Raw genomic sequence first — 288,358 nt, forward strand, 5'->3', positions numbered from 1 at the left:
TGTATTAAACAAAGGATAAATATACATCTAAATAATAATAAATAGTATAAAAGAAACAAAATAAATCTGCAAAGATGAAACAATGAGGCCAATGACTAGGAAAGCTCTTTTATACTGCCCTTGAAACCGAGCCGGAAGGGTTGAAAAAGTCCACAAAGTTATAGATCTCATTGCCGCGGCGCTGGATTCGGTCCAACGTTGAGTATAGCTGATAGTTGGTCCTCAAGTATTTTCACAAAAATTTCACCAGACTAAGTGAACTTCGAAAGAAAATAACACCAAAGAGTACTTAAAGGTCAATTTCTCAACAGAAGCATCCCTGTAGGTGAGTCTGGCGCATGCCAACTCTGTGACTGTTCCTTCATTATATACAATATAATTTTCTCTAAGATAAATTGTTTTATTGTAGTTTTATATACAATTATCAGACTGTTCCATTGAAACTGGCTACATACAGGCAGTTGATATTTTATGATTTGTGACCGCATGTCTTGTCTCTGATTTGGGATCATTTCAGACAGAATTGGAGATAGCGTTGTCTGAGCTCTTAGGGTTCCTTCCGCCAACTTGGTTTAGAGTCAAGCTCGAGTTAATTTCGTACGTGAAGTCGCTTGGTTAAGCCGAGCATATGGTGTCACTTGCCTTCCTTCTCTCGAAATTATTAACTGATTTGTAGTTTGTCAACGATATGCGTGGCTTCGCCTCAACCCGAACCGCGTTTAAATGTTGTCATTTGTGGGAAATTTCCAGTTTAGCTCTCCCTCCTCTGTACTACCAAGTGACAAAATTTTGTGAACTCTACTACCAAGTGCCCAGACAGTGTGACCTTGCTAATCGACCTTGCTTCCGATCTTGCTACAGTCAATTCGTGAGTAGGTGATCATTCCCTTGTGCCGTGGTGCTCCCCTTAAACATTCCCCCGTTTCTATACCTTTCCTTCTCCTACCCACAAAGTTTTTTGATTTTAATATGTTTAGGTACCATTTTTATGTGCTTTCTAATCTTTCCGTATTTCTCATACTGATTCTACCATGAAACGTTCTTAACTTTCTTATGAAATTAGCCTCTGTACTATTCACCAAACTATTTTGAACCCTCTCGGTTTCTTTAACTGATTTCTTATCAGCGACACCAGTATCACTTTCTTGTACCCATCAAAAAAAAAAAAAAAAAAAAAAAAAAAAAAAAAAAAAAAAAAAAAAAAACAAGAATATTCGACTCTGGAACCTGCAACTATGATGGATGCTTGATTTTACCAGCCTGAGCAAGGAACAAATTATTATATTTACCTGGATTTCATCCGTTATATGATATGGTATCTGCTCAATCTCATTCAAGTATCTCAAATACGCCATTTGTAACCTAAAGATGAACAACCCCTTTAGCATCGTGTAGACTATTAACTACAATTCACATATATGATTGTCACTGTATTCAATATTGGGTTGGCGTATTGACTGAATTGTCTGTATTGAGAGATATCTAACGTCAGTTTCGAGTGACAAACTGCTTGAATTTCCAATCAAGCATTGTGATCTGATCCATTCAACTCTCATGAACATATTGGTCCCCGAAAACTTAATCAACATCGTATAGATGGATATTCAGTCGACTGCCGATATTTAACTGAGCCACTTGAAATTAACTCTTGGCTTTATTGTCTCATCTATTATATTCAGTAGATCTCTACATTGTATTTTCTCTATATGTTGTCCTTGTAAACATATTTTGTATTGTGCAGTAGAATATGTTTTTGATTTGAAGTTAAACTATGTTTCAATGTAAGATATTCACTAGTGGTGGAGAGTGCCAGATTAATATAAAAAGATTGCCAACTCCTAATTACCGCTTATTAAATTGTTAAATAAAACTTTTATAAACCAAAAACCAGAAATTTGCTTTCTTTATCTCTGTATGATATAGATAATGTAAATACAAATATAATTAAAAAATTGTTGAACTATTTAGAAATTTAAGATAAAACAACCCTTTTTCAATGCCTATTATACTTTATTCAGTTGGTAATAAACGTGTAGAATTGAACGTGTTATAATTGAACCTGTTTTAAACTTCTTATTTTTTTTTATTCTGCAAGTAAGTTATGTGTCCGGGCGTGTTAAATCAGCTGCGAATTAATCGTTTTTGGAGATCTGGAATATTTTATCCAAAACACGTCTACAGTTTCATATGCAAATTTTCTGTTTTGTTTCTGAAAACTGAATATGGAATAGAATTAAAAAAAAAAACAACAGTAATTGCAAAAAGTTCTATAGTATTATCCAAGGATTAAAAGAGACCCTTTAATATTCTCAAGAAGGGAAATAACTTCAACAAAAAAGGCAAAATCAGATTATCATAAATCCGGCAGCTTCTCATAAAGAAGCAACATTGAGCTCAGATTTTCAGACTTATCAGTGATTCGTGGTGTTTCAGCCGATCTCCAATAAGCTTTCAAATCTCTATGCACCTGACAGATTACTCACTCTGTCAGTTTTAATGGAATATTTGTTGAATAAAAATGGGTCTCTACAACAAGACCGATATTAATGAATTATTTAAACCTACCACTGTTATGGCAACGTATACTTGGCATGAAATTACATATTTCTAATCATTGTAAAATCTAGTTTTCATTTTAATTATATCAATATTTGTAATTTTAATCTTCTGAAATATAATGAGTTCTCAAGATGGCAAACTATAGGTCTTGGGAATTAACGAAAAAGTTTATCAATAAAATTATTTTCTACTCATGTAGAAATTTTAAAATAGTCATGAATTATTGATTAGTTTTTACTTAAACATTATTACAATGCAACACATGTCTTATCACACTATACTATTCAAATAAACTCTGTAAGTCAAATCTACAGTGTGAACTCTACTATAGACTAACTACCCATTGTCATTAAAGGAGATCACTGTCACAGATCTACCAAAGCTGATTAAAGTTTCTTTTTTTATAAAAAAGGAGAAGCCGATCCCCTTTTAAGCCTTATTCTGTCCGTCCTCATGGGAACAGAATAAGGGGGAGAGTCGATACAGTACAAGGTCAATGGTACTGATAAAAAGTGCAATGGTCACAGACAGGATCTGAACCTGCGTTATCTCTAACTCAGACCCGAAGTCCAACGACTTAGACCGCTCAGCCATCGGCACTCCCAACCACTTACTTTTTCACTTGAATCATGAATTATTGATTAGTTTTTGCTTAAACATTAACATTAAACATTAGTTTTGTTGCAGGTATTACTTACTTGTTCACGAACATGCAAGTGTTACTTCCTGCTGCATAGTTACAACAAATACGCTTAAACAGTATACAGTCGGGTAACATAACGTAACACTTGATTACAACACATAATAAGACTTACAATAAAGATATAAACTACTCTTTATCAATATTATTTTATATAAATCTAATGGTACCTGTCTGTATGTGTATTACTCAATTACGTAAACTCTACTGAACCGATTGTACTGAAATTTTACATGAACATTCTTTGTGTCCCTGCTAAACATATAGGCCTATTCCTACTTCTAAAACCCTCACTGACTTAAAAACACCCTTAATAATCTACTATCCATTATATTTAATCGGCAGATAATAAATGTGTTATAATCACCTAAAAAAGTTAAGAACAATAAGTATAATAATTTATATACATTAAACAAATGTCGATGTAAATGCTTGTGGTTATTCATCTGTCACAGACGCACTTAAAAAATACGTTTTTTAATGCGTGCAAAACATTTTCTTTGTCTGAGTTTGTTTTAGTAGGATTTAATTCAACAACAGTAAAATTTAATCATGTAATACATCCTAAGTGTGTAAACTGAAAAGCTTAGGACTTCGACTTTAGTCTCGATTTAGACTTAGAATGTCTCCACACTGGCTTTAAATAGTTTAATTGTTACTGAAGTCGTTGAAGCTATTCAATAAAATTGGAGAGAAATTAAATAAATTTTAGAGATAATTATAAAACAAATTTCACTCACCTACTTCAGGGTCCCATTATTAAACATTTAGATTGTGTCAAGAGATCGGAATATCTTTCAGAGATTATCACTGATCTCAGGATTGTTTGGATGCAATTTTAAAAGAATATGGTCGTGGGTCTCAAAAAATTAAAATTTAATACGCATCCAGTGATCCGCTACTTCCTCAGGGGTACGTCGCACAAGAATTCCGAAGAAAATTTAAATGTAAGCATAGATTGTTATGCACATAAAATGAAAGGTCCTTATTAGCAGAGTACAATGCCGCAAACCTGGCCTCAAACGGACAACTTGAAATGGCAGCCATCAAAAAATGGATTAAATTTGCAATTATTAGGTAAACTCAGACCGGTTTTTCGGACAATTTTGCCGGGGCCCGGGTTTTCAGGGGGCTCGTGCCATACCCCTGTTTAAAGACACCGTATCTATGGACGAGATAGCTCAATCTAATAACTGTAACTTACTACTGAAGCTACTATAATTAACAACATAATAAGATGTTGTCAATGGAATAACATGGGGGGGGGGGGGTGAGAATTTGTGAGAGGGCGGTGGCGGGACACGCCGTGGCCCAGCCGAATATCTTTTCCGGGGCCCACCTAAGCTGAGTACGGCCCTGGGTAAACCTAACCAAGGTCATGGTAGTTTGATTTTTTTATTCACATGCAAAACGCAGATTAATGCAATTAATGCATTAATTAGAGCAATTAATGATTGCTGAATCCCATTACAATCTAGGGATGAAATGACAGTGATTCAAGCATCAGTTTATTATTTACATTGCATAAGTTGAAACTAAAGCCAACAACTTGAAAAACCGCTGCCATTTCCGGCTCGGGTTTTCCTTTGAGATTAGATTGGCGGCATTGTACTTTACTAATAAAAACCTTAATTAGTATGTGCATAACAACGTATACTTACATTTAAAATTCTCTTCCGACCCCTCAGGGGGGACCGTACCCCTGCCCTTGTAGTGGTTAACTGGATTCTGTCTAGTAATACTATTCAAAGTTTTGTAGCTCTATCTTAAGTCGTGTGAAACATATTTAACCGTCCCGGGACCGAAAACCTTGAATATAATATTATAAATTTTAATCCCATGGACACATGAATAACACATACCGTAACATAACACTTATACCATACATAACACCCATAAACACATCACCTTGACAAACACATTATCTGGTACTTTTATTATTCTACCTTATCACACATTTTAATAATTATAATTTCGAGTACGAGATAGGTACGAGATTTCGTTGGAGTTTTGAATACTGTTATTGAATATTTATAGAACCGGTATTTGAATATGAATTGAATGCTGCCTACCATGTTTCATACTTACCTATAAAAATTACTCTCCTAATAGGGCCTAACAGTTTCGGCGAGTTTTATTTCACGACACATTGTATTATCCTTAGTTGTGGTCCTAGTCTTTTTCGCTGAGCACAAATTTCCAAAACTGATTAGCTATAATGGAAAATATTTGAAATTTCACTCACAAAATAGATCTTCTCTAGTAAATACAAATATTCATTTTACATAATACCTTTTGAGAAGAACTTCATCTAAATTCGTAGCTCAATAAAACGAGGGAAAATCTATATTTTTGGATAGCTAACCACAAAAGAAGGAGTCTACGTCATCGTATCCATAATTCCTCTGCTATCGATCTACTAAATCCTGTACTAAATCGATCCTGATTGTACATAAGCATTGCTGCAGTATATAAAATTGTCATTTCAAAACATATAACTTTTTCATGCTATTACTCTGGGTTTCACTTACATTACCTTGGGTTTTTTGCTTACTTCTGGGTTTATTGCTTAAATCTGTCATAGAATACTGTTACATATAGAATATTATATAAATTTGGTACAAAATTACCTACTAGCTTTGTATCATTAAATTTGAGAAGTTCTAATTAAAAGCAGGCAAATGAATAATCCACGAGTTAAGCTAGTTAACAAAGGATTAAGACCAATATGTTAACAGAGGCTGTAATCCCAGACCAGTCCAATAAAGCTCTCTGTTATTGTCACTTAGTTACTATCACTTTATTGTACAGCTTGTTTGTTTAAAGAAGATCTTTATTAATTACTATGTTCTATGTAGCTGCAATCATCCAAAATATGTTTTCATATTTTCTTCAAAAATTACCACAAGCAAGTCACTTGGTTGTCATTATGATAATTATCAGAATTCTTACACGATTCCATTAAAACTTAGTATGGTAGTTGTAGTTTTCAGTTAAATTCGTGAGCCAGTCTTAATTTTCTAAGTTTTTAATTAGTGGTGTATGAGTTAAACGTAGATCTCATACAAGACACCATTTAAAACACCATCTTAAGAAAATAAATGTAAGCAAAATCTGATTTTTATTAAAATTAAATATACGGAAAGTTTAGTAAAATATATTTCTTAATTAAAACTAAAACATTCTTCGTTACGTAACATTTTAAATTATCCCATGTCTGTGTAGGTCATGTTGTATGACTAATATTATAACGGTGTTTTGTATTAATCCATACTGAATAAAGAACAGATTATTCCTATCTAAATGACTCTTAATTACTTAGAATAAGAGTGCCGAATATACACAAAAAGTATTACTCCATAAATTTATTTTTTTAATGTACAATTACATGATTTATACAGGCATCTATTGTAAAATATCAAATTATTAGTGATACTGTAGAAAAAAACACGTATGTGTTGTAAACTTTCTTCCATGAAAATTTCCCTGTATTATCTTCTTATATACCAGTAATTAGGTTATTGAATATTAATTAATCATGTTAATAACATAATAAATTGATCTAGTTTTAAATATCGGAGGACTACATAAACATTTAATATAAAGTTTTCTTTATTTCTAGTGTTTTATTACAGAGGAGTTTTAGGAAGAGGGTTCATAAATAAAAAACCAAGGTTGTATATACAAAACAAAGAATGAACCTAAGGTATCACTAACAATTAAAATGTGTACCTTTCTTCATCCGAGTCCATAGGAGTGATTTCAATTTAAGTATAGAAAAGAAACTGTCAGAAATCTGATAGATTATTGGAAGAAAAAAAACAACATGATTAAGCTATTATTTAATTTGTGTTTAATTCCTTTTCATCTTTTTTAATATTGTCTGTTTATTATAACATTTTTTCTGTTTTGAACCATGAAAATCTATAGATAGACACAGTCTACCTGATTGGCTGAGCGTTAGCGAAGTCATTCACTCGACGGGCAAGACAATCTTTTTCTACCTGTCACTACGTTATTTCGAAACCAAATGACGTATAGAATTAAAATTTTGCATACACTTTATTTTTATTCAGACAACATGGAATTGGATGATGGTGCATATCACCCTATGAGATTTTATACAAATTTAAAAATTTTATATTTAGTTCATATATTTTAAATTTCTAATTAACTCCAGTTCACCTTCCTTGTATTACAGCATCTGGTATCTCACGCTGTATCAGACTTGACTCCTAGAGTCTGGAGTCATGTGTGTCTGAAGAGATAAAAAAATCGGCGACGAAGAAGCTCAAAACGAACGTCAGAGACACATATAAGTAGGTGAAATGGCAGTTTATTTAAATTGAATCAACCCTTCCTACCGTAACTAGTTGCGTAGCTCATATAGACAAAATTTTGCAGCGAAATGTAGTAAGGGAATGTGTGGTTTTACGGATGGTCTTTTGCTAATATAGAATGTATTGAAAGACAATATTTTACTTGACATAACTACAACCACCAAAATACAGATAAAAATTGTATGATTGTGCAAAATTTGAGACAATTTAATATTTAAAATATGATATAAAGGAATAATGTTTTTACTTTCTCAGGATCAACGATGATTTTCAATTAGGAAATAATTAAAATTGTAAATCACGGCGGAATTAAAACTAGGAGAAACATTTTATTAAGGCTTTTCGGCAACAGTACTGATTTCTGAAAGTGGTATAATATATCCTTTAGTTTTTCATGACAGGAAGTTCTTAGAAGAAAGGACTTACATATTGAATCAACAGTAAGGGGGATTTGAGAGTGTATATTTTTGGAGATAAAATTATAAGGACACAATCTTTTATTTCGGATAGTTATATAGTCATGGATAACTAAAGAACAATGAGGATTTTTTTGACGATTACGTTTCATAAAATATAATGGCACATCTTCTCTATGATAGTATTCAATCCAGAGGCACATATAACGAATTAGAAACCAAGCTAGTCTCCCATCACCCTTAGGCCCAATATCCTCAACGTGATGCTAAAACTACGAACTCCAGTTGAATTGGAAAAGGTATGTAAGAAAATACTGCACATCAAGGATGTATTTTCCTAGGCGATTTTATTTTGTACTAGATAAAACTTAATATAGAATTGAAATTACCAATCCCCTGCAATATTAAGAAGTTTTAGTGCAGAATAATTGAATTAACTTCAATGATTACAGGATTGTTATTATTAACCTAAATGTAAAGAGTTAAACATAATGTGGTAGCTGTTTGCAATATGTATATATTTATATATGCAGATATTATTCAATTAGTGAACTGATTACACGGTGTCTATGTCTACCATTGCAATATGTAATAAAATACATTAATTAAACACATGTCGATATATTGACACTAAGCAATAATTTCACTAATGTATCGAATATCATCGGAACGAATAGCAATATCGCTAATAGCAGCAATGTTTATCGTAAATATTACGTATAAAATAGCATTAAAACTCCTTCAGTATAAAAATACGGCAATTTGTTTTAATGGCTATTTTTACCTTTTAAACCCTTTGAAGATATCTATTACGTTTAAAGCTCCTGTAATTAGAAATCTTACTGCATAAAAGAAGGTTTACCGCCAAAGAATTATTAAAGATTTCAAAACATACTTATAATCATAGATACATTTGGTAAGCTATTAAATGTTTTTTGTGTCGTGATATTAAATATTGACTGTAATTGAATAGTCTTTGGATTTTCCAACCTTACTGTAACTTATTTTTCGCCTTAAACTTATCTACAGTAGTAATGGTAATTTGATTACTAATAAATAAAAAACTCATACATCCTGACTAGCTCAGTGAATTTTTATTGGGTTTACCATGTACCATTGATGTCGAAATATACTTTAATTTAGGGGTTTTAATCCAAGAATATGCTTATTTATAAGCTTAATATTAGAAGAAAGAAAGTTTTACATTAACTGTGATTAACTGACATATTTTTACAGTAAATTGGTAAAAGGCTAGAATGCAAATATAAAAACGATAAATATTTACTGATGTAGGATATTGCCAATTTGGCCACTACAAAGGCCAACTTTCGACTAAACACAGATTTGATATCTGGGGAGTAAATTCAATGAGCTTAGATCCCACACGGCTTTTGACCGGCTGGTTCATAAATCAATTTGTAATTTGACTTGGAGCAATGTAGTTTGCTCAGCCACTCTCTCCTCCCCCTCCAAACTTCTCCCGCCATCAATAACTTACACAATAAATTGTTACTATATAATATATTAGATACTCATTTTCTGATTTTACATGGCGTCTAATTAAATTCTTCTAATTTGTTACGCTATATACAATATTTAAAACGTCTTTTCTGTCTTCACACATTATGATGGTGAAGGAAAAAGGATTTTTCCGGACATTGGCCATCGTTCAGTGAAACAATAAATCAGTAACACTACGTTTCGAGATCTGCAATCTGATCTCTTCTTCAGGTGAATAACTAACCCAATACATAATTACACACAATTTGATGAGATTAATTTCAACAAACTTCTCTCTCCCAACACAATTGATACAAAAAGACCATTTAAATTATCCAGATGTGCTAAATAAAACATTCTAGGATTGTTTGAGATCAATAAACAACCCAGGTCCACTGTGTGTGTACGCTTGGGATATAATAAATATCTAGAAGTTGTGTCTACGTTGAGAAAAAAACAAGGTTAATACTTGTGGACATTATGGACCCTAAATCTCAGTACTGTAAAAGTTGTCCTCGGTGAATTAGTTATAAAACAAAGCACGCAATAGGAAAGGCAGAAATAAAATATTTTCAATAGTTCTATACCATTATCCATGGATAATAAGAAAATTCTTGTAAGATACCGAGACAGAAAATAACATCAACAAATAAGACAGCATCAAATTGTTAAAAAGCTGGCAGCCTTTGATAATGAATCAATAATGATTGAGTTTGGTTATACTGTTTGCTTGGATTAATCTTTAAACACGTTGTAGCTTCTGTATTTGTTCTTGTAACCTTTGAATAATCTGTATAAGCAAACCCGTATTATTGGCAGTTTTGTTTTGACGTCTGTTGACTGAATATGGTGCCCTACAGTCTGACAGAAGTATATTTTAACAGTGTCAAAAATGGTCCGATATGGTTTAAACGGGAAACCTTGGACGATTGTGATGTAAAACAAATTCTCCGAAGAACGCGTGGTAGGATTCTCTGAGCTTGTTATGATAGCTCATAAACCATATACAAAATCAGATTAGACATTTTTTGCTCTTGATTTAACTAGCATAACAAACTAACTTTCCTTATGTTTAATAATTGACAAAGTATGAAGGTTTTTTTAAATAGAGAATACCTATATTAGTATTTTTTTTTAATATTCATGTTTATAAAGTTATTATGAAATGGAATTACTAGAGTGTTATAAATAATCTGTATAAATAATGTTATAGGATAATGCTAAAGTCATTTATATACGTCTATAATTGTTAATTACTAACAATGAATATTGTAATATAAGGCTTATGTAGACGGTAGGAAGACAATTATTTATGTTTTCCTCTTCAAACCGCCCCGAAAAATTTAAAAACAATGTGACGATATTCAGATATTTCGGCTTCGTTCTTGTTAGTCAATCAAGGTTAAGGACAATGTCCAACAACAAGTTACCCATTTTATATCTCTTTCCTGGAGAGCTTTAACATCCCTGCAGTGATGCTGAAATATTTCAAAAATTTAAAAGTCAGCAATGTTTCGAAACTACTTCAATATGTCAATTAAGTTCAGATCGTAACAACATGTTCAAAAAAGAAGTAACTCAACTGTTTTAAACCTCGATGTAATGTTTTATCAATTTGAAGAACATTACCATAACCTAACTGTTAACACTTTGATATATACGTATAATATACGTTTGGAGAAATGGTTTCGCTTTTGTTTTCCACAGGGGTGTCCTGAGTTTAATTTTTTGTACATTGAAGGTTTAGCAGGAGCCATCCTTAATTAACTTTTAACTTAATTAATTTCAATGAGCTGCCATTTGTAGTGGGTTGAGATAGAAAGATCTAGTTTCCACTGTTATTCTTCTTTTATGAAGACATTGACATTTAAAGCCGCCTCAAATGGGTTTTAACAGATCTTTCAATAGAGTTACAATAAGGTTCTCACAAATTCGTATAAAGTTTCTATAAAACATGAACTTGAAGAAAAAAAAGCTGTGTAGTACAAGTACCCAAGTTGCTTGCAAGTGTACTTCTCGATCGTCTATATTCCACAATATCCCAGGACAGTTTCATGCCAACATCATATTTATTATACAAACTTGTATATCTTACAGAAAAACTTTAAAAAGAACCATACTAACTTTGCAGTATTAAAACTCAATGTATATCTTCATCGTGATAAAAATATAAGAGAGTGAAAATAGTGATAGTTTATATGAGGTACTACCTTATGAAAATAGTTTATATTACATAGTTATATATTATACAGTACATATTACATAGTATGTATTACATAATAGTAATGAAAGGTTACATGATAAATGGCATAATTAAACACGATGCAAGTTCATTTCACAATACATATTAGTTTGAATTTTTCTATAAAATCCGCCGCTTTAAAATTTCAATGGAGCAACTAGCTACGAAAATCATACAGGATTAATAGGATAACAGGATTTCGGAAATTTTCCTTCATTATACGTTATAAAAAGTAATAACACAACGTTTCGAGAATTGAAATCTATCCTCTTCGTCAGGTGGGGGAGGTAAATATAGCCTATGCTGGTGTGATGTGTGATTGTGATTCTCGAACTAGTGATTTGTGCTTGGGACTTGCATCCTGTGTTGTGACAAAGCCTAGACCGGACTCCAAGCAGCTTTTGGGTGTGTTTGAACCCTTTTATTTCCCTTATTTTTGTATGTATTAATACCTCCCCCACCTGATGAAGAGAATAGAATACAATCCTCGAAACCTTGTGATATACCTTTTGTAACATATAAAGATGGCAAATTTCCAAAATCCAGTTACGCTTTCAAACCTTCCATCTTCAATGAGAAACTTTAAACAAAGAATACGAGATTAATACCTACAGGTTACTAATATCACCCACCCGGCTATTGCTTAACCTAGGCACTAGATGTTGAGAATCCAAAAAGAACCGAATTTAAATCCAAAACTAACGAATCATTTGGATTTAATAGGTCTACGAGAAATATTAATTTGGTAGTCTTTCATAACGGGTTTTTACTACACGAATAGGAGAATTCATCCCCATAATTCAACTGCATACAATAACTGTAAATTCTAGGCTTTTAGAGAACTCCCGCTCTCTTCGAGTATACGTTCTCTACGAGTTCTCGGCTTTCCGGAGAAAGGTTTTAGTCTCTGAACTGAATGTTCAGGCTAATTTCTGTGAGGATTTTCTGGGAGTTTTCAGCCTTTGAGAAGGAATTATTTTATACAAAGTCTGTGTTGTTCAAAGATACTTATAACTCTTCTCGATTAAAATTTTTGCATGGAATTTCCATTTGAACTTTTATACAAACCAAGTAATTTATTATTACTGTTATATTCGTACTGAAACTAACGATGCTCATCGTAGCTCACCTCAAATAGTCCTCGGGATATTTTGGTGAATATATGCTGGCCTGAACATTGACATACATTTTGAATCCAAACTCTTTAGTACATTTAGACAAAGGACATTGCTAGATTTCGGCCCCCACAGCCGTTGGTTCAATAAACATAAGAGACAAAATTCATCTCTTTATTTATCTCAGTGTAAGCTGCAAATTCTTTCAATGAGAGCTATGAGCACAATTGTAAAAATACTCGAGAAGATTATCAATCTACCTGAGTAGGTGGGTGTGTCTCTGTTACCGATATCGGGAGGTCAACATTTACCAACTCTGATAGCTCTGCTCTGACCTGTGTACATGACGTTCGAACTCTCCGTCTCCTTCCTCTACAAATTGTTTCTGAAATCGCCCTCCCTCCACCTCTCTCTTTGTCTCTCTCTTTCTACCTATCAAGAGATTCGTCACTCTCCCTTGTCAAGAGATTCAAATCCAAATTTTCTGATTGGAGTAGACAATTTTTTACAATTGTATTGTATGCGTCAGTCATGTAACTTATATTATTACAATTAGACATATTTTAAAATTTGCAATTAATATATTTTTTACTATGTTTGCCATTAAAATGTCATTCATTTCGACAGCTGAGTTTAAAAGCATTTTAATGTTTCTACCAATTTGTCACGAACTCATCAACGGAATTAAACTCATTGGACACTAAAATATCTCTTCATCGAGCTTTGAAACGTTTCTTTCTTGCCAACCCTTTGATGCACTCCGGGAGTCTGTTCATCATTTACGCACCAACCTGAGATTGAAGTTCTTCATAAGCCATCGTTCTGCGAGACTGAACCCTCAAGTTTTCCTTTCCTCTCGTATTATATCCGTGAATGTCACTGCTCTATGCCAAAACACATTTGTACCATCAATACAGGGCCACTTCCAGGATATAGAGGCAAGTTAAAGTCAGTAACCTCAAACTCCTGGAGGCATCTATGCACGACCAGAGATGTGAGAGGAGAGAACAAGACCTATATATCCTCTCCACCCCCAAATTGAGCAATTGTCTGCTGCTCTTAGTTGTCAGCAGTCAATTAAGAGAGACAGAAAGAGAGAGAGAGCCTTCCTTTGCGCTTCCTATATCAATATCTCTATCTCCCTCGCTTGATCTCTCCTTTTCTTCACACTCCCCCTTCTTCTCTCTCTTCAACCTCGTACTTTAGAGTTGTGTTGATATTTCAAATGAAAAGGCCATCTACTTAATTAACCTACAGTTTAAAAATATATGGAACTGAAGAGTTTAACTCACCACTAAACATCCCAACCCAGTTCCAGAATAAGTATTCTTTGTATTCCTATTGCAACTCTAAATATAATAGTTTCAAAACAAAGCAGCGCTAACTTAATAAAAAAAACTCTAATATTTCCAAAAAAGTTTTATTTATAAGTGTTCTTTATTATAAGTATTAAATGTATATTATAGTAATAACTTTCACTCATTATATCTATTATAGTTTCTGACTTCTGCATGGCAGAACGCTTTGGTGTTATTTTAAAACTGTTGTAGTTTATGAGTCTCTAACCTATGCTATCTTTATTAGCAAAATATATTATGTATAATGTTGGAACATAATTGATGCAGTAAATAAACATCATATTTACAAAGTCGCTGAGTTGATCCCAAATTCGCCACTCCATTGTCGCACATATTCATTGAGCAACCGGGCCCCAAGGTTCCAACCTGGTAATTTTATCTTCAACTGCTTTATTAACATGATTAATGGCAGACGAACACAAAACTTACTGCTTTTTCGTTAGTGCAAATAACAGTATGACAGAAGTTTCACTCCTGAAAAAACCTATTTATGAACTTCAAGAGGGATTTTTGTAAACTGAATAAAATTAATGCAATAATATACTATTCTAATATAAAACACTAGTAATTTAACAAATAATAATTTTTGTACTAATGTAAAAGTGCACAAAAATATAAAAATTCAGAAATTGGCAAAATAAACGTGAAATTTTTATACATATCGTCATAAAGTCGTTAATGTGTATTTACGCAGAAGGACGCTATCTAAGAACTCTGGACGCTATCTTTCCGGTGTTATTAGAAAAATAACTACGTGCTTTAGGATTCCTAATGCAATACTCTCAAATTGGGGAGTATGGTGATTCTTTTCGTTTGAATAAAATTATTGTGTGATTAAAATGATTGTGCTTATATAATTTCAAAATACATGCATTCTTTTTGCGCCACCCATTACATGTTATTCAGTTTTATGCAACATTGAAACTGAATATTAGACCTTTATATATTTCCTTGACTCTTGTAAAATTTTGATAAAAACAGACAATGAGAATATCTCTTTGGTTTATTAGAAATTTTATAAAGGAACAATTAAATGGCCGCCATTTTGAAAATATTAAAACTTATTTAAACATTTTTTGCATACAATACCTTTTGACATGAACGCATTTACTAAGTTTTGTAACAATCGTAATGATAACAACAAAGATATATACCTTAGAGTAAAAAAAACAAGCAAAATAGTGTATACATTTTAAATGAGATGGAATCGACTATTTGTCATCACACGACGACAGCTGGTGGCAAGACATGCAAACAACCTACGTAAAATAAAATATTACCTAACTTTACAGTAAATACATTTTCTTTAAGTAATTTAATTTGCGGGGGGGGGTATTTCATGATAATTTTATTCTCGTGTGTAAGTATTGTACGTGCCAAATTTTGTCCTAATGTGTATATTAAGTTTTGCACGATTGAGTATTAAACATAAAACATCCAAAAAAATTTCACAAACTTTCATATTTATGATATAAATATATTATATTTCACTTATTCAAATAAAAAAACAGCAGATAAAAAGCTTCTATATTTCGTGGGATTTTATACCCACATCTTAGGAAGCAAAATATAGAATATAAAAAGAACAATAAGCACAACAAAAAAGAAAATAACCAAAAATTGTAAATAAATAAATAAAACATTCAAAGATCCAACTGTTGTATTATTAATGGTACAGAAGGAAAATTGGAAAAGTAACTATGATCTTAAATTTATAAAACAATTGGGTATTTAAAATTTAGAATAATCTAATGGGATGGACTACATCGAGATTTTTGAATTTGTTACTTATTTAAATTTTCTTCAGGGCACGGATAGACCTTATTAATCCCTTTAAGAACATAGGACTGATAAATTTAGTCTTTTTGTGCCCAGCAGCATGTTTGGCCAATGGATTCTCCATGTCTTTATGAAAAATATCAAATCTGTGTCCTGTTATTTTGACCCTAAGGTGATTATATATTTGCCCAATGTATTTTTTGTAACAAATGTTGCTATTAATTAGATAAATTACATTCTTTCACAGTTTAATTTGCCAGTGATGAGATATGTTAAACCAGTTTAGTTTTTCATAATTTTACACACACACACACACACACAGCACACACACACACAACACACACACACCACACACACACACACACACACACACACACACACATTAGTTATAGTATTAAAGCAGACTTGTTTCTTGCTAAAATGTATATTATCCAAAAAGTAACACTGCTAGTAACAAAATCATTAAATCAAAGTACAACACAAAGTTTTCAATAAAAGTCGTTATAAGGAAGTTGCAAGGCTGTAGGATCCAACATTCAAACTCAATGAATATTCATTCACATTTTCTACCAAAGTGATGAGTTATTGAATGAAAACTTTGTCTTATTTTAAGTTTTAATTTAAATATCCACCATCCTATTTATATTAATAGCATCAATACCAATATAAATTATGTTACTACTACATTACTGTTCAGTTATTATAGTAATTATTAAATCATTCAAGAATTTTGACATCCAATACTGGTTGAAGGATGGTATAGTTCCCTGTCCTTATTTCTTCAGATCGCGTTAGATATCTAATTTCGATATATTTCGATAGTGGAAAAAACTATCTGTGTGTTATTAAAGCGGCAGTTTTAGCGATTCTTTACGTCCTGAAAATATGCAGGATTCCGACAAAATTAAAAAGCTAACTAAATAAGGTAAGATTTAATTTTCTGCTTATTTACAAACAAGGTATTAGTCACCACCACGTGACCTCTAACAGCCTTTCCTGAGGTTTATTGCTCAATTATTTTACTCGTTATGTCCTAGAAGAGAAAGACAGATATGCAGAAAAGACATTTTACATCCTTATCAGCCTTCAATAACGCTCAGCCAAATTCCATGGTTGGATATGCACCTCCATAGAACTCACAATTGTCTACATAGAAATAAAACCTCATGCAAAATTTAAAGTCTACAGTAAAATATTTCGACATATTTTGCAAATGATGCATTCATATTTTTGTACATTAAGATCAGTTTCGTAGCAGAGTTGAAATAATTAAAGTTCCATTTGACTAGGGAGGGTACTACAACGTAAGACTGACTATTAACAATGTCTTTCACTCTATCATTTGCGTTTATGTTAATCCCTTATGTGCCGGGATTATCGGAGAAAATTAAAATAAAGAAAGTATAACATTAGAACCCGTGATTAAAAAACACAACACTCTTAGACAAAGTCTCTTAAAAAACCATAAAATGGCACACAGGATTCCCAAACTGTATTTTCATTATAAAATGTACGGAAAACTCGTAAATAGACGAGAAAAAATACCATTAAAAAAACGTAAGAATAAAAGAACTCAAAGAAAACGCGAATAAAGGGTCTAACAAAAAGTCAGAAATTGCACATCATTGTTGTTCCAAAGACCATCATATGAATTGGGATGAAGCCAACAAAATACATCCCCCCACCCTCACCCCTTTCATTTCCTTTAAAGGAAATTAATCGAGGCTTCATACATTAAATTTATAGACCAACCAATCAGTCAACCGTCAGTCGAGATTAGGCCGCTTTGGTTGTCAATACTGAAAAATGAACTAAAAAGAAAAACATCAAATATCAGATTAAATATTTGTAATAAGCTAATGCGGAATCACATTATAGTTTTAAGAAGTTCGTCTAACACGAACCAATAATTAAAAAGGCCCACTCCTGTTCCATCCTTTTTGCCGCGATCTTGTTTCTGCCGTGACGATTGCCATTTATTATTGCCTCTGGTCAGTCATAGGTGGTTTGTCGCCGAATGCAGACCTATTGTGACCTGTATTCTGTAGTTCAGTTTTAATAGTTAGTGTTTTTTTTTATTAAGTGCATGTTTTAGAGTTAGTGAGGTTGACACACAATCTGGTGGTTGTTTTGAATTATTTAAATAATTCAGTATTACTGCTAAATATTATTATTAAAATTGAAACGAGTCAAGAACTTTTTAAGGAACAAAACGGGAATGAGTGGTTGAATAAAAATCCCTTAATTTCTGTTCCACACGGGAAAATATCAGTTTCTTCAAAGCACTACTACATATGATGGGTCAGAAAGGCAAGTTGAATTTTACTTATTGTAAAATTCTTTTACATATTAACATTTTTCAATATGGATTTGTGTACTATGTACTGTGTTTTACAGACAATAAAAGCACATTTTTTGTAATTAGATTACCACATAAGTCTAATCAATTTTAATTATTAACCCTACACAGCCTACTGCTGTTTTACTCCTTCTCTAATCATTAATCTTACACTCCATTTATCTAGATAGAGTTCCTGAAGAAGAAGAAAAAAATCCAGGACGACTAATTTCTTAATTGCTGAGGCTCGGAAAGCAAAAACTATCTATAGTGTAGTTTAAGATTCTTATCCTCAGAATGTAACCCTTATCTTCAGCTTAAGAGTATGTTTTAGCTGATAAATTAAACCACTAAATCAAAGGTAAAAATTATGTACTTTAGAATTCATATGTATTAAAATTTAAATGCTCTACGTTTGTGAATGTTTTGTCTAGCTCCAGTTCACCTTCCTCCTTAGGAATCTGACGCTGTCTCAGACTTGACTCCTAGAATCTGGAGTCATGTTAGTCTGAAGAGATCCAAAAATGTCGGCGACGATGAAGCTCAAATGGACTCTTTATATAATTTCGACATCAGAGAAACCTATCCGAGCAAATATGGTATAATCTAGTTGAAGAGGTATTCTCGTTGTCTCATCAGGTACACAATTGAGTGCACTACGATGTTTTAGACACGATCTATAAACACGGTGGAGCAACAGAGTTTTCTACACATAACGCTTAGCTATGGTGGGAAGGGTTGATTCATGTGAATATGTAGTTCAATGTGCACCTGATAAAACAATGAGAATGTGTCTCATTTAATCATTCACTTACATCAATTTAAAACACAATTTCCAACACCAATTTCCTATATTTCTTTAGTGCGATGGTTATTGGCGTATACTTTATTTTTATTAAACTTTATTAAAAAAACTATCTCGGTGCAATAAACAAGTGGCGGTGAGTCTAATGATAACATTGAGTTTGTTTTAAAATGTACCATATTTTTAATGAGTATGCTGATTTACTGGATTAGCACTATAAATATACATAGAGTATACTTATGTAATTATTCAAATATGTACTCATTTTATTTATTAATGGAAAAACAGCTCTTATTCATCGAATACTAATTAATATGGTCAGAGAAATATGTTAGGAATATATTTTACGTTCCAAATTTAAATTTAACAAAATGTGATTTAAAATCCAAGTTAAGATATACTCCGATTTAAGAATTTTACTCATCCTATTCTTTCTTTGCTGCTGCACTAATGCAACACTATTTATTGACATTGGCTTTATAGGTAATATATAAAATAAAATAAGTTATATTACAAATATAACATCGTGTTTCTTTTAAAAAATTTGTGGTTTCAGACATTAATTTAAATTGCTTAGTCATTTGACAATTGGATCAAATTATGATATCTATCCAGAAAATGTAAAAGTATTTTTTTGTTTGAAACTGACTTAGAAATAAAATAAAGAATATTTTCCTTACGATTAATTATAAATTATTTCTGCTTTCTAACACAAATTCTTCCGGGTGAAAAACATTCCTCTAGATAGTAACAAATCCTGTTTATATAGGATCAGATGCATGAGATGGCTTTCATGTATAAACTCGCCTATCCGTAACTACATATAAAAATGTTATATGATGTATTTTATTACTTGTGGTCTTTCGTTCTGAAATGAACATTAGTATTCAATAGTATTCATGAGTTTCAAAATTTTGTTTACATGTTTTTGACAGTGAAACTTCGGAAACGTTCCATCAATGCCTCAAACGTTCCATTAAATGCTTCAAAAATAGAAAGCTACTTTTTGAAAGTTGGAACGAATCCTCTTCTCTTAAGATATAGTAAAGATAAAAATTAAAGACTATCTAAGCATGCTTCAAGATTACTGTAACCTAACCCTCCTCAAGTTACAGATTGATAGTATGAAAACACTATTTGTATTGGCTATAAATAAGATAATATGGAAGAATATCAGTTTGTACCGTTTTACTGGCACATGAGGGGTTAGCTTTGAAATTTAAAACTTTTGTGAAGGTTTAAAAATAAAAGAAAATCTTCTGAAATAAATAAAGTTCAAACTAAAATAAAACTTCTTCTTAAAAATAATTACTGGAATTAAAATTAAAATAAAAACTTCTTGATGACTTTTAAATTCAAACTTGTAATATATTCGTCACTCCAAAAATGTACAAAGTTCTTACAGCTTTTTATTCAATTTTCAAAATTCAAAACTTTCACACTCTAAACTGATCTGGCAATTCTTCACTTTAATTAATCTTCAAAATTCAATTTTTATTTTGTTACCAATTTTCTTTACTTTACTTTAAAATTATTCTTCAGTGTTAGAGAATTAAATAAATCAAAAAATTCTTCAGTGTTAGAGATTTAATAAATCAAAAAATTGCTGAAAGCATCTGTAACAACCACAAAACTCTTTTAGTATTTTTACATAAAATTTTTATATACATGTGCTCACTGCACCAACAAGTTTTATATTGCACAGATCAAAAGGGCAAGTTCCTAAATTCCCATTAAATTTAATTTTTACAATATTTCTTTCCCAAAAAATTATTCCAAAATAACTAAGAATGTATATTGACAAGTTAAAAGGTTCACCTACCCGCAGGTTCGATGACGATTAGCAAAAAGTTTTACTCTAAGCACTTTCAACTCTACTCGTTACAGTCACTTCCGATTAACTGAGTCTACCTCACCCCACCTCTCAATTTCGTTATCAAACACTGCCATCTGCGATGCGCGCCTCGCTGATAGCAGCCTCTTTTGTACAGTCCAGTCCTTATCATTCTTGTGGGCCTACTCCTTCCACTGGTAATCCAGTTACCCCAGAATTATTATTTAATACAATCGGTACAAGTTAAACACTGTTTATGAAATATTAGTTATTTTAATTAAATCGTTTCTACAACTAAAAACCGTACGCAAGTATAATTTTCAACAAAATTATACAGGTCTGTAACGGTGGCTTTATGTACTACTGTAACAAAGGCTTTTCCTTATGTGAGTTTTAAAAGACAGAAATAATAAGAAAGTTTATGTGAGAACGCTTCGTGAAGGAATGATGTTGAATAAACGGCAAGCAATTTCAATTTAGACTCAGGCATACCAACAGTACAGCGTGGCACAAAAACACTCACGTAAGAAATTCAGAATTCATGTCGAATGTCCAATTACTTTTGTCGTTCTTTTCACTGAACAATATTTGAAGAGCTCTACTTTATTCATGAACAAGAGGTAAACAAACGGGAAGGATATCAGAATAAAATACACGTTTCAGCAAACAGTCATGTTAACGTGAACTCTTATCCCAACACTGAATATTATTTTTTACAATTTGCAAATAAAAAAATGTTGTTGTTAAGTTAAATTAATTTATACTGCGATAAAGTGATTTCCCCTGTACAAAAATGTTTCGTGTATTCGACATATCTTAAATGTGTTTATGTGTAATTAGTGAATTATAGTGACTCCACCTGCAGAGTTTAACAATGTATTTCGTACTTTGAATGGTTCATGACAAAAGAAACTCGTGCGGTGATATACAGAAATTATATTTTCTTTAGTACCATCACTCAAACTTACAAGTATGTCACCATATAAACAAATTCTGCATAAGTCATTCCAACTAATTATAATTAAAATAATTAATATGCTGCAATTCCAAATTGCTACATTGTCGATATGGTAAATCCGTCAAAATCTGATGTCTTTATGGGGGTAGGTACGGCTTACAATGTTCAATTTATAGTGCTGTAGTATTAAATTTGTCTATGAATTGTATGTTTTATAATTCTGGGAAATTACTTGTGCATATATATTGTTGTGTACTTGGAGTTTAAAGATTTTTCTGTCAAAATATAATTATTAATATTTATAATACTTCATTAATGCTTTGTTTAAAGTTTGTTTTTTACAATGGAAGGATTGTGAAGGAAACAGGTTTTCAAAACATATATCATTAATCAGTGATCCAAGCAGTCAGTAACACTACGTTTCGAGATCTGCAATCTGATCTCTTCATCAGGATGAACCTAACACGTAACATGACATATGCGTGTCACTAAGCTCTGGTACGATTTGCTTATTTTGACCTAGATTGCAGTCATGCGTTAGATCAGTTATTCATTTGAGGAAGAGATGAGATTACAGGTCTCGAAAAGTAACGTTACTGATTAATTTGTATGACTAAACGAGTTCATTAATTGTTGTTTTTATTATTTTAAACAAAACTTTGGCTTATGATTTGCTTATTTTTATACAATATAGATAATTCGTGATATACCAAAATAAGTCTCCCGGTTAATATTTTTTTAATAGTGGGTAATTACAAAACTTCAATTTTTAATTTTGGCTTTATAGAAATATGGATTATCATTGCCTTCTGATGACGATTGTACTACACATAATAGTAGATATCATATTTTATAAAAATTTTAATATATTCTTAAAGTTTGGTCCCCATACTCATAGTCATAACTCTATTATTTCTTGAGATATCATATCCAAATTGAATAAAAACACACATATCGAAACATTCAATGTTTCATTATCTAATAGACTCTAACGCCCATTACTTAATTTAATTATTAATATTTAGTAATAATAGGTGTATTACAATAACTCTTTCAAGAAATTTCGTTTAGATATAGTTCGAATACTCTAAAGATTTTGATGAGAGCTTGAAGTTCAATATCTGATAAAATTGAGTTTGGACCAAGCCATAGAGAGCAACTACGAATGATTAGATTTATATAAAACTCTATGTTAAGGTAATTTATAAGTTGTCTAGGTGAAAATGCATATTTCAAATTACCTTAACATAGAGTTTTCTATAAAAATGTTTAGAGTACCCGAATTCGTGGCGATTCATTGAAATAAAAAGATGTTATAGTTATTTATGTATATATATATATATATATATATATATATATATATATATATATATATATATATACTATTTATTTATAAGTAAATACGAAAACATCTTTTTTTCATCATCTACTTATTATTTTGGATTTTTAACTAACATAAAATTTAATGAAAAATAAAAATGTACAATTTAAATTGAATTATAAAGACATGTTTCAAACTGCTAATAGTGTTATTTAATTTTAAAGCAAAATTAAAATTGTTAATCTTATTGACTATTGTTAATTCTAATTTTTATACATCACTATTTAAATTACAGAATTAGGGTAGCTCCTTCTTTACTTAACCTTATAAAATATCAGTTTTCTATAAGATAACATGAACAATGCTGGATATTGCTAGCCAATGTCAATAAACACTGACAAAACACACAAACCATTTCAGCAGCGGAGTAATGAATTCTTATGTTTATGAGGTTTCACCGCTCGAAACTTCCTCAATAAAACTTAATTGTAAAAGTTGTCTTGCCTTTGCAGCTCTGAAAATTCCCGCTTCATTGCTCATCAAAGTTTTAATTACCTAAAGAAAACAAAGAAATTCTTTGGAAAATCATTAAAGTTAAGTGGAGACCATTTGTTTAATAAAGATCACTTCCGTACAATATTAATTCTTCGTTGATTAGAGATATAAATTACAAGATTTTATACTATCAAGAATTTTTTCTGATCCATACCCGTAAAAGGAATATGTTAATTTTCGGCGTGTGATTGGTAACACTGCTTTTTAGAATGCTATATCTCTTATAGACACATCCTCGATCTCCTGAACCTAGTTAAGTAATTATAACGTTTATAAAATGAGGTATTAGACCACCCATAATGTATGTTTAGCAGGCAAACGGTCATACCAAACTCTTTGTTTAAAAATATTTTCCCACTAAATAAACTATAAAGAATCGTTTTAAATTATGTTCATACATTTATATGTTCAGGATTAAAAAAAAACCAAGAACCATAGATTCGATTCTTTAGAATTTAAAATGTAAACGTAGGCCAAGCAAACATATTTAGATGGCAAGGTAGGTCATCTTATGGAACTTATAAAAGGTCTTGTAAAAACAAGCAAGTTCGCATTTAGATGATTGTACTATTACAAACAGTTTAAAATTAGTCACAGAAGAAGTTTATTATTGACTTTTGTTTCGTGAATTGATTTTAAAAGTTATTTTATGCAACATTGACACAATCTACAATAAAGTTATTAATTCGTGTTTCTATTTAAAATTGAACACTGGGGTTAGCTTTGGTCACGATTGTGTGTAATGTAAAAAAGTTTGCTTTTATAAAAAAACCTATTGTTAAATACCAAAGCTCTGCTATAAAACATATTATAATATTGCAGTATCTTTTTAGTTATTTCAGATTTTTGAGACTGAATTCTCAGAACTATAAAACTTCAATCGACTAGTTTATACTCAAAATGTAGGAGTTTGATTTATATTAAGAATAAATATTGAAGAATTAAAAAAAATAAAAATATCTGTATATGGTTTTCTTATTCCCATTATATTTTTAAACCAAACTTAACTTTTTAAAAGTTGCACATGTCTAAGACACGTTTATACTTAATCGACCTGTATATTGTCAACTATTATGGAACTGATGCCCAAGAATGTACCAAACGCCATTACGTAAATTCGTTACCCAAACTTAATGAACCGTACAAATGTGACGCAGTCCATTGGAAAACACACAACGCTGAGAGATGAGCTCCATTCAGCGTGGATCCCGGTAGCTTTTGTCTCTGCCCTGAACTGATTCTATGGTAACGATTCAACGTTAGAAACGGAATCCGATTGATGGATTCGGTTATGGAATAATCGGATATTACTCTCCCTTGTCCATTCATTCACGTTCGAGTTATCTGAGCGGCTCATATACATAATATAAGGACGGCGAATACTGTCAGACGCCGATCCTGGATTACTACATCCAATTACAATACAGTTTTGGAACAATTAACCAAACACAATATACGACTTACTAATACAATATATAAATAAATATAAAACAAGATTCCTCTTGCACTATTAGATCAGCATCCACCCTGCACCCCTTTTGTACTACTTGAGGTTTTTTTCTATAAGCCAATCTCTTACTTCATGTTTTTATATGGCCAGCGTTTCTTTATTTTGGTTACTGGCGGTTGACGGTGCGATTAAATTTATTTTTTTTGACTTGTGATATAAACATTACACGATAAACTGATACTTCGTTCTTCACGGATAAGCCTTCTGCAACGTATTTCCCGTGTAATTAATCACTAGTCAAGAGTAACCTATGTATTTTTAGAATATGATTTTATGACAGAAACGTTAAATATTATGTACCGTTTTTCATTACGTACACAATACCATAAATTTCCACTACTATCAGAAATGTATAAGTCATGGAACTTGCTAAATACTCGTGGGAAATTTCGGTGAATGTCAACAAAGGCTCATCATAACCGGACAGGATGGCGTCTTGTGCCCAATTAACGGACGTAGACGTGTGTCTAACTTTACAAAGTCAAATACATTCTTTATTTTCTTTTAACCTTTAAAATTTTAAAGAAGCGCGATACAACTTAATATTTTCAAATGCATAAAAAGCATACATAAAAATGGTAAGGTTTTTTTTTACATATGCACACAAACATACTTTGCAGATGATATGATCAAAACATATACGCTCCCCAGTAGTGTCGTACGGCCTAGTCGTGCTCCAGGAACTTGTCCACAGGATGGAAAACTTTTAATATTAAACATATTTTTAGCTATGGACTTTCGATCTGTGTTGCGTAACTTTGTAGGTTACTGTGGCGCGCGTTACGTAGTCATGGTCATCCCATGCATGGTAGTTTCGAGCACTAAAAACCAGGCAATGTGGTATTTTGAGATCCTTGAAAGATTCTTTACACAACCCTCGATATGGGAGTTTGGTAATTATACATGGCGTGAGGGTGTATTTTGCTTCCAATAGCAGCTTTTTGAATAGCCAATTAAATTTAATTAGCTTTAAATTTAAATCAGTATTGCTGTTTTCTAGACAATGTGTCGAGTATTTTGTAATATTAAGCCAATTAAATTTAAATTAGTTTAAATTTTTTTTTTTAAGGAGCAAAGACTTAAAAATGTGTAAGGAGCAAAGACACAAATCATTGCTCAATTATTACGGATCCAACCGGTACTTATAAAAGCGTGAAGTTGTATTTCCATTCGTCCGTCTGTGAGAAAGTCTTGATATAAATATCCCATAGACTTGAAACTTGGAACTCTGGTTCCTCTTCATTCAAGAAAGAATGTTATTGATTTTGAAGTCAAAAGGTCAAAGGTTAGCCTGTGTGTCTCTTTGTCTTTCTGTCCGTTTGCTCTTCCTGTACGAATACAATAGTTAGAAAATCCAACAGATTTGAAACTTGGTGCAAGGGATTCTCTTGGTTCATGGAAGAACCTAAAATACTCTTTTGGTTTTGAGATCTAAAAGTTAAGGGGCATTATACAGCTAAGGTGAAGGTATTAGCTACTTGTATTATAATTTTATACATATATTTCAGTAGTTTAACACTTTGACTGAGACAGACGCCATAGTGCGCTTGCTGTGGTGTTGGAATCCTTAATATCTATCGATATAAAGCTAGGAGAAGTTTTTAAGTAAATTTATTACACCTAAACAGTTATTGTATAATATTTAAGAAGTAAAAGAGTTAGTGATGATAATACAGCGTTATAAAAATAAGTCTCAAAGAATATACATTTTCTTGAATTTGGTTTGCTTATTTTATTTCTGTGAAACTCTACACAAGTCTTGCGGAAAATGTTAGTTCTTAGACGTACACGGCCATTGTTCCTAGCTTAAGGGTGTCTTCCGAACCACCAACAATGGCCGGGCAGGCGGACTGCTTGCAAGGAGAGGATCGCTCAGCGGTCACCCATCCAAGCAGCAGTCACGCTCGACGTTGCTTGACTTACGATAACCGTTGTACCCGCTACACTGTACCATTGGCTAGTTTCATGATGATAGTATTTCATATCTACAAATAACTATCTATATAATACGATGGTATTTGATATCTATGCAATTTTTGAGTTTTAGGTTCAGGGTGTGACATATTTTTGATGGTTTATGACTCAAGAAAATATTAAAGAAAACTAAGAGAAATAAATGCTGCCAGGCGCGCGCCGATCGGTGTGCTCTTGCTCGTCACCTCAGTCAGAGTCCAGTTGTGAAAAATGGAACATCTCCTCGCTGCCCGTTTTTTTTAATATTCTAATTTGAAATTTGTGCTGCAATCTAAAATCCCGCCAGTTGTGCTGTTTTATGTTGCAAAAAACTGTAAACTATTAGAAATGTATCGGGAACTGTGTGAAGTGTCCGGGAACAACGTAATGAGTGACGTTTCTGTCAGTAAGTGGTAAATTTAGTTTAAAAATGGTAGAAAAAACGTTCATGGTCAAGAGAAGAGTGGACGTCTGAGAATTTTAACTGACGATCTGGTCGCCAAAGTTGACGAAATGGTTCGTCAATACCGCCGTTTCACAATAACCGAGCTTTTTATTAATTTTCTCAAGCGTGGTTCAACAATAAACTCTGAGCGGTTCAGCTAAACATTGCAAAAATCTGCAGAGCTGTCCAAAACAAGCGCCGAGGAAAATTCTAAATTTGGTTTTTGCGTGCCTATGCCCGACCTCACACAGCAAACCGTACGCAAGAACTCTTAAACTCATTCAACTAGGAAGTTGAACGTCCTGATCTTGCTCCAAGTGATTTTCACTGATCCTAAAACTTAAATCTTGGTTAACAACACAGTGTTTTGATAACGATGACGGGCTCCAGGTAAGCGTCACTGAGTGGCTGAGATCACAGGCGGCTGAATTCTATAACAGAAATTTCAAATATTATATATCCACCGCAATTAAAAATAGGGAATACATAGGCGAGACAAAAAGACCACTAAACGAAAGGATAAAAGAGCACAAAGAAAACACAAGAAAGTTCTCACAGAAAAGTAAAAATTGTGCACATCATTGTTGGTCCGAAGACCATCATATGAATTGGCATGAAGCCAAAATAATACATCGGGAATCACATATCTTCAAAAAGAAATTAATCGAGGCAACATACATTAAATTGGTCGTAGGTGGTTGGTAGACGAATGCAGACGTATTGTGACCTGTAATCTGTAGTTAAGCTTTAATGACTAGTGTTGTGAATAGTTTTTTATTAAGTGCATGTTTTTAGAGTTAGTGAAGTTGACAAACAACATGGTGGTTGTGATTCCTGACTTAGGCGTGCCACAACGCTTTGGTATGATTTAAAAAAAAATTAACCTAGTTTGTAATTATGTATTAGGTTAGTTATTTACCTGAAGAAGAGATCAGATTGCGGATCTCGAAACGTAGTGTTACTGATTTCTTGTTTCACTGAACGAGGGCAAATGTCAGGAGAAATCCTGTTTTCTTCCTCTTTCACATGAACATAATAAAATGTTTTTCTTGAACTTGGATTTTTTATAGTTCCAAAACGTTCCTTACTTTCTGAATACAAGAAAAATAAAAGAATACATACTATAAGAATATTAAATTTTTATAAATTAAAAATAAATCCCCTTTCAGTCATATTTAAAATACATACTATAAACATTCCACATCCTTGTTTTCAGCCATTTTTCTTGGACCTGATTAAGATTAAAGCTGTAATTAAATCACTTGAACATTTATTGTAATTAAGAGATGAGTTGTGTTCAAATTTGGAGTTTAAGTGATCCCTTGCGACCTGCACTTATGAAACAAAGGAATTCTTTTTTTTCAACCACTGATAATAATTACTTCATTCTAAAAGCTTTATTAGTTTAAATGGTCATTTACATTCTAAATAAAACTATTCTATCCACAAAGTTTTTTACATTTGATTATCTGAAATTGTAGATAATACGAGTAAGTATGCTTTGTTCTTGAATAAATATGAACCAATCCAATGTACAAGACAATACCGTAATAATAACAATTCCTCGAATTAGAGGACCTTTTGAAAGGGTTGCTTGTGTAATTTATTTGATTATGTAAAACGAGTGATAATGGAGAGATTATTTAACAAAGAGAAGCTTTATTGTATATACATAAAGGAAAGCCTGGTTAACCTACAATTGTAGCTTGCGGCTTGTTAGGGTTTCCTTGTTTCAGGACTAACGCATACACACTTGCAAATGTTGTAAACGTTTGTATTCATGTACCTAATGTTTTATTTACATAATTAATTGAATTCGGAAATCTTACCACAACCATTTCATGTGTTTATTCGAATACAGACGTTGTATTAGTTGGTTATTTTTGTTGCATCGCCCATTATCTACATTAGCTAAATTTTCTAAATCGGGAAGGTCATTGTCTAAGTTTTAAGCCAGAAAGTTTAATCATGAAAAGTAAATCATGAAATTTCAGGGAAATAAATGTAATATTATTAAAATTACAAAATCTGGTGATTAGTTAATACGGTGTAACGTAGTATCTTAGGCTTATACATAATTAATTTAATTTTCAAACTTTCATATAAAATTTGAAATACTATAAATTACTAATGTTTTTATACCAGAATTAAATTAGTCAAGTGAACTACTCAATGATTGCAGTAGTAAAGGTGGCGTTTATAACGGGGGATATATTATATGTATAAAATATAAATATACAGTAATTCATTTTCCTGTACTCTGAGTAAATTTGGTTGATTTTATAAACACGTATATTAATGCATGAAATTCAAGCCTGGCATACAAGATGTAATATTGTGTATAAAAATTTACATTTAATCAAATATAAAATGTAAAGAATATAGTTTGCGTGGTGGGAGACTAGGGGCAATGCGGAGGACGGTCGATATTATGAATGACGCAGCTTCGACTGTGTCAGGCATGCGAAACTGATAGAGTTTCATGGGAAACACCTATGTTTCATCGCCGACATACTGAGGTACTTTGACACTTACCTTTCAATAGGAAGTATTTTATTAAATTTAATAACCAGTACTCGAAACTGTCTGACATCAATTAATGAGCCGGTTTTTGATTGGGCTCATTTAGTTTAATCTTCATATAAACCATTTTATTGTCTTTTAATCGTACGGGTTATTCAATATTAGGTGTGCGTGATTTTAACACATAAGTCAGCCAAGATAATAAAAAGGCAATATCATCTAGAAATAATTATTGCTTTTTATTATTTAAAATAATATCCGGTAAATACAAAATACTTCTATAGTAAAAAACACATAGAAACTAGCTTATTTGATTAACAAGCCAGTTTGGACCATTGGCGTTGTTACCTACCACGTCTTGACAATTTCCAATAAGCCTAATATACCGTGTTCTCTCTGTCTGTAATTTGGGAACGTGTGTTGTGTCTTTTTTTGATCATTGGCGTTGTTACTGCGTCTTGACAATTTCCAATACACCTAAAATAGCGCGTTCTTTCTGTCTGTAATTTGGGAACGTGACTTGTGTCTTTCTTTGATCATTGGCGTTGTTACCACGTCTCGACAATTTCCAATAAGCCTAATATACCGTGTTCTCTCCGTTTGTAATTTGGGAACGTGTGTTCTCTCTTTGATCCTTGGAGTTCTTACCACTTCTTGACAATTTAAAATAAGCCTAATATACCGTGTTCTCTCTGTCTGTAATTTGGGAACGTGTGTTCTCTCTTTGATCCTTGGAGTTCTTACCACTTCTTGACAATTTAAATAAGCCTAATATACCGTGTTCTCTCCGTCTGTAATTTGGGAACGTGTGTTCTCTCTTTGATCCTTGGAGTTCTTACCACTTCTTGACAATTTAAAATAAGCCTAATATACCGTGTTCTCTCTGTCTGTAATTTGGGAACGTGTGTTGTGTCTTTTCTTTGATCATTGGCGTTGTTACCACGTCTTGACAATTTCAAATACACCTAATATAGCGCGTTCCCTCTGTCTGTAATTTGGGAACGTGTGTTGTGTCTTTCTTTGATCATTGGCGTTGTTACCACGTCTCGACAATTTCCAATAAGCCTAATATACCGTGTTCTCTCCGTCTGTAATTTGGGAACGTGTGTTCTTTCTTTGGTCATTGGCGTTCTTACCACTTCTTGACAATTTAAAATAAGCCTAATATACCGTGTTCTCTCTGTCTGTAATTTGGGAACGTGTGTTCTCTTTGGTCATTGGCGTTCTTACCACTTCTTGACAATTTATAATAAGCCTAATATACCGTGTTCTCTCTGTCTGTAATTTGGGAACGTGTGTTCTCTCTTTGGTCATTGGCGTTCTTACCACTTCTTGACAATTTATAATAAGCCTAATATACCGTGTTCTCTCTGTCTGTAATTTGGGAACGTGTGTTCTTTCTTTGATCATTGGCGTTCTTACCACTTCTTGACAATTTAAAATAAGCCTAATATACCGTGTTCTCTCTGTCTGTAATTTGGGAACGTGTGTTCTTTCTTTGATCATTGGCGTTCTTACCACTTCTTGACAATTTAAAATAAGCCTAATATACCGTGTTCTCTCTGTCTGTAATTTGGGAACGTGTGTTCTTTCTTTGGTCATTGGCGTTCTTACCACTTCTTGACAATTTAAAATAAGCCTAATATACCGTGTTCTCTCTGTCTGTAATTTGGGAACGTGTGTTCTTTCTTTGGTCATTGGCGTTCTTACCACTTCTTGACAATTTATAATAAGCCTAATATACCGTGTTCTCTCCGTCTGTAATTTGGGAACGTGTGTTCTTTCTTTGGTCATTGGCGTTCTTACCACTTCTTGACAATTTATAATAAGCCTAATATACCGTGTTCTCTGTGTCTGTAATTTGGGAATGTGTGTTGTGTGTGTTCTTTCTTTGGCGTTGTTACCACGTCTTGAAAATTTCAAATACACCTAATATAGCGTATTCCCTCTGTATTTAATTTGAGACCGTGTATTGTGTGTGTTCTTTCTTTTATCATTGGCGTTGTTATTACGTCTTGACAATTTCCAATAAGCCTAATATACCGTGTTCTCTCTGTCTGTAATTTGGAGACGTGTGTTCTTCAATCAATCAATAAGTCCCGTGTTTACTTTATTGCACTGCAAAACGAAAAGTTTGGAGCTATGGAAGTATATAAAACACTTGTAAAAGTGCTGGTTTTTTATTGATTGAATCTAGGTATGTATTCATAAATAACCACATTTTCTATTTGTAAAACCAATATTATTAACTACCGAAGTTAAAAGAAAATGTCCTGGAGCAAATTACTAATGTAACAGTTATGTCCAGTATCAGTAGTTATTAGATGATGTTATGCCTTGGTAATTTTATCAATGCGTCATCACAGTGTTTCGAATCCTTTAAAAATATAACCTTCTCAAGGCCCAATTTTGCCCTTGATATATCTCACTGGAATTTGTTGTTATTAGTTTTATATATTTGATGTGTCCCAACACTCCTACTCGAGAAATAAGATGACTAAGGAAATTAAACTATCTTTAAGCACCAGACTTACTTAAGACGTTGAAACAGATTTGGTTCATAATAGTGCTCAATATGAGCACTAATAAATTTGCCCTTTTCTAAATGAATATTTTTTGAGCTTTCAGAGAATTTAATTAAGAAAATTATTGATTATTGCTGTGGAATAGACTCTACAATTTTATTCGGTGAAAGAGTGTAGCAGGAAATTTACGTTTCGTATAAAATTATACTTCCGTTTAAATACACGTAGTAAAAACGTCATCAAAAATGTTTTTAAAAGACTAAACTTTTGTCATGTGATCATCTGATTTTCCTTTGCTTTTCTCATAATCTATTGACTAGGACACATTCAATAATATTGGATTATAGCTGTTTATTAAAACCCGATTTTATTACCATTTTTCAATAAAATTGAGTTGCTAAATATTGAAAGATATTATATTATAAAGAAATATTATATTAATTATATAATAATGTGTTACCTAATTCGAAAACTAATTATAAATCATGTTATATGTTTCACTTAATTTTAAACTCAATATAAATTGTATCCAATACCTCCATGGTAAGCTTATAAATCAAAAATCGACATAGACTGTGTAAAAACGGTGTCTGTTTAAATGAAGCGATGCGATGGTACTAATTGTAATTAATTGTTGTGTGCCAATAGCTTGGAAAATATCGACACCAAACTGCGTGCTCTGTTGAAAATCTCTCTCATTAGTTTATGGGTTTTGCATAAAACATTTTCATTCGTTAATACATACCCTTTATAGATATCTCATGACAAAGATTCTTCTTTATAAAAATAATAAGTTATAGAAATACAGAAGCTGTTACAAATACTGAAATTTGTATAACAATGGGAACATTGTAAGTACTAAGAGGATCCACAATTCAGACAATTACAGAGCTTAACAGGTACTTAGCCCTATGCACTGAATATTCCATCCTTACATTTCATATTTTTACTGAAACTAATTCGTTAAATCGGAATTTAGCTTTTGGACTAAGTTTGTGTATGAAAGGTATAAAGTAAAATGTCTATAATCTTCATATGTTCAGTCTCCGGAATATATATTGCTGAGTTCACACACTTTCTTAAAACAAACATTCAATCAAGTAGTTAACATTTTACCATTCTTCCATTGGAAAGTTTACTGTTAATGGGAATCCAAATTGTGGAATAATCATGTGATGGTCACGCCCGCGCTACCTGTAGACTCAATGAATTAATTTTATAACTTCAACTACAGATCTCCTCTTCTCTGAACTTAGTTCTTATCTTTGTAGAATTAATAAGAACTCTTAATAGAAGGCACTCTATCAGTAGCTACGGAATGTTGCAGTGATACTCATCACAGATCCACGCCAAGAGAAGATTGATTAATCGACTGAAGTCTCCGCAAAAACGATCTTAATTGGTTCCGAAGCAACTACAAAGACTCAAATATTGTGGCAAGAGGTTCATTGTAAACGTTTTTCAGTGTCAGTCAGTCTAGAAATATTCCTCATATGCTCATGTTACCTCATGATTGACCATTAAAAATAAATGTGTATCTATAGGAACACTAAAGTTTCAGGATATAACTGACCAAGCCCTTTAAAATGTGCAATGATATTCATGCCACCTTATAATTCTAACTGAACACAGTTATAATCTCCAAATTGTAACAACACACATTCATAATCTCCACAATGTAACTAAACACAGTTATAATCTTCAATTTTTTTGCTAAACCCAGTTATAATCTCAAAATTGTAACTAAACAATTACAATATCCAAATTGTAACTAAACCTAGCTACAATTTCTAGATTGTAACTAAACACAGTTATAATCTTGAATTTTTTGCTATACCCAGTTATAATCTCAAAATTGTAACTAAACAGTTACAATATCCAAATTTAAACTAAACCTAGCTACAATTTCCAGATTGTAACTAAACACAGTTATAATCTTCAATTTGTTGCTATACCCAGTTATAATCTCCAAATTGTACCTAAACGGTTATAATCTCTAAATTGTAACTAAACCCAGTTATAGTCTCCAGTTTATTGTTTTTCTTTTCACTGGCCTTACATGTGTCAGTATCAACTACGAAATCTCAAACACGAGACATGAAATTCTACATAGATATTTATGTAACTTCTTATATGTACAATAAAAAACGCAATGTTTTCCCTCATTCCTTGCTTAAATTTATTGCTCTATAGACTAAGACGTTCTGATTGGGCAACGGCTTCGATGACGCTCATAACTATTAATGACGAACGATATGCAGGAACGTTTGGAACACCATTTACGAGACGTTGCCAGTACTTTTCTGTTAAAAAGGAGAAATGTGTACTTTGGATAACAGTTAATTGTATATGACCTTTTTCTATCCATTAAGGACAAGTTGCTGAGAAATCTCTCATTGCACTACCCTCAAACTTTGAGATAGCGGACAGTATACCTCAGTCGTGTCACGTTGGAGATGGGGAGCCAGCCTCTCTATTCCAGCCTCTCAGTTACAGCCTCTCTAGTTAAAGCAGGCAGGGGACAACACTCCCCGTTATCTTCGCAGTAGGCTAGACCCATCGATCCACCCATCCAACCATATTTCTTAACATTTGCGAAAAGTGATGTGCCGCTCCTGGATATCCATAGGGTTGTTTAGATAAATAAATATAAACCAGCTTCCTTCATGAACACATAACCCTTGGTAAGTTTTAAATAGCTGTACCTTTTGTACATTTTTTATAACATGTTAACATTTTTTAATTTCATAACTAGCTAGTTATTAGATAAAATATTATGTTCTGAAACTATTTACATATAAACTCATTACATGCTAAAGTCGCTGCGGCAATATTGTTGTTCTTTGTTCTCAATAAATAGATTCTTAAGAAAAATGTTAAATACTTAGTCGTTCACTTGTATCGTTTTTGAGGAAGGTTATTGTATCAATGTTAACTTGAAAACTAAATCATGTAAATACAAATGTTTTATTGCAATTTTTCTACTGTACCATAAGTGTTTGCGGATTTTCCGACTATAACCTCCAGAATTGTCTGATTGTTTACATTCGAATGTTTAATTTATTTTTGTATCACATACTTTTCTCAACCAAATTTTGAAAGAAATCTTCGCCTTTGCCAAGATTAGTTTTCTCTGACTCCATACGTCTTGAGTCTGTATCATTTCTATTGTATTTTTATTGGTTACATAAGTAAATTTTAGCCACTTATCCAATATATCGGTTAATAGTAATCTATATTTAGTTGTATCATGTTTATCTTTTAGAATTTCACATTCTTTTACAAATATAACATTCTTTTTAAATGTCTAAAATTGGGGGTTAAAGGCGTTGAAAATTAAAGAAGAACCTATTTTCATTACAAACAAAAAATAACTTTATGTCTAATTTATGTGCTTTATGTACTTGAACGTATTTAGAATGAAAATTATGTCATTAGAAGCTTTAAAAGACTATATTTCTGAACGGGCACTAAAACTTCATAACACTAATTAATATATTATGAGTTTATGTTACAGAATTTGTTTGTTCGTATCTAATTATTCGTCACTACAAGATATATTGTATTCTCTGAGTATTAGTATATTAGTGTTTTAAGTAAACAAATTATTGATCACTAGCAACACTTCGTCCCGAAATGTTAAAAAACCTTAAAAAAAGTTGCTTCCCCCTTCCCAAAAGAACAAAATATTTAGTGCTTATTATACAATAATTTTTGGTTATTGCATTTTTGACTACAAGATTAAGTGGCATGTCTGTATGTATTCGCATATTCGACACGTCTTGAGGATCTATACTTACAGTATAGTTTATGTTAATGATGGATTCATGTACATATTCAACATGCAAAGTCATATGACATTAAATCGATTCCAATAATAATAAACTAGATGAACCAGACAGCTTTCTCATAAATACTATAACCTAGTTACGGGCCCGTAATGTTGGTCTGTCCTTGAATATAAACCAATACATTGACACCTGCAATAGATACATCTTATACGACCAGAAAATTTTGCAAAATATTTTTAACATATCATAAATTTAAAATAAATGATCTGCAAATTTCAATAAACAAATTTTTAATTATATTAAATTCAATTGTATATTTATGATTAAAATGTGTTATATGACATTGCAATAGTTATTTACGTCGGAAATAATAAAACAGCGAAACTTAATAGTTGTGTGTTAAATAACTTTAACTGCAACTATTTATAAAGTATAGTTTATACGGGATATTATAAAAAGAATAAAACCGAATCCAACAATTTCATATCACAATTATTTCATAGATTACACAATAATACAAAACACAGCTTTTCATGCAGGATTAAACTATCCATATGTTGATATTAATTCTGCCAGATCTGCAGAGAATTTGTAAAAAATTAATTGAAGGAGCTAATTATATTATACTCCATATTTATTAACACAATTCATAGAAACAAATGTGAAAATGGGAGTTACTAAACAATAATTAATTAGCGTAGTGTTGATTAATGGATTAACTACATAATAACTTTATACATAGGGAATATCCTATCCCACAGGCCCCGGATGCCTTGTTTAACTTAATGGATTTATCATTATTGTTATTTACTTTAAAAGTTCAAATGTGCATTTTCATACGAGCCCTCTCTCTCTCTCATATATATATATATATATATATATATATATATATAAAACAATAAAAGAATAAGACTTCATATAATCCTTTAATATTTTGAATAATTGTCGTTTTCAAAAAGGTTACAAAAAGAGGTGTATACTATTATCTATTTAAATTAACGTAATCATGAATTTTTTATATGTAGAATGTTCCTTAAAGCAATAATCAAATTTTACGCAATAATAAAATGATTATATTAATAATTAATATTTGACTAAATGATTCCATCGGTTTTTGTAAAGTGTCCTGTTGTTTCATGATTCCCATTACAGTGAAAACTCTTAAAGAATAACGTAGTCCCAAAGAACCAAACGAATGGTTACAAAATGGTTACAATGTTACAAAACCTAATTTTGAACCGTTCTTAAATTTTAAGAACACTTAAGGTTATTCCTAAAGTATGAGATTGTATCTTAAAAAAATTGACCTAACTTTTAATAATACAATATGTTTGAGTTGAGTTTTTTCCCAGTTTAAATATTAATGTTGTAATTTAAATATACAAGAGCTATTGCCTACCTAACAAAGTAGATTTATACCGGAAGGTTTCCATCAAATTAGAAAAAAAACCTAATCTAGCAATTTCACAGGATAACCCGAAATAGTAATTCATTTGTTCAGACGACACGAAACGTTGTATTATGAGGTTTGCAGTCATATCAAACTTATTTATTATTAACTGAATAATTAAAACCTGTGAAAAAATACCAGGTATGTATAAGAACACTGTTATTCAAGATATAAAAAGTTCAGTTTGAATTCCTGGAAACGTATGTCTGAACTATTTCCAGGATGCGGTAAACTTGTTATTATTGCACTTGACATATATTCTTCCACAATACCTGGCTGACCTACTTAAATAACATTGTAGAGTCAGAGTAAGTTATGTTATTATCTGACATGTCATTAATTATGTAATCTGAGTAAGTCTCTCAAGCTCAAATTCCTCCTTATAAAATACTCGCTGCACACATGACTAGAAAATATCGAATATGCTAGCCTTAAGAAAATAATATACGAAATTATTTTAATATTTAGAGAGAGTTCAGTCTTATTTTTAGTCTTATTCTGCAACATATACACATAGACTACAGAATGTAGTGCAATCTAGTTGAAGAGGCTTTCTAATTGTCTCAATTGTGAACCTGATAAGACAATGAGAATGGTGTCTCTGACGACAAAACTGTGTAAATAGCACGTTTTGAGCTTCTTCGTTCTTCATCGCCGACTATTTTCGGATCCCTTCAGACGAACATGTAACTAGATTTCAGGAGTCAAGTTACAAGATTTGGGAGTGCCGATGGCCGAGCGGTCTAAGTCGTTGGACTTTGGGTCTGAGTTAGAGATAGTGCAGGTTCAAATCCTGTCTGTGACCGTTGCACTTTTTATCAGTACCATCAACCTCGTACTGTATCGACTCTCCCCCTTATTCTGTTTGATAAGATCCTCGCACAGGCCAGTGGCCCATGAGGACGGACAGAATAAGGCTTAAAAGGGGATCGGTCTCTCCTTTAAAAAAAAAAAAAAAAAAAGTCTGGGAAAGCATCAGATTGGAGCTAAATTCAAAATTTGCGTTTAATCAATCCATCCCAATATAGCTGCGTTATGTGTATAAGAAGATTAAGTTGCTTAGTTAATTTTTTATGATGTTTTATTTTTATTTTTTATAAAATAATAAATTATGAAACAATTTGAAACCAATGCACTATTTTGCTAATCAATTACAACAATTTGGTTAGGGTTTGAGACATTGGTGTTATACTGTTAGTCGGGTAGGGTAGGGTACGATAAGCGGACCCGGTTTTTTATATCGAAGAATGAAATCATCGATACCTAATATACGCATCTCAAATCCTACACTATCAATCGATATAAAAGTATCTATAGTCCTCAATAACAATCATATGTTTTAAATTAAAATATGATATTTACAGTGATCAAACAAATTATTATAACCAAAATTAGGAAAACTGAAGACGACCATATTTGCTCCTCTCACAATTACAGTTTTTTCTTTCCCACAAATTTCACATGGGTTTTTCGGTACGAGTCCAACATGTTGAAGTCACAAAAACATGTCTTATCATCTTTCAAAGCAATGTCTAAAATTTCAATTTCTAAAATTGACTGTCATTTTTAATAATAAAATGTTAGCCTACTTATAAATAATTGAAATATTGCATTACGAGTATTATTTGAAAGTGTTTACAGCTGTTGATGTAGATTATTTAAGTTAATAGTTCAAAATAATTAAGCAGTATCGTTTGATTATGTCGATGGTTATGATTAAGTAATATCGTTTGCCAATTTCGAAATAAAAAACCGTGTCCGCTTATCGTACCCTACCCGTCGGGTAGCATCAAATGTCCAAATATTGAACCAAAATAGGGATAAGTTTAAAATGAATAATACTTATTTAAATTTACTTTTCCATACACTCACACCTTTCTAGACTACACTAGCCAATGTTGATAGTTAATTTTGAACATTTCAGTCCGTTATGTATTTACAGTCCACAAAATAAATTGAATTTTTATATTATATAGGAACAAAGTTATTCTATATCACTTTTATATACACTAATATAACAACATTAATTTTTACGTACGATACCTAAGTATAAATGTGCATCAAACTGAAAGAAACCAAGACACAAAGAAGGGTTTATGAAGAGGAAACTTCTTTAAGAAATGTTGGTTCTTCCGTTTATTATACCTTGTACTAGGGGTATGAATACTTTGGATTGTAAACTTCATCCTTGTTCTTTTTAATGGGACTATAAAATTCACCATAATTATTTTCGCTAAAGATGTCGTAAATTAATTACTGAAATTGAGAAAGCTTTGAATATATTTCGGGAAAATAGAGGAGGGAATTTATTCCCATGACTTCAAATTTCAAAAAAAGGACCCGGTAGAAGTATTTACCACTATCTTCTCGAGTCTCATGTGTTTTATTCGATAATATTATAGGGAGGCGCTACCAAAAGAATCAACAAAATGCCTCTCTGCAAAAAAGCAATCAGAGTTCGTATAATGGTTTACCGCCCCTTTGGGGCAATTGCTACTTGGCCCCTTTGGAACAATGATTCTTTTAATTTAGCCGGTCATATTTATGTGTATAAAATAAAAAGTATGATAATTTGTAAAAAGAAATAAAGGAATATATTTGTAACATAACACAATCCTATATAAACGAGTAGTGTGAACCTCACGTTCAGACCTCAAAAGATGGAATTTGATTTTTTTACTAATTGTTTTGATAGTATATAGGTCTTTTACTTGTGAGGCCTAATCCTGCGGAATAAAAGGTGTCAAGTATAAGATGAACACTAAGGCATATCCCGTAACAGGCTTCACTGAAGTTTCGTCCAAAGTCTAGCTCGATTTTTTGACAGCAACCAGGTATATAGAATAGAACTGTTGACAGCAACCAGACAGACAGAAGAGAATTGTTGCCAGCAATCAGGCAGACAGAAAAGAACTATTGACAGCATCCAGGCAGACAGAAGAGAACTGTTGCCAGCAACCAGACAGACAGAAGAGAATTGTTGCCAGCAATCAGGCAGACAGAAAAGAACTATTGACAGCATCCAGGCAGACAGAAGAGAACTGTTGCCAGCAACCAGACAGACAGAAGAGAATTGTTGCCAGCAATCAGGCAGACAGAAAAGAACTATTGACAGCATCCAGGCAGACAGAAGAGAACTGTTGACAGCAGCCAGGAAGATAGAAGAGAACTTTTGACAGCCTAATGAGTGATTGGCTTCATGCTCAATGCTCAACGCACAACCATATTCCATATGTAGACATGCCGCGTCATCTAACTCACTCTTGTGTGTGTATAATTGAAGGTACGTGAAATATTTCAAGTCCATAGCTCAATTTTGTATTGAAATACCCAGCGTAAATCAAGCACACAGGTATATTGAAAGACAGACCCACAGAAGAGGAGATTCGCTTTAACCCTTCGTGATCGTTAAGCAAAATATACAAAACGTTAAGTTTATAAATCCATTCATCCTCTAGATGTTACCCTACACGAATGATAACTTTGATAACGCTCAGCTAAATCAAATATATAGGCAGAGAGCCATGTGTTACCATCAAACTATGTATTTTCTATATACAAAAAACCAATACTATAGAGTATTGAAGGACCAAAGAAACGTAAAAAGATTTTTAACGGCCAAACAAATAAAATATCATTCTTCCATCTGTTACTATGTCACATGTTTAAATATAAAAAAGCTAGACAGTTTGTTTTCTAAGTCGGTTTGATTAGATTCTCGTTCAAATTATCTATGAGACCAATAAAAATATGTTCGCTAACTCTCAGCAATATCTCTGGTGACTACACTATCATATTACTCAATGTTGGCTATTACAGAAATGGAGCTTCATTCAAAATTTCAAGTCTACATGTCAATTTGTTTTCGAAAAATCGTGTGGACATAGAGGCAGAAATAAAATGTTTCCAGTACCTTGAATGATAGTATTCTCTAACACAGAAAAATAATAACAAACAAACCAATGTGTTGTAAAATCTGCTAAATATTTACTGCGCCACTATAACAAAATTACTCTGCATACTACTCATTAAATGTGCACAATAATTTCAGTGACACATCTATAAACAGGCGATAACAAGCTAAAAATGACTAAGAATTAAAATTAGAATATTTATAAAAATATAAATCAGTATATTTAACATAAATTTAGTATTTTAATTATAAATACTACTGTTTTACTTTGGAGTTCGATATAAAATATCTTTGTTGACTGGTATGATCAACATTTCTTATGTTGGTTTAAAATGTGGGGGGGGGGGGGTAGGAAATAACTCCATGGAGTGGAGCGAAAACATCCATTACTTTAATAATATACTTTTCTGTCTAAAGTATCATTTGTTTTATAAATATATGACTTTTTAGGCTTGTTACAAATTAAAATGTTTGCATAAGAATATTATATTATTTTCATTTCATTATGTTTTTCCTTTACTGAACAGATCAAATTACGTTTTATGTGCCATTTCATGAAAATAAATCTTGTATTCTTGTATATATTATATTATTAATGATTCAAGGACAACAGAAGAACAACTCTAGTACTATTTTAAAGCTTAGTCTACAATAATCCCATTATTAGTATTTGAATTCCATCTCACACATCTGAACAAATCTACACGCACAATTATTTATAATAGTATTATTCCAATCAATCATCTACGTCAAATAGACTTTCAGTGCAACGTAACGATGTTTAATTGGTGTACTGGATATCAAATCCAATAAAGTTAATGAGTAAAGGTTTGCACTGAACTGGTTAACTCAAATAACCTACCGTCCTGTTACGTTACTACACGCTTTTCGTGGTTCACCTTTTAAATTAGGACAGATTAATTTGGTTAGGGCAATATTCCATTGACACGATATTTGGTATCAGGAGATAATTTGAATGGCTTAAACCGTTAGTCGGTAACTGATTTTGATTGGACTAATTAGCAAATCAAGTGGACTAATTGCGGTTTAAAACTGGAAGTAGACTACAATAACATTTTATTTTCTGCATGTTTTGAGCTTTCCAATTTTTGACGTGACAACGTCTTAAATTAGGTTGCGGCTCGGAGTCACTCATGAAAAAGTGTAACGCCCGGTAACGTTACGATGCCCGTCCAGTGGGTCCGCCGCACGGGATCCGCACGGGATAAAGCAGATAACTGTGGGTCCGCCGCACGGGATAAAGCAGATAACTATGTTTATTCGTGAAAATGTGGAGTGCTTAGATTCGTCATTTACAACAACTACAACAATAAAGGTAAATAATTGTACACTGATATTTCATTATCGTAAACTATGATTGATTGATTAATTGTTAGATTGACACAAAAGTTGAGAAACTGAGTTTATAGGTTATGTCATACTATTGACAAATGTTGATAGTGTTAAGTAAATTATTAGTTTAAATCACTCTGCAATCAATCGTAATTCAGTCGATTGAGAAGAAACAGCGCGTATTGCTAGTCAAACATTTAAAATAACAAATTATAACCTCTAACCTGTCATAACAGTGCGACCAAACAAACGAACTAAACCGACCAATCACCACGCGCGGAGTTAGAATTTAACTGTGTTTAGCAAGAATTTCAAATTCCAATTTTAGTAAATGTTTTATTCAACTTTACCATTTACAATAAAAAATTTTAATTAATTTCAAATTATGTACAATGTTTTAGTAAACAAAATATATTTCTATAGTTAAAATTTGTGCAATTCTTATTTTCATACAATTCCTTGTTCCTATTGTGCAATTTAATAATATTCATATCAATAAATATTCTACCGAGAAAAAGACGTTGTCACGTAAAATCTTCGCCCGTAAAAACCGACTTTACAGGCAACCATAATTTTTTAAGGGAATTTTTTATTTGATCGAAGGTATAATATCCTTTGTTTAAGCCATAATATTGTGTTATGTTCTTTTTTGATAGTGGTTGATCACCACTTCATATTGATTACATTTTTTTGTATTCCAGTTTGTCTTTGATTTCGAAACGATGGAGAGAGTTCGTTTTGAGCTTCTTCATTCTTATGGATATGTTCAGATGGATGTTGATTCCAAATTCCAGGAGTCAAATCTGTCACAGCGTTACACTTCAGACGCTGCAATAATTGGAAGGTGAACTGGAGCTAAACTTAAAATTCTTGTCAAGAACAATCCATCAAAGTTTGGTATTCTAATGTAAAAGGTATTCGACTAAACCAAACGCCACTGACCTTATCGTTATAGATTACAAAGTTAGCATATCCTAGAGAGAATTTTTAGAATAATCTATCACGTGTATCAAAATGCTACCACGTAACACTGATATATATTAAAAAAAGAAAGATATTATTTAAAAACCGATCAAATTATGTATAGATACTGTTGAAAATATTGTTAAGTTTTTGGATGCTTCATAACAATAACATTAATTCAAATCTTATCAAGTTCATTTCGTAATTTCTAAAACGTGAAAAATATATTCATTTTCAACTGAAAAACCTATATGCACATCAATTATATAAATATAATCTTTTAGTGATAAACTTAATATGCTTAATTGATGTAAAAAATATAGCCATTTTTGCTTACCCCAGCCAAAAATATATAAACAAATATTTTAAATTGTTTTCTTTACTAGTATATCTTTTTCTAGAGAGATGTAATTTAATAGTTTTTACCTATTCAAAAGGAGTATACTTTTGGTGTTTCAATTGCCTAGTACAGTAAAATATATTGATTAAAAATATATCAAATTTGGAGTATAAAGATTTTGAAAATATAAGAAATTAATTGATTGAAAAATTAAATAAAACATTTAATATCTGAAATAAAATATAAATGTGGATTGATATTCCCTGTAGAGTTGGTTATAAGTTTATACAATCAATTTACAAAAAATTTATTTACTACATTTATATCATAAAAAAATGAACGAAATGAATAACAGAGATAATTTACATTTAGGGAACGTTAGAAAAATTGAAGACGTGCTCTCGAATTTCCACAAATAATAATTTAAACCATTAAATATAAGTAAGAAAAACCCCTAAAATATATTAATCCTCATCTCAAGATATTATTTTTCACTAGCCAAACAAGTTTAAAATAGAAAAAAATACTTGAATTATTAAAAAGTTGAAAAGGATCATTTGTTCTTCAACAGTATGATGTTTGGTTGAATCAAAAGGGGATGAACCGACTTGCAATATTCAACTAAGGTTGCTCAAATTTTAGTCTACATGAATTTTAATAAGAATAAATAACCTGGGCAACACATTCAATATGTTATATACTTCGTACTTAGAAACATGGAACATTTTTGTTTACTTTTTAAATTTTTAAGGAGAGGCCTATCTCCTTTTTTAGCTTTCCTCATGAGCCACTGGCCTGTGCGAAGATCACATCAGAACAGGTGGAAGATTGATTACTGCTCAAGGTCTAATGTAGTGACAAAAAGTACTTGACTTAGATATAGGCTTTAAATTCCGAGTATCTAACTTAAATCCAAAATCCAACCGTGCAGTCGCCGGTTTTCCTAAAATAGTTTAGTAACTGGATTGGAGTGTGACAACTTTATTTAGAGTGTGATAACTTTAAAATTTATTATTATTTATTTTTAATACAATTTGAATATTAGACGACTAAACCTGATAATTAAATTAAGTTTTTAATTAAATATGTTTTATTTGTTTACAGTTAAGAAAACGAATTTGAAAGTGTCGTTTGAGTAGGGGCTTTAATGAAATGTCAAAGTAACTTATAAATTGTCTGACTTTGTAAAATGTATCTTTATTTATGATACTTGAGAATAAATGTTCGTTCAACCGGAAAGAAAACACGACACAAAAAGAGATTTATGTGGAGGAAACTTCTTTAAGAAATGTCGGTGCTTCCGTTTGTGTTAAAGGTGAGAGAACCCCAGTCTGTAACCTTAATCGCTGTTATTTTTACTTGGCATTGGAACGACTTTGGAGTGTTACTCTTCCAAAGAAATATGAACGACTATTGCTAGAATGTATGACGAGTACACAATTTGTTCAAAGGAAAGATAAAATTTTTAAATCTTTTCTTTGTGTTAATCACTTTTGCATAAAAATAATTCTATACTGCAAACTACTTCAGTTTTAACTGTATTTACACAGGATTATTGGTGTAGTTATCAATTAAAGCTCTTACTTTGACTTATAGTTCATTATCACTTAAGTGAAAAACAATCGGTCTACCACTACCCATGACTCCTTGCTCTTTCTCTTGATTATTAATTATCTTGTGTTCGATCATAATTATTACTGAGGATAGTAGAATATCGATATAAATAGAATATCGATATAAATAAAGTTTAAAACGGTTTAATTTAATTTCTTCTAGTTTAAGAACTAAAGTACTTTTTATGGCACAATATTCCTTTAATTCACTCAGACAGTGAAAGCCGAAGAGGCTGTTTGAAATTATCTACTATATTTCTTGAGTTTGCAAAATAAAACATAAATAAATCTTTCTTAAATTCATAAAATAATGTTTTTTGTTTATCGGGTTTCAAAAGGAAAACTGAACTCGCCGTACTTCGAGAACTCAAAGCAAGGTTAAGAAGCTTCCTAACGAAACCATTAAATTGTTTCCTTAAAATAATAAATAAATTATGATAACTTAAGTACACTAAAAAAAAGTGTATCAAACAACGATCCAATAAACATAAAGCCTCGTGGATTTTTCGTATTGTTTCCTTTGAAAATTGAAGATCATATTAATTATGTTCGATTATATAACTATACCCGTGTTATTCAGAAGATTCGGGTGAATCTGAATGTGCATAGAAAATGAATGTGGCATGAAACAGAATGTGGGGTGAATCTGAATGTGCTGTGAAACTGAACGTGGGGTGAAATGGAACGTGGAAAAATTCCTGTATTTACAGGAGGCGAAGCAATTAGAATTAAGTTAACTAATATCTATTGACTTGAAAAGGAGATGAGATGACCAGGAAAAAAATATAAACAAGACTATGTGTACCTCCAAAGAGGAATAAAGTAGATCTTAAGCTGACTGTACTGTGGATGTGAGTAGATCAAGGAGATTAATTAAGGAAATATTTATCGAGAATTGAAGTAAATTAAGAACTATGTATAGCCCTAAAGGAGAATGAAGTAGACTTTAAGTTGACTGCACTTCTTGTGTGAGTAGATCAAGGAGATTAATTAAGGAATAATTGATTGAGGATATAAAAATCAAGGCAATAAATGGAATAGATGATTCAGTTGAATAAAAATTCATGTTTTAGCCCCTGGATTGCAAAAAGTATTTTTGCTGGATAAGCAATATTTAAAAAGGTTTTTATATAGCTTTTGTCAGCAATCCAAAAACAATGTTTTGCTTACGCGTTTCGATATCAAAACATAGGTTGAGTTTAATTGGACGTTTAAGATATTATGTGGATATATGTTCATTACAGAGGTGGATGATTTTACAGGGAAGTTAACTAATGTGAGGAAACTTATTCACCTTATTGAAGTCGCATAACACCAGATAAGGATAATCTTTGATCGAGAATTATGAAATGGTTTTCTCATATTTACTATGGAATTCGCGTACCTCATTGAAGCTATGACAAGTCTTTCAATTTGGTTTTTCAGGACGAAGTCAAGTATGTCCAGGAGAAGCGAGTAAAAAAAAAGAACAGAGATTGTGATGTATTTTTATAATCAAGAATTATTTCGAACATCTTGGATATTTTTGTTTGTCTCAGGATTTTGAGTGAGGCATATTTCAGAACCCCTTGTATTATGAAGTGAAGTAACGATGTGTAATACTATGCAGAGGTGGGATTTTCTGCCAACGACCACCATTTACCCAGAGGTGATACAAACATTTCGCTGCTCATTTTAGGGCTAATTACGTCCTTGATTAGAGGCGTTTTAGAACCCATTGTTCTATAAAGATGTAAAAGAATGGACAGAGTATAAGTATGGGGGATGTACAGGTATAAAGATGGGATAGAGTACGGAGATTGACATTTTAAAATTGCCATGAGAATTAAGTGACATTAGAGAGTATTTTTTTATTTTTCAGGTTCCATATTAACCCGCCGGAGAAATTCTTTTGAATATTATCTAGATAAGACGGTATATCCCATTGACAATGCATTATTCCAGTGATGTTTGTAAAATTGTACTTCCCTTTTTTATACTCTCTAGTAGAGGTTTTTATAACTAATATGTTTCCTGAGGTAGTGTTACATAAAGATTGTAGTAAACATAAATTCTGTTCAAGGCTGAAGTACATTTCGTTATCCATGTAAGTTTCTGGATGAATATATTTTTCTAGATTTAAGTTGTCATCTTTTTAGAGTGTCCTGAAACAGAACTGAAACAGCATGTGAAAATTAAATTAGTTCCTTATTTTACTCATAAAGTGACGAAATATTTTTATAAAAATGATTTAATGATACAAATAATATATGATTTAATTTTTTAACCGTGTTAAACAGTTTAAATATGATTAAATATGCTATAAGTACCCCTCGCCTACACGTGATCTAACCAAAGTTATCCTAACACAAATATTTAAAAGACAAATGAAAATTCTACAAAATATCATTTAATTACAAGGTCATTAGAATACTAAATGTGCATGTTTTCCACAAGTTATTATTAGACCGTTAGTCCTTTAGGGGTGTTGATGATACGACAAACTGGAAAGTTTCGTAACACTAAAAGAATTATTTTTACTTTGAGTATGAACTCTCCAAATTATGTCTTGAACTTGGAGACAGGCTTAGAACAGATAATGTATACCCTACCAAAGCAATAATTATTTGCTAGTTTTAAAGTGTGTACCTCGGGTTTACGCCGACTGAACCTTACGTAAGAACAGATTTATATTTGGTTCGATACGAAGGATGATACCATATCTTATCGCTATAATTTATTTATTTTTGTTTATTTATTTATTTATTTCAACGGTAAACCATTTTGTACAACATAACTTATAACAAAGGTGGCAGCTATCCATAACCAAGCATTTTTCTTAATATTAATCAAAACAACAAAATCAAAACACAATCAGAGAACAATAACAATAATAACATAAAGGATTATGGCGAGTTAAAATAAGGTTTATAATGAGTGTAATGATATCCATGGAATCTGAACAACAATAATAGCAAGTTAACAACAATAATAACACGTAAAGAGTCTGGACGAGATAATAATAAAAGTAGCAGCTAAATAACAAAAATTATATAACAATAATACACGTATAGAATCTGAACACAATAATAATAACAACGGAAACAGCTAACAACAAAAGTTATATAATAATAATGGCGAGTTTCATTATGGTCTATAGTGAGATGATATTTATATAATCTGAACAACAGTAATAACACGTATAAATCTGAACACAATAATAATAACAACAGAAACAGCTAAACAACAAAAATTATATATTAAAAATAATAATGGTGGGTTACTTTAGGGTCAATAGTGTTGTGATATATATATATATATATATATATATATATATATATATATATATATATATATATATATATATATATATATATATATATATAGGAATCTGGACAACAATAATAACACGTATATAATATGAACACAATAATAATAACAGTAAACAGCTAAACAACAACAAATTAAGAACTAACACAGTTACCCGTCATAGTAGCTTCCCCAAGCGCGATCGAAATGACTGATAAGAGGATCCAACAAATTTCACACCACCTGAAACCTCATTACCTTCTCTCATAAGTCTGGGAATACAGCTGTGGTAGCTGTAAAGAGAAGGAAGTGCCCTTTTGAAAAAGATGTTCGCGGAACGAGTGGATGTCGGAATTCGAAACTCGAGAAGAGAGAGAAGACGAGGGCAGTCTAGAGCACCGTTAACCATCTTATGAAGAATCAAGATGTCCGCCATCCTTCTTCTAGTCGCCAAATGTGGAAGGCCAAGGGAGATCCTCAGACAGTCAACAGGCGTCTCCAGGAACTGATAGCCAAGACGTAGTCCGATGAGCCTCAAGAATCTGATCTGCACCCGCTCAAGAGTATCAATACGCCCTGTCAGGTAGGGACACCAAACATCAGATGAAAATTCTAGGATCGGACGCACTAAGGTTTTGAACAGTGTTGTCAATGTAGTTGGGGATTGAAAGTCTTTCGATGTTCTGCATAGGAATCCCATTAGTGAATTGGCCTTGCTGCATATGCGTGAGATATGATTCCACGGACTGAGATCATGAGACATAACGACCCCAAGGTCCTTAAAACTGCAGACTTTATTTAGTGAGGAGCCGAAGAGAGTGTAGTTGAATACAGTGGGTGAGTCCAGCCGGGAGTACGTGAGTACAGCACTTTATCAGCATTCAGGTCCATCCCATTCCGCTGACACCAGGCTACGATATGATCCAAAGTATCCTGTAGTCGCTGACAGTCCTCAGGAGAGTTCACTTCGACAAATATCTTGATGTCATCAGCGAACATGAGACAACCCGTAGAGATGACTTCGCAAATATCATTAATGAAAAGACTGAAAAGGAGAGGAGCCAAATGCGAGCCTTGCGGAACACCAGACGGGGCTGGAAACATTTCAGAGTAAGAGCCGGCAAACTTCACAATCATTCCCCGATTAGTCAGGTAACTTGACAGCCACTCCAGTAGAGATCCCGTTATACCATAGCCTCTCAGTTTAGAAATGAGAAGATTGTGGTTGACTCTATCAAACGCCTTTGAGAAGTCGAGCAGTATGCAATCGACCTGCCTCCGCCTGGAAAATGCAGATGTGACATAGTTACATTGGTTCATTTTATGCACTGATATCCGTACATTTAAATTGTATGCTTTGATTATTCTCATAAAGACGCGTTGTTTCCTATCTAAGAATAAAGAAGAAATATAGATTTGTTTCCCCACCCGCTATGATTGTGAGACACTGAAACAAAGCTAGCCTTCTCTTCTTCCAAGGTGATACGACTTACATGTAGAACCCGCTATCCCTCATAATGGGATCTTGACAGGATGTGTCAACCACAACCAATTTCACCCTGGATCCTGAAAATCCTATCATTCCTGAAGGAAGCGCAACGTTCCTTTTAGTGCACTAAGAGTAAGGTCTTTTAAGTGCAAATTAGGATTTCTCAATATCTTGTCCTAAGTGAAAAACCCTGTTGCTAAATATCCTATTCCTGTTCAGGAAAGGATAAAAATGGATGAATAAATATGAATTAAGTAGAAAAGAGTTAATTATTTAAAGCAAAGTTGGTATTACAGATGGACTTTAATTTCTACATTAAGTTTTTAATATCACATTAAATACAATACATAGATAGATAGACAACTCAGCCAGAACGATAGCAGATAATGTCACAAGTAGGTCAGCCAGGTATTGTGAAGGCAGATATGTCGGTGTTGCAGTAATAACTGTGTCACGCCGCGGACATACTGCGAACAATGCTGATCGTTATCAGATCTGATTTCATGAATGTTAATTGAACAATTTATTGTGTTACTGTCAAAGCAAGATTATACTCGTATTACGGAGATATATGTTGGTTTTATTCTCTAATCGCGTACAACCGACGTACCATGCACAAAAGCCAACTGTTATTTATCTAATTATTTGATTTATATAATTTTCAGCAAAGGTTGTTCTTGTTTAAAGATTTTGGAAATTAGCAATATGTGTTACAAAAATGTCTAAGAAAACTACATTTTGGAAACTGGATTCTAGTGTCTTCTTCAGGTATACAAACCAAAGGGATAAGGTTAAGTATGCACGAAACAAGTAAAAAAACATGTTGATTAATCACACCAAATTTGTGAATAAGAATAAAAAAGTTGATGAAAAGTAAAAGATATGCCACGTTATTTGCCTCCAAATATCAAAGTCAATAGGTACATCCTTTAAATCTCATCACACAAAACAGAACTACCTCCATGTACCATAGTGCGCTCTTTTGCAGGAACGTAGCCAGGAATACATTTGGAGGGGAGAGGGGTCCAGACAAATTTTTCTCTTAGTGGACAGAGAGTAAGGCTCCATTTTGTTCCTTATAAAGTATTTGACGCGCTTCTTTGTTAAGAACGATTTTTCAGCAGTAAATGTCAGTAATAGTATTTAAATAATAATAATCGTTTACTAAAATAGTAATTGAAAAAATTGAAAATTGGGGGGTCCGGACCACTTGAACCCTCTTGCTGGCTGCGTCCTTGTTCTTTTGGCGTTAAAACTGCTGCAACACACAATCACACACACCACAGGGGGTGAGTGGGTTTCGAGCAGGGGGTTCCGTGTTGCCTTATCGTACTTAGCAATACAGGCTAAATGTATTTAGAAACCTCCCGCCTCAAGGAGGAGTCAGAATTTACAAAAAATTCCCAGAATGTATTAAATTAGAATCCAATGATTAATTATTCAAAATAAATCTGAAAAATTTCTTTTCCAGTGCATTTTATAAGGGGGATTAATTTACATTATATAAATAACTAATAAAAATTTAAGATTAATATTTTATAAACTAAAATTTTTTATGTTTTATTACATGAATATATCATACTCATTGTGATTTCAATTAAGATAAAATTGACTTATATTCAAACTAACATTGATAAAACAACATAATGTGTTATATATCAATACAATGTTTTTAATTGTTATTGTAAACGCTTGCTTGAAAACAAAATAATGCATGGAATGATATTTCCATTTATTCAATTAGGGGTTTAATGGTTCATCCTCAGTTACTTTGTTTACATTACTGTGTATACAACCACAATACTGAACGATAACTATAAAAATCCACAACTCGCTTCTGACTGGCCATTTAGTCCTGAGGCACGTTAAGGTCTAAAAGTGCCGCTAAAAATTAACAACACTTTTAAGAAACTTTGTTTGTTTGCATATTTTTATTTACTAATCTTTGTTATAAAAGTTGGCGTTTTAGTAAGTGAAAACGTAAAACGAAGCTGAATTATTTATTTCAAGATAATTTATTTACCGCTAGAGTGTAAATTTTTGTTGTCACAATAGATTTATACACACAATTTATTTTGCAACGGAAATAAAGAAATTTTGGTTGTGGTTCTGTTTATAAATTATTTTAACCTATTTAACTATACAAATTGAGTAAAACGAAATGTTAACTTATTATAATGAACTATGCCATACTTAACGTTAATGCAACTGCGGGGACGACCACACACAGAAGGTTGAGATGTACAGGTTAATGACCATTAACCTGTACATCTCTCCAGTGATTCTTAAAAGGTTATTTACTACAGTGTAGAAAAAGAACTAACTGAATACTATATAAATATAGGAACAAGAAAAAATAGTATTCACTTATTTGTTAATAAGGCACTTTCATGTTACTTATTCAAAATTGTTGTTAAATACCGCAGAGAAGCAAAATCCTTTTATATTACAATATGTTTACCAATTTACATACAAAGATAGTACAAAAAAGCATAACCTAGATGTTTATAGATCTTTATTGTAACAAGGCGATTCTCAAGGTGTTGAAGAGATACGTTTGTAATGCATGTTCAGTTTCATGGATATCTGTTTGATGTTTAGTTTAATAGTCTGCACCCTCTTGTCGATACTACGCACCGATTCTAATTGTGCTACTGGGAATAGTTATGATTAAATTTTAACTGGAAGCGTTAGAAAACATAACCTATAAATAGGTGAAGTGGTAGTCTCATTGTCTCATCATGTACACAGTTGAGTGCACTGCGATGTGATGGACACAATGTCTAAGCACGGTGGAGCAATCGAGTTTTCTACATAAAGTAGCCGTGGAAGGAAGGGTTGATTCAATTGAATTTTTGAGTTTAGCTCCAGTTCACCTTTCTTTTATTGCAGCGTCTGGTATCTGATACTTACCTGATTGGTATCTGATTGGTTATCAGACTTGTTGCTCCACCGTGCTTAGAGATCGTGTCTATCACATGGTAGTGCACTCAATTGTGTACCTGATGAGACAATGAGACTACCACTTCACTATATATAGTGAATATTATATCTCTGTATATAATAAATTATCTCTGATGTCGAAACGATGTCAATGTTTCGTTTTGAGCTTCCTCGTCGTCTACTTGCTTTGGATCTCTTCAGACGAACATGACTCCAGATTCCAGGAGTCAAGTCTGAGACAGTGCCAGATACCAAACGCTGCAATAAAAGGAAGATTAACTGGAGCTAAACTCAAAATTCTACATCGAGTTATTTCAGCCTCGCTCCAGTCAAGAGATGTTTAAATGAAACTCCTGACAATCTCTGAGTTAAGAAGACTCTTCACGGAGAGACTGAAACATCTCATGAGATTTACCGTGTTTGAAACTATTTTGTGCTGTATGAAAGATAAAGCATTGCTAATACAAATAATACATCAAGATATTACTGCCTCGATCGAGTCAAGAGATGTTTAAATGAAACTCCTGACAATCTCTGAGTTAAGAAGACTCTTCAAGGAGAGACTGAAACATCTCATGAGATTTACCGTGTTTGAAACTATTTTGTGCTGTATGAAAGATAAAGCATTACTAATACAAATAATACATCAAGATATTACTGCCTCGATCGAGTCAAGAGATGTTTAAATGAAACTCCTGACAATCTCTTGAGTTGAAATGTCTTCTCGGAGATATTGATATATTTCATGAGAGTTATTGTGTTAGAAATTGTATGCTGCGTTATGAAAGATAAAACATATAAGGTTTTTAATCCAAATAAATGATTCCAGCGAAATATGAAATTGGATTTGAAACTAATAATAACGAATTGTTTCATAATATTTAATGGAGATTAAACGCGAAATAGGATGAAAGAAAATTACAGCACACATAAAATTTTTCATGTAATAGGGCTTGTATATATATATATATATATATATATATATATAAAATTATCATAATTATAAATTCTGCATTCAGTGTAAAAGCATACAATTTTGTGACGGGAGTTAATTACTACTCATTAATATTTAGTGTATAATATTAGGTAGTAGTGAAACATAAATAGTTGTAACACATTATGTACTTATTTTCACCACATGTGACGTAAATCATTTATTAAAAATCACAACCAAATATTCAAATATTTGACGACTCAGTTAAAATGTATAATTACAATTTCTAAAACAAATCCTTATTTCGTGCATCTTACGGTTCCGCTCTCTTGATTATATATCCCCTGCGTACTTGTTTTAGTTCGGGAAATATCTTGAAAGCCGCGGGTAACAGCTAGTAATGTGTATATTGGGGAATATGTTTGGGTATTTCACTATTTTAACTTTGGCGCTGCTGAGCTAAAAAATATAGGAAAGAAGAAGGTGTGCTACACTACCTATAATGTCTTGGTTAACGATAGATGGATAGAGTATTCATTTTAACCGCATTATTATTTATATATTCATAGTGAATAATTTTTGTACAAATCTTAAACTCTTTCTAAACAGTTTTATCAACATTAATTTGTCTATACATTAATTACATGTATGTAAAAAGTACTCAATAAAGTCATCTGTAGTAATACTTACTCTTAGAAACTTTTGAAACATCATTGTCAGCAGTGATGACTCTAATTGTACATTTCCTGAGGTTATGGCATATTATTTCAACAGCCATTCATTAAGTTAGGTTAAAAAGTTTTTCATAAAATGTTTAAAAAACAATTACTAACGCTTGTATATTAATATATTTTGCATATAACATCAAACAACATCAATGAATTTATTAATTATTTATAATAATTATTTTGCAAGATACTCACATATCACTAACCTCAACATCACTGAAGTTATTGATTATTTATAATAATTATTTTTCAGGATAATAACAGATCACATGATAATTAGCCTGCAACCACAACATCACTGAAGTTGTTCATTGTTTATAATAATTATTTTTCAGGATAATAACAGGTCACATGATAATTAGCCTGCAACCTCAACATCACTGAAGTTGTTGATTGTTTATAATAATTATTTTTCAGGATAATAACAGGTCACATGATAATTAGCCTGTAACCTCAACCTCACTGAAGTTATTGATTATTTATAATAATTATTTTTCATGATACTCACAGGTCACAGATCAATGACGTCAACATCACTGAAGTTATTGATTATTTATAATAATTATTTTGCAAGATACTAACAGGCCAAACGAAAATTACCCTGCAACCAACTACCTCAGTATCACATACGTTAATGATTATTTATAATATTTATTTTGCAGATGAAGTATGATAAACACATATTAGTTACAATACGTTATTCACACTTATTACATTAAGTGTCTTTTAAAGCGGTTACATTAATCCATTGCGTTAATTAGTAGCATCGCTGCAGTTGCGAAAATTGATATAACTATGTTGGTAAAAACATTAAAGAAATACAGTATGAAATAAAGATGTTTTGGTTATATGTACTTGTAGTGTAAAAAGCTTAATATTTAATGCAGACAATATTTCGTATCATATAAAATTATGTTAGAGAGAGAAAGCCTACTTCCTTTATCCAGAAAATACACCCTGTTCGGTGTGTAGGATTCTACAATTGAATTCTTTGCATAAATCTTATCAGCCCTGTTTCACTTCCGGTCGAACTAACAATTCTACTCTTTCAATGCGAATTATAAATAGCAACATGCATTTATTTTGAATTCAAAATGTTGAATTTTATTCTTTATAGCATATTTTATAATAGTTAAACTGTTTAACACGTTTTAAAAATTAAATCAGACATGCATTTTTATAAATAGATTTCGTCACTTTATGAGTAAGAAAAGGAACTCCTTTAATTTTCACATGCTGACAATCCTCGTGCAGTTTCTGTTTCAGGAAACTGTAAATGATGACAACTCAAATATTATAAAAAACATTCATATAAAATATACTTAAGATTTGAACAGAATTTGTGTTTACTACAATCTTTATTTTACTCTATAACGTTGCCCCTATAAGGAAACATATTCGTCATAAAAACCCCGACTAAGTAGTATAAATAAGGAAAGTAAAAACTTTACAAACATCACTGGAATAATGCATTGACAATGGGAGATACCGTCTTATCTAAATAATATTCTAAGAGGCCTCTAAACAGGGATGTAAACAACCCTAACATGAGCAGTGACATGTTTATATAACCTCTGGGTAAATGGTGGTCGTTGAAAGAAAATCCCACCTCTGCATAGTATTACACATCGTTACTTCACTTCATAATACAAGGGGTTCTGAAATATACCTCACTCAAAATCCTGAGACAAACAAAATTCTCCTCTGATGTTCGAAATAATTCTTGATTATAAAAATACATCACAATCTCTGTTCTGATTTTTTACTCGCTGCTCCTGGACATATTTGAACGTCGTCCTGACAACCCCAATTGAAAGAAAAAACTTTCATAGCTTCAATGAGGTACTAGTAAGCCATAACATAGAGGAGAAAATTAATTTCATAATTTTCGATGTAAGTTTTATCCTCATTTGGTTATATGCGTCTTCAATAAGGTGAATAAGAGTTCCTCATTAGTTAACTCTACTGTCAAACTCATATATCAGTTTAATACATAATATTCAAATAATATAAGCTAAACCTCCTATAAAACTGAATCTACGTTTTAACATCGAAAGGCAAAACATAGAAATAAAATAAAAAAGCAAAATATTGTTTTTGAATTGTTGAAAAAAGACATGTAAAAACCTATTTAAACAGTTGTTTATTGTAATCCAGCGGCTAAAACATGAATTTTGATTTAAACTGAATCATTTGCTCCATTTACTGCCCTGATTTTTCAATTTTCGATCAATTCTTCCTTATTTAACATCCTTGATCTTTTTACGCCAGAGGTAAAGTCAGCTTAAAATCTACTTTATTCCACTTTGGAGATACACATTGTCTTTCGTATTTATTTATTTTCGTGGTCATCTCATCTGCTTTTCAAGTCAATATATATTTATTTACTTAATTCTAATTTCTTCACTCCCTGTCATACAGGAATTTTTCCGCGTCAATTTCACCCAAAGTTCAGTTTTACCCCACATTCAGATTCACCCCACTCAGTTTCATCCACCTCACATTCAATTTCACCCCACGTTAATTTTCTACCCATCTTCAGATTCACCCGAGGCTTCTGAATAACACGGGTCTAGTTATATAAGCGCACTTATGTTATGGTCCTCAATTTTGAAAGGAAATAATTAGTTAGTTTTAAGGAAAAAATACGAAAAGTCCACGAGGTTTTATGTTTATTGGATCATTGTTTGATACAATTTTTCGAGTGTACTTAAGTTGTCATTTTTTTATTTTGTAAGTAGTTTGAAAAAATTTAATGGTTTTCGTTTGGAAGCTTCTTAACCTTTCTTTGATTTCTCAAAGAACGGCGAGTTCAGTCTTCCTTTGATACTCGATTAACAAAAAAAATCTTTATTTAAGAAATATTAATTCCTGTTTTATTTTGTAAGTTTGAAAAAAATAGTAGATATTTTCAAACAGCCTCTTCGCCTTTTCACTGTTTGAGCGAATTAAAGAAATACTGTGTCATAACAAATATTTTAGTGACTGTCAGTATTTTGAAATTATACAATTAAACCCCTGTAAACTTTATTTAGATCGAAATTCTACTGATTCTACTATCCTCAGTAATGCTCATAATCTACATAAAATAAGATAATTAATATTCAAGGGAAAAAGCTTAGGGGTCAGGGGTAGACCGATTGTTTTTCACTTAAGTGACAACGAACTATAAGTCAAAGTAAGAGTTTTAATTCAATACTACACCAATAATCCTGGTTTCATTAGTAAATACAGTTAAACCTGAAGTAGTTTGCGGTATAGAATTATTTTTATAAAAAGTGATCAACACAAAGAAAAGGTTTTTCGCAAAATAAAATTTTACATTGACCACATTGAGTATTCGTCCTAGATTCTATAGTAAGAGCCATTCATATCTCTGTGGGAGCAGTAACACTCTAAAGTCGTCTAATGCCAAGTAAAAATAACAGCGATTAAGGTTACAGACTGGGGTTCTCTCACCTTTAGCACAAACGGAAGCACCAACATTTCTTAAAGAAGTTTCCTCCCATAAATCTCTTTTTGTGTCGTGTTTTCTTTCCGGTTGAGCGAACATTTATTCTCGAGTATCATAAGTAAAGATAAAAGTTACTTAGACATTTCTTAAAACCACTAGTCGATCTTCAATTTAGAATTCATGTTCTTAACTGTGAACAAATAAAACACATTTAATTTATAAATTTACTCTAATTATTAATTTTTTCGTCTCACATTTAAATTGTATTAAAAATAAATAGCATTAAAATTAAAAATTATCACACTTTAAGTAAATGTTATAAAATAAATTTATCACACTAAAATCCAGTTACAAAATTATTTTGGGAGAACCTGTGACTTCACGGTTGGATTTTGAATCTAATTTAGATACTCGGAATTTAAATCCAATATGTATCTCCCGTACTTTTTGTCACTACATTCGACCTTGTGATCTTCTTTTCCCTCTATTCTAATGTGATTCTCGCACAGGCCAGTGGCTCACGAGGAAAGCTAAAAAAGTGGATAGGCCTCTCCTTAAAAATAATTAAAAGGTGGCAAAACATTTTCCTTGGTTATTTTGTTAATCTACGTATGAAGTTTATAACAAATTGAATACGTTGCTCAGGTTACGTATTCTTAGATAAAATTCATGTAGACTAAAATTTGAGCCACCTTAGTTGAATATTAAGTCACATGGAAGTAGGTTCATCCCCTTTTGATTCAACCAAGCAACATACTGTTGAATAATATCAAATCCTTTTCAAATGTTTTAAAATTCAAGTAATTTTTGTTACTATTTTTAACGTTTTGACTAGTGAAAAAGAATATATTTACAGGAGGAGTAATATACTTTAAGGGTTTTTATTACTCATAATTAATAGTTTAAATGTGAGGAACACGTCTACCAGAACTTTAAGTCTGAAACTAAACACTGAATAAGTGGCTCTCGGTCATGTATTAATTGTAAGTAAAATGCACCTAGACTAACATTTGAGCAAATTTAGTTTATTATTAAGTGACATGAAAGTCAATGCATTCCTTTTTGGTTCATTCAAACATTATATTGTTGAAGAATATCCGATCCTTTTCAACTGTTTAATAATTAAAGTATTTTTAAACGTTTTTGGCTAGTGGAAAAAATATCTTGACAGAGGATAATATATTTTAGCAGTTTTTATTACTTATATTTAATGGTTTAAATCAGTATTTGTGGAAATTTGTGGAACACGTAGACCAATACTTTAAGTCTAAACCTTTGTACATTTTATTATCACAAGGAAATAACAGTGCAATCTATTGTTTCGTTACGCTTGAATATTTACCATTAAAGTACAATTTTATACTTTAAAGGCAAATTGTTGAAATTAACTGTATAAAAGCGAATCCAAGCAAATAAATTTTGGGGTTTATCCAGGGGAGTTACACTTGGACCTTTACTTTTCTTAATCTATACAAATGATATAGGGAAAGATCATTCTTAATAATGGGTACGTTATACTTGTACGCAGACGATTACAGTAGCGTTATTTGATGGTCATATGTGGGAGGAAGTCTATAGGAATGCTGAGCGAGGACTTCACACCATTAAACAGTGGTTTGACAGTAATCGACTGACTGTAAATATATGCAAGACGAAGCACATGGCTGTGTCCCTGCGCGCAACGCGCGACCCAGTGGGTCTACAGCTGAAGATGCACAATGGGCAGTGCGGTGGCCGCCTGATACCCTGTCAGTGTAATAGTATCGAACGTGTTAGTACTTTCAAATATCTTGGAGTAAATGTTTGATAATAGACTCGCTTGGGCAGCACCATGTTAGCTATATCAATAGCAAACTACGGAAAATGCATTTATATGTTCGTTACATTATCACGTGTGCTAAATTTTCCGCCATATCAAAATTGTTTATTACGCATATATGTTTCAATCGATCCTTCAGTATGGAATCATTGCGTGGGGAGGGGCTTCTAATACAGTAATAAAAACCATTACAAATTACTCAAAAGTCTATTATGAAAGCTGGTCTCAAAAAACCAAGGAGGTTCCCATCAGAAAATTTTGTTCTCGTTTATTTTATGATTCTTGATATTAGACAAACTATTCCTAAAAGTTTTGATTTTGTACGGTTTCAAACATAAATTTTCATTTTTAGAGAAAGTGGAACATGCATACAGCACAAGGCATAGATTGAATATTGGTATCGCCACAGCACGTTATACTAAGTCTATAAATAAAACAAATTTCTTTCTACGTTCTACACATAATCTACCAAAATTTACCATTGGAACTGAGAGAAAAATTGGAACATTAAAGTCGAAGCGTACAAAAAGAAGTGAATGAACTGGTTAATTGCATTGGAGGAGTGGTGCAAACGCTATACTCACTTCTATCTACTCTGAGTGATCTGTTCGTGCCGAGTGATAAATTACTGCGATGATATTTATATATAGTTTGTGAATACCTTGGTGACGGACATGTGCGAGCATTCTTAATTATCTCTCTATCTGTCTGTGTGTGTGTGTGTGTGTGTGTGTGTGTGTGTGTGTGTGTGTGTGTGTGTGTGTGTGTGTGTGTGTGTGTGTGTGTGCGCGTGTGTGTGTGCGCGTGTGTGTGTGCGTGTTGTGTGCGCGTGGTGTGTGTGTGTGTGCGTCGTGTGTGTCGACAACAATAAAATGATTCGTTTCTGTTTATCTTTTTGTTTTTCTTTTCTTTTCCTTTTTTATAGGTCTTAAAAAATAAGGTTTCTTGGGCACTCTTTAAGGCATATCCCGTATGTTGTCTTACTTCTTATAGCCATAATAATAATAATAATAATAATAATAATAATCTCTTTATTGCAATTTTTAAAAACAATTTAACATTGTATCGCAATCATCATAAACAAAAATAAATAGTCCCAAACTATACCTTCACACACATTCACACTTACAATTCATACATTCGCTCAGGCACATTCAAACTGACTCCAGATCCAAAGCAAACATATACAAAACTGATTATTTAAATACTGTGCAAATTTAGACCTCCCAGCGGCTCATCATGAATTCATCGACAGAATAAAACGCTTTTGACATCAAAAGGCATTTGAGACGGAGTTTTTAATTGATTTTGATTGATGGAATTTTTTATACTCTCAGGGAGCTTGTTGATGAGTCTGACACCAACTTGTTGCGGGAGGTGTTGTGATTACGTCAATCTGTATTGACTAGTTCGAAAATTGTCCCTGCCTCTTGTCCCCATATTGGTGAAACGTCACCGCCACGAACCAAATCACACTTTGATTTGCAGTACGTGATCACCTCAAGAATGTAGAGGCAGGGCAAAAGTCAGCAACCCCAGCTCCCTGAAAGATTCCCTACACGACTCTCTATAATTCAGCTTTGCAATGATTCTGATTGCTTTTTTTTGGAGCTTGAAAACTCTTTCCATTTTGTTTCTGGCACAACCTCCCCAGAGTCTCACTCCATACGCAAAGTGTGGGTGGATTAAGCCGAAATAGGCCATTTTTAAAACTCTGAGGGAACAAAACTTTGCTAAATGCCGCAAGGCATATATGCCTGAGGCTACTCTAGCACATACATTGTCCACATGATCAGCCCAGGGTCAGTCTCCTCTATCTAGGAAACATTCCAAAAACTTTGTGGAATCAGTTTCCTCTAAAAACGAACATCATCCACAAAACACAGCAGGGTGCGCTGTGTGATCATTTTGTCGAAGGCTTAAAATGTATGACATTTGTTTTAGACTCATTTGTTTTCAGGTTTATTTCAGCAAAAATGCTGAATGCATGCATTCAAATTCTATGAAAGAATTGATTTCCAGATCTTGGGTTGATTTGTTTTTGAGACAGAGAGTAGTGTTGTCAGCATACTGAACCAGCGTTCCATGCTGGATCACTGATTTCAATCTACAGACGTAAACTAGAAACAAGAGAGGCCCAAGGATGGGAGCCCTGAGGGACACCGTGGGTCATTTTAATTTTGTTTGAAACAACGTTCGAGATCTCCACGCACTGGTCTCGATCCTTGAGGTAAGAAGCGAGCCACAAAGTGCGAGAGCCCCCCGCACGCCGCATTTCTCCAACTGGTGCAACAGTGTCTCATGATGCACACAGTCAAAAGCTTTTGGATAGGTCGAGGAATATGCTAAGCACATGTTCTCGTCCTTCCATTCCATCGACAACATTGTCCAGGAGGTTGTTCACAGCATACACTGTAGATCTGTTTTTTCCTAAATCCATATTGTTCTGGATTCAGAATTTTGTTATTTTCTAAAAAGCTTGCAAGTCTTTCATAAAAAATCTTTTCAAAAATTTTGCTAAACACAGGCAGAATTGAGATTGGGCGATAGTTGCTTGCAAGGCAAGGATCGTCCTTTTTTTTGAAGATCGGGATGATGACTTTGGCCGTCTTCAGGAGAGACGGAAAAGTTCCCTTTTCCAAAGAAAAGTTTATCAGTTTTGTGAGTGGTCTCACTATGTGCCTGAAGCAACGTTTGAGAAGCCACACTGACATCCCGCTGGCATCACACGTTTTTTTTTGAGTTCAGCCCTTGTATCACACGTGCTACCTCCCCGCTCACACACAGGAGCCAAAGCCATGGATGCAACTGGTTCAACAGCATCTCCCCCGGCCGAACCGAGGTTCAGTGAACGCCGAGTTCACTTGTAGCAACGGAAGAGAAGAGAAGTACTTATTGAATTCGTCTGCTACTTGAGCTTGATTTTCAACAATTTTGTCTTCAATTCTGCTTGCAATTTCTTTGGTGTTTTTGCTCAAATTTGTATCTCGAGATAAGTCGTTTATGATTTTCCATAAAACTTCATATACTAGAATTTGTTACATCTTTGTCATGTCGTTCCATTATCATAACTGATTAAATTATTACTTTTTACACTGCTTGGATTTAGTTAATATGCATCCAAACAGAGTATGTTTACTATTTAGTTATCTTTAGTTATCTTTAAATCATACTACAATTGTAATTTTGTTCTAATATTTACATTATATATTAGCATTATTGTGATTGCAAACTCGAGTGAAGATGGACTCGGTTCTCACACACAGGCTTTTGCCCATGTGGGTACCTTCTCTTGTATATTATTATCACATATTTGTATTATATGTAAATGAGATAAATAAATGAAAATGAAATGAAATGAAAGAAAATAGCGTTTTCCGTCTTATCCCAAGCCATAAAAAGGAATTTAAATATATAGGTATTTCCAAAGAAAATTCTTGACCTTAAGTCTTTCGCATGACTAAATTATTGATAGTTTAAATATAAATTTAAATTTAAACCGACTTCAAAACTTTATTTAGTGGACAAATCTCTATTAGCCTCATACGTTCGATTCACGTAGCTGTGCACAGATCTGATGCCACTGAGTAGCTTTGGAAATTTATTTTTAGGATCATAAATATCTCTTCATAATATATTTTTGGCTTATTTTCTGGTTTTGAGGATTGGAGATATTTTTCCCTTGCCCTTTTATGCATTGTTTTAACACAAAATATCTTCTATGCACTTTCGCTAACTTCCGGTACTAAGTTATGAACTGCACATTAAAAAACCCAACAAGTCAAAGATAGAAGGAAATACTGATGGTTAAAAAGGAAAACAATAATAAACATCAAATTAAATTATGCATTAAAATTTATTACAATAATTATACAAGACGCGACGAGTTCTACCGGTAACTACTATGTGAGTACTTATAACTATCAGCGTATACCACATACTCGTTGTTATATTATACATGATTGTAACGTGTCTATAGTAAGGTTATCTTCTATAAACAAATCACAACTATTTTTGTTTTAGTATAAGAGCGAATTTAATTGTGTTCTGAACTAATAACCCTTTATTTTAAGAATGCACAAGTTCCAATGGAATTCAATAATTAAACTCAGTATAAAATAATAGTAATTTTAATAAAATTTAAAAATCAATAATACAGCAACGCCAAGCTATCTTTTTTACTTAGAATTTATTCTCAATTATTTCATGTTTTTAACCATCAAAAGTTCACAAGTCCAGTCTTAAAACTAACAATCAATCAATCATTCAATAATTGTGTCCTTCAAGTTCTCAGTGCTAATGTTTTCAACACAAACTCAAAATAAAAAATCTTCATTAAACTTCAAAATAAAATAATCTTCTTATAATATAAAAATACAACAAAATAATAAAAATACGACTTCTTATCAAAATAAAAATCAAACAAATTAAGATAATATTAATATTTAATTTATGAACAAAGACAATGTCCAACCAGTTAAAGTCAAAATTGTATCAATTTCAAACTACTTATTTTCTGTAAATTTCCAATTTACAAATTATTGAATTATCTAGAATTATCCGCTATGGCTTTGAATGTTAAATTTAGGAACTTGTTAAAATATATATAGAATCTCAGAAGATTAAATAAATTTTCTTTTGCAGTAGATTATTCCTGATTAAACCAAATTGAACAGGAAAAGATCATCAAGTAATTTTCTATTTCAATATTAAATTCTAACTTTCACAGTACCCTCGCACATCTGCTGAAGACTTCTCCAAGTAACTAAAATGACTATTATAGATTAATTAATTCAAACTTGAGACTTTTAAATTTTTGAAAATAAATTTTAATCTTACAACTCAACAAACTCAACCTTCTTTCCCGAAAAATCAAAAACGGCAAGAGTAGGCTAAACCTTAATACGTCTACACTCTCTGAGCACACAGCAAAGAATCTCCTGAAAACGTGGTTGAAGCCACCGGAAGGATCTAGAAGTCCCTCCCACCATCTAATCAAGCTAACATTGGCCAATCAAAATTGAGCAACACAATGTCTGAGTTTGAATGGTACCTATCCAACCCAGACATGTAACCTGTGCTCAAATACCTACATACAAAAGGAAGCTTCTAGCATTCCTTGAACCCGAATTGACAAGAAATTCAGCACTGCTGGAAGGTTCACAATCTTACAATTCAATTACTATATATAAGTTTTACAATTCTCTTAATTAAAAATAAAATATTCCTATAAATAATTCAATAATATAGGAAGCATCCTATATCCTCCCTACCTTCAATGCTAGAAAGCAAGGCTTCTAGTAATAATACGGGCAAACTACTAACATCAATTAGCAAGGGGCTTTATTAATAATGAGGACAAACTACTAACATCAATTAGCAAGAGGCTTTAGTAATAATGAGGACAAACTACTAACATCAATTAGCAAGAGGCTTTAGACCTCACCTACCTTTTACCAGAAATAAAAAAAAAAAAAATTTTTTATACAAACATTCACCTTACAAAGTTCAACCTTGAATATCCCTTAAACCAAGCAGATCAAAGAATAATTTCTTCCTACAATATGTTTACTTACAATTACTTACAATATGTTTACCTAATCACCTACAATAAAAACAAGTTAAATTCAATTTAAGTTCAGAATATTTAAATTAGTACATCATCAATTAAGTTTACAGTTTAAAACACTAAGTTACTTCTCTAAACATTTATTCTATTGAAAACCATAATTTATTCTGTTAATATAATTACACTACATCAAAACAATCAATATTTTAGAATCACTATAATCTTGTTACCTAACAGACTCAGCTATATATAAATCAAATATTTACATTTAATGTTTGGTTAAGTCAAAACTGATGAACATATGTTTACAAACAAAGTTTAAAATGTAAACAAACAAGAATTATTAATGAAAGTTAAATATATATACTATGTTTCTTAACATCAATTAGACTACTAAAATATTATTTATTGTTACAAATCTTTGAATTTTAAAACCTTAATTCTCCAAGTTTGTTTTGTACCTTAAAAGTACATAAAGTATAATAACCTATTTTGAATTTATTACAATTAAGTCAAAAGTTTTAAAGATCCTTAAAACTAATTATTTAATTATAACAAGTTTACTTTTACCAATCAATAAGATACTAGTCAGTGTATAAACAATTGATTAATTTTAAAATGAATTTAAGCAAATACAATGATCTAATATACAAATGATGCAAATACAATGATGTTTTATAATTTATTATCATTAAATCAAAATTTTAAAAGATCTTTAGAAGTAATTATTTAATTATTACAACTTTAGTTCAACAATCAATAAAATATTAGTCAGTACATAAACAATTGATTAATTTTGAAAATCATTTTAAGCAAATACAAAGACTCATATTTTTTACATAATTCATTAATTTAAATGTAAAGTAAGTATTCTAAAACTATATTTCGATGAATTTAGAAATGGAAAGTCTGTAGATAACGGTCCTGGTTATTGATCGAGAGCAGTTAACAATCTTATCTCGGTCCCTTTGTTTGTGAGGCCCGCTGATAACGACAGTCCCTTCCGAAGCAGGTTATTCTGCAGACTGCTCCTGGTTCCAGCTCGGTCATCTCCTTCACCTCGCTCACACCCCATGAACTTCGTTCCCTGGTTTTGAATTTGTCTCGTTCTCAGCAATGGTTCCATATGAAACATTTATTTAGAACCCTTTAAAAGTATATCTGTAAAGGTTAAATCATCAAATGTCCCCTTTTTACTCACTCAGTAGAATTCTTTGTATACCCCCAAAACGTTTAAGTTATTTCATAAATACATTTATTTCGTCAGTCAACAACTTCATCAATCCACAGCACAAATCTTTACCATAAGGAGCTTTCTACAACAATCATCTCTTCTCATCTTTAAACTGCGCAGTGCAGTGCTGATAAAATAATGTTCTTGCTCTAAAAATTTTTGTTAAATCATTGTGGTGCAAAAATTAATACAAGTTAAATTCTTTTTATTTTAATTTTAATCAGTGCTAGTTACTTGTTAAGTTATTATGGATAACCAATACAGGTAACAAATTATATATAAGCTGTATCCTTTTTCACTAATTATATTTTAATCTTAGTTTAGTGCTTATAATGAGGTAAATATCATGTTGTTCTTTCTCACTTTCACTGTGTAAACATTTACTCAGGGTTGTTGGAACATTTCATGTTATAGACCACAACCTGGGGTTTTCACACAACAAATACAGATTATTTTTCCATCCAAATTTGTTATTACAACAGGAAGGGTAGGACTCACATTCAACCAAATATATATAGTGTAGCTGTATGCGTAAAGTAAATACATATCTCATTGTACTTTCACTTCATATGGTAACATGTATGCAGATTTCATAAAACATTAGTAATATCTATAACTAATTGGTTTGTTCATAAAATCCCACATTATTACATACTCATTAATCGTACAAGTTTCAAGGTATTAAACACTCACAGTCCATGTCCAACCCAACGCACACATGTCTCATTGTACTTTCACTCATATGGGTAATATGTACGTAGATTTAATAATAAAACATTAGTAATATCTATAACTAATTGGTTTTGTTTATCAAATCTCACATTATCACATATTCATTAATAGTACAAGTTTTCATGTATTAAAGACTCACAGTCCATGTCCTACCCTGAAATTTACACCATACACTTTCTACACCTATATTCATTTTACCATCATTGTTTTAACCAGCTTCATGTTCATAGCTGTGAACTCGCTTATATATGTTTGCATCTCTCAAATCTTGCACCACAAAACTGACATCTGAAATTACGGCAATAATTTTGTAGGGTCCTTCGTAAATGGTATTAAACTTCTTTCTCTGAAAATTAACTTTACAAAACACAATATCACCCTTCTTAAATCTATCATTGTTACCATATTTACTTAGTTTCTGATTTTTCAAACATTGCTGCTTCAAATTTCTGACTGCATTGATTAATTTTATTTTTATTCTTTCCCCGTAATTCTTTATCTATTAATTCCTTCAGATTCCACCTCAAACTTAAACTATTATTTGGTTTATAATTAAACAACAGTTCAAACGGGGTTGATTTCACACTTTCATTTTAATGTATTATTTACTGATAATTGAATTTTTCCCCAAATCTTTAGCCCATCCTCTTTTATTTTCAGCATAATAAACAATTAAAACTTGATTTAAACTTCGTAGATAGACACTCCCCTATTAATTAAAAATAATTAGTATTCTTCATTAGTTAAACAAGTTGCGTTATCATCCACTATACATTCAGGTAATGAGTAATTATTAAGTAATACTATTTTCTAAGGCTCTTAAAACATTACCTGATGTCATTTCCCGCAGTGGAAGGCACCAAGTGAATTTATTTCATATCTTCTACAATAATCATTATATACTGATATCCATCTAAGATGTTCCACATTGACTACTACCTCTAATTTAATAAGTTGTCATAATCTTTTTCTTGACTCTACTGCCACAGAACGGTTTAGGATAAAACACCCCTAAATTTAAATTCAAACAACAGTTCGTCATTACTAAGTAGGTCCACCTTCAGCGACATCGTTCACTAATTAAAGTTCAGTACTGTTCACAAAAGTCACTTTATATTACAGTTTATTCCTAACACAATTATTTTGTATTAAAAAATAATTTATCAATTAATTTAATCTTCCTTAAAAGTTCACACAAACAACACCAATCACTGTTCAAATCTCCTTCATATTAACCGCTCAATTATACCCAGCAGAGTTGCGCAATTATGTAACGTGTCTATAGTAAGGTTATCTTCTATAAACAAATCACACTATTTTTGTTTTAGTATAAGAGCGATTAATTGTGTTCTGAACTAATAACCCTTTATTTTAAGAATGCACAAGTTCCAATGGAATTCAATAATTAAACTCAGTATAAAATAATAGTAATTTTAATAAAATTTAAAATCAATAATACAGCAACGCACGCCAAGCTATCTTTTTTACTTAGAATTTATTCTCAATTATTTCATGTTTTTAACCCATCAAAAGTTCACAAGTCCAGTCTTAAAACTAACAATCAATCAATCATTCAATAATTGTGTCCTTCAAGTTTCTCAGTGCTAATGTTTTCAACACAAACTCAAAATAAAAATCTTCATTAAACTTCAAAATAAAATAATCTTCTTATAATATAAAATACAACAAATAATAAAATACGACTTCTTCTCAAAATAAAAATCAAACAAATTAAGATAATATTAATATTTAATTTATGAACAAAGACAATGTCCAACCAGTTAAAGTCAAAATTGTATCAATTTCAAAACTACTTATTTTCTGTAAATTTCCAATTTACAAATTATTGAATTATCTAGAATTATCCGCTTGGCTTTGAATGTTAAATTTAGGAACTTGTTAAAATATATATAGAATCTCAGAAGATTAAATAAATTTTCTTTTGCAGTAGATTATTCCTGATTAAACCAAATTGAACAGGAAAAGATCATCAAGTAATTTTCTATTTCAATATTAAATTCTAACTTTCACAGTACCTCGCACATCTGCTGAAGACTTCTCCAAGTAACTAAAATGACTATTATAGATTAATTAATTCAAACTTGAGACTTTAAAATTTTGAAAATAAATTTTAATCTTACAACTCAACAAAACTCAACCTTCTTCCCGAAAAATCAAAACGGCAAGAGTAGGCTAAACCTTAATACGTCTACACTCTCTGAGCACACACAGCAAAGAATCTCCTGAAAACGTGGTTGAAGCCACCGGAAGGATCTAGAAAGTCCCTCCCACCATCTAATCAAGCTAACATTGGCCAATCAAAATGAGCAACACAATGTCTGAGTTGAATGGTACCTATCCAACCCAGACATGTAACCTGTGCTCAATACCTACATACAAAAGGAAGCTTCTAGCATTCCTTGAACCCGAATTGACAAGAAATTCAGCACTGCTGGAAGGTTCACAATCTTACAATTCAATTACTATATAAGTTTACAATTCTCTTAATTAAAAATTAAAAATATTCCTATAAATAATTCAATAATATAGGAAGCATCCTATAATGATATAACGAGTTTACTTCAACAGAGATAATGGAGATTCATCTCTCCGAAGTATTATCAGTAATGGCTTACTTTGCACACTTAGTTCAAGACTGCTTAAATTGCTCCGTTACCACAAAGTGTATGGATGGGCACCAGCTAGACCTATATATTTCTGGCTTCTTCCTATTATGTTTTAACTCTAACTAAAATGTAAGATCGTATAATCAGCGATGCAATATTGAAACAAAACACCAATAACAAGCACTCACATTTGTGAATCAATTTACAAAATTATTAATTTTCATCGTCTGTCAAATAATTTGTCAAAATGCTGCGATAGGGGTAAACACGACTGTGAACAGTTCCTTTTAGTAGGTTTTAGTAGGAAAATAGAAGTCAAATTCTATAATATAGAAGTAGAGAAACCGTAACAGTACAAATACAAACAATTAAAAACAAAACATATCCACCTACTCTAACCAACAACTCGACCAAATGGTAGCTACAAACATCACCGCCTGCTACTTTTGTACCCTTCCCACCCACAGCAGCAAGTTCCTCACCCACGCTCCGAAACATACAAAAATCGAAACTGCTATCACCGGAGAGACCGTCGCAAAGGCGAAACCAGATCAGTGAACGATCTATTCAAAATTGTGACTCCCCTTCCTATAGACCGTTCACTAAAATGATCAGACAGTGAAGCAGAAGATTATGTTCTGATAACTGAACGTAGAGTAGAACATGGAATTTACGTTGACCTTGAAGTGTCATAAGTAAACTGCTGAACATGAATTGACGTACTAATGACGTATAATATAACAAACAAACCAAAAACACTAATTCCGTAATTGTGAGCACGCTATCAAAAGCCAAGTACCCATCACGCCACAGTAGTTAAACTGTGGTAGTATAAAGTTTGGGTAAAACAGATTAACCATATCAGAATTGGCTCCGGACATTAAAATTTTATGGAAAGAGTTAGAGTATTTCATTGATTAGAAAATAACCCCTTCAATATCGTACAATACTTGTCAATACTGTCACTGCGATTCAAAATAGGATATATTTCTATATATGTATAAGAAGAGCTACATTACAATTTAAATTATAGGAGTTTACATTACAATTTGCTTAAAACTTTCTGCATTTATTCACTTACAAAACAATTTACAAACGATAATTAAAATTTTTCATGTCAATAACAATAAAAGGGGCACCGGCTTTTGAAACTTTTCAATCACACTGAAATTTTCAAAAATATGGAAAACTTATGATCCGATTAAAACCAAAAGTCTTGAACAAGATGGTTTAAAATGAACTGTGTTTGAGTATAACATTTTAGAACCTTAAAAAATTGTTATAAAATATCATCTTAAATTTTACTCTTGACCGCCTGTTTAAGAAAACTTGGCAGTGGTCACGTTGTGCGGCTCCTAATGTGTTGTGCGTGTAAATTTTCAACTATTTTTTCAGCGTTTAATTTATAATACAGAGATATAATTGAACAAGTTTTGTTATTAGTACCACGGTTGGCGCGGCGTGCCTGCTTGTTTGAACGGGCAACTGAGGCAGACTGCCGAGGTAACACCGCCCTTGTTGTCTGGTGATTTCACGTTATCGATTACCTAACACTATTTTCATTTTGAAACGGTAACTTTAACAAAAAAACATCGCGTTAGATCATCGAAAACAGGGCAGTCTGTGTGAATGAAGCCATGGTGATCGCTGATTGGCCAGACTGATCGGTGATTGGTTACGGTTCAGCCAATCACGATATAACTATCAGAGGGAAGATAGTTGCAGGGATGTCTTCAGAACTCTCCAAATCCTTCCATTGGCTGCCATTTACATCTGCGAGGTTGTTGCCTTTTCGACTACCCTCAACTTACCAAGAAATTCAAATGTGCATCAACACAACACCCGAAACCGTGATAATTTCAATCTCCCTGTACACCGAACCTCCAGATTTTCTAAGAAGCCGTCATATGCTGGATCCAGACTTTTTAACCTCCTTCCAGTGGACTTAAAATGCGGGAACCCGAAGACACTCAAGAGAAGACTTCAGAAGTGGATGCTTGAGGACCCTGTGTATAGCATTGAGGAGTTTGTAGCCCGCTGCGATAGAAGGCCAACAAGCTGAAGACATCAAAATCAAAAACTGTTTAAAGTTGTGACTTGAGAATTTTAAAATAATGTATCTTGTGACACCATTTCTAAGCTCAAAGCTTATGTAATAAAGTTTCTCTCTCTCTCTCTCTCTCTCTCTCTAACTCCACCCCTTCATTCACCTGCGGATGTGTATTACTGTTTCTACCAGTTTTTGTCTAACAGGACTGACGGCTCTCAACAGCGAGGCCGAAATATTTTAATAGCATTTTCCGATCTGTTTATGAACTGATGTTAAATATTTATCAAAGTTATTAAATTTATAAATTATTTAGAAAATTTAAAATTAAAGATTTTAAGTAAGCTTCATAAATTCAACCATACATGATTCTCGTGTCCATAAAAAGGGTCTTATATCTTTTCATAAATGAAAGTATTTGGCATAATAATTATTTGTATGATATGAGATAATGTTAAAAATGTTCTCATTGTATTCTACACTTGAATTTTTATTTTAAAAACTAGTATAATATAAAATGACGTTATTGAAACTGTACTTCTCGCATCTTGAATATACCGCGAACAGAAGATTCTCCAATAGAATATCTTTCCTGACATTAATCTTATCAGAGGCGATGTTTCATCTCCGGTTCGCTCAACAGTGTTGCTCTGTCCATAAATATCGACACATTGTGCATGTATTAATAATGTATTGTATTCATAGTGTAGTTTTAATAAGAGGTAATCGCATTAAATTAATAAAATGTATTATAAACTGGTAAACTAATACTGATAATTAAATAATAGTTTTTTTAGGTAAGCCTATAAATCGAAGAGGCTGGAAACGTTTAATTTTTGTCTGTCTGTCTGTTTATATGTATATCTGTTCGCATTGTATCGTGAGTACAAACTGACACATACATTGCATGAAGTTTCATTTCTATACAAGCAACATCGAGTTCGATGATGGTGTATGTCACTCCGGTTTTGGCTGAGCGTTATTGAATAGTTTTACATTGGTCTTATGGGCAACCATGATGGCAAAGAGAAAATCGCAGAGTAAATAAGAGTGAAAAAACCGAGTACAATCATAAGAGAATGTTACAAGTATATTTTAAAATTCTTTATACTCCAGTTTTGTTTAATTAATAAAAACTAACTATTATTAATCAATAGATTTTACTGGACTAGGCAAATGTAACAGTGAAAGTATACTTTTGAATAAGTAAATATTATTGATTTACATCTTGCAAGAAATATATTTACTTGTAAAGAAAGTTGTTCAAAACATTGTTTGTATATATATATATATATATATATATATATATATATATATATATATAGGCCTATATATTTTTTCCGATTAATTGTTTATTGAAATTAAGGCTATTGCCATTTATACAAATTTAATGTAAATAAAAGTCATTTGACAGGTATTTGGTCTTCTGATCATATGTTAGTTTGCTTATTTAAACGCATATGTATCAGATACGGCCAAATACAAAATAATTGAATCGTAAAAAGTGAGGGCTCTGTAGTGTAATGGTAGCACATTCACCCGGCAAGTGAGAGATTCGGGTTCGAGTCCCGGCGGAGCAAGTACTTTTTGCGATTCAATGTTATATATATATATATATATATATATATATATATATATATATATATACATATTGGATGAGAAAAGTAAACATTGCTATATTGTTTACAGCAATTAAGTATATTAAGTTTATGATTGAAAGGTTGTATTTATATAATTGATATGAATCGAGGTTTTTCAGCACCAAATGAATATATTCTTGACGTTTTAGAAATTACAAAATGAAGATACATTTGGAATTAATGTTATTGTTAAAAATCACCCAAAAAAGTTAACCAGAGTTTCAGCAGTATTTATTGCATTAGTTTGTCGGTTTTAAAATAAAACCTTTCTGTTTATAATAATGTATCCGTGTTACGTAGCAAAAGTTTGATATCGTTGATTACTGTAAAATTTCTCTATAGAATATATTAACATTGTAATCTATAAGGATACGATCAGATTAGTTTTACTCAAATAACTTTTACATACTTCTAAATTTTGATGTATTATTCTTGATAAGAATGTTAAGTTTAGCTCAAGTTCACCTTCCACTTAGTGCAGCGTCTGAAGGGGCGTCCGGGGTCCATTTTGGGTCAAAATTTCAATTTTTATTTTTTGACATTTTTGTATTCTTTGGAATCTTACAAGTAATTTGACATACCATACATACAATTTGGACGAGTGCAACCTTATGTAATTAATTTATTTGTAATGGTCTGCACTGTGTTTTTCGCTGGCAGGGGCGTCAGGGGCGAGGGACGTATGTTTATACAGGTACATACTACAGTTGTAATAATATAAGTACACATACTTGTGTTGGTAACACTGTTTGTTCTTTACTGTCATATGGTTCTTTCTCATTTGTTGTAATCTGTTATAACCAAAGTTTTCTGTGTTATTTGCTTTGTGAATTGTGTTATTTACACTTCCTGATGATAAAACTATTGGGGGAAAGGTAGGTTGACTCTTGAGGCTATAAATTAAATTTAATTATGGTACTTTGGGATTATACCGACCACACCAGTATGAAGAACACAAAAAAAATAGAAATTTATAGAAACAAACATGATAGAACGAAAAAACAACTCTTCAATTACAAAATTACAAACTTACAAGCATTTCCAGTATGTGATCGGTATTGTTTGTCGCTGTATCTTATCTTTCTCGAGAATACCTGATTACGGCAGGCCCGCGCGGCATCACGTGATTTGCACGGTACATCATTGCCTTTTCCATTACAATTCAATTTATATTCCTGATTAGCCCCTCTAGAATTTGATATTTTAAACTGATAGGTACTATCTCGAGGGATGTTTTTTCTTTCTTCGACATCAGCGCGGGGCAGCACCGAAGGTGCTGTCGAAGCCCGCGCTGATGGCCGGAGGCACTCGCATTTTGGGTGGCGGAATGTGATCAAGAATAAAAACAAGTTTTTGAGTGTTATTTTTTTAATAAAAAGTTTAGTTTGGTAAATGTTTGTTTTTGTTGAATTTTTGTGTTTGGAGAAATGTAGAGGTAAAACACGGAAGTACAACAAAGCGAATGCACCAGGCTGAACGGGCGGCGAGACTCTGCAATCACGTTATCTACTAGACGCTCGACTTTGACCTCCGTCTGAGGATGGGGAGGTGTTTGCGATAAGACAATTCCTGTTTTATATTGACGAAATTATTGTTCTACGCTAATCTAGTAATCAGTAGAATACGAAATGTGAAATAACGATTCATGTCTGGGTGTGGTCGGTATATAATCCCAAAGTACCTTAATTATATTATGGGCTGGCCATTAGAAGAAATTTTGACAGTCTGGAACATATGAAGAGGGCTGTTTGGGCGGAGTATTTCCATCTCATTTCAACAAATAAAGAACCAGCGCTCAGTTTGTGTCCGAAAACTGCTGATACGTGGTGCAAATACCAACAAGCTATCCAGAAGAAAGCAGCCTATGACCACAATAAACACTTCCACATTGCCCCTATAGTAATGGAACAGGTTAAACAAATTTTCAAGGACTTAGCTAACTCCACGCTGCTGGCGAAATGTCACTTTCATGGACAGACCCAAAATCCGGGCGAGTCGCTAAACAGTGTGGTGTGGTCGCGTATTCCAAAATCGACTTTAGTTATGAAAAGACCCTTGAGTTTTGTGTTTTACGAAGCCATTGCCTGTTTCAACAAAGGAAACATTGTTCATGTGAAGTAGTCAAGAAAGTAGGTATAATGCCAGGCAAAAACTGTGTTGAGGTTATGAAGCGATTCGACAGGATGCACATAAGGAAGGCGCAAAAGACGGTGGAATAGATTGAAAAGAAGTGTCGCCAGAAGCGGGAGGCAGCTAAAAGACGTCTGTAGGATATATATAGCAGGAGGATCCAGATAAACCCAGCCTATACAGCAGGAATGCACTGAGATACATGAGATACATTTTTTGTTTAGGTAATAGCCTAGAAAATGGAATTCCCGAAAAAACTTGTTTTTTTACACTTCGGTACCCATATCTTCCAAACTACTTCGAGATATTAGTATAGTTTTTGTTTTGTTTTGTTAACATTTCATGGTTTTTATTTACAGCACAGGAAATTTGGTTTTAAAACCTAAAACCAATTCTACATGGTTTCAAAGTCAAAATTTTCGAATAAAAAAAGTAAATTTTAGAAAAATGTGTTAAAATACCTAAAATAAAGTTATTTTAGAAATTCCTGTGCCATAAATACTCCTAAAAGACATACATAACAAAATTAAAAAAATTATAGTAGGTTACATCGTAAGGTTTTAGAGATACGTGTACCTTAAAATGACTAATTTAACATGCGCAGCATATGGCCCCCGGACGCCCCGTCTAAGGCTGTGACAGATTTGACTCCTGTAATTTGGAATCAACATCCATCTGAAGAGATCCAAAAGAATGAAAAAAGCTCAAAACGAACTCTCTAGATCGCTTCGACATCAGAGACACCTGGACTACAAACAAATTCAATCAAGATGAAGTGGTGATCAACCACTATAAAAAATTACTGGAAAGCTCAAAACATGCAGAAAATAAAATGTTATTGTATTCTACTTCCAGTTTTAAGCCGCAATTAGTCCACTTGATTTCGTAATTAGTCCAATCAAAATCAGTTATCGACTAACGGGTTAAACCATTCAAATGATCTCCTGATACCAAATATCGTGTCAATGGAAAATTGCCCTAACCAAATTAATCTGTCCTAATTTAAAAGGTAAACCACGAAAAGCGTGTAGTAACGTAACAGGATCGGTAGGTTATTTGAGTTAACCAATTCAGTGCAAACCTACACTCATTAACTTTATTGGATTTGATATCCAGTACACCAATTACAAATCGTTACGTTTCCACTGAAAGTCTATTTGACAAAAATAATAGATTGGAAGGAAACTATTATAAATTAATAGCGCGTAGATTTGTTCAGATATGTTAGCTGGAATTCAAATAATAATAATGGAATATTACAGCTTTAAAATAACGCATGGAGTTATTTCCTCTCCATTATTTTGTAGCCGGGGTCTGTGGGAAATGAAATCCCCAATGTATAAATGTATTAAGTAGTTTATCCATTAATCAACTCTTCGCTAATTAATTATTGTTTAGTAACTCCCATTTTCACATTTGGTTCTATGAATTGTTTTAATAAATATCGAGTATAAAAATAACTCACATAATAACATGCTCACTTATTAATTAGCCCCGTCAATTAATCTTTTACAAATTCTCTGCAGATCTGGTAGAATAAATATCAACATATGCATAGTTTAATCTTGCGTAAAAAGCTGTATTTTGTATTAATTTGCAATTTATAAAATTGGATTTCTGATTCGGTATTATTCTTTTTATAATATGCAGTATAAACCTTAAAATAGTCCATGTAAACATTTGGCAATGTTATTTAACCCACAAATATGAAGTTTTATTGTTTTTTTTTTTTAAATTTCCGACATAAATTAAAAATGCAATGTCATATAATATATTTTAATTAGAAACTTACATTGAAATTATAATTTAAAAACTGTGTATTGAAATTTACAAGTCATGGTTATTTGTTTTTAATCTGTGATATGTCAAAACTATTTGTTCAAATTATCTGGTCGTATGTGATGCATAGATTACAGATACTAGTGTATCGATTTATACCCAAGGACAGACCACCAGAAACCAAGATTACGGGTTTGAAACTATGTTAAAGTATTTATGAGAAAGCTGTCTGGTTCATCGTGTTTATAATTATTAGAATAGGTTTAATGTCTTTATGAATTACTAAGGGTTTACAATGAACCTCTTGACACAACGTTTGAGTCTTGTAGTTGTTTCGGAACCAATTAAGATAGTTTTTGCGGAGACTTCAGTCGATTAATCAATCTTCTCATGGCGTGGGGATGTGATGAGTATTACTACTACATTCTGTAGCTCCTGATAGAGTATCTTGTGTTAAGAGTTCTTATTAATTCTACAAAGAGAAGAGTTAAGTTCAGAGAAGAGGAGATCTAAAATTGAAGATTATAAAATTAATTAATTGTTTCTACAGGTAGCGCGGGCGTGACCATCACATGATTATTAATCTTATTAACTGACTTTTTTTCCTATTAATAGTAAAGTTTCCAATTGAAAAAAAGGAAAATGTTAACTACTTGATTGAATGATTGTTGTAATAAAGTGGGTGAACTCAACAGTGTGTATGCCTGATGGAGACTAAATATGTGGAGATTATAACTAACATTTTATTTTATGCCTCTTACATACAAACTTAGTTCAAAAGGTAAATATAAAAACGTCACCGATTTACGAACTATAAGTTTCAGTAAAAATATGAAATGTAAAGATGGAATATTCAGTGCAAAGAGCTAACTACCTGTCAAGCTCTGTAATTGTCTGAATTAGCGATCGTCTTAGTAAATACAATGTTCTCGTTGTTATACAAATTCCAGTATTTGTAACAGCTGCTGTATCTCCATAATTTATTGTTTTATAAAGAAGCATTTTTATTATGATATATTAATAAAGGATTTGTAATACGAATGAAAAGGTTTTATGCAAAACCCATAAACTAATGAGAGAGATTTTCAACAGAGCACGCAGTTTGGTGTCGATGTTTTCCAAGCTATTGGCACACAACAATGAATTACAATTAGTACCATCGCATCGCTTCATTTAAACACACACCGTTTTTACACAGTATATGTCGATTTTTATATTAAAGGTTTAGCAAGAAGGTATTGGATCAAATTGATATTGAGTTTAAAATTAAGTGAAACATGTTACATAATTTATAAGTAGTTCTCGAATTAGTTAACACATTATTGTATACATAGTATATATCTTATATCTTTAAATATTTAGCAGCTCAATTTGATTGAAAAACACAAATAAATCGGGTGTAAAATATTGGTTTTTTAAATAGAAAATAATGTCCTTCAAATTGATGAATACGTACCTAGGTTGTCAATAAGAAGAAAAAAATTAATTAGTAATTTCAAACAAAGTTATATACTTGATGAAATTATTAGTAATTTCAGAAAATATATTCTTTTGTTGTGAAATAAAGTGAATACTAGTAAAAACAGAAGCAACACACGTTCCAAAATTACATACAGAAAGAACACGTTACATTAGGCTTATTGGAAATTGTCAAGACGTGGTAACAACGCCAATGATCAAAGAAAGAAGACACGTTCCCAAATTACAGACGGAGAGAACACGGTATATTAGGCTTATTGGAAATTGTGAAGACGTGGTAACAACGCCAATGATCAAAGAAAGAAGACACGTTCCCAAATTACAGACGGAGAGAACACGGTATATTAGGCTTATTGGAAATTGTGAAGACGTGGTAACAACGCCAATGATCAAAGAAAGAAGACACGTTCCCAAATTACAGACGGAGAGAACACGGTATATTAGGCTTATTGGAAATTGTGAAGACGTGGTAACAACGCCAATGATCGAAGAAAGACACAACACACGTTCCCAAATTACAGACGGAGAGAACACGGTATATTAGGCTTATTGGAAATTGTGAAGACGTGGTAACAACGCCAATGATCAAAGAAAGAAGACACGTTCCCAAATTACAGACGGAGAGAACACGGTATATTAGGCTTATTGGAAATTGTGAAGACGTGGTAACAACGCCAATGATCAAAGAAAGAAGACACGTTCCCAAATTACAGACGGAGAGAACACGGTATATTAGGCTTATTGGAAATTGTGAAGACGTGGTAACAACGCCAATGATCAATAGAGACTAATCAATAGGCTCCCTGAGGGCATCAAACAACTCAATGAAACAAAACAATTCAAAACTCGACTAAAACATTTTCTTATGTCAAAGGCATTTTACTCAACTGATGAGTTCATGATGGGCCGCTGGGATGAAAATTTTTGAAATTAACAATAACCACGAAATCCCCGGTTCTGATACATGCAATGTAATATAATTCTTGTATGTATTTACCTTGACCAACATCATTTATCTGATGTACTTATTTACTTTATATAGTTATGTTGACGCATGCCATGCAATATTTTAATTGTTTCACGCAATAAAGAATATTATTATTATTATAATGATCGAAATCGGCTTGTTGATCAAATTAACTACCTCAGATGTGTTTCTTTATTATAGCAGTATTTTGTATTTACTTGATGCTATTTTAAATAATAAAACAAAATTCTTGTTTATTTTTTAAAGATCATATCGTCTTTTAATAAGGAAGGCCTACTTTTATATTAAAATCACATAAGTACAGCTATAATAGCCCGTAGGACGATGAAGGCAATAAAATGCTTTATACGAAGTTTAAACAAAATGAGCCCAACCAAAACTGACACTATGGAAAAAAATTAATTTATCTCAGACCGTTTCGAGTATTGGTCATTAAATTTAATGAAAAACTTCCGATTTGAAAGTTGTGTAAAAGTACCTCAGTATGTCGTAGATGAAACATACGTGTTTCCCATGTAACTCTATCAGTTTCGCATGACTGACACAGTCGATGACTGACACAGTCGATGACTGACACAGTCGATGACTGAAACAGTTGATGACTGACACAGTCGATGACTGACACAGTCGATGACTGACACAGTCAATGACTGACACAGTCGATGACTGACACAGTCGATGACTGACACAGTTGATGACTGACACAGTCGATGACTGACACAGTCGATGCTGTGTCTTACATTATATCGACCATCTTCCGCATTCCCTACAGTCTCCGATCACATGAACTATGTTCTATAAATTTGACATTCTATCAATTGTAAATATTTATAGACAATTACATATTGTATGAGAGGTATAAACATACGGAATTGCATATAATATAAGTAGGCTTCAACTTCATAAATAAATTCATGTATTCATAAATTAAGCAAATGTACTAACAGAACAAGAAAAGTAAATTACTGTATGTTTATATTTTATGCATATAATATTGCCCCTCGTTCAACACCCCACCTCTACTACTGCAATCATTGAGTAGTTCAATGGACTATATTTCATTTTGTATAAACACATTATTAATTTATATTATTTAACTTTTTATATGCAAGTTAGAAAATGAATTATGTATAAGCCTATGATATTACGTTACACCGTATTAACTTCTCATATATAATCTTACATTAATTACGTTGAAGCTTTAAGCCTTACCTTTAGAAATTTATCTTCTTCGACAACAATCTACCAATTTAGTTAGGCGGTTCACCTAATGTAGGTTATTATAATAACGATGCAACGAAAATAATAATCAACTAATATAACTTCTGTATTCGAATAAACACATGAAATGTTTGTGGTAAGATCACTGAATTCATTTTATTATTTCAATAACACATTAGGTGCACGAATACAAACGTTACAACATTTACAGGTGTGTATGCGTTAGCCCTGAAACAAGGAAACCCTAACAAGCCGTAAGCTATAATTGTAGGTTAACCATGCTTCCCTTTATGTGTATATAATAAAGCTTCTCTTTGTTAAATAATCTCTCTATTATCACTCGTTTTACATAATCAAATAAATTACATAAGCAACCCTTTCAACAGGTCCTCTAATTCGTAGAATTGTTATTATTACGGTATTGTCTGTTCATTGGTTCGTATTTATTTAAGGACAAAGCAGACTTACTCGTATTACCTACAATTTTAATTTATCAAAGGTTACAAAATTATGTAAGAAGAATGGTTTTATTTAAAAAGTAAGTGACCGTTTAAACTAATATAGTTTTTAGAATTAAGTAAATATTATAATGGGTTGAGAAAAGAGAATTCCTTTGTTTCATAAGTGTAGGTCGCAAGGGATCACTCAACCTCCAAATTTGAATACAACTCATCTCTTAATTACAATAAATGTTCAAGTGATTTAATCACAGCTTCAATCTTAATCAGACCCAAGAAAATGGCTGAAAACAAGTATGTGGAATGTTTTATTATGTATTTGAAACATGACTAAAAGAAGGCACATATTTTATTTCTAAAAATTTAATATTCTTATATTATATTAATTTTTATTTTTCTTCTATGTTATTATTTGTATTTCTCTTAGTTTCCTAAATTTCATGTCCTAGAATCATAAACCATAAAAACATGTTACTCATTGAAGCTACAACTAAAAAAATACTATAGAAGTATTTGTAGATATGAAATACTATCATCATGAAACTAGCCAATGGCACAGTGTAGTGGGTACAACCGTTATCGCAAGGTAACTGGATCAAGCAACGTCGAGCGTGGCTGCTTCTTGGATGGGTGACCGCTGACCGATCCTTGCAAGCAGCCTGCCTTCCGGGTCGTTGGTGGTGGTTCGGAAATCACCTTTAAGCCGTTGGTCCCCAGGTTAATTAAGTGTTAGAGAGGGCTTCTTAGCGCTAACGTTGCCTGGTAAAATAAGATATCTTTACTTTACTATGGCAGTCATCGCTGTGAAGGCAATGATCCATCTATTTGTACAGCGAGGCTGAAATATTTCAAGAGTATTGTTCTATAAGCAATTTTCGATGTGGACTAAACCGAAAAAGTCTGTTAGCTAGGACAATACCCACGTTCGTTTCAGAACTAACATTATCCGATAGAGTTATGTAATGATTTACAGAAATAAAATAATCAACCAAAAAGCAAGAAAATGTATTTTATTTGACACTTATTTTTATACCGCTGTATTATTATCACTAACTCTTTTACTTCTGAACTATTGTACAATAACTGTTAAGGTGCAATAAATGTAGTTATTGATTTCTCTGCGGCTTTATTTCGATACATATTAAGGAGTCGAACACCACAACCAGAGCACTATGGCGTCTGCCTCAGTCAACGAGTTAAACTAAACGAGTTAAACAAGTAACGAACACCTTCACTGTGGCTCTATACTGACCTATAACCTTTAGATCTCAAAATCAAAAGATTAATATCTTGGGTTCTTTTTGAACCAAGAGGTTCAAAAACATCATAAACCTAAGAGGTTGAATAACATAATATTCAAATCTCTTAGATTGTCTAATAATTTTTATCGTACAGACGGACTGACCTTTTGACTCCAAAACGAATAGCGTTCTTTCTTGATCAAGAGGAACCTGTGTTCATCTGAAAAGTATGTTTGCGTGCATATGTAAAAACCTTACCATTTTGTATATATGCCTCTGCATTTATATATTTGCAAAGGTTAAGTTGTCTCACACTTCTTTAAAATTTAAAAAGACAATAAAGAATGTATTCGACTTTTTAAGTTAGACTAGGGTCCGCGTCCGTTGCACACAAGACGTCATCCTGTCCGGATATAATGAGCGTTCGTTGTCATTCATCGAAATTTCTCAAGAGTATGTAGTAAGTTCCATGACGTACACGTTTCTTATACTAGTGGAATTTTATAGTATTATATACGTAATGAAAAACGGTACACGATATTTAACGTTTTTGTCATAAAATCGTATTCTAAAAACACATAGGTTACTCTTGACTAATGATGGCACGCTGCAACAGGCTTATGTGTAAATAAATTATGCGTTTGTTGTGTATTGCTTATTCTACAAGTCAAAAAAAATAATTTTATTCGCACCGTTAACCGCCACTGACCACTTCGAGCAAAAACCTGATTTGCTACGAAAGAGCTTCAGGGTGAATGGTGATCTAATAGGAAGAGGAATCTTTTCTATATTTACTTGTATATTCTATTACTAAATATTATATTGTGTTTGATCTATTGTTTCAAAATTGTATTGTAATCGGATGTAGTAACACAGGATCGGCGTCTGACAGTATTCGCCGTCCTTATATTATGTATATGAGCCGCTCAGATAACTCGAACGTGAATGAATGGACAAGGCCGAGTAATATCCGATTATTGCATAACCGAATCCATCAATCGGATTCCGTTTCTAACGTTGAATCGTTACCATAGAATCAGTTCAGGGCAGAGACAAAAGCTACCGGGATCCACGCTGAATGGAGCTCATCTCTCAGCGTTGTGTGTTTCCAATGGACTGCGTCACATTTGTACGGTTCATTAAGTTTGGGTAACGAAATTACGTAATGGCGTTAGGTACATTCTTGGGCATCAGTTCCATAATAGTTGACAATATACAGGTCGATTAAATATAAACGTGTCTAAGACATATGCAAATTATTAAAAAGTTAAATTTGATTTAAATATATAATGGAAACAAGAAAACCCAATAATAATATTTTTATTTTAGAAATAATCCACATTATTTATTCTTAATATGAAACAAACTCCTACAATTCAATTAAACTAATCAATATACGTTTGATACTTTGTCCGGAAATACAGTCTCAAAAATGTGCAATAACTTAAGAAGTACTGCAATATTGTAATATTTAGTAAAGAAGAACTTTGGGATTAAGCAATATATTTTTTATAAAAGAAAACATTTTTAAATGACACACATTGATGACCACAGCTAACGCCAGTGTTCACTTTTAAAACAGAAACAAAAATATCTACTTGGAAAAAAATAATAACTTTAGAGTAGATTGTGTCAATGTTGCATATATACACTTTTAAAATAAATTTATGAAACAGTGATCAATAATAGACTTCTTCTATGACTATTTTTAAACAGTTTGTAGTAGTGCAAAACTCTAAATGCGAAACTTACTTGTTTTTACACGACTTTTTATACTTTGCATAAGATGACCCTACTTTGCCCCCTAAATATGTTGAGCTATGGGAGTTTATTTTTGTCCCGAAATTAATATTTGTTAGACATATTTTAACATATCACAAAACATTATTGCGTATGGTAGTTTAAACTAAAAAAAATACCACTGGGCACAGCAAAAACCAATGTGTCAATTACATCTGGGCAACCCTATGGATGTCCAGGAGCGGCACATCACTAACTGCAAATGTTGAGATTCTGGGGTTCATGGGCAATTCGATAGGTCTAGTCTACTGTGGGAGATGACTCTTGGAGGTGGTGGGGTTTGTTCCCTAACCTCAGAGGTTCTTGTTAGCCTCAACAAGGGTGTGCCACCCCCTGCCTGCTTTGACTGGAGAGGCTGGTTCAGAACTGGCCACCCCTTCTTCCGGGGAGACATGACTTTGAGATGTAGTGCCCTAATTCTTCCTCATGGATCTCGATAGGAGGCGGCCCCTACTCCCTAACCTTACCCATCCTGAATATCCTGTCACTCCGGAAGCAGCGCAAAGGTTCTTACAGGACTAAGTGCAATTTAACAGCTTCTTGTCTTAAGGGAATAAAAAAATAAAGAAAAAATTTACAAGGTTTCAGGACATCGAGAAGGTGTCTAGAAGATATTTAGCATTCTAAAAAGCAGTGTTACCAATCACACGCCGAAAATTAACATATTCCTTAATACGGGTTTGGATCAGAACAAATTCCTGAGAGTATAAAATCTTGTAATTTATATTCCTAATCAACAAAGAATTAATATTGTACGGAAGTGATCTTTATTAAAACAATGGTCTCCACTTAACTTTAATTATTTTCTAAAGAATTTCTTTGTTTTCTTTAGGTAATTAGAAACTTTGATGAGCAATGAAGCGGGAATTTTCAGAGCTGCAAAGGCAAGACAACTTTTACAATTAAGTTTTATTGAGGAAGTTTCGAGCGGTGAAACCTCATAAACATAAGAATTCATTACTCCGCTGCTGAAATGGTTTGTGTGTTTTGTCCCTGTTTATTGACATTGGCTAGCAATATCCAGCATTGTTCATGTTATCTTAGAGAAAACTGATATTTTATAAGGTTATTTAAAGAACGGAACTACCTTTATGCTGAAATTTAAATAGTAATATATAAAAAATAGAAATAAAATAGTTAATGTGAAAAAAATTTTTAATTTTCCTTTAAAATTAAATAACACTATTAGCAGTAAAAACATGTTCTTCTAGTTTAAATTCATTTTATATTTTTCATTAAATTTTATGTTAGTTAAAAAGCATAAATAAAAAGTGGATGTCGAAAAGAAAGATAGTTTTAGTATTGTTTTGTGAATTTATCTGCGTTTTCACTCAGACAACTTATAAATTACCTTCACATAGAGTTTTCTATAAATCGAACCATTCGTAGTTGATCTCTATAGTTTGGCCTAAACTGAATAGATATCGAACTTTAAACTCTCATCACCATGTTTAGAGTACCAGAATTTGTGGCGTTTTATTGAAATAAAAAGATTAACAAACAAATTCATGAGCGAAATATCACTATACAACGTATAGTTATTAACCCTTCAAATAAAAATTTTGGAATAATAAAAGTGTCTTTTTAGTAGTTACCCTTTTTAAAATTTGTAAGAGGTGAACATTTAATTTAAACTATTAGAGTTGTTGGACCATAAATAAACAAGGTTAATTAGCAGTTGCAACGTTGTGGATAATACTAATAACCCTCTTCATATGTGGTATAAAGAAGAGATTGAATATCACGTAATAGTCACATTCAATTGTTGGATATAAACCATCATAGAATACATTCCACTCTATGTAGAATAAAGTTTTATCCACAATTTAAGTCTACGGATAAAATATTTCTCAAGATATGTCGTCACAAGAAACATTTATTAGGTTCAGTTTTAGTTTTTATACTTAGGTTAAAATTAAAAAAGTTACAGTGAGAAAGGATGGGTACACTAGATGCACTAAAATTAAACCTTGTCACCCATGTTTGACATTTCTTCTTCATTCCATTATTTTTTAGTTTTACTCCTCGATAAAAATGTCACACGCTCAAATCACACATGCCTGTACCTAGTTATTATACAAATGTATTTATTCTGCTGTTTTCTCGTTGCAATAATTACCCATACATTTTGGATACTTACTTATACGGTTGAAAATTTTCGCCACCGCTCAACCAAATACCTTGAATTAACCTCCATCGAACTCAGTATTTCCCATATAGAAATTAAGTTTATGCAACATTTAAAGTCTATACGTGAGTTCGATTTCGAGATATCGTTCGGATAAACCGAAAGAAATGACATTACTCCAGCCTATCGAGTGAAGAGTTTGTCTAAACATCAGTCAACTAACCTGATGAGTAAATAAATGAATACTATGTATTATACTATTTAATTTGACAACGCATTGTTTGTCTAGAAACTTTAATAATTGCAGGACACATTCATATGTTTGAGGTGGAGCAATGTAATTAAAATCATAGCCTTTATGGTAAATTCCCTGAGGAAATAAAATTATAAATTTGTTTTTACTTCTACATGAGGAATTACAAGCAATTAAATTGCGAAATTTACACAGTTTTGTGAGCAGACCTAAACAAACATGGTTAAATATTCAAATAAAAGATTTGACAATATCTTATTTAAGGATTGTTTTTTCTCTTTGACAAATGACTTATGATAATTATATTTTTAATTAAATATAATTGTTTAATACTTTGTTTATATAAAAAACATGGTATTCCCTAGATGCATACATTCACATACATTGTAATTATAAGATGCTCCTAAATTGTGCTTCAAACACCAATGACATCGCGTAGATATCAAAACAACATTTCTATGTTATCTGCCTTCAAAGAAGGCATCTAAGGCAACGACAATAATCTTGTGTAATAAATACAAAAATGTATTTGAACTGAAAACCTATTGATTAATAGTACCTCCTTAATACCTCCTTAATTAATAGTATTGAAATCTTAAAGCTTATAGTAAAACTAATTGAATGAATAAAACATATGAGCGAATGTGTTTTAGTATGTACTCTATAAGAGCTAGTTAGTTAAGCTTTAAAAATTTTAAACACGATAAAAAATAAGAAATAATACAATTTATGACTTTTATTTAGTCCTAATTTTGCTGCAATACACATTAGAAAAAAAACTGGATTCTAGCATTAGTCAATTAAAATATTTGCAGGCGTTCTATGTATATGAAATTGTTGGTTACTTTTTGAACTGCTGTGAGGTACAGAATTCATAACTCCATTAATAAGGACGGAGTTATGATTAAAATTTAAGGGCAATGAATTAGTTTCACCAATAATTGTTTCAGACCAATAATCGTATTATAGTATCTAAGTTTTGTGTTGAAAAGCATAGTTAGTGTGTAACTTAGATGAACGCAATGGTGACATTGTTTATTTATTTTTAATCAGAATGTATAGCCTTTTCGTTAATAGGTTTATATAGTCTACAATAATAATTTAGACATTCACAAAAATAATAACTTGCAATTACTTCTACTATTAAACCGTGAGGTTAAAGCGTGTTTCACATGTACGAGAATATGTAACAGGTATAAAATATTATGCAATAGACTCGCTTTAGAAGGCATTCTATTAAAATACAATACATACTTCACAATGTAAATAGAGTATATCATTGTATTATAGAGATTCTGACAACAAAGTTTGTTCGTTAACTCGACTATGATGAATAAATGAAGCATTTAAACCCAAATGCAGTCGTACAAACATTAGCGAGTGAAACATTCAGTGTTGTCACTAATTGTTTCTGCCATACAGCAACTGTAGTTTTGTTTAATGTGGGAAATGGGAAAATACCTTTTGATATCGGACCGGATTTAAATGTGGATGTTTGCTGGGATTTCTGTGTCATGTATGGATGTTCATGGATATCATGTATCCATTGTTTTTGCCAAATAGCAACTTCAGTTTTGTTTAATGTAGAAAATAAGAAATATTGTTTGTTTAAAATTACCCGGCCTCGAAATTTTATAACTGGTTTTATATTATTTGTTTCATGTTGTAATAACATACATGTTACTATTTTAATGAAAATGCGGTATAATGTTGGATAATTACAGTTTGAGTGGAATCACATTTGAAATAATTGAAAAAGTGCGTGAAAAAAGTTGAAATGAACATCATGTAGTTCTTGAGAAACGTCAAACCCATTCATTAAGTTTGCTCTGATGCTTTATAAGTTATGTGAATTGATAAATATAAATTGAGAAAAATATTCTTTTATATTAACACGATTGCTTGTACAATAGAACAAAGTTATGGTACAAAAACATATTTAAAGGGAGGAATCTTCCTTTGAGAAGTTTTGGTATTTTAAATTATTTTATTTATTATGTGTTTGGTGTGCTCTTAAGTGTAATAGTTTTTATTAAAATATTATTATCATCCCAAACAGAACTGGTTCACTAAGTCAGGTTTATAAGTTGCTGGCTGAGTCTGAAGACCTCTTGTTTATAAGCAATAACAATTTTAATTAATTCCTGTTTGGCAGAAATGCATCATCTTGTAAATTCTTTTTCCTCTAAAAGAGAGTAAAGATTCTAAAGAGAGTATGTCACACAATAATAAACAGGAAGAAAGGTAGAACTTGTGGTTGTAAAAATAGAAAAATTAAATAGAAGTTTACCTGTTTAAAATGTTAATTCGTGCAGAATGTTTTTAACACGGAATTCTAATGAATCATTTGAGCAAAAGATCATTTGAAAACATATTAACGTACTATCATAACGTATTTTGTGTTTGTAAATACTCGACTAATATACATAGTTTATATTATAAACTAATCGAGTTCAGATTTTGAAATGTTGGCAACGATTTCTTTATTTGAAGACTGGAATAACCTTTGAGAGCTTTGGATCAGTCATAAAAATAGGTTTTGCTTTGTCATCTCTTATTGTTTATCAGTTAGTATGTGAGACACATTAAGACCACTTTGACACAGTAACTGCGCAGTGACTAACGCTCATGCAGTTAAATGTAGATTTAATTAGTATTTTTACATTCATGAATGAGTTCCTTGAAAGAGTTATTGTAATAGATCTATTATTATTAAATATTAATAAAGAAATAAAGCCATTAGAAGCTATTAGAAAATAAAAATTTCAATGTCTTGAAATCTGTGTTTATATTCACTTTGAACACGATATCTCAAGAAATAATAGAGTAATATGGGGTGTTAAGTATTATTGCATTAAATAACTTTTTTTTTATTGCCTAATATGAAAAGGCTACTTTTATTGAAAAATAATTATGTATATATTTATTGGGGCAATTTATACTCTATATTTGCCTTTATTTTACTAAAATGTATATACTACATTAATTCTATATCTCTTTCTGCGGCCTAGTGCCTACAATACCATTCCTTACTGGATTAAAATATTCACGTACAGTGACAGACCAATGAACCATTGTTTCACGAATCAGCTGTTTACTGTACACTCACCAACCAATCACAACGGTTGACTTATCAATTGCCCACCTTGCAAGCGTAGGCACGCTTGCTCATTATACTCTCGGTCCCGCCTGGGGCACTTATGTACACTCTAGCCACTGCTGACCATACTTACTCTCTCCCCCATGTGTTACTCTCTTATTTAAATATTAGTTTATCTCTAATTGTTGTACATTTACATTAACATTAAAGTCAGTGCTCTGGATTGGCAATCTCTACCAGAACGTCTCTGCTCCCGGACACCCGCGTCTACCGTGCTCTACAGGACTGGCCACAGTTTTATGAACTATTCGTTTGCGGTCGTATTGTGCGCGAGTGAATCCGTGAAGGACATCTTCCGTCTTCACGCCTGCCTACAAGACAGCAGCCTATTTCCACACTTACTGATCGCAACCTGGCCCTCAACAACAGCAGACTACGGTTAGGTACCTCTCATGAAAACAAAGGTAACTGTTTATTTTCTACACTTTATTTGAATATGCACTGTTCATAAACTCATTATGTGTAACCTGGTGAACTCTTGTTAAAATCAGTGTGTTCGGCGTCTTCTCTGCCTAGTGTGAAGTGGTCCTTCTTTATCGAGCCTCTAAAATATTATCTCACGGTTCTCATAACCAAAAATCCATTCTTTTCATGGGGATTAAACTTTCAGAATATGTTAAAGACTGTAAAAAATATATCTACTATATTTTAATAGGTACGATTAGGAACTCGTGCTTTTATATACAGAAATTATAGTTTCTGTAATTATATTTTCTGGAGTACCATCACAAAAAAGTACTAGTATGTTACCATATAATGAATTATGCATAAGTTATGCTAACTAATTATAAATAAAAAGAAATACAATACAAGACGTAGGATCGTCATGTACCATTCAAAGTACGAAATATATTGTTAAACTCTGCAGTGGATCCGCTATAATTCACTGATTAAACAGCAACACAATCAAGATATTATGTCAAATACACGATACAGTGTTGAACTAGTTCGCTTAAATATGTACAGGGAAATAATTTATCACAGTGTCAATTAATTTTAATTTAACAACAGCATTTACTGTTGATTAACACATTCAAGAAATAATTATCAGTGTTGAGATAAGAGTTCACGTTAACATGATTGTTTGCTGAAACGTATATTTTATTCTCATATCCTTCTCGTTTGTTTACCTCTTGTTCATGAATAAAGTAGAGCTCTTCAAATATTGTTCAGTGAAAAGAACGACAAAAGTAATTGGACATTCGACATGAATTCTGAATTTCTTACTTGAGTGTTTTTGTGCCACGCTGTACCGTTGGTATGCCTGAGTCTAAATTGAAATTGCTTGCTGTTTATTCCGACATCATTCCTTCACTTAGCATTCTCACATAAATCTTCATGTTATTTCTGTCTTTTAAAATATACACAAGGAGAAGCCCTTGTTACAAAATTAGAACATAAAGCCACCGTTACAGATTTGTATAATTTTGTTGAAAACCATACGTACATGATTTCTAGTTATGCGGAAGTTATTTAATTAAAATAACTAATATTTAAAAAAAACAGTGTTTAATTGATATTCTTTCATATTATCTTATTTATGGCCAATCAAAACAGTTTTTTTCATTCTATCACGCTGTAACTTAAGGAGGGTTAGGTGACAGTAATCTTGAAGCATGCTTTAATAGTGTTTAATTTTTGTATTTACTATATCTTAAGAGGAGAGGACTCATTCCAACCTTCAAAAAGATTTTTCTATTTTTGAAACATTTAATGATGAAACATTTTTGAATTTCACTGCCCAAAACAGGTAAACATAATTGGAAACTCATGAATACTATTTTTTAAATTTCCATTTCATTGCAAAAGACTACAAGTAATAAAATAGATCATATAAAATTTTTACATGTAGTTAAAGATAAGTGAGTTTATACATGATAGCCATCCCATGCATCTGATCTTCTATAAATAAATTTTTTAGAAAAGAATTTGTGTTGGAAACTAGAAATAATTTCTAATCAGCCATAAATGAAAATTTTCTTCATTTTAATTTCTAATTTAGTTGTATAAATAAAAAATAATTTTACATTTTCCGGACATATATCATTAATTAACCTAATTGTAAAATTATTGAACTATTTAAATTAATGTCTGAAATCACAATGAATTTATTTAAAAAGAAACAAGATTTTTTGATGTATTATTCTAGCATCATCCCGATTTATACGATCAAGTTGTGACCATTAATGACGGACAGTACACTAACTTTCAATGGTCTGTGATAATCCCGTCATAGTGACAAAAAAAAGTAAATTTATCTCCATTTCTGTTTTCTAATTCAGAGACGATTTTTTGTTTCGTTAGCATGTATTTAAAACTGACTGATGATATACAGTTTGATCGAATCATTGTTTAATGTTTACTTTTAATCTAAGTTCATGTGAGTACTTGGTTTAACTCTGATTATCAAATAATGAGTAGAACACTTCTAGATATTTGATGGTTTGATCAAAAGTTTAAATACTTAACTACGTGTATTTTCTTTCAAAACTCCTTTGCGTTAAAAAAAAAAAATGAATTAAAAAAAGAAGCTTGTTTTGGACGAGTAACTTAAAAGCATAATAATACTAGCAGTTACGCGCAGCTTCAAACGCATGTACTGTACCTGTATTAGTACTTCTGATGCTAGTGAATTATATTTTCGACGCCAATGTTGAGTTTGCCTTCTTCACACGATGAAGGCAATCTGTTAAAAGTTTATATCTATGATTATTTTGATTTTAATTTATTATAGTTAATAAAATTAATAAGTGTAAAAAATTGAAAATAATAAACAATTTTTACACAGAACAGTTCATTTCATCTGACAGGCTCATAAAATCAATATTACACAACTTTAGTGACCATGATGGGGATTTAAAGACCATAAGACCGCAGTTCGGAGGGATTTTCGAATAAGAATAGACCTATATTTATTCCAAGAACCACAAAAATGTCCATGTAAAAGTTCAGTAAAATCGGTTGATTAGTTTACGCTTGGCAACAAACAATGGCACTTTCGTATTTATAATATTCTTAGTATTGTTGTGTTAAAATACTCGTACACTTCAGTTTAAGGAAAAATAACAAAATATCATCCATATATTTTCAAAACATCTTTGAACTGAGGTAAATCAAAATTCTTTTACTCAAATTCATCCATAAAGATATTGGGTGAGATACACATTGCTTTAGACAAAGAGGTTAATAATGGAGACATCATTGCCATTACCCCATCTTAACTATAAGTGCTTAAATCTAATAGTTCCAAAATTAAATCCTACTTAAGGGTACCATTAGTACCTACCATTAGCGCAAGTTTTGTGCAGTTTTCCCCTATGCATAATGATATTAATTTTATCACCTTAATATTTTGTTTTACTATTCACCTAACCATTGTTGGAATATTTTATTCTACAAAATGTAAGAACTCGTACTTAAACTAAATGGATGTATTAATGTTAATTTTAACGCAACTCATATATTATACACTCTGGAACATCGTTTAATTCCACCCATTTAACGGAAGAGTAGAACTTGTTTGTTCGACCGGAAGTGAAACACGGCGCGTGATAAGATTTATTGGAGGAAACAGTTTCAATCGTTAAGTCTTCCGTTCATTGTATGTTCTGTATAAAAGAGATCAGAGTGTACTGATTCATTACTGATCTGTACAAGTAAGACTACATTGATGCAGGATAACAATTTGACTGTTTGGCAAATTAACTTTACTTTATTACACGTGATTACTATTTCATAATAACAAAACATATTTGAAAAATAAGAATAATACTGTACATTCACCTAATATCCTTATTTCTGGAGGTTACTGAATATAAAATCAATTTTATGGGTCCAACCAAATATAAACATGCATTTATGAATAAGACAATTTTAACTCAACGTGAATGTAGAGAAACTCACTGCATGACATATTATTTGTTATATTTGTAATGTTACTAATTTTATTTTATTTTATACATTACCAATAAAACCAATGTAAATAAGTAGTGTTGAATTAGTGCAACAGCAAAGAAAGAATAGAAAGTGATGAGTTAAATTTTTTAATCGGAGGATATCTTAACTTCGATTTTAAATCACGTTTTGTAAAATTTAAATTTGGAACGTAAAATATATTGCTAAAATACTTCTCTGGCCATAAATATTAGTATTAGATGAATAAGACCTGTTTTCCATTAATACGAGTAAATAACATCAGAGCACGTTTTAATTACACAAGTATACTCTATGTATATTTATGGTGCTAATCCAATAAATCAGCATACCCATTAAAAATATGGTATATTTTAGTGATATATTAAAAATCAAACTCAATATTATCATTAAAGTTACCGTCACTTGTTTGGACCGAGATAGTTTTAATTCTAAACTAACAAAAATAAAGTTTACACCAATGGCCGTCGTATTAAAATAAATATACGAAATTGATGTTGATAATTGTGTTTCAGACTTATGTAAGTGAGTGATTAAATGAGAAACATTTTCATTGTTTCATCAGGTGCACATTGAATTATCATATTCACATGAATCAACCACTTTATGTGTATAAAACATGGTTGATCCACCGTACTTAGAGAAACATTTTCATTGTTTCATCAGGTACACATTGAATTATCATATTCACATGAATCAACCACTTTATGTGTATAAAACATGGTTGATCCACCGTACTTAGAGATCTTGTCTAAAACATCATAGTGCTCGTAATTGTACACCTCTTCACCTCGATCACACTATATTTTGTAGTCTGGGTATCTCTGATGTCGAAATGATATAATGAATCCATTTGAGCTTCATCGTCACCAACATTTTTGGATATCTTCAGATTAGCATGACTCCGGATTCAAAGAGTCAAGCCTGTGACAGCGTCGGATTCTTGAGGAGGAAGGTGAACTGGAGCTGGACGCAATATTCACAAATATAGATTATTTAAATTTGAATGCTGCGATATATGTTCAGTATCATGTGGGTCCCGCCAATAGTCTCGCAATTGTGTGTTTTTAGTCCATTATACTTTTATCACGATTTAAAAGTAATAAAAATAAGCTTTTTGAAAAATTATGAATCTTATAAACCACAATGAATACTTGTTTGAGTTAAGATAGCAATATAAATAATGCAGGGTGCTCTTAATAAATGTGGGTATTTCTTAGGAGAGCTAGAGGTTGTGGAAGGAACATCTCGTCTAACACACTTAATAAAACCAATAAAACTCCTGCCTGCCAAATAGCGATACGTTAGCAGTAATTTAACTTATTTCTACTCTCCATTCATACACTGTATTTTATGTTTTTGTCGTGTCTAAACAGTGTTTGGAGGGTCAAGAAGAAATTGGGGGGCCTTCTCCAGAAAACAATTTTTGAAACTTTCAAATTTAAGAAGTAAAACAGTGAACTTTCCACAAAGCTTTACGTCATTGAGTAGGTTGTATTAACGATTGATATTCATAATTATGGAGGAACTGCTTTAGTAGGCTGTGTAGGATTAATAATTGAAATTGATTGGACTTATGTAGTAATGTTATTACAAAAATATGCTTTTATTGTCTGTGAAACACAGTAAATAGTATAAAAATACACATTGAGAAATGTTAATATGTAAAAACTTTACAGAAGTAAATTCAGCTTGCCTTCTGATCTAGCACTTGCGTAGTGACACACATAAAGGTCTATTCACACACATCAGTTGAGTCAGAGTTCCGTCACAGTTCCGTCCGGAATTCGTCAGTCAACTGTCCGTCAGTTGGCTTCAGTCAGTCGTCAGTCAATTTATACAGTGATCTTACAGTCAAGCTTATTTTATCATGAGTGAATTAAATTGGATAATATATAATTACCTCAATGGCTGATTTTACTATAGTAGAGTTAGCTGAAATAGCGATAGCCTTAGATGACGAAGAGATTGAAAATAAGACAAAAAAGCGAAGGATATGGGTTCATGATTTATGAAGAAGAGGGAAAATCAGGGAGAGTTCATCACGTTATTTAAGGGACTAATGGACGATGAAACTAAGTTCTTTAAATATTTTAGGATGACCATTTGATGATCGTTATGATCGTAACAAACAGTCTTTAAAATATAAACTCAACACAGAAATACAACTTTTATATAAAAACGCAATCCTAATAGCAAACACATCCGTCATGCGACCGTCAGGTGTCCGAACAATCCAAAAATATCGGTGGGAAGAAATCTGAAAATGACTGACTGACGGACGCCGGCAGAGCGACTGACGGACCTGCTCCGGAACTGAGCCGGATGAGTGTAGATAGCGCAACAGGAAATCCATTATAGAATACATTTTTTGACTGTGACGTGACTGATGTGACTGACCTGTGACGCGCCGGAACTGATGTGTCTGAATAGACCTTAAGTCAGGAACCACAACCCATGATGTGTGATTGCATTTAATAAAAAAACCAAAACTCATCACTAATATTATTAAAAATGAACTACAGAATACAGGTCACAACAGGTATGCATCCGGCAACCACCCGCGTACGATTGACCAGAGGCCAATAGTAAATGGCAATCGTCACGGCAGAACCAAGATGGCGGAAAAAAGGATGGAACAGGAGTGGGTCTTTTTAATTATTGTTTTATGTTAGACGAACTTCTTAAAACCATACTGTGACTCCGCATTAGTTTATTACACATATCTAATCTGATATTTGGTGTTTCCTTTTTAGTTAATTTTTCAGAATTGGCTACTAAAGTGGCTTAATCTCGACTGATAGTTGATTGATTGGTTGGTATACAAATTTAGTGTATGAAGCCTCTATAAATTTCCTTTCAAAGAAATGAGTTTCTCGATGTATTATGGTTGTTTCATCCCAATTCACATGATGGTTCAGTCAGTGGCAAGATCTGACTGCAGCGCACTCTTACGTTGAAGTACCCTCCTTATTTCAGCGGAACCTTTATTATTTTAATACTGCTTCGAAACCTATCTTAATGAACAAAACTGTGAATGCATCATGTGGCTAGATATGTCGAAATAGTTTACCGTAGACTTTAAATTTTGCATGAAGTTTCATTTCTATATAGACAAAAGTGAGTGCTATGGAGGTGTATATCTAAACATGGAATTTAGCTGAGCGTCATTGAAGGCTGATGTGGATGTAAAATTTCTTTTCTGAATGGCTGTCTATCACGGGACTAAAATAATTGAGCAATTAAACTCAACAAAGCTTGTTAGAAGTCACGTGGTGATGAGTAATACCTTATTTGTAAATAAACAGAAAATTAAATCTTACCTTATTTACTTAAGTAGTTATTTATGTTTTGAATTTTATCAAAATTCTGTTTATTGTTAGGACGTCAAGAATCACTGAAACTGCCGCTTGAATAACATAAAGATGGTATTTTGCCCCAAAAGATGGAGATTAGATATCTAACGTAATCTCAAGAAATGAGGAAAGGTAACCAAATCCACCTTCGACATGAATTGGAAGTAAAAATCCTCGAGTGATTTAATAATTATTAAGATAATTAAACGGTTATGTAGTATTAGAAAATTTACATTAGTATTGATCATATTAATATAAATATGATGGTAGATTTTTAAATTAGAACTTAAAATAAGACAAAGTTTTCATTAAATAACTCATCACTTTGGTAGAAAATGTGCATGAATATTCATTGACTTTGAATGTTGGATCCTACAGCCTTGTAACTTTCTTCTAACGACTTTTATTGAAAACTTTGTGTTGTACTTTCATTTAATGATTTTGTTGATCGCAGTGTTAGTTTGTACTATATACGTTTTATTAACAAACAAGTCTACTTTAATCCTAAAACTAATAATATATAATAAATAATAATATATTAATTTTAACGATCGTAAAAAATATTTTAGTTGTAAATTTGCAAATGGTACGAGTAGAATTGTATTAAAGACTGATGCATGATAATATACAAATGTAAAAACATTTTTATTCTACTTAAATAACAAGATTAGAATTAGAATTAGAATCTCTTGGCAAGAGAGAGTGACGAATCCCTTGATAAGTTGAAGAAGAAATTCGTAGAGGGAGTAGATAGAGAGTCCCAATGCCAAGTGTACACAGGTCAGAGCAGAGCTATCAGAGTTGGTAAATGTTGACCTCCCGATATCGGTAACTGTGACACACCAGTTCTGCTCCGATAGTGTGCTACTCAGGTAGATTGATAATCTTCTCGAGTATTATTACCATTGCGAAAATCAGTAGGAATATACTGAGATAAATAAAGAGATGAGTTTGTCTCTTATGTTTATTGAACCAACGGCTGTAGGAGCCCAAATCTAGCAAAGTTCTTTGTCCAAATGTAATAAACGGTTTTTATTGAAAATTTATGTCCACCTTCAGGCCAAGTGGATTGTCTGTAAAACCTAGAAGTGGAGCCTAAGAATCAAAATAGTTGTGTGCACAATGATTCTGGACGTATCAGCATATATTGATCAAAAGATGCTATGTACAGTTTGAGTTGAGCTTCGATGAGCAACAATGGTTTCAATACGAATAGCTAACAGTAATAATAAATTACTTGGTTTGTATCAAAGTCTGGATGGAAATTCTATGCCAAAATATTAGTGGAAAATAGTTATAAGTACCTTTAGGTTATTACAATAAATATACAATAGGTTGTATAAAATAATTCCTTCTCTGAGGCTGAGAACTTCCAGAAAATCCTCACGGAAATTAGGAGCATTCAAAGATTAAAACCTGTTTCTGAAAAGCCGAGAACTTGTAGAGAACGAGTACTTAAAAAGAGTGAGAGTCTTCCAAAAGCCTAGAGATCACAGTATGGAGTTGCTATAGACTGAATGATGAGGATGAATTATCATTGTGAAAACATATTACACAACTTGAGTACTACAACGCACACAACTTGAGTACTATTAATACACAGACTGTTGTTTCTTGAGGTTCATGTTTTATACAAACCTTACACAAATTTGTGAAAACCTTATTGTAACTCTACTGAAAGGTCTGTCAAACATTCGTACGAAATTTATATAAACAAATATAATATTCACCTAGCAAGCGCTAGATTCTTGAGTATTTTTGTGACTCAATCTATATCAAAAACTAAATAGTCTATTGTCTATTACACAAAGTTATATATACAGTTAAAAATATTGCTGTATTAATATTAAGCCTCTCTAGGAAAGATATTTAAAATAAGAACGTTGTTGTTTGAAGTTGTCCTTAACTGCGATTGGCACACAATAACGAGACCAAAATATCTGATTATTGTTATATTGTTTTAAAATGTTTCGGAGTGATTTGAAGAGGAAAACATAAATAATTGTCTTTCCACCACCCACGTAAGCCTTGGTTGCAATATTTACTGATAGAAATTAATAATTATTAGCGTATATAAATAGCTTTAGTATTATCTCATAACATCAAAACATTTATAAGACTCTAGTAATACCATTTAATATCTTTATAAACTTGAATATAAAAAATTACTATTATAGGATTCTATTTATAAAACACCTTCAATTGTTTAGCAGTGTAGAGCTAAGTGCTCTATTTGAAACTTTAAGTTAACTATTAAACATAAGGTAGATTGGTTTGTTATGGAAGTTAAATCAAGAACAAACATTTACGTCTATATCTGATTTTGTATATGGTTTATGAACTATCAAAACAGCTCAGAGAACCTACCACGCGTTCTTCGGAGAATTAGTTTTCATCACAATCGCCCAAGGTTTCCCGTTTAAACCATATCGGACCATTTTTTAAACTGTTAAAATCTACTTCTGTCAGGCTGTAGGGCACCATATTCAGTCAGCAGACGTCAAAACAAAACTGCCAATAATACAGGTTCGCTTATACAGATTGGCTCAAGGTTACAAGAACAAATACAGAAGCTACAACGTGACTGAATATTAATCAAACAGTGAACAGTATAACCAAACTCAATCATTATTGATTCATTACCAAAGGCTGCCAACTTTTTAACAATTTGATGCTGTCTTATTTGTTGATGTTATTTTCTGTCTCGGTATCTTGCAAGAATTTTCTTATTATCCATGGATAATGGTATAGAACTAAACAAAATGTTTTATTTCTGCCTTTCCTATTGCGTGCTTTATTTTATAACTAATTCACCGAGGACAACTTTACAGTACTGAGATTTAGGGTCCATAATGTCAAAAAATATTAACCTTGTTATTTTTCAACGTAGTCACAACTCCTTGATATTTATTATATACCAAGGCTACACACACAGTGGAGCCGGGTTATTTATTGGTCTCTTAAACAATCCTTGAATGTTTTTTATTTATTTAGCACATCTTGATAATTTAAATGGTCCTTTTATATCAGTAGTGTTGGGAGAGGGAAGGTTGTTGAAATGAATCTAATCAAAATGTGTGAAGACAGAAAAGACGTTTTAAATATTGTATATAGCGTAACAAATTATAAGAATTTAATTAGACGCCAAGTAAAATCAGAAAAGGAGTATCTAATATATTATATATAATAACAACATATTGTACAAGATATTGATGACGGGTGAAGTCTGGGAGGGAGGAGAGAGTGGGTGAGCAAACTACATTGCTCCAAGTCAAATTACAAATTGATTTATGAACCAGCCGGTCAAAAGCCGTGTGGGATCCAAGCTCATTGAATTTACTCCCCAGATATCAAATCTGTGTTCAGTGGAAAGTTGGCCTTTGTAGTGGTCAAATTCGCAACATCCTACATCAGTAAATATTTTATCGTTTTTATATTTGCATTCTAGTCTTTAACCAATTTACTGTAAGCAAAATGCGTGAGCTAATCAAAGTTAACATAAAAACTTCTTACTTCCAATATTAAAGCTTATACATAAGAACATTTTTGGATTAAAATTCTAAATTAAAGTATATTTCAACATCAATATAAGTACATGGCAAATCCGAAAACTCACCGATCCAGTCAGGATTTATGATTGGTTTTTATTATTATATTAGGAAACAAATTATCGTTACTGCTTTAATTCATTTTAAAATGACTAAATAAACTCCAGTGAGGTTGGTAAACCCAAAAGTCGTAGACTATTCAATAACAGTCAATGTTTAATAGTACGACTAAAAAAAAGATTTAATAGCTTACCAAATTTACATATGATTTTAAGTATAATTTAGAATCAATTGTTAAAACACTATATTTACATAATGCCTTGGAGATAAACCTACTTATACGCAAAAAATTTTAAATAGAGAAGCTTTAAATGTTATGAACTTCTTCAAAGGCTTTAAAACGTAAAACTGGGCATTAAAACACGTTGGCGTATTTATATATTGAAGGAATTAGAATACTATTTTGTATTTAGTATTTAAAATACACGCTGTAGCTATTTGCTTTGCTATTCGTTCTGATGTTATTCGATAAATTAGTGGAATGATTGATTAGTGTCAATATATTGACGCAGGATATTTTATAAATAAATAAATAAACATAATTAATTAATTTAATAGAATATAATGTGATTGTAGATATTGACACTGTGTAATCAGTTCGCCATGTAATTATATCTGAATATACGACTATGAATATATACATTTTGTAAACAGCTACCACATTATGTTTTACTCTTTACATTTAGCTTAGTAATGAAAATATGGAAATCATTTGACGTTAATTAAATTATTCTGCACTAAAACTTCTTACATTTGCAGTAAGAACTTTAATATACTTTAAAAATGTTATAGCAAGATTGGTAATTTTAATTGTGAATTAAGTTTAATCTAGTACAAAATAAAACCACCTAGGAAAGTTCATCTTGATATGCAGTATTTTCTTACGTATCCTTTTAAATTCTTCTTGAGTTCATTGTATTGGCACCACCTTTGAGAACATTGGGCTCAAGGGTGTTGGAAGACTAGCTAGGTTACTAATTCGTAATGTGGGCCTCTGGATTGAATATGACCATAGAGAAGATGTGACATTATATTGTACTGAATGTAATCTTAAAAAAACCTCTTTGTTCTTTAGTTATCCATGACTATATATAACTATCCAAAATAAAATATGTCCTTATAATAATATTTCCAAAAGTATACACTCTCAAATCTCCCTTACTGTTGATTCAATATGTAAGTTCTTTCTTCTAAGAACTTCCTGTCATAAAAAACTAAAGGATATATTCCATTTTCAGAAATCAGTACTGTTGCCGAAAAGCCTGAATACAATATTTCTCTTAGTTTTAATTTCGCCGTGATTGACAGTTTTAATTATTTCCTACTGGAAAATCATCGTTGATCCTGAAAAAGTAAAAATATTATTCCTTTACATCATATTTTAAATATTAAATTGTCTCAAACTTTTCACAATCGTACAGTTTGTATCTGTATTTTAGTGGTTGTAGTTATGTCAAGTAAAAGATTATTGTGTTTCAATACATTCTCTATTAGGAAAAGATCACTCGTAAAGCCACAAGTCCCTTAATACATTTCACTGCAAAATATTGTCTATATGAGCTACGCAACACGTAGTTAAGGGTAGGAAGGGTTGGTTCAATTTAAATAGACTCCCATTTCACCTACTTATAAGTGTCTCTGACGTTCGTTTTGTGCTTCTTCGTCGCCGATTATTTGATCTCTTCAGACCAACATGACTCCGGACTCCAGGAGTCAAGTCTGGTACAGCGTGAGATACCAGATGCTGTAATACAAGGAAGGTGAACTGGAGCTGATTCGACATTTAAAATATATGAACTAGATGTAAAGTGTTAAAATTTGTATAAAATCTCAAAGGGTGATATGCACCATCATCGAACTCCATTTTGTCTGAATAAAAATAAAGTGTACGCAACATTTTAATTCTATACGTCATTCGGTTTCGAAATATCCTAGTGACAGGTAGAAAAAGATTTTCTTGCCCGTCGAGTGAAAGACTTCGCTAACCCTCAGCCAATCAGGAAGATAGACACAATAGATCGTCATGGTTGAAAACAGAAAAAATGTTATAGCAAACATACAATATTTTAAACAAGATAAAAAGGAATTATACACAAATTGAATAATAGCTTAATCATGTTATTTTTATTTCTTCCAAAAATCTGTCAGATTTTTAATATTTTCTTTTGTTTACTTAAAGTAAAATCACTCCTATGGACTCACTCCTCTTGCTAAAACTCCTCAGTAATAAAACACTAGACATAAAGAAAACTTTATATCCAATGTTTATATAGTCCACCAATATTGAAAACTACGTAGTTTTATTATATTATTAACATGAATAATTAATATTCATTAACCTAATTACTCGTATATAAGAAGATAAGTTAGGACAAAATTTTAAAGAAAATGAAGATTTTTCATAGCAGAAATTTTAGAACATATAGGTCTTTTTTCAACAGTATCACTAATAATTTGATATTTATAGATGCCTTTAAATCATGTAATTGTACATTAAAAAAATAAATGTATGGACTAATACTTTTTGTGTATATTTGACACTCATATTTTAAATAAGTAAGAGTCATAAGGATAGGAATAATCTGTTCTTTATACAGTACGGATTAATACAAAACACCGTTATAATATTAGTCATACATACATACAATATACAATAATTCAAAATGTTCCCCCTAACCAAGAATGTTTTAGTTTTACTTAAGAAATATATTTAATTAAACTTTTCGTATATTCAGTTGTAATATAAATAAGTTTTCGTTTAAATTGATTTTAATGTAAGTTGTTGTTTTTAATGGTCTCATGTATGAAATATAACTTAACAAAAACGCCACTATTTAGAATACTTAATAAAATTAAGGCTGGCTCACGAATTAAACTAAAAAGGGGTGGTAACGACAACTACGTACCAAAGTTTAATCGAATAATGTAAGAATTCAGATAATTATCATAATGGCAAACATGTGACTTGTCTGTGGTAATTATTGAACAAATTTGAAAACATATTTTGAATGATGGCAGCTACATTGAACACTAACTGTAATTAATAAAGATATTTACTCAAACAAGCTGTACAATAAAGTGATAGTAACTAAGTGACAATAACAGAGAGCTTTATTGGACTGGTCTGGGATTACAACCTCGGTTAACATATTGGTCTTAATCCTTTGTTAACTAGCTTAACTCGTGGATTATTCATTTGTCTGCTTTTAATTAGAACTTCTCAAATTTAATGATACAAAGCTAATAGGTAATTTGCATTTCCTTAAAATGAAGTTCTATAAAATATTACATTTTGGTTTATAACATATTATATTTTGTACCGAATTTACGTAATATTTTATATTTAACATTATTGAACGACACATTTAACCACTAATTTAATTAAAGTTAAAGTGAAACCCAGAGGAAAAGCATGATGAACAAGTTATTTGTAGTGGAATGGTATTTTTATATGCTGCAGTAATGCTTATATACAATTAGAAGCGATTCAGCAGCTTTATAGCTGAGAAATTATGGATACGATGACAGCCTCCTTCTTCCTCTCGCTAGCTATCAAAAATATTGATGTTTCCCACTTTTAAAAACGTGATAAGGAGCTCACCCACACTTGCCTAAATGCCAAATAGTAGGAGGATTTCAGTTTGACCATATGATTTGACTTGGTAACTTGTTACCACTTGTTCTGGTAGCTCTGGGTATTAATTTGGATGGGAAAGAGATAGCGATTTCTAGTCTTCACGGTTCTTTAAGGTGTTGTGCACTTAAAAATTAGGAGTCACTTGCAAACGGTTAAAATTTAAAATTTTTGAGTTGCCCCCAAAATCCCGGATTTTTGGTGGACCTAAAAAAAGTTTCAAATCCATCAAATAAAACTCCCTTTCAACATTGCACCAATCCCGAAAGAATCTCCTTATATAAACTTAACAAGATAGTGTGATGGGGGGGGGGGAGGGTTCCTGCCTTTTTATTCACTCTGTATAATGGGGTAATATAGTGTTAAGGGGGTTTTAAAGGCAGTGAGGTGTAGCCCGGAGCAGTTTCGAAGTAGAAATAGACCAATGTAATAACCAAGGACTGTAAAATTATAGTATAATCGGTCCAGTAGATTTTAAGTAATCGAGTAATACACATACAGACAGATACCATTAGATTTATCAAATAATATTGATAAAGGGTAGGTTATATCTGTACTGTAAGTCTTATTTTGTGCTGTTGTTATCAAGTTTTACGTTATATTACCCGACTAAGTACTCTTTAAGCGTGTTTATTGTAACTATGCAACAGGAAGTAACACTTGCATGTTCTTGACCAAGTAAGTGATACCTGCAATCGGCTTTGATAGGCCTGTGACAGTGATCTCCTTTAGTGACAATGGGTGGTCAGTCTATAGTACAGTTCAAACTATAGACTTGACTTACAGAGTTTATTTGAATAGTATAGTGTGATAAGACATGTGTTGCATGTAATAATGTTTAAGTAAAAATATAATCAATGATTGATGATTTACTATTGTAAAATTTCTAAATGGTCAAAAATAATACTATTGATAAACTTCTTCGTATATTCCTAAAAACTTTAGTTATATTCGCCATCTTGAGAGTTCATTATATTTCAGAACAGTAAAATTACAAATTGGTATAATTAAAACAAAAATAAATTTTAGATGTATTAGAAATATTTTAGTTGAGGCAAAGTATTTATTTCCATAACTGTAGTAGGTTTGAATAATTCATTAATATTGGTCTCGTTGTAGAAACCCATTTTTATTCAACAAATATTCCATTAAAACTGACAGAGAGAGTAATCTGTCAGGAGCGTAGAGAGGTGAAAGCTTATTTGAGATCGGCTGAAACACCACGAATCACTGATAAATCTGAAAATCTGAGCTCAATGTTGCTTCTTTATCTGAAGCTGCCGGATTTATGATAATCTGATGTTGTCTTCTTTGTTTAAGTTATTTCCCTTCTTGAGAATATTAAAGCATCTCTGTTAATCCTTGGATAATACTATAGAAACTTTTTCAATTACTTTTGTTTTGTAGTATTCTGTTCCATATTCAGTTTTCACAAATAAAACAAAAAAAAATTGCCATATAAAACTGTAGAAAAACGTGTTTCGGAGAAATATTCCTGACCTTCAAAAGCAATTAATGCATAGCGATGTTTAGCAAGCCCAGATACTCGTAACATACTTGCAAAATACAAGAAGAACAGAGGTTTAAAACAAGTAAAATTATAAAACATTCAATTATACACGTTTATGACCAACTGAATAAAGCATAATGGGCATTGAGAAAAGGGTTGTTTTATCTTAAATTTCTAAATAGTTAAAAAAGTTTTTAATTGCGTGTGTTTAAATTCTCTATGCCGTACAGAGATAAAGAAAGCAAATTTCTGGTCGTTGGTTTATGAAGTTTTAATTTTTACAATTTAATAAGCGGTAATTTAGGAGTTGGCAATCTTTATCTATATTAATCTGACACTCTCCACCGCTAGTGAAATTCGTAGATTAAAAGATAGTTTAACTTCAAATCAAAAACATATTCAACTGCACACCAATATAAAATATGTTTAAAAGGACAGTAATATATCGGAAATATAATTTTGATCTACTGAATATAATAGATGAGACTATAAAGCCAAGAGTTATTTCAAGTGGCTCAAATAAATATCGGCAGTCGACTGAATATCCACTATACGATATTGATTAAGTTTTCGGGTACCGACATGTTCATGAGAGTTGAATGGCTCAGATTACAATGCTTGATTGGAAATTCAAGCAGTTTCTCACTCGAAACTGACATTAGATGTCTCTCAAGACAATTCAATATACGGATCAATCAATACGCAACTCCAGTATTGAATACAGTCACTATCATATATGTGACCTTTGTAGTAGACTACACGATGATAACGAAGGTGTTCATCTTTAGGTTAAAATGTTGTATTTGAGATACTTGAATGAAATGGAGCAAATAACATATTATATGCCGGAAAAACTCCTGGTAAATACAATACCTTTTCCTTGTTCAGGGTTGGTAAAATCAAGAATCCATCATAGTTGCAGTTTCCAGAGTCGAATATTTTTGTTTTTTCATTGTTGATGGGTACAAGAAAGTGCTACTGGTGTCGTCGATTAAGAAATCGGTTAAGGAAAACGAGAAGGTTCAAAATCGTTTGGTGAATAGTACAGAGACTAATTTAATAACAACAGTTGATAGTTAAATTACTATGGGAGAGACGGAAAGACTAGAAAGCACATAAAAATGTTACCAACACATATTTAAATACAAATAATTTTGAGGGTAGTTGAGGTGAAGGTATAGAAACGGTTAAATGTTTAAAATTTAGTTGAATATTGTACACTGCCAAACTTACCAAAGTTGTCTTCACCTGTTTCACACCACGGCAAAAAGATTTTACTCAAGAATTGATTGTACCAGGGTCGATACACTGTCTGTGTACTTCGAAAAATGCAGTGGAGTACAAAAAATGGAGTACGATCACAGTTCAAAAAATTTAGTCACTTGACAGTACAGATGAGGAGGAAGGGCGAAAGTGGGAATTTCCCACAAATGACAACATTTAAACGCGGTTTGAGGGGGCGAAGCCACGCATATCGTTGACAGAATACATGTCATATCAATTAATAATTTAGAGATAAGGGGGCAGCGATTCCACGCACGAGATTAACTCCAGTTTGACTCAAAACTAAGTTGGCGGAAGGAACGCTAAGACCACGCTATCCCCAATTCTGTACGGAGAGATCCCAAATCGGAGACAAGACATGCGATCACAAATCATAAAATCTCAACTGTCTGTATGCAGTTAGTTCCAATGCAGAGAATTATCTATAAAACTACAAATGTAAAACAAATTTATCGACAACAAAGATCAAAAAAGTTATTTTTTATATAATGAAGAAGCAGTTGTATAGTTGGCATACGCCAGAGATTCGACAACAGGGATGTTTCTTTTGACCAATTGAACTTTTAGTACTCTTTGGTGTTATTTCCTTTCGTTGTTCACTTAGATCTGGTGACTTTTTTGGTGAAAATACTTGAGGACAAACTACCAGCTCTACTCATCATTGGACCGAATCCAGCGCCGAAGCAATGAGATCTCTAACTTTGTGAACTTTTTCTTTCATCCAGCTTTCCTAGTCATTGGCCTCATTTTCATATTTGGAGCTTCCTTTTGTTTCTTCTGTGTTATTTTCTATTATTTATATATATATATATATATATATATATATATATATATATATATATTTATCCTGTGTTTTATATCTAAACGCGCGCGCGTGTGTGTGTGTGTGTTTTTATTTATAAATATCACAAATGCCGTTATTAAAATTGTCGTGTTTTTGGACTTCGTTTTGTATTGTTTACGTTAAAGGCGTACTATCAATTTCATTTATTGTCATCATAATTATTTTTCTCTGTAGAATGTTTGTGCTTTGAGATAAATAAACAAATAAATCATGTTTTGACGCTTTGTTAACTGTAAAACAGTAGAAAAGTGACACAAATCACGAAAGCTTAAGAACTAAGGTCTTATATATCATACTACAGGTTGATTTACATTCTTTAGACAGACGTGTCAAATCAAAGTTTTTTCCTATGTAGTATTACTTTAGTATCAAAATCATGCTTTAATTAAAATGTAAATTATCGTGTATGTCTTGTTTATTTTAACATATTTTGTAATTATGCGTTAGGTTATTTATTTACCTGAAGAAGATATCAGATTGCAGATTTTTAAACGTAGTGTTATTGATTTTTTATCACTCAACGACGGAAATTTGTCCGGAAAAAACCTGTTTCATTCAAAATTATCATTATATAAGCTTATTATTACAATCGTTTACAGTTTTCAAAACTACAATTCATGTTTAGGTAGTACATATAATGAATAAGCACCAAAATATAAGGAGATTCATTATGACCATGCAAGGCACATTTTACTTTCATTTTGAATATTTTTTATGATTACAATAATAAGGGTTTTAATAATAAACACCCAACTGTCTAAACGCTCTCACTTCATACATCTAAATTGTGTTTAATTAATGACTGCGGCTATATAGTTGTACTCTTGGAAACAAATATTAATTTGGCCGATCTTATAGAAATCTGATGTGTATATTGTCAATCTTATCAAATTCTTTTGAAGATTGCACATTAAACTAGCTAAGGTTAGGGCAGATAGTTTATGGGGATAATACAACTATAGCTTGATTGTAATTGTTTCCATTCAATTCTATGCATTGAAGCTCTTCGTGAGCGCTTGGATGCTTTCTGTGATATTATGACAGACAGTACTGTGGCACGCACTGGCTGCAGTGAAGTGAACTTATCGTCTCTCTCACTCGCTCTTATCTTGCTCTCTCACTCGCCGATAAGATGGCAAGTGATAAGCTGGTGCATCTGTTCGGGTTGGCTCACTAGAATTTAAACTATAATCCGTTTTCCAAGTGAAGCTCTGCTGATAGCGGAAGAGGAATGGAGGGAGGGAATGCTGTCACTTGGCAAGACACTTCATTAAAACAGAGGTTGATTATTTTTCTTGAAAGCTTGTGAACATCATGAAAGTAGGTAAAACATTTGTTTGCAGCGGTCAAGACGCAGCCCTAGTGACAGACTAAGTGAACTACAAGATACAGCTCCACCCCCTTCAATTCATCTGTAAAGGCGGACATGTATTTTGACCGTTTTGGTTAAAAATTCGTTGCAATGGTTATTGTATTTTTAGTACATCTATTTATAAGTGTTAAAAGTAGATATACAGGGAAAAAATTTTCAATTTGTGATATATAGTGTTTGGTAACTATTAAATTACTTTTTAATATAAATTTATCAAAATTATTTTGTAATATACTACTTCCTAGTTCTAAGTACTAATATTTCAACAAAAAAAATTTCAAAAATATAGAATGGTTGTAAAGAAATATATCTTATTAATATCAGTACTAACTATTAACACTTACTGTATGTGAAAATACTCAAGATAGTTTAGCATGAGAGTTTGCATAGTATTGAATGGAAGTAGAAAAATGTTTTTTAAATCAAGGATTCACAACTTTATATTAATCTAAAAATTGTATGTTATTTTTATTTCATTTTTGAATTACAAATTTATTTGAAACCAGATTAACGTATTATTATGCGCAAGGGAGGCTGTTAATTTAAATTTTAAATTATTAGAAAAGTTGTGTTATTCTTCTACCACAAAAATAGTACAGTTTATTAATTCAATTTTACTCTAGTTATGGAAAGAATTAATTGTACAGGTTTGAACATCGGAGAGAAACCATCAGTGCACTGCAGTTATCCGAGACTAAGGTAGCTGAGTTGCCGTTCTATGGTGGAGTCAGGACGATATGTCACGTGACCACTCATTTGTTTCTTTAATAGTTTAACATCCACCGCAGCAGTTTTATTGAATAGCCTAATTTATTACATTAACTGTTCTACAGAGTTATTGATAATAATATTGATATACAGAGTTATTGATAATGATATTGTTATCAGAGTTATTGATAATAATATTGATCTACAGAGTTATTGATAATGATATTGTTCTACAGAGCTATTGATAATGATATTGGTCTACAGAGTTATTGATAATGATATTGATCTACAGAGTTATTGATAATGATATTGTTCTACAGAGTTATTGATAATAATATTGATATACAGAGTTATTGATAATAATATTGATCTACAGAGTTATTGATAATGACATTGTTCTACAGAGTTATTGATAATAATATTGATCTACAGAGTTATTGATAATGATATTGATCTACAGAGTTATTGATAATGATATTGTTCTACAGAGTTATTGATAATAATATTGATCTACAGAGTTATTGATAATGATATAGTTCTACAGAGTTATTGATAATAATATTGATCTACAGAGTTATTGATAGTAATATTGATCTACAGAGTTATTGATAATGACATTGTTCTACAGAGTTATTGATAATAATATTGATCTACAGAGTTATTGATAATGATATTGATCTACAGAGTTATTGATAATGATATTGTTCTACAGAGTTATTGATAATAATATTGATCTACAGAGTTATTGATAATGATATAGTTCTACAGAGTTATTGATAATAATATTGATCTACAGAGTTATTGATAGTAATATTGATCTACAGAGTTATTGATAATGATATTGTTTTACAGAGTTATTGATAATAATATTGATCTACAGAGTTATTGATAGTAATATTGATCTACAGAGTTATTGATAATGATATTGTTTTACAGAGTTATTGATAATAATTGATCTACAGAGTTATTGATAATGATATCTACAGAGTTATTGATAATAATATTGATCTACAGAGTTATTGATAATGATATTGTTCTACAGAGTTATTGATAATATTGATCTACAGAGTTATTGATAATGATATACAGAGTTATTGATAATTCTACAGAGTTATTGATCTACAGAGTTATTGATAGTAATATTGATCTACAGAGTTATTGATAATGATATTGTTTTACAGAGTTATTGTATTGATCTACAGAGTTATTGATAGTAATATTGATCTACAGAGTTATTGATAATGATATTGTTTTACAGAGTTATTGATAATAATATTGATCTACAGAGTTATTGATAATGATATGATATTGTTCTACAGAGTTATTGATTGATATTGTTACAGAGTTATTGATAATAATATTGATCTACAGAGTTATTGATAATGATATTGTTTTACAGAGTTATTGATAATAATATTGATCTACAGAGTTATTGATAATGATATTGTTCTACAGAGTTATTGATAATAATATTGACTACACCAAATTTGAAGTTATAATAAATAATTTGCTGATCGCCATCGAGGCTTATCATTCGAGGGGTTGGAGAAATGTTATTCCTGTCCGTCAGTCTATCTGTGCACACAATCGCTCGAGACCTGAGCTATGGACTTGAAATTTGGAATGAAGTTTAATTTTTATACTAGTAATATTGAGTTTATGGTTGTTCATATCACTCCATAGGATTGGCTGAGCGTTAGTGAATACACGTTAATTTTGGGTTCTTATGGGTAACGATAATAAATTTGCAGAATATATATGGAAGAAAACCTTAGAAAAATTAAGTCTTAAACTAACTGAATATAATAATACGGCATTTTAAAAGGTAACATATAACCTAATTAATTGACAATAGACATGAAATTTTGCCTTCAGCCTATACGAAGCTTCTTATGCGATACGTTGTGTGACTCCAACTTTATAGTATGATAATATTGTAGTACAGCAGTTTATTTTAAGCCTAAAGCAATATTTGGTGCCTGATTATAGTTTGCATTTACACATCAGATAGTTGTTCAAAGTTGTGTTGTAATAACTCGTAAAGAATTTTAGAAATTAGACACAACTAATGAACAACTTACTAAACGACTTATACATGAATATACATGAAATAGTAAACTGATTCATAGACTGAAGTATCTGTTAAGTATTGTAGTTGGGCCATAATGGCAATGTAGTGGTTTTCTCTTAACACACTAGATTTTGCTTTTGCTTTCTGGAAATCGTCTTTACTCAGTTACTTCTTAGCGAGAGAAACAGGATTTTTCCGCACATTTGCCACCGTTCAGTGATACAAAAAAATCAGTAACACTACGTTTCGAGATCTGCAATCTGATCTCTTCTTCAGGTAAATAAACTAGCACATTCTTAGCCACGCTGGGCACATTTTACAAACGAAGCTATTTTTCTTGACGTTTATCCTAGTTGTCATTGAAATTCCTGTAATATAGTAAGGCATTTTGTGAAAAACTTTTTGAGATATTTCAATGTAAGCAGAGGTTCAAAACTTCAGTACTCTTAAGAGTGCCAAATGAAAACACTGGCTGATTGGGATTTTAAACTGATATGGAGATGAGGTGCTTGCATTATTACTATTACTGTGCGTTATTTACAATTTTCAGGGTGTGCAGAAAACGAAGCAAATGAAAAGTACCATCGAAGTGGTACATTGTGATAAAAATGCGATCTTCGGTATTGTCTGGAAGGATACTTTGTATCATATGCTTAATGATTAACAATCGTTAACTTCTAACAATCTTGGTATTGGTCTAAGTTTTGTGTTTTAAAACGTAGAAACCACGGTGAAAAATGTGCCACCAAACTACTCGAAAAGTTAATCTTCATCGTCGTTACACAGTTTATTTGATGAAAACCCTTTCAGTATTTGTTGAGGACACTTCTGTATTCAGCGGGAGACTATAGCGGTGAGCTGTCCTATGCATACGTATCGCCTCTTTCTCGCCTTCAGAGAACAAATACCATAAAGGCGAACACATAAAAGTCTAATCCGTTTTTGTAATAAAATAGCACTTCAGATTAAAATTCTGAGAGACATAAATCACTCTAATAATATAAAACTTTTTAGATCACAAATTAATATTTATATTACAAATAAAGGTATTGTACTTTCAAGGATTTTATATTTGTTGTCTTCAAAGGGCTGTAATTTTATCAAGTATATTTTCCCCTCACTGTCGCAAATGATTTATTAAATAATAAGAATATATTTAACAACTGATTATGTGGTACATCTTGCTTTTTCGTAATAGTGGTTTTATTTATTGGTATCTTAATAAAATAAGATATGTAACTTTTATTCAATTGAATCATTAAAATTATATCACGTCGTTATTTAGTATGCATTAACTAATAAAAAAGTAAATGAGTACAAAATGCATCAGTATTAAAATAACAGGTCATTGTATACTATGTAATTAATATACTTGTACTATCGCCATAAAAAATACAATTTAAATTTATTAAGGTATTTACACATTTTTTTTATTGTAATATAAAATATAATTTGAAACTTTAAAATATCGAATGCAGTAAATATAAGCTGAGTAATCATATCAGTAAATAATTTACGATTTCATTACGATATATTGTAAGTTTAATTTACTCATCAATTAGTTAATTACTTTAGTGTTTAGCAACTTGTTCCATACCGCAAACATAAGTAGACTGTTGCCATACATTTATTTTGAAATAATAATCAATGTACATGTATTTAGAATTTATCTAATTAATGTATGTCGCACGCTAGTATGTAAAATCAACATACGCCTGTATTAATCACGTATTTATGAAAGCAGATTACATTTCCTATTTAAAATGTACTAACGTTAATTAGTTCCGTCATTTAGTAAAATTAAAGAAAACAGTGTTTCCTTTCCATTTATAAGCTGATAAGTAAATAAAGAACTAAGGATTAGAGCAAGGTAGTGCTGAGGGGGGGGGGGGCACAATGGTACAGAGGAGTACAAACAGACGAAGATAAGTACAACTGAATGTACGCTCTTCTACTGTAATCCTCAGTGGGTGTAAAGAGTTTAATAAAAGGTCACCGTAATATTATTGTACACTTTTTTGTAATTTAAATTATTATTTCACAAAGTAAAATAAATGGTAAAAATGTGCCATTTACGGAGATTTGTATATTTCTGTTGCCATTACTTAGGTTTGGGCGACATGTTTGTACACGCAAGGATTCTGGTTGTCTGGTTTAGATACATTAGGATGAGGCAGAGTGCGTTGTTTAGATTTCACGGAAGTTGTACCCAATGACAACTATTTCCGGAGTTAGAGCAATGAACCGAGAAAGGGTGAGGAAGTATCCCAATGATAGCTGGAACAAGGATATTTAGGGACTCATCATGATCTAGTTTTAAGGTAACCACTCGGTAATCTCCCTATTGCGGTCCATTTGCCTTCAGGCCTAGTGCATGTGGCCGTAAGGGTTTGATTACGTGACGTTAGTACGTACCGTAGATAATTGCAGTAAGTAGTTAAATTATATTGAAATGGTATTGGTGATAATTTAAATCCGGTAAAAGCAAACCAATCGTTTAATAAATATCAAAGTTCTACAAATTTAATTATATATTTAATTAAGCCGATCGCATATATATATATATATATATATATATATATATATATATATATATATATATATATATATATATATATATATATATATACTAGCTGTTACCCGCGGCTTCGCACGTGATCTTTAGAACCGAAGTCCTTATATAATAAAATACATAACTATAAAACATAATTTTTGAATATGTAAGTAAGAAATTAAACTACAAATTTTACTTAACAACAGAATATAAAATAAATTTAGTGGTAGCGTTGGTTATTTTTATATTGACACTTGAGACTTCCTCAGAAAGATTTAATTTAAAAGTTTTCTCGCTTTCTCAGCTTTGAATAATTTCCGATTTATTGCCCATCAAACTTTTAATTACTAAAGCGAAACAAAGATACTGTTAAAGGAATAATGAAAGTTAAATATTGTGTTGTTTTTACGAAACATTTTTTTTCAATACAACAACACCCATTCATTATTAAGATAGTGAAAATATAACTTTGTACTCCTGGACTTGTTTGTTTCCAAGCACATAATGGATGTACAATACTCAAGTCTCAGGCGCGACCTTGGTAGAGTGCTTTTACATTTATTGCAATACTAACTGTTACCCGCGGCTTCGCACGCAATCTTTAAAACCGTCCTTATATTAATTAGTAAAAGCAATTATGATGTAATATGATGGGAGTCCTATAAAAGTTTTAAAACGTAAGTAGGCATACATCAGATAGACATTATTTAAGCTCATGGTAAATAGTATCAGAGTTTAACTTAATTATTATATCATGTTTGGTACGTGTAGGAGAATTTATAGTTCTAATTAATTATATAAATAACGTCACAGCTGAATCTGCCTTGTCATCCCGATCAAGAAACCACAAATCTTGGATCACACAGGTCTCGGAAACTTACTTCCGTCAAAAAGTGTATATTTTCAGCCCTTGTCATATATTTCACGTCTAAGATATTTCCAGTACCACAGTAGAGTTTGCCTTGTTGTTCTGACGAAGAAAAATATATATACTGGCGTATATATATATGTGTGGCTTTTACGGAAATATAGCAAACAAAGCCGCTACTTCGTTTGAGTTTATTATTTTGCAACACGTGAAGTACAATTTTAAGGTAACACAATATAAATCGTATTTTACGGGCTCTCCACAACAACGCCTGGGGCTCTAATCGGATCAGGGCGTCCACCGGTGGCTCACCCGCGGTTCTCACACAATAGATGTTTCGTTTAGGTTTAGTAACATTTCTGTACTGCAGGATTCCTCGTACAGAGCTATTCTTTGAGAGGCTAGACCAGATTATGTACTATAAGGTTTAGAAATTTAAAATTATTTTACATTTTATATAATCAGGCAGCAACAGTGATGTTCTTCAGCGTTGAACTATTGGAACATTCAGTATTAAAACATGGTAATGACATTAAGTACAACAAGGTGGTGGTAGATCGTTGGAGAAGCCGAGTGGAACATTTGGTATCATAACCATAGGAGTAATTATTTTAAGTATATAAGCAACAATAAACATATTTTTAATACTTGAAGTTTATAAATAAAACATATTTGTCATGAACATTTATGATAGCCATGTTTAACAGCCTGATAAATAATTCGGTTTCAGCCAAGAAGTATTGACAGATTACATTGTATCAGAGAGGTATGAAAGGGCAAACCGCCAGTTTTATCGCATTTTTTCTTTAACATAATGTAAAATAAGTCTTAATATACTTTTATAACAAGTTTATCTAATATGTACCGCTTAAGGACAATGGAATATGGTTTCATATATTATTTTGATAACATGAAACTCAGCAATGATGCAATTATATCTCAAAGCCCTTACTTTTTGTCCATCAATTAATTTTTATTCCACCAACTTCTGTCATTTATCCATCGGAATTATCATATAACGAGTAATTGTAAGTTCAAGCAATACTAAAACTGCTTTTAATATTATTTAAATATGCATTGTAGCCATATCTTAATTAATTTTAAGAAAGATTAATAAGCAAATGTTCTTGCTACAATGACTCGAACCAGGATTTTCCACTTGCCTATCGTTTAAATAACTGAAAATTTGAAAAATAAATCGGGAAGTTTTAGTTTTTAAGTTCCATATTTTCTTCGCGTTACTTTAGAACGAAAATGTAAAAATGAAGCTAGCCGACGGGGACCAGATTAAATTATTTTCCAATACGCATAAGTTTTTTTTTGGACAAAGAAGAGGCCAATCCACTTTTTGATTTATGTTACCCGTCCTCTGGCATCATCAAAAGGATGCGAGAGGGTATGCTTGGAAGGGTTAACCCAAACGTAATCTTTAATTATTTCCCCTTCTCTGTGGAGAGCCATTTAAAGACAAGAAAGATAACCACTGAGCTGGCGATATACATTTACTTGTAAGGAAATGTAGAGGGGTGGAACTATCTAATGATTGTTTTAAAGCATGACATATTATAAATAAATCGCAGACGGCTGCTAAACTTTTGATAATATATCGCTGTCTTATTTGCTGAAATTACTTTCTTTCTTGTTTATTTATAACTGTCTTTAATATTCTCGACTAATAGCAAGAAACCTTTCTGTGTGATTTTGGTTTTTTTCTGGCATTGCATGTTGGTTTTGTACCTATTTTATGTTGCAGCCAGTTTCCTTTAACTGTATTGCCCAGGAAACGAGAGCTAATTTTCCATAGTATAAACGCACGACCAATTGATTGTGATATATATTAACGATTACGAGATCAACTCTATTTAATTAAATTTCAGCATTTTGTTCCTACATGTATTTAACTGAATGCTAAATCACGTACCTTTTCAACTCACTGGAAGTATAAACTGGTGAATGTCAAGGGTTAGAGGGGGAGGAGGTGGAGCACACAGGTCATAGAATATGTTTCTGAATGAAATATCGTAATTACTTTCCTCCGTTGGCCGCCTCATTTTTGTTACTCTCAGCCCTTTAAACCTGCTCATTCACTGTCTATTATTAGTGTTAAAGAAATATAAGAACATAATTTACTTTTACCTACGAATAAAATTTAAATGTTTGCAACTCGCTCACTGTCTGTTATTGCAGTTTTATTCCTAACATTTACAAGTTTAACGTTATAAAATACGTACGAATTTGCAATCCCTTAAAAACAAATAATTCAATATCTAGCACAAGACTTTAATCCAGTATCACTGATAAAACCTATAAAACCTCTGCTAAGTTATACAGTATAAGGTATAACAACGAGTTTAACTTATACAGAATGGAAAGTTCACATGTGACACGTACTCTAATGTGGAATGGAACAAGTTTTATTAGAAAAGTTCATTGGAACTTGTTCGGCATATAAAGTGTGTCAAGCCCTGGAGGATATCCTTAAGATGAACTTGGATATAATCCTCAAGAAACAAAAATTAGTGCACTAGAAACTTTACAAGGTTTAGTAAGTAATATTGCGGTATAAAAATCAAGCCTTCATTTATGGCGTTATGAACGTTTAGTTTGGTTAACGCTTCTGCATTGTAAAGGTATGATTACACGGTTTAGAATGTAAAAACCTTCGTACAATACTTTAATGTGTATTGTAATGTGTAATGTACAATAGTTATTGTAAAACCTTTACAATAACTTAACGTTAATTAACGTAAGAGTACACGATGTAATGGTACAATCGTGGTACATTAACTTATTTGAACTGTATGGAGGTAAGAGTACATGGTGTAATGGTACAATCGTGGTACAATACCTTAATGTTTGAATTGTATGGAGGTAAGAGTACACGGTGTAATGGTACACTCGTGGTACAATAGCTTATTTGAAATGTATGGAGGTAAGAGTACACGGTGTATTAGTACACTCGTGGTACATTAACTTATTTGAACTGTATGGAGGTAAGAGTACACAGTGTATTAGTACACTCGTGGTACATTGACTTATTTGAACTGTATGGAGGTAAGAGTACACGGTGTATTAGTACACTCGTGGTACAATAGCTTATTTGAAATGTATGGAGGTAAGAGTACACGGTGTATTAGTACACTCGTGGTACAATAGCTTATTTGAAATGTATGGAGGTAAGAGTACACGGTATATTAGTACACTCGTGGTACATTAACTTATTTGAACTGTATGGAGGTAAGAGTACACGGTGTATTAGTACACTCGTGGTACATTAACTTATTTGAACTGTATGGAGGTAAGAGTACACGGTGTATTAGTACACTCGTGGTACATTAACTTATTTGAACTGTATGGAGGTAAGAGTACACGGTGTATTAGTACACTCGTGGTACATTAACTTATTTGAACTGTATGGAGGTAAGAGTACACGGTGTATTAGTACACTCGTGGTACATTAACTTATTTGAACTGTATGGAGGTAAGAGTACACGGTGTATTAGTACACTCGTGGTACATTAACTTATTTGAACTGTATGGAGGTAAGAGTACACGGTGTATTAGTACACTCGTGGTACATTAACTTATTTGAACTGTATGGAGGTAAGAGTACACGGTGTATTAGTACACTCGTGGTACATTAACTTATTTGAACTGTATGGAGGTAAGAGTACACGGTGTATTAGTACACTCGTGGTACATTAACTTATTTGAACTGTATGGAGGTAAGAGTACACGGTGTATTAGTACACTCGTGGTACATTAACTTATTTGAACTGTATGGAGGTAAGAGTACACGGTGTATTAGTACACTCGTGGTACATTAACTTATTTGAACTGTATGGAGGTAAGAGTACACGGTGTATTAGTACACTCGTGGTACATTAACTTATTTGAACTGTATGGAGGTAAGAGTACACGGTGTATTAGTACACTCGTGGTACATTAACTTATTTGAACTGTATGGAGGTAAGAGTACACGGTGTATTAGTACACTCGTGGTACATTAACTTATTTGAACTGTATGGAGGTAAGAGTACACGGTGTATTAGTACACTCGTGGTACATTAACTTATTTGAACTGTATGGAGGTAAGAGTACACGGTGTATTAGTACACTCGTGGTACATTAACTTATTTGAACTGTATGGAGGTAAGAGTACACGGTGTATTAGTACACTCGTGGTACATTAACTTATTTGAACTGTATGGAGGTAAGAGTACACGGTGTATTATAGTACACTCGTGGTACATTAACTTATTTGAACTGTATGGAGGTAAGAGTACACGGTGTATTAGTACACTCGTGGTACATTAACTTATTTGAACTGTATGGAGGTAAGAGTACACGGTGTAATAGTACACTCGTGGTACATTAACTTATTTGAACTGTATGGAGGTAAGAGTACACGGTGTAATAGTACACTCGTGGTACATTAACTTATTTGAACTGTATGGAGGTAAGAGTACACGGTGTATTAGTACACTCGTGGTACATTAACTTATTTGAACTGTATGGAGGTAAGAGTACACGGTGTATTAGTACACTCGTGGTACATTAACTTATTTGAACTGTATGGAGGTAAGAGTACACGGTGTAATAGTACACTCGTGGTACATTAACTTATTTGAACTGTATGGAGGTAAGAGTACACGGTGTATTAGTACACTCGTGGTACATTAACTTATTTGAACTGTATGGAGGTAAGAGTACACGGTGTATTAGTACACTCGTGGTACATTAACTTATTTGAACTGTATGGAGGTAAGAGTACACGGTGTATTAGTACACTCGTGGTACATTAACTTATTTGAACTGTATGGAGGTAAGAGTACACGGTGTATTAGTACACTCGTGGTACATTAACTTATTTGAACTGTATGGAGGTAAGAGTACACGGTGTATTAGTACACTCGTGGTACATTAACTTATTTGAACTGTATGGAGGTAAGAGTACACGGTGTATTAGTACACTCGTGGTACATTAACTTATTTGAACTGTATGGAGGTAAGAGTACACGGTGTATTAGTACACTCGTGGTACATTAACTTATTTGAACTGTATGGAGGTAAGAGTACACGGTGTATTAGTACACTCGTGGTACATTAACTTATTTGAACTGTATGGAGGTAAGAGTACACGGTGTATTAGTACACTCGTGGTACATTAACTTATTTGAACTGTATGGAGGTAAGAGTACACGGTGTATTAGTACACTCGTGGTACATTAACTTATTTGAACTGTATGGAGGTAAGAGTACACGGTGTATTAGTACACTCGTGGTACATTAACTTATTTGAACTGTATGGAGGTAAGAGTACACGGTGTATTAGTACACTCGTGGTACATTAACTTATTTGAACTGTATGGAGGTAAGAGTACACGGTGTATTAGTACACTCGTGGTACATTAACTTATTTGAACTGTATGGAGGTAAGAGTACACGGTGTAATAGTACACTCGTGGTACATTAACTTATTTGAACTGTATGGAGGTAAGAGTACACGGTGTAATAGTACACTCGTGGTACATTAACTTATTTGAACTGTATGGAGGTAAGAGTACACGGTGTAATAGTACACTCGTGGTACATTAACTTATTTGAACTGTATGGAGGTAAGAGTACACGGTGTATTAGTACACTCGTGGTACATTAACTTATTTGAACTGTATGGAGGTAAGAGTACACGGTGTAATAGTACACTCGTGGTACATTAACTTATTTGAACTGTATGGAGGTAAGAGTACACGGTGTAATAGTACACTCGTGGTACATTAACTTATTTGAACTGTATGGAGGTAAGAGTACACGGTGTAATAGTACACTCGTGGTACATTAACTTATTTGAACTGTATGGAGGTAAGAGTACACGGTGTAATAGTACACTCGTGGTACATTAACTTATTTGAACTGTATGGAGGTAAGAGTACACGGTGTAATAGTACACTCGTGGTACATTAACTTATTTGAACTGTATGGAGGTAAGAGTACACGGTGTAATAGTACACTCGTGGTACATTAACTTAACTTTTGAACTGTATGGAGGTAAGAGTACACGGTGTAATAGTACACTCGTGGTACATTAACTTATTTGAACTGTATGGAGGTAAGAGTACACGGTGTAATAGTACACTCGTGGTACATTAACTTAACTTTGAACTGTATGGAGGTAAGAGTACACGGTGTAATAGTACACTCGTGGTACATTAACTTATTTGAACTGTATGGAAGTAAGAGTACACGGTGTAATAGTACACTCGTGGTACATTAACTTATTTGAACTGTATGGAGGTAAGAGTACACGGTGTAATAGTACACTCGTGGTATATTAACTTATTTGAACTGTATGGAGGTAAGAGTACACGGTGTAATAGTACACTCGTGGTATATTAACTTATTTGAACTGTATGGAGGTAAGAGTACACCGTGTAATCGTACACTCGTGGTATATTAACTTATTTGAACTGTATGGAGGTAAGAGTACACCGTGTAATCGTACACTCGTGGTACAATAACTTAACTTTTGAACTGTGTGGAAGTAAGAGTACACGGTGTAATAGTACACTCGTGGTAAATTAACTTATTTGAACTGTATGGAGGTAAGAGTACACGGTTGTAATGGTACAATAACTTAACTTTTGAACTGTATGGAGGTAAGGGTACACGGTGTAGTAGTACGCTTATGGTACATTAACTTAACGTTTTTGCTGTATGGAGGTAAGATTACTACACAGTGTAGTTATAGTCATAATTTTGAAGAACTATACCTGTTATTCAAATTAAAATACGGAATTATAAACATAGAACGAAGTCGCCTCTTGTAAGATCTAGAAAACATATATATTGTGTGTACAACATGATATTTAGTTCTAGTCTACAAATAGTTTGTCACAACATATGTGTTGCTGTTTGTTCTGTATTTCTTATGAAATGCATTTATTCAATTATGAGAGTACAAAAATTGAAAGTATATAAAGTGTGTTGATTTTATTTCTTTCCTACAGAGAATGTACAGTTTCCAGGTACGAGTAAAGCGCGGAGTGGCGAGACGCAGATTAGCTCAGACGGCTTAACATTCAATTACGTGGCAGACACTGACACTAGGGTAACCTCGGCTGTGTTCTGTTATCTTTAATTCTACTGGTTTATCTCTAATATTTATATTTCCTTTCATTTCATATCGCCATATGTGCATAAGTCAGTTAAGGCTAAGTATGTAATCTAAAGTATTTTTACAATTTGTCTTTAAAGAACGTTAAAAATCACCTCCTATAGATTTGTACGATATTTATAGTTATATAATGTGCAAAATAACTCTTAAAATATTGTAGTCTTAAAAATGTGTCCTGCTTGGAAACGGGATTCCTTCAAATTTAGATTTTATTATGTACATTACGTTATATATATATATATATATATATATATATATATATATATGTGTATGTACATTCTTGATTACAATCTTTAGAAATAAGCTTATCTCGACTTACTGAAAATGTTCTTCAACCATCCAACATTATTTTAATCAACTCCGTATGGCTAAGCTATACTAATTGACATTATATTATTTGCTTAGTAAAATTATTATTACATTGTTTCAATATAATTTGTTAAATTATTTTTTTTAGGTTTAAAAAATAAATTATAAATTAATTAGGGTGGTCCATTTATACTCTTATTTTGACTTTATAACGCTTCTAAAGTAATACTAACCTCAAGTGTTATATATTGTTAATAAATATTTACTATTAATATTACGTTGTTAGTATAAGTATAAATCTATTGTATAGGTAGTAATTACTTAAACAATACACGTTAGTATAATTATTTTTCGGTATGCAATATACTTTTAAGAGGTGAATATGAGTGAAAATGTTAATGAATGAAAGATAAAAGATACACTAACAGATAACTATCGCTATTACGGATATACTCAGTGGAACGGATCCATTTAAGGATGAAGTAGGGTTGAATGTTCCTATCTCGTGTGTTAAGTTCATATCTACGTGCGCCCTTGGCATATCCTTATGGGGAGAGAGGATTTCCTGATGGCTGTATGTTTGATAATACTCCTTATGATTTATTTAAGTTGCTGTTGTACAGGATGTTCCGTAATTCTTGAAGGTAATTTTTGAGATTGTTTCCTGCTTCTAAATAAAAATTAAAACCCTACTAACATTCCTCGGTAACTCTCAATTTTAATCTGCCCCTTTCAGTTTCACATTCAAATTGAAACTTACACGTGGAATTGAAATTCTTCTGAAATTCTAGAAAAAAAATATATACAAAATGTAATTGATATACAATTTATATTATTTATATAAAAACACGTATTGTATGAATTTTAAATAGAACAAATGCACAACATCACACGTTTCTACTAACAAATGATTGTTGTAATTTAAAGTCCGAGATATTAACACTTTTGATCATTAGAAAACTACTTCTATAGTTGAATTCATATTTTATTTACTACTAATACGAATCTAATAATTGTGATTAAAAATGCATTCAGTATTTATGTAATAAAATGCAATATATATTCTTATTTATAACAACTATTAAATTCCCAAGTTTTCTTTAACCAAATTATCGTTTTAGTGATAGATTTCTTATTAAAGCACATATGCTCGAATCAGAATAATTATTATGTAAAATGAGTAAACAGTGATAGCTATCATCTATTTTCCATTTGCGCACGATTTATTTCACTGTAACTAATTCTAAAATTAAATAACAAGGAAACTCCTAATTTACACATAGAAAATTAAGAGTTGCAGATCTAACATGAGCTAGCACAGTTCAAAGTAAAAGGTGTCTTACTCTTTGAAAAGCTTATTTTTAAAAATAATCTAAAATAAATTTCTAGCTATCTCTGCTAAATTTTTGAAAACACAAATCTTTTCTGGTACATGTATGCCAACATTTATTTAAAATCCTCCTCGTTCAACGTTTGCCATTTATCTTATAACACTAGTCAATGTTAATAATGAACATAAAATAAATATTGACAATTTCAAATGAAGAAATGAAGTAAATCTTAAACCCGAAAGACATACTATTTGTACTATATAAAGCATCAGATTAACCGATTTACGTTCAGAAAACACCAATTCAATAAGACTTAGCAAAATAAGTTCTCTATATATCGATATTCGTTTGGGGAATTAGATCGCTTTATAATACAAAATATCAGGGTAACATTTTTATGTAACCTCGGAAAGTCTGAGTCGCCAGATTACATTACTTAACTTATTAGGGCTACAGATTTCTTTAGGCGATTATGTAAAATTACAATTGGACAAGATATTTCGGGTTTTTTTCTATAAAGTACATAAAAAAATACTTGTTCAAATAAAATATTATGTTCAATAAAATTTTTCTAACATATTGAATTAATTACGCTGTTTCACACAATTGCCATGTAAGAAAACCCTATACCCAACCATAACGTAGCCATATTAATATTTTTTATTTTAGATTTAAAAACCAGGATTCACAATTTGTTAAGAACTTTTTTTAAATATACCTTAAAACAAATTAAAAAAATAAATATTAAATTTCAGGTTATAATATTGTTCACTATTTTAATAAAGAACCTTAAAAAGTTTATTCGTAAAAATCCACTACATTGTTGTATGTTCTTGCAATGCATGGATTTAACCTGTTTTTACGTTTGGTGCTGTAACTTAGTTATTTGTTATTCAATCTTTTTGAAACAAAAATTGATGAATTGGGAATAAAATACGCTAAAAAAAGTTATCCTGGTGAATTTGTTGTCAAAGAAGCCGTTTCAAAGCAAATACAATTTGAAAATTTTGAACGGCCGCCATTTTGAAATGCAATGAGATATTTGTTTGATTTTTTTCACTGAAAAGGAGCAACACTAGGTTAACATAACTGTTAAGTTTGAATTCTGTATCTTGAGTGGTTTTTGAGTAGTAATGTTTTTCCCAAAAAACACATACAGACAGTCAGACGCTAAACGAAGTGAAATAGGGCACCTGTTATATTGCATTATTGGTTAGTTTTGGCCTGCTGAACAATGTGGCAAAGTTTGTTCGAATGGTTGCTGGACACCCTGTATAAACAAACAAACAAACAATATATATATATATATATATATATATATATATATATATATATATATATATATATATATATATATATTGTTTGTATATGACATTAACTAAAAAAAATATCCGATGATTATGAAAATTTACATGTATATGTGTTTTTCATGGATAAGGTTTATATGCTATGCCTCTTTTCCGCAGAAAAAAAAAAAAAAAAAAAAAAAACAAAAAAAAAAAAAAAAAAAAAAAACAAAACAAAATTTTCAAAGCGCCTGCAAATTATGAACTGCAATTACGAGACAGTTTCGTATATTAAATAGCCAAACACTATTTACAGGCGCTATGTTATGATGTATATTTGTATTTGAAATGAATTGGTTAAACTTAATTGTTAGACCACTTTATAATAATGTACATGTACGTGAACAATGGCTACAAACATACACTTTTGATAGATTGTATTGAACGTGGCCACAAGGCAAACTCTTTATCGGCGTTTGAAATATAATTCACTTGAAACAGAATTGCTCATACACGGGCAAAGCTTACGAAAAGCGTGCGAAGCCGTGTGAAACAGCGTGTGGCCGTATAAAACAATTCCTGAGGCAGAACAAAACCTTTATTCAAAAGCAGAAAATACCTTCTGCTACATTTAGCTCATATTAATTATAGTAAAATATATATTTACTAGGCGCAATTAAATTGCTTACCTTTCCTTATTTATTTCCTACTTCATTTAACTGACTGTGGATAAGTACTTTGATAAACCAGGCCAATGATTTCTACATTAAGAATTCGAACCAACGAATACTTTAAATATTTTTATTTAGATCGTTACACTTCATTATAGCCTTGCTGTCGAAAGGCCAAGAAATACATCAATGTTAAAATATTGATTTTAATGAATACTCAATACATTGATTACTACAGTGATTACGAGAAGGCTCTATCTTCAACGTGACCAATACTTATTCCACGCTCTGGGCCTGGTCGATAGTCGAAGAGTCGATACAAGTATTTATCCCTTGGAAATTCATGACTACGCTACAAAACACCCATACACGTGTTCTTTGTCCTGTCATAATGGAGATAAAGAAGTATTTTTAAAATAAAAAATTGTAATAGGTAAAGATGTTAGCTCTTACATTATTAATAACAAAGCTTATTAAAATCTATGAGGGTAGAAATGAATGTGAATGAACTCGTATACCTGAGATGCGCTTCCAGAGCCCAAGGCTTAGCATCCAATTACACATCTGCCAGACGTAATACGATACCACTACAAGAAAGATAAAAGTACACGGCTATGAGATTGTCTCAGATATTTTAAGTTTATTCATGGTATTGTGTTGCTGTTAGATTAGACCGTCTACAAAGGAAATTATACCAGCAATGTTATATAGAGTTAAATGTCAATACAGTGTTAGATATATTCCATATACACACGGCATACTAATATAATTACTTAAAATATGCAGATTTACTTCTTATTTAGTTAAAGAGATAGAATTAAATAATTAAAAAAATACAGGTCTAAAGAATATTTAGTGTTAAAAATGTCCTATCTATATAAGTGAAATATAATGTATTACCAGTATAATACCTTTTTAACCGTTTTAGTAGTTTCCTACATAGGCTGAGTGTATTAAATCAAACCTTTTGCTGTTGCTAATTAAAATTGATATTTAGGTATATTAACGTAGACCTTACCTGAGTATTAGTACTCTAAAAAGTGATAATGAAAACATTACGTGAAAAATTTCAACACAAAATTGAATTTGTTTCCATTTTCTAAATCTACGAAAAGATTGCATAGTTTTTATTTTGATTTTCGTGACTCACGTCCTTTTTTTACTTTTCATCTCATTCAAAATCTAAACTTTTTTGGAGCTATTTGCTCTTTAAATGTATTACATTATTTAATTTTTAATCTATAATAAACCATAAATTTATATTGAGATGTTTGATTGCATTTTTGACTGCAAGATTCACATCGTAAATATTAATAAATTGTAGTTAAAGAAAGTTAAGGAGTTTCGTATTTTATGCCGACTAAAAGAGGTACTCGTATATAACGTAGTTGCTACTCCTCCATACTTTATTCCAGACAGCGGGTACTATTCGCGTTTCTCCTCCATCTCCTATTCCATATTGCGGGAACTACTCGTCCCCGTCTCCATACTTTTCCAGACGGCGGGAACTAGTCCGTCTTCTCCTCCATCTCCTATTCCAAACCGCGGGAACTACTCGGCCCCGCGTCCATATTTTTCCAGACGGCGGGAACTACTCCGTCCTCTCCTCCATCTCTTATTCCAGACGGCGGGAACTAGTCCGTCTTCTCATCCATCCCCTATCCCAGACGGCGAGAACTAGTCCGTCCTCTCATCCATCTCCTATTCCATAAGGCGGGAACTACTTCGGCCTCTCTTGCATTCTTTACTCCACACCACACGGTGGGAACATGCTCACCGTTACACTAAGAAGAATTTTAAACACACACACACACACACACACACACACACACACACACACACACACACACACACACACACACACACACACACACACACACACACACACACACACACACACACACACACACACACACACAATATACCTTTTAAACAAATATTTAAAATGTTCAATTTTCAACTCAAATGTAATTAAAGGGACTTTTGGATAGTATACCACGATCTGCTTCTACTAATTTAAACGCGCTAACCTTCAGACTGCCCAGGGTGTCTTGATGTAATCGAGGTACCTTTACATTTAATATTTTCCACCACGATAAAACTTGGACTTTACTCAAAATTGGATTTAGTTGAACATATCATATTTAGGAGAATTATGACGGAGAAAGAAAATCCATTTATTGCTACTGGCCCTTGCAAAAATAAAAATAATTCAATATATTCACCTTTCATTATCCAAATAAGAAAAAAGTATAGTAAGTTAACAATAGGCTATTAATTTAATTAAGTATCTACTCATATTGTACGCCCTGAAGTAAGCTAGCGGATACTGTTGATAAAAACTCTAAAAGATAATTGAATATCTTATGATCGAGTTTATTACTGCGGTAATTTCCATTATGATGAGGCAAGAAAAGTGGTACTCGAGGAATAAAGGTTTCAAAGTTTTTTTTATCTTACATTAAATGAATACATCTCTTTGGAAGTTATACTGTGTCACAGAAAAAATTAAAGGAAAATTATCATTTGGATTATTTACATTTTGTTTATGAACAATAATTTTGTATCTAAATATGCATATATGTTTTAGTTAAACGTTAAGCTGTAATTTTTGAAAATGTTTTCCCTGTTTTAGGACATATTTAGGAGGAATATGAAGGAAAGAAAATCCAATACTTGATTCCATCTGGGTATCCACTCATATTGTACACCCGGAAATAAGCTAGCAGATACTGCTGATTAAATCATTAAGAGCAAATTGAATATCTTATCACCGAGTTGATTACTGCGGTATTTTCCATCACGATGAGGCAAGAAAAGTGGTGGCCGAAGAATAAAGGTAACAAAGTTTTTCATTTGTAAATTAAATAAATACATCTATTTGGATTTATAATGTCACAGGAAAAATTTAAGCAAAATTATCAATTGGATCATTCAATTTTATTTATAAACAATAATTTTGTATTACTTAGTCATATATGTTTTAATTAACTTTATGTTGTAATTTTGAAAATGTTTTATTTTTTTGATGACTTGTCGTAACTTGCTTGTTTTACAAGCACTATAAATATCAAAACAACATTTTGTTATTGATTATTCATTCTAAAAACCCCTCTTCACAGTGAAATACAACTTATAATTTAAAAATGGTTTATTATGTGCATTACCAAGGCTACAAAATGAGTTTTGGAGGAAAACCATTAGTAAACTGTCCTACTGTTTATTACTTAGTTTGTACCTAACCATAACCCACAATGATTAGTTTAAAACTTGTTTTAAACAGTTAGCTGATTCTGATGTACTAATGGCAAGACTGTTTTGAAAGGAAAGTCATAGAATCCAAACGAATCTTTGAATAATTTAATAAGGTCGGGGCTTCCAAAAAGACATTTTTCTAACTTACAGACCACTAAGATTTGGTGTATTTGAAGGTTTGCTCTCATGTAATGATAGGTGTTTGTTTAAAATTAAAGTAACGGAACAGGTGGGATTTCAAGTAGGAAGAAATACGGTCAAAGCAATGGAACTTCTTGATCGCAAACGGTTGTTAAAAGCTGAAAAAGCCGTTACTGATTTAGAAAGAAAGAAAACAGAACCAAGAGAACATTAGTGAAAAGGAAGTTAAAAGGCATATATACATATGAGGAGAACCCAGTCAACCCTAAATATAGTTCAGGAGGACACTAAATCAGGTAGATTCCAAGCATGGATGAAAGTTTGCTAGACTTAAAACTTGCAGAGGTCTACGGATCGTAATCAATTGTTGATATCACTTACAACCCGTTTTTGTCTACTTAGGGTAGCGAACTCTAAGACATAAAATTTATTTTACATTGCAATATTTCAATAAAACTTACAACTAAAAATTATTAGAAAATTTAGATCCAAGAAAAATGTATAGTTTCATTTTATGATTTATGACGAATATTCTTGTTTTACAATACTTCAGGACAAGATAAATCAGGGAGAAACTCGTAAAGTCAATGCGATTACAGCTAAAACATTGGCGTAATGCACTTCCTGTGTAAATCTGTTCTCTTGTAACCAGCTTAGACTAAAGCCATAAAGTACCTGAAGTCTTCCATAATCCTGCGCTTTCCAGTAGCTGGAGTTACCGGTACATAAATACTAATTTAAATAACTTCCTCTGTCTTAGAAATTATTTATGTATTATTTTATATCTGTTCTAATCTGTATATGCGATCCAAAAGCTACCTGTTTACCGATTAAAATAAGCACAATAGTCGATAGCTGCAATATACACAAGCGTGATCAATTCCCAGCACAAAGCAATTATCATCAGTCCATTATAGTTGACCGTTACTGACAATAATCAATCAGACCTTTACTGCAAATTAACCACATGCTATGAACACCTCAGAGAGATATGATCTAATTTTAACTATAAATAATAATAGTTATTGTTGTATTGGCAAAAACTGGATGAAAGTAGTTTCTAGAATTTTTTAAAAATGTAATGAAATGTTTTGAATAACCTATGTTTTTGTACCTATGTTATGCTGTAGTCGAGTTTCCTATAACTATATTGCCTAGGAATCGAGATCCAATTTTCAACTGTATAAGCACACGACCAATGTGGTTTAGAAGTTGATAGAGAGATTTCCCCTAAGAAAGAGTTCGATCGTCAGTAACGATAATTTTAGTGAAGGTTAAAATTGGATGTGAAGGAAACAGGATTTTTCCGGACATTTGCCATCGTTCAGTGAATGGGTTAGTTCTTTACCTGAAGAAGAGATCAGATTGCAGATCTCGAAACGTAGTGTTACTGATTTCTTGTTTCACTGAACGATGGCAAATGTCCGGAAAAAAATCCTGTTTCCTTCACAATACTTCCATCGTCAAAAATAACCTTCAAACAAAGAATTAAAATTGGATGTTATCGAAAGAGTTAAAAATACATAACATAAGTTCACATGTCGTATTTTTCTTAGATTAATACACTTTCAACCGACGGTCCGGTATATAAATAATAGTGATATCACTGTGAGACACATAAATAATAGTGATATCACTGTTAGACACATAAATAATAATGATATTGCTATCAGACACATAAATAATAGTGATATCACTGTGAGACACATAAGTAATAGTGATATCACTGTTAGACACATAAATAATAGTGATATCACTGTGAGACACATAAGTAATAGTGATATCACTGTGAGACACATAAGTAATAGTGATATCACTGTGAGACACATAAGTAATAGTGATATCACTGTTAGACACATAAATAATAGTGATATCACTGTGAGACACATAAGTAATAGTGATATCACTTGCAGACACATAAATAATAGTGATATCACTGTTAGACAACTAAATAAAGAGGCTGGAAGTCACCACTGTAAGGGTCTGCATATGGTTAGCTGGTGCTGTTTAATACTTGTTTACGTGTTTTACAGTTGCTTTAAAGTCTATCAGACTAAGGAAAAAAGATAATGGCTTTACTAACTTAGGCTTTATTGATCATGGTACACACTCACGATTAGGAAATCAACTCTGTTTAATTAAATTTAATTATTTAATTCCTACATGTATTTAATTATATGCTAAATCACGTACCTCTTCAGCTCACTGGAAGTATAAGCTGGTGAATGTCGAGGGTTAGTGGGTGAGAAGGGTGGAGCATACAGGTCAGAGAATATGGTTGTGAATGAAATATTGTAATTACTTTCCGTCGTTGGGCGCCTCATTTTTGTTACCATCCACCTTTTAAATCTGCTCATTCACTCTCTATTTTTAATGTTATGCAATTATGAAAACAAAATTTAATTTTATCTATGAATAAAATCTAGATGTCCGCAACTACCTCACTTTCAGTGATTGTTGTTTTATTCCTAATATTTAAAAGTTCAACGTTGTAGAATATTAGTCGTAGTTCACAGATTTCCACCAAATTTCAGTCAATTAAAGAACCAATTATCCAATATCCAGCACAAGACTTTAATCCGGCATCACTGATAAAACCTATAAAACCTCTGCTAAGTTATAAAGTACAAGGTATTACAACAAGATTAACTTGTACAGAATGGAAAGTTCACATGTGACACGTACTCTAGTGTGGAATGGAATAAGTTTTATTAGAAAAGTTCATTGGAACTTGTTCGGCATATAAAGTGTGTTAAACCCTGGAGGATATCCTTACTTGAACTTCGATATAATCCTCAGGAAACAAAAATTTGTGCAGGGGAAACTTCGCAACGTTAAGTAAGTAATACTGTGGTATAAAAATCAAGCCTTAATTTATGCGCGAAAGAACGTTTAGTCAAGTAAGACCTAGGTTTAATAATGTAACGCATCTGCGCTGTAAATGTAATATTACATGGTTTACTATGTAAAGTTTTTGTACAATACTTTAATGTGTCAACCAGTGTGGAGGTAAGATTACTAGACAGATGAGTGGTTAAGAAAGAACCCCATTTTAACCCTTGCAAAAGTGTTATAGTCGTAATTTAGAAGAAGAATACTTGTTATTTAGATTAACATATAAAATTTTAAACATAAAACGAGGGCACATCTTGTGAGATTTAGGCAACGGAGATATTGTAGTGCATGACATTTAGTTCTATTCTTCAAACTGATTTGTTACAACACAGGTGTTTGCTATTTTTTCTGTATTTATTTTGAAATGCATTTATAAATGAGAGTAACATATTTTAATTTGTAGAAAGTTTGTTGATTTTCCTTCTTTCCTACAGAGAATGTGCAGTTTCCAGGTACGAGTAAAGCGCGGAGCGGTGAGACGCAGATTAGCTCAGACGGCTTAACATTCAATTACGTGGCAGACACTGACACTAGGGTAACCTCGTCTGTGTTATATTATCTTGAAAATATACTGGTGTATATTTTATCTTTATATTTTATTTCATTTCATATCGCCATACCTGAATTTTCAGTCAAGGCTAAGTATGTAACCTAAAGTATTATTATATATTTTGTTTTTAAACATGTATTGAACGTTATAAAAATCACCTCCTATAGATTTGTAGGATATTTGTAGTTTTAGAATGTGTAAAATTAATCTTAAAATATAGTAGTTTTAAAAAGGTCGTGCTTGGAAACGGGATTCCTTCATAATTGGTTTTATTATGTACATTACATTATTACCGTCTCCAAAAGTATCAGGGAGTTCTGTAAAGATTTTAATTAATAATTGTAAAGACCATTTTACGCAATTTAAGCTTAACTTACAAAATAAAAGTTAGCTGATAATTTACATTATCCTTATGCTAGAAGCTACAGTGTAAACTCTTTAGAAACAAGCTTGTCTCAATCCGGAATCTCAACATCCACTGTATATGGTCTACACAATCCGACATTATTTTAATCAACTTTGAAGGGTTGAGCTATAATCGTATACTCGCTCGATAGCATTTTTTTGTTACATTCTTTCAATACAGCAAAATTTTCTTCTTTAGATAATTCGAAATATGAGGTAAATACTTAATGGTAAACAATTTATAGTCTTATTTTAATTTTATAACAGTTCTAAATTAATAGCATCGTTACTTGATATGTATTTTTAATAAATATACTATTAATACCACGTCGACAGTCTGCACATAAATACGATAGTATAGTTATTTATCTGCTTGCAAGATAACTGCAAGAGATGAAAATGTGTGGAAATGGTAATAAAGGAAAAATAAAAGATAATCTAATAGATAACTATCGCCATTAAGGATATACTCAGTGGAACGGATCCGTTTAAGGATGAAGTAGGGTTGAATGTGTCTATCTCGTGTGTTAAGTACGTATCTACGTGCGCCCTTGGCATATCCTTATGGGCAGAGAGGATTTCCTGATGGCTTTTTGTTTGATAATATTCCCTAAGTTGCTATTATACAGGATGGTCCATAATTATTTTAGATCATTTTGGGATTATTGTCTGCGTCTGAATAAAAATTAAAACCCTACTAAAATTTCTGGGAAACTCTCAATTTTTAATCTTGCCCTTTCAATTTGACACAATAAGTGAAATTGAAATTCGGCTACAATAATTGTGGATTTAGCGTTTCTGTTAGACAGAACTGTAAAAACATCATGATTTAAGACATTATTATTACATTCCATAAGAAATATAGGTATAAATGTGAAACATTATCTAGTAACAAAAATGCATTCAAAATATAATACTAAAACCCATTATGGTATGAATTTCACGATGATAAAATGTACAACATCGCATTTTGTTATAGTGATAAGTGGCAATGATAATTTAGTTTTAATAACATTTATTATAATAAGCATCACATGAGATTATTAAAATATAATATCCGTCATTTTAAATCGGATCATAACATGTCATTTACCAAATATTACAAAAATTTGATATTAAGTAAAAAAAATTGAAACTTTTTAGAATCCAGAGTTAAACCTACGCCATACATTTTAAAACATTTGAACTTTATTATTATACAAATGTCCTAGAAGTCAACGATAATATTTCAAGGGGTGAGATGTCAGTTATTGGCTAGTCTAAATTACAAAATATGACTTTATACACGTGAAAACACATTTTCATTTTGAAAATTAGAAAAACTGCTTCTCTACCTGAATTGATACTTTATGTACTATAGCTATAGATCTAGTACTTATCATTAAAAAGGCAATACAGTATGTTTGTTTTATAATAAAATGCAATATATTCTTATTTCTAAAGTGACAATAGTATTATTAAACAACTTTAAATTAACTTATTTACATTCAAACACATAAACCAATATTTAAATCTTTTATTTTTGTGAGGCCTTTCGATAGCAAGACTATCTTTGTCAGGCACATCACAAACAAAATTCTCACAAAATGCACACGTTTTCTTAGACCAAAATAGCATTTTAGTGGTAGATTTCTCTTTAAAGCACAGATGTTCAAATCAGAATAATTACTATGTCAAATAACTCTAAATAAATACTGTTTACTTTTATGAGAAAACCGTGATGGATTTCACATATTTTCCATTTGTATAGTTTCACTGTGAGTAATTAAAAAATTAAATTATAACAAAACACCTAATTCATTTACTGAAAAAACATATTAAATTTACTTTACTGTGATATTGATTCAATCAAACATGTATTAAATATCTTCAAAGCCGAACATAAATATTGTTATTAAAAGTGGAATTATGAAAATTATTATTTGTTCGTGGAACAGCTCATAGTCATTATAACGGTTACAGTGAGTTCTATATTATAGGTTATGTTGCCAATAAAATACAACAATCTTCCTTCTAAGGTTGCCAAGATAAGATAAAACCCATCTGTGTGTTTATCTCACTGACACCGCTCTTTGTTACGTCACTAAGCTAAAGCAAGTGCCCTACATTCAGACTAACACTTCCCTCCTTGTACATGGTTCTTATCAGTTGCAGGTCTGTCGTAAGCTAGCACGGTGCAATGTTACAGGTGTTTCACTCTTAGAAAAGCTTACTTCTAAACATAACCTAAAAGACATTTATAGCAATCTCGCCTAGAGGTTTGAAAGCATCAAAATCTTTTCAGGTACTTTTTATTCCAACATCTATTTAAAATCTTCCCTTGCTCAACGTTTTCCATTTATTTTTATAACACTATATTGTCAATATTAATAATAAACATCAAATAAGTATTGAAAATACCAAATAAAACAAATGAAGTAAATCTCATAACCGGAAGACAATTAGCCCGGTAAAATCGTACATAAAAGCGTACATAAAACTATTTCAGACAAAAGTTGAAGAGAATGTTCCGTTCTACAATTTCTCTAGCCACCTTCTAAGTCATTTAGCGTAAGGGAAACGAGATATTTGAAAAAACTGATTTTCGTGACATTTGACCTTAAATATCTTAAGTCGCGTACACGTGATTATATGAGACTTTTGAGGTAAGTTTTATACCATAAAAATAAAGACGTATACAAATTTTTAGCTTATTATCTTTCATTTCGAGGTTGTATCCTTATTTTGCCTTATTTTACTGAGTTAAATTACTTGTACTGTAAAAAGCATCAGATTACCTACCTACGTTCAGGCAACGCCAATTCTATAAGATTTAGCAAAATAGATCTTCTAGATTTCGATATTTATTTTGAGGAATACGGTTGTCCTATAGTACAGAAAATCAGGTTAACTTATGTAAACTCGGAAAAATCGGAGTTTCGCCAGATTAAATTACTTAATTTATAAGGACTGCAGACTTTTCTTCTAATTATTGTTAAAGAGAATGATGTAAAATAACATGGACAAGATTCATATTGTTTTCTTCTACAAGGTCAAAAATTGCAGTTAAAACAAAAATATTTACAATTTTTATCAACCCAACAATTTCAAATAAAACAGCATATAAGTAAGCAATAGGATGCTAATCAGCTTACTCACACACTTAAGTGGTGCTCTCACTTTAAAATCTGGGCTGTTGTGGGGTAATTTGTTTATGATGACCTATACACCTAAGATCACAATAGTTCCACTCCTAAATTTCTTAGTACTAAAATTAAACACTCATATACATGTAAAAGAGTATGTTTTGTATGTATAACATTTATAGACTCAGAAAATATTTGATCGACCATTGTGAACATTTTTATGTATTTTTCCAAGGAGAAGGTTTATATGGTATGGAAAATGATGTAACTCACCACCAGGCGGCGCTGCAAAAGAGTTAAGTTTTCAAAGTGCCTACACATTATACTCTGCAGTTAAGAGACAGTTAAGTATTTTAAATAGTCAACCACTACGTAAAGGCTCTAATCTATGTTGTATATTTGTCTTTAAAATGAATTTCTGGTTGTACTTAAAGCTTGAGTGTTAGACCACTTTATAATAAAGTACACGAACGTGTACAATGGCTATAAACGTACACTTTTGATTGTGGAAATAAGGAAACTCTGCATCGGCGTTAGAAATATATTCTCTCGAACCATTAGTGCTCATACATGGGCATATTTTTAATTCGATAGTAAGACACTTCATTTTAACCTTTAAACTTGGTGTTGAAAGGCAAATTAAAACATAAATTTTAAAAATATTAGCTTTAATGAATGTTTAATACAGTGATTACAAGAAACCGATTTAAGCTCTTTCTTCAAACTTGACCAATATTTACTTATTCCTCTCTCCGCTCTGGGTCGTTAGTGACAACAGAGAGGAAAAGACTGTGACAACAGATGCAATCATTTTTCCTTTGAGGATTTACGACTAAGCTACAAAACACTAATAAAAGTGTTCTTATACCTGTCATAATGGAAATAAAATTAAATATTTTAAAAATAAACAATTGCAACAGGAAAAGATGTTAGCTCTTGCATTATAAATAAAAAAGCTTATTAAAATCCATGCAGGGAATAAATGAATGTAAATGTACTCGTATAGCTGAGATGCGCCTCCAGAGCCCAAGGCTTAGCATCCAATTACACTTCTGCCAGATGTAATACGATACCACTACGAGTATGACAAAAGTACACGGCTGTGTGATTGTTTAAGATATTTTCAGTTTGTTCACGGTTTTATGTTGCATATTAGAATAGAAGGAAATTCTAACAACAACGTTAGATAAAGACAAACATCCATACAATTTTATATGTGAGCCATATACACACGGCATAATAATTTAATAACTTTAATAGATTATTTCATCTAATAATCTAAATAAGTTTTGCATTGCCGTAGGCACTTTGTGCTTTGAATCCAATACAAATATTTTTGCAGTTTTGAATGTTACAAGAATAATTGAGATTTTCTAATATAAATAAATATATATATATATATATTTACAAAAGCTAGCTTTCTATATTACTGTTATCATCATTTGTTAGTATTTCATAAGATATAAATTATTAACTATGGCTGTGTACACACTATATTTCATGTTTGTTGTAATTCGAATAGTTCTAATAGAGGAAGTCTAAACATTATATACTGATATCCCAGTGTATAGTGCAGTATAATGTTAGTTTATTTAACTTATCCCAAACAAGGTACAAGATAAAGAACAAAGTAAATTCTATTCCACGCCTGAACCATATTGCAAAACTGGTAGACGGGTTTTCTTCGACGTGAATACTGATGGGTACACACTATTCAGTAATGCTATTTTTCCGTCTAATAATATGAATTATTGGAATAATTATTATTAAATAATCTAATCTAATAATCAGTCACAGTTAGTTAATAAAACTAATAAATAACTAATAAAACTAATCAATAAAACAATTAGTCACCAAATGCTATCAACATTAAATCCGGCACATGCTTCACTGCAACATCAATACAAATAAACATGAAACAATAAATGATTAAAATGAATATTTATGAGACTTTATCAATGATATATTTTTATATGTCTAGGGTAAACCTCCTCGATTTCGACTTGCTCGTCAGTAAGCTCAGTCTACGTTATTGAATACTTCATACTAAAAAAAAACTTTTGATACCGATACACTAGATCATATATCTTAACCTTTTTTCCAATCTTTTAAGAGCAAATGTTGATGAAGTTTAATTTGTAGAAATAAATAAAAACTACTTGCTTTCATCATTAATGTATAGTAGAAAGTATTGCAATATTATAAAGTATGGAACTTTTTGTATTTAAAGAAATACGAGTATATTTTTATAAACTCCTCAAATAAAATGTTTTCCTCTAAAAACCAAAATGTTCTGAGATCTTTATTTTCTAATTTGTCGTTTTTTAGAATTGATTTAAAAAACTTCAAAGGGTTTTATTTTATTTTCCGATCAAATAAAATTTAATTGCATTATACATAATACTACGTGTAATCTAATTAAGGACAATTCAGCATTTATCTCTCGTGTTATTACTACCCATAAAACCCCTTAAAATCATTAATTTAAGCCTTATGAGTTAAACTTATTCCTAAAATTATATTTCTATTCAAGGAAGTGTTTTTAAATGCCGAGTTTTATGGTTCCAGCTGTTTTTTAGTTTAAAACTAGAGAGGTAGGTATTTCTGAATACCCCCACCATAATTCCCCTACGTCAATTGTGCAAAGTATGTACATAACCTAACTTTGAAAATGACTTTCGTTTTGATCACAAGAAAATGTAAACAATAAAACAATTATCAAGACGCGTGTTTTAGACGAAACAAAATAGGTATGAATTTGTTGGCTACAAGATGTTTGCCTAATAGATTTCATAAAATGCCTGTACTATGCCGTTTGGTGGGAGGAAAGTAATCATTAGAATTTTATTGTCCATGACACCAGAAAAACCCAAAAGACTATTATATACTAGATATCTGTAGTATTGCCAAAACGGAGAAATACAAAAATCCAACTCGCAACTTTGATATAATTATGATAAAGACGGATCAAAAAGTATAGATACCTGAAATAGGAAGTTATTTCTACGTTTAGACGCATAAGGAAAATAATTTGCAAACAATAACTTACAGTCTTTATGTCGACAACAAAGAAAAAGGATACAGGTTGTTGACACTTAAGTTTGAAAATCAATAGCTCGGAAATTTGTGATGGTTAAATTATTTTTAGAAAAGATTGAATTATATGCTGAATTTGTTACCATCTTAACTTTCATACTGCATAGGAAGTACTAAACAATTTGACTTTAGTAACTTTATGGAGCTTTTTAAGTAATTAATTCAGGCTTATCATTTTCATTTTTAAATGTTTAATTTTGAACTCAAATTTTTATTGAAGACACTTTGAAAATATATCTTAGCCTGTTTGTACTGATTTAAACGCGCTAACCGTCAGACTACCCAGGGTGTCTTGATATAATCCAGGTAACTTAACATTTAATATTTTCCACCACGATAAAACTTGAACTTCACTAAAAATTGGATTTAGTTGAACTTACCATGTTTAGGAGGAATATGAAGGAAAGAAAATCAATTTATTGGTACTGGCCATTGCAAAAATAAAATTGATTTAATTCTTCACCTTTCATTCTCCAAATAAGGCAAAAGTATGGTAAGATCACAACTTTACGATTTAATGCAATTCCATCTGGGTATTCACTCTTATTATACGCCCGGAAATAAGCTAGAGGATACTTTTGATAAAAACCCTCAGAGATAATTGAATATCTTATCACCGAGTTGATTACTGCGGTAATGTCCATCACGATGTGGCAAGGTAAGTGGTAACTTAAGAATAAAAGTAATACACCTTTTTATCTGTAAATTAAATGAATGCATCTCTTTGGATTTTATAATGTCATAGAAAAAATGAAAGGTGTTTTATTACTTAGATAAGTTACACTGATTTATGAATAATCATGTGTTATTTAACTATTTTAATTAACCTTATGTTGTAATTTTGAAAATGTACTACATTGTTTTTTGACCTTTTGTAGCTTGTTTGTTTAAAGGACACTCTAAATAGCAAAAATAATTTTTAAATCGATTATTATTCTCTACAAAACCCCTCTTGTAGTTGACTCTCATCTACTAAAGAAATTTTTGAAAGGAAAGTAACACAATCCAAACAAATCTTTGAACAATGCAGTATGGTCGCGGCTCCCAAAAACATCATTTGTTAACAGCAAAACTTTGGTGTATCTGAAGCTGTGCTCTCATTTAATGACGGATATTTGTAAAAAATTTAAGTAATGGGACATATGGGACTTCAAGCAGGAAGAAATACAACTCCTTAATCGCAAACGGTTGTTCGGGGCTGAAAAAGTTATTACCGATTTAGAAAGAAAGAAAACAGAATCAAGGGAAAATTAGTGAAAATTAAGTTAAAAGGCATACATACAGCTGAAGGACCTAGACAACCCCACATATAGTACAGGAGGACAATAGATCAAGCAGATAACTATTTTATGTTAGAATGTTTTGCTATCGAATATATTTTGTATGATTGCCCTAAAACAACACATAAAAAAAAAAAAAAAAAAAAAAAAAAAAAAAAAACACACACACACACACACATTACATGAAAACCGTACAAGAGATCAACCATATTATTTTAAAAAGGTAATGGGACCAATATATACGAGTTCATATTATGGGGTTTGTTTATTATGTAATAAATTTAAAAATATAAAATGCCTTAAAATTGATTTTTTATAAATCATAACAATTTTATTTATTTATTTGAAATACAATCTTATCATAGGAAAAGGTCCAGGCTAAAAACAACAACAACAAATTTCAGCAGAAATAGAACTTGTTTAGTATGTAATATAGATAAAATTATATTAAAATTCGAAACGGAGTGGCATGAAGTAAAAACTTTTAATATTTAAATATAAAAAAGTTTTTATACTGTTTAATATTTTTGTTTGTTTTATCTGTACTATGTTGTTCTGTTTTGATGTGACTTGATCAAAGTATTTAACCTTTAGAGCGCTGAATAGAAATAGAAATAAAAATTCCTATATTTTCCCCTAGCGTGCTATTAACGTAAAAAATACATTTTAAATTTCTTTAAAGTGCTATTTGATTTAATATTTGTAAATTTAGTATAGGAAGAAAAACATTAAAACGGAATTTTTTAAAGACAGATTAAAATGTATTTAAAAAAAACTAAATATGGAATTTGCCAATTTCAAAAATATTTTTGTGAATGAAACACTTTGAAGCATGTAGTGTTTTAAATTGAAGTCACAATTCTTGAAATAGTATAACTGTAAAAATGTTCAGAATAACGTAAAACACGGAGTTCAACACAGGAACAAGCTTACGCGCAGGTCTCGTGAACAGCACTGTCGCCCTCACCACGCGGGAAATCCCGTAAGACGCGCCAGTCTGCAGGTCAGAATGGCGTTCAGTTGCTATGACAACCAGTTTCGGATCGGTAACGGGTGGCCGAGAACAATGAATCGAGCGCAGTCGTTGTCTGAGGTCCGGACAACATTCTACCTCATGCTATCGGCAGTTTTACGAACTATATTTTACGAAAAAAAAAAAAAAAAAAATAAAAACTTTGTTTGCGAGATATCCCGTAATACACGTGGTAAGGGTTAAATATACCAAGATGATCATCTATATCAGATAATATTGTACGATAATACTAAGTATTTTACAACAACATAAACATATGTTTGTTTTATTTATATATTTTCTATTCTTCTCGGGAACGTATCATGAGCAAGGTTGAAAGTTTGCTAGACTTACAACTCGCAGAGGTCTATGTATGGATCGTAATTGATATAACATGATAATATCACTTACAACTCGTTATTGTGTGCTTAGAGTGGGGAACTCCTAAATATATAATTTCTTATAAATTGAAATGTTTCGATACAAGTTACAATTAAAAATAATCCTAAGCTCCAAGCAAAATGTACACTGATTATTTAACTTATAATGAATATTATTGTTTAACAATATTTCATGGTAAGATAAATCAGGGAGAAACTCGTAAAGTCAATGCGATTACAACTAAAACATTGGCGTAATGCACTTCCTGTGTAAATCTGTTCTCTTGTAACCAGCTTAGACTAAAGCCATAAAGCACCTGAAGCCTTCTATAATCCTACGCTTTCCAGTAGCTGGAGTTACCGGTACATAAACACTAATTTAAATAACTTTCACAGTCTTAGGAATTATTAAAATTATTTATTATTGTATAAGTGTTCTAATTTTTATATACGATCCAAGAGCAAATAAAAATATGCTGAAATCCGTATAGTTATTTATATGAAATTACATTGGGTAAGAAAATTGTACATGTGTTTTAAGAAATTGTTTACATTAAAGTCAGTTAGCTTGAAAACGTATGAATTATAATTTACAAAGTAAAATATAAGGTTAAAGTAGGATGCAAAGAATGAAAATCTTTCGGAGATTTTCTTACGTAAATATGTCATTATTGGTTAGTTTGTTACTGAAACAATAAGAGTTATTAAGGGCTCAGAGCTAATGTTTACAGTTTACAATAAGTACAATATTGTATTGTCGATAACTGCAGTATAAACAAGCATGATCAATTCCCTGCACAATGCAATTACCCTCAGTCCATTATAGTTGACCGTTACTGACGATATAATCAATCAGACCTTTACTGCAAATTGGAATTAACCACGTACATATCGAGATGTGAACACCTCAGAGAGATATGATCTCATTATAATTATACATATAAATTGATAGTTAATATTCTTTAATTGACAAAAAAACTGTTTGTAAGTAGTTTCTAAACTTTGTAAAACTTTTATGTTTATTAGGTGAAAATATTTTATTTCCTGTAAATATTTCAATTTTGGAATGGCCGAAGTGCCTTAGTCACCGATATATCTCAAACTAGCGAGTGATGGAGTGCCTTAGTCACCGATATATCTCAAACTAGCGAGTGATGGAGTGCCTTAGTCACTGATATATCGCAAACTACATAGTGCGGAAGCGTCTTACTCACCGATATATCGCAAACTACTGAGTGCTGGAGCGCCTTAATCACCGAGGATGGTAAACGGCACTATCCATCATGTAAAACTGCCCTAGTCAGTATTTTAGTGAGTGGGCTGATGTTTCTATCTTGCTTGAAATGAAAATAATCCTGCCCTTGAATTTGAAGAGGAACGAAATTTCTGCTGCTGAGGCTGAGAGATCTGTCGCCTTCCAAAATTTAAAACTGTCCATCAACCTGTAGAATAAATACTTTGACCAACTGTTCTCACGCATCATTCATGCATGTAATCAATAAAGGATTCTCCTCCACAATTAAGTATTCATCGTGCGACTCGCTCATCAACACATTTGAAACAGAAAAATGGTGATCAACCCAAGGAATATTACCCGGGAATATAGACCCGAGAAATATTTTTACGGAGAATATAAATTATATACGGGAATATAGACCCGAGAAATATTTTTACGGAGTATATAAATTATATACGGGAATATAGACCATAAATGAAACTCGGTAACTTAGATCCGAATAATACAGACTTGGAGAATATAGACCTGAGCATATGATTTAAACAAGCTCTCGACGCTTAAAAGATTAATAACGAGAATGTCTAGAACCAGAGGTAGAATGCCTATCCCTTGCCTACAATTTTCCCAACGAAAGACGGGGAAAAAGATCGTGAACTCTTCCAGAACTGTTTAGGAGCTTTTTCAATGTCAGGTAAAAATAAAGATTCATGCTTTATGCCCTTTCCTTGGTATTGACCTTGAAATATACGCTTAAATATTTAGCAGTAAATAGCAAGCGAGCCATACCCTAAGATTGTCCATTATAGCACGGGCCTTTCTTATAGCCTTTCAATCGGCTTTCATTCTATATATGAGAAACTGATAAATCATTACAGTTCACATTCCTCAAATGCTTCTCATTACCATCGTTAATGTGATTATCTGTAATGAGATACAGATGTGAGCCCTGTAATCACTACTTGTACTTGATTGTACAACTGCTTGTATTTGATTGTACAACTGCTTGTATTTGATTGTACAACTACTTTTACTTAATTGTACAACTACTTGTACTTGATTGTACAACTACTTGTACTTGATTGTAGAAATACTTGTACTTGATTGTACAAATACTTGTGCTTGATTGTACAACTACTTGTACTTGATTGTACAACTACTTGTACTTGAACACGTAGGAGAGCTATGACAAAATAGTAGCAGGTTAAGGCCTAAGAAAATTTTCCAATCCAGAACTATTAATATTGTCACAACCACATGGCATTCGTCATTGACTTTGAGATGACCAAGTGCATAAAATTTCAAGGCAGTTTACTCTAATTATTCCCAATGTAGCTCAGTGTCAAACATATTAATTCGTTTATAAAGCAGAATTTTACTTATAATACGACTTTGTAAACATGGGATTGTTTTGAACTAACACAATTTTAAATGTAAATATCAAAGTCAGTATAATAATGAAAATTGATACAATATTTATCTAACAACTTTTCTAATAATTTGTAATATATGCCCGTGAAAGTTGCTTGGTAACGTTCCTCCTAGTTGGCGTTGATACTCTAAACACAATAAATCATGGACCCATGCAGACTCATACCATTATTTTAAATATAAATGACATCTTTAATTTCCCTAGCTTATTTTGAAGTGTTATTTTCCAGCAGTAGTTCATTTATCTTCTACTGAATAGCACTGTTCAACTGCAGACTTTATTTCCCTTGGAAAATATAAATTGAAAAGGACTGGATCTAAAATATGTTCTTGAGGAACTCAATAAGTTATTGCACCCAATGGAAAATCTGAATTGGACACACTGGTTTCTTTCACAATAGGAATTTAATTAATCGTGACATAAGCCTTTTACTATTTACATAGAAATTACTCTATGTGTGAAAATACCAAAAATTTGGTGGAAAAGAACTAGTTGAATGGATGAAACTTTTTATAGAATGTTTATGGCTTAGACCCTTTCTTACAGTCAATAAAGACGATGAATAATTGCTCAAATAACCAATACATGTGGTTATTTGTTGTATACAATGTAAAACACTAAAAATTATGATGAATTTATTTGTTACATGAGTATTTTAGTTTTTATCTCACATAAGCGTGATACCCAAAGTGCGTTTATGGTTATTTTTATGTTAAAAATTATATTTTATTTTTGATAATGAAGAAATCATATTTTGCCAAAGTATTATCTTAAACCAAATTTGTATGCTTTTGTTTTACAGAATACAAGTTGAAGTATTGCGCCCTAAAATTTGTGATTATTATTATTATGAATCAGACTTTGAAGCGATTATAGACGAGTGTGAGTGTTACGATTAGATCATGTCCAGTAAGTCAGAACTTGCAGTTGTGTTCTCATTCTTGCCCTTTAATATATATTGTGATATGACATCTAATATGATTTTGTGACAACTTGCTATAGAAAAATATACCAACAGGTACGATGTGAACTAGGCTGAGAAATGTGAATTAAATAATTTTATTGGCAATTTTCTTGCGGCTTATAGTGGTATCGACGTAACTTCTTCACTACTAAAACTAAATAGTGAGCGCCAATAAACAACTAATTTGATTTCTGTTTAACTTCGTTCTCTTAGATATCTATCACCATATACTACCCCAATAAAAATCCTTCATGTACAAGGGTCCTTTATTATACATGCTCAATTCTACATGAATAGTTCAATGTTAATATCTAACTCATACAAAACCAAAAACCTATTATTTTATTATCGCATGGTAATTTACTTCAATTATTAGTTTAATATATTTAATAGTTGTTATACAGTTTTGTTGGGTTAAGAACTGTTATAATACGTTGTTAGCTTGGAAACCTCACATAAGAAAGTATTGTCATATTTTATCTTAGACTCGATGTCAACGTAGGTAGGGTTGATGACCGAGGAACTGGCGCCTTTGATTAGATTGTAAATTTCCGATATACATGCATTATGGAATAACACCTACACTGCTTAAACATTAGTGTTACTTAAATTTAACTCTCTAATGAATGCTTGTCGTTAAAGCAGTCGATTCAAATTAACGGCCACAAAACGACTTTAATTGATTGATTGTTGTTATTCCTGTAGTTATAAATATGAGACTTTAATTGATCCGGACGGACACAGAGACAAATGGTGATGTCCAGAAATCAAATTTGCCAATTACCGCTACCGCTACAGCCGGCCTGACTGCATTAATCCGATATTGTGACTAATGTGAGCTCAACCAATAATGTGTCAGCTGCTGCCAACCTCGCCTCACATGCTGAGTTTGTAAATAGAAGCAATCACTCATATTCACTGTACATAGATATTAAATAATAACTATGTATCTCTAATTAACTATAGCCTAATACAATACATTCGATGTTTAAGGTTATCAACTCTAACACTGTATACTACCTGGAAGCTGTTACAACGGTCGATCTTTTCCGTACTTAAGAGTGAAAGGATAAATTATTACTTGTAAAAAATTATCTTGAAACTTAAAGACCACCGGTCATTGCTATGTCTAAAAAAATAATACTATACTTGTACAAAAGTAAATTCTTACTGGACCTGTGAGCCTAAAGGTTTTCACCTTATTTCTATCGGTACTACCTTTCAAATCCAAGAAAAAAACAGACTAATTTCTAATTTTTTTCGAAAATTTTCTTGTAAATAACAAAAAATCGTACGTTCCGTTCCTTTAGTTTCCACTTTTCTCCAAGCTTTAACTGAATACTACATCTTTAAAAAATATTAGTTATTCTTATCACCAACGCTTACTTTATTAAGTATTTAATTCGGCTTTGGCTCATAGCCTATAATAATTCGAAATTATTACATGAGCACCTACGTACCTAGACGATATCTGTCCAGACAATAATCATCTAATTTTATATCCCCATAAGAATCCATATGAGAATGCGGTTTAATTACATAAGTTATATTTAGTTTCAAATGCGGAGTTCAACTTCACTAACCCTAGTTGAGACGAAAGGCAAAACAATATTTTAACAAAACATAGCCTATGCCAGGTTGTGAACAAAACTCTTTGCTTGCAGTTTTGTTGAACATCCTCTGTCTCCTCTGATCCACTGCCTTGACTTCAAAAATGGTATTTATCAATCTTCAGTGTCATACACGAGTTATAAAATATCTATGAGAAACTTGTAGACGATGTGCATGATAATAAGAGGATCGGTCTAGTAAATTTATTTCATTTTTTACAAAACATCCAATTTCTTTAGATTATCATCCATATAAGCTCGCAGTCTTTGAAGAATCTCTAACAGTGAAGTCATCCAGCAACATCAGTAAGGTGGCGAAAAGTCTTGTAGCATCCACGAGGAAAGGTATAAACTTTGGGGGAAATCTTCCGTAATATCTGCAATCCCTCTTTGTACCTTGGTCCGAATGAGATGGTGTAATTAGTAGTGCCCATACCACATACAGTCGTACCATCGGCCGAGATCATTAGGTTGTTCGAGGCTTTCGTGAAACTCTTGTTCAGAATTTTGCTACTTCATGCGGAAGACAAATAACCAGTACTTCAAATTTCAGGCTTGAAAGTGTGACCCAAGAAAAACAGGAGGGTTAGTCTAAAAACTAATTAATTATTTCAAATATTTTAAATTTCTAAACAGAAGGAAACCACTTTTGCTTCTTATATAACAATTTTGAGAGTGCTGTTAAGTAAATCAGACACCTGCGACATATTTTATTGTGTTTAAAAAGCAAACTCGAAAGTAATCATTTCTGTGGTCTAGTGTTAAGAAGATGTTTCCAATGTTTTAGTTTTGTTGTGTCGTATCAAAATTTTCATCCATCTAGTTCGTTCTAGTTCATCCAACATGGTTCGATCATCTAGTCAAGAAGGTTCGACCATATCCTTTTCCTAGGTCGACCAAATCAATCAATCGTCAGAAAAAAGAACTATTATTCAGAAAAATATGATTATGAATAAGGACTAAATAGTATGTTTCATAATAACTGTAAAACATATATAATTTTTAGTGTTAATGATATCAAACAAACCTCTCAGTAAGAGCTGTAATGTATTACTTATGTAGATCACTACAACATTTGGAATTTTAAAACCTACATTTTACTTACAATCTAGATTAACGTTACCCTTGATTTTATTTTTTATCTGTCACTGTATTTCGTATTTTACATACGTCCCAGAAGGAAGAGTGAACTAATTCGACCCGACGTGTTGGGTTCTCAGCGTGAAAGGATTGCGACAAAGAAAAGCTATATTGGGTGACCGCGTGGTATCCGGAAAATGTACTTTTCATGTAAACCCTTTGTCACAACAAGCTCAGACTGGAACTCTTGCTTTAGCGGCTGATGGAAAAATATCTTTTAAAACACGATCAAATATAACAAGAGTGAGATTTGAGTTAAAGTTTGTATCTAAAATTAAGAAAGACCTGTCACTGACAAACTTTCCAAAAATGATATCTTTTTATTCGGGGTCCACTGAAACCCAGACCATAACACTCAGGGAACAGTTTTGCTCTCAACAACATATTTTAAAATAGTAGTTGTTATGCATAAAGTTATTTATTTAAATGTGTTACAATACGGAATTACAATAAGGAAATACATTTTAAATTATTATGCTAGTACAGGCAAGGTTTATATTTCTATATTGCGTGCAGTGTTAAAGGGATCTGTAAAAAAACTTATAATACTTTATTTAGAAAATCTAAAAATTGTCATTTTATGTAGTTTTGACAAAAATTGTATCTATGTTATCAAGATTACTTTTAGATTGGAAAAGAATTTTATAGCAACTAGCCTAGCTACCCAAATGTCAGAGTCAAGGTGTATAAGAGATTTATTCTTGATGAGCTTTTACGTAATTTTTAAAGATCTCAATTTTTTAAATTTCTATACACCATTAGACACGTAATATTCGCTTACTTATTCAGTTTGTCAGTTGTTTAAGAAATACAAGTTTGATCTACATTCATGTTGTAGTAAAATAATAATAAACAAACTATTGAATCAAGCATAACGTTCCAAAGTGATGGGGCATTATGTTACACAATAATAATGCCATGACCTTGTTATGTTTATTAATCATAACGTACCGAAGTGATGGGTAATTAAGTTCCACAGATTCGAGTAGACTAGTAACAATAATCATGCCATAAATTTGGATAAGAACATTTAATATTAATTAAACATCAAGTACCTAAGTAATTAGGGAAAAGTGAATAAAAGCTAGATATATTCGTATGAAAATATTTTATACTAACTAAAGTTGATATAAATACGAGTATATAGCCATAACAATGGGAATAATTGTATACTTATCTGTAACTACGGGACTTTAAATACTGTCATGTTGTGACATCCAGAAATCAAATTTACCGTTTACTGTGGCCGCTACAACCGGACTGACTGTGTTAGTCCAATATTGGAACTAATGTCAACTGAACCAATAATGTGTCAGCTGCTGCTATGTTCACCCACCAACATGCTGAGATTGTAAGCAGCAGATATCACTCATCTCATACTCTTACACATTGTAAATACATCTCAATATCTAGCAGGTCAACCGTAATCGTCAAAACGAGGTGTGATTTATCTTGACCTTGGTTTGTACCGTTATTATAGTACATATATTTATAGAGTCTGGAGCTAATTTTCTATAAATCAGAACAACTTTTCGGAAATACTTAAATAGAAATAGAAAAATTAGACTTAAATTATTCCGAATTTAAACTTCACCCAAAATTTAAAAAAGTTTACAAAATCTTGATTTGATTTTTATTCAAAATTTATCTAAATCGGTCAAATCTAATTTAGATTCTGATCAAAATTAAAATGAAAATAAAAATGTATACTTCTCCAAAATGGTTTAAATTAACAAAATAAAATAAAAAGTTCTCTTATCAAAATATTCGAAATCAAAATAACACAAAACTTGATGTTAACTTTACGATCAAAATCTAATTTACAATACTTCAAAAAATTGAATTAATTATCAGAATCTGTTATATGGCAAACTTTAGAAATTTAAACACTACAGTATAAAAGGAAGTACTATCGCTTCTAAACTGCACGTCTGGACGCTCTGCTCTCCACTCGAAGACGGCCCCCCCTCTTCTTCAAACCAACCGGCTCGGGAACGTATCACCGTGTAGATCTCTAACAGCTGTTTTACTTCTCTAACCAACAAAACAATGTCCACGCACGCACCGCGTCTAAGTAACAAAGAGCCTACTTCCTACCGCGATTCAGCAGAATGATTATAACTACGGTACAGGTTGCTCAGCATTTCGTCTGCAGGTATATCTGTTTTTCCACCACTTGTAGTAGGACAATATATTTTCGGTACTGATGCTCCATTTAGATACAACAATTGTGTTAGTTATTTGGTACAACTAATAATAAGTACTCAATTGTCTAGCGTAAATTTTTATTTTTCGTGGCATAATATGATTTATTTTGTATTTGTAGAATCACCTGAAGATGAATTTGCTAATTTTAAAAAGTATCTCACAGAATAACATTTTTCAATAACAATTATGCGATAGTTGAATCGAATTAAAACTATCGATATTATTACATATTAAAACATATATTTATTATATATGTTTCATGAAATCTTTAAAATGTACACTATAATCCTCCTGAAAGTGTAAATTAGAAAAAGATCTATATATTTTATAACCGAATATATGATAAATACAATTATATACAAATATAGATCAACATTGATCTAATTGTTATGGATACACTAATGAAACATTAAATTTATAATTAATAGTTTTTATGAAAAAATATTTTTTGTTATTAAAAAATTGTCAGAAATAATTGAAGAGGACAATAATAATTAATTGGCTACTGTTATACATCTTCATCTGAAATTATGTCACAGATGAAACAAGTTGTTGCGTTGGTTTGAGTCAGTGAATTCAATCAATGATTTAACAGAAACACAATTGTGACAATGGGATTCAATCAAGGAATAATTTAAACGGCTCTTTATTACTTTGTATTCTCCTTTGACTTCAATAAAACTTCGATTTTCTCATCATAAATATTTAATTAAAAGTTTTCTACCCTATTTCATAAAACATACTAAAATATGGAAAATCTTATAGCTTCTTATTTAACTTTGAATATAGTAAAATACTACGTTATTAGGAGTTATATATTTAACACGAATTAAATGTTTAAAGTTATTGATTATAACATGTAGGCATTTAAAATGATAACATGTTACCGAGTAAATGTAGAGATAAAAACTTTCATTAGGTAATCTGTACTTATAGAAACTGTCATATACAGATTCGTATGTGACGAAAGTATTAATGGTGAAATAACACAACTCAGACAGCCCCTGGCTAGTCAAAAATATAAAGGACTTTGTCAACCTCAGCGAAGCCACGTGTTGTTTACGCAACATGTGTTGTATCGTACTCCTACATTGGGAAGGCCAATTCTCAAAAACAGCCATTACATATTAACTAAGTTACTTCCCTAAAGATGCCAAACCACGAAGATAAACACTTACTGGACAACCCTAGTGATACTTTTTGATCGAAAGACCTCGTCAAGCGTGGGAAAACCTAAGTCTGTGTTCAGGCCACAGAATTCCAAGCCCGCTACTAATGATTTATTTTTTTAATGTGAATGAAAACAAGTTACTGAAGTTAGATAATAATATTAAACGAGTTGTGTTTGCCTTCATATTGCTGTTAGCAATTATTTAGCGAAATATCAAAAAGTAACTTTTGTCTTAATTTAAAGCCTCTTTACCTAACCGTTTTATAACTCATTTTAGTTCTTATACACTTAAAATTTGTCTTCATTAACAAATTCTATAAAAACATATTAAACGTGTTTAAAGTGAGGCCCTTTGCCTGAAAGTATCAGAAGGAGAGTTGGAGGGAAAATATAAATGTTGCTTCTTTGAAATTCAATCTGACGCCTCATTAGGTGGCCTTTCACGGAGCGAGAGCTCGAGACGTTGGCTGAGCAGAGGATATCTTTGCGTCGGTTATAAGTAAAGTGTAATTGGGGAGAGTTGTTAGTTTGTACTGTAAACGTTGCTTTCTAAGGTTAGGCAGAAAAGGTTCTATAAGGGGATAACTCAGTTTTAGTAAGATAACATCATGTTAGTTTAGAGCTATTTTTGAGAGGTTAATTCAATACAACTAACTATTTATGCAAATAAACTCCATAATAATAAAAATATGCACAATTGTGTTATGTAAAGGCTTATACGTACTTAAATTTTGATAATAATACTATTGATGATAAATTCAATATTATTTACGAAATTATAAATTTGAAATGAAATAAAATATTATAAACGGAAAATTGTTGTTACTTTACATATAAAGAATATTCATAGGTTCAGACTAGCAATTCACCCTTTGCAAACGGGTAAAAACTTAAGAGCAAAGTGCTACATAACAAACGTACAAGTGTAAAAAATTTACCCTTTATCTACTTACATTTCTCTTACATCATCAAATGAATGACTATTTAAAAACGATGTATATATTTCTAGTGGTAGGTTCTTTTTAATTTAAATATAGCTTTTTATTACAGGTTGCCAGATTTTTGATAATTTGAAGCTGCTTTGATAATTTTTGCATTTATTTATCAGGCTTATCTTCGATACTCGTGTCGAAGTTTTTGAGTATTTTTCCACACCCATGTACATCTTTCCATGCAGTAGTGTATGTTGTTTCAGAAGCCAGATATATCAACTTAGTAAAGTCGATGTAGGTTCATTACTCACGCCATCTGTGATATTATAAGCAAGTACTCGTGTGCAAGCAGAATCTTAAGTATAAATCCTGTCTGTGAGTGTTTAACCACCATGTTTGATACCAAACCCTTCCCCTCCCATCGTATTCTGTTATGATAAGACGTATTAAGTCCATGAGGACGATCTGTCTTCTTTTCAGCAAAAATCGAATTTGGATTTAATCGTAAGTTCATTTGCAAGAGTAAGATAATCTAATGGGATGCCATACTGTTTCTGTCACATTAGAATATTTAATATCTCAGGACTATCGATTAGTCGCTCCTTGCTTGCAGCAATTTCACACAACTGTGAGCTGGTTATAGTCAATCTAAAGTGAAGTTCGTTAGCACCAAGTTCCTGCTATATAACAAGTTTACTGGGTTATTGCAACGTAACAACCACTATGTATACATGAACCGTCGTGTGTCGCCGTTCTACTTGTGCAGGTACCTATCATCCTCAACATACTGCTTTTACTTGATTACTTTATAAATTATTTGTATAAATTTTAATAAATAATTAAACACATGTTATACGTACTTTTCTGCCAGAACTTCAGAAATCTAGAGAAATTCCTGTGGTGGCCTCCGATAGTCAAACGAGCTATGCTGCCAAATGTATTATATAAAATAAATCAGCCAATTTATTACTTGACATTGGTAAAATATTGATATTTAAATATTTAAATGTTATAAATATAAGGGTACTTTTCTACACGTTGATGTCAGTTCGTTCACTTCAGTAGTGATAGTGTTAGCATTTAAATGATTTAAATGATAATACCAATTGATATTTTACATAAATAAATTTTTAAAAAAATACCTCTTTTGTTTTAATAATGTACGTTTTTAACACTTCGTAATTACATAATTTTCTAAAGAGATGATAATTTTCGCAAAACTTTGTATGTAAGTATTTTTTTGTAATACACGGATTTGAATCATATTATATATTTTTTATATAGCGTAGAATAGCAATCTCGTTTCTTGGCAATACATCCCCGACCCACAAGTCCCTCATCGCACTATAATGAGCCAATCCACCCCACTACTAAAAGAAGATGCAGGAAACATTCAGATAACATGATACGTATTGTTACTAGGTGAAGGATGTAGGAAGGACGGTAGTGTAGCTCTGTTTGTACACTAAGAGGAATACGAGTAAAATGTAAGACTTGAAGCTGAAAACGCAGTAAACGGCTGATGAGTGTAATTAATATCCCGTCCAATTACCACTCATGAATGACTTATTGAGCATTTCACCAAGCGAAATAATTGAATGCTTCATTATAATTGGACAGGTTCCCGGAGTTCTGTACGGGTGTTGTTTATATAGAATATGATGGCAAATGAAATTGCGTGCCTGCATTAATTGTACTTCTTACTCTTTAATTTTAAACTTAAATAGTGTGTTTTTTTATTAAAAAGATACGTTTTTATTTCTTATTAATATTGAAAACCTGTGGTTTGGCAAACATTCTATTTGAGTACATCAGGGGCTTTACAAACCGAGGTTTTCATCATTACCACACAATACCTTAAAATTACTATTATTATAATTGAAATAATGGTAATTTTTACTGGATTCAATATCGAAGCGTAAATATATAACTTGAATTGTTCTGGCTTAACGAGTTAAGCTGTTCTCAAAGAACGCTAAATTAAGTAAATTACACTATGTGAAATTGCATTTAATTGGTTGAGTGTTTTCTAAAGTGTTAGTGTCTGTTGTTAAGGCCAGTGTGAATAATCTAAAAATGATAGGAGATAAGAATTATTAATTAACCATTACGAAATAAATGATTTATTTATTGCAGCTTATAAAGACCTCCTATTGGCTGGAAGTGGAGACTTTCGCTCTCTTTATATAATCGTGTGATGATGCTGTAACTATTATATAGATGTCTGACGGTCGATTTGAAGTCAGTAAATCCACGAGAAATAAGATTTTAGAGAAAAAGATCGTTAAATATTTTAAGCAATGTTGATAATCTGCCATTTGCACGTCACCAAAACTATCATGGATGACGATCAATTTCACTCTTAGAAGGGATTCTTTGATCGATTTTAATATAAACCACAATATTTGCTTATAAATGCATGTTAGCTTTTGGCTCCTTGATTATACACAGTACAGAGATTTAAATCTGTCTTTTCGGTATATTTTATGAAAGACTTGAATATTTGTGTAGTATTGAGATAGCGGTATGGTCTCTTAGAAATATAAAGACTTAAGTTTTTTTAATGTGCTAACTTTGTTCGTAACTTGTTTAATACTAATAATAGCTTGTCCTTTTTGAACAATTTTCTCAATGCTCTTGAAAGTTATGTTCCTCACCGGAATGCAGACTAAAATATTATTTTTATGCTATTCTTCTTCTCGACCAAAGTAGTCGAGTATCTCGACTAAGTCAAGATATTCACTTCTATCTGCTACAATTATATCAGTATTTTCGATTATATATGTTTCCTCATGCAAATAAAACAAAAAATGAATATATTGTTGACGTTAATTGTTAATTACTAGTTGTTATAATCAAATAATTGATTAGAAATTATTGTGTTTGGTACGTATCAGATAAAATGCTGAGGGAATATTATCTGTTGATACTCATGAAAAGTATACTACAAGAAAATGATTGATAAAAAATAATTCTGTTTAATAAGTACAAGAAGGGAAGGCTGCTGGAATATTTTCGGTTGACGAGCAGTAGGGGTTGTTATTTGTACCCTTAGCGAATACTTCAGACCTGGAGTCTGTCATCATTTGCGTACTTACACCTAAACCTAAAGTAATGGAGAACAATAAAACGCATTATTCTTTATTTAAATAATAATTAAACAAAACATTATTTGAAAGACATGCATACATTACTGTTAGATCAGAAAAATCTGAACTTCTGCTTTAATACTCACTTTGCTTGTGAGCTGTATAGTTGATAAAAAAATTCACTTCTCGAGAAAACAATTTATCTATCAATAACGTAACTACATCAAGCGGGACATGCGAACCATCGTAGACATATTATACAGAATAAATAAATGTGTGAACACATTTAGAAGCAAATATTATCGTTTAAATATAAAAGTTATTTTGAGTTAGTTCTCTGTGAATTATAGGTGTTTTACCTGAATCACAACCTGCCATTCATTGCCAAAAGTACTTTTAGTTATTTATTTTCTAAAAGTAAATAAAAGATGATGAAGATAAAATTTGTATAATGAACCATTTAATTGAAGTTCAAACAGTCAATTATGGTGAAGCAGTGGTAATATTCCAGTCAATACATCAGAGACTCCTCTTTCCGCCATCGGACACTAAATCGTAATGGCGTTAATTACAGTTTGATTGCTTTTGTCAATTGTTTATAGCTCTTTGATGAATTGACCTAATTGATAGTAAATTGAATTTAAGCAAGCAATTTAGGTTTATTCTGTTGTTTATACCTTTTGTATCATAATTTTAAATAGAACTACTTCTATAGTACCCACGACTTCTTTTTACTTTCCCCAGGTATGAAAAAAGTGTTTAAGCTCTTGATCTACTTTATTGCTGGCTTTTTAAATCTATTTTTTTGACGTGTATTACTTTCGGGCGGTATATTTTTTTGTTATATCTGTAAAATAACAATAATAAATGATTTACTATACATCTATCATTTGTCTAAATATTGATGAACACTGCTAAATTTAAAATTTTAATTTTATTCATTTATCTAGGAATGGATTAGAAGTGGTAAGAAATTGTTGAGATGTGTGTTCACTTTGAACAATTTACTTTTATTTTGTTTCGTTATGCTTGTTTGTAATAAAATAAATTTCATATAGAATTCATTTTTTGTTTTAGGACTTTAAGAAAAGAAACCGTTTTAATAAAGTCAAATTTTAGTTGTTTTAACAGATAATGACATAATTAGTAGTCATCATATTTCCAATAAAGCGACCATAATCGATAATAGATAATATTATTAGAAAATACGCTTACTTATGGAAAACATTTACTATTTGATGACAACTCTTTTAAATCCAGATGCATTAAGAATAGCAATGTCCGGATTCCACTACAATTAGAATTATTATTATTGATAGTTTACATCTTATCTGCAGTTACATTTAGAAATACAGATCCTTTGTGGCATCAGGCATGCTATGGATTTTGAGTTCTACAATGTGGTGAGAAAATGCAAAATTGTAACATTTTATTCACTTCGACGATTGGGATGAGATATAAATGTATATATGCAATAAATATTTATTACCATGCTTATTACCCACTCTCAAATACTCATACCGTCCAGGTGTCGCCTCGAAAGTTGAATTTAGTAACGTTATGTAGCTTTTTGAGTAATTAATTCAGGCTTATCATTTTCTTTTTTAAATGTTTAATTTTGAACTCAAATTTAATTGAAGACACTTTAAAAATATATCTTAGCCTGTTTGTACTGATTTAAACGCGCTAACCATCAGACTGCCCAAGGTGTCGTGATATAATCCAGGTAACTTTACATTTAATATTTTACACCACGATAAAACTTGGACTTCACTAAAAATTGGATTTAGTTGAACTTACTATGTTTAGGAGGAATATGAAGGAAAGAAAATGAATTTATTGGTACTGGCCATTGCAAAAATAAAATTGATTTAATATCTTCACATTTCATTCTCCAAATAAGGCTATAGTAAGATCACAACTTTACGATTTAATGCAATTCCATCTGGGTATTCACTCTTATTATACGCCCGGGAATAAGCTAGAGGATACTTTTGATAAAAACCCTCAGAGATAATTGAATATCTTATCACCGAGTTGATTACTGCGGTAATGTCCATCACGATGTGGCAACGAAGTAATACAACTTTTTATCTGTAAATTAAATGAATACATCTCTTTGGATTTTATACTGTCATAGAAAAAAATGAAAGGTTTTTTATTACTTAGATCAGTTACATTGATTTATGAATAATCATTTGCTATTTAACTATTTTAATTAACCTTATGTTGTAATTTTGAAAATGTACTACATTGTTTTTTGACTTTTTGTAGCTTGTTTGTGGGACTTCAAGCAGGAAGGAATACAACTCCTTAATCGCAAACGGTTGTTCGGAGCTGAAAAAGTTATTACCGATTTAGAAAGAAAGAAAACAGAATCAAGGGAAAATTAGTGAAAAGGAAGTTAAAAAGCATACACACAGCTGAAGGACCTAGACAACCCCACATATAGTACAGGAGGACAATAGATCAAGCAGATAACTATTTTATGTTAGAATGTTTTGCTATCGAATATATTTTGTATGATTGCCCTAAAACAACACATTACAAAAAAAAAAACACATTACATGAAAACCGTACAAGAGATCAACCATATTATTTTAAAAAGGTAATGGGACCAATATATACGAGTTAATATTATGGGGTTTGTTTATTATGTAATAAATTAAAAAATATAACATGCCTTAAAATTGATTTTTTATAAATCATAACAATTTTATTTATTTATTTGAAATACAATCTTATCATAGGAACTAGATAAAGGTCCAGGCTAAAAACAACAACAACAAATTTCAGCAGAAGTAGAACTTGTTTAGTATGTAATATAGATAAAATTATATTAAAATTCGAAACGGAGTGGCATGAAGTAAAAACTGTTAATATTTAAATAAAAAAAAGGTTTTTATATTGTTTAATATTTTTGCTTGTTTTATCTATACTATGTTGTTATGTTTTGATTTGACTTGATCAAAGTATTTAACCTTTAGAGCGCTGAATACAAATTCCTATATTTTCCCCTAGCGTGCTATTAACGTAAAAAATACATTTTAAATTTCTTTAAAGTGCTATTTGATTTAATATTTCTAAAGTTAGTATAGGAAGAAAAACATTAAAAACGGAATTTTTTAAAGACAGATTAAAATGTATTTAAAAAAAACTAAATATGGAATTTGCCAATTTCAAAAATATTTTTTGTGAATGAAACACTTTGAAGCATGTAGTGTTTTAAATTGAATGCACAATTCTTGAAATAGTATAACTGTAAAAATGTTCAGAAATAACGTAAAACACGGAGTTCAACACAGGAACAAGCTTATGCGCAGATCTCGTGAACAGCACTGTCACTCTCACCACGTGGGAATCCCTTAAAACGCGCCAGTCTGCAGGTCAGAATGGCATTCAGTTGCTATGACAACCAGTTTCGGATCGGTAACGGGTGGCCGAGAACAATGAATCGAGCGCAGTCGTTGTCTGAGTTCCGGACAACATTCTACCTCATTCTATCGGCAGTTTTACGAACTATATTTTACGAAAAAAAAAATTGTTAGCAATATTTCCCGTAATACGCGTGGTAAGGGTTAAATATACCAAGATGATCATCTATATCAGGTAATATTGTACGATAATACTAAGTGTTTTACAACAACATAAACATATGTTTGTTTTATTTATATATTTTCTATTCTTCTCGGGAACGTATCATGAGCAAGGTTGAAAGTTTGCTAGACTTACAACTCGCAGAGGTCTATGTATGGATCGTAATCGATATAACATGATAATATCACTTACAACTCGTTATTGTGTGCTTATAATAGGGAACTCCTAAATATATAATTTTGTATGCATTGAAATGTTTCGATACAAGTTACAATTAAAAATAATCTTAAGCTCCAAGCAAAATGTACACTGATTATATAACTTATAATGGATATTATTGTTTAACAATATTTCAGGGCAAGATAAATCAGAGAGAAACTCGTAAAGTCAATGCGATTACAACTAAAACATTGCCGTAATGCAGTTCCTGTGTAAATCTGTTGTCTTGTAACCAGCTTAGACTAAAGCCATAAAGTACTTGAAGCCTTCCATAATCCTCCGCTTTCCAGTAGCTGGAGTTACCGGTACATAACACTCATTTAAATAACTTCCACTGTGTTAGGAATTATTAAAATTATTTAATATTTTATATCTGTTCTAATCTGTATATGCGATCCAAAAGCTACCTGTTTACCGATTAAAATAAGTAAAATAGTCAATAGCTGCAATATAAATAAGCGTGATCAATTCCCAGCACAAAGCAATTATCATCAGTCCATTATAGTTGACCGTTACTGACAATAATCAATCAGACCTTTACTGTAAATTAACCACATGCTATGAACACTTCAGAGAGATATGATCTAATTTTAACTATAAATAATAATAGTTATTGTTGTATTGGCAAAAACTGGATGAAAGTAGTTTCTAGAATTTTTATAAAATGTAATGAAATGTTTTGAATAACCTATGTTTTTGTACCTATGTTATGCTGTAGTCGAGTTTCCTATAAATATATTGCCTAGGAACCGAGATCCAATTTTCAACTGTATAAGGACACGACCAATGTTGTTTAGAAGTTGATAGATAGATTTCCCCTAAGACAGAGATCGATCGTCAGTCACGATAATTTTAGTGAAGGTTAAAATTTGAGGTTATCGAAAGGGTTAAAAATACATAACATAAATTGTTCACATGTCGTATTTTTCTTAGCTTAATACACTTTCAACCGACGGTCCGGTATATAAATAATATTGATATCACTGTGAGACACACAAATAATAGTGATATCACTGTGAGACACATAAGTAATAGTGATATCACTGTGAGACACATAAATAATAGTGATATCACTGTGAGACACATAAGTAATAGTGATATCACTGTGAGACACATAAATAATAGTGATATCACTGTGAGACACATAAATAATAGTGATATAACTGTTAGACACATAAGTAATAGTGATATCACTGTGAGACACATAAATAATAGTGATATAACTGTTAGACACATAAGTAATAGTGATATCACTGTTAGACACATAAATAATAGTGATATCACTGTGAGACACATAAATAATAGTGATATAACTGTTAGACACATAAGTAATAGTGATATCACTGTTAGACACATAAATAATAGTGATATCACTGTGAGACACATAAGTAATAGTGATATCACTGTGAGACACATAAATAATAGTGATATCACTGTGAGACACATAAATAATAGTGATATAACTGTTAGACACATAAGTAATAGTGATATCACTGTGAGACACATAAATAATAGTGATATCACTGTGAGACACATAAATAATAGTGATATCACTGTGAGACACATAAGTAATAGTGATATCACTGTGAGACACATAAATAATAGTGATATCACTGTGAGACACATAAATAATAGTGATATAACTGTTAGACACATAAGTAATAGTGATATCACTGTTAGACACATAAATAATAGTGATATCACTGTGAGACACATAAATAATAGTGATATCACTGTGAGACACATAAATAATAGTGATATAACTGTTAGACACATAAGTAATAGTGATATCACTGTTAGACACATAAATAATAGTGATATCACTGTGAGACACATAAATAATAGTGATATCACTGTGAGACACATAAATAATAGTGATATCACTGTTGACAACTAGATAAAGAGGCTGGAAGTCACCACTGTAAGGGTCTGCATATGGTTAGCTAGTGCTGTTTAATAATTGATTACGTGTTTTTACAGTTGCTTTAAAGTCTATCAGACTAAGGAAAAAAGATAATGGCTTTACTAACTTAGGCGTTATTGATCATGGTACACACTCACGATTAGGAAATCAAGTCTATTTAATTATTTTGTTCCTACATGTATTTAATTATATGCTAAATCACGTACCTCTTCAAGTATAAGCTGGTGAATGTCGAGGGTTAGTGGGTGAGGAAGGTGGAGCATACAGGCCAGAGAATATGGTTGTGAATGAAATATCGTAATTACTTTCCGTCGTTGGGCGCCACACTTTTGTTACCATCCACCCTTTAAATCTGCTCATTCACTCTCAATTTTTAATGTTATGCAATTATGAAAACAAAATTTAATTTTATCTATGAATAAAATCTAGATGCCCGCAACTACCTCACTTTCAGTGATTGTTGTTTTATTCCTAATATTTAAAAGTTCAACGTTGTAGAATATTAGTCGTAGTTCACAGATTTCCACCAAATTTCAGTCAATTAAAGAACCAATAATCCAATATCCAGCACAAGACTTTAATCCGGCATCACTGATAAAACCTATAAAACCTCTGCTAAGTTATAAAGTACAAGGTATTACAACCAGATTAACTTGTACAGAATAGAAAGTTCACATGTGACACGTACTCTAGAGTGGAATGGAATAAGTTTTTATTAGAAAAGTTCATTGGAACTTGTTCGGCATATAAAGTGTGTTAAACTCTGGAGGATATCCTTACTTGAACTTGGATATAATCCTCATCAAATAAAAATTTGTGCAGGGGAAACTTCGCAACGTTAAGTAAGTAATACTGTGGTATAAAAATCAAGCCTTAATTTATGCGCGAAAGAACGTTTAGTAAGTAAGACCTAGGTTTAATAATGTAACGCATCTGCATTGTAAATGTAATATTACATGGTTACTATGTAAAGTTTTTGTACAATACTTTAATGTGTCAACCAGTGTGGAGGTAAGATTACTAGACAGAGGAGAGGGTAGGAAAGAAGCCCATTTTAACCCTTGCAAAAGTTTTATAGCATAGTTTTGAAGAAGATACTTGTTATTTAGATTAAAATATAAAATTTTAATCATAAAACGAAGGCACATCTTGTGAGATTTAGGCAACGAAGATATTGTAGTGCATGACATTTAGTTCTATTCTTCAAACTGATTTGTTACAACACAGGTATTTGCTATTTGTTCTGTATTTATTTTGAAATACATTTATATATGAGAGTAACATATTTTAATTTGTAGAAGGTTCGTTGATTTTCCTTCTTTCCTACAGAGAATGTACAGTTTCCAGGTACGAGTAAAGCGCGGAGCGGAGAGACGCAGATTAGCTCAGACGGCTTAACATTCAATTACGTGGCAGACACTGACACTAGGGTAACCTCGTCTGTGTTATGTTATCTTGAAATATACTGGTGTATATTTTATCTTTATATTTGATTTCATTTCATATCGCCATACCTGAATTTTCAGTCAAGGCTAAGTATGTAACCTAAAGTATTATTATATATTTTGTTTTTAAACATGTATTGAACGTTATAAAAATCACCTCCTATAGATTTGTGGGATATTTGTAGTTTTAGAACGTGTAAAATTAATCTTAAAATATAGTAGTTTTAAAAAGGTCGTGCTTAGAAACGGGATTCCTTCATAATTGGTTTTATTATGCACATTACATTATTACCGTCTCCAAAAGTATCAGGGAGTTCTGTAAAGATTTTAATAACCATTTTACGCAATTTAAGCTTAACTTACAAAATAAAAGTTAGCTGATAATTTACATTATACTTATGCTACAAGCTACAGTGTAAAATCTTTAGAAAAAAGCTTCTCTCAATCCGGAATCTCAACACCCACTGTATATGGTCACACAATCCGACATTATTTTAATCAACTTTGTAAGGCTGAGATATAATCATATACTCACTCGATAGCATTTTTGCCACATTCTTTCAATACAGCTAAATTTTCTTCTTTAGTTATTTCGAAATATGAGGTAAATACATAATGATAAACCATTTACAGGAAATAGTCTTATTTTAATTTTATAACAGTTCTAAATTAATAGCAACCTTACTTGATATGTATTTTTAATAAATATACTATTAATATCACGTCGACAGTCTATAAATAAATACGATAGTATAGTTATTTATCGGCTTGCAAGATAACTGCAAGAGATGAAAATGTGTGGAATTGGGAATAAAGGAAAAATAAAAGATAATCTAATAGATAACTATCGCCATTAAGAATATACTCAGTGGAACGGATCCATTAAGGATGAAGTAGGGTTGAATGTGCCTATCTCGTGTGGTAAGTACGTATCTACGTGCGCCCTTGGCATATCCTTATGGGGAGAGAGGATTTCCTGATGGCTGTATGTTTGATAATATTCCCTAAGTTTAGAACGGTGTTTGATATTTGTTGAGGAGAGAATGTTTACTAAACAAGGATATTGTGCCTTGCTCTCCACCTCCCCTGAACTTAAACCTCAAATGTATATAAATTTAGACTTGATTTTCTGATAAGTAGCTGAGAAGTTGCAGATTCCAGCAACTCTGCTACACAAGGTAACAGATTACAGTTACCTAGGGAGGTGGAGAGCAAGGCACAATATCCTTGTTTAATTCCCTAAGTTGCTATTATACAGGATGGTCCGTAAATTATTTTAGATCATTTTGGGATTATTGCCTGCGTCTGAATTAAAATTAAAACCCTACTAAAATTCCTGGGAAACTCTCAATTTTAATCTTGCCCTTTCAATTTGACACAATAATTGAAATTGAAATTCGGCTACAATAATTGTGGATTTAGCGTTTCTGTTAGACAGAACTGTAAAAACATCATGATTTAAGACATTATTATTACATTCCATAAGAAATATAGGTATAAATGTGAAACATTATCTAGAAACAAATTTGCATTCGAAATATAATACTAAAAACTATTATGGTATGAATTTCACGATGATAAAATGTACAACATCGCATTTTGTTATAGTGATAAGTGGCAATTAGTTTTAATATAATAACATTTATTATAACATACGTCACATGAGATTATTAAAATATAATATCCGCCATTGTAAATCGGATCATAACACGCCATTTACCAAATATTACAAAAATTTTATATTACGTAAAGAACATTGAACACTTTTTTAGAATCAAGAATTAAACCTACGTCATACATTTTAAAACATTTGAACTTTATTTTTATACAAAGGTCCCAGAAGTCAACGATAATATTTAAAGGGGTGAGATGTCAGTTATTGGCTAGTCCAAATTACAAAACGTGATTTTATACACGTGAAAACACATATTCTTTTTGAAAATTAGAAAAACTGCTTCTCTAGCTGAATTGATATTTTATGTACTATAGCTATAAATCTAGTACCTACTTATGATTAAAAAGGCAATACAGTATGTTTGTTTTGTAATAAAATGCAATATATATATTCTTATTTCTAAAGTGACAATATTATTATTAAACAACTTTGAAATTAACTTATTTACATTCTAAACACATAAACCATTATTTAAAACTTTTATTTTTGTGAGGCCTTTTGATAGCAAGGCTATCTTTGTCAGGCACATCACAAATGAAATTTCCACAAAATGTACATGTTTTCTTATACCATAATAGCATTTGAGTGGTAGGTTTCTCTTTAAAGTACAGATGTTCGAATCAGAATAATTATTATGTAAAATATCTCTAAATAAAATACTGTTTACTTTAATGAGAAAACCGTGACGGACTTCACATATTTTCCATTTGTATAGTGTTTGTTTCACTGTGAGTAATTCAAAAATTAAATAATAACAAAACTCCTAATTCACTTACTGAAAAAAAATATTAAATTTACTTTACTGTGCTATTGATTCAATCAAACATTTATTAAATACCTCATAATACTTCATAGCCGACCATAAATATTGTTATTAAAAGTGAATGTATGAAAATTATTATTTGTTCGTGGAACAGCTCATAGTTATTACAACGGTTACAGTGAGTTCTATATTATAGGTTATTTCCTGCGCCAATAAAATACAACAATCTTCCTTCTAAGGTTGCCAAGATAAGATAGAACCCATCTGTGTGTTTATCTCACTGACACCGCTCTTTGTTATGTCACTAAGCTAAAGCGAGTGCCCTACATTCATACTAACACTTCCCTCCTTGTACATGGTTCTTATCAGTGGCAGGTCTATCGTGAGCCAGCACGGTTCAATGTTACAGGTGTTTAACTCTTAGAAAAGCTTACTTCTAAACATAACCTAAAAGAAATTTATAGCAATCTCGCCTAAAGGTTTGAAAACGTAAATCTTTGCAGGTACTTTTTATTCCAATATCTATTTAAAATCTTCCCTTCCTCAACGTTTCCCATTTATTTTTACACTATATTGTCAATATTAATAATGAACATCAAATAAACATTGAAAATTTCAAATAAAACAATGAAGTAAATCTCATAATTGGAAGACAATTACTTGTACTGTAAAAAGCAACAGATTACCATCGTACGTTCAGGCAACACCAATTCTATAAGATTTAGCAAAATAGATCTAGATTTCGATTTTCATTTGGAGGGATAAGGTTTCGGAGGAAAAATCTGGGTTTCGCCATATTAAATTACTTAATTTATAAGGACTGCAGACTTTTTTTCTAATTATTGTTAAAGAGAATGGTGTAATATAACATGGACAAGATTCATATTGTTTTCTTCTATAAGGTCAAAAATTTAAAAACAAAAATATTTACAATTTTTATCAACCCAACAATTTCACACAAAACAGCATAAGTAAGCAATAGAATGCTAATCAGCTTAAATTATTAGTTTATTAACCTGTTAAGCCCAATGTAGCAATATCGACACATTAGTACTCATTTACTTAAGAGGTGCTCTCACTTTAAAATCTGGGCTACTACGGGTTAATTTGTTTATGATGACCTATACACCTAATATCTCAACAGTTCCATTCCTACATTTATTACTACTAAAATGTAACACTCATATACATGTAAAAGAGTATGTTTGTATACAGGGTGATTCATAAAAGGTGTGCAATATTTCAGGACTTGATACAGGTCATCAAAACAAGGAAAAACCTCCATTGCACACGGGTCCGGAAACGTACCGTGTACTGTCTGTCTGTCTGTTTGTGTTTTTATGGGGAAAAAATTACTACTCAACAACCACTTAAGATACAGAATTCAAACTTAACAGTTATGTTAACCTAGTGTTGGTCCTTTTCAGTGAAAAAAAAATAAAACAAATATCTCATTGCATTTCAAAATGGCGGCCGTTCAAAATTTTCAAATTGTATTAGCTTTGAAACGGTTACTTTGACAACAAATTCACCAGGATAACTTTTTTAGCGTATTATATTAACAATTCAACAATTTTTGTTTCAAAAATATTGAATAACAAATAACTGAGTTACAGCACCAAACGTAAAAACAGGTTAAATCCATGCATTGCAAGTACATACAACAATGTAGTGGATTTTTACGAATAAACTTTTTAAGGTTCTTTATTAAAATACTGAACAATTATTATAACCTAAAAACAATATTACTATCATTTTTGTTCCATTTACAGTAATCAATGAGTTACACACATACACACAAGTAAAAAAGAAACAAACTATTCACAATGCTCTTAAAAAAACAATAGCATAATATTACGTGAAAACAGCTGACCAACAATCAGCAACCAAATCAGGTGTTTTAAATGAAGAAAAGCTAAAAAAAGTTATTTTTGTAAATTTGTTGTCAAAGTAGCCGTTTCAAAACTTGTTTTGATGACCTGTATTAAGTCCTGAAATATTGCACACCTTTTATGAACCACCCTGTATATGACATTGATAGACTCAGAAACTATTTGATCGACCATTAGGAATATTTTTATGTATTTTTCCCTGGAGAAGGTTTATATGGTATGGCCAATGATGTAACTCACCACCAGGCGGCGCTGCAAAAGAGTTAAGTTTTCAAAGCGCCTACACATTATACTCTGCAGTTAAGAGACAGTTAAGTATTTTAAATAGTCAACCACTACGTAAAGGCTCTAATCTATGTTGTATATTTGTCTTTAAAATGAATTTCTGGTTGAACTTAAAGCTTGAGTGAGACCACTTTATAATAAAGTATATGTACGTGTAAACTGGCTATAAATATACACTTTTGACTGTGGAAATAAGGAAACACTGAGTCGGCGTTGGAAATATATTCTCTTGAACCATTAGTGCTCATACATGGGCATATTTTTAATTTGATGGTAAGACACTTCATTTTAACCTTTAACCTTGGTGTTGAAAGGCCAATTAAAACATAAATGTTAAAAATATTAGCTTTAATACACTGATTACAACAGTGATTACAAGAAACCGATTTAAGCTCTATCTTCAAACTTGAACCAAATACTTATTCTTCTCTCCGGGCTGGGTCGTTAGTCAAAGAGTGTAACAAGAGATACAATTATTTTTCCTTTGAAAATTTACGACTAAGCTACAAAACACTAATAAAAGTGTTCTTATATCTGTCGTAATGGAAAAAAATAAATATTTTAAAAATAAACAATTGTAACAGGAAAAGATGTTAGCTCTTGCATTATTAAAAAAAAGCTTATTAAAATCCATGCAGGGAATAAATGAATGTAAATGTACTCGTATAGCTGAGATGCGCTTCCAGAGCCTAAGGCTTAGCATCCAATTACACTTCTACCAGATGTAATACCATACCACTACGAGTATGACAAAAGTACACGGCTGTGTGATTGTTTAAGATATTTTAAGTTTGTTCACGGTTTTATGTTGCATATTAGAGTAGAAGGAAATTCTACCAACAACGTTAGATAAAGACAAACATCCATACAATTTTATATATGATCCATATATACGCGGCATAATAATCTAATAACTTTAATAGATTATTTCATCTAATAATATAAATAAGTTTTGAATTATCGTGCTTTGAATCCAATACAAATATGTTTGCAGTTTTGAATGTTACAAGAATATTTGAGATTTTCTAATATATATATATTTACAAAAGCTAGCTTTCAATATTATTGTTATCATCATTTGTTAGTATTGCATAAGATAATAAATTATTAACTAGGGCTGTGTACACACTATATTTCATGTTTGTTGTAATTCTAATATACTAGATCATATATCTTAATCTTTTATTAATCATTTAAAAACAGATGATGATGAAGTTTAATTTTTAGAAATAAATAAAAACTACTTGCTTTCATCATTAATGTATAGTAGAAAGTATTGCAATATTATAAAATATGTAACTTTTTGTATTTAAAGAAATACGAGTATCTTTTTATAAACTCCTCAAAATAAAATGTTTTTCTCTAAAAACCAAAATGTTCTGAGATATTTATTTTCTAATTTTTTTGTTTTTTAGAATTGCGTTTAATAGCTTCAAAAGATTTTATTTTATTTTCCGATCAAATAAAATGAAATTGCATTATTTTAAGGGGTTTTATGGGTATTCATAACACTACAGGTAAATGCTGAGTTTTCCTTAATTAGATTACACGCAGTGTTTTTATATATAAAATATAAAATATATATATATATATATATATATAAATAACACTAACATTTATATTCCTAACATTATATTTATATTCAAGGAAGTATTTTTAAATGCCGAATTTTATGGTTCCAGCTGTTTTTTTAGTTTAAACCTCGAGAGGTAGTGCAAGAGATATTTCTGAATACCCCTACGTCCATTCTCCTACGTCAATTGAGCAAAGTATGTACATAACCTAACTTTGAAAATGACTTTCGTTTTGATCACAAGAAACTGTAAACAATAAAAAATCATCAAGACGCGTGTTTTAGACGAAACCAAATAGATATGAATTTGTTGGCTCAAGATGTTTGCCTAATAGATTTCATAAAATGCCTGTATTATGCCGTTAGGTGGGGGAAAGTATTCAATAGAATTTTATTGTACATGACACCAGAAAAACCCAAAAGACGTATAATGTTAGATATCTGTAGTGTTGTGAAAACGGAGAAATACAAAAATCCAACTCGCAACTTTGATATAATTATGATAATGACGGATCAAAAAGTATAGATACCCGATATAGAAAGTTATTTCTACGTTTAGGCGCATAAGGAAAATCATTAATTCCAAACAGTAACTTTGTTTTACATTTTTTAAAAGAATTATATGCTAAAGTTGTTGATAAATTACCATCTTAACTTTCATACTGCACTGGAAGTACTGAACAATTTGAATTTAGTAACGTTATGGAGCTTTTTGAGTATTTAATTTAGGCTTATCATTTTCATTTTTAAATGTTTAATTTTGAACTCAAATATAATTGAAGACACTTTGAAAATATATCTTACTCTGTTTGTACTGATTTAAACGCGCTAACCATCAGACTGCCCAGGGTGTTTTTATATAATCCAGGTACGTTTACATTTAATATTTTCCACCACGATAAAACTTGTACTTCACTAAAAATTGGATTTAGTTGAACTTACCATGTTTAGGGGGAATATGAAGGAAAGAAAATCAATTTATTGGTACTGGCCATTGCAAAAATAAAATTTATTTAATATCTTCACCTTTCATTCTCCAAATAAGGCAAAAGTATAGTAAGATCACAACTTTACGATTTAATGCAATTCCATCTGGGTATTCACTCTTATTATACGCCCGGAAATAAGCTAGCGGATACTTTTGATAAAAACCCTCAGAGATAATTGAATATCTTATCACCGAGTTGATTACTGCGGTAATGTCCATCACGATGTGGCAAGGTAAGTGGTAACTTAAGAATAAAAGTAATACAACTTTTTATCTGTAAATTAAATGAATACATCTCTTTGGATTTTATACTGTCATAGAAAAAATGAAAGGTTTTTTATTACTTAGATCAGTTACATTGATTTATGAATAATCATTTGCTATTTAACTATTTTTTAATTAACCTTATGTTATAATTGTGAAAATGTACTATATTTTTTTGACCTTTTTTAGCTCTTTTGTTTAAAGGACACTCTAAATAGCAAAAATAATTTTTAAATTGATTATTATTCTCTAAAAAACCCCTCTTTGTAGTGAAATTATTTACTACTTTAAAAATAGTTTATTATGTGTTTTACCTAGGATAAAAAATGAGTTTTGTGGTAAAACCATTAGTAAATGTTCTACTGTTTAATACATTTTACCTAATCAGAACCCAAAATGATTACTTTACAACCTATTTTTTAACAGTCAGTTGAATCTCATTTACTAAAGAAATTTGTAAAAGGAAAGTAACATAATCCAAATAAATCTTTGAACAATGCAGTATAGTCGCGGCTCCCAAAAAGATCATTTGTTAACAGCAAAAATTTGGTGTATCTGAAGCTGTGCTGTCATTCAATGACGGATATTTGTAAAAAATGTAAGTAATGGGACATATGGGAAGCAGGAAAAAATACAACTCCTTAATCGCAAACGGTTGTTCGGAGCTGAAAAAGTTATTACCGATTTTAGAAAGAAAGAAAACAGAATCAAGGGAAAATTAGTGAAAAAGAAGTTAAAAGGCATACATACAGCTGAAGGACCTAGACAGCCCCACATATAGTACAGGAGGACAATAGATCAAGCAGATAACTATTTTATGTTAGAATGTTTTGCTATCGAATATATTTTGTATGATTGCCCTAAAACAACACATTACAAAAAAAAAAAAAAAAAAAATAACACATTACATGAAAACCGTACAAGAGATCAACCAAATTATTTTAAAAGGTTAATAGGACCAATATATACGAGTTCATATTATGGGGTTTGTTTATTATGTAATGAATTACAAAATATAACATGCCTTAAAATTGATTTTTTATAAATCATAACAATTTTATTTATTTATTTGAAATACCATCTTATCATAGGAACTAGATAAAGGTCCAAGATAAAAACAACAACAACAAATTTCAGCAGAAGTAGAACTTATTTAGTATGTAATATAGATAAAATTATATTAAAATTCGAAACGGAGTGGCATGAAGTAAAAACTGTTAATATTTAAATATAAAAAAGGTTTTTATATTGTTTAATATTTTGCTTGTTTTATCTATACTATGTTGTTATGTTTTGATTTGACTTGATCAAAGTATTTAACCTTTAGAGCGCTGAATAGAAATTCCTATATTTTCCCCTAGCGTGCTATTAACGTAAAAAATACATTTTTAATTTATTTAAAGTTCTATTTTATTTAATATTTTTAAAGTTAGTATAGGAAAAAAACTTTAAAACGGAATTTTTGAAGACTCTTGTATTTTTTACAGATTAAAAGGTATAAAAAAAACTAAATATGGAATTTGCCAATTTCAAAAATATTTTTGTGAATGAAACACTTTGAAGCATGTAGTGTTTTAAATTGAAGTCACAATTCTTGAAATAGTATAACTGTAAAAATGTTCAGAAATAACGTAAAACACGGAGTTCAACACAGGAACAAGCTTACGCGCAGGTCTCGTGAACAGCACTGCCGTCCTCACCACGCGGGAAATCCCGTAACACGCGCCAGTCTGCAGGCCAGAATGGCGTTCAGTTGCTATGACAACCAGTTTCGGATCGGTAACGGGTGGCCGAGAACAATGAATCGAGCGCAGTCGTTGTCTGAGGTCCAGACAACATTCTACCTCATGCTATTGGCAGTTTTACGAACTATATTTTACGAAAAAAAAAAAAAAAAAAAAAAAAACTTTGTTTGCGAGATTTCCCGTAATACGCGTGGTAAGGGTTAAATATACCAAGATGATCATCTATATCAGATAATATTGTACGATAATACTAAGTATTTTACAACAACATAAACATATGTTTGTTTTATTTATATATTTTCTATTCTTCTCGGGAACGTATCATGAGCAAGGTTGAAAGTTTGCTAGACTTACAACTCGCAGAGGTCTATGTATGGATCGTAATCGATATAACATGATAATATCACTTACAACTCGTTATTGTGTGCTTAGAGTAGGGAACTCCTAAATATATAATTTCTTATACATTGAAATGTTTTGATACAAGTTACAATTAAAAATAATTATAAGCTCCAAGCAAAATGTACACTTTGATTATATAACTTATAATGAATATTATTGTTTTACAATATTTCAGGGTAAGATAAATCAGGGAGAAACTCGTAAAGTCAATGCGATTACAACTAAAACATTGGCGTAATGCACTTCCTGTGTAAATCTGTTGTCTTGTAACCAGCTTAGACTAAAGCCATAAAGTACTTGAAGCCTTCCATAATCCTGCGCTTTCCAGTAGCTGGAGTTACAGGTACATAAACACTCATTTAAATAACTTCCACTGTCTTAGGAATTATTAAAATTATTTAATATTTTATATCTGTTCTAATCTGTATATGCGATCCAAGAGCAAATAAAAATATGCTGAAGTCCGTATAGTTAATTATATGAAATTACATTGGGTAAGAAAATTGTACATGTGTTTTAAGAAATTGTTTACATATAAGACAGTTAGCTTGAAAACGTATGAATTATAATTTACAAAGTAAAATATAAGGTTAAAGTAGGATGCAAAGAATGAAAATCTTTCGGAGATTTTCTTACGTAAATATGTCATTATTGGTTAGTTTGTTACCTGAAACAATAAGAGTTATTAAGGGCTCAGAGCTAATGTTTACAGTTTACAATAAGTACAATATTGTATTGTCGATAACTGCAGTATAAACAAGCGTGATCAATACCCAGCACAATGCAATTATCACCAGTCCATTATAGTTGACCGTTACTGACGATATAATCAATCAGACCTTTACTGCAAATTGGAATTAGCTACGTTCATATCGTGATGTGAACACCTCAGAGAGATATGATCGATCTCATTATAATTATAAATTTTGATAGTTATTCTTTAATTGACAAAAAACTGTATGTAAGGAGTTTCTAAACTTTGTAGAAACTTTTATGTTTATTAGGTGAAAATAAAAATAAGATATTAAATATTTTATTTCCTGTAAATATTTCAATTTTGGGAGTGGGAGTGCCTTAGTCACCGATATATCGCAAACTAGTGAGTGATGGATTGCCTTTGTAACTGATATATCGCAAAAACTATTGAGCTCTGGAGTGCATTAGTTACCAATATAACGCAAACTACTGAGTGATGGAGTGCCTTAGTCACCAATATAACGCAAACTACTGAGTGATGGAGTGCCTTAGTCACTAACATAACACAAACTACTGAGTGAAGGAGTGCCTTAGTCACCAATATAACGCAAACTACTGAGTCATGGAGTGCCTTAGTCACCAATATAACGCAAACTACTGAGTGATGGAGTGCCTTAGTTGCAAACTACTGAGTGATGGAGTGCCTTAGTCACCAATATAACGCAAACTACTGAGTGATACTGAGTGATGGAGTGCCTTAGTCACCAATATAACGCAAACTACTGAGTGATGGAGTGCCTTAGTCACCAATATAACGCAAACTACTGAGTGATACTAAGTGATGGAGTGCCTTAGTCACCAATATAACGCAAACTACTGAGTGATGGAGTGCCTTAGTCACCAATATAACGCAAACTACTGAGTGATACTAAGTGATGGAGTGCCTTAGTCACCAATATAACGCAAACTACTGAGTGATGGAGTGCCTTAGTCACCAATATAACGCAAACTACTGAGTGATGGAGTGCCTTAGTCACCAATATAACGCAAACTACTGAGTGATACTAAGTGATGGAGTGCCTTAGTCACCAATATAACGCAAACTACTGAGTGATGGAGTGCCTTAGTCACCAATATAACGCAAACTACTGAGTGATGGAGTGCCTTAGTCTCCAATATAACGCAAACTACTGAGTGATGGAGTGCCTTAGTCACTAACATAACACAAACTACTGAGTGAAGGAGTGCCTTAGTCACCAATATAACGCAAACTACTGAGTGATGGAGTGCCTTAGTCACCAATATAACGCAAACTACTGAGTGATACTAAGTGATGGAGTGCCTTAGTCACCAATATAACGCAAACTACTGAGTGATGGAGTGCCTTAGTCACCAATATAACGCAAACTACTGAGTGCTGAAGCGCTTTAGTCACAGAGAGTAGGTAAACGGAACGGCACTATCCTCATGTGAAATTGTTTTCCACCTGTAGTTAGTATTTTAGTTTGAGGGCTGATGGAAAATAATCCGGGCCTTAAATGTGAAAAGAACCAACATTCCTGGCTGCGGCTAGTGTGACATATAGATCCTTCAAAGCTGTCCTGTAGAATATATACTCTGACCCACTATCCTTACTCACAATTCTTGTATGCTATCAGTAAGGGAGTCTTCTCCACACTTTAGTTTGTGTATTCATCGTGCAGAAAAGTACTGTTCGACTCGGGGAATATGACCCGGGAATATAGATCAGAGGAATATAGAAGTATGGAATATAATTAGATACGGGAATATACAGCCGACGTATATAGGTACGGGGAATATAAATTAAACACGGGAATATTGGCCAGGATAATAGTGATCTGGAGAATCTATATTGCATATCTATATATACCCGGGAATATGATTTAAACAAGCTTTCAAAGCTCCAAGACGAATAACGAGAAAGTCGAAGTCGAGAACCAGAGATAGAATGCCTATCCCTTGCATATTATTTAAAAATCACAACTTTCCCAACGTAATCAATAAAACTAAAAATCATCGGTATTTATTGTGTTATAAATTTATGACATAATTTGCTAATTAAAAAAAGTCAGTGAAAAAAATCGGTTATTAAAGTGAAACGCCGCCTACCGCATCGGAATACGATGATCCAGTCAGAAATGGCAGAGCATAATGTTCTTCACAATGTGTACCTAAAACAACCCGCCATTTCTGATTTGATAAACCTTTTGAGATGCGGTTTGCGGAATTCAACTCTACTAAGTGAGCTCTTTCAAATGAGGTATCACCCGACCCTTGCTTTTATTTAAGATTTCCATGTTTTACTTTGTGGGCCGTCCCCCCATGGTTGGCATGTCATGGTAATAGCAAGGAAAAATAGTTTACATAGCCATATGACACTGTGCAAAGTTTATAGATGTTATCTGCTATGGTTTGTTAAATATTAAGCCGTACCCAGACTTTTCAAACACCTTGTATACGATGAAGACGGGGGAAAAAGATCTTCAGCTCTTTCAGAACTGCTTAAGAACTTTTTCGATATCAGCTAAATATGGAGATCAATGCTTTATCCCCTTTCCTTGGTCTTGACCTTGAAATACACGCTTAATTTAGCAGTAAGTAGCAAGAAAGCCATACTCTAGGTTGCCTTCATTTTACCGAATTCTGCATTAAAAACCAGCCTTTCTTATAGCCTGTCCATTGGGTTTCTCTCTATGTATGAGAAGCAGAAAATATCACAGTTTACATTCCTCAAGTGCTTTTCATTACCATCGCTAATGTGATTATCTTTTAATGAGATACAATATTTATATAATAACCGGCGTTTATAATTATTATTTTATGTCCGTGAAAGTCGCTAGTTAACGTTCCTCCTAGTCGGCCTTGCAACTCTAAGCTCTTAAACTTTAAAAGCTGGATTCTGGATTTTAAACCGGACTCCTGCCAGCTTTTAAATCTAAATGAAGTTCTTAATTTCCTTGGTTTATTTTGAAGAGTTCTTTTCCGGCAGTAATTCATTTATATTCAACTGAATAGCACTATTCACCTGCAGATTTAACGATATTTCCTTTGTTAATTGAAAATTATATAACAATATTTATATAAATTAAAAAGGACTGGACCTAAATATATTCTTGAGGAACTCTATAATTCGTTGCAGCCAATGGAAAATCTGAATTGGACACATAGGTTTCTTTTACAATAGGACTGTAGCCAGTCGTGATATAAGCCTTGTATTCTTTACATGGAAATTAATCTAAATGTGCAAATCCCAAAATTTTAATGGATGAAATTTATTTTGGAATTTTATGGATTAGAACCAACCTTCCTTACAATCAAAACAAACGGTGAAGCATTGCTCAGATAAACATTATATGAAGTTATTTGTTGTATACAATATCATATATGATGAATTTATTCGATATATTTATGATGAGTATTTCGGTATTTATTTCATATAAAAGGGATACCCAAAGTGCGTTTATAGTAATTTTGTATGTTAAAAATTGTAATATTTTATTTGCAACATTAGGAAATCATATTTTGACAAAGCATTACTTGAAACCAATTTGCATGCTTTTGTTTTTACAGTTTTCTGCAAAGAATAGATGTTGAAGTTTACTTGAAAAGCAATAAATTCGTGTCAAAACCAAGTATTAGCGCCCTAACACTTGTGATAATTATTATGAATCAGGGGCTTTGCAGCGAGTATAGACGAGTGTGGGTGCTAGGATGAGAATGTGTCCGGTCAGACAGAACTTGCAGTAGTGCTCACATTCTTGCCCTTTAATATTTTGTAACAATTTGCTATAGAAAAATATACCAACAGATGCGATGTGAACTAGGCTAAGGAACTTATGAATGAAATGTCACTTAAATACTTTTATTGGCAATTTGTTACGGCTTCTAGTGGAATCGACGTAACTTCTGTACTACTAAAATTAAATAGTGAGCGCCAACAACTAATTGTATTTCTGTTTAATTTCCTTCTGTTAAATTTCTTTCCACATTTACCACGATTGATAACGAAAATAATAATTAAAATCCTTCATGTTCAAGGGCCCTTTATTATACCTGCTCAATATACATGAATAGTTCAATGTTAATATTTAACTCATACAAAACCAAACCTATTATTTTATTATCACATGATAATTTACTTCAATTATGAGTATAATATATTTTATAGTTTTTATAAACAGTTTTGATAGTTTAAGAACTGTTATAATATGGTGTTAGCTTGGAAACCTCACATAAAAAAGTATTGTCATATTTTATCTTAGACTCGATGTCAACGTTCGTAGGGTTGATGCTCCAGGAACTGGCGACTTGTGATTAGCTTGTAAACTCACGATACTCATGCATTATGGAATAAAACCTACACTGCTTAAACATTAGTGTTACTTAAATGTAACTCTCTAATGTATGCTTGTCGCTAAAGCAGACAATTCAAATTAACGGCCACAACACGACTTTAATTGATTGATTGTTGTTATTCCCGTAGTTATAAATATGAGACTTTAATTGAATCAGGACGGACACAGAGACAAATGGTGATGTCCGGAAATCAAATTTGCCAATTACCGCGACCGCTACAGCCGGCCTGACTGCATTAATCCGATATTGTGACTAATGTGAGCTCAACCAATAATGTGACAGCTGCTGCCAACCTCGCCGCACATGCTGAGTTTGTAAACAGCAGTAATCACTCATATTCACCGTATCTATATAGATATTCAATAATAATTGTGTATGTATAATTAGCTATAATACTATACATTCTGTGTATGAGGTTATCTACTCTAACACTGTATACGTTTGGTCCTCCTATTAACTGAAAGTTGTTACAACGGTTACTTGAAAGTTAAATACACCGGACCTCATTATGTGTATCAAATTAGTACTATGCTTGTACAAAATTAAACCTTTACTGGACCTGTGAACCTAAAGGTTTTGCTCCTTTTCCATATCGGCACCACCATTATAAAACAGACAAACAAAAACTAACTAACACAGTAATTTCTAACTGTTGTCCAAAATTGTCTTGTAAATAACACAAAATTCGGTTTTAGCTCAAGGCCTATAATAATTAGGAAATTAATACATGGCCGTCTACGTACCTTGACGATGTCTATCCAGTCAATAATCATCTAATTTTATATCCCACATAAGAATCCATATGAGAATGCGGTTTAATTACATAAGTTATAGTTAGTTTCCAAAGCGGAGTTCAACCTCACTAACCCTAGTTGAGACGAAAGGCAAAACAATATTGTAACAAAACATAGCCTATGTCAGGTTGTGAACAACCTCTTCGCTTACAGTTTTGTTGAACATCCTCTGTCTCCTTTGATCCACTGCCTTGACTTCAAAAATGATATATCTCAATCCTCGGTGTCATACACGAGTTATAAAATATCTATGAGAAACTTGTAGACTATCTGCATGATAATAAGAGGATCGGTCTAGTAAATTTATTTCTTTAGACACCATCCAATTTCTTCAGATTACCATCCATATAAGCTCTAAGTCTTTGAAGAATCTCTAACAGTGACGTCATCCAGCAACATCACTTAGGTGGCGAAAAGTCTCGTAGCATCCACGAGGAAAGGTATAAACTTTGGGGGAAATCCTCCGTAATATCTGCAATCCCTCTTTGTCCCTTGGTCCGAATGAGATGGTGTAATTAGTAGTGCCTATACCATATACAGTCGTACCATCGGCCGAGATCATTTGGTTGATCGAGGCTTTCGTGAAACTCTTGTTCAGAATTTTGCTATTTCATACGGAAGACAAATAACCAGTACTTCAAATTTCAGGCTTCAAAGTGTGACCCAAGAAAAACAGGAGGGTTAGTCTAAAAACTAATTAATTATTTCAAATATTTTAAATTTCTAAACAGAAGGAAACCACTTTTGCTTCTTATATAAAAATTTTGAGAGTGCTGTTAAGTAAATCAGACACCTACGACATATTTTACTGTGTTTAAAAAGCAAACTGGAAAGTAATAATTTCTGTGGTCTAGTGTTAAGCAGATGTTCCAATGTTTTAGTTTTGTTGTGTCGTATCAAAGTTTTCATCCATCTAGTTCGTTCTAGTTCATCCAACATGGTTCGATCATCTAGTCAAGAAGGTTCGACCATATCCTTTTCCTAGGTCGACCAAATCAATCAATCGTCAGAAAAAGAACTATTATTCAGAAAAATATGATTATGATTAAGGACTAAATAATATGTTTCATAATAACTGTAAAACGTATATAATTTTTAGTGTTAATGATATCAAGCAAACCTCTCAGTAAGAGCTGTAATGTATTACTTATGTAGATCAGTACATTTGGAATTTTAAAACCTACATTTTACTTACAATCTAGATTAAACATTACCTTGATTTTATTTTTTACCTGTCACTGTATTTCGTACTTTACATACGTCCCAGAAGGAAGAGTGAACTAATTCGACCCGTCGTGTTGGGTTCTCAGCGTGAAAGGATTGCGACAAAGAAAAGCTATATTGGGTGACCGCGTGGTATCCGGAAAATGTACTTTTCATGTAAACCCTTTGTCACAACAAGCTCGGACTGGAACTCTTGCTTTAGCGGCTGATAGAAAAATATCTTTTAAAACACGATCAAATATACCAAGAGTGTGATTTGAGTTAAAGTTTGTACCTAAAATTAAGAAAGACCTGTCACTGAAAAACTCTAAAAAATGATGTCTTTTTATTCGGGACCACTGAAACTCAGACCATAACAGAAACTCAGGGAACAGTTTTGCTCTCAACAACATATTTTAAAATAGTAGTTGTAATGCAGTTTTGCTCTCAACAACATATTTTAAAATAGTAGTTGTAATGCAGTTTTGCTCTCAACAACATATTTTAAAATAGTAGTTGTAATGCAGTTTTGCTCTCAACAACATATTTTAAAATAGTAGTTGTAATGCAGTTTTGCTCTCAACAACATATTTTAAAATAGTAGTTGTAATGCAGTTTTGCTCTCAACAACATATTTTAAAATAGTAGTTGTAATGCAGTTTTGCTCTCAACAACATATTTTAAAATAGTAGTTGTAATGCAGTTTTGCTCTCAACAACATATTTTAAAATAGTAGTTGTAATGCAGTTTTGCTCTCAACAACATATTTTAAAATAGTAGTTGTAATGCAGTTTTGCTCTCAACAACATATTTTAAAATAGTAGTTGTAATGCAGTTTTGCTCTCAACAACATATTTTAAAATAGTAGTTGTAATGCAGTTTTGCTCTCAACAACATATTTTAAAATAGTAGTTGTAATGCAGTTTTGCTCTCAACAACATATTTTAAAATAGTAGTTGTAATGCAGTTTTGCTCTCAACAACATATTTTAAAATAGTAGTTGTAATGCAGTTTTGCTCTCAACAACATATTTTAAAATAGTAGTTGTAATGCAGTTTTGCTCTCAACAACATATTTTAAAATAGTAGTTGTAATGCAGTTTTGCTCTCAACAACATATTTTAAAATAGTAGTTGTAATGCAGTTTTGCTCTCAACAACATATTTTAAAATAGTAGTTGTAATGCAGTTTTGCTCTCAACAACATATTTTAAAATAGTAGTTGTAATGCAGTTTTGCTCTCAACAACATATTTTAAAATAGTAGTTGTAATGCAGTTTTGCTCTCAACAACATATTTTAAAATAGTAGTTGTAATGCAGTTTTGCTCTCAACAACATATTTTAAAATAGTAGTTGTAATGCAGTTTTGCTCTCAACAACATATTTTAAAATAGTAGTTGTAATGCATAAAGTTATTTATTTAAATGTGTTACAATACGGTATTACAATAAGGGAATACATTTTAAATTATTATGCTAATACTGGCAAGGTTTATTTTTCTATATTGTGTGCAATGTTAAAGGAACCTGTAAAACATTTTATAATACTTTCGACTATTTAGATTTTTGAAATCTAAAAATTTTAATTTTATGTTGTTTTTACAACAATTGTATCTATGTTGACGACATTACTTTTGGATTGGCAAATAATGTTATAGCAACTAGCCTAGCTACCCAAATGACAGAGTTAAGGTGTATAAGAGATTTATTCTTGATGAGCTTTTACGTAATTTTTAAAGATCTCAATTTTTTAAGTTTCTATACACCGTTAGACACGTAATATTCGCTTAATTTATTCAGTTTGTCAAGTTGTTTAAGAAAGACAAGTTTGATCTACATTCATCTTGTAGTAAAATAATAATAAACAAACTATTTAATCAAGCATAACGTTCCAAAGTGATGGTGCATTATGTTACACAGATTTACTCGTAACAATAATCATACCATAACCTGTTATATTTGTTAAACATTACGAACCGAAGTGATGGTAAATTAATGTTCTAATAGAGTATACTTGTAATAATAATCATGCCAAAATTTCTGGATAAGAACATGTTATATTAATTAAATATCGAGTACCGAAGTGAAGGTACAGATTAGAGAAAAACTAATGCAAACTAAATATATTCGGATAGGAATATTTTATACTAACTTAAGTTGATGCAAATATTTAGCTATAAAAGAAAAAGGGAATAAGTTTACACTTATCTGTAACTAAGAGACTTTAAATAGTGAGTCAAATTGTGACAACCAGAAATCAAATTTACCGTTTACTGTGGCCGCTACAACCGGACTGATTGCGTTAGTCCAATATTGTAACTAATGTCAACTGAACCAATAATGTGTCAGCTGCTGCTATGTTCACCCACCCACATGCTGAGGTTGTAAGCAGCAGCGATCACACATCTCATACTCATACACATTGTAAATACATCACAACATCTAGCAGGTCAACTGTAATCGACAAATCGAGGTGTGGTTTAGCTTGACCTTGGTTGCTCAGCATTTCGTCTACAGGCATATCTGTTTTTCCACCACTTTTAGTAGGGCAATATATTTTCGGCACTGGTGCGCCATTTATATACAAAAATATATTGTATTAGATATTTGGTACAACTAATAATAAGTACTCAACTGTCTAGCGTAAATTTTGATTTTTTCGTGGCCTTTTATGATTTATTTTTTATTTGTGGAATCGCCTAAAGAAGAATTTGCTAATTTAAAAAAGTCTCTCACATAATAAATTTTTCAATAACAATTATGCGATAGTTAAATCGAATTAAAACTTCATTTATTATATAATAAATAATATATAATAAATGTTTCATGAAATCTTTAAGATGTACACTATAATCCTCCTGAAAGTGTAAATTAGAAAAAGATCTATATATTATATAACCGAGTATATACTAAATACAATTATATACAAATATAGATCAACATTGATCTACATGTTATGGATACACTTATGAAACATTAAATTTATAATTTATAGTTTGTATGAAAAAATATTTTTGTTAAAAACAATTGAATACAGAAATACTTGAAGAGGAAAATAATAATTAATTGGCTACTGTTAGACATTTTCATCTGAAATTATGTCACAGATGAAATAAGTTGTTGCGTTGGTTTGAGTCAGTGAATTCAATCAATGATTTAACAGAAACACAATTATGACAATAGGATTCAATCAAGGAATACTTTAAACGGCTCTTTATTACTTTGAATTCTCCTTTGACTTCTACAAAACTTCGATTTTCTCATCATAAATATTTAATTAAAAGTTTTCTACCCTATTTCATAAAACATATTGAAATATGGAAAATCTTATATCTTCTTAGTTAAATTTGAATATAGTAAAAAACTACGTTACGAGGAGTTATATATTTAACAAAATTAAATGTTTAAAGTTATTGATTATAACATGTAGGTATTTAAAATGATAACATGTTAACGAGTAAATGTAGAAACAAAAACTTTCATTAGGTAATCTGTACTTATAGAAACTGTCATATACAGATTCATATGTGACGATAGTATTAATGGTGAAATAACAAAGCTCAGACAGCCTCTGGCCAGTCAACAATTTAAAGGGCTTTGTCAACCTCAGCGAAGCCACGTCTTGTTTACGCATCATGTGTTGTGTCGTACACCTACCTTGGCAAGGCCAATTCTCAAAAACAGCTAGCACATATTAACTAAGTTACTTCCCTAAAGATGCCAAACCACGAAGATGAAAAACACACTTATGCCGACCACAGCACTCGTAATCCCCATATCTCAGAAGGACAGATAAATCGGCTAGTCAGTAATCGGCTACTAATGATTTATTTTTTAATGTGAATGAAAACAAGTTACTGAAGTTAGATAATAATATTAAACACGTTGTGTTTGATATCTTATTACTGTTAGCAATTATTTAGCGAAATATCAAAAAGTAACTTTTGTCTAATATTTAAAGCCTCTTTACCTAACAGTTTTGTAACTCATTTTAGATCTTATACACTTTTAATACTACTTCATTAACGACTTCGATAAAAACACGTAAAAAATGTTTAAAGTGAGGCCCTTTGCCTGAAAGTATCAGAAGGAGAGTTGGAGGGAAAATATAAATGTTGTTTCTTTCAAATTCAATCTCGCGCCTCATTAGGTGTCATTTCACGGAGCGAGAGCTCGAGACGTTGGCTGAGCAGAGGATTTCTTTGCGTCGGTTATAAGTAAAGTGTAATTGGGGAGAGTTGTTAGTTTGTACTGTAAAGGTCGATTTCTAAGGTTAGGACAGATAAAGTTCTATAAGGGGATAACTCAGTTTTAGTAAGATAAGATCATATTAGTTTAGAGGTTAATTCAATACAACTAACTATATATGCAAGTATACTCCATAATAATAAAAATATGCACAATTGTGTTATGTAAAGGCTTATAAGTACTTAAATTGTGATAATAATACTATTGATGGCAAAATTCAATATTATTTATGAAATTATAAATTTGAAATGAAATAAAATATTATAAATGGAAAATTGTTGTTACTTTACATATAAAGAATGCTCATAAGTTCAGACTAGCAATTTACCCTTTATGAGCAGGTAAAAACTTAAGAGCAAAGTGCTTACATAACAAATGTACAAATGTACAAAATTTATCCTTTATCTACTTACATTTCTCTTACATCATCAAATGAATTTCTATTTAATAAAGATGTTTATATCGTATATATTTCTAGTGGTATGTTCTTTATAATTTAAATATGGCTTTTTGTTACAGGTTGCCAGATTTTTGATAATTTGATGCTGCTTATTGTTGAATTTATTTATCAGGCTTATATTCGATACTCGTGTCGAAGTTTTTAAGTATTTTTTCCATACCGATGTACATCTTTCCATGCAGTAGTGTATGTTGTTTCAGAAGCCAGATATATAAACTTAGTAAAGTCGATGCAACTTCATTACTCACGCCATCTGTGATATTATAAGCAAGTACTCGTGCGCAAGCAGAACAACCTTAAGTATAAATCCTGTCTGTGAGTGTTTAACCACCATGTTTGATACCAAACCCTTCCTCTCCCATCGTATTCTGTTATGATAGGACGTATTAAGTCCACGAGGACGATCTTTCTTCTTTTCAGCAAAAATCGAATTTGGATTTAATCTTAAGTTCATTTACAAGAGTAAGATAAGCTAATAAGGATGCCATACTGTTTCTGTCACATGAGAATATTTAATATCTCAGGACTATCGATTAGTCGCTCCTTGTTTGCAGCAATTTGACACAACTGTAAGTTGTTTATAGTCAATCTAAAGTGAAGTTCGTTAGCACCAAGTTCCTGCTATATAACAAGTTTACTAGGTTATTGCAACGTAACAACCACTATGTATACATGAACCGTCGTGTGTCGCCGTTCTACATGTGCAGGTATCTATCATCCTCAACCTACTGCTTTTACTTGATTACTTTATAAATTATTTGTATAAATTTTAAACACAATAAATAATTAAACACATGTTATATATACTTTTCTGCTAGAACTTCAGAAATTTAGCAAAATTTCTGTGATGGCCTTCGATAGTCAAACGAGCTATGCTGCCAAATTGTATTATATAAAATAAAACAGCCAATTTATGACTTGAAATTGGTAAAATATTGATATTTAAATACATTTTTCAATGTTATAAATATAAGGGTACTTTTCTACACGTTGATGTCAGTTCGTTCACTTCAGTAGTGATAGTGTTAGCATTTAAATGATCTAATACCAATTAATTTTTTTCGTAAATAAATTTTTAAAATATCCTTTTTTTGTTTTAATAATGTACGTTTTTAACACTTCGTAAATACATAATTTTCTTAAGAGATGATAATTTTTACAAAACTTTGTATGTAAGTATTTTTTTGTAATACACGTAAAAACTTATTTGAATCATATTATATTTTTTTGTATATTGCGTAGAATAGCAATCTCGTTTCTTGGCAATGGATCCCCGACCCACAAGTCCCTCATCGCACTATAATGAGCCACTCCACCCCACTACTAAAAGATGATGCATACACTTTTCTACTAAAAGAAGATGCAGGAAACATTCAGATAACATGATACGTATTGTTACTAGGTGAAGGATGTAGGAAGGACGGTAGTGTAGCTCTGTATGTATACGAAGAGGAATACGAGTAAAATGTAAGACCTGACGCTGCAAACGCGGTTGGAAACGTAAACGACTGATGAGTGTAATTAATATGAGTTCCCGTCCAATTACCACTCATGAATGACGTATTGAGCATTTCACCAAGCGAAATAATTGAATGCTTCATCATAATTGGACGGGTTCCCGGAGTTCTGTACGGGTGTTGTTTATATAGAATATGATGACAAATAAAATTGCGTGCCTGCATTAATTGTACTTCTTACTCTTTAATTTTAAACTTAAATAGTGTTTTTTTTTTATAAAAAAGATACGTTTTTTTATTTCTTATTAATATTGAAAACCTGTGGTTTAGCAAACATTCTATTTGAGTGCATCAGGGGTTTCACAAACCGAGGTTTTCTTCATTACCACACAATATCTTAAAATTACTATTATTATAATTGAAATAATGAAACAATTTCCTCAATACTCTTGAAAGTTATGTTGCTTACAGGAATGCAGACTACAATATTATTTTTTTGCTATTCTTCTTCTCGACCAAAGTAGTCGAGTATCTCGACCAAGTCAAGATATTCACTTCTATCTGCTACAAATATGTAGTTTTATATCAGTATTTTCTATTATAAATGTTTACTTATGCAAGTAAAACAAAAACATGAATATATTCTTGACGTTAATTGTAAATTACTAGTTGTTATAATGAAATAATTGATTAGAAATTATTGTGTTTGGTAAGTATCAGGTAAAATGCTGAGGGGATACTTTCTGTTGATACTCAGGAAAAACTTACTACAAGAAAATCATTGATAAAAAGTAATTCTGTTTGATAAGTACAAGAAGAAAACGCTGCTGGAATATTTTCTGTTGACGAGCAGTAGGAGTTTTTATTTGTACCCTTAGGGAACACTTCAGACCTGGAGTCTGTCATCATTTGCGTACTTAAACCTAAACCTAAAGCACCAGAGAACAATAAAACGCATGATTCATTATTTAAATAATAATTAAACAAAACATGATTAGAAAGAAATGCATTCATTTGATAGATAAGAAAAATCTGAACTTTTGCTTTAATACTCACTTTGCTTGTGAACTGTATAGTTGATAACAAAATTCACTTCTCGAGAAAACAATTTATCAATCAATAAATTACCTACATCAAACGAGAAATGCAGTACATCGTAGACATATTATACAGAATAAATAAATGTCTGAAAACATTTAGAAGCAAATATTACCATTTAAACGTAAAAGTTATTTTGATTTCCCTGTGAATTACGGGTGTTTTACCTGATTCACACCCTAACGTTCATTTCCAAAAGTACTTATAGTTAAATATTTTCTAAAAAATAAAGTAAGAGAATAAAATTTGTATAATGAATTTAATTGAAGTTCAAACAGTCCATTATGGTGAAGCAGTGGTAATATTCCAGTCAATACATCAGAGACTCCTCTTTCCGCCACCGGACACTAAATCGTAATGGCGTTAATTGCAGTTTGATTGCTTTTTTCAATTGTTTATAGCTCTTTGATGAGTTGACCTAATTGATAGTAAATTGAATTTAAGCAAGCAATTTAGGTTCATTCTGATGTTGATAACTTTCGATTGTAAATGTATCATAATTTTAAATAGAACTATTTCTATAGAACCCACGACTTCGCATGACTTTTCCCTGGTATGAAATAAGTGTTTAAGCTCTTGCTCTACTTTATAGTTGGCTTTGTAAAACTATATTTTTTTGGTTTTATTTGTAAAATAACAATAATAAATTATTTACCATACATCTTGATATGTATTGTAATTTGTCTACATACTGCTGAACACTGCTAAATTTAAAATTTTAATTTTAGTCATTTATTTAGGAATGGATTAGAAGTGATAAAAAATTGTTGAGATGTCTGTTAAATTTGAACAATTTACTTTTATTTCGTTTCGTTATGCCTGTTTTTAATAAAATAAATTTCATATAGAATTCATTTTTTGTTTTAGGACTGTAAGAAAAGAAACCGTTTTAATAAAGTCACATTTCAGTTGTTTTAACACATAATGAAACAGTTAGTAGTCATCATCCTCCCAATAAAGGGTCCATAATCGATAATTGAAAATATTATTAGAAAGTACGTTTACATATGAAAAACTTTTACTATTTGGTGACAACTCTTTTTAATCCAGATGCATTAAGAATACCACTACTACTACGGATTCCACTACAATTAGAATTATTATTATTGATAGTTTACATCTTATCTGTAGTTACATTTAGAAAATAATATCCTTTGTGGCTTCAGTCATGCTATAGTTTTTGATTTCTACAATGTGGGTGAGAAAATGCAAAATTGTAACATTTTATTCGCTTTGATGATTGCGATGACGTATAAGTGTTTATATGCAATAAATATTTTATTGTCATGCTTATTACCCACTCTCACATACTCATACCGTCCAGTTATCGCCTCGAAAGTTCTATTGCGGGGCTCGGGGCTCCGCCTTGCGCGTAGATGTGGGACTTGCCCCTAAATATGTTATTTTAGAGGTTAATAATAAAATTTACTATTTCATAATCAGTTTAACAACGAAAATGTTACTACGGCACCGGAAGCAGATTTAAATGGCCGAAAGTAGTCACTTTTGACCGAAGTAGACTTTTCGGACCGAATTTCTAGATCGGGACAACAATGCAAACGCTACTATAGCGCCGGAAATACCGTAGACTGTGGGTAGATTATTTTGGTTGTAAGTATAAGGTTTTTGCTTATATTAAACTTTTGAGACCTATGTATGTATTTATTTTCTCGATTAGGGCAACCTCACAAACGCGATTTCTTCCCAAAAATTACAATGACGGGAAGTAATATCTTTCAGTGACCATTACTTATTTTCAGGAGTGCTTAATCATCCATTTAAAAATGTCATGCCAATGAGGTACCTGTTATTCAGTACGAAATCGCGAACAATAAGCCGCGGGTAACCGCTAGTCCACACATAAACTTCAATGTAAAACAACTGCAACAGTATTGATCGGCGGTTTAATTATCTATAAGTAATTACTTGATCAAAATATACTTTAAACAATAATGTGAGTTCAAGCGTTTTAATTTTATACAGCAGGCAGTTAACTAGAAAATAATACTGTTTCAACACTGGTGACAGACCAACAGTGCACAGCTGATGGAGGCAGAGACAGAGAGGCCGCTGCTGTTCTGTGGCAGAACACAGCAGGTCAATATATCACGTGACCTCTCATTTGTTTCTTTAAGCTTTCGGTCTCCACTGCCAATAGCTTTAAAGCCGGAAGGTAATTTGTTTCATGAACAAAAGAGTGCTTCACCGTTATGGTTCAATAATCATCTGAAAGCGGTGTGTGTATCCATGTATCTTGTTTTGATTTTTTAATAGAGAGCCTGATTCCTATTTAGGTTTTGTCTACCGCTTACATGGTCTGATGGCCTGTGCGAGGATCTTATCAAACATTATAAGGAGCACTGTCTGTACAGTGTAAAGCTAACATAACTGATAAAAATGCTACTCTGAGAAACTGAGATTCAAATGTCTACGTGTTACGTCCTTTATACACCATCAAAATCCTATAACAGATGCCAGAAGTGGTGAAAGTCGGTTTTGCACAGAGGATTTCTCTAGTTTTAAAACGCCTAACTAAATGCTTGGGATTTAACTTAAAATCTCCCTATTAAGGTGAAAACAAAGTCTGACGAACGAGACCATAGCAGGTTTGCCTGAGTTAAAACGTACGAACAATCAGTCCTACACCATTCACTTCAAACCACTATCCATATTCTGAACCCTAAACCTTCCCCCCATACACTATCAAACTTGGTCTGCCGTTTCATCCAACTTGGTCAGATGGCAGAATGGGTTGAGCTGGGGTTTGGGGACGGGGGAACTGCACCGCACCTAGTTGGTTTACCATCTCGGCCACCAACACGAGAATTTGTGTATGTAACGTGTTGGATAGTGTATTAGAAAGATCGCTGACTGAGAATTTGTATAACCAAACTTAAGACCAGCCCAACCATGGACTACCATCCGACCAAGTTGGACAAAATGACGTACCAAGTTAGATGGTATGTGGGAGGCTTTAGACCATGTGGCGACCGGATGTACTATATTAACTCAACGAATATTAATAGCTATCCTTACGTCTAAGGTCATTGCTAAGATTAGAAAGAATCATCACGGAATGTGATGAAAGAACCACAATTGTTGTTCACAATAGCTAAGTATATAATTGAGAATAATTTAGATTTATTGCAAAAACGGTTAAAGAAAGTTAGACATGAGTAGAATTTATTTTTTTAGAAATTTTAATTCATTAAGTACATACTTAATAATGTATAAAATTAGATACAATGATTTTTATATTACACTTCTTCAAAAGGCTTCTCGAAACGTTGTGTTATCTCAATGAAAGAAAAATAAATGAATTATTTTAATTAAAGTCATCCCAAGAAACTTGCTCATGTTAGTATTTATGGAAGTAACAGGACGAAAAGCCCTCCAAAATAAAAAAAAAACCGCTTTCAAAGTACTTTTTTTGTTAAACGATAAATTGTATTAGTATTAACTCCTGAACGCTTAAAAAATTCACACAAGGAATATATTTCTATTCGTTATCTAACATTCATATAGTTCCCAAACTATTTTAGGGCTATCAAAGGCTTATTTTATTTTTGTGATGAAAGGTAAATAAAATGGGTTCTATAAACTGTAATTGCTGACATGAGCTGATAATTAATACTTAAAATATAAAAATGGAAATGAATCTATTATGAAAGAAGGGTTGTAGCTCGTTATTTTTCCTGGAAATTGTTGTAATTATTACATTCAGTACTATCCGTAAATCAACAACGTAACACAATAGGTAATAGAGATTATAGAACCTCGTGAGTTTGGATTAATTAAAGTCCGCAAAGTTTCCCAAATCTCAGCTTACATTCTTCATTCATCCGGATTATATAGACTACCTTGGACTTTGTTTGCCTAAATTTATAGTTAGCATTTTATTATATGCTTCACCTTCTTGCTGTTATTTTCCTTTAGTGCCGGAGAGAAGAATTAAAATGAATTGAAATACAATGATTTTCTTCCCAGTTGCAGGGTTAAATAAAAAGCTCCAACCACGAGTAATCAATTAGGGTAATGCAGCAATGAAATCTTCTCTTATAAATAATTTAATTTTTATCAAATAATTAATATGTTGAATGCGGTATGCTTAAAGAGTTAGTCATATTTTACAATTCAGGACAAAATCGACGCTTAAGCGCTTGCTGCAAAATAAACAGTTGAACAATGAGTGACTACGCTTAATTAAATAATTAAATACTAATTAGACTTTTGAAATGTAATTAATCTGATACGGCATTTTACTGCTGATGTTTTAAGATCAGTAACAATATAATTTAGTAATGTATGTATTCATTACATTAAAGGCTAACAGTAATCAAACAAAATTAAAAAAGAATATTATTAAAGAAAAAGGTACGAGCCCACAGAAACCTGAAACCTATGTTTTCTCGAGGCGAGACAAGTTTTAATAAACGCCTTTATGAAGAAAGTTACCAGATTTGGCGAGCAATATTTAGAATAATGAATATTCATAGTCTCGCCTTTGAGCCAAAGTCCTGTTGTGTGTTTCTTTGGAGATATCTTTTCTAAGTATATTAAATTTAAATAATAAATACGAGTATATCGTAATAATTGGTTCTGACAGCCTAAAACTTCTATATAAACCAACTCATTTATCATACTAAGAGATACAAGAAATATGCAAGGAGAGATAAGAAAGCCGGAGGATGTATTACAGTGTCCATAAATATACTCCTTATCAGACAGCCTCTTCACAAAGTACATTATTATCTGGAAAGAAGGTTTCAATATTTTTTTATCACGAATAGATATCTGAACTCTAATCTAAAGGTTTTTTTATTCCAAGAATTGCAGATTTTAAATTAATTTTTTGTTTATGTATTGGTTTATATTTCCTTATAAAGAAAACACGCAGTTTTTTAAACGTCTGTGAGTGTTGTCTTAACTTCAGCTATAAGTATATTTTAAATAATTTTTAAATTTACTTGAAGATTCCATGCAAAGTGAATGTACATCCATAAAATTCCCGTATTGAATAAAAAGATTAGAGGGTGTAACAGTTTTCAACTCTATTTCTTAAATGATACTCAACATTCAACTTACAAATAACAAGTCAAAGTTGAGTCAATAAATATTTAAGAAAAGGAACAGGAAAAAATATAAATTAATATAAAAGTGACCTGTATTCATTTATAAATAAATATATATATATATATATAAATCTTATGAATTACTCATTTAAAGTTCATGGAACTTAACATGTATGTTCATACTATGTTATAAGTTCTCACCAAGTTAGAGCACCGCTCTTCTGGCCTTTAGCAGATATTAAAATGTTAAAGGAATCAATAAAATGTATATATATATTGCACTCCACGGCGCTCTCAACTGTCTACTTCAAATATTGAAAACACTAGATCTTACACCTAGAAATTCATTGATTTTGAAGTATACTTACAGTTGAGAGCTTGATATTACATTAATATGTAATATGCAATTTTAAAAGAATATAATACTTTGTATATATTATTCGCCTAAATATATTACATTATTTACAAACGAAATGTTTTAATTTTAAAATAAAGTAATGGTTTAAGAATAGGGGTTTATATGCCATACAGTTTAAATTACCTACAAATTTCACGAATTTGTAATGTATTACGGGATATTAACTCTACACTCTTAGATGAATGTTCATAATCTATTTATATAGAAAAAGCAATTCCGAATGGAAATAGTAAGAAAGTATATAAAATTTAGGACAACAGAATGATATAAGCTGTCCACATAATTATTATATCAACTTTACATACTTTTTCAATGATCTATACTAGGTTCTGAGTCCCCCATACAAGAATAGCACATAATTTAAACCATGTGATTCATTTTAATTATATAAACTGTGATATGCCTATATGTAAACTCAATATCTATGTTCAATTGTCGACCAAATAAGTTAAGTGTTTAGAGTAAATGTTTTCACTGAATGAAGGAAAGGACAGATTGTGTTGGGACAGGATATTGCATCGGGAGCAGAATTTAGTACACTACGAAAGTAAAAGTTGAGGGGAATATACTGTTTGTGTCATGAGGCTGACAACAGAATGTGCTTCACGTTTTACTCGAGTTTTATGTGCTCTTCTAGATTATTTATCGTGCGGGCACTAAAGATGAAAGATTTACTTTGTCAACTTCATGAAACTCTGGAAATGCCAAAAGAAAGTTAACTGAGATGGCGAGATAAGTTCTTTAAGTGCACTCAAAATTAGGATTTACTAAAAATGTGACATTTTTTATAATGTTGTAATTAGACGAATTTTTTTGATCACGTATGTTTTTGAATAACATGTCCAGTCTGGAAGAATATATGTGTCTCTTTAAATGTCAGAAACACAGTGGAAAGAGAATATTGTCTATCTAGCAGTGTAAGTTTATCGTATATGTAGAGTACAGAAACTAGAGACGAATGTCTATGTAGGAGGTTGTAACTTCATATATCTGGAGATCGAAGGACTAAGGAAGAACATATCCAAGTTCAGAAAAACTGTGTACGTCTCCTCATATGTCTGAAGAACAGAAATGGGAATATGTTTACTTAGGAGATTGTGACCATGTGCTTATATTCCAGTGCACATTATCCCAATAGTTTACTGCAACTAGATGAGAACTGAGGTAATACCCTGGTTGTGAGTTGCAGTCATGTTTAGCTAGAAAGCTATACAATGCATTAAGTACAACCCTGAATTTATTCATAATATATTTTTACTTTAACGTACAGTATAGTTCATGAAGTAATAAAAATAAGGAAATGAATACTAATGAATCATGAATGAAAATTATAATAGATCTAGATAAGAAATAATATCTTTGCTACAACATTGTATTTTTCAACTGAAACCACTAGAAATACCACTTAAAAACAAATTTGAAATAATTTCAATTAATATTATCATTAACACGTTTATTATAGTGTTTTAAACATAGTGACATATAATTCAGCGGAATAATTTGTTTAACCAGTATACAGTTTTATAGAAAATTGTTTATAAACTGTATAACAAAAGATACTTACTTAGTTCTATTTTACTAGTTAAAACTTCTACATAAATTAATTTATAGAACTGTTTTAAATAGAAAATTGCTTAGGTACTTATAAAATTATCGCAATTCCTTCAAATCTAAAGGTTTAAAAACACAAAATCTTTACAATAGTAGTTAATGTTACAAGAAATTATATCAATTAAAAGCGATGAAAAAATTGTATGGTAAAAAATATTTGTCCTATACTGTGAAACGATTGCTATAAATTTTATTGTAAAAGCCCCATAAAATGGCGTAAGTGTTATAGTCTGAAAGCTAACCGGCAACTGAGAGATCTGTCTCATTACTCTTGTTTGTGTACATGATAAGACAAAGAGAACAGCGTACAATCTACCATCCTGGATCTCTTCAGATAGTAGTCGATCACAGATTTCAGTAATGAAACCAAAGTCATGGCTCTCAGATCGCAGAAAGCTTGGAGAAGGCGTGAAGGGACGAGAAATTATCATTACGAATACTCATTGTTTAGCAAATTATTATAGAGATGTTATGTGAATTTACACGGATATATAAGTCGAACATAGCATTTCTCACGACACCGTAGACAAAATATACGTTTGATATTTTTATTTGTAATTTAATTTATCAAATTAGAGTTGGAAGGAAACAAATCAAAGAAGAGATTTGAAATCATCAAGAAAATTAATATTATCAACAAAAATATTACTAAACATTTTCAAACTTAGTAACATATAATGCATTGGAATAGATAGTTTAACCAATATACAGTTTAATAAAAAAACACAATAAATTAAATTATTGCAATAAAACAAACAGCCAAAAAGCAATAAAGCGTTCTGAGTCTTTGGTAATAGATTATTAAAAACAGCATTTCCTCTGTGACGTTCTCAGTCATTATTTTGAAAAGAGGACTTTACAACAGGAGGAAAGTAAATTTTACAACTATAATTTGTTAAATATAAATATTTATAGAAATATTAAAAAAGTACGATTTAAACAAACTTAGTATACGAATAATTGAAAGGCGTAAAACATAAATAAAAATCATAATGTTCTCTTAAAGGGATTGATAGAGTTATGAGGGATGACACACCATGAAGTTTTAACTTTTATACTTACTCTAAAAATCTCACATTGCTTCAGCCGGTTCTTTAAACATAATAACAGAATTCTCTAAGTTCATACCTTAAATTCTTGTAAGTTCCCGTGAACTTAAACTGGACTAATGAAACTGAGAATACATTAGAACGCCTTAAAACTCACAATATTAATTTTAAAAGGAGATTTAATTCCATTTCTAATAGTTCAAAATGCTTTAACTGGCTACATAGTTATAATAAACAAGTATTACCCCATCTGTATGTATTAGTAAGTATAAACAAGTTTGAAAGCGTTATCATATATTAAAAATAAGCAATATTCACTGGTGTCACCATACACCTTAGAATAAATTAAATATAAAAGCACTCTACCAAGGTCACCCCTGAGACTTAAGTATTGTACATCCATTATGTTCTTGGAAACAAACAAGTCCAGGAATACAACGTTATATTTTTATTACCATAATAATGAATGGTTGTTGTCTTGAAACAAAATGTTTCGTACAAACAACACAATATTTAGCTTTAATTATTCCTTTAACAGTATCTTTGTTTCGCTTTAGTAATTAAAAGTTTGATGGGCAATAAAGCGGAAATTATTCAAAGCTGAGAAAGAGAACACTTTTAAATTAAATCTTTCTGAGGAAATCTCAAGTGCCAATATTAAAAAACAACGTTACCACTAAATTTATTTTATTTCACGATAAAGTTATATTTGTAGTTCAATTCCTTAATTACTTATTTTTAAATTATGTTTTATAATAATATATTTCAGAATTATTATTTTACGGCTTACTTCTGTAAGGTATTTTATATTTGTTTCCACATAAGAAATATAGCGTATTATACTTAAATACAACGGTGTTCTTAGAAATAGTCTAGGCACTGTTAATTACCTAAACATTTTTCCAAAGAGGCGGGAAACACTCTGCTACGCGCGACAATCACTCACCGAGATTAATCTGGTAAATTCAAGGTGTACCAGAAGTGGTATGTTTTCATCACATTCCGGTGAAGGAAGCGCCTTCAAAAGGCACACAAATTTGCCCTAATTGTGGAATATTATTCGGTCAAAGATCGCAAGTAATATTTTTTGTCCAAAAAATTACCTCCATATTGCTCGTAGGGTTTTCTAAGGGATTATATAGCTTTTTCAATTTCTCAGAAGTGCACATGCTCACTAACTACGGCAATCTTCGTCAGTTACCAGAAGGCTGAAAACGTGGATATTACTCTTCCGCAACTTTTAATGTTTATACTGGAATTACGACACTGCGATTTTGCGCTCCTTCTGTCAGCTCACATTAGAATCGATGTTTGGCAACCACCAGAAATTTGTCAAAGGACCATTCCAGTCAACAATATTTAGTCTATCACCATCTTTAGTGGTGCACCTTTGGTTGACCTTCAAATATTATGAATATGTTTTATTTATTATTTTATCACGAGTTTCAAAAGTCACATTTCAAATATTTTTTGAAATTGCAAAGTATAGTCTTCTATTACCCTACGTAATCACTTAATTTATGATATAGTATATATTTATATAATATTCATGGGATATAACTCCAGCAGCAGTAACTTTCTCAAACAAAACTTTTTTTTTTTTTTTTTAAAGGAGAAGCCGGTCTCCTCTTAAGCCTTACTCTGCCCGTCCTCATGGGCCACTGGCCTGTGCGAGGATCTTATCAAACAGAATAAGGGGGAGAGTCGATACAGTACGAGGTTGATGGTACTGATAAACAGTGCAACGGTCACTGACAGGATGCGAACCCGCGTTATCTCTAACTCAGACCCAAAGTCCAACGTCTTAGACCGCTCGGCCAACGACGCTCCCAATTTGTAATTCTGCTTGATAAATTTTTAAAATATACCGCACAAGTATGAAGTATTAATATAACAGAATACAGGTTTAGTAAATTTAAAAAATGTTTCATCCGCATAAGTAATATCAGACATAAATATTATTACTTTCCCTAAAACATCTTGTTCATTGTTTTCAATGCTTATAGAAAGAAAACCTTGTACTTACGGACTATATTACAGAGAATTAGTATATTAATACTATATTAATAATTCTGTTAAATCATAAACCTACTTTTGAGTTATCACAATTTAGTCAAGACGTAATATAGTTATGGCAGTAGTAATATCAGTGGTTTAGTAATAGAAGTGTCTTAGTGTAAAATATTTCTATGAATAAATAACTGAAAAACAGTAAAGTCTCCTGCAGTAAAGTGCATGTCGAACTGCACCATTATTTTAAAAATCTTTTAAGTTATGAAAACATCAGCAAAATTGAAGTGTCTCAAAAGTGATGATGTCAAATTTTGTTGTTATTTAAATATTTTACAAAATACGAAACGGCTGAAGAATATAAAACCATCAAAATTGATGCTGACACATATAATAGGATAAATATTTTACCAGTAGATGACGGCTCTTTCATTTCGATTTGAAGCACTCACTTGTAACATCTTATTTGATTTCAAATGTATTGTAATAAATATGTATTGGTAATAGAAATTGCTGACTAAATAATCAAATTTAGAACATGAGAACATGAGTATTTATAGTTTTATCTATAGTTTAACAACAGATAAAAATTATATTAATTTACCTGAAAAATGGTGATATAAGACTACTGTGAAAACTCGTTTTAAAACTGTACTCTTCAAATTAAATATAATGGTAACAATCAACAAATACCTAACATCAGTGTAAATCTTTAAAAGTTGTTCCAGGTATTTGAATACCAGTATATTTTGAAAATTATTGTGTAAAGATTAATATAAGAATTATCATCTCGTTCTCGAAAGAATAACGGCCTAAGGCCGAATCTTGACCGAAGTAATTATATTGTGTCTCTTCTGTAACTCTGCTCACGTCCAGATGTAACAATAGAGTCTATGATTGTTCTCACATCTGGAGGATCAAAATCAATCTTTAATTAGTAGCTATGAAATGGGGGTTCTTAGTGTAGATCCATAATAGTAAATGTGTTATTTAATTTATGACAATGCTATAAAGGTTTAAATATATCGTACTAAATAATATATGAATACAAGAAAAAAATGGGTTATAAGTAATTTGATTTTTACATTTAAGGTAATGATTAGGTAGCACACAGCACTTGCACTAGCTACTGCCGTATCTGTTGGGGTTGAACAAATCCGCACCCTTACACATGGAACTGTGGAGGATAATCAGCCATACAAGCGTCCAGTGTCTAGCCGCTCTTCATGAAATTATAATCTGCCTTCACCGCTAATTAATCATTAAGCCATCTTCCTGTAAAATTGCAATATTAATTACAATAAAATAATGCGACTCTTTTCATTGGAAAAATGAGGCGAGAGGTGTCGTGTCCCTGGCATTTTATAATGTTGACTCTTGGATGATACATATCATTCCTGAGCGAATACTCGCATTCAGGAGTAATGCTTATGCCTACCAATGGCATGTCCTATTCACTATTTCCTATCAAGGTATGGGTGTTTTAGAAATTGTCATCAATAACACAATTATTTTAAATGAGTGTTACTGAGTAAGCTAAATATTTCATATAACTTTTATTTCTTGGTAAAAACTAACAATTTACTATTAAATTATGCTATCATATATTATAAAGATGTGTTTCGTTAGCCGTATGATCAGTTCACTCGTACATTTACTGTACAAAATAAATTGAAAAGTAATGCTTTAGAATTTAAAGGTTAAAATTATATTACAGGATTGTAATACATTAATTAATTTGTGAAACATAAACCCATATTTTTGGATCAGTCCTTAAAAATAATTGCAAGAAATCATATTATTTATTGAGTGTATGGAGAAGGCGTGGCAATTACGAAGCCATCTTGAAAATAACGTGTGCAGGTGGGAGTTGGTAATCTTCTCCTGTGAGACAAAACAGCGGTCTTGTGGTAAATCACCAAGCCAGAGTTGTCTTGAAAACCTTTCGTGTTCACAAAAAACTCTCAAACTTCATTTCTTTGGATTACCTAAAAAGCTTTCTTTAATATTGCCACAATTTAATACAACCTGTTTTCCAGTCATCTACACATTTGAATTCTTGCATTGTATTTTATCGCCAAAAAACTTGGCAGAAATAGTGGATGCAAATATCCGTATGCTTTAAACAGAATTATCTATTTTGACATTATTTTCTTTAGACTAATGTTAATCTGAGTTTAGCTTTTTGATAACTTTATTTATTGAAGTTAAGTTTTAATCAAAGGTACACTTTTAAACATATATTGCTCCTGCCTGAATGATAAATTGTAGATTTCAAACACATAGGGTATATTCAAAAAGATATATCCTAATACAAATAAATAGCAGTAATAATTTTCCAGTTAGAAGCACGGTTGCGTTGAACATGGAGTTTATAAATGTGTATAAACATAAATAATAAGAGAAGAACAGGGTGTATAAGTAGTAGAAGAATTTTCGTTCATACCACATTTCAATAAGTCGTAAGTCAGTCACGTGTGATGGTGACAATGGACAATGTAAATAGCCCCTCCAACTGCACAAGTGGATTAGAGATAGATCCTACACTTCTCTGGTGACTATATTACTCCATCTGCTAACAGCCTTCGAGAACTAACATAATTGGATGACCCTAACAGTCCTGAAACTAATAACAATAATTTAGTACCAATAAAAAATTTGATTAGTTCTTGGAAAGTCTGCGGTAGAGGAGTCTTACAATGAAGGCACTAAGCTCATGGAAGGCTGCCCAGCAAAGGTGGAAATTGCACAATGTTTTAAAATTGTACTTGCACAGTATTGTAAAGAAACACTACTAAAATTTTAAACTTTAAGATTTTTAGTTGCAAAAATAAATCCTTGAGAATATATTCGGAATAAAGAAGAGTTAGAAGAAAATCAATACTATAATACCTAATAGAGGTTTGTGTTGACATACATACTGCAGCTTATTTTTGTTGACCTTTTAATTCTGTCTGTATAAACTGTCTGTATAGTTTGGCTAGCACATCATTAATTTATTTAGGCCGTTACTAGAATTTAATAACATGTCATCAGCTTATGAAAGTGATAAACAATTTTTGCACAATACATCGTGATCATCATTCCCTCAATATCCTAGTATAGATCACGGTTTTGAGTAATTCAACAATTTATAAAAAGTACTTACTAGTTGAATTGATATTTAAACTTCAAAATCTATCATTACTTCATGATTGGTTTGATTTTTAAAACATCCTGAAGTAAAGTTATGTTTTATTAATTATAGAAGGTGAAAAACACCGTTCAACTTTCTGTTTTAGCAATTTAAAAATACAAGCCACTGTCATATAACTAAGATGGGGAAACTGAGCAATTGCGTAGTTGTATATTATTCCGCAACAAGCGCTTCAGGACTCAGTTGTAGAGCAATCTTTATATTATGTACATATTAAATTATTTTAGCTGACAAATCTTTTTTATTACCTTTATCTTCTTAACAATTTTAAATGAAGTTTATATAAAAAATGGATAAGATAACAGTGTTATTGTTTGAGAGCTATATTATAAGAATTATAACTTATTGAAATTCATGTTCTGCCTTGAATAAAAATGTAAACCGTTAGAGAACAGGAGAGTAAGCCACGTTCTCGGAGCTCCATAACAAGAAGTGTTTACGAAGCTCGCCTGTGTTCACCTACGTGCCTGCCCCTGACTTCCTAGTAAATATCAGATTAAGTGAGATTTTACTTTTCTGTTTTATTTCCCATGTTGAGAGAAAGTAAATAAACTTAATTTAATGACCTTGATTATAAACATCTCATTATTTTATGGTGTAATACTCATGCACATTATAGTGAGATATAAATAAACAATGGCTATTTGACAATGAAACTTACGTCGGGAACGAGGCCAGAAGTGTAATTTTAAAAGTGATTTTAACCATCTCTAAATATTTTCTACGAAATTCAGATCAGTTTTAATACAGCATTATTTAATCTACTATTTAATGTGTATATTTTACAGTATACGTTTAATAATAGGAGTGGGCGTTCCGATGGCCGAGCGGTCTAAGTCGTTGGACTTCGAGTCTGAGTATAGAGATAGCGCAGGTTCAAATCCTGTCTGTGACCGTTGCACTTTTTATCAGTACAATCAACCTCGTACTGTATCGACTCTGCCCCTTATTCTGTTTGATACGATCCTCGCACAGGCCAGTGGCCCACGAGGATGGACAGAATAAGGCTAAAAAAGGGTATCGGTCTCTCCCTAAAAAAAGCTCTTCTCGGAAACAACGTATAGTCCAAGTCCTGTTTTTAAAATGCAATTTATCATCAATTTACATTATAAATTACAGCAATGAAGATAAGAGCTAGATAGCATGTTCTGTCGTAAAGAAATATAGTAGTAGTATTATATTATTTTCTCTTTAACGTGTGGAGGTAGATGTTCATGTATTACTCTATAACATAGTATGATATGCAACGTAATTATGCTACTAAAATAACATTTTTAATGTTAATTGGTATAAATAACACAAAACACGTATAACAAAATAAATGAAATACGTAAAACATTTAGTTTTACTAAATTTGAAGCTTAAATAAATAAATAAATAAATAAATAAATATATATATATATACACATATAAATAAATACATAAATATAAATATAAATAAATAAATATATATATATACACACACATGCATACGTTCACAAAGTAAACGTACATATAGTAAGCTATGTTGCTTACTTGTGACAGTGAGTGAATATTATGAGGGCGAGGTCGTGTACGAGGGAGAATTGGGGATACCCTAACTCAGTTAATTTAGCCCAGAGGGAGTGATTGTACGAGGTGATTGAGTAACTTGCATATCTATATATACCCGGGAATATGATCTAAACAAGCTTTCAAAAGCTCCAAGATGAATAACGAGAAAGTCGAAGTCGAGAACAAGAGATAGAATGTCTATCCCTTGTATATTATTTAAAAATCACAACTTTCCCAATGTAATCAAGCACAAATATACGATGAAGACGGGGGAAAGAGATCTTCAGCTCTTTCAGAACTGCTTAAGAACTTTTTTGATATTAGCTAAATATGGAGATCAATGCTTTATCCCCTTTCCTTGGTTTTGACCTTGAAATACACGCTTAATTTAGCAGTAAGTAGCAAGCAAGCCATACTCTAGGTTGCCTTCATTTTACCGAATTCTGCATTAAAAACCAGCCTTTCTTATAGCCTGTCCATTGGGTTTCTCTCTATGTATGAGAAACAGAAAATATCACAGTTTAAATTACTCAAGTGCTTTTCATTACCATCGCTAATGTTATTATCTTTTAATGAGATACAATATTTATATAATAACCGGCGTAATAATTATTATTTTATGTCCGTGAAAGTCGCTAGTTAACGTTCGTTGCAGCCAATGGAAAATCTGAATTGGACACATAGGTTTCTTTTACATTAGGACTTTAGCTAGTCGTGATATAAGCCTTGTAATCTTTACATGGAAATTAATCTAAATGTGCCAATCCCAAAATTTGAATGGATGAAATTTATTTTGGAATTTTATGGCTTAGAACCAACCTTCCTTACAATCAAAACAAACGGTGAAGCATTGCTCAGATAAACATTATATGAAGTTATTTGTTGTATACAATATCATATATGATGAATTTATTCGATATATGATGAGTATTTCGGTATTTATTTCATATAAAAGGGATACCCAAAGTGCGTTTAAAGTAATTTTGTATGTTAAAAATTGTAATATTTTATTTGCAACATTAGGAAATCATATTCTGACAAACCATCCTTGAAACCAATTTGCATGCTTTTGTTTTTACAGTTTTCTCCAAAAAATAGATGATGAAGTTTACTTGAAAAGCAATAAATTCGTGTCAAAACCAAGTATTAGTGCCCTAACACTTGTGATAATTATTATGAATCAGGAGCTTTGCAGCGAGTATAGACGAGTATGGGTGCTAGGATTAGAGTATGTCCGGTCAGACAGAACTTGCAGTAGTGCTCACATTCTTGCCCTTTAATATTTTCTGACAATTTGCTATAGAAAAATATACCAACATATGCGATGTGAACTAGGCTAAAGAACTTATGAATGAAATGTCAGTTAAATACTTTTATTGGCAATTTGTTAGGGCTTCTAGTGGGATCGACGTAACTTCTGTACTACTAAAATTAAATAATGAGCGCCAACAACTAATTGTATTTCTGTTTAATTTCCTTCTGTTAAATTTCTTTCCCCATATACCACGATTGATATCGAAAATAATAATAAAAATCCTTCATGTACAAGGTTCCTTTATTATACCTGCTCAATATACATGAATAGTTCAATGTTAATATTTAACTCATAAAAATCCAAACTTATTATTTTATTATCACACGATAATTTACTTCAATTATGAGTATAATATATTTTATAGTTTTTATAAACAGTTTTGTTAGTTTAAGAACTGTTATAATATGGTGTTAGCTTGGAAACATCATATAAAAAAGTATTGTTATATTTTATCTTAGACTCAATGTCACGTTCGTAAGGTTGATGCTCCAGGAACTGGCGACTTGTGATTAGCTTGTAAACTCACGATAGGCTACTCATGCATTATGGAATAAAACCTACACTGCTTAAACATTAGTGTTACTTAAATGTAACTCTCTAATGTATGCTTGTCGCTAAAGCAGACAATTCAAATTAACGGCCACAGCACGACTTTAATTGATTGATTGTTGTTATTCCCGTAGTTATAAATATGAGACTTTAATTGAATCAGGACGGACACAGAGACAAATAGTGATGTCCAGAAATCAAATTTGCCAATTACCGCGACCGCCACAGCCGGCCTGGCTGCATTAATCCGATATTGTGACTAATGTGAACTCAACCAATAATGTGACAGCTGCTGCCAACCTCCCGCACATGCTGAGTTTGTTAACAGCAGTAATCACTCATATTCACCGTATCTATATAGATATTAAATAATAATTGTGTATGTTTAATTAGCTATAATACTATATGAGGTTATCTACTCTAACACTGTATACGTTTTGTCCTCCTATTAACTGAACGTTGTTACAACGGTTACCTGAAAGTTAAATACACCGGACCTCATTATGTGTATCAAATTAGTACTATGCTTGTACAAAATTAAACCTTTATGGACCTGTGAACCTAAAGGTTTTGCTCCTTTTCCATATCGGCACCACCATTAAAAAACAGACAAATAAAAACTAACTAACACAGTAATTTCTAACTGTTGTCCAAAATTGTCTTGTAAATAACACAAAATTCGGTTTTAGCTCAAGGCCTATAATATTTAGGAAATTAATCCGTTAGCGCCTACGTACCTACACGATGTCTGTCCAGTCAATAATTATCTAATTTTATATCCCACATGTATTAATGTGAGAATTCGGTCAAATTATATCAGTTATAGTTAGTTTCCAAAATGGAGTTCAACTTCACTAACCCTAGTTGAGACGAAAGGCAAAACACTATTGTAACAAAACATAGCCTATGTCAGGTTGTGAACAAAACTCTTTGCTTGCAGTTTTGTTGAACATCCTCTGTCTCCTCTGATCCACTGCCTTGACTTCAAAAATGGTATTTATCAATCCTCGGTGTCACACACGAGTAATAAAATATCTATGAGAAACGTATAGACGTTCTGCATGATAATAAGAGGATCGGTCTAGTACATTTATTTCTTTAGACACCATCCAATTTCTTCAGATTACCATCTATATAAGCTCGCAGTCTTTGAAGAATCTCTAACAGTGACGTCATCCAGCAACATCACTTAGGTGGCGAAAAGTCTCGTAGCATCCACGAGGAAAGGTATAAACTTTGGGGGAAATCCTCCGTAATATCTGCAATCCCTCTTTGTACCTTGGACCGAATGGGATGGTGTAATTAGTGGTGCCTATACCATATACAGTCGCACATCGGCCGAGATCATTTGGTTGATCGAGGCTTTCGTGAAACTCTTGTTCAGAATTTTGCTATTTCATGCGGAAGACAAATAACCAGTACTTCAAATTTCAGGCTTGAAAGTGTGACCCAAGAAAAACAGGAGGGTTAGTCTAAAAACTAATTAATTATTTAAAAAATTTTAAATTTCTAAACAGAAGGAAACCACTTTTGCTTATTATATAACAATTTTGAGAGTGCTGTTGAGTAAATCTGACACCTACGACATATTTTACTGCGTTTAAAAAGCAAACTCGAATATTATCGGTTCTGTGGTCTAGTGTTAAGGAGATGTTCAAATGTTTTAGTTTTGTTGTGTCGTATAAAGTTTTCATCCATCTAGTTCGTTCTAGTTCATCCAAAATGGTTCGATCACTAGTCAAGAAGGTTCGTCCATATCCTTTTCCTAGGTCGACCAAATCAATCAATCGTCAGAAACAGAACTATTATTCTGAAAAATATGATTATGATTAAGGACTAAATAATATGTTTCATAATAACTGTAAAATGTATATAATTTTTAGTGTTAATGATATCAAGCAAACCTCTCAGTAAGAGCTGTAATGTATTACTTTTGTAGATCAGTACATTTGGAATTTTAAAACCTACATTTTACTTACAATCTATATTAAACATTACCTTGATTTTATTTTTTACCTGTCACTGTATTTCGTATTTTACATACGTCCCAGAAGGAAGAGTGAACTAATTTGACCCGACGTGTTGGGTTCTCAGCGTGAAAGGATTGCGACAAAGAAAAGCTATATTGGGTGACCGCGTGGTATCCGGAAAATGTACTTTTCATGTAAACCCTTTGTCACAACAAGCTCAGACTGGAACTCTTGCTTTATCGGCTGATGGAAAAATATCTTTTAAAACACGATCAAATATAACATGAGTGTGATTTGAGTTAAAGTTTGTACCTAAAATTAAGAAAGACCTCTGTCACTGAAAAATTCTCCAAAAATTATAACGGGGTCCACTGAAACTCAGACCACACTCAGTGAACAGTTTTGCTCTCAAAAGGATATTTTAAAATAGTAGTTGTAATGCATAAAGGTAAATACATTTTAAATTTTTATGCTAATACAGGCTAGGTTTATTTTTCTGTATTGTGTGCAATGTTAAGGGATTCTGTAAAACATTTTATAATACTTTAGACTATTTAGATTTTTTAAATCTAAAAATTTTTATTTTATGTTGTTTTGACAACAATTATACCTATGTTGACGGCATTGCTTTTATATCGGCAAAGCATTTTACTAGCAACTAGCCTAGCTAAACAATGTTAAATTCAAGGTATAAAAAATATTTATTCTTAATGAACTGTTAAGTAATTTTCAAAGTTCTCAATTTTTTAAAGTTTCTATACACCGTTAGACATGTAATATTCGCTTACTTATTCAGTTTGTCAATTGTTTAAGAAAGACAAGTTTGATCTACATTCATCTTGTAGTAAAATAGTAATAAACAAACTATTTAATCAAGCATAACGTTCCAAAGTGATGGTGCATTATGTTACACAGAACAATAATCATACCATAACCTGTTATATTTTTTAAACCTTACGAACCGAAGTGATGGTAAATTATGTTCTACTAGAGTATACTTGTAATAATAATCATGCCAAAATTTCCGGATAAGAACATGTTATATTAATTAAATATCGAGTACCGAAGTGAAGGTACAGATTAGAGAAAAACTAATGCAAACTAAATATATTCGGATAGGAATATTTTATACTAACTTAAGTTGTTGCAAATATTTAGCTATACAAGAAAAAGGGAATAAGTTTACACTTATCTGTAACTTAGAGACTTTAAATAGTGAGTCAAATTGTGACAACCAGAAATCAAATTTGCCGTTTACTGTGGCCGCTACAACCGGACTGATTGCGTTAGTCCAATATTGTAACTAATGTCAACTGAACCAATAATGTGTCAGCTGCTGCTATGTTCACCCACCCACATGCTGAGGTTGTAAGCAGCAGCGATCACACATCTCATACTCATACACATTGTAAATACATCTCAATATCTAGCAGGTCAACTGTAATCGACAAAGTGAGGCGTGGTTTATCTTGACCTTGGTTGCTCAGCATTTCGTCTGCAGGTATATCTGTTTTTCCACCACTTTTAGTAGGGCAATATTTTCGGTACTGATGCACCATTTAGATACAACAATATATTGTATTACTTATTTGGTACAACTAATAATAAGTACTCAACTGTCTAGCGTAAATTTTGATTTTTTCGTGGCCTTTTACGATTTATTTTTTTTATGTGGAATCACCTGAAGATGAATTTGCAAACTTTAAAAAGTCTCTCACATAATACATTTTTTAATAACAATTATGCGATAGTTGAATCGAATTACAACTCTTCATTTATTATATAATAAATAATATATAATAAATGTTTCATGAAATCTTTAAGATGTACACTATAATCCTCCTGAAAGTGTAAATTAGAAAAAAGATATATGTACTTTATAAATATTAAATACAATTATATACAAATATAGATCATCATTGATCTAAATGTTATGATATGAAACATACACTTATGAAACATTAAATTTATAATTTATAGTTTGTATGAAAAAATATTTTTGTTAATAAAAAATTGTCAGAAATAATTGAAGAGGAAAATAATAATTAATTACTGTTATACATTTTCATCTGAAATTATGTCACAGATGAAATAAGTTGTTGCGTTGGTTTGAGTCAGTGAATTCAATCAATGATTTAACAGAAACACAATTATGACAATAGGATTCAATCAAGGAATACTTTAAACGGCTCTTTATTACTTTGAATTCTCCTTTGACTTCTACAAAACTTAGATTTTCTCATCATAAATATTTAATTAAATGTTTTCTACCCTATTTCATAAAACATACTAAAATATGGAAAATCTTCTAGCTTCTTATTTAACTTTGAATATAGTAAAACACTACGTTACCAGGAGTTATATATTTAACACGAATTAAATGTTTAAAGTTATTGATTATAACATGTAGGCATTTAAAATGATAACATGTTAACGAGTAAATGTAGAGATAAAAACTTTCATTAGGTAATCTGTACTTATAGAAACTGTCATATACAGATTCATATATGACGAAAGTATTAATGGTGAAATAACAAAGCTCAGACAGCCCCTGGCCAGTCAAAAATTTAAAGGACTTTGTCAACCTCAGCGAAGCCACGTCTTGTTTACGCAACTTGTGTTGTGTCGTACTCCTACCTTGGCAAGGCCAATTCTCAAAAACAGCTAGCACATATTAACTAAGTTACTTCCCTAAAGATGCCAAACCACGAAGATGAAACACACTTATGCCGACCACAGCACTCGTAATCCTCATATCTCAGAAGGACAGATAAATCGGCTAGTCAGTAATCGGCTACTAATGATTTATTTTTTTAATGTAAATGAAAACAAGTTACTGAAGTTAGATAATAATATTAAACGAGTTGTGTTTGCCTTCTTATTACTGTTAGCAATTATTTAGCGAAATATCAAAAAGTAACTTTTGTCTTATTTAAAGCCTCTTTACCTAACAGTTTTGTAACTCATTTTAGTTCTTATACACTTAAAATTTGTCTTCATTAACGAATTCTATAAAAACATATTAAATGTGTTTAAAGTGAGGCCCTTTGCCTGAAAGTATCAGAAGGAGAGTTGGAGGGAAAATATAAATGTTGCTTCTTTGAAATTCAATCTGACGCCTCATTAGGTGGCCTTTCACGGAGCGAGAGCTCGAGACGTTGGCTGAGCAGAGGATTTCTTTGCGTCGGTTATAAGTAGAGTGTAATTGGGGAGATATGTTAGTTTGTACTGTAAACGTTGCTTTCTAAGGTTAGGCAGATAAAGTTCTATAAGGGGATAATTCAGTTTTAGTAAGATAAACATCATATTAGTTTAGAGCTATGTTTGAGAGGTTAATTCAATACAACTAACTATATATGCAAGTATACTCCATAATAATAAAAATATGCACAATTGTTTTATGTAAAGGCTTATACGTACTTAAATTGTGATAATAATACTATTGATGGTAAAATTCAATATTATTTATGAAATTATAAATTTGAAATAAAATAAAATATTATAAATGCAAAATTTTTGTTACTTTACATATAAAGAATGCTCATAAGTTCAGACTAGCAATTCACCCTTTATGAGCAGGTAAAAACTTAAGAGCAATGTGCTACATAACATATGTAAAAGTATACAAAATTTACCCTTTATCTACTTACATTTCTCTTACATCATTAAATGAATGTCTATTTAATAATGATGTTTATATCGTATATATTTCTAGTGGTAGGTTCTTTATAATTTAAATATGGCTTTTTGTTACAGGTTGCCAGATTTTTGATAATTTGATGCTGCCTTATTGTTAAATTTATTTATCAGGCTTATCTTCGATACTCGTGTCGAATTTTTTTAGTATTTTTCCATAACCATGTACATCTTTCCATGCAGTAGTGTATGTTGTTTCAGAAGCCAGATATATCAACTTAGTAAAGTCGATGCAACTTCATTACTCACGCCATCTGTGATATTATAAGCAAGTACTCGTGTGCAAGCAGAACAACCATAAGTATAAATCCTGTCTGTGAGTGTTTAATCGTCATGTCTGATACCAAACCCTTCCTCCCCCATCACATTCTGTTATGATAAAGACCTATCAGGTCCATGAGGGCGGGATTTCTCCTTCTCACTTAAAAGAGGACCACCTTTCTCAAAAACACAACACGATTTAGAATTGTTGATTAGGTAATATTATCCAAAAACATCTTTCGAATTTGGATTTAATCATAAATGTTAATTAACAAGAATAAGATAAGCTAATGGGATGCCATACTGTTTCTGTCACATGAGAATATTTAATATCTCAGGACATCGATTAGTCGCTCCTTGTTTGCAGCAATTTCACACAACTATAAGCCGGTTATAGTCAATCTAAAGTGAAGTTCGTTAGCACCAAGTTCCTGCTATATAACAAGTTTACTAGGTTATTGCAACGTAACAACCACTATGTATACATGAACCGTCGTGTGTCGCCGTTCTACTTGTGCAGGTATCTATCATCCTCCACCTACTGCTTTTACTTGATTACTTTATAAATTATTTGTATAAATTTTAATAAATAATCAAACACATGTTATATATACTTTTCTGCTAGAACTTCAGAAATCTAGAGAAATTTCAGTGGTGGCCTCTGATAGTCAAACGAGCTATGCTGTTAAATGTATTATATAAAATAAAACAGCCAATTTATGAATTGAAATTGGTAAAATATTGATATTTAAATACATTTTTCATGTTATAAATATAAGGGTAGTTTTCTACACGTTGATGTCAGTTCGTTCACTTCAGTAGTGATAGTGTTAGCATTTAAATGATCTAATACCAATAGATTTTTTTCGTAAATAAGTTTTTAAAAATATACCTTTTTCCTTTTAATAATGTACGTTTTTAACACTTTGTAAATACATAATTTTCTTAAGAGATGATAATTTTCGCAAAACTTTGTATGTAAGTATTTTTTTGTAATACACGTAAAAACTTATTTGAATCATATTATATATTTTTTATATTGCGTAGAATAGCAATCTATTTTCTTGGCAATGGATCCCCGACCCACAAGTCCCTCATCGCACTATAATGAGCCACTCCACCCCACTACTAAAAGATGATGCATACACTTTTCTACTAAAAGAAGATGCAGGAAACATTCAGATAACATGATACGTATTGTTACTAGGTGAAGGATGTAGGAAGGACGGTAGTGTAGCTCTGTATGTATACGAAGAGGAATACGAGTAAAATGTAAGACCTGACGCTGCAAACGCGGTTGGAAACGTAAACGACTGATGAGTGTAATTAATATGAGTTCCCGTCCAATTACCACTCATGAATGACGTATTGAGCATTTCACCAAGCGAAATAATTGAATGCTGCATCATAATTGGAAGGGAACCCGGAGTTCTGTACGGGTGTTGTTTATATGGAATATGATGACAAATGAAATTGCGTGCCTGCATTAATTGTACTTCTTACTCTTTAATTTTAAACTTAAATAGTGTTTTTTTTTATTAAAAAGATACGTTTTTTATTTCTTATTAATATTGAAAACCTGTGGTTTAGCAAACATTCAATTTGAGTACATCAGGGGTTTCACAAACCGAGGTTTTCATCATTACCACACAATATCTTAAAATTACTATTATTATAATTGAAATAATGAAACAATTTCCTCAATACTCTTGAAAGTTATGTTGCTTACAGGAATATTATTTTTTTGCTATTCTTCTTCTCGACCAAAGTAGTCGAGTATCTCGACCAAGTCAAGATATTCACTTCTATCTGCTACAAATATGTAGTTTTATATCAGTATTTTCTATTATAAATGTTTACTTATGCAAGTAAAACAAAAACGTGAATATATTCTTGACGTTAATTGTAAATTACTAGTTGTTATAATGAAATAATTGATTAGAAATTATTGTGTTTGGTAAGTATCAGGTAAAATGCTGAGGGAATACTTTCTGTTGATACTCAGGAAAAACTTACTACAAGAAAATCATTGATAAACAGTAATTCTGTTTGATAAGTACAAGAAGAAAACGCTGCTGGAATATTTTCTGTTGACGAGCAGTAGGAGTTTTTATTTGTACCCTTAGGGAACACTTCAGACCTGGAGTCTGTCATCATTTGCGTACTTAAACCTAAACCTAAAGCACCAGAGAACAATAAAACGCATGATTCATTATTTAAATAATAATTAAACAAAACATGATTAGAAAGAAATGCATTCATTTGATAGATAAGAAAAATCTGAACTTTTGCTTTAATACTCACTTTGCTTGTGAACTGTATAGTTGATAACAAAATTCACTTCTCGAGAAAACAATTTATCAATCAATAAATTACCTACATCAAACGAGAAATGCAGTACATCGTAGACATATTATACAGAATAAATAAATGTCTGAAAACATTTAGAAGCAAATATTACCATTTAAACATAAAAGTTATTTTGATTTCCCTGTGAATTACGGGTGTTTTGCCTGATTCACACCCTAACATTCATTTCCAAAAGTACTTATAGTTAAATATTTTCTAAAAAATAAAGTAAGAGAATAAAATTTGTATAATGAATTTAATTGAAGTTCAAACAGTCCATTATGGTGAAGCAGTGGTAATATTCCAGTCAATACATCAGAGACTCCTCTTTCCGCCACCGGACACTAAATCGTAATGGCGTTAATTGCAGTTTGATTGCTTTTGTCAATTGTTTATAGCTCTTTCATGAATTGTCCTAATTGATAGTAAATTGAATTTAAGCAAGCAATTTAGGTTCATTCTCTTGTTGATAACTTTCGATTGTAAATGTATCATAATTTTAAATAGAACTATTTCTATAGAACCCACGACTTCGCATGACTTTTCCCAGGTATGAAAAAAGTGTTTAAGCTCATGATCTACTTTATAGTTGGCTTTGTAAACCTATATTTTTGGTTTTATTTGTAAAATAACAATAATAAATTATTTGCCATACATCTTGATATATCTTTTAATTTGTCTATATACTGCTGAAAACTGCTAAATTTAAAATTTTAATTTTATTCATTTATTTAAGAATGGATTAGAAGTGATCAAAAATTGTTGCGATGTCTGTTCACTTTGAACAGTTTACTTTTATTTCGTTTCGTTATGCTTGTTTTTAATAAAATAAATTTCATATAGAATTAATTTTATATTGTAGAACTGTAAGAAACGGAACCGTTTTAATAAAGTCAGATTTCAGTTGTTTTAACAGATAATGACACAATTAGTAGTCATCATCCTCCCAATAAAGCGTCCATAATCGATAATAGAAAATATTATTAGAGACTACGTTTACTTATGAAAAACATTTACTATTTGTTGACAACTTTTTTCAATCAAGATGCATTATGAATACCAACTTCCGGATTCCACTCTAATTAGAATTATTATTATTAATAGTTTAAATCTTATCTGCAGTTACATTTAGAAACACAGATCCTTTATGGCATCAATCATAGCATGATATTGAGTTCTACAATGAAAAATATAAAATTGTAGCTTTTTATTCACTTTGACGATTGCGATGACGTATTCATATTTATATGCAATAAATATTTATTACCATGCTTATTACCCACTCTCACATACTCATACCGTCCAGTTCTCGCCTCGAAAGATCTATTGCGGGGCTCGGGGCTTCGCCTTTTGGGTAGATGTGGGACTTGCCCCAAAATACGTCATTTTAGAGAATAATAATGAAATGTACTATTTCCTAATCAGGTGTAACAACGGAAGTGTTACTTCGGCACCGGAAGCAGATTTAAATGGCCGAAAGTAGTCACTCGAATTAGACTTTTCGGACCAAACTTCTAGATCGGGACAACAATGCAAACGCTACTATAGCGCCGGAAATACCGTAGACTGTAAGTAGATTACATTGGTTGTAAGTATAAGGTATTTTCTTATAGTAAACTTTTGAGACCTATGCATGTATATATTTTCTCGATTAGGGCAACCTCACAAACGCGATTTCTTCACAAAAGTTGCAATGGAGGGAAGTAATATCTTTCAGTGACCATTACTTATTTTCAGGGGTGCTTATTCATCCATTTAAAAATGTCATGCCAATGACGTACCTGTTATTCAGTACGAAATCGCGAACAACAAGCCGCGGGTAACCGCTAGTCCTTCAATGTAAAACAACTGCAACAGTATTGATTGGCGCTTTACTTATCTATTGGAACATACTTGATCAAAATACACTTTAAACAGTAATGTGAGTTCAAGCGTTTTAATTCTATACAGCAGATAATTAACTGGACAATAATACAGTTTCAACACTGATGGCAGACTAACGGTGCACAGCTGATAGAGGCAGAGACAGAGAGGCCGCTGCTGTTTTGTGGCAGAACACAGCAGGTCGATATATCACGTGACCTCTCATTTGTTTCTTTAATCTTTCGGTCTCCACTGCCAATAGCTTTAAAGCCGGAAGTTAATTTGTTTCATGAACAAAAGAGTACTTCACCGTCATGGTTCCATAATTATCTAGAAACAGTGAGTGTATCTATGTATCTTGTTTTAATGTTTTAGTAGAGAGCCTGATTCCTATTTAGGTTTAGTCTACCGCTTACATGGCCTGTGCGAGGATCTTATCAATCATTATAAGGAGCACTGTCTGTACAGTGTAAAGCTAACATAACTGATAAAAATGCTTCTCTCAGAAACTGAGATTCAAACTTCTACGTGTAAAGTCCCTCATACACCATCCACATCCTATAACAGACGCCAGAGGTGGTCGAAAATCGGTTTTGCACAAAGGATTTCTCTAGTTTTAAAACGCCTTACTAAATGCTTGGGATTGAACTTAAAATCCTCCTATTAAGGTGAAAACAAAGTCTGACGAACGAGACCATAGCAGGTTTGCCAGAGTTAAAACGTACAGACAATCAGTCCTACACCATTCCATTCAAACCAATATCCATGTTATGAACCATAAACCTTCCCCCCATACACTGTCAAACTTGGTCTGCCGTTTCATCCAACTTGGTCAGATGGCACAATGGGTTGAGCTGGGGTTTGGGGTCGGGGGAACTGCACCGCACCTAGTTGGTTTACCATCTCGGCCACCAACACGAGCATTTGTGTACGTAATGTGTTGGATAGTGTATTAGAAAGATCGCTGACTGAACATTAGTATGACCAAATTTAAGACCAGCCCAACCATGGACTACCACGGGCTACCATCCGACCAAGTTGGACAAAATGACGTACCAAGTCAGATGGTGTATGGGAGGCTTTAGACCATGTGGCGACGGGATTTACAATATTAAATCAACGAATATTAATAACTATCTATACTTCTAAGGTCATTGGATGTTTGTTTTTAAACATTTATTACATAATATCTGGTTCACAGATGCAATAAAGCAATTGTATTGTTTTAAGTGATCTTAAGACCATATTTACAGGTAATACTAAAATGTTAATATACTTAGCACTGATTTAACCCATTAAAATCTAATCTAACCACTATTAATTCGTTGAGTAGCAATTTTTGTACTCATGATAATGGCTAACCAGAATTAACCAAATCATATTAATAACAATAGTGGTACTGTAAGCATTTTCACTAAAAAGTACGATGGGTAACCGAAGGAAATTCAAGTAACAGGGTCAATTTTAATTTAAGTTTAAATTTAATAAATCCAAAGACCTTACTGTACTGTACCGTATTTGACTTTGGATAAAATATAAGGATAAACGTGCAATTTTTGGACCAAAATCCCAGAGAGAATGTACTGATGTCACTAAACAGGAGCCAAGAGCAAAAACACGTCACATCCGAACTAACGAAGTTGAAGCGATGGAGGTTACAGTCTGAACTTCATGCAGTTCGTCAGGTATTTCTTAATAATTATTTTAATTAAGATTGTACGTAGGAATAACATTTGGTGTACCTGAAGAAGAGGATGGATTACGATCCACGAAACGTTGCGTTATACTTTTCTGTAACATACGACGATGGCAAATATTTAAATTCCTCTTAAGAGACTCAGTTGTTTGAGGATTATCAATATTCAAAAAACATTACTGAGATTGGTGTTAGAACTAATAATAACAAAACACAGACTGTTAGCAATGAAATTTCAGCCAGTGTATTTACTGCAACAGGAAATATGCGATGTATATTTGAATAAACTGAACAATATTCACCATAACAAACCGGAATGTGATGAAAGAACCACAATTGTTGTTCCAAATATGTATGTAGCTAAATATATAATTGAGATTTATTGTAAAAATGGTTAAAGAAAGTTAGACATGAGTAGAAGTTTTTTTTTAGAAATTTTAATTCATCAAGTACATACTTAATAATGTATAACATTAGATACAATAAGTTTTATACTACACTTCATCAAAAGATTTCCCGAAGCGGCTATAAATCCCCGTCTTTACCTCAATGAAAGAAAAAGAAATTATTTATTTTAATTAAAGTCATCCCAAGAAACTTGTTCATGTTAGTATTTATGGAAGTAACAGGACAAAAAGCCCTCCAAAATAAAAAAAAAACCCTTTCAAAGTACTTTTTTTTGGTTAAACGATAAATTGTATAAGTATTAACTCCTGTACGCTTAAAAAAACTCACACAAGGATATATTATTATTTGTTATATAACATTCATATAGTTCCTAAACTATTTTAGGGCTATGAAAGGCTTATTTTACTGTTGTGATGAGAGGTAAATAAAATCGGTTCTATAAACTGTAATTGCTGACTTGATCTGATAATTAATACTTAAAATCTAAAAATGGAAATGAATCTATAATGAAAGAAAGGTTATTGCTCGTTATTTTTCCTCGAAATTGTTGTCATTATTATATTGCTGAAATATTCAGTACTATCCGTAAATTAAGAACGTAACTCAATAGGTAATAGAGATTATAGAACCTCGTGAGTTTGGATTAATTAAAGTCCGCAAAGTTTCCCAAATCTTAGCTTACATTCTTCATTCATCCGGATTATATAGACTACCTTGCGCTTTGTTTGCCTAAATTTATAGTTAGCATTTTATTATATGCTTCACCTTTTTGCTGTTATTTTCCTTTAGTGCCGGAGAAAAGAATTAAAATTAATTAAAATAAAATTATTTTATTCCTAGTTTCAGGGTGAAATAGAAAGCTCCAATCACGCAATAATGCAGCAATGAAATCTTCTCTTATAAATAATTTAATTTTTATCGAATAATTAATATGTTGAATGCAGTATGCTTAAAGAGTTAGTCATATTTTACAATTCAGGACAAAATCGACGCTTATGCGCTCGCTGCAAAATAAACAGTTGAACAATGAGTGAATACGTTTAATTAAATAATTAAATAAATTTAACTTAAACTTTTGAAATGTAATAAATCTGTTAAGGAATTTTACTGCTGATGTTTTGAGATTAGTAACAATATAATTTGTTAATGTTATATAAAAGGCTAACAGTAATCAAACAAAATTGAAAAAGAATATTCTTAAAGAACAAGGTAAGAGGCCACAGAAACCTGAAACCTATGTTTTCCCGAGGCGAGACAAGTTTTAATAAACGCCTTTATGAAGAAAGTTACCAGATTTGGCGAGCAATATTTAGAATAATGAATATTCATAGTCTCGCCTTTGAGTCAAAGTCCTGTTGTGTGTTTCTTTGGAGATATCTCTTCTAAGTATATTAAATTTAAATAATAAATACGAGTATATCGTAATAATTGGTTCTGACAGTCTAAAACTTCTATATAAACCAACTCATTTATCATACTAAGAGATACAAGAAATATACAAGGAGAGATAAGAAAGCCGGAGGATGTATTACAGTGTCCATAAATATACTCCTTATCAGACAGCCTCTTCACAAAGTACATTCTTATCTGGAAAGAAGGTTTCAATATTTTTTTATCACGAATAGTTATCGGAACTCTAATCTCAAGGATTTTTATTCCAAGCATTGCAGGTTTAAAATTCATTTTCGTTTATGTATTGGTTTATATTTCCTTATAAAGAAAACATGCAGTTTTTTAAACGTCTGTGAGTGTTGTCTTAACTTCAGCTATAAGTATATTTTAAATTATTTTTAAATTAACTTGAAAATTTCGTGCAAAGTGAATGTACATTCATAAAATGCCCGTATTTAATAAAAGCATTAGTGTGTAACAGTTTTCAACTCTATTTCTTAAATGGTACTCAAAATTCTACTTACAACTAACAAATCAAAGTTGAGTCAAGAAATGTTTAAGAAAAGGAAAAGGAAAACATATAAATTAATATAAAAATGACCTGCATTCATTACATATAAAATCTTATGATTACTCATTTAAATTTCATGGAACTTAAAATGGATGTTCATACTATGTCATAAGTTCTATATATATTCATTGTAATCCACGGCGCTCTCAACTGCCTACTTCAAATATTGAAAAAACTAGCTCTTACACCTAGAAATTCAATGATTCTGAAGTATACTTACAGTTGAGAGCTTGATATTACATTAATATGTAATATGCAATTTTAAAAGAATATAATACTTTGTATATATTATTCGCCTAAATATATTACATTATTTACAAAGGAAATGTTTTAATTTTAAAATAAAATAATGGTTTAAGAATAGGGGTTTATATGCCATACAGTTTAAATTACCTACAAAATTCACGAATTTGTAATGTATTACGTGATATTAACTCTACACTCTTAGATGGATTTTCATAATCTATTCATATAGAAAAATCTTTCGGAATGGAAATAGTAAGAAAGTATATACAATTTAGGACGACAGAATGATATAAGCTGTCCACATAATTATTATATCAACTTTACATACTTTTTCAATGATCTATACTAGGTTCTGAGTCCCCCATACAAGAATAGCACATAATTTAAACCACGTGATTCATTTTAATTAGATAAACTGTGATATGCCTATATTGTAAACTCAATAGCTATGTTCACTTGCCGACCAAATAAGTTAAGTGTTTAGAGTAAATGTTTTCACTGAATGAAGGAAAGAACAGATTGTGTTGTGACAGGATGTTGCATCGGGAGCAGAATTTAGTACGCTACCAAAGTAAAAGTTAAGGAGAATATACTGTTTGTGTCACGATGCTGACAACAGAATGTGCTTCATGCTTTACTCGGGTTTTATGTGCTCTTCCAGATTATTTATCGTGCGGGCACTAAAGATGAAAGATTTACTTTGTCAACTTCATGAAACTCTGGAAATGCCAAAAGAAAGTTAACTGAGATAGATAGATAAGTTCTTTAGGTGCACTCAAACTTAGGATTTACTAAAAATGTGACATTTTCTCTAATACTGTAATTAGGAGTATGTGTTTGAATAACATGCCGAGTCTGGAAGAACATATGTGTCTCTTTAAATGTCAGAAACACAATAGAAAGAGAATATTGTCGATCTAGCAGTGTAAGTTTTTCGTATATGTAGAGCACAGAAACTAGAGACGAATGTCTATGTAGGAAGTTGTAACTTCATATATCTGGAGATCGAAGGACTAAGGAAGAACATATCTAAGTTCAGAAAAACTGTGTACGTCTCCTCATATGTCTGAAGAACAGAAATGGGAATATGTTTACTTAGGAGATTATGACTATGTGCTTATATTCCAGTGCACATTATCCCAATATTTTACTGCAATTAGATGAGAACTGAGGTAATACCCTGGTTGTGAGAGGTAGTAATTTTTAAATAAAAAGCTATAAAATACATTAAGTACCACGCTGAATTTATTTCTATATTTTTACTTTAAAGTAAAATATAGTTAATGAAGGAACATACATAAGGAAATTAATACTGGGGGGAAATTATAATTCATCTAGATAAAAAATAATATCTTTGCTACAACATTGTATTTTTCAACTGAAACCACTTGAAAACAAATTTTAAATAATGACAATTAATATTATCAATAAAACGTTTACTACAGTGTTTTAAACATAGTGACATATAATTCAGCGGAATAATTTGTTTAACCAGTATACAGTTTTATAGAAAATTGTTTGTAAACTTTATAACAAAAGATACTAACTTAGTTCTATTTTACTAGTTAAAACTTCTGCATAAATTAATTTATATAACTGTTTTAAATAGAAAATTGCTTACGTACTTATAAAATTATTGTAATTCCTTCAAATCTAAAGGTTTAAAAACCCAAAATCTTCACAAAATTATATTACAATAGTAGTTAATGTTACAAGAAATTGTATCAATTAAAAACGATGAAAACAATATAGTATGTTAAAAAAGATTTGTGAAATACTGTGAAACGATTGCTATAAATTTTATTGTAAAAGCTACATTAATGGCGTAAGTGTTACAGTCTGAAAGCTCACCGGCAACTGAGAGATCTGTCTCATCACTCTTGCTTTTGTACATGATAAAACAAAGAGAACATTCTATAATCTACCATTCTGGACCTCTTCAGGTAGGTGTCGATCACAGATTTTAGTAATCAAACCTACGTCACGGCTTTCAGGTCGCAGAAAGCTTGGAGAAGGCGTGAAGGGACGAGAAATTGTCATTACGAATACTCATTGTTCAGCAAATTATTATAGAGATGTTATGTAAATTTACACGGGTATATAAGTCGGACATAGCGTTTCTCACGACACCGTAGACAAAAGGTACGTTTGGTATTCTTATTTGTAATCTAATTTATCAAATTTGAGTAGGAAGGAAATAAATCAAACAAGAGATTTGAAATTATCAAGACAATTAATATCATCAACAAAACTATTACTAAAAATGTTTTAAACTTAGTAACATAGAATTCATTGGAATAGTTAGTTTAACCAATACACAGTTTTATAAAAAAAATAATAAATTTAATTGTTGCAATAAAACAAACAGCCGAAGAGCAATAAAGCGATCTGAGTCTTTGGTAATAGATTATTAAAAACAGTATTTCCTCTGTGAAGTTCTCAGTCATTATTTTGAAAAGAGGACTAAGAAAAGTCAAATTTACAACTATAATTCGTTAAATATAAATAGTTATAGAAATATTAAAAAAGTACAATTTGGCCAAACTTAGTATAGGAATAATTGAAAGGTGTAATAAATAAATAAAAATCATAATGTTCTCTTAGAGGGTTCTCATAATCATAATTCATAGAGGTTCTCATAATGTGGATAAAGTTATGAGGCATGTCACACCATGAAGTTGTAACTTTTATACTTACTCTAAAAATCTCACATTGCATCAGCCGGTTCTTTAAACCTAATAATAGACTTCTCTAAGTTCATTCCTTAAATTCTTGTTAGTTCACGTGGACGTAAACTGGACTAATGAAACTGAGAATACATTGGACCGCCTTAAAACTCAAAATATTAATTTTAAAAGGAGATTTAATTCCATTTCTAATAATTCAAAGTGCTTTAACTGGCTAAATAGTTATAATAAACAAGTATTACCCCATTATTATGTGTAAGTAAGTATAAACAAGTTTGAAAGCATGTGATGCTGAATTAATGATTCGTTATTTATACATCAAAATAAGCAATATTCACTTGTGTCACCATACATCTTGGAATAAATGTTAGAGCACTGTATCAAGGTCAGGCCTGAGACTTAAGTATTGTACATCCATTATGTTCTTGGAAACAAACAAGTCCAGGAATACAACGTTATATTTTTATTACCATAATAATGAATGGTTGTTGTTGTCTTGAAACAAAATGTTTCGTAAAAACAACACAATATTTAGCTTTAATTATTCCTTTAACAGTATCTTTGTTTCGCTTTAGTAATTAAAAGTTTGATGGGCAATAAAGCGGAAATTATTCAAAGCTAAGACAGAGAGAAAACTTTTAAATTAAATCTTTCTGAGGAAATCTCAAGAGCCAATATAAAAAAAACAAAGCTACCACTAAATTTATTTTATTTCACGATTAAGTTATATTTGTAGTTCAATTCCATAATTACTTATTTTTAAATTATGTTTTATAATAATATATTTCAGAATTATTATTTTACGGCTTACTTCTGTAAGGTATTTTATATTTGTTTCCACATTAGAAATATAGCGTATTGTACTTAAATACAACGGTGTTCTTAGAAATAGTCTAGGCACTGTTAATTACCTAAACATTCTTCCAAAGAGGCGGGAAACACTCTGCTACGCGCGACAATCACTCAACGAGATTAATCTGGTAAATTCAAGGTGTACCAGAAGTAGTATGTTTTCATCACATTCCTGTGAAGGAAGCGCCCTCCAAAGGCACACAAATTTGCCCTAATTGTGGAATATTATTCGGTCAGAGATCGCATGTAATTTGTCTCGTCTAAAACATTACCTTAAATATAGCTCGAAGGTGTTTCCTAAGGATTATAACATTCTGATAAATTTCTTCACATGCTCTCTCCAAACTACGGCAATCATTGTCAGTTACAAGAAGGCTGAAAACATGGATATTACTCTTCCGCAACTTTTAATGTTTATACTGGAATTACGACACTGCGATTTTGCGCTCCTTCTGTCAGCTCACATTAGAATCGATGTTTGGCAACCACCAGAAATTTGTCAAAGGACCATTCCAGTCAAAAATATTTAGTCTATCACCATCTTTAATGGTGCAACTTTGGTTGATCTTCAACTGTTATGAAAAATATGTTTTATTTATTATTTCATCACGAGTTTCAAAAGTCACATTTCAAATATTTTTTGAAGTTGGAAAGTACAGTCTTCTACTACCATATGTAATCAATTAATTTATGATATAGTATTATTTATATAATATTCACAGGATATAACTCCAGCAACAGTAATTTTCTCAAACAAAACTTTTTTTTTCTTTTTTTTTTAAAGGAGAAGCCGGTATCTTCTTAAACCTTACTCTGCCCGTCCTCATGGGCCACTGGCACGTGCGAAGATCTTATCAAACAGAATAAGGATGAGAGTCGATACAGTACAAGGTCGATGGTCCTGATAAAAAGGGCAACGGTCACAGACAGGATTCGAACCTGCGCTATCTCTAACTCAGATTCAAGTCCAACGTCTTAGACCCCTCGGCCAACGGCACTCCCAATTTGTATTTCTGCTTGATACATTTTTAAAATATACCGCACAAATATAAAGTATTAATATAAAACAATACAGGTTTAGTAAAATTAAAAATTAGTTTCACCCGTATTAATAATATTAGACATAAATATTATTACTTTTCCTAAAACATCTTGTTCAGTATTTTCAACGCTTTTAGAAAGAAAACCTTGTAGTTACGGACTATATTACAGAGAGTAATATTCTGTTAAAACCATAAACCTACTTTTGAGTTATCATAATTTAGTCAAGACGTAATATAGTTATGGTATTAGTAATATCAGTGGTTTAGTAATATAAGTGACTTGGAGTAAAATATTCGTATGACTAAATAACTGAAAAACAGTAAAGTCTCCTGCAGTAAAGTGCATGTCGAACTTCACCACTTTTTTAAAAATATTTTAAGTTACGAAAACATCAGCAAAATTGAAGTATCTTAAAAGGGATGATGTCAAATTTTGTTGTGATTTAAATATTTTACATGATACAAAACGGCTGAAAAATATTAAACCGTCAAAATTGATGCTGACACATGTGTATAGATAGGATAAATATTTTACCAGTAAATGACGGCTCTTTCATTTAGATCTGAAGCACTGACTTTTAACATCTTATTTGATTTAAAATGTATTGTAATAAATATTTATTGGTAATAGAAATTGCTGACTAAATAATCCAATTTAGAACATGAGAACATGAGTATTTATAGTTTTATCTATAGTTTAACAACAGATACAAATTATATTCATCTACTTGAAAAATAGTGATTTAAGACTCCTGTGAAAACTCGTTATAAAACTGTACTCTTCAAATTAAATATAATGGTAACATTCGACAAATACCTAACATCAGTGTACATCTTTAAAAGTTGTTCCAGGTATTTGAATACCAGTATATTTTGAAAATTATTGTGTTCTAATAAGATTAATATAAGAATAAATATTAAACTCGTTCTCCAAAGATTAACAGCCTAAGGCATAATCTTGACCGAAGTAATTATGTTGTGTCTCTTCTGTAACTCTGCTCACTTCCAGATGTAACAATAGATTCTATGATTTTTCTCACATCTGGAGGATCAAAATCAATGTTTAATTAGTAGTTATGAAATGGGGGTTCTTTGTGTAGATCCATAATCGAAAATCTTTTATTTAATCTATGAGAATGCTATAAAGGTCTAAATATATCGTATTAAATAATATATGAATACGAGAAAAAAAACGGGTTATAATTAATTTGATTTTTATATTAAGGTAATGATTAGGTAGTACACAGCACTTGCACTAGCTACTGCCCTATCTGTTGGGGTTGAACAAATCCGCACCCTTACACATGGAACTGTGGAGGATAATCAGCCATACAAGCGTCTAGTGTCTAGCCGCTACGTCTTCATGAAATTATAATCTGCCTTCACCGCTAATTAATCATTAAGCCATCTTCCTGTAGAATTGCAATATTAATTACAATAAAATAATGCGACTCTTTTCATTGGAAAAAATGAGGCGAGAGGTGTCGTGTGCCTGGCATTTTATAATGTTGACTCTTGGATGACACATATCATTCCTGAGCGAATACTCGCATTCAGGAGTCATGCTTATGCCTACCAATGGCATGTCCTATTCACTATTTCCTATCAAGGTATGGGTGTTTTAGAAATTGTCATCAATAACACAATTATTTTAAATGAGTGTTACTGAGTAAGCTAAATATTTCATATCACTTTTATTTATTGGTACAAACTAACAATTAACTATTAAATTATGCTATCATATGTTATAAAGATGTGTTTCGTTAGTCGTATGATCAATTCCTTCGTACATTCGTTGTCCAAAATAAATTGAAAAGTAATGCTTTAGAATTTAAAGGTTAAAATTATATTATAGCATTGTAATACATTAATTAATTTGTGAAACATAAACCCATATTATTGGATCAGTCCTTACAAATAATTGTAAGAAATAATATTATTTATTGAGTGTATGGAGAAGGCGTGGCAGTTACGAGGCCATCTTGACAATAACGTCTGCAGGTGGGAGTTGGTAATCTTCTCCTGTGAGACAAAACAGCCGTCTTGTGGTAAATCACCAAGCCAGAGTTGTCTTGACAACCTTTCGTGTTGACAAGAAACTCTCAAACTTCATTTCTTTGGATTACCTAAAAAGCTTTCTTTAATATTGCCACAATTTAATACAACCTGTTTTCCAGTCATCTGCACATTGGAATTCTTGCCTTGTATTTTATCGCCAAAAAACGTGGTAGAAATAATGGATGCAAATATCCGTATGCTTTAAACAGAATTATCTATTTTGACATTATTTCCTTTAAACTAATGTTAATCTGAGTTTAGCTTTTTGATAACTTTATTTATTAAAGTTGAGTTTTAATCAAAGATACACTTTTAAACATATATTGCTCCTGCCTGAATGATAAATTGTAGATTTCAAACACATAGGGTATATTCAAAAAGATATATCCTAATACAAATAAATAGCAGTAATAATTTTCCAGTTAGAAGCACGGTTGCGTTGAACATGGAGTTTATAAATAGTTATAAACATAAATAATAAGAGAAGAACAGGGTGTATAAGTAGTAGAAGAATTTTAGTTCATACCATAATTCAATAAGTATATCAGTCACGTGTGATGGTGACAATGGGCAATGTAAATAGCCTCTCCAACTGCACAAATGGATTAGAGATAGATCCTACACCTCTCTGGTGGCCATATTACTACAATTATTAACAGCCTTCGAGAACTATCATAATTGGATGACCCTAACAGTCCTAAAACTAATAACAATAATTTATTAATAATAAAAGAATTTGATTATTTCATTTGAATTTGATTAATTCTTGGAAAGTCTGCTATCATAATTGGATGACCTTACAGTACTAAAACTAATAACAATAATTTAGTAACAATAAAAGAATTTGATTATTTCATTTGAGTTTGATTAATTCTTGGAAAGTCTGCGGTAGATGAGTCTTACAATGGGAGTACCGATAGCCGAGCGGTCTAAGATGTTGGACTTCGAGTTGAGAGATAGCGCAGGTTCGAATCCTATCTGGGACCGTTGCACTTTTTATCAGTACCATCGACCTTGTACTGCACCGACTCTCCCTTCTATTCGGCTTGATAAGATCCTCGCACAGGCCAGTGGCTCATGAGGACAGGCAGAGTAAGGCTCAAAAGGGGATCGGCTTCTCCTTAAAAAAAAAATAAATACAAAATGAAAGCACTTAGCTCATGGAAGGCTGCCCAGCTAAGGTGGAAATTGTACAATGTTTTAAAATTGTACTTGCACAGTATTGTAAAGAAACGCTACTACAATTTTAAAATTTAAGACTTTTATTTACAAAAATAAAGCTTTGAGAATATGTTCGGAATAAAGAAGAGGTAGAAGAAAATCAATACTATAATACCTAATTGTGGTTTATGTTGACATACTAGTACATACTGCAGCTTGTTATTATTGTTGTTTACCTTTTAATTCTGTCTGTATAAACTGTCTGTATAGAGTTACTAGAGTTTAATAACATTTAATCAGCTTATGAAAGTGATAAACAATTTTTACACAATACATCGTGATTATCATTCCCTCAATATCCTAGTAAGATCACGGTTTTGAGTAATTCAACATTTAGAAAAAGTACTTACTATTTGAATTGATAATTGAACTTCAAAATCTATCATTACTTCATGATTGGTTTGATTTTTAAAACATCCTGAAGTAAAGTTATGTTTGATAAATTATAGAAACTGTGAAAAACACCATTAAACTTTCTGTTTTAGCAATTTAAAAGTACGAGCCATTGTCCTATAACTAAGATGGGGAAACTGAGAAATTGCGTAGTTGTATAATATTCCGCAACAAGCGCTTCAGGACACAGTTGTAGAGCAATCTTTATATTATGTACATATTAAATTATTTAAAATGACAAATCTTTTTTATTACCTTTATCTTCTTAACAATTTTAAATGAAGTTTATATAAAAAATGGATAAGATAACAGTGTTATTGTTTGAGAACTATATTATAAGAATTATAACTTACTGAAATTCATGTTCTGCCTTGAATAAAAATGTAAACCGTCAGAGAACAGGAGAGTAAGCCACGTTCTCGCAGCTCCATAACAAGAAGTGTTTATATAGCTCGGCTGTGTTCACCTACGTGCCTGTCCCTGACTTCCTAGTAAATATCAGATTCAGTGAGATTTTACTTTTCTGTTTTATTTCCCATGTTGAAAGAAAGTAAATACACTTTATACTATCAGTTTTAATTTATGACCTTGATAATAAATATCCCATTATTTTATAGTGTACTAATACTCATGCACATTATAGTGAGATATAAATAAACAATGGCTATGTGACAATGAAACTTGCGTCGGTAACGAGGGCAGAAGTGTAATTTTAGAAGTGATTTTAACCACCTCTAAATATTTTCTACGAAATTCAGTTCAGTTTTAATACAACATTATTCAATCTACTATATAATCTGTATATTCCACAGTATTTGTTTAATAATAGGAACTCTTCTCGGAAAGAACGTATTGTCTAAGTCGTGTTTTTAAAATGAAATTTATCATCAATTTATATTATAAATTACAGCAATTCTGTCGTGAACAAAAAAATATCGTAGTAGTATTATAATACTTTCTCTTTAACGTTTGGAGGTAGATGTTCATGTATTACTCTATATCATAGTATGATATTACAACATAATTATGCTACTATAATAACATTGTTAATGTCAGTTGGTATAAATAACACAATACAAGTATAAAATCATAAATGAAATACATAAAACAATTAGTTTTTATAAATTTGAAGCTTAAATATTAATATACGTTCAAAAAGTAAACGTACATATAGTAAGCTATGTTGCTTACTTGTGACAGTGAGTGAATATTATGAGGGCGAGGACGTGTACGAGGGAGAATTGAGGATGCCATAACTCAGTTAATTTAGCCCAGAGGGAGTGTTTGTACAAGGTAATTGAGTTTATAGACTACATCTGCGGTCTTAGGTACTATCCTTGTAATATCAACTGCTATGTTTTAGTTTGGGAGAAAAATGTTGTAATTAATGTTGTTTGAGTTTCGCTTATATAATGATACGTAACTATGCACACGCAGATATAACGTATCCGTGAATATACTCACTTGTAGGTTTATGTATAGAACTTGACCGCACTAATGAAAAAAAAAAAAAACGTAATCAAAAGTAAGTTCGAAATTATCAGAGATACACTTTTTGTGCTCTTAGGAACAACAGTATTTATATGGACGAAGCTCTTTGCAAGGGTCAGAGATGCCCATTAAGTAGTATCTAAAAGCTTGTCATTTCCATTAGGGGCGTCCTGATTCTATCCTACTTGACCTCTCTCCTGCCTAACATGATTTTAAAAATAGTACGGCTCTAGACTTATGGTTTCATTACAACTAAAAAAATTTTTAAAACACAACATATTTTTTATATCTAATTTGAGTCTCCATATCTTGAAACTTGTGACATTATCCATAGCTATTATGATCTTATTACGGTGAGATATTTCGAAACCCGTAATCATGAGACCAACAGCTCACATGGAGAGGAAACGTCGCAGCGGAATCAAAGAGTGAAACAAGTATCGCACACAAATACGAGAGCTTTACAACCTGGGTATTGCACCTACCGTTGTCGTGGCATGAACACACGAATACAACATAACTAGCGTAGAAGGTAATAATATAATAAGATAGCAATGATTGCCATAAAAAGAAAAAAATATAAAATTAAACTGCAACATTAAAAAATAATTATATTAGTTTGTGCACTGTATTCTTAGTTTGGATTTATTTCTGGCATAACTCATCTCTGATGTGCTTAGCCCCAAATTTAAATTTACAAATTTCGGAAAATTCCTAATTTAATATAATTCTTGATTTAACAATTAATATGAAAAATGGCCTCCCGATAGCCTTTGACAGGGTTACTTACAATACTTAAAATGGCTATAACTCCTGAACGCGTAAATAAAAAAAAACTCGAGAATAAAAAGTCTTAACGGTACATTTTTATAGGCTATTTTTATTTTCATTACAAGAATCAAAGCAACAAACCACGTTAATATTATATGGTCATAAAATTGTTTATATCTTGTGAAGTTTTAAAATAGCAACCTTAAAGTATTATTAGGTATAAAAAACTGTATTAGTGCAAGCGACCTGTATAAAATTTATATATTATTATTTATACATATTATTTAATAATAGATGCTTTACCGGACTACAAACAAAACTGATGTAACAGCAGTACAAGTCCTAACAAAACTGATATAGAAGTAGTACGCGCCTTAACAAAACTCATGTAACAATAGTAAAAGCGCTAAAATATCTGTATAGCAGTATTACCAGGCCTAGTGAAGTTTACTAAACATCTCAATCCAACAAAAAACTCTAAAAGAAACTGTTTGTATGTTTGAAAATAAGTAAAAGACTTAATCATGTGTCTTGACGTGAAGATGAGTGTAGGCTTACTTTTAGTGCAAGGTTTGTCAGTTTATAGTCAAGCGGGAACTCCTAGAGCTTAAATGTTTTAATAAAAATAAAAATAAAATGTCTCACACATAGGTAGCGAAAGATAGTCTACCAGGAAATGAAATAAAATTATTCTTCAACAATGTTTCCTGAACAAACGCAAACAATCCAATAAGATTAAGGTCAACACTAGAAGATAGTCACGTGTTTCTACTGCAGATTCAGGTTAACGTGCTTTGAAGCAATAGAAATTCCCTTCTAGACCGCTTCTCGTATTATATCTTCCAAAAACTTAAAACACTTCATACAGTAAGTAATAACAGTTCAGACCATTATATAATTGTGATTTTGTTTCTAACAATCTTATTTTCTATGCTTAAACCTTCAAATATTGTTAATGAATATTTTCCTTAGGTAATAGCTATATAAAATGAAGCGTTATTACTGAAAAGGCAATGTAAAAGTAAAATGTTTGTTTACATTATATAATTATTAACTGTTATATTATTAAATTGAAATGATTTGTTTCGTATCCTCTTTCGATAAAAAATTTTTATTTTTTTCTAATAAACGTTTATGACTATTTTAGAATTATTTATATTGTCGTTAACATAACAAAGCAATCATGTTAATCAATCAAAGCAGTCATGTATTGATTTTTCATAAGAAAAGCATGTGGACATTATAAATAAAAAAACTGGCTTGACCAAATAAAAGAAAGGAAGTTAAAGTTTCGAATGGAGTTTTTATCAGTTTTGTTTATATTGTAATCCCCTCACATTCTGTCTGTACATACTCTAAATATATACACGTATACACATTATGTACAACTTAGCTTCAGTATTTATATAATAAGTGAATACTGAAACTAAGTTATCTATTTAAGAATAGTGACCGAAATATATGAATCCTTACTGATGTAAAGAAAATTAAAGCTGTCTGAAGTTATCAAGATGTTGTACAACGTGAATGTCCCAGTAAAATTGCTCTTGTTAATTACAATCAGTCAGTGGAACTGTAACATTAAGGAAAATGTTATAGAATAGTGGATGTTACATACCATATGAGACAATGCATATTTTATATCGATCCTCCACAATTTTTATATTACTCATACGAGGAACGAAAGAGTAAAAGAGAAGGGGAGAAAAATAGGGGGAAGTGAAGCTTGTTCCCTCCTCCATTTCCAGATACAAGTACGAGACTTATTCAGCAGGCTGCTTTCCTTGTTACATTGTTTCTTTTTGCCAGTATTTGAAAATCTTTGTTCATTTGTACTTAAGTCACATACACACGCGCGCGCACATCTCTGCCTCTCTACAACGTCGTCACCATTGCAGATGATCGCTTCTTAATTGCTCCTATTCTTCTCTGTTCCCTACCCCTATACGCTTACTTAGCACTTTTCAGAGTTGCTTAAACAAACATTCAAGCATACATTTAGCCTTTTCCCAACTCTTTCATGGATTAAGAATTGTCTGCGATATGCTTGTACTCCTGCATAATATTCTCTTCTTAAGTTTTTACAGAGGTTACTTTCTCCCTCATTTTTTTATTCAAATATTAATATCTGCACTCATTCGCGCAGAGCATAGCTAGCTATTGCTCTGTTTCAATGTCTCGCAACTTGCCGGGAACCTTGTCACTTGTAGTACATCGCCGTGTCTATCTAAGCCTTGATTCTACAGCTTTGCAGTCAATATACAACCTATTTTGTACTCTTGGATCGTTCATTGTCCGGACTTAGCGAACTTTTCACAACCGAATATACCTTTCCTCTTCCACTCAATCCTAATATATATGTTTAATCAAAAGTATCTAAGTAAATATAAAATATTACACAAAAATCAATGTCAAAAGTTAGATGAGATAATTATAATAAAATTATCAATATTTATAGTATTTTATGGCGCTACCTCAATACTGTATTGTAGAATAATGCATTTTCAAGAGGAAAAGGGCACACATGAGCTGAGCACTGATAGCCTTTTGCATATTAGTGATACATTCTTACGCTTAATACAATATATTTTTTTAATAAATATTATATATTTAAAAATTAAATATAAAAGTAAAACAATGTTGTAAGGTGATAATATTCGTAATGATAAAATTATGTATGTTAATGAAAATGAAATCTTCATTATACAGTTTATGTGAGAATAGAGGGCGATCTCGCCAGTTTATGTCTTTCCGTTGTCATCAGAGGTGAATGGCTCGGTCATTTCACTGGTGACGTAATCAAGAAAAGATTTTAGTTTTTTCTTTTTTATTTAAGAGAGAGATGTAGTAGATAGAATAGAACTGGAATAATTACGATAGTAAATATGTTCTATTGCTTAAACACTGTTTCTTATTGCACATGATTTGTGTTGGTGAAAAGTGTTGTTTTTGACTATATATACCTTGTGTTGTGAGACTGAGATTGCAGAATACATTGTGCAGAACATTTATAAATCTGAGTATTTATATTTATAAAAGCCTTTTATATACATAATTACCAGTTTAGGTTCTTTTGTGATCTTTATTTTAGTACCATCGCTCTGTGCCCTTTTTTATTTTGCTGATAGTATTTTCTTCGGTGCTGAGGAATCCTGACACTTTACTAATCACTTCCCCACACTCAATCTCACAATATCTCCGAAATATCTTGTCTTGATTGAGAATTTCCAAATCGAGCACATTATCCGCTTCAGATTCCCATATACTATTTTGAAGCCACTTTCCATATGTCAGTCCACCGTATTCTCAACATTTTTATTGCTACTTTCAGCATGAAAATGCTGTTAACTAATCCTTGCACTCACTAGAATCAGAGTAACTTCAGCAGCTGCCACAGAATTACGACCGTATTTCGCATTCAAAGTGTCCATACTAGACATCCCCAAAAGCTCAAACAAGCGTACAGAGAAGCGTACCTGAAGCCCAACAATCTAAATAAGCTCAAAGTTTCCATATATTTCGTGGCTGTCAGAGAGTACCCAGTTTCGCAATCTGCCCTCTTGGTTTTAGACTACAAAACCTCGCACTTTTACTTTGTAGGCTTATATACCCAAATATTATTTCAGATGTCAAAATGTAATTTTATAGTACTTTAAAAATTTATATATCCTGCAATTCTTTGTTGCCATCATGTTTTCCGGTAGTACCAATATAACAATTTTCGCTGAAGCTCAGCAAAATCCCAAGGAGTGTCATGGATCATCATTTATCACGATGTTGCTTATATATAACTCCATAGAAAATTTATGTAGGTATTTATTTATTACCTGAAAATAAATAGGTTTATTTCGATCTCAAGATATTGAACGAATAGTCAGACCAATACAATTTTCCCAACCCCTCGATATATAATAGTGTTTGCTTAAGTTCAGCTAGTTTTGTAGTATTATGATATCACTTGTAGCCAAATAATTTTGATCCTAGTATTTTAAATGTCCCAACTTAATTGCATTACAGAAAGGCGTGGATTATCGTTTGACAAAGCTAAATAGTTTTACCAGAGCGAAGCGACATCGTTATACGGAGCACTCATTACAACATAACGAGATTCCGCTGTCGCTTCTTCGTTTATTTCCAATTAAAGTGTGTAAACTAAAATCGGTTCATCTACTGCTTATTTGGGATTCATATTAAAATACAGTAAACAATTTTATTTTAAAGTGAGTGTACACAAACGCATCAGCCGATATAAAATATGGCATATGTGTTTGGGTGTAAATATATATATATATATATATATATATATATATATATATATATATATACATAAATAATTAAATTTAATATATAATAAATATATTTATACATAAATTAAATTGCAAGTGTTACAAATATGTATGGATGTTTTTGCTAATATTTAATATGTTTCGATAAGAACCATAATTTTTTTCTATTGTTAGATGGTGAAAGGAACTCATATAATTGTATTCCTCAAGAAGATAGTATATTTAGTGTTGAAGTTATCGGAGGATGTGGTTAATAAGCCGAAGCGGTCATTCCAATCCAGAACATTACGCTGAGTAGCCGTAGGATTGAATACCGAACTGGAGAAGAGTGCTACACCATTTAGTAAGTAATAGAGCGGCGGCCTAGGTACAGATAGGCCAAGCGGTACGCGCAGGAGGGCCGACCGGCCGCCTGATCCCGCCGTAAAAGAGGGGCGTCTTTTCCGAAAACATTAGGCTTTCCCCTGGTAGTTTTGTAATCATTTAGTTATCCGATGACCCAAGAGGTGAACTGGATTATTTATTGATTTATTTAATTCTCTCGTTTTACAATAGAAGGTGTTTCGATAATTCTGTTCTTTAAATTAATCACTGAATGACAGCGCCTAGGTGAGGTCTATGTTTCGTGGATGGCTAGTAGAGCCTGGGCCCCGCGCTTAGATCCCTCGGCCCGACTATAGAATAGTTTATTTGGTTTGCGAGTTATTTAAATTATTATATAGGCGAGTATATTTCTTCTAGGCTTGTCGTGACCAGTTTAAGTAGTTTAACTAGGTTTAGTAGGAAGTGTTATTGTGGCCGTAAGTATGAAGTAACTTGAAATCGGTGTAAAACAAGGAGAGATGTTAAGAGGGAAATACTCTAATAGATCAGTCTTAAACGCGGTGTTGTCCACTAAGATTTATTTTTATAAATCTGTTTCCCTCCGTTTTCAGAGGGAAACTCAAATAGTTTTAGTACTAGGATCGGTGCAATACACGGAAAAATTTATAAAATCAGAGTATTACTCTTATGGTTTTAGTTGTAGGAACGGTGCAATACACGGAAATTTATAAAACAGTGTATTACTCTTATGGTTTTAGTACTAGGTACGGTGCAATACACGGCACTTTAAAAAAAATGTATTACTCTTATGGTTTTAGTTCTAGGAACGGTGCAATACACGGAAATTTATAAAACAGTGTATTACTCTTATGGTTTTAGTTCTAGGAACGGTGCAATACACGGAAATTTATAAAACAGAGTATTACTCTTATGGTTTTAGTACTAGGTACGGTGCAACACACGAAAATTTATAAAACAGAGTATTACTCTTATGGTTTTAGTACTAGGAATGGTGCAATCCACCAAGAGTTGTAAAACTATGAAATAATGTGACGTTTACATGGTTATTACTTTTTTTATTCTTTCCATGACGTCACGAGAAGGTGTAGGAGTGACGTAACTATCAACGTCACTTGAAACTGTGCAATACACTGAAGTTTATCAAACAGATAAATAGTGTTACATATCAAACATATCAAACAAATTACGATACTCTGTTAGTTTCAGTACTAGGAACGTTATTATCCACCAAACAGTGTCGAATGAGAAATACTCTGATGTCGGCAGTACATAAATTGGTATAATCCATCGAGTTTTGGTCAAACAGTGACGTTTCCTGACACTTGAGGAGTCTTACTTCTATATAAGTCCACATTTAACAACACCGGGGTTCACCGGAAGTAGAGGTAAGGCCTTACGTATTTAATGACCTGGAAATGGTTCTATACTTTGGGTTTTAGGTTAGTGGACCCCTGACGTTGGGAGTTACGGTTTACGGACGTTTTGAGTTAAAGAAGTTACTCGGGTAGCATAAACGAGCGTATAGATTGAACACTAGTTCAAGCTATTTTATTTAGGACTCTGGAAAATCCTAGCTTCAATCACATGTTACCAGGTTTTAAATATGATAACAGTGCGATAAGCCACCTTACAGTGTTTTGATAACAACAGAATTAGAGTTAAAACTTTCGTTTCACTCGCAATGTATATCTTTTAATATAGACTACTAATATTTTTACAAAATTGTGAAACGTTAAGTTTTTATTTAATAAAACATTTTCATTGCATTCTTTCATTTAAAACTGATTTTATATAAAAATATTTACAAAGCTCACAAGGTTGATACAAATAAAAAACAACAACAACTGTATATAACACAATCAATCAAGAAATATTTAGAAACTAAAAAATAAATAAATGTAATAATCTTCAAACAAACAAAATGTCAGAACTAAAAAAGAACTTACGACCACAACAAAACTCAAAAGTTGTACATATAACTAAAACTGATTTGTTATATCTTTTACCAATATGGGATATATGAAAATAATAAGTAAGTCTTAATGAACAAAATAATCAAAAAATTCATTTTTTATAGTATTTCATCAGTTTTAATGTGGAGTGTCTCTTTCAGTTAGTTGTTTTGGTAAATTGTTTCCAGTTACTTTCAAGACCTTAAAATTCATAGCATTAATGTTACGTTACAAATAAGATAACATCAAACTTACCAATCATTAGTTTTGCAGCTCACGATGACTATCGGCTAGACAGGAATCCTGGAGGTGCAGATATCGGGTATCTAGGCGGGTGTGGTGCGCTCTAGCGGAATATTGGATCACTTCCTCAATCAATTTGCTAGCACAACATCATTACGCTTGCAGTATTCATACTGTACTTCAGAGATTTGAACTAATTTATAGCAAATTGCAAGGAAAGTAAAAAACACACGAAAAAAATAATGTTAGTTATGGAAGAAATAAACCCACCATACTTTCAAAGCATTTGTTGGTATACAACTTACTAGAATATCTGTGTCCTTACTAAGGACTTCTAATTACAGCATTTGACTCCAGTACCTAATAGAGGAAACAATAATAAACAGATCCATTGTTGCACTGATATAGCTAGTTTAGCAACATTATTGTTGTTACTAATATTGTTGTTTGGTAACAACTCACTTTTAGTATTGTTAAAAACAGTATGGAAACTATTTTAATCGCAAATATACTTTTCAAAGTTATATTAGTGTTTGTGTATAGAAAGTGTCTAAACATAACGTAAGTATTTACTGTTTTTATCTCGCCTAACTCTTATTCAATTTACTTTTGTTTGTTGAATAACCACCATAATGTAATGTTTCAGGTGTTTATGTTTATTTATTATATCAGGATCGTAACAAGAATTACGTAATGTACCTTTTAAAGTATATGTTTTTTTCTGTAATTTGGTTCAAAATTTGTGACATATCTTCATGTTATTTTAAATATGAATTTAAGAGTACAACCTTGGACTCAGGCTCTCTTGGAAGGGACAGACAACAATTGGTTTTGTCACCAAAACTTCATGCTGGGCAAAAATCGCAGGGCCTAACTAACGGTTTTTTCCCAGCTCCAGGAACCTAAGAGAAATGAACGTAAAAAACGAAGAATTGCGTTCAGTAGTTAGATTAGGGTTTAAAGAACCTAACTAACCATGTACTTGATATTTCCTGTTTTAGGATCTATTGTTCAAACAAATAGTATATCAGAGACGTATGAATCTTAAGTAACTTTATTTAATTATGTCTTTTATGCTTTTAAAATTTTAAGATTCTAAACGTAAATTACTTCTTGCCTTTAAACTCTAATCGCATCGTATCCTTATCGGACAACAGATGCCTTTTTTAACATACTTATTAATTGCTCCCACTAATTTACTGTTATGTATATTTTAACAATTATGTCATTAACATACAGGTTATTTTAATAAACTGTATGTATACAATACAAAACATTAAAATTTGAAATGGACATGTTTAATGCTATCAATAAAGATAAAGAGTTTTATATATATATATATATATATATATATATATATATATATATATATAAAACTGTGAATAAACTTACTCACTTGAGAAAAGAAAACTAACTAAATTACCTATTGCATATTTTGTTTTGAAAAATGTAGAAAATCACTTAGTACTCTCAAGACGAGATTTTCAACTTGTTAATTAAAGTCTTAATAGCTTTTTAGAATAATATTTTCATAAATAGGCATACACAGGGATAAGTTAAGCAATAATTCATCACATTGGTACTTTAGTACTGAGTGGATATTGTGATACAGCAATACCTATTCACGAATGATACTTGAGGGCTAGACAGCAAAACATTCCACGTGTACCAGATATGGTACACATGATCTATACTCTATACTCACCTGCCCGTGTGTATCGTGCATGAGTCACTCGCCCCACTCCGTGTACCATGTAAACGTTTTATGGTATTAAATAAAATTAAACTTATAACATCACATTTCAGTCATTAGATCGATATGTTTTGTAAATATGTTTAAAAAATGTATTCAAAGTTTTCTGATATTCTTGCAATGTAGACAACTTTCAAAGAAACTCATTAGCTCTCCGAGTATCTCTTTGTACGGATTAGTTCCAACAAATAGCCTTTGAAATTCTACCTTTAGAGAATATTTTTAATGTATGCATAAAAGGTCACTAATTTGTGATTATGCTTGTGAAGCACGAACATGTTTTATAATTGGCATTTGGCTTTGTCACATCACATATTTTCAGGAGAGTTATTCTATATTTAAGGTGGTACTTTTATGAAGTATTATGTTTAAATAGTGTTGATGAATATGTTCATATTTTTCATAAACTTAAAACTTAGCAATACTAATTTAAATATATTTTAGTGAAATAATTTCTTATAACTAGTTATATTGGCGTTATGTGGAATGCCCCATTTGGAATGTGGAAATGGATGCAAGAGTGTATCAGCTTCTGAATAACTATGTTTATGACGTTCAGGACTATGCAATACGCATGTGGAATGTGGAAATGGATGCAAGAGTGTATCAGCTTCTGAATAACTATGTTTATGACGTTCAGGACTATGCAATACGCATGTGGAATGTGGAAATGGATGCAAGAGTGTATCAGCTTCTGAATAACTATGTTTATGACGTTCAGGACTATGCAATACGCATGTGGAATGTGGAAATGGATGCAAGAGTGTATCAGCTTCTGAATAACTATGTTTATGACGTTCAGGACTATGCAATACGCATGTGGAATGTGGAAATGGATGCAAGAGTGTATCAGCTTCTGAATAACTATGTTTATGACGTTCAGGACTATGCAATACGCATGTGGAATGTGGAAATGGATGCAAGAGTGTATCAGCTTCTGAATAAACTATGTTTATGACGTTCAGGACTATGCAAATACGCATGTGGAATGTGGAAAATGAGTGTATGCTTGTTATGATCACTATGCAAGAATACTGACTATGTTTATGACGTTCAGGACTATGCAATACGCATGTGGAATGTGGAAATGGATGCAAGAGTGTATCAGCTTCTGAATAACTATGTTTATGACGTTCAGGACTATGCAATACGCATGTGTGGAATGTGGAAATGGATGCAAGAGTGTATCAGCTTCTGAATAACTATGTTTATGACGTTCAGGACTATGCAATACGCATGTGGAATGTGGAAATGGATGCAAGAGTGTATCAGCTTCTGAATAACTATGTTTATGACGTTCAGGACTAACCGTCGATAGTTATATATTGATACGATCTGACGTCCTTTCCTGTGGTATCCTGTTGAGATTGACTGTGTTGTGAGCGTAAATATTTAACAAATTGAAAGGAAATCCCGTGATTACTGAGTGGCATAATTTGTACTGAACTAGGAGAAACAACTTTAGAACGACAAATTTAAAGACAGTCTGGGAGCTTTCAAATTTAGCTGTCGGGAGTACAGTCAAATACAGAAGAATCTTTAACTTGTAGACATATTCGTATTTCAATATTGTCTGTAAAAACGTTTTTGTGCTTTGTATGAATTATTTTTGTTAAAAAACTTGTAATAAATAAAGACAAACAAATATTTTTTATATTATTAAATTATTTTACAAACATATTAAAGATTCTCTTATAAAAGATTAAAATCACAAAATAAATATTTATTTAACTGTGAGACCAATTTGAATATTAAGGTTTACGGTAAAGTGATTTTATAGGTTTCTAGTCCAATGAGTACGGTAAACCAGGTAGATCTAATTAGTTGACACCATAAATTCTTCCCTCAAAATGCCGTAGAAATTGTTTGTATACCCAAATCAACAAAGCAATACCGTATTGCCTAATCACTGCTAAAAATTTTAAATTTAACAGCTAGTAATAATAATTAATACTAATGACGGAGTTATTTAATTGAAATATTATAATAAGTGTGTATTACACTCAGGTACTTTTGTCGTTTTATATATAGATGTCATGTAAGGACATGTATAACTACTAATTACTGCTTTGATTATACTCCGTCATTTTGACAATTTTCTGTAAGAAATATTTGTAATTTACAAATATTGATTTTTGTGAGGCTCCCACTTTACTTGGTTTACTTGTCACCTCAAACCCATATACACATATACTCCTCTACTTACTATTGACAAATGACGAGTGCTAGAAACAAATAAAAAATAAAGTCATGTATTTAAAACAGCCTGAAGATTGATCATCTGCATTAAAGAAAATTAATTGGGCGTTATACTTTGTTATAGTTCTTAAATAATAATAGTTGTAATTGTAACAGAAAGTTGGCTGAAATTAGGTAAAATAACTTTGTATACTATTACAAAATTACCAATTTTCTTAACTGTTAACCATTTTCCTAGCGATTGATGAAAGTATGAAAAACTGTAAAGCATTCATTAAAATACAAAATAGCCGTTTATTATTGCTTAAACAATTCTAATCGCCCATGAATGAAATGAACCGTGTTAACACTAAACCCTTACATTTTCTAACGTTTGTACCATTATGTGTTTAAAATATGTATCCAATATTTGTAACATAATAATACGATACTGAACGAAAACTAAATAAAAATCAAGTACGAAAAAGTTAGAAAATATCAATTAAAAACTTTCAATCAATAAATAAGTTAATGATTACGCTGTCTGGTGAAATAATTACAGTTACAATTAGAGCACACTATTTGTCAGACCTCAATTGTCCAATCACGATCACCACTCGTACAATTAACGTGGTAAAACAGGACATTGTGGCTGACCACCTCATTGTAATGATTCCAAGGCTTTAGTTTTGCTGTGCTTAACTGCTACATTAATTAGAATTGTTCTATAAAAAATTAATTTTCTAATTGGAGGAGATTTTTATGTTCTGTCTATATTACTATATGTATAAACTAGAAATAATGATTTATTGCAAAATTAGGGAAACTAAATATTTATTAAACTTTACATTGAAACTTTAAAATGATTTATTCTGAGAACTTCAGTCGTAGCAGAACCACACGCTCAGATACAAAGCACTCCACAATATATGTATTCTAGAGTCACTTGAGGAAGACCTACCTAATACTGCAGTTAAAACCTGATTCTAAATAATGGAGCTCACATGATTTATTCTGAGAACTTCAGTCGTAGCAGAACCACACGCTCAGATACAAAGCACTCCACACTATATGTATTCTAAAGTCACTTGAGTAAGTCTTACCTAATACTGCAGTTAAAACCTAATTCTAAATAATGGAGCTCACATGATTTATTCTGAGAACTTCAGTCGTAGCAGAACCACACGCTCAGATACAAAGCACTCCACACTATATGTATTCTAAAGTCACTTGAGTAAGTCTTACCTAATACTGCAGTTAAAACCTAATTCTAAATAATGGAGCTCACATGATTTATTCTGAGAACTTCAGTCGTAGCAGAACCACACGCTCGGATACAAAGCACTCCCACTATATGTATTCTGCAGTTACTTGAGTAAGACTTACCTAGTCATAATGTCCATTTCTATACTTAATAATTTTCCCAACATGAAACATATTAAAATAGTGAATAACACTTGCATAGTTTTCGAGCTACTTCACTGACAGATTATAATGTGTGTCTGTCTGCGAGACGGATAGTGATCCACTGTCAGTAAATTACGGACTTATTCAGGGAAGCATCCTCGGACCAATTTTGTTTTTAGTCTATATACATAACATATATTGCAATAGTAGAAATGAATGGAAAGCAATTTTTTTATTTTCCAATGATTTATTATTATGTTTAAATGAAAATAACTGGTTAGAAGTACAAAGAAAAGCTCATCGTGACCTTATGATACTTGTCCTTAAATAATTTGATCAATATTAAAAAAACGCCACTCCACCTAGAATCTCAGAATAAACATTGTAATAAATTGTGTGAATAATTAGTTCAAACATCAGTAGTAAGGTAATAAATTGTTTACTTATTATTATTAAATTTAGACAAAAGGCACTAAATATTTACAAATAATATAAATAAAATATGATCTGGAGGTATTTATTGCATGCGGAATCAGTGATTGACGTCCATTACTTCAAATCAGTTCTGTATTAATCGAGTTATCGGTCAATCGAGCTACTTCATAAATATAAACTTAGATTTCCTTTGACTTCATCACTTAAGCGAATCAAGTTAGGAGAATATTATTAATTTCAAACTCGTGAAGTGATACACTTTTAAACAGTGAAACCAGTACTCTTACTAGAAGTCATATTGGATAATCTAGTTACATTGAATATCCAATTAAAATTTTTGAGTTATACGTTAATAATTCTTCATTTCTGTACTTATATTATAAACTCGTAAGTCCTCAACAAGGAAAATATAATTTACAGTGAAAAATTAAAATCAATTAAGGCAATATAATTTATGAAAGTAACAGCCCAGCTACCAAATAATGGAATTATAGTATTTTTAAACTATTTTAAGTGAAATGGTTGCGCTTACTTCCGTAACAGTTAGGTATTTAAAATAAAATAGGTACTTAATGTTACAAAACCATATGCAGTGAGTAAAATATTTGTGATATGCATGTGATAAATTGTGCCCCTGAAACATTAGTACATTCAAAGGTATCAATTTGGACTGCATTACAAGAATGCAATTACCCATAGAGTGCTGAAGACCAAATTATCTCCACTACATCACACTAGCGCTTCATACTACCGATAGTTGGTCAAGGGCTATTATTTCAATTACTTATATGTATGTGATTTTTCTTTATTTTATGCGGGTTTTTTTAGTTCAACCCCTTAACAGTTATATCAATCAATATTAGTTATATTAAAATCTAAAATACAAAAATTGAACACATGTGGTATGACTCTACACGCAAATCTCCACTCTAGAATCATTATCTCTACAATGATGTTACATACTTTTTATAGCCTAATTAGTTGTATATATCGATATTATATTTATAAATACAAACTAAAACTGCTCAGTATTTACATCACATTACCGTTTATTCAATTACAAATCGTCACAGGTAGATTACTTAAGTACTTGTAAAACCTATTAGATTAGCGGAGGTAAGGTCAATAGACTATTGGATAATATAATAGGTTTTTCGTACGCTAGCATATGTTGAGTTAAAAATATTAACATCAAGATTCGATTGAAGCTTCATCTGCCACCTGATGTCTTTCTCAGGTAATAACTACCGTAACAAATTGACTACAAATTATGTTAAAATGAACAAATCATACCAAATGCGTAGTACCATGCAAAAATCATAATTTATTAATTTACACCAACGATAAATCCACTTAAATATATTCAATGCACGATATTAAAACTATGATTAAATTATGTATTTAATTTTTTTAATAGCGGTAATAACAATATTTTGATCAATAACAGCAATAACTATCACACACGCGCGCGCGCGCGCACACACACACACACACACACACACACATATAAACCACAAAATATAAATATAAAAGACAATACATAAATAATATACATTTATGGCTACAAGAACTATAGGATTCATATCAAATATTGTGATTGCCAATGCCATACGTATTAACTTTAAAATGTGCACTCAATAAGCTAACACTAACTGTTATATATCTGATAGAACACTTGTAACAATACATACACATTATTACAATACATACATTAATACACTAGTCACAATAACTAAACAGTGACACCTCGCCAGTAGCCTGCAGTAAACGGCGATTATCACGACAGAAACAAGATGGTGGGGAATCAGTAAATGGGTGTTTCAGTTTTCTTTGTGATTAATTAATTGTAGATGAACTGATCAGGACAATATTTTAATATATCATAGGTTTACTTGAACTGTCTTTTTGTTCGATTTTTCGATTTTCAAAAAGATACTTTTAAAAGATTTTCAAAAAGTTACTTTTTTGAGTGTAAAGTGGCGTAATTTAATCTCACGATTGATTGATTCATTGCTCCATTAGTCAAGAATGACGCCTAGATTATTTTCCTTTTAAAGAGATGAGGAACCCAAACTGAGAACATTTTTATTTTTCATCTCAATAGATACAATGTAGTATATCAATTGTACCAAATTACCGAATAATAACTTGCGATATTTTTACTATTTCTTTAGTCCCGTTTCCTCGTGTTTTCTTTATATTCTTTTATTATAAATATTAGTGGTATTTTTCATTCATAAGATATTCCCTGATAAAACTATATTTAATAAACTAATCACTGTGTTTCGAATCCTACATGCCTATTACTCTTATTGTAAAACTTTCTTCGACAATGTTTTCTTCGAAACGTGGTTGTTGTAATTTATATATATATATATATATATATATATATATATATATATATATATATATTGATATATATATATATATAATTATTATTGATATATATATATATATATAATTATTATTGATATATATATATATATAATTATTATTGATATATATATATATATATATAATTTTTCAATAAACATTGAATCACAAAAATTACTTGCTCCGCCGGGACTCGAACCCGGATCTCTCACTTGCCGGGTGAATGTGCTACCATTACACCACAGAGCCCTCACTTTTTACGATTCAATTATATTGTATTTGGCCGTATTAACTAAACTAACATATGATCGGAAGACCAAATACCTGTCAAAGACTTTTGTTTCCATTATATATTGGACATTAAAATAAACAAACCTACATTCATACGTAAGTAAAGCTAAAGAGTATAACGTATGAAGTTTTGTGTTTGACAGTGGAAGAATTCTGAAGGAAACAGGATTTTTCTGGACATTCGCCATCATTCAGTGATACAATACAATTAGTAACACTCCGTTTCGAGATCTGCAATCTGATCTCCTCTTCAGGTGAATGACTAAACTAATGCATGAATAAAATCTAGATTAAAGTTCTAAAATATCTAAAACCTATCAGAGCGTTGTGACACGCACAAGTCAGGAAACAAAAACAGCCATTTTGTGTGTCTAACTCAGTTAGTGTTAGATAAAGTCATTTACCTGAAGGAGAGATGAGATTGAATATCTCGAAATGTTGTGTTACTGATTGAATTTTTTCACTGAACGATGGTAAATGGCCGGAAAATTCCTGTTTCCTTCAGGATGTATGAGTATAACTATATCTCTCCCTTGATATTATTTGTGAGCAGAACTTTTCTAGATATATTTGAATATTAATTGGATAATTGAATATTAATGGTCATAAATTATAGTTACTAATATAAATAACTATAAAATTGTCTTTTTTAGTACAGATTTCGGTAAATAAAAAAAAAAAATAGCCCTACAATATTTCTATTGTAGAGCTAACTCCCTGGGAGTAAATCTCCTGTTCACCATTCCCAAGGCAATATAAATAGCACGTATATTTAACGATTAGTAAATTTGAAACATAAAGGCATGGTTATGATTAAATCAACAATACCAAACTTCGTAGACATAAAGTAGCTATTCAAGTAAGGGTTGAATGTTGAATTTCACCATCATACATTTCCCCTTCCCTTGCAGTAGCAAGTCTGAAATCTGACACAGTCATATAACTGATTCCTGGAATCTGGAGTCGACATCAACGAGACTTCAAAATAAATATGTTGGGTTTACACAGTGTAACCAGATAAAGAGGCGTTCTCATGGTCTAATCAAGTGCACAATTGAATGAACAACGATGTATCAGACAGGGTCTTAAAGCACGGAGGAGAAACCTAACTTCAAATCAAATCAAATTTAAATCAGATCAAATCGTTTAATTGCAGTTGACAATATAAATTGCATAGCAAAAGTCAATTTTCATGTCTAATTTTTATTATTCATCCCACATCAAGGCCACATTTAAACTTACAACATTCAATCCCCATTCATTCCATGCCAATTACGCCCACTTTCGGCGCTGGAGTCAGTTTCCTCATCGCGTGGTCTCCCAGTTGAATGCCAGAAACTCATCAACACTGTAGAAAGCGTTTGACGCCAGGCAGAGTTTGATTCGAGTTTTTAACACCTTGGGCGTTGAGGCATTTTTAATTTTGTTCGGCAATCTGATTATAAAATTAACACCTGCCTGCGAAGGCAAATGATCATCAACCACAGTTCTGTGCATTCCCGAACGGTAGTTATCTCTGCCTCTTGTCTCATATTCATGTATTTCTCGTCCTCTGGTTAAGGCACATTTAGACAAACAATATAAGGTTGTTTCTAAGATGTAGAGACATAGCAAAGTAAGATGGATTAAGAGTTGCAAATTTTTAAACGCCTTCCTGCACGACTCTGTGAAGTTTAAATTAGCGATGATGCGAATTGCTTTTTGTTTGTAATTTGAAAACTCTCATAAAATGGTTGTTTGCACAGGCTCCCCACAAAACGATTCCATACGAAAGGTGGGGATAAATTAGCCCGTGGTACGCCGTAATCAGTACCTGACTCTGGCAATATTTTGCCAAAGATCTTAAGACATAAACTCCTGAGGATAATTTGGCACAAACATAATCAATGTGATTTTTTCATGTCAACCCTCGATCAAGGTGTATTCCAAGGAACTTTGAAGAATAAACTTCTTCCAATAATGTATCTGCAACCATAACAGCAGGACCTCTTTCAATATCTATAGAGCGCATTGAAAAGTTTAGAAAATTTGATTTTGATGAGTTTATTAACTTCTACACATAACGTAGCTATGATGGAAAGGGTTGATTCCATGCAAATATTGAGTTCTGTTCAATTTCACCTTCCTTTTTTTGAATCTATTCAGATGGAATTGGACTATGGATTCAACGAGACAAGTCTGTGATAGTATTGCGGTCTAAGAAGAAAGAGAAATGGACCTAAGGCCAACATTCACATCAAACATCCTGTATGATAACCACATCCTGTCATCCTGTGTGTTTAACCCATGGTGGTCTCCAAGCTTCGACGAGCGTCTATCTTGTGAGGGGATGTTCTCTTTGCGGTTATTTTGACGTAGGTGTGGGATCGTAGTATACAGTATGAATTTTATTTTTAAATAACAACTTTCCTATAGTCAAGTACACCAAATGTTTTAGTTATGATGCACACAAAGTCTCGTATCTTAAGTGTACATACTTAAGAAACAAAAATACATTGCTATCTTCTGATAGCTTCGCGTAACAGGGGTTAAATACCAGAATTGTCATGTTTTAGTTTTTTAACACATTATGACGATTGCAAAGATCCGGAAAATTCTGGTTCAAGTTCGAAATTGGATAATTTTACGGACTACAGCCCCTCTATCATTATATCATGATTTATTCTACACTATTATACATGTAATACATAAGAATTAAGATTATCAGGTTAGTGTAATTCCACACGAGGAAAATTAAACCCGTTAGGCTACTTAAGATAAATTTTAATTATCCTCTTATGAGATTTAATTAAGGTACTCACACGAACTGACACGATATTTTTTTACCTTACGCGTTTAATTATAAAAATCCAATGCAATCTCATCTAAAACTTTCGCTCTAAATAATGGGAACTTATTCTATTTTCGCTTTATTATATTAGACTTATAGATTACTAGGTTTGACTTTAGACCAATGTAGGAGCAGTTTCGGGCGGATCTGATGGTATTGATAGTAAAGCGCGTTTCTTATGACAAGTTTCCATTTCGTTAACATTTCCGGTAGGTTTTACCTTCAATTTTGACAGTGTGCATCCATAATGATAACGATGGTATTAGTACTTTCGGTTTTTGCCTGAGCGTTAGCGAAATCAATCTGATATTACAATATTTAGTATGGTTTGTTTAATTAAGGAATTACAATATGGCTTAAAATAACAAAATCACTAATAACAGTTATTTAGCCTACAGACTAAACATGTAACTGCAGTCCAGTTCTCTGGGTAATAAAATACTCCCCTGTTCACTAATAAGGATCAGAGTTATTTTAAGGCTTTAAATTGAAATTATATTAATTTAAAATTAAGATTCACTGCACAAGTTTATTACTAACAGTAAGATTTTTTTTAAATTTTAAGTACTAACAGAAAAAATAAAATGTATAGAAGAATATATGAATATATTCGAGAATGTATTGGTAATAGAAAAAAATATTTAATATTAATATTTTACAACTAAGCATAATGATGAGTGTGCTCGTAAATTTTGATTGTATTGTAACATACAGTTTGCAAGGAATTTATAACAGTCACAATGCATTCAGCATAAAGTTTTACTTTTAGACTTCACTCATCACTGGCACCGCCTTTCATAACAAGGAAGTGTGGGACCAGATGTTATTTTCAGCTACTCTTGGCCAACAAATGCTACATAAAACAGACAGGAAAATAGTGCGGTTTCGTAACAGGCGGTGATGCATGTATACTCCGCCGAGAGTTAGTATTACCGCTGATTAGACCTTATTTCATTGGGCGGAGAAATCACTCATAGTTGTAAATAGCTCCAATCACGTATTTTAAAATATTTAATTAATTTGTATACTTATTGGAATTATTTGTTACTGAACTTATCAAAACTTATTTACATTGATTGACGCATGTGTCCTGCTAAAATCGCCTTAAATAATAAAGAATCAATTATTATTTCTTTGAGTATTGACTATCGTATTGACAGTTTCAATATATTTAGTACTGAATGGAATTAATTAAATTTATGGAATTAAAAAGGTGATTCAGGAAAATAAAAAGCTTACAGTTATTTACCACGCGATTTCCGAGAACATCTTTTTTTCAAATTGAATTGATTTAAAATTCAACAAATTTATAAACTAACCTGGATTTTCTTCTAATTCCTATTATACATTTCTGAATATGTCAAGCTACATAATTGATCACCTTTTACTTATGCAAGTAGTATAGTTGATTTAGTTAAATTATAGGATTATAAAATACCGCAAAGTTGTGTGTGTTATGAGTGTAGCTGAAACTCAGATTTGTAGAGGTTGAAATAAAAAAAAATCATCGAATTAAACGCCAGTACAGCTGAAGGTTTAGAGATTCCTGTACAGTAATTAAAATATGATGCGAGAAATACAATTTGCAAGCCTAGATGTGTCCATATATTATTTATTACAGAGATATCTCAATTTATAAGTTTGATACTAACGCTATTACAAGATGCTAATATTCGTAAAATACACTTTTTAAGATTTTCTAATCATGGCAACAAGCAAGGCCGCACTATGTATAGTGCGGCCTTGCAACAAGGTAAACTCAATTGCCTTGGAAACGTAACAACATTGGCGTCGGAAATGTAATTCACTCTAACCAGAAGGCAAAGCCTACGAAATTGCGTGCGAAGGCGATTTCAAGCCTGCTAGTAACACAGAATTTGATCAAAAATTACACGAAAAGCTCCATAGGGTAATTCAAAACTCTGACTAAGAACTTTAGCATAGGTTCCCATGGACAAAGCTACAGAATATAGACAAACAATGGTCTATATCTTATACTGTAGTTTCTTTAAATTCGTCTGTATGTGTTATTTATTTAAACAAATATATTTTTACAAGTTATAAAAAAAATCAAGTAACTTTACTATACTCCATAATTTGACAGAATATATTATTAAAAATGTTTGGTTTAGTTTAAAATCAAATTTCGGAAGTTAAAGTATTTAAATTAAAGAATCTAAATTGTCCTGATTTTACAAGAAAATGCCAAAAATTACATTTGACAAATAAAATTTAAATTGGATAAGAAATGATCGAATTACTGCTTGTATAGTTTGATCATGCGTGTCCTACTTCAATTTTAATCACAGCAAGGTAAATAGATAAAAAAAGAACAAATATCGGCTAACAAATTATTTTCAATGTGCTCATATATTCACAATGGAAAAGAGATAGAGCATTACTTCCATTTAGCTTTGATACCCTTGGTCCATGGAACAATATCCTGATGTTTATATAGTTTTGAAGCCATATGATTGAAAAAAACAAGTATGAGTAATAAAAAGGTGCTGTTCCTAAATAACTCGTTTTAATTTTCCCTTCTCAGCGAGGCAGACGCGACACCCAGTTTGGGCCCTCTAAAATATGCTGCAGTTGCAAAGGCAATTTCGATATAGGTGAAAATCAAGAGTTTATCACAAGAGATATTGCTGAAAATCAGTTGACCACAATGAAAATACTACACAAACAAGGAAAGCCTTTGATAAATCCAATCGGGATAAACTCTGAATCCATCGAATCAGTTAAATGGTGTGGATATTGCCATTGGTGGATCGAGTGAATCTTTTTTTGAAGGTTTTATATTTAAAGGATGTATTAAAAGTGTCAGAGATGTGGCTTAAAATTCACAGGTATAATGTTTTACACACATTAAAATATAGCTCTTGGTGTCGGTATTAACAGTGCATATCAACTAGAAAATTTTAAGTCAAATAAAATAACCAATACATATACAGAAGTGGTTTTATAAAGATAGAAAATTTGGAGTGATGGATATGGATTGTTTGAAGTGAAAACTTCTTTAGGCGCGTTGAGCGTTTTGGTAGAGGGTAAAATCCTCGGTTTCGCGTCACCGACATGCTAATGATACTAACCTGCATGAAAAAGTCAGTCTCGCTGTGTTAAAACTGTCCCGGCGGAGTATGAAAACAGACTGCGAAAATCAGTGACCTTTACGGCTTCCTCTCGCGATTTAAAAGTGAAGCCAATGTCGTACAATTCTGTAAGATGCGTCAAATTAAAGCTCTTAATATTGGCAATCTATTGGTTACATTTTTAAATATTAAAAAAATTTCGAAATAATTTTGATTATTGTTTACATTTTACATAGCGTTTACAATGACAAGAAAAAAGTAGTAAGCGAGGATTTTTTTATTTTTTGGTCAGACAAAATTTGTCAGCGAGAAAGTTGTGTGAAAATAGATGAATATTTTTTTTGTAATTTATCATTTTTTTATTGGAAGTTTAGTTTAGCCTGTAGTAGCGTATGAAGTGATGAGTGAACGTTTCTGCCGGAACTGTAGTTGGCGCATTGGCTCACTGATACCGTATTAACTCAATAAATTAGTTTATTGTGTAATAAAAATACCTTTACGAAAGAACCAAGTTAATTTAACTAATTTATTAGTTTTAAAAATATTTTGGGTTTAATTGTTATTGCAATTATATACTTTATCCGTAGCAATAACTGTATTATTTACAACGGTATTCAACTCACTGTTGTTCACTCGGTGTTTACTCACTTGTATTCTATGTTTAACTAACTATTAATATTGAGCAATTACAACATATTTTTATACAGATAAATGAATAATGAAAACAACGAATATATTTTTAAACATTTTTAATATTTGTACGAATATTTGTATTTAAAATTTAGCATTATTCATTTTAATTATGTTTTTAATATTTAACCTCTTCATCATGAAATGAGTATTATTACGGTATAAGATTTATCTTACTAGCGTGGTAAAATAGATTTCTAGTTATTTGATAATATTTTTTTCGTGGGATTTTAAAACTGGAAAATTAAAAACTCGTCACATTTTACAATTACAGATGTACTGTCCCACGACTGCTACTGTTTTTTTTTTTTTTTTTTTTTTTTTTTTTTTTTTTTTTAGAATTTTCAATGATTAATAATGTCTATTACATAAAATGTTTATGAAGAAATTTTAATTACGGTACTCGTATAACGCAAATAGTAATACAGTTTTACTTAAAAGTTGTAAATAAGTATGATTATTGGAGCCAATAAAAATCCAAATCAGTGGGAGATGGGTTTGAGCACAGCAATCCTCATGCAATGATTTCAGGTACATTGCAGTATTTTTGCGATAGTGTGGTAAAGAAAATTTGTCGAACAATTTAGTTAACCGTATACTACCATGAAGTACCCATTTCCCTTACGCATAGCGCAGTCTCTGACGTCACACATGGTCTGGCGAACTTGTATCTTGTTGTGATATAAACATAATATGAACTGTTTTACCTAATTCAATTTGGTGAGGAAAGTTTGGTTTTAATTAGAGTAACACGGAACATCGCAACGCAACAATTATTCACATTTAGTACAATTTCCATGAACCGTAGGTTAGCAGCTGACTGCACACGTGACAGTCCGCGGAGCAAGTGTTATGCGGTTACTGATATGTGAACACGACATTATTCACATTTAGTACAATTTCCATGAACCGTAGGTTAGCAGCTGACTGCACACGTGACAGTCCGTGGAGCAAGTGTTATGCGGTTACTGATATGTGAACACGACATTATTCACATTTAGTACAATTTCCATGAACCGTAGGTTAGCAGCTGACTGCACACGTGACAGTCCGCGGAGCAAGTGTTATGCGGTTACTGATATGTGAACACGACATTATTCACATTTAGTACAATTTCCATGAACCGTAGGTTAGCAGCTGACTGCACACGTGACAGTCCGTGGAGCAAGTGTTATGGCGGTTACTGATATGTGAACACGACATTATTCACATTTAGTACAATTTCCATGAACCGTAGTTTAGCAGCTGACTGCACACGTGACAGTCCGCGGAGCAAGTGTTATGCGGTTACTGATATGTGAACACGACATTATTCACATTTAGTACAATTTCCATGAACCGTAGGTTAGCAGCTGACTGCACACGTGACAGTCCGTGGAGCAAGTGTTATGCGGTTACTGATATGTGAACACGACATTATTCACATTTAGTACAATTTCCATGAACCGTAGGTTAGCAGCTGACTGCACACGTGACAGTCCGCGGAGCAAGTGTTATGCGGTTACTGATATGTGAACACGACATTATTCACATTTAGTACAATTTCCATGAACCGTAGGTTAGCAGCTGACTGCACACGTGACAGTCCGCGGAGCAAGTGTTATGCGGTTACTGATATGTGAACACGACATTATTTCCACACTGAGGGGTTATTATTATTTTGAAACAAGCGTTATATTTACGCATACTATAGTTTTTTATGTGTTTGTTATGTACGTTGTAATAAACACCTTATTACATAACAATATATCAAAGATTTTTTTTTAATGGGATAGAAATTTGTTGATTTTAACTTTTATATTGTTATTACCCTTTATTTTTGCTAGGTGAGCATGAGTGAATATTCGCCCCCCATAAAGAACATAATATTGCTGTTTATATTCTCACAACGGCCAACTCAACTTAGTGATCAAAAAGTTTAAAACTGTGCACAATTAATTATCTCGCTTTATTCCTTGATGAAATCTACTGGAGAAAGATTTGTTACAAATCACTTCGTGGCCTTAATAATATTATGCATTTGAGTGTAAGAATTCAATTATTTTAATAAAGTTATTGAAATAAAAAACCATATTTTATGGAAAATTTAATATATCTTAAGTTTAAAAAGTAATGAAAACAATTATTGCAAAAAATAAATCAAAGTTACATATATTTATTTTTATGTAGAATAAAGAAACATTATATTCCGTAATAGAAACGAATATTTTAAGATATATTTGTGTAATACGTTGAGTAGTGTGTTACGAAATATTGCAATTTTTATAATAACACAGAGAGTCCTGTGAGAGAGATGTTTAATAAATGAACACCTTCACTACAGCTGCACTAAATGATCTTGAGTGCTAACTCAATACAGCGTGCCCTCAGGAATGCTATTTTGGATTTTCGTATCCAATTAACAGCTTCTAGATTCGGCGGTTCATGCCGCGTTTGAGTATTGCTAACAAAAGTTTTGATCAATGTTGATCAATCAACGTGCCCTCGATTAGAGCTGAAGGTGTTTTAAAGTATACGACCTTTACCGAAGTAATGTCCTTTCTCTTGCCTAATTCTTTTGCCATACCGAAATACATCAAACATATGTATTTATTAGACAAAACGTGTAATATTTAGTTTAGCAAAAATGTTGGTTGGATTGCATAACGCATAAATACATATAACAAATCTAGAGCATACATTTACTGTGTGACAATTCCAGGTCAGGCCTAGATCAAAGTGCCGCTTGGGAATCTATTCAATAACTTCATTAGCGTTCAATTCCTCTGCGCTTGAAAATTAATAATTACAACTTTTAATTTGTAGTGGTTTAGTTTTAAATTAATGTCATGACGAAACTTCCATCAGATTGTGTATTCTCTATCCTACACCTATGAAGTATAATTACTAGCTGATACTTTATTTTAAAAGTAGAAGACCAAATTGCCTTTAAATTCTTTTGAATTTACAATTTATTATAAACCGTTTTCTTGCATTTTTTAACAGTACATATTTTCAAGGAACACCATAATCAAAGTAATAAACACTGTAAAATCGCATAGTTACAGTTATTATTAATTACAGTAAATTACGTCATTAACATCATTATGTGAGGTATGGTATGATTTAGAGTTTATTATGAGAGATGCATTTTTATTTACACACATATTTTACCCCATGATATAAGTTGCTAGGATATACTAAATGTTCGCTCAGCGTGTGTTACTAACTGTACTAATTAATATTGTTAACTAAAATTCAATATTAATAATTTATAATAAAAGTCATATCACACATTGTTCAATGTTAACATATTGTCAATTTTGAATAAGTTAGCATTTTCTTGGAGTGATAAGATTTCCTTGTAGTGACAGAGAATAAATAAGGATCAAATTTGAGCTTATTTGTGACATAGTGATTTATACGAGATCCACTCGTATATTTATACTTAACATTTCACATGACTGCTACATACAAACGTTTAGATATCCCTTGTGTTTGTTGACTATTATTCAGGCTTAGGTAAAAGTATGAACATCACATAAACCAAATCATAAATTATGCGTTGTAAAAATTCGTAATTAAAAATGGTTGGACGTATTTCTTTATTTTAAGTTGCAAAATTACGTAAAAAAGTAAAATTTAATGAAATACACTCTGTTGAGAGTATATAACGAGACAGAAGCGATCTGAATGTTTGAATTTTATAATGAACGCTCTTAATTTTCATAATTTAAAAAAAGTTCTCAATCGAATAAGTCCTAACGTTCTCGGGTCAATAGCACGTGAAAAATAGGCTATTCGAAACAGCCGAATCATTAAACACTTGGTGCTATACGTAAACAAACTGAGACAGAGAAAACAATCTCTCAATAAAAACATCACATTTCTTTTCACATTCCGTAAAAACTTGAAAGGTCTTAAAAAAAAAAACGATATTAAAAAACTTTATAATGATAGAATATCCAAATATTGGATAATAATCTAAAATAGAAACCATTAGTATCACTTTTAATTTATAGGATTAAACGATTGAAAAATCTTTTTAGGTCGTTTGTGCATTTTTGATTCTGGATCATTTCACTTAGATTTAAAGTATGTAGTAAAGATAATCCCATATATAAGGAAAAATAATATATTGTCTCCATAAATCGCAAAAATTACAATAGTTTCAAATTAAATTAAATTTATTAACAACACATTTTCAAAACAGAGTGTTCGTCAAACGACATCAGCTGGAGTCCGTCTACGAAAGCATGAAACCTGCACCCATTCTAGTCAAATAAGTGACAGAACTTAGATAAGGTAAGGTACTTGAGCTTCCTTTAATAAATTAAAATTTTACTTTATTTTATACTTCTCTTCTTTTATATTTTTGTACAGAGATAACACACCAGAGACATCATGAGGCCTTATAAACACAATTAAAGACTCTTGTCTCCCGATTTCATTTACAATCTAAATACTCCTCAGGTACTGATCAAATGACTAGTTCTCTTCTGAAAAAATGTGTAAATTAATTTTCAATCCTTTACTAACTCCGTTAATTATTTATACACCTTTCCCAACGTCAATAAAAATTAAGTTTGTTCTTAATTCCACAAAGGACGATAGTTTAATATCCCTTCTTTGCATCATGTATAAGGTCTTATAGTAAACCTTCTATACATGATTGAACACTTAAATAGATTCAAAGTTCTTTTCCTCATCATTATGTGTTGAAGGAAAATCGTTTAACTACTCAAGTAAGAACTTCAACATAAATTCCATAACGCATGTGTTTGGGACAGTTCGGATACAACTCTTAATATGTCACATTTTTAATCTCTTATATATGTATTGATTTTGTTTAAACACTTATTTATTCTTTATATTTTCTAGCTGCGATCATGGTTACACATAAAACTAATGCAAAATTATTCGCTAATGTGTAACATTATCGACCTCAGTATAGAAATAACTTTATGAACGATTTCAAGTCTATATGTCAGTTCGATTATATGAGATATTGTGCTGACAGATAGGCATAAATGACAATTTTTCAGGTTTACGAGTTAAAGGCTTCACTAAAGCTCAGCCAATAACATAGTTTAAAACTTTAATCCCATGATAAAGTGGAGGACGGCAGCTGACCAGTGAGTCCTCTTAAAACAGAACTACGAACTTTATTACAACTGTTGTCAAACCAAACAACCTCAACTTATAAAGAGTGGCTAGCCTCGGGCGCTGTCAAGTAACTGTACTGACTACGCATTATAAACTTTGGGCTTCTTAATCGCTGGAGTTCATAAATGCTTTTCTAACAAAGTTTCAACGCAGAGAAAAAACCTTAAAATACTACGAAATCATGCATTACTTCATATTACCTGTTGAATAGATGTTCATTAAAAGTAGTAGGGTACTTATAAATCCGTGATAAACCATCTTGTCAATATCCGTATTGATAAGAATGCACATATTTATAAATACGAAACCTAATTAAGACTTACGAGAGTGTGTTTGAATGTAAATCACTCAACATGAACAAGTATTTCAGGTTTAAGGAAGAATTTAGGCTACGTACATATTCGGATTCATTTAACGGATATTGCAGTTAGAAACAGAGCTTAAAGTAATATTCTTGTGTTTCACTTTTGTAACAGCCACATTAGCTAATGTTGCTTTGAGTCACTGACAAAAAAAATTAACCTATGGTTAGATTTTATAACAGAAGTTCTTTGACAATGATAATAATTTCTTAATTCCAAAATTGCCTACATTTACCCAACATTAACTATTGGATTCTGGTACAACAGGTGAATTAAGATTCTATAACTTCTATAATTTCAGTAAATTCTATAATTAAGATGTAAGACCGTTAAAGACCACATTTGAGGACATGGCGATCGCTCTTGCGAGCGCAGTGTAGAACTAAATAGAGGATAGATAGGCAACATATGAACATGTCACGTCTTACATAGTGTATTATGTGAGATTTAATCTAGTTTTTTCTGGAATAAAATGTATGATATAAGATCCCCTCACTCCATTGTGTATTAATAACTAAATATAAACTTATTTATATTACCAACTCCTCTCCGCTTTGAATTTCCTGTGAAAAGACTTTAACATCTACACTGTGACACGAGTCACATACAGCCGGGAGTAGTATAATATGCGTCCACCGCAATCAATGTTGTATACGGCTTAGTGTATGAACAGAAGCTTAGCGTTATAATGTTCGATGCACCATATGCCTAAATTATATGGAAAAAAGGAAGAATCTTGCATATTTGTAGCAATAACTCGTCTGAGCAGGTTGTTTTCCATCTAACAAAAGTAAATGAGGAATCAAATAACCCCAACAAATCTATATCATCCACACTTACTTTAGTGCTGGATAGTCTTAAGACTGATTGATATAAAATAGTCATCGCACTCGTAGCATGACCTTACTCATTCACTAGTACAACTCGACGTCCTACAGACTCAGGAATATAGAATAATTACAGAACTTAACAATATCGTAAAAGTTAAATAGAGACAGTATATTGGATTTACACATTGTGTCTATACATAATTGAATATGAAAACCAACCTTGTAATCTGTGGGTGTAACATATCTGAATTCTAATATAAAATATGTGCAGCTATTCTAAAATATATTTGTTAAGATAGGAATGTTGATTAGATCGATCTGGCCGTTGGGCGGTGGTTTATATGTATGTGTACGTAATAATGAGGAAACCATACTGTTTTGAAATAAATCCTATTGGCTAATCTGAGGTCTCACACCACTTCTCCCTCGCCCAACGTATCCTTGACCGTTTCCTAGCAGCGAGTGTTCTCCCCAGTCCAGTTTTTACCCACGGTCCATTGAAACCCGCGGTCCTCCCCGACCAAGATGTAGTTACAATAGTTTTCCTGAAATTGGTGTAAATTTTATTACCCAGGTATCCAATTACCACCTGGTTCCACGGAAACATCACAAATGGCGACGAGGAATTTGTGGAAATATATGTGCGAAAATTCCGAGTGTACATCGCCGCCTTGGACATCTCAACTGAGTGAACACCACGTGCGCGAACAACACTGAGGACAAGTTGTTTGATCGAGTGAACATCACAAAATGGCAAGTGAAACATCACGAAGATTTAACAGTAAATGTACGAATTTTCTTTAGTTTCAAACCAATTAGTGTGGGAGGAAGTGTAAGTGTGGCAACAATAATTATTTTAGCTGCTAGTTTGATGTGGCAAGGTATCAATTAGACGGAACTACCGTTTCCATGTAACTAATATAATGGCGCAAATAGGCGTTATCGGGGAATTATGACGGGTCAGTTAGAAACCTGGGCGTCCATACATCGAACGTTTTGAGCTGTTAACGTGGACTGTAGAATAGCATTGATGCGGGTTTTAAAAAGGAGTTCAGTAACGCTATTTAACTGTGAATAGGAAGTAAAAACGTCATAGCTTTGTTGAGAGACCCTGTGCACTCCTATATAAAACCGTCGGAAAATGACAATTTAATGAACTGGTGCAACTTTGTGGCAAAAACATTTATTCCCGAACTCCCTAGCTATCATCAATCGCGGAGCGATATCCGTTTTAGTAAGCCGAGAGTACAGTTGGAAGGCGAGTCGGTTGCCGGAGATATAAACGACTTTGGCAAATTTTGAAAAAAATGACAACGCCATTGTGACTTTGGCGCGTCGCTAAATGGAAAAATATTATATACTTGAGAGACAGACTGGTGAGTGGGCATCAGAAGTGAAAGTGCCAAACAAAAACCTTTTGATCCGAAAGGCCTCTGTTTAAAACGTTCGAGCAACTAGCGACCAAAAATAGTGCTTTCATCAATGGAGGCAAATCAGCAGAAAAAATTCGGCGGCCACAGCTCTATCCAGTCGTGGAAAGACCCGAGCGGATTCCATCAGTTGAGCCAAGCGTGGTGGCCAGGAAGGGGGGAAGAGATTCGGAAAATGGCGGGCACCGCAATTCCCAGACACACGCATTCCCAGGCAGCACGGTAGCGACAGCGGACAAAGCTGGAGCGGCCTGGAAAGGAGGAACGCAAAGGGGGAAACAGGCCAAGGTCAGAGCGGCGGCCATCGTCAACCAGCGGCCTTCTGGATGGGCAGCGGCGATCTCGTCCGCCCAGGTGGCAGTGGCAGTGCGCAATGTTATATGTTGTTGCGCCGTCCACAGGGCATTTACCGTTCACAGTGCAGGTTTAATTAGGTGTGAAGTGTCATTTCTGTGGTAAAACAAAACCAACAATAGCAAAAGTGTTGGTACGTTCTAAGTTAGCTGGTCGGCAAGGTTCATAATGTATAAAATAGAAGATAAAGACTAATTTTTAGAGATAGTAAAAGCATTGGGAATATCCAAAAATTATTCGAGCGAGATCATAAATGGGGTCTACCTAGAAGGTGTTGATGACAGTAATTCAGGTGTCAGGGGACACTGGAGCAATTTTGTGGAGGATGTAGCCCAATTTTAATTTAGAATGAATGAAAAGGTGACTGACAGGGTCCAAGGTAGACCCAATTCAGCTTGAAATTTTAATTGTTCTAATGGAGGTAAAAGCTTAACGATTTTTTGAGGTTGATACACAGGGGCTTCTGTGAGATGTATTAGGGCAGTGAGGAATATTAACAATTCTCATTTCCACGATGTGTAAATTAGAACCTAGTAAAGGTTGACACTCAGCTCTTATATTGACCGATCAACCTAATCACAATCATCCTGTAGTGCAAGATCAAAGTTGAAGTTTACATTATAAACAAAGTAAACAAAGTAATGGACTTGTATGTCATCAAGTCCGTGCTGTCATCCACTTATAGGTAGGGAATGGTTAAGTGGCTCCTATGGTGTTGAAATTTCGTTTTAAAAATAATGACAGGGTTATTTGAAGATAAGTAAAAACCGAATAGGCCGATTAGTTTCTGTCTTGAACTTTAAGAACAAAAGTTGTTTTCAAAAAATTTCCTAAAGGTATTCAGTGACAGAGATAGGTTGTTTTAATAGGCGAGCCTTGTAAAAGTTTAACAAGTATAAAGTAAAATCACGTGTTTCCTAAATATTATCCAAACCTAGGCCAATACACTTTTTCCCTGAAAAGCCAAAAGGTGTTGAAAAAACGAACTAGCTAGGCTAGTAAGATGAGAAAAGTGTTTAATACCTGTAAGTAGCTCAGAATTGGGAGTACGCCCATAGTTCCTGTATTAAAAAGAAATTGCGGTTCAGTCAGGATTTGGCTGTGTGACTTTTAAAGTAAACCCATTGGAACCCTTGTTTAGAAGTAGAAAAATTTCCGTTATTACCAAAGGAATAGATGAGTTGTTCGCAAACACTGCAAAAGGGCGAGAAGGTTTAGTAAGATCGAATTTGTGTCAAGCTATATACACAATTAGAGTTTAGACTCCTAGAGTCTCAGAAACTGTGTACCATAAGTACAACACCAAAGTGTTTTTATTTAGTTTTTATGTTATTTTCCCCAGTGTTCCTTTTGGCATATCATAACGGTTCAGCAAGTGCTAATTTTTCAAAAAAAGAAATAAAGTAGAACAGACTCTCCAGGGTATAGATCAAATTGCAAGTATTTTTTAGATGATGATTCTAATAACCGCTGTGAAAAATGATAAGGCTCATTATGAGAAGTTTAAGAGAAGTGTGTATTATGAGGTTAAATGAGAAAGGCCTTAACTGTCAGAAAAGAGTAAAATGTACTTTCCTTTGCTATATCTAAGTAGAGTAGTTTGGGGTTTGTCATTGTCAAACAAACACCGGTTGGTTTTGCCACACCGATCCCAAGAATAGTAAGGAAAGCAATCAAGAACCGCACTCTATCCCACAAGAATGTCACAGATAATTAAATCGCTAATTGGGCCTAATTAACTAATTATTCTAAATTTTCTTCCAAATTTGGTCAAGCATTTTAAGCCCATTGTACAATTTATTAAAGAAAAGGACGTTCCCATTGTGAATTTTCAACACAGGCAAATGTTTTCAGGCAATTTGATAGAGTAAAAGAACTGCTAAGGTAGTGGAGACTATTCTTAAGCGCACCTATGACGGCCAAAACTTCCGGTTAGAAGTTGGGCTGGATTGGACGCGAGTTCTTTTGGTTGGACTAGGTTTGCAGGTCCCTGAGTGTTGTCCTCCACACCAGAGGGTATTGACCCCCCCCCCCCCACCCCCCCCCCCCCCCACCCCCCCCCCCCCCCACCCCCCCCCCCCCCCACCCCCCCCCCCCCCCACCCCCCCCCCCCCCCACCCCCCAGGGACGGCGGATTACTCGGCCGTTGGCACTTCTCGCTCAAATACGGGACGGCGGATTACTCGGCCGTTGGCACTTCTCGCTCAGATATGGGACGGCGGATTACTCGGCCGTTGGCACTCAAAAGGGTTAAATCCAGAAATATTTGAAATGAAAGTAAACTTAATCAATAAAATTTGTTATTGTTATATATTTTTTCAACTAAAATTATGTCACATATGAAATAAATTGTTCAGTTGGTTTGTGTCCGTGAATTTAACCAATGACTTAACAGAAACACAATTATGACAATGGGATTCAATCAAGGAATAATTTAAACGGCTCTTTAATAATTTGTTTCCTCCTTTGACTTCTATAAAGCTTCGAGTTTCTCATTTTAAATATTTAATTAAAATGTTTCTACCCCAATTCATAAAACATTTTGAAATATGGAAAATCCTCTAGCTCACATTTTATACTCATATATTTTAAATATAAACAATACTACGTTACCAGGAGTTACATATTTAACACGAAATAAGTATTTCAGTTATCGATCATAACATTTAGGCATTTAAAAGGTTAACTGGTTAACGAGTAAATTTTAAAGATGCAAACTTTTATTAGGTCCGTAATATATTAGCCTAAGTGTAAGACTGAGTTAATACCTGTATATATTAAATTGCATTATGAACGTTCACTAACTATTTACCAGTTTTTACAGATAAAAAAAAACTTAACATATAGAAGTTACAGTTTAAAAAAAATACGAGTTTGCACTTATGGAAACTGCCATATACATATACAGATTCATATGTGATGAAAGTATTAATGGTAAAATAACAAAGCTCAGACAGCCCCTGGCCAGTCAAAAATATAAAGGACTTTGTCAACATCAGCGAGGCCACGTCTTGTTTACGCATCATGTGTTGTGTCGTATTCCTACCTTGGGAAGGCCAATTCTCAAATACATCTAGCACATATTAACTAAGTTACTTCCCTACAGATGCTAAACCACAAAGGTAAACTCCACTTATTGGAAAACCTTTGCGATACTTTTTGGTCGAAATATGTGGAAAACACTGAGGTGTTGTTCAAGGCCAAAGAATCACAAGTCTGCATGATAATCCCATATCTCAGAGGGACATATAGATCGATTAGACAGTAGGCTACTAATAATTAAATATTAATGTAATTGAAAACAACATTTGAAGTCAGATAATTTACATCGAACTAAAAACGAATTATGCTTGATTTATTGCTTAATGTTCGCAATCATTTAGCAAAATATCGAAAGTTAATGTTTTTAACATTTTAAAGCTTCTTTACTTAACAGTTTTTGTTTTAATATAAAATAACTTTATAAGTCATTTTTGTTCTTATACACTTTTAAAATTCGGTCTTCATTAACGACTTCGATAAAAACACATTAAAAATGTTTAAAGTGATGCCCTTTGCCTGAAAGTTATCAGAAGGAGAGTCGGAGGGAAAATATAAATGTTGTTTCTTACAAAATTCAATGTGACGCCTCATTAGGTGGTCTTTCATGGAGCGAGAGCTCGAGACGTTGGCTGAGCAGAGGATTTCTTTGCGTCGGTTTATAAGTAAAGTGTAATTGGGGATAGTTGTTAGTTTGTACTGTAAACGTACTTATATTTAACTTAAAACAAATTATTATTGGAAAAATAAAATTTTTGTTACTTTTATATATAAAGAGTATTCAGAGGTTCTGTTTAGTAATTTTGTACCTATTAAACATCTAAAATAACTTTTATAAACACCGAAAGTGCTTAATTCCAGTACAACTTAACACTTTCAGTACCGGATTTATTTGTTATTCTACAGTGAATGGAAATGCGTTTAGCGTTGAATCTTCACACACGGGCAAGAGAGTGCATTGTGTACTTTAGCTAGTACATTATTGCCATATAATATGTTTAGGATTTGAAACTTTTATTTAAATTAATATAACATATAAATAATGCCTTTCTACTTCAGCTAGAGCATTGAGCATTTTTAAACTTAATGTATCATAAGTAAATTATGAAACAAATACCTATACAGTAAAAGTGTTACATATTGTTGAAAGTAATTTAAAATAAGTTACACGAATTACTTTCTCTTAAGCTTAGATAAAATTTCCTGACTAGCACAGAGGAACGCGGCTTTATACTCTCGACACGTATTAACCTTGTGTTCACTTCGACCATCTCAGCCTCGAGTCCTTGAATAATCTTAAGGCTGCTGCTTCCGCCAACGCCCATCTTAGACTGATGAGTCATCTGTCATGAAATTATATAAGAGGACAACAAGAGTAAACGTGTGAATATGTCCGCTTTTAGGTTATGACGGCTATTACGAGTATTTTATATTATGTTTGTATAATGTTTATGTTAGGTTTGTGCTTATAAATATTACCTACTTGTCGACTGTTCCTAGAGCATCCTAATGTATTACAGCATTAACGAAATATAATTGGAACAAATGTAACTATGGTGGGAGGGAGGGTTGATTTCAATAATAGGTGAATGTTGGGTATTTTCCTAAGAGGAAGGTGAACTGGAGCTTAACTTAACATTCACATTCAATCAGGCCTTCCCACCGTAGTTACGTTATGTTAAAATAATTTGGTTACTCCACCATGCTTTAGAATCATGACTAAAACATCGCAGTGCATTCAATTGTGTACCTGTAAAGAAAATGAAAATACCTTTTCACATAGATTAAACTGTTATTTTGTAGTCCAGGTGTCTCTGATGTCGAAACGACGCAAAGAATTCGATGTGAACTTCTTTGCTAATGATTTTTCTTTGGATCTCTGTAGTCGAACATGACTCCAGATTCCAGGAGTCAAGTCTGTGACAGCATCAGATAAAAGTTGCTGCACTGAGACGTAGGTGAACTCCAGCAAAACTCGCCATTCACATTGACACCAAGTTACAGCCAAAAGGGTTGCAATTGATGGTTGGCCTAAAATTTGTTGGATATTATAAACTTTAATTATTAATCCAGAGCTAAAACATAATTTTCATTCAATATTTAATACTTTAATTTATAAGGCATTTTTAGATTCTTCATTTGGTATTTTCGGGCGATTTCTGATATAATACCTTTAGTTTTCCATTTATAATCTTTAAGAATATGTTGGCATACATATTTTTTGGGTAGGTTATCAATCTGGTTAAGTCCTATATGGTCCATAAATTAAGGTAACTGTTATATATATATATATATATATATATATATATATATATATATAATATATATATATATATATATAAAACAGTAAACAGGTACGAAAAAGTCATATATATATATATATATATATATATATATATATATATATATATATTATATATATATGACTTTTTGTACCTTTTACTGAAATGAGAACTGACGTGGGTATTGGGCCAGAATGATGAATAATTGAAAGTTTCAGAGAGTGATTTTTTTTATTTAAATATAAGCATTGATATTCCGTAAAGGAATGCTTACTTCTGAGCGATTAAGACCCGCACGGTTACAACCAATTTGAATACTACAGGCTAGACACTCTAGTTTACATTATGGCCTTAAAATATTAAATAATTTGCTATTCCAGTATAGCTATGTGATTCTGCATTAAAGGGCAAATATAGTAACATAATTTCTCTCTTGATGGTGGAGTAGGGCAGTAGGCGTACATACAAGTAACTAAAGTTATACTTGTTAACGCTTTATAAATATACATTTCCCTGTAGGCCTAATCAGATTGCGGGAACTGGCAATTGGCTGTAAGCAATCGGCAATAAGTTACGTGTGGAAATACGAATTCATCGCTCGTCTGCCTGTGAAATCAATAAACTCATTGAAACTCGATCCTCTTTGTATTCGATCCTCGTTGTTAGTAATTGGCCAATATATTGAGAATTTTTATTTTTACGTTTTTCTCTGCAAGAAGATGACATTTTAAGAGCAAAATGCTTACATAAAAATGTTCAAGCATACAAAATTACCCCTTGATGTACCACCATTTCTTACAACATCATATATATAACCTATTCAACAACGATATTTACATCGAATATATTTCAAGTAACAAGTTCTTTATAATTTAATCATAGCATTTTGTTACAGGTTGCCCAGGTTTTTGTTAATTTGACGCTATTTAATTATTGAATTTATTTATCAGCTTTATCTTGAATACTCGTTTAGAACTTTGTAAAGTATATTTTCCATACTGCTATACATCTTCCCATACTTTATTCTGGAACATGATTTTCATGATTGATAAAAATTTTATCTTTACACAAGTCAAGTTTGAAAATTTTAGAAATATAAGGTTAATATTATACACTTTCATGTTAGTTCGTTCACTTTAGTAGTTAGTGATAGTATTGAGCAATTTAAATGAACAAATACAAATTTATTAGATTTTATTAGGAATTTTAAAATATATACCTATTTGTTTTTTTTGTTTTAAAAATTGTATTAAAGTAAAATGAATTTATGTTTTTGAACATTACGTTAATGTCATAATATTCTAACGAGACAGTATTTTTTGTTATACACGTATAAAAATATTTTTTATAATATTTTGTAATTAATTTTCTATTGCATATAATAGCAATCACTTTTTGTGGCAATATATATTATATATATATATATATATATATATATATATATATATATCTATATCTGACCCACAACCCCCTCATCGCACCATACTCAGCCAGTCCACGCCACTGTAATCCTACCAAAAGGTATACCTGGGGGTAATTCCATGAAGGCAGGTGTGAAGATGTAGGAGTCATTCAGATAACAGGAATCATATTTTGTAGATAAGAGATGTAGGAAGGACGTTAGTGTAGCTCTCATGTATACGGACAGGAATACACGTCCAGTTTAAGACCTGACGCTCCAAACACGGTTGAAAACGTAAACGACTGATGAGTGTAATTAATATGAGTCTCGTCCCGACCAATTACCACTCATGAATGACGTATTAAACGTGTCACCAAGCGAAATAATTGAATACCTCATCATAATTGGAAGGGCTCCCGGTGTTCTGTACGAATCTGGTTTATTTGGAGTAGTATGGCTACTCAAAATTGCGTGCCTGTATTAATTGTACTTCTTAGTCATTAATTTTCAATGTCAATAGAATCTGATTTTTTATTAAAAAGATCAATTAGTTTAATACTTATAAATATTTCAATCCCGTGGTTTATCAAATATTCTATTTGAGTACATGAGGAGATTCACGAACCAAACTTTTCATCTTTACAATACAATATCTTAAAATTAATATTATTATAATTGAGATAATGGTAATTTCAAGATAGAGTTATTACCAGATGAGCTGTTCTTAAAAAACGATAAATTAAGTGAATTAAACTATGTAATATTGCATTTAATTAGGTTGAGTGTTTTCTATAGTTTCAGTTGCTGTTGTTAAGTCAAGTGAAAGGAATTATAAAATGATAGGAGACACGAATTACTAAGTGATCATTACGAAATAAATGCTTTATTTATTGCAACCTATAAAGACTTTATATTTGGCTGAAAGTGGAGATTTTCGCTCTCTTATCTAGTTTCGTGGTGATTGTGTAACTATTAATTAGGTGTCTGATGGTCGATTTGAAGTAATTGAACCCAAGAGAAATGCGGTTTAAGAAAAATATTATCGTTAGATATTTGTAACAACTTCGAAACCAGTTCATTTGGACCTCCACCAAAACTATCATGTATGATATATCAATTATATATCAATTTCATCCTTACAAGAGGTTTTTTAACCGATTGTAATAAAAAACTAGATTGTTTCCTTGTAAATACAAGTTTGCTCTCGGCTCTTGACTATAGAAAGTACAGATATTTAAATACATTTTTTGGGTATATTTTATGGAATAATTTAATATCTGTTTAGTGTTGAGATAGCATTATGGTCCCTTATAAATGTAAAGACTTAAGTCTTTTAATGTGTTAAACATTTTTCCTAACTTATTTTCAATATTAACAGCGTGTATTTTTAAAAATTTTCAGGATGTTCTTAGAAAGTTATGTTACCTAGAGGAATGCAGATTACAAAATTATTTTTTTGCCATTCTTCTTCTCAACCAATGTAACTGCGAAGTCGAGATATTCACTTCCCCATTTATCATAAATCTGAAAATATCAGTATTTTCGATTAAAACATGTTAACTTAATAAAAATTAATATACTTTTGACGTAATTGTATATTACTAGTTTTTACAATAAAATAGTTGATTAGGAATTATTGTGTTTATAATTTTTTAGAAAAAAACTCGGAGGAAATATTTTTCTGGTGATACGAAGTTCATTACAAGAAGATGTATGATAAAAAGCAATTGTGTTTTATAAGTACAAGAAAAGAAGGCAGCGAGAATATTTTCTGTTGACGACCTATAGGAGCTGTTATTTGCACCCTCAGACATGTAGTCTGTCATCATTTGCGTACTTATACCTAAACCTAAAGCACTGGAGAGCAATGAAACAAACATATTAACCAAACAATATTTTGTAAGGCATGCATAAATCACTGTTAATCTGAATTTCTGCAGTTATACTCACTTTGCTTGTGAACTGAATATTTGATAACAAAATTCACTTCTCCAGTAAACTCTTATTTTTTTCTCCATTTTCTCTATCAATAACGTATCTACGTCTAAGGAGACATGCAGAACATCGTAGACATAGTATACACAAGTAATAAATGTCTGTCAACATTTAGAAGCAAATATTATCATTAAAAAAATAAAAGTTATTTTGAGTTTCAGGTGAATTATGGTTTTTTCTATGATCCACAGCCTGACATTCATCTCCCGAAATATTTTGAAAATATATTTATATTTTTTTTGACAAAAGTAAATTATGAAGATAAAATTTGTATAATGAACCTTTTAATTGATTATGGTGAAGCAGGGTAATATTCCAGTCAATACATCATAGACTCCTCTTTCCGCCACCGGACACTAAATCGTAATGGCGTTAATTGCAGTTTGATTGTTGTTGCCAATTATTTATAGCTCTTTGATAAATTGACCTAATTGATAGTAAAACTAAATTTAAGCAAACAATTTAGTTTCAAACTGTCGTGAATAACTTTCGAGTATAAGTGTATCTTAGTTTTTATAAAGAAAATACTTAGTACCCACGACGTCGTATGACTTTCCCAAGATATAGGAAAAGCTGTTGAAGCCCTTGATCTACTTTATGATTATATATTTGAATTTTTAAACCCATTCTTTTATGTCGTGTATTAGTTTCGGGCTGTATATTTTTTTATATCTGTAAAATAATAATAATAAACTATTTACAATACATCGTGATATGCCTGGTCAGTTGTCTTAATATTGATGAACACTGCTAAATTAAAAGTTTTTGCAATGTCTGTTCGCTTTAGACAGTTTACTTTTATTTCGTTTCATTATGCTTGTATATATATTTAGACTTTATTTTACGTTGTAAGACTGTAGGAAAATAAAAAACAGTTTAAATAAAGTCATCTTTCAGTTACTTTAACACATAATGATACAAATAATAGTTACCATCCTCTTAAAAGCATAATCAATAGTTAAAAATATTATTAGACAAGACGTTTACTGATGAAAAACATTTACAAATCGATGACAATTGTTTTCATTCCAGATGCATTAAGAAACACCAATTTCCAGGATTTTATCTAATTAGAATTATTATTATTGGCAGTTTAATCATATCTGCAGTTACATTTAGAAACACAGGTCTTTTATGGCATCAACCATGCTATGGATTTAGTGTTCTACAATGTGGTAAAAGACATGCAATTAGCATTTTATTCCCTTTGACGATTGCGATGACGTATAACGGTTTATATGTAATAAAAATGTTATTATTATGCTTACTACCCACTCTCACATACTCATAATCGTCCAATTCTCATCTCTAAAGTTTTATTGCGTGGCTCGGGTCTTCGCCTCGCGCCCAACCATATGTCACTTTAGTGACAATGGAAATGTTACTAAGACACCAGAAGAAAATTTAAATGGCCGAAAGTAATAACATTTAGACTAAAATAGACTTTTTGGACCAAAATTTCTAGATCGGGACAACAAAGCAAACGCTACTACTATAGCGCCGGAAACACCTTAGACTGTGGGGTAGATTATTTTATATGTAAGTATATGGCTTTTAACTATTGATAAACGTTTGAGAACTATGCATGTATATATTGTCTTGATCGGGACAAGAACGGAAACGTTTTATCTCCCCGGAAATTACAATGACAGGGAGTAGTCGCTTTTTACAAAAGTTGTTTTTTTTTTCAGAACGAATAATTATATATTTTCTTAATCAGGGCAACAATACAAACAAAGGTACAAAGGCACCGGGAATAACTTAAATCGGAAGAAGATTACAATGGAGGAAAGTTTAAACTTTGGGACTGAAATAGGATTTTCAAACCGAGTATGTACATCTTCTTTTATCGAGGAAACCAGGCAAACTTTACCAGATATGTGAAATATAATTTATTCGCATCGGAAATGTTTCTTCGCACACTAAACTAGTTAATAATTTTGTTTAGCTTTTGCAATGTTTTTAACAATTAATACTGTAGTAATATTTATCATAAACATTTCTACTTCAGATTAAAAATTATTGTGGGGTTCAATCTTATTACTATATAATGAAATTATTATTACGGATTTACTATTCCTCCAATTTTTTCATTTCAATTGTTACTGAAACTGATGGAGGTATTATATGAAATGTAACAGAGAAATTTGTTTTTTTCATTGGCACACATAAAAACTACTTCACTTTTCAGAACCCGAAAACCGCTCTTTAAACTTCAATTCAATTTATTTTTAAATGAAAACTGAAGACTGGAAGATATTTTTCAGTGACCATTACTTATTTTTGGAACTGGTTATTAATCCATTTAAAGAGGTAATGACAATGACATAACTGTTATTCAGTACAAGATCTTAAACAATAAAGGCGCGGGTAACCGCTAGTCCATATACAGTGTATAAAGTTTAATGTAAAATAACGGCCACAGTATTGATCGGCGTTTTAATTCTCTATTGATCAAAATACACTTTAAAAAATAATGAGAGTTCAATCGTTTTAATTCTATACAGCAGATAGTTAACTAGACAATAATACTGTTTCAACACTAATGACAGACTAACGGTGCACAGCTGATGGAGGCAGAGACAGAGAGGCCGCTGCTGTTCTGTGGCAGAACACAGCAGGTCGATATATCACGTGACCTCTCATTTGTTTCTTTAATCTTTCGGTCTCCACTGCCAATAGCTTTAAATATGGAAGGTAATTTGTTTCACCGCTTTGTTTGAGTGCTTCAATGTTATGGTTCAATAATTATCCGAAAGTGGTGAGTGTATTCTCATGTATCTTGTCTCTGATTTATTTTCTTAGAATATTTACCTAGAAATTCAATGATTCTGAAGTATACTTGTAAATGGACATAGAATGAAATGAATTATAGATTTGAAATGTTATATTCAATCTTAGCGAAGCCTGTTAAGCGACACATTATGTGGCGTACACTTACTGCGATACTACCTAACCTCGCATATTATTTCTCATAAATGTGGTTGTCAGATTTGTCAAAAAAATTCATTATTGCATTATGGAATATTGATCCTACACTCTTGGATGAATGTTTGTAAACTATTCAATCATCATATAGAATAAGTTTTTGAAATGGAATGAGGAAGAAAGTATATAAAAATACGTTTTTCATATAATTATTCTATAAATTTAACTAGATTTTCAATAATTTATATTAGTTCCTGAGTCCCCTATTCAAGAATAGCACTCGGATTTGCATATGTAAACTCTATAACAAGGCAACTCCAATAAAAACAATTGAATGGCCGTCCAAATAAGTTAAGTGCTTAGGGCAAATGTTTTCGCAGAACTAAAGGAAAGAACAGATTGTGTTGTGACGGGATGTTGCATCGAGAGCAGAATTTAAACACTACCAAAGTAAAAGTTAAGGGGAATATACTGTTTGTGTCACGAGGCTGACAACAGAATGTGCTTCATGCTTTACTCGGGTTTTATGTGCTCTTCCAGATTATTTATCGTGCGGGCACTAAAGATGAAAGATTTACTTTGTCAACCTCACGAAACTTTGGAAATGCCATAAGAAAGTTAACTTAGAGAGACAGATAAGTTATTTAAGTGCACTTAAAACTTTTGGATTAATTAAGAGTATATTTTCTGTAACATTTTAACTATGAGAATCTTTCTGGATCACGCAATAGGTAAATAACAAAGAAATCATTTGAGAATAACTAAATATGAATCTGTGTTTAAGTGTACTAGAACATAAACTAGAGATGAATATCTAATTAAGGAGGCTGTGTCCAAGTCTCTTCTTATACTATATAGATCACAGACATTAATGATAACACGTAAAAGCTGGAAAAATATGGTATAAGTCTCTTTATATGTCGGAAACACAGACACCGGAGAGTAATGTCTATCTAGAACTATGCGAATTTCATATATCTATGAGAGTGATTGGATAATTAGCTTGGTTAATTTAAAGTTTAATAAAAAATGCCTGAAAACTGTAATTGTTGTATAAAAATACAAATTTTGATAATACAAAATTAAAAGTATATCCAAAAAGTCGATGGGCAATAAACTGATCTGCCTCGTCTGTAATCAGTCTGAAATCGACAATATTTAAAAACATCATTTCCTGTGTGACTTTCTCAGTCATTAATTGAACAGCGGACTGGAGACGTCAAATTTACAATTATAATTTGTTCATGTTCTCTTAAATAATAGGAATGTTACTTCATGAAGCCATAGCTCTTTTTTCTTATTGTTAAAACTCTCATAATTCACTTCAGCCGTTTTTTACAACATTACAGAATTTTCTTAATTCCTACCTTAAATTCTTGTAGGTTTAGGTGGACTCATGATACTAATAATAAATTGGACTTCCTTCAAATTCATAATATTAATTTTAAAAGGAGATTTAATTCTACGTATAATAATTAAAAAGTCTTTATTTATGTATATAGTTATGATAAAGAAATATGTATAAACAATTGTTTGAAAGCGTGTGATGCTGAATTAATGCTTCGTTAATTATACATCAAAATAAGCAATATTCACTTGTTTAAATAAGAGCACTGTATCAAGGTCAGGCCTGATACTTAAGTATTGTGAATCCATTATGTGCTTAGAAACAAAAAAGTCCAGGAATACAAAGTTTTATTTTTATTATCTTAATAATGAATGGTTGTTGTTGTCTTGAAACAAAATGTTTCGTAAAAACAACACAATATTTAACTTTCATTATTCCTTTAACAGTATCTTTGTTTTCGCTTTAGTAATTAAATGTTTGATGGGCAATAAAGCGGAAATTATTCAAAGCTGAGAAAGCGAGAAAACTTTTAAATTAAAACTCCTTAGAGAGTCTCAAGTGCCAATATAAAAATAAACCAACGCTACCGCTAAATTTATTTTATTTCATGATTAAGTTAAATTAGTAGTATAATTTCTTACTTACCAATCTTGAATTATGTTCTATAATAATATATTTCAGATTCATTATTTTACGGCTTAATTCTGTAAAGTATTTTATATTTGTTTTCATATTAGAAATAAGCGTATTCTGGTACAATGGTATTCTTGGAAATAGTTCCAACTAGTAACAATTACATAAATAAGTATAGATTTCTCCAAATAGGCGTAAAACACTCTGCTACGAGCGACAATCACTCAATGAGATTAATCTGGCCAGTTCAAGGGGTTCAAAAGCAATATCTTTTGATCACATTTATTTGAAGGAAGCGCCATCATAAGGTTCACTTTTGGACCCCAAATTTGTCCTATGTTTGGAACTATTATTTGGTCAGAGGTCACATGTAATGATTCTCGTCCAACAAATGACCTCAATATTGCTCAAAGGGTTATCCGAAGGCTTATTACATCCTGATGAATTTCTCAGAAGTTTGCAAGCTCACTAACAACGGCAATCTTCGTCAGTTACCAGAAGGCTGAAAACGTGGATATTAATCTTCCGCAGCTTTTAATGTTTAGACTGGACTTAAAACAGGCCCATCTTGGGCTCCTTTGATCAGCTGACATGAAAGGTGATGTTGACCACGACCAGAAATTTGTTAAAGAACTACTATTCCAGTCACCAGTATTTGGTCTACTACCATCTTTAGTGGTGCAACGTTGTTTGCACTTCAAACCTTATGAAAAACATGTTTTATTATTATATGTTATCACGAGTTTAAATGTCAATTCTAGAATATTTTTGAAATTGTAAAGTGACATTTTCTATTACCATATCCAATCACCCAATTTATGATATAGTATAAATTTAGATAATATTTTTAGAAAATGACTCCAAAACCCTTTATTTTAACAATGACATAGTTAATAATGAAAGTATAAAAGGTGACTTAAGATTAGGTGTAAGTTTACACGATAAATTTAAATAATATACTGTACAAGTATGAGATAGTAACATTAAAGGATACAGCTATACTGAAATTCAAATATAGTTTCATAATAGCATATAAAATTATTACTTTACCAAACATATCTTGAATAGTACTTTATAAAGAAAAATTTCTAGGTATGGACTATATTAAAAAGAGGAAAAATTCTTTTAAAAGCATAAATATACTGTTCAGGTATCATAATTGAGTCAAGAAATACAAGAAATAATAGTTATGAAAGTTGGAATATCACTGGTAAATTAATAGAAATGTTTGAAATGAGTAAAATATTATTGCATCAATAAATGATTGCAAAATAGTAAAGTTACGTGCAATAAAGTGTATTAATTTGTATTTATAATCATTTACTTAAAAATAGATGACAATTATATTAATTTACTTGAAAATAGTGATTTACGACTATTGTAAAAACCCGCTTTAAAAACTGTTTTCTTCAAATTAAAATTAATGGTAACAATCGATAAATACCTAACATCAGTGTAAATTTTAAACATTGCTTCTTAAAGGTGTTTGAATAACAGTATTTTTGAAAATTATCGGATGAAGATCCTAATAAGAGTACCACAAGAAGTATAAACTCGTTCTCCAAAGATTAACAGCCTAAGGCAGAACTTGACCGAAGTAATTATATTGTGTCTCTTCTGTAACTCTGCTCACGTCCAGATGTAACAATAGATTCTATGATTGTTCTCACATCTGGAGGATCCAAATTAATCTTTAGTTAGTTGCTATAAAATGGCTATTCTTAGTAGAGAACCCTATTATTGAGGCATGATTAAGGTTAGAGAAAAACTCTAAAAGTTTCAATATACTATATTAATTAATATATGAATACGAGAATAAAGAGGTTATAAATAATTTGAGTTTCAAATTAAAATTATCCACCACTTACTGTCCTATCTGTTGGGGTTGTTGAACAAATCTGCACCCTTACACATGGAACCGTGGTGCATGATCAGCCATACAAGCGTCTAGCGTCTAGCCGCTATGAACTCATGAAATTATAATTTACTTTTGCCGCTAATTAATCATGCAGTCATCTTCCTGTAGAATTGTAATCAATCGATTGTAAGTAATAATTACCATAAAACAATGCAAGTTTTTTCATAAGGGAGAGTAAGGCATAAGGTCGAGTATCGCTGGCCTTGTATAACGTTGACTCCTGAATGATACCTGTAATACCTGCTGAGTAAATACTCGCCATCATTAGGCATACGTATGCCTAAGAATGGCATGTCTTATTCACTATTTTCTTTCATTATACGGATGGTTTTAGAAATTGGCATCAATATTACAGTTAATTTAAATGAGTATTCCCGAGTAAGGTAAATATTTCATATATCTTTTATTTATTGGTACAAACTAACAATATTAACAATTGAATTATGCTATCTATGTTATAAAAACGTATTTAGTTTGCCGTGATATCGATTCATTCATACGTTCGCTATTCAAAATAAATTGAAAAGTAATGATTTGAATGTTAAAACTTAACATTAATAGCGTTGTAACACTTTAATTAATTTTTAAAAGAGAAACCCATATTATTGGATCAGTCCTTTAGCAATAATTGAAATAAATAATATTATTTATTGAAAATTCATTACAAATGTTCATCAGTGTATGGAGGAGGCGTGGCAGTTACGAGGCCATCTTGACAATAACGTCTGCAGGTGGGAGTTGGTAATCTTCTCCTGTGAGACAAAACAGCGGTCTTGTGGTAAATCACCAAGCCAGAGTTGTCTTGACAACCTTTACTGTTGACAAGAAACTCTCAAACTTCATTTCTTTAAATCACCTTTTAAGCTTTCTTTAATATCGCTACAATTTTAATACAAGCTGTTTTTCGAGTCCTCTTCACACTTGAATTTTCGCCTTGTATTTTATCGCACAAAAACGTGGTAAAAATAGTGGATGCAAAGATCCGTATGCTTTAAACAGAATTATCTATTTTGACATTATTTTCTTCAGACTAACGCTAATGTGAGTGTGGATTTTTGATAACATTATTTATTAAAGCAGAGTTTTAATCAAAGATACACTTTTAAAACATATATTGCTCCTGGCTAAATGAGAAATTGTAGGTTTTAAACACATATATTAAAAAATATATTTCCTAAAGCAAATAAATACCAGTAATCATTTTCAAGTTAGGATCACAGTTATGTTGAACATGGAGTTTATAAATGGCTATAAACATAAAATAATAGAAGAGGAACAGGGTGTAAAAGTAGTAGAAGAATTTTCGTTCACACCACATTTCAATAAGTAGGCTATGTCAGTCACGTGTGATGGTGACAATGGACAATGTATCCACAACAAGTAATAGTCTCTCCGACTGCACAAGTGGATTAGAGATAGATCCTACACCTCTCTGGTGGCCATATTACTACAATTGCTAACAGCCTTTGAGAACTAACACTCGTTGGATGACCTGACAGTCCAGAAAGTAATAAACTAGGAGAAATTTAAGCGTTAGTAAGTATCCTGCGAAATTAAATGAGTAACCACATTTTACAATCATCTGAATCAATCTTTGATTAATTCTTGCAAAGTGTGCGGTAGACGTTGAAGCATATGAGTCTCACAATGAAGGCACGTAGCTCATGGAAGGCTGCCCAGCAAAGGTGGAAATAGTACAATATTTTTAACATTGTACTTGCACAGTATTGTGAAGAAACGTTACTAACATTTTAAACTTTAAGATCTTTGTTTGCAGAAATAAAGCTTAAAGAATGTTCTAAATAAAAAAGAGGTAGAAACAGGTCAATACTATGATACCAAATACAGGTTTGGTATTGTATATTATGGGTTTGGTAGAAGTGTCGACATACACACTGCAGCTTGATATTATCATTGTTTGACTTTTAATTCTGCCTGTATAAACTAATACTTTGGCTAGCCCATTTATTAATTTATTTTGGCCGTTACTAGAGTTTAAAAAGATTTCATCAACTTATGACACTGATAAAAAATGTTTACCCAATACATCGTGATCATCATTCACTCGGTATTAGACCACGATTTTGAGTAACACAACATTTCTAAAATGCACTTTCTAGTTGAATTCATTTTGAAATGCAAAGTCTGTCAATATTTCATTGTTCAATTTTTAAAACATCGTAAAGTAAAGTTGTGTTTTATGAGTTTTAGAAACTGTGCAACACGACATTAAACTTTCTGTTTGAACAGTTTAAAAGTAGGAGTCATTGTCCCATAATTAAAACGGAGAAACTGCAAACTGTGTGTTGTTCTTTTTGGAACGGATAGTATATTAACTTTAAAACAGGTATTGGTTTCAGGACTGATGGTAATATTTAGTGTCATATATACAAACATTATTCACACTATATTATTCATATCCTTATATTGCCGATACTCTGATGTTTAAAAAATCAAAGTAGGTCAATTACAAAAGTGGCATTTTCTGTGATCTATATTATCAGAATTATATTGAAATTCATGTTCTGCCTGACACACAAAATGTAAACCGTCAGAGAACAGGAGGGTAAGCACGTTCTCGGAGCTCCATAATAAGAAGTGTTTACGTATCTTGCCTGTGTTCACCTACGTGCCTGTCCCTGACTTCCTAGTAAATATCAGATTTTGTGAGATTTTACTTTACGCTTTTATTTTACATGCCAAGAGAAAGAAAATAAACTTTATAAAAACAGTTTTCATTTATGACCTTGATTATAAACATCCCATTTTTTATGATGTACTACTTATGCACAATATAGTGAGATATAAATAAACAATAATTATGTGACGATGAACCTCACGTTGGTAACAAGGTCAGAAGCGATTTTAAACGTCCCCAAATATTTTCTAAGAAATTCAGTTTAATTCTAATACAATATTATTCAATCTATAATATACGTAAGCTGTATATTAAAAAATATATATGTTTAATAACAGGAGACCTTCTCGCAAACAATACGCCAGTCAGTTTTTAAAAAATAAAATGTATCATTAATCTTTATGTATTGATTATTTATAAATTACACCAATGGAGCTAAGAGCTAGATGGCATATTCTGTCATGAACAAAACAATATAGAAAGAGCATTGTATTATATTTTTTTAATGCTTGGAGATTCACCTAATGCATTATAACATAGTATGAGTTTACAACATAATTATGCTACTACAATAATATTGTAAATATCAAAATGGTTTAAATAACAAATTACATGTATAACTACATAAATGAAATGACCCAGGGATACATAAAATATTTAAATTTTACATATTTAAAGGTTAAATAAATTATGAATAACCCTTTACAAACAATTTGACAAAATAAACGTACATATTAGTTAACTATGTTGCCTACTTGTGACAGTGAGTGAATATTTCGAGGGCGAGGTCGTGTACGAGGGAGAATTGAGGATGCCATAACTCAGTTAATTTAGCCCAGAGGGAGTGTTTATACAAGGTAATTGAGTTTATAGACTACATCTGTGCTCTTAGGTACTATCCTTGTAATATCAACTGCTATGTTTTATTTCGGGAAAACTATTTCTAAATAATATTATTTCAGTTTAACATCGATAGTGATAAGTTACTATGTACACACACAGATATAGCATGTATGCACGTATCCATGGATTTATTCACTTGTAGGTTTATATATAGAACAGTCAAGACTGCACCGGACTAATAAAAAATCGTAAGCAAAAGTAAGTTCGAAATTATCAGAGATACACTCTTGTGCTCTCAAGAACAGCAGTATTTATATGGACGAAGCTCTTTGCAAGGGTCAGTGTTGTCCATTAAGTTGTATGTAAAAGCTTGTCATTTCATTAGGGGCGTCCTGATTCTATCTTACTTTACCTCTCTTCTGCCTAACACGATTTTAAAAATAATATGTCCTCGAATTATGCTTTTAATATAATTAAAAACAATTTTAAAACTCAAAATTCTTTTAGACCTAAATTAGGCCTACGGGAAATTATTCATAGTTTTTTTATCTTATTATGGTGAGATATTTTGAAGTTCTTAATCACGAGATCAACAGCACATGGAGAGGAAACGTCGCAGCGTAATCAGAGAGTGAAAAATGTATTGCACACACATACGAGTACTTAGCAGCCAGGGTTGTATACATACTGTTTTCACAGGGTAGACATACGACTACAACATAACTGTCGTATATAAAATATAATGAGATAGCAATGATAACCATACAAAAGTTAAAATACAGAATTAAACTGCAGTATTACAAAAATCTGTTGATTAGTAAACAAATGCACTATACTCTTCTTTTAATTATGTAGATTACTTTGCATTTCTTTGTTGCATATATCATCTCTGAAATTTTTAGTTTATTTATTTGAAAAAAATATGAATGCTTTCAAAAACAATTTACTCTTCCATGGCTAGAATTTTTAATTTAGACCTAATGCGATCTATGTTCTGTAGTCCGGTTTCAGTAATTTTTGTTTTGTATTTATTAAGTATATATTTTATAGATCTTGTGCATACAGTTGATACACCACATAGTTATTGTGGTTCCTGAAATTTTGCATGTCACAACGCTCTGATAGTTTACTTTAATCTTGATTGTAGTTAAGTTTTAGGTTGATTATCCACTCGAAGAAGGGATCAGATTACAGATTTCAAAAAAGTGTTACTGATTTTTTGTATCACTGTATTAATTGCAAATGTTCGGAAAAAATCCTCTTACCTAAAATGGTTTAGGTTAAAGCGAGCTTTCGATCACAGGATATCCTTCTTCTCGTCTCTGACTAAATTCGTCTACATAATTTTTCAATACTACGCGGACGAATTTGTTGGCATTACAGTATTCCTAATATTTATTGGTGTTACAACATAAAGGGTATTCACTAATCTAATAGCACTAATTTAATAGTGTGGCTAATCTAATAGAGTAAAAGTAACCTAATTTCTTTAGATAATACAATCTTAACAGTCTATTAGGATTAAAAAAAATAACCTACTGTGTTTACTACTACTAGGTCTATTAATTTTCTTAAAGTAACCTAACATACAAGTAACATAAAAATTTAATTAATTCAAATATGAACTTCAACATACATTGTTTCTCTTTATTAAAGGTTTGAATTTGTTTCTTTCTGAAAATAAATACACGAGCTTAGCTAACTCGGACTGCTAACTCTTCTGATGTAACCAAACAAAGCTAAAGCTTAAATTAAACATCTTGAAAATGTGTTTTGACGTGAAGATGAGCGCATGCTTACTGTCAGTGCAAGGTTCGTTGTTTATAATCAAGTTTTATTTATAGGTGCTTTATAATCAAGTTTTATTTATATGTACTTTATAATCAAGTTTTATTTATATATGCTTTATAATCAAGTTTTATTTATAGGTGCTTTATAATCAAGCTTCTAGAGCTTAAATGTTCAATAATAAACAAAATGCCTCAGACATAAGTAGGCAAAGAGTCTACAAGGAAATGAAATAAGATACTTCTACAATAAAGTTTCCTGAACAAACGCAAACAATCCAATAAGATTAAGGTCAACACCAGGAGATTGTCACGTGTCTCTACTGCAGATTCAAGTAAAGTGCTTTGAAGAATAATACATTCTATTCTTGACCTCTTATTTTATGATATCCTGCAAAAGATTAAAATGTTTCGAACAATAATAAATAACACTTCAGGCCATTGTACACATGTGACTTTGTTTCTGATAATCTGAGTTTCTATATCTAAAACTTTAAATATTGTGCCTTTATAATGGAATATATTTCTTAGGTAATAACTATATCAAATGAAACTTTATTACTAAAAAGGTAATATAAAAGTGAAAGTTTTGTCTAGATTATTTGCTATTTTACTGCTATAATATTAAATTTAGATTATTCTATTATATTATCTTTGTATAAAAAATGTAAAATTTATTTTTAAACTTAGTTTTGTTGTTTTTGTTAATTTATTACATGTTTATTAATGCTTTAGAATTACTTATATTCTTGATAACCTAGAAAAGCGATCATATTAATCAAATGTAGCGGTAATGTACTGATTTTTCATGAGGAAAGTATATAAACATTCCAAATTAGAAATTACGACCAGGTTAAAGACAGCGAAGGTTTAAAGTTTAAGATAGACTTCTTATCAGTGTTATTTATCTTGTAATCCCTCACACATGCTGTCCGTAACAATTCGGGTAAATATGTTTAATATATACAGATCCAAATAGTACATACAACGAATGACAGAAATATATTAATCATTACTAATAAATAGAAAATTACAGCTGCCTCAAGTTATCAGGATCTTGCACTATATGAATGTTAAAGTGCGATTGTTACAAACAGTCAGTGTAACTGTGACATACAAGAGAATTTTCTTTAATAGTGGAAGTTACATACCATATGAGACCATTCATCTTCTATGTTGATCCTCCACATTTTTCATATAACGATGAATGAAACAGTAAAGAGAGAAGGGGAGAAAGAGAGAGAGAAGTGAAGCTTTTGTTGCCTCCTCCTCATTTCCAGATACAAGTACGAGATTTATACAGCAGCCTACTTTCCTTGTTACATTGTTTCCTTTTTCCATTATTTGAAACTCCTTGTTCATTTTTACTTAAGTAACAAAAAAACACGCGCGCGCACACACATCTTTTCCTCTCTAAAAAGCCGTTACCATTGAAGATGATCGCTTCTTAATTGCTCCTGTTCTTATCAGTTTCCTACCCCTATACGCTTACTTAGCACTTTACAGAGTTGCTTAAACAACATATTCAAGTAAACATTTAGTCTTTTCTCAACTCTTACAGGGATTAAGAATTGTGTGCGGTATGCTTGTACCCTGCATAATATTCTCTTCTAAAGGTTACTTTCTCCCTCTTTTTTAATCATAATATTTATACGTGCACTCTTTTGCGCAATGAGGACAGCTATTTAATGGTCTGTTTCAATGTTTCGCAACTTGCTTGCAATGATAATACCTCGCCTTGTCTGCCTAAGTCTTGGCTCTTCAGCTTTCCAGTCTTTATACAACCTATCTTGTCCTCTTGGATTGTTCGTGGTCCGGACTTAGCGAACATTTCACCTTTTCTCTTTCAACGTTTCGCCAAGTCCTATATCAATGTTATATATCTATGTTTTATATCAAAGGTATCCAAGTAAGTATAAATTGTTGCACATTGAATCATTGTTAAACGATAGGCATGATGAAATAAAATTACAAATATTTGTTTTATATTCATGGTGCTACCTCAATACTGTATTGTAGAATAATGAATTTTCCACAGAAAAAGAGCATACGTGAGATAAGCTCCTATAGCTTAGAGTTATACATACTTATGCTGAAATATTTTTTTAGTATAATATATTTAATATATCATACTGAAACTTTATATCCATATAATAAAAGTACAAATAAAAACCTTCACTGAGGTGATAATATTTATAATAATAACATTATTTATTTTAAAGAAACTGAAATGTTCCATCTAGAGTTTATGTGACAATAGAGGACGGTCTCGTCAGTTTATTCCTTTCCGTTTTCAGCAGAGATAATTGGCTCTGTCTTTTCACTGCCGACATAATCAAGACAGGATTTTTGTTTTCTTAATGTAAGAGGAATATTTATTAGACGGAATAGAAATGGAATTATTGCGATAGTAAATATGTTCTATTGCTTAAATACTGTTTGCTGTTACACATGATTTGTCTTGGTGAATTGTGTTAATTTCGACTTTGTCTGTGTACCTTGTGTTATAAGACTGAGATTGCAGAATAAATTGTGCATAAATATGTATAAATGTGAATAAAAACTCCTATTATAGATATTATTACCAGTTTAGGTACCGGTTATTCTTCATCACATACCTGTCATCTTTGTTTCACTACTCTCCTCTCTGCGCTCTTTTAGCTTTTGCTGATGGTACTTTCTTCGGTGTTGCGGTATCCTGACACCAAATCTCTTGTCTGGATTGAGAATTCCAAATCGAGGAGACTATCCGCTTCAGAGTCCCAAAGTTATTTGGCCACTTTACTTAAGGCAGGCCACCGTTTTATCAAAGGTTTTATTGCTACTTTCAGCGTGACAATGTTGTGACAAACACTAGAACCAGAGTAACTTCGGCAGCTGCCACAGAATTATGACCGTAATTTTCTAATTCAAAGTTTCCTTACTAGATATCACTAAAGCGTAGAAAACCGTTCAGAGAAATACCTGAAGCCCAATAATCCCAGTAAGTGAAGCAAAGCTCCATAACAATATGTCAAGTTTATAGGTCATTTCGATCCCAGATATCGAATGGACAGACAGACAAATTCAATTTTTCCAAATTTATCTTGTTACTAAATTATTTTTAATTACTAGTATTTAAAATGTGTCTTAAAACCATTGTAGAAAATCGAGGATTATCGTTTGACAAAGCTAAATAGTTTTACCAGAGTGAAGCGACATCGTTATACGAAGCACTCATTACGACATAACGAGATTCCGCTGTCGCTTCTTCGTTTATTTCCAATTAAAGTTTGTTTATTACTATCGGTTCATCCGCTTCTTATTATTCTATTTATTTGTGACATAAACTTCATGATATTTTAAATTTAGAATTATAGAAGGGTATAACCGCGCACTCTGGCTGTCTTGGAAGGAACATACAACTAGCTAAGACACACCATTGGTTCTGTCACCAAAACTTCATGCTGGGTAAATATCGCAGGCAGTAATACACGGTTATTCCCAGCCCCCGGATTTATGAACCAACGATAAACCCAATAAGAATAAAGTCGACACCAGAGATTGATACGTGGCACAATTTTTGATTCAGGCCAATGTACTTGAGGCTATGTAAATTAGGTTTCTGTGCCGTATGTAAAACCTGATCTGAACTGTAAATAAACCCACTCACTTGAAGAGAGAAAATAAACTAAAACAACTATTGCATATTTTGTTTTGAAAAATGTAGAAAATCACTTAGTACTGCAAAATCAATATTTTTCACTTGTTAAATTTGAGTCCAAATAACTTTTTAGAATAATGTGTGCATAAATAGGTATACTCAGGGATAAATTGGTACTTTTGTAATGAGCGGTTAATATGATACAAATATACTTGCTTACAAACATTGGCTAGAACGCAGAACATTCCACGTGTATTAGATATTGTACACATAATCTATACTTACGCCATGAAACAATTAAACATTTAGTGGTATTGGACAAAATTAAATTTATAAGAACACATACCACTACTTCGATCGTCTTTTTTGGTAAATTTGTATTAAAACAAAATAATAAACAATGACCTAAGTTGAATTTATTTAGTATATTCAAGTTGTTTGATATTTTTGCAATGTTTAAAATGTAATATTCTTACTTTCACAGAAACTCATTAGCTCTCCGAGTATCTCTTTGTACGCATTAGTTCCAACAAATAGCCTTTGAAATTCTACCTTTAGAGAATATTTTTAATTTATGCATAAAAGCTCACTAATTTGTGTTTGTGTTTGTAAAGCACCAACATGTTTTATAATTGGCACTTGGCTTTGTCATATGACGCAGTTTCAGTAGAGTTACTCTATTTTAAGGTGTTACGTGTTTGAGGTCTTATGTTTTAAATAGTGATGATGAATATGTTTTTATTCTTCATAGACTTAAAACTATGCAATACTAAGCTAAATGTATTTTAGTGAAATAATTTCTTATAACTAGTTATATTGGAGTTATGTGGAATAAATATGTGGAGTGTGGAAATGGATGAAAGAATGTATCAGCTCCAGAATACCTGTCTTTAAGGACTAACCGACGGTAGTTTTAATAGTATGATCTCAGGTCCTTTGTTGTGATATCCTGTTGAGATCATCTCTGTTGTGAGCGTAATTATGTAACAATATGGAAGGAAAATCCTGTTACTACTTGTTGATATGGTGTGATTTGAAACATGAGAAAATAGTTTAGAACGAAAAATGTAAAGACGTGGGTACTATCAAATTCAGACATCTGGAGTACAAGGAAATAAAGACTAGTCTTTTACATTAAAGATTTATTTCAGTATTTTTTGATAAAATACATTTTAACTTAGTTAAAACAGATCTTTTTATACTCTTAAATGTTTTAAAAACAGCTATGTTGTAAGAGATTAAAATAAAAAAATAAATATTTAACTAACTGTGGGTGTCTGCTCTTCATTTGCTTTTTCTTCTTTTTTGGCATTTAATTGACCACTTTTGAAGAATAAGGTTTGACCTTAATATTTGTCCCATGATTGTACCAAATGTGACTATAGATTTTTAGTTTATTGAACAGGACTAACCTATGTGGGACTACTCAGTTTAAACCATAATTCTTCCCTCAATATACCGTAGAATTTGATTTTTAATCTAAAATGCAACAAAGAAATAATGTACTGCCCAAATAATGCAAAAAATTTTAATTTAGAAAAATGCTAATACTAATTATTTATGATAATAATGGGGTGTTTATTGAAATATTATAATAAGTTAATATTACACTGAAATACTTTTTTCGTCTGAAATATTTTCGGTATCTCGTAAGAACAGTGATAACTAATACACTATAATTTACAAATATTTATTTTAGTGAGGCTCCTACTTTACTTTGATTACTTCCCCCTCCCATCATACTTACTTACATGCCTCTACTTACTAATAACAACTGACCAGTACCAGAAATAAATCCGAAATAAAACTAGGTCTTTAAAATTGCCTGAAGACTGATACTCCAACCATACAGAAAATTAGCTGAGCACTGTACATTTGTTCTTAAGTTATAATAGTTGTAATTGTAATAGAAAATTGGCAAAAATTAGTTAAAAAAACTTTGTATACTATTACAAAATTATCAATTTTATTACTTTTAACCATTTCCATAGTGATTGACGAAAGTATGGTAACCTGCATAGCATTCATTCACAAATACGATAGAGCCAATTATTATTACTTGAAAAAATTAACCGCCCATGAATGAAATGAAACCGTGTTATTAACATTAAATCCATACATTTTCCAACGCTTGTACCAATATGTGTTTAAAATATGTCCTCCATTATTTGTAACATAATAATACGATACTGATTGAGCACTAAATAATGAGAAAGTATGAAAATACCGAATAAAAACTAACAATCGACAAATAAGTTAATGACACTGTCTGGTGAAATAACTACAGTTACAATTAGAGCACACTATTTGTCAGACCTCAATTGTCCCATCACGAATACCACTCGTACAGTTAACGTGGTAAAACAGGACATTGTGGCTGACCACGTCATTGGACCAATTACAAGTCTGTATGTAGTTTTTTCAGCGCTCAACAGCTACATTAATCAATTATTTTCTGTCTAAAAAATTAGTTTTCCAATTCAAAAAAGATTTTTATGTTCTTTCAATATTAGTATTTGCATATACAATAAAAATAATAATGCATTACAAAATAAGGGAAATGTGATTTCCTACTAAACTTCATTTACTTATATAAAATAGGAACCAATATGAGTTAAACGTTATGAAACATTTATGTGGACTTACAATTTCTACTCTGATAAATTCAAGTATATGCGTGTGCGTATGTGTGTCAGCATTCTAATAGACTTTTGTATGTATTACGTAATGGAATCCTTCATAAAACTAGTAATGGAAGCAAGGGTTCAAATTACAAATTATTCTTTAAATTAAGGGATTTAGTTGTTACAGATACGTATTTAGAGCAAAATAGATACATTATAAAGCCATATTTAGTTAGTGAAATATTAGTTATATGTCTGTAATAAATTATGCCCCTAGCACTTAAGTGGAAATTGTATATTCAAAGCAGCAATTTGGAATGCATTCCCAGAATTCAATTACCAATAGAGAGTGCTGCAGACCAAATTATCTCCACCACATCACACTAGCGTTACGTACTACCAATAGTTGTTCAAGGACTGTTATTTCAATTACTTATATGATTATGAGTTTTCCTTATTTTAATCAAGATTTATTTGAGATTAAGTGAATCACTGTGAATCAGTATTAATCATATTAAAATGCCAAACACAAAAATCGAACAAATGCGGAATCTATCCACACAGAAACCACCACTCTAGAAAATCTATTTTTAAAGATATGTTACATAAATATTTTTGGACTAATTAGGTATATTTTATTTATTTTAAAATGATAAATACAGGGTGAATCAGAGCGCCTCCAAAAA

General features: G+C 31.8%; 1 protein-coding gene across 1 annotated transcript; it reads right to left on the reverse strand.

The window, feature by feature from the left end:
- Positions 1 to 49,665: 49,665 nt before the first annotated feature.
- Positions 49,666 to 50,250, reverse strand: LOC124355110. The gene has a single exon (XM_046806068.1). The coding sequence runs from the start codon at positions 50,248 to 50,250 to the stop codon at positions 49,666 to 49,668; it is 585 nt and encodes a 194-aa protein (XP_046662024.1).
- Positions 50,251 to 288,358: the final 238,108 nt, after the last annotated feature.

Source organism: Homalodisca vitripennis, chromosome 1 (assembly GCF_021130785.1).
Source record: "Homalodisca vitripennis isolate AUS2020 chromosome 1, UT_GWSS_2.1, whole genome shotgun sequence".
NCBI classification, from domain to species: domain Eukaryota; kingdom Metazoa; phylum Arthropoda; class Insecta; order Hemiptera; family Cicadellidae; genus Homalodisca; species Homalodisca vitripennis.

Bases quoted from the DNA above. Each gene is read 5' to 3' on its own strand.
- LOC124355110 (XM_046806068.1), bottom strand. From the start codon at position 50,250: ATGTCTCATGATCTCAGTCCGTGGAATCATATCTCACGCATATGCAGC.